General features: G+C 37.7%; 1 protein-coding gene across 7 annotated transcripts; it reads left to right on the forward strand.

The window, feature by feature from the left end:
• The first annotated feature begins 23,547 nt into the window (after nt 1-23,547).
• Nucleotides 23,548-159,351, forward strand: LOC101683223 (interleukin 1 receptor accessory protein). Of its 7 annotated transcripts, XR_006609192.1 has the most exons (14): nt 23,549-23,725; nt 72,668-72,732; nt 108,399-108,684; nt 112,369-112,555; nt 124,358-124,523; nt 126,810-126,881; nt 128,940-129,066; nt 131,624-131,772; nt 142,887-143,030; nt 144,373-144,516; nt 153,352-153,930; nt 154,217-154,299; nt 156,712-156,784; nt 158,249-159,349. XR_006609192.1 is itself a non-coding variant. In XM_045088725.1 (12 exons), coding segments are annotated over exons 2-12 (1,920 nt in total). In that variant the 5' UTR covers nt 23,549-23,725; nt 72,668; the 3' UTR covers nt 154,219-154,666. The 7 variants fall into 7 exon arrangements, 4 of the variants coding, with proteins under 4 accessions (XP_004745318.1, XP_044944660.1, XP_004745319.1 ...); XR_198939.3 differs by having other exon boundaries at nt 23,548-23,725; nt 153,352-154,299; nt 158,249-159,351; XM_045088725.1 differs by lacking the exons at nt 156,712-156,784; nt 158,249-159,349 and having other exon boundaries at nt 154,217-154,666.
• The last annotated feature ends 129,007 nt before the right edge of the window (nt 159,352-288,358 follow it).

Consider the following 288,358-nt stretch of genomic DNA (forward strand, 5'->3'; position numbering starts at 1 on the left):
TCAGGACAAACAATAGATAATCCTCTGACTACAGGTGAACTGCAGGAAGTCAGCAGTCTGTGACACATGGGTACCGTGGAAATGCTGGCAGCTCCCCGCACAGAAGGGCTTCAGAGCCAGGCTGGCCATGCTGAGTTGAAGAAGGGCCGGACAGATGAAACCACTGCCGGGTATGTGACCCCCCAGACCATAGGAGCTTAGCACTCACCCAGAATCTGAGCAGGTAGCTGAGAGGTTATCATCAGAGGCTGTAGGATCCTAGAGAGGCTGTCTTCTGAGCTCGTGGCTGAGGGAGGCTCCACCAGATATTTTCACATCTGCTCGCAGACCTCGAGGAGGCAGAGGGAGCCTCTTCCTTCCACAATGTCCCACTGGTGCACTCTACTGAGCAATCTTGGTGCTCTCTTTTAAGGAGAAATTATTATAAACATTCCAGTGTTGAGGCACCCGGGTAGCTCTGTTGGTTAAGCATCTGCCTTTGGCTCACATCATGATCCCAGCTTACTAGGGTAGAGTCCCACATCGAAGTCCCTGCTCAACAGGGAGCCTGCTTCTCCCTCTCCCTCTGCAGCTCCCCCTGCTTGTGCTTTCTCTGTCAAATAAATAAACAAAATCTTAAAAAAAATAAAATTCCAGTGTTGATCAGAGGATGTTTTGAAGGATACATTTGGAGCAGAAAGACAATAAATTGCTAACTTAGTTTTCTAATTTTATTGTAACTTAGCTGTAATATGGGAGAAAGTTCTCTATCCTTAAGAATCAAATAATCAGAATTAAAATACTAGTTCTACTTATAAATGTTAGTTGTGTGTAATTTAAGGTATACATTTTGCTTTCCCAAGTTTTCTTGTCTGTAAACAATGCACACTACCTTCCTCAAAAGATTATTGGAAGGATTAAATGAGATGTATAAATGAGAGCACCTAGTACTGAAAATGTAGATGTATTTTATTTATTTTATGTCTCTTGAAATCATCACATTTTGCTAATGTAATGCTTTTGCTAATCCTTGCTTCAGGAAGCTAGATTGTTGATAAAAAGTAAGATTAATTCCATCACTCACTTTTAGGTGTCGAAGAGGCTGTGGAGGTCACTGAATCACCTCCCTTGACAGTTGAGGAAAATGGATCCTAGAGTCCAAAAGTGACTTAACCTGGTTTATATGGAGATAAAGTGGCAGGAATAAAATTGAGACTTGGATATACCAGCTGGCTGATCAGAATTAATAATGAAACCCAAAGCAAAAACCCCAAATAAGCAAAGTTCAGTTTTTAATTTGGTTTTAACTTATCTCCGTGGTTGGTGGGTGTGTGGTAATAAGAGCAATGAATCAAGTTAGTCAGGAGGGTTAGGGAGGATTTATGTGCTATGGATCTATTTTGGTTTGTGAAGAACCTTTTGTAATCTGACCCGAGTGTACTCTCTAATTTAGATGATGACAAGGTTTACTGTAAAAAGGGGTCTTTTCATCATTAGATGTCAGGTTCATATTTTTTCTGGAGCAATTGTTCGGAACTCTTTCTGAAAAGCACTCTTCCCTAATTGTTTAATATACTTACTAGTTCCTAAATCCCGTCACAGTTTTAGCCCCAGCATTACTCTGCCCTCTTCGAGGAGAGAGCTCAGTACGAAATGCTGGTTGCTAAGCAGTGCCTATTTTTACTCCACTTGAGCAGAACAGAGAGGCCCACTCAATGAGATGTTATCATTGACACTAGCTGCAAAGCGACTTCTGCAGGTGAAGCATTCATGGGTGTTTCTGTATGAACTCTATGGACTCCATAGTGTGTCATCCAGGATGGGGATGTAAAACTGAGGCCAAAAACCTGCCCAAGGAATGTGTTAATAAAATAATAGGAAAACCTCAAAATATATCAACTCATCAAATACTTATTGAGCTCTAAATATGGCTTGGCATTTGGAACAAATTACTGGACTAAATAAATTATTGACCAGATCTCCTGCCCCTGATTATATAGTTTATAGATTATATGGGATAAGAGACAGAAAAACAAAAGCACCAGAATGACAAATTGGGATAAGAAATAAACATGTAGCTTAGACAGAATAACACTGAGAATGGGAGTGTGTGTGTGTGTGTGTGTGTGTGTGTTTTGTTGTGTTTTTTGTTTTGTTTTGTTTTGTTTTTTCAGACCCATTTAATGGTTAAGACAGAGGGCTGCTGACATTGACCTTCCCATACACATCTTTGTTTTGTTGTTGTTGTTGTTGCTTGTTTGTTCATTTTTAATCTTAAAATTATCTATCTATTTATTTATTTTCTTTGTTAGTCACAGTACAGTACATCATTAGTTTTTGATATAGTGTTCCATAATTCATTGTTTGCGTATAACACCTGTGTTTTAAATAAGAACAAGGAAGACAGCTTTCTGAGGCCAAAGTATAAGGACCAAGTAGGTGCCACTCCTGGGATATGTATTCCAGCTCTAGCAGCTCCTTCTGCAGCAAATGCTCTGGGGGATGCAGGGCAGGTGGGAAGCGGAGAACAGGGCCGGAGGGAGGGATGGAAGGAGCTTGCTATGGAGGAACTGAGAAAAGACCAATCTGAACGGCATTTAGTGAGTTAAAGACAGGAGGTTGAAGTTACAGACAGAAATTTGGTTTCAGCTACAGAGAGTGAAAGAAAATCACTTGGACAGCTTAATGCTGTGAGTGATTTGATCCATTTACATTTTTATTTTTTTATTACTTTTAAAAAGATTTATTTATTTATTTATTTATTTATTTGAAAGCGAGTGAGTAGCAGAGGGAAGGAGCAGATGGATAGGGAAAAGAAAATCTCCGGCAGACGCCTCCTGAGCAGGGAAGCCACTCACAAGGGGCTCTATCTCACGACCCGGAGACCATGACCTGAGCTGAAATCAAGAGTCAGAAGCTTAACTGACTGAGCCATGCAGGCGCCCCAATCCATTTACATTTGGAAAAGATCATATTCATTTCCAGGAAGGAAACTGATAGGAAGAGGATAAGAATGAAGCAGAGAGTCCAGTTAGGAGTCCATGGCAAAAGTCCAGGAGAAAGAATGATGGATATTTGATAAGACAGGTGGCAGTGGAGACAGCAGAAAGACAAATTTGAAAGGTATTTCGGAGGTAGAAGAAAAGTAACTTGATGAGGAAGTTTTGGTCTTCCACCACAAACCTGCTCATTTTACAGTCTTCCCCTTTGAGTTTATGGCCATACATCCTTGTTCCACGGAGTCCTTCCCTCAGACCCTTCTTTCCAACAGTTAGCATTCTATTGGCTTTATGTTAAAAATGTATCTAGAATCAACCACCTCTCGCCATCTCTACCTCTACATCCCTAGCTGAAACCGCTATCATTTCTCATCTAGATCATTGCAACAGACTGCCTGCTTCTGAGCAGTCTGTGATCAGGGCAACACTCAGAAATATCCCATCCCTTGAAAAATGGATCAGATCGTGCTGACCCTCTGCTGAGAATGCACCAGCAGCTTCGCATCTCACTCTGAATGAGAGATAAATACCTTACACTGTGGTTACACTACATGGCGTGGCCAACCATCATATGTCTGATTTCCACTGTAGTACGCACACTGGTGTCCTCACTATTCCTCCGACATGAGAAGTTTGCTCCTACCTGAGCCTTTGCCCTTCTATTCCGTCCTCTTGGAATCTCTTTCTCCAGTTTGCTATGCGATCCCTGCCTCACCTTTTAAGTCTGTTCAAATGCTACCTTCTCCAATAGACCTTCTCTGACTGCCCTGGATAAAATTATACTCTTCCCAGCACCCTCTACTCCATTTCTTCCTTATTCTTTTTCACATAATTTTTTTCATCTGACATACTATATATTTTACTTTTCATTTTGCACTAGATGTTAAACTTCATTAACTGGTGAAAATTTTTAAATATACTTTAATTGTTAGAACAACTTTGTATTTTCAAAAAAATTGAGAAGACAGAAGAGAGTACCCATACACCTGGCACCCGGTTTCTCTTATTATTAAAATATCCCTCTACTATGGTGCCTTTGTCACAATTAATGAACCAATACTGAAACATTACTTTTATTGACGAAAGCCTGTAGTTTAGTCAAATTTCCTTAGTTTCTCTGTAATACCCAACAACACTGAGTTGTTTCCATATGTCCTTAGGCTCCCATTGGCTTGGACAGTTTCTCAGACATTCCTTGTTTTTGATGATTTTGAGAGTTTTTTTTTTTAAAGATTTTATTTATTTATTTGACAGAGAGAAATCACAAGTAGACGGAGAGGCAGGCAGAGGGGGGGGGGAGCAGGCTCCCTGCTGAGCAGAGAGCCCGATGCGGGACTCGATCCCAGGACCCTGAGATCATGACCTGAGCCGAAGGCAGCGGCTCAACCTACCAAGCCACCCAGGTGCCCCTGATTTTGAGAGTTTTAAAGCACACTGGTCAGATACATTGTAGGAGAACACAAAATATCCTCTTTGGGGAATTTTCTGATGTTATTCTCATGATTAGACTGATGTTATGAGTTTTGGACAGGAAGGTCACAGAAGTCAAGTGTCATTTTCATTACATATGGAGTGTCCCTGCTATCATTATGATATCATTATGATCACCTGACTGACGTAGGTTTGTCAGGATTTCTCCAGGGTACTGTTATTTGCCTTCTACCCACTCTTTCGTATTGTAATCTTTGGAAGGAAGTCACTACATTCAGTCCATATTTAAGGAAGAGTGATTACACTCCGACTCCTAGGAGACAAAGTGTCTTATAAATTATTTGGGATTCTTCTGCAAGGGAGATTTGTCTCTTCTCACCAATTTAATAAATTACCATTTATTTTTATCAGTATAAACTTGAGGATATTTTATTTTATACTTTAGGTTAGATTCCAATCCTTATTTATTTATTTATTTATTTTCAGGTTGCCCCAGCTCTGACCAGTGGGAACTCTTTCAGTCACTCTTGTGCCCGTCAGATGTATTACCATCAATTTTTTTTTAAAGAACTTTACTACTTTCTGGTATTAAGAGGTGCTCTATGCTCATCTTGAATATTTCCTGCCCCAGTCCTAGAATCAGCCATTCCTCCAAGAAGCAGTGGTGAATCTTTGTCAGTTCAATTATTTCTATATCCCTAAACCCAGTCAGTACCTGGCATAGAGGATTTCCTTCATAATTTTTTTTGAATGAATGAATGAATGAATGAATCAAGGACTGAATTAGAAGCATCACTGATGAATAGAGCTCTTTGGGTCAGAATCCCCTCCGCATATCTGACTGTTTTCTTACCAGGGAAGGTGGGATCTAGCACTTCGGCAGAAAACCTTCCATGAGCAGGACTGACGGCCTAAATTTGCATCATTCTCAAATATTATTATATTTTAAGCAAAAGTCAACTTGAGCAGGGTGTATGGAAATTTGCAATTCATTTATTTTTAATTACTAAGCATTGCTTTCTTTAGTCAGAATTAATCACTCTCCCCTCAAAACTCCCTGCCTCTTCTGCCCTAATTAGAGAATTTATTTATTCTCCCTCACTTGTCTTATCTTCCTTTCTGTCTCTCAGTTGGCAACAGGGACCATGTCTTATTTTGTGCGGGGCCCATAGCACCAGGGCAGCTGACACACAGGGAGCTCTCAGTAAGCCGTCAAAGAGGATGGGTTGCAGAAAGAGAGATTATGAGAAAAAGATGAACTGTCATTGTTTGAAGGAATTGTTCAAATTACAAAGCAAGTATAGTCAAAGATTACATTTTTAGCCATGGAGAGTTGGCTGAAAATGTGAACAATCGTGGGACAGAGGAAATTAAAAGAAAAAAATAAAGGAAGAAGAAGAAGAATCCATTCTCTGAGGAGGTCAAGTAACTCTCCTTTTTTCCCACTTGTATTTTCTGTTGTTTCTTGTGAATTCAAATAAACAAGAGTCTTTTTCTGTATGCATTATCATCAAACTTAGGATGAGCCTGAGATGTGGTGTAACTAACTCATTTAAAGATAGAGGAATTGTGACTCAGAGGATGGAGAAGCGATCTGTCCATGGTCACAGTCCCTGCAGTCTTGCCTTCATTCTCTTAACTGCCATGCTACCTCGTTAGCGCCTAAGCAGGAGGGCTCACTGAGATTAACAAACCTGGGTAAAAGTGGATGGTCACAGTTAGTTACCTTTTCCATTGGAAGATACATGCTGGCTGCATCACACAGTGGAAAGTATAACTGAACTAATTCAAAGGTCTTACATTTTTATGCATTTAACTTTCCTTTAAGTAGGAGAGGGAGTGCATATTTAAATGTCAGGAAAGACAAAGTTCTTACTTCCAAATATTAAACAGCTGAAACTTAGAACAGAAGAGGAGAAAGCGTGCAACAGGTAGCATGTACTGAGCAGGTACAAGTTGCCTGTAGACAGCTTGTTGTTTAGTTTGCTGTCTCATGCTTCAGCAGGCGTATACTATTAGGAGATGTTAAATTGTCCCCGGTCACAGGGCTCTTCAGTGGCAGAGCTGAGACTCACACCCAGATTCTGTGAATTCCGTGTCTGGGCATATATGTCCTCTTTACAGCGCCATAATACTTAATACTTCCACTCCCCAGGACTTGAACTATTCTAATTATAGTTTAAAGCCAAGTCTCACTGCGCCTGTGATACCCATTCTATCGATATTGCATTGATTTAATTCATTAGTTATAGCATTCACCGTTCAATCCAGTTTAGTTCAAACAATATTTACTAACTGCCGACTGTGTTTTGGGGCACAACATACCATGCGTGGGGTCGAAATAGAGATGGATTCACCTGATCTTAAATTGGAAACACATGTGCACATTTAACTCTCTTGAAGGGAATGTATGGAAACTTCTTAAGCAGATGGACAAAGTGTTATATAAAGTATTGTGCATGTGTGTTTGTGTGTACACACACATATATATAGTAAGAGTACTGCCTGGGCTGTGTGGGCTGTGTGCGTAGGCACTGGTATATACATGCATAAGAAAAATCAGCACTATAAATTTATAGTTGCCCTCTATACATATCATATCTATATATATCATACACATATATAAATGCTATTATTTAATTTTTGTATGTTCTGTAACCCTCTCCTCCACCTTGAGGCCTAAAGTTTAAAATGGAACTTAGTGGTTATGTGCTAGCTTGTATACAACTCAGGAAAAAAATGCACACTCACTTTTAATGTATTTTTTCCATGATGATGACAGTGGTGATGATCTGATTATGGCTCAAGATTTTAGAGACAGAGAAAACAAGAATAACAACAAAAAGATGAAAAGAAAAAAATAGAAAAAGGACTGGCTGGAAAAAAACATTTTCTTAAGAAAAGAGACTTCTTCACAAGGACTTGGGATTTTCTCATAAGTTCATTTGTTATTTCAGTCTTGGCACATTGTATAAGCTTGCCTTATTTGTCAAATTCCAAATTTATAACTCTCCCTTCCTATTCTCTAGTTTCAAATTAATTTTCTCTGTCATACCTCAAAGAAATTCAGAAAAAAAAATGCTCTTAGGCTGCTCCATTTGTCCTGACATACATAAATGGTGAGTTTATAATAGTCATTTTATCCAGCTAATCTCTTCAGAACATTTGTTCTTTAGTCACTGTGAAATTCACATATAAGAGCAGGTCACTTGCAGTCTGACCTTTAAAATTTTTCGTAGTAGTATGCATGTCTTGCTGTCATATGTTGTCTCTCCCTCACTGTCCTTTGTAAGAGATGATCCCAAGAAGGAAGGCGTGTGCTTGAGTCCAGACAATTGGATAATCCCTCTTTCCTATCTCCTTTGAAATTTTAGCTATATGGATGCTAATACTTCTATTAGCAGAAAATAAAACATAGTATTTAAAACCACTTAATGAGCAGAACTAATCTACTTCTCATTAAAACCAAGAGTAGGAATAGCAGGGGCAAAAAGAGACCTTAATTTTTTGGATGGAGATTACTCTAGGAAGAACCAACGTAGGATACAAAGTGAGAATGTGTGATCTTAGATTTTAGCAGAATTGTTTAAAACAAAGGAATATACATGGAGGAGACAGTTTGCCAGATAGAGGAAATTAGGGTGATTTCTTTAATTTTTATTTTTTTCTAAATTTTTTTGCACTCTGTAACTGTTTATAGCTCCCATCTTCTTTCTGTGGTATCTGTTTGTCTACTTTTTTTTTTTAAGCTTTTATTTATTTATTTGTCAGAGAGAGAGAGGTTAAAGCAGGGGAAGCAGCAGGCAGAGGGAGAAGCAGGCTCCCTGCTGAGCAAGGAGCCTGATGCAGAACTTGATCCAGAACCCTGAGATCATGACCTGGGCCAAAGGCAGACACTTAACCCACTGAGCCACCCAGGTTTCCCTGTTTGTCTACTCTCACCCCTTCTGAGATTCTAAAAATTTGTTGAGAGCAGAGAATGGGTCAGATTTAGCATATTCTTCCCCATAATCCTTGCACAGTACTTTGTAAGTAGCGGATGTGTGGTAAACAATGATTTATCGGCTGCAGGCCTGAGAAGGGAAGCAAGGCTAATATGAAGGACACGTATATTATAGCATGTGGTTTCTGTATCCTTGAATTGTGCTGTCAATCAGTTGAATTTTTTGTCCCATATCTTAGATTAAGACAGGCCAATGCAGTGGTAAAGGCAGCCACATTATTTAATATTCCCTAATACACCAGAGCTTCTTAAGTGACCAGATACCAGGTTATCATATCAGCAAGACTGGCCTGTGAAGCCACATCACATGGCACTTGGGCTCATGACAGACAGCTGCTGTCAACAATGCCTGGGAAGGATGCTGGCAGTCTCCCTCTCGAGATGCCAATTTTGCCTAATTAGTTTGCAGACTAGACAATTTTACCCACTCCTTTTACACTAAGATGCTTTTCAAAACCTTAGCTCTGAGTGGTGGGTCTTCAAAGGTAAGGTAGAAAATGTCAAAGGTAATGATTATTTAATGAGAACAGAGTATGAAAACCATTGCTGTAGCAGTCCATATGAAATAATAATGACGGTTACAATAATTTTAATAAAAATCATCTATTATGTGTCTTTCTCAAGGGGAAGTCAGCTTATCTCAATAAATCACAATATAGGACTAGGTGTAGATTCAGAATACTGTGAAGCCAGATGATGAAGAAACTGACTACTTCTGTGGGACTTGGAGATAGGCAAATTATAAGGTCAGGTCTGCAAGGCCATATGAGGGCTTGCGTTGGAACACATCTTGTACTGTGTGAACCAAAGCAGTGCTGTAACGAGAACATGGGGTGGCCAATCTGGATCCAGGTCCCTTTGCTGACAATTTTTATATATTTGCAAGTTACATTACCCAATCTGAGCCTCATGCTAAAATGGGAATAATGATTACTGCTTCTTAGGTTTCTTACATATTGTTTTGAGGATCAGGTTATAGAGCTTAATGCCCTATATGGTACACTGAAGTGCATAAAAATAAAAATTGTAATTGTTACAGCAATTCCAGGAAGGCTCTTTCCCACTTTTTAAACAGTAAGGTAGGAGCTGGGTCCCCAATTACTCTTTGTTTGGTACTTTGCACTCCTTATAATAAATCAGGAGAGAATTTTAAAACCATATGTTTCCGGCTGCAATGTTGACCCAGCAAAAAGTGTTTATTGAATGCTTATGTTAATCAATAAATGTATATCAAATACCTATCACATGGGAAGAATTGTGTTGGACTTTGGGGACAATGAGAATTAGTATCAGCTATGGTTCTCTTACAGTACCTGTAGTTCCTTGGGAACAAGAGACAAATTAGAAATTCATTTTAAGTCAAGGAGTGGGGGCGGAAACTCCCATTTTCTGTTCACAAGTAATGTACTAGACACCTGGTAGGCAATTCAAATGCATAAACCCTTTTCATCCACACCAGTAACTTACCTTTCGAGATAAAGGTTTTTTTAATCTACAGGTATAGAGAGTCACATATCATTCAAGAATCCATCATCGGGCACCTGGGTGGCTCAGTGGGTTGAGCCGCTGCCTTTGGCTCAGGTCATGATCTCAGAGTCCGGGGATCGAGTCCCGCATCGGGCTCTCTGCTCAGCAGAGAGCCTGCTTCCCTCTCTCTCTCTCTCTGGCTGCCTCTCTGTCTACTTGTGATTTCTCTCTGTCAAATTAATAAATAAAATCTTTAAAAAAAAAATTAAAAAAAAAAAAAAAGAATCCATCATCAATTAGTCAGAAAGTTGAACAACAGCCCAAGCTGGGTTTTGGGCAAATAGTAGGAAGGGCCAGTCAAGAATGGTGGGGCCTGTTGCGAGTGTCCCTTACTCTATTGTTTTTAATATGCTCCCACTTTCATGTGCTCACAGAGCCACATTTTGGGGACATAGAGTTTGGCACTATCTTTCCTTCTATCTCTTTTTTCCAGGCTTCTGCTTCATAAAGAACTCTTCATTAAATCTTAACTGTTTTATAGATGGTGGTTTCAATGATTTCACTTAGGCTCACAGAATAGTTGACTATCACAAAGGGAATGAAGGCTCTTACCTCATTTTTACAGCTACAAAAAAAATGTGACATGTTAAATAACCTCTAGAAACATCCGACATGTTTGTGAATTTTAAATATGTTATAAATTATTTTGTGAAGAAAAAATGTATATTTATTGAATGAATAAATACTTAAAGCTGACATTTTAAAGTTTCCTTTAAGAAGTACTTATTATAAAGAATATTTACTGAATTATGTTTTTCTGTTGATGCGCATTACAGAATTGGAGATATAGTAAACAATAGCAAATTGTTTTTGCAGCATTAGATATGAACAAAAACAAAGCTTACTAATCTCATAATACCAAACATCTAAAAGGAAAAAAATTCAATAACAATAATAATAATATTAAAAAAGAATCACAAATTAGATCTGCTAAAACATAAACCATTCAATAATACTCTTAGTTTCTTTGTATCCTTGTGATTTTCTGTAGTTCATGGTTCAAATTCCAGTTTATGCACTGCTCTTATCCCAGACTAAATACATCTTCTGATTTCTCTTTCTAAAAAGGCTTCTCTATGTGGAAGTTACTTATGTGTGCACTTTTCCATGGGGAGGAAGAACATTTGTTTCTATAGGTGAAGGGGCTTAAGGGTGCACGTATCATTTCTTCAATAAAGAAAAGTTTATGAACTTGTATACCTCATGTATATTTGGGAGTAACTCCCCAAGATAGCCTGAACCACCAGCTTAAATGCCATGTTTAGCTAAAGACAAAAATAAAGTGGAGGCAGAGAGGCCACTTATGGGGAGGTTACCAGAAAAACTACAATAAGCAAGAGTGAGTTCTGTGATACGGATTTAAATCCATGCCCTTTCCATTGATAACATTCTCTTAAAAGATTTTCTTTATGTATTTGAAAGAGAAAGAGCATGAGAGGGGGACACAGAGGGAGAAAGAGGAAAGGAAGAAGTGGACTCCCTGCTGAGCAGGGATTCCCAATGCTGGGCCCAATCCCAGTACCCCAGGATCACGACCTAAACTGAAGGCAGCCGCTTAACCAACTGAGCCACCCAGGCACCCCAAAAGTACACTTATCATGATAAGCACTGATAAGCACTGTACAGAAGCACTGAATCACTGTATTGTACACCTGTATGCTAACTATACTGCAATTAAAACAAAAAAAGTTAAAAAGAAAAGAACATTTATTTTTGATTCTTTCCCATAAAAGAAATGATATTAAAACTCTGTTTTTGGAGGAGTGGTATCAATTTATTCTTTCACAAATATTATTGTAGAATAGTATAAATAAAATATCACAAAGTTTATACATATACAGTCCTATACATCTTAATGCTTCACTTATTTTCATTTTTATATTTGATTGCATGTCTATAAATATGAGTTTTGAATTGTTTTCAAATTTAAATATCATAAGATTTTTTAGGTTATTTATAATTATAGCATCTAAGGATACTCTATCACATGACCTGTCAATATGGACTATAATTTTCTTACTTCCTAAATATCAGGTTTCCATTATTTTCTTTAAATTTTTGCTGAAATACACGTAGTATTAAATTTACCATCCTAACCACTTTTAAGTGTACAGTTTAGTAGTAAGTACATTCATGATCTTATGTAACCAACATCCAGAAACATTTTCTTTCTTTTTTTTTCTTCAGAAACCTATTCTTTCTATGGAAAGACCAAAAATCTATACTCATTAGACAATAACTCCCCTTCTCCATATTCTTAACCCTCAGTAACCATCATTTTATTGTCTGTCTCTATGACTTTGACTACTCTGGGTGCCTCATGTAAGTGGGAATCATATAGCATTTGTCTTTTGTGATGGCTTACTTCACTTAGCATGATGTCTTCAAGATTCATTCACATTGTGCATGTATCAGGATGTCCTTCTTTTTTCAGTGAATAATATTGGATTGAATGTATATACCACCTTTAGTTTATCCACTTGTCAGTCAATGAACACTTGGGTTGCTTCTACTTTTTGACTATTGCAAATAATGCTGCTATTAAGAAAGGTTTACAAATACCTATCTGAGACCTTGCTTTCAATTTTTTACGCAAAAGTGGAATTTATGGAATCAAATAGTAATTTTATTTTTTAAAAAATTTTGGAGTAATTACACTGTTTTCCATAGAAGCTGAACCATTTTACATTCCACCAAGAGTGTACAAGGATACCAATTTTTCCATATCTTTGCCAACATCTGCTATTTCCTTTTTCTTTTCTGTTTTTGTTTTATTTTGTTTTTCTATGTGATGGTATTTCATTGTGGCTTTCATTTATATTTACTTGCTGATGAGTGATGTTGAACATGTTCTCATGTGATTGCTGGCCACTTGTATAACTTCTTCAAAAAAATGTCTTTACCTATTTTTTAGTTGAGCTATTTTGTTGTTGTTGTTGTTATTGAGTTGTAGAAGTTCTTTATGTATTCTAGGTATCAACCTTAGATTACTATTGCATTTTCTAATCAATATCTATGTGGATACAGATTCCTCTTTGAATTATTTCTTTAGGTAAATTTTTTCTGACTCAAAGAATATAACATTTTCAAGATCTTGATTTTAATTGCCAAATTACTTCTTCAAAGAGTTGTGGTTATTAACTTTAGCATCATGAGAATATAACAGTGTACCAGTAATCCCAAAATTTCATTAGCAAAATTAGTTTTAAGTCTTTTTCAATAACAAGTGTAAAAATGTTCTTTATTGTTTACATTTGCATTCCTTTGATAACTACTGAGGTTCAATACTGTTCCAAATATGTTTGGAACTATGTTTCCTTATTTATTAATAATTCAGTTACTATTTGTCTATTTAACTACTGGGATGTGATGTTTGTCACATGACTTTTCAAATATTCTGCAATATTAACTCTATACATATATCTCAATTTTAGTAATGTTTTAGTTTTCACAACCAAAAGTTGTGTGTGTATGTGCATAATAATTAAAGCCCCTTGACTTTTTTTTTTGGATTATTTATTTATTTATTTGACAGGCAGAGATCACAAGTAGGCAGAGAGGCAGACAGAGAGGGGAGGGGGAAGCAGGGTCCCCGCTGAGCAGAGAGCCCGATGCAGGGCTGGATCCTAGAACCCTGGGATCATGACCCGAGCCAAAGGCAGAGGCCTAACCCACTGAGCCATACAGGTGCCCTAAGCTCCTTGACTTTTAAAATGTGGTACTAGATTTTACCTTCTATTATATTTTCTACAATTGTATATTTTCTATGATTTTTTTTTTAAAGCAAGGTCAACCTGTACAAAAATTTTTCAAGGTACCTCACAATTGACATGTAGAGCTGTGGAATTTATACAATCTGAGTCTCTCCTGAGTGGTGACCAAAATGTCAGCCTATGTTATTACGTAGCCACCTGAACATATTGGTGGAAGGAAATGCATCTTTTAGAAACATAGCACCAATAAATAAAATGGCCTTCAGGGGCAATGAAAGTGTCTTGGTGTCAGCAGGAGCAATCAAAAGCATATTGGAAGCACTGTGGCCAAGAAAAGAAAGTAGGGTCCTGGTTTGGGGGTGGGAGGAAGGCTGAGAAATGCTATCCCATGAATTTTACAGAACAATAAAATTAAGGTCTGACCACAGAGGGTCTTTACAAGGACCCAGGATGAATGGTGATATTAAATCCTGAGACCTTGGCCAAATTCCAACTTGGGTAATTGCATTTGGTCAATTTTAAATTTAATGCAATGCCCTTCTGTGCTTCCTGTTGCTAACTTGCTGCATGCAACTGATCTACGTAGATAAGTAACTGGGGCTCTCTACCCTGGAGAGCCTTGAAGGTACCAGAGGGAAAGTCATTACAAATGTCATTTTTGTCTTTCACTTTCGTGGAACCCACCTCCCAACACTTAGACTGCTACAGAAAAGTCTTCGAGTGTTTAAGTGTGGGGTATTTGGGATGGGTATTCTTCCATGAGTCTACTGACACCTCTCTGGTAGTTGGGGACAGTGAGAATGATCTTCTGACTTCAGCTCAGACAATGTGAGTTAGCTGACCCTTCTAAATCCCATCACCTGTGTGACCTGAAGCAACTCATTCCTTTACTTGTCAACTTTGAAGGGCTTCCCAAGGTTTCCAAAGACAATGCTTTAATATAGCTAAGCCTGCCATGACCAGATTCCAACTAGCCTTGCTTTACTTATTTTTACCTACTCCCAGCGATAGAGACTAACGTCAAGAAACAAGCGCCATTTCTTTCTTTTCTCCTTGTTGCGAACATTCACACCACCCTGCCTCTGTCCCTGCTGTGTTTATCGCCTAAGTTCCTTCCACCTCCCTCCTTTCTTGACAAATCCAGTCCATCTTTTAAGATGGATCTCAAATACCTTCTCCATGAATCTTCCCTGGAAGTCATCTTGTATTCCATAGTGTGAGTGTGAATGTGTATGGTTGCTCAGTTTTCATAGGCAAAATCTTTTTAAGTTTATTGTGCATTTTCTGTGGGGTACAATACAGGGTTTTACGTGCTCTAGTTGTTTCAATCTCTGAATTGTTTTCATCCTCGTTTTCACATGATAACCTTTCTAAATATCAAAACAGATCTTACATAAGTAAACAATATGATAGTTCATTTGAGATTAATAAGCATATGCAAAAACAATCAAATAATCTCTTAATTGGTCTTCCTTCCTGTGGACTTTATGTGATACCCAACCATGAGAAATGTGCAAATTTTATTAAATGTATTTTGCACTTAATTATCTTAATTACCCTTAATTATCTATTGTGATAAAAACCCTGGGGTCATTCTCTCAGATAAATACATTTTAAATATACAGCTTTGGAGTTAGATTAAATGACTATTTGTGAACTTTTCTAAATTTATGTTTGAACTAAAACATGATCTAATATATGCACTAATATATGACCAGCAAATCCAGTCATTCTCTAATCAGATTTCAATTATTAGAATCACTCTGGAGTGATTAATTTCACTCTATGCCCACAACCCGCAGGCCAGCCTAAGGACTGGGCATCTCTAATTATTAAAGACAAAAGAGCCGTACCAAAAAACCCACTAAAACAAAATTAAAAAGCAAGTTCATGACCATTTTAAAGGTAAAGAATCAGAAGCTCGGCGAGTAGACATGACTGTGTCCAGTGGCACAGAGAATGAACAGTCACACCCAGATGGCAACCCAGGTCATCTTGCCCCAGTTAAGTGTACCATTATGCCTCTTTCCTCTCTGAAGCATCCACTTGTCCTTCTATCTTGCAGGATTTCTCCATATCTTGGCTAACTCTCTGACAACTATGACTTTCACAGGTTATAATTGTAGGAATACGACAAGCCAGTATGCTAATTATGAATAAATTTCCAAATTAGAGAAGTCTCATTGTTGCTTTTCTTTTTCCTGGTTGGTATTTAGACAGAGCCATATTTGCCCCAGGCCCAGCGATCCCAAGGTATGCCTCTGATGCTGTGCTTAATAAAGACAACCTCTGACTTTAGGGAATGTACATGCTCCCTCAAGAGGTGCCCCTGTTGACTGACTCACTCGTTTTCCAGGGAGGTTATCGCTCAATAATTCATGATTTCCCATGAATCGTATGTGCATGAATAAAGACTTTCCGGGGGAGTACTTTACTGCAATGGAAATGAAGATATTGGCTATCATAGAAAGTCAAAGTCTGTCACCTGTGGTAATGGGATTTTCTTGATCTGAGTACTAGTTATATGGCTGTGTTTACTTTGTGAAATTCATTATGCTCTACACATGTGATGAGTGCAAATTTACATATTCATGTTACACTTCCGTAAAGTATTTATCTACAATAATAACAAAAATGCTAACAAGACAGCACTGCCTTAGCCTGGCTTTTAGAGCAGGGCAGAGAGCAAGGGAAAAAATGCCAAGTTGTAGAGTCAAAGCTTAAATCCCGGCATTCTATCTTCTTAGCTCTGTGATATTGTGCAAGCCATATTACTTCACTGGGCCTCACAGATTTCTTCATATTTCTCGAATAGGATTAAAATAATTACCTATGTCCTGGAGATGTCCTATGTCCTGGAGATGACATGATGCTTGTAAAAAAAGCGCCAGGAGTAGAGAGCACCTGGCCCTCGGTAGGCATTAGTAATGCGCGCATTTGTTCAAACACTTTTTATGTCAAGCACCATTCTGGGATGTAAAGCCCAGCAAGTTAGAGTTCTTGCTCTCTAATGGTTCATTTCAAGAGGACTTCCCCCCTTTCTTTCAATATCTAATTAAAATACAGTTTTCCAGCCCTTTCTCCCACTACTTCCCACATGTTCTACAGACAGTAAGAGGATTCACCCCACTCTCCTTTCCCACCTCTCAGGGCCATGTGCAAGCCTCTCCCTCTGGGCTTCCATGAACATTGTGCTGTGCTGTCTCTTTCCAGAAGCACTTACCACCTCATGTTGCAGTTCTTCTATTTATATATGGCATAGAAGGTGGATGGATGAATAAATGAATGTTCCTTGTCCCATATAGTTGCTTACCCCTTCCCTTCTTGTCATCATGAATCTCAGTTCCACCTGTCTTTCCAGTCCCTCCTACTGGCTCCTTCTCCAGTTTCCTTCCTTGATCCCCTCCAAACAGAAGCAACTTTCCTTCCTGCATACTCCAAAAGTATTTTGACCTTTCTCATGGACCTTAGTGTAGCATGGAGAAGTCTGGCCTTCAGAAGGTGTTAAATCTGAGGCTTGCCACTGGATTCAACTCCAACCAGCTATGTGGCCTTAGGCAAGCAAGCTTCTCTGACTTTATTTTCTCCAGACGGAAAGTAAGGAAAACTAGGTCTATCTTTCAAAACCATTGTAAAGTTTAGAAATAATGCATGTCGGAAGGCTATGCCATGTAAGAGTTGTTCGTTGAAGAAGAGATACTATTCCGACCCTGCTCTGCAGAATCTAAGTAGACATTGTGTCTTCTTCTATAATGAAAGATCCATGCCTACCCTACCACAGCATCCCCCACAGGGCCTGCATAGAGCAACTGTTGAACCCATGTTTGAATAAACAAATGAATAGAAGATAAAACAAATTTATTAATGCTGGTGGCAGAGAAAAAATCCCATACAAAGTCTCTGAATCCCAGAGGACTATTTGAAAACTCTTCTCTGGCGATGAATAATATAAGTGCCTGCCTTCTAAGAGATCATTCAGTTTTCCTGCTGCAGCACAGTGGGGGGAAAAAAAGAAGCAGGAGAGGAAGGCTGAATGACATAGTCCTCTTATAGTGTTGTAGGAACAAGCAAATATTAGTATGACTTTACCTGGCACTGATTAGTTGTTACTCACCAGATGGTGAACCACAAAGATTAAGTCTGCTCTAAAGAATATTGCGGTGGTTTGGCTTATGGGATAATATAGGTGATGATATTTCTATAAAGAGAATCCCTTCAATTTGGATTAGATTTTGGAGGCTGGAAGCTGGTAAATGTGTTGTTAACTACATACAAGGCCAAGTGAGCACCATAAAGGTAAGTTTCTCCTTTCTGCATGCAAAGTTCTTGTCTTTACATTTCCTGCTGTAGTGAAGTGTCAACATTGCATAATAACCATCCTCCAAGACTTTATTAAAATCCTGACCTTTACTTCAAAGCTTCTGTTTGGAAGGAGAAAAGCAGGGAGAGAAAATTAGTTCTTTTCTAACAGTCTCCAGGAGCTTTAGGCCATAGGCCAAGAAGACTCAGGCTGTCTTTTGGAAAATATGTCTTTGCCCGTCACCCTGTCACTCATCTAGATATGCTCCTGTGATGGATGGTGCAGGAGGAGCCTGACTATGAACACAAGCATTCCAAGGGAGGTGAAGCTAGCTTTAAAGGAGAAGCAACGGGAAGAATGGGGTTTCTGGTTCTGCGACGATGGGTATCTAGTGGAAGAATCTAGCGGCCTCTGAGCAGGACAGAATTCTTAGCACATAACAACTCCATCCAAATCCCTGTGTTAAGTAAGAGACTGGACCAAACTCTAGCGTGACTTTTAGCAGCATAAGGCTGTGCCCCTGTGATGACCCAGCCTCCCACTAAAATGCCCGTCTGAGAAAGCTCAAGGCTGCCAGGAAAATTTCCTGTCTGTTCTAGTCAACATCTGATGATAGGCTTCTGACCTCCTTTTCTTAGAGCATTTACTAAAAAGGGCTCATGATTGTGAATATGTATCTCAACACTGAAGGAGCTTTCTCAAGGACCTGAGAGCCACTGCTCTGAAATGTCATCATCAGGAAGGCCAGTCTCTGTGGAGGACAAGAGCTTAACTTCAATAACTGCCGACCAGCAGATACAGCTGGCCTAATCGTATTTACATTGGCCAATCTCCTGTAATTTTTTTTTTCTGACTGTCCTGAGCCCTTCTCTTCCTTACTCCCTCATTCTCTTGAAACACTCGAATTTCCTCTGCACAAATCAGAATGAAGCTTAGTTGTTGTTTTTTTCTTTTAATTTACATTTGAAGCATTTCTAGATTTCAAGCTGTCAGTAGTCACAGAAAAATCCATCTTCTTTGGATTTAACTAATGTCCAGCTGTGTTGAACTTTGACACCTCCATACGGAGTCACCTAATCCCGGGGCTCACCTCTACCCCTAGGCTAAGAGAGTTCTGGAAGGGATCCAGGAAATCCCCCCTTCACCTCTCTTCTTCCAGGGCTTCACGTCACATAGCCTGCTAGGTTGAGGGGTAGGAAGGAGGAAAGTCTCCCTCTGCACAGCCAAATTTTCTCTTCCAAACCACTTGACTTTCAATAATATTTGGGCAACCTGAGCACATACCACTGGTGAGATAAGGCTGAGCTCTTAGTAGTCTCAGCTTAACAAAACTATGTTCAACCTGCTTGTCTACCTACACCTAGATGAACCAAACCAAGGGGAGAGGGACTTTCATTAGGGGCAGAGACTCTAAGGAGCAAGAAGGAGCACTGACTTGGAAAACAGGGCACTGCAGAGGCAATGGGAAATGGCATGGTTGAGCCTTGCAAGGGCACAGCCAGAGAGCAGCTATTGGGCTTGGATGGAGACTGAAGGGAAAAGGGCTAAGGAATCTAAAAAGGGGGAACATAAAAGGATAGAGAAGGTGACATCATTAATTGTTTCATTGTTCACATTTTTCCTTTTGGCTCAGTCCTGCTCTTCACCTTCCATCCAAAAACTTAAAGTAGAATGTCTCTGCTCTGTACTTTCTTTCCTCTGCACCCAGCCAAGAAAAGCTATTTATCGTTTTATTTCTTCTCTTCCAATTATTCTGGCAAAAAGATGTAAATCAAAGGAAGGGGCAAGGAACTGGTCACTTAATATCTTTGGGTCTCAGTTGAATCATGAGAGTTTTGGACTGGATTCATAGTTTAGCAAATGTTTAATAAATGAGTAGTATGTCCAGACTACTGTCTATACGCTAGGGAAATATCATATCTCCCTCCTGGAACTTACATAGCAGTGAAGGCAACATCCTAAAGACAATTAAAAAAAACAAAAAACAAAAAACAAAATTCAGATAGGGAAAGAAAGTAGTATTTGATATGGTTGTCAGGAAAGAGTTCCATGAGAAGGTGACACCTGAGCAGGGATGTGAATGAAGTAAGGGAGCAGGCCAGGGGGAAGAGGATTCCAGACAGAGGGAACCGGAAGAGCAAAGGGCCCAGCATGAGAACATGTTAACATGGGCAGGCAGCAGAGAGGAGCACACAGTAAGAGACCTGGAAAAGTAATTCAGTGCCAAATCATGAAGGGTCTTGTGGCTACTGTAAGCACTCTGGAAATTTCTCTAATCATGATGAGAATTCATTGAATATTTGAGAGCAGAAGATGACATTTTATTACTAGTAAAAATAACAATTAATATTATATAGTACTTCATGTGTGCCAGTCTCTTTTCCAATGAATTCATTTAATTTTACAACTCTCTGATGTAGACATTATTAGTTAATTTTACAGATGATAAAACTGAGGCACAAAGAAGTTAGGTAAATTGATCAGTTATATTAATACGTTACAGATTTTGACCTTGAACCCAGGTGGTCTGCCTCCAAGGTCCTTGCCCTCAATGCCTAGTCTGTATTTATTCTGATTTCTATTGCTAAGACCCTCAGAAGTGTGAAAAAAGACCTTGGAGGCAAGAGTTTAAGCAGAGGGCCAATGAAGGGAGAGAAGAAGTGAGATGTGGGGTGTGGTGGTTGTGGTGAAGAGAAGTAGTGGTGAGATTTGAGCTATATTTTGAATGTAGAGGAAACAATATTTGCTGCTGGATTGCAGCAGATGAGCTCTGAGAAAAAGCCAGGGATCCATGGCGAATCCAACTTTCTGGCCTGAGCAACTGAGTAGAAGATGGTGTTGCTTACAAAACTGGGGAAACTGGGAGAAGGGGTGGTTTGGTGAGAGGTGGAAATAGTTTTTTTTTTCCCTAATATGTAAGGTTTGAAATATATATATATATGAAACACCCAAGAAGATATATAAGGAAGCAACAGGGTAAATACGGTCTGGGTTTCAGACTGTAGATATAAATTCGTGGGACATTGTCACACCAATGTTTGAGAATGCCACGTGTCTGGATGTGATCTCCCACGGAGGGAACATAAGCACATCAAGGATAGGCTCTAGGCCATTCTAACCTTCAGAGATGATGAAGAGGTGAAGGATCCAAGAAAAGAGTCTGGAAAGGAGCAGCAGATGAATCAATGGAAAACAAGAAGTCAGGTAAGAAGGAGTTCGAAGGAGAAACTGATAAACTGTGGGAAATGCTGCTGATGGGTCAAGTAAGATGAAGACTGAGAATTAGCTACTGAATTTGGCTAGGAGGAGGTCATTTGGTACCTTGACTCTAAAGTGTTAGAGCCAAGACTGAGCATCAAGCATCTTCTACACACCCAACACTGTTAGGTGCTGACACCAGTGAGATCGTAGTCTCAGCCATTCATTTATTTAGGGGACAATTGTTCACTGAATGCCTAGTATGTGAGTTTGAAGACATTTTTTCTTAATTGTTATAATAACATTTTGACATTAAAGCAAATTTTAAAATTATGCCTATACTCTCATAATCCCAACACATTAACACTTTTCCACATTTCTTTCAATTACTGGACATACATTTCCATAATTATTACACAAAGTTATTAGTTATTTCATAAGCCTTTTTTGTTTGTAGACATATTTTCATAATACCTTAATTTGACAGCAGATATTTTATTGTATGAATATACACCATTAGTTATTTCCTCATTTTCCATTCCCAACCATTTATGTTATCTTCAGACTACAAGAGATATTACAATGATTGTTTTTCTGTATGTCTGTCATCCTCATTAAGCTATGAGCATTCCTTCCAAGTCCAGGATTATATGTGGTTCAGTTTTGAACCACCAACATGTCCCAGGCACTCAGTCTTGACTTCTAGGAGGTATAGTGGAGCCCCTAATAAGAAGAAGACTTACTGCCTTGGTTCTTATCTTGTGTTCTCCACTTGTAGGTTTGTAGCCATGGGCAAGATACAACTTCTCTATAGCTCATTGATAAATTACACATCATAATAGTACACTTGAATGAGCTGATATATGCAATGTGCCTAGTACAATGTAAGCACCTATATAAGTGTTTGATAAGTGTATTATATAAGAACAAGCATCCATGCCCTGAATATGTTCAACAAATGAATAATAAACCAAGGAACAATTTTATTTGTGCTTTGCACAGGTAATTTTAAAATAATCTTTTGGATTATTTGCTTTTGGGCTCAGTAACCATATTGTGAGCATGTACTACGTGTCAGGTATCCAGAGACAAATAATCATTTCTTCGGATTAATTTCCCTAAGTGATATCAGTAAATGCAGGAACAGGAACATTTCCACAGCTTTGTTTATCCTATTATTTTGCCTTGGGGATTTAAGCTCCTTGAAGGCAGGGGCACTGTCTGAATTTCACACTGCTGGCCATTGTTATAGAGACTGCCACCTGCTAGTTCCGACTGCTAGTTCGTTCAGCCCCCTTTCTTTTTTCATATCCTTTTTTTCCCTTTGCTTAATTGCTTTCTCTGGATCTCGATTTCTTGGATAATTTAATAATATTCAATTAGGTAACTCTGAAGGTGGAAGGAAAAAATCGAGGAGGTGGTGGTGGGCAAGGCATGTGTGAAGAGACAAGTCTATGTGGTAGACAGCCTTTGTGAGGAGGGGTCAAAAATGGGGACAGGTGACGACAGGGCACTGCCAGTCAGGAACAAATCACGAGGGACTACCAACAGAAGATTCTTGAACAAAGAACAATGAAGGTCATTATAAACCCTGTTAGGATGATTATGCAGACTGCCATCTAGAATAGGAGAGAGCACTTGAGGTCTCTGGCAGAAATCTGGAGAAACGGGAATGAATGAAAGGAAAGGAACATTTTTTGAGATTAGTTCCTTCTATAACGATTCATTCATTCATTCATTCATTCAATACGCATGTACTGGGGGCCTATTTTGTGCCAGGCACTGTGCTAGGCACTGGGTATCCGCCCGTGGAAAATATAGATTCAGTCCTGCTGTCATGACCATTTGTTTGTCCCACGACTGTCACTTGTGGCGAAGCAAGAGCTCCGGAACACCAAAATTGAGTCTGTTTCTTCCTGTCGCACTCTGTGCTTGGCACATGGTGGGCGCGCTCACATCCTGTAGTCTGAACTGATTCATGGCTTTGGTGCAGCAGGACAGCTAAGTACACAGAGCCGGGGAGAAAAGGCAGGGTGGCATCGATCTCGCCTGGAAGACCAGGACCCTGCAATGAACGCATGTGTGCAAATCTGTGTATAGTGGGGGCGTATCTTCCCAGTGCGCCTGGCAGCGGGCCAATCACCGGGACCCACCCTCTCCTCTGCGGGCGCGCTCAAGCCAGCCCCGGCGGCGGCGGGGCGCAGACGGGGGCAGGCGCAGCCTCGCGTCGGTTCGCAGGCAGGCCCAGCGCGGCTCCTCCTCGCCGCGGGCGGGGCTGCCCTCGGTGCCGCCCCGCGGCCGGGGCTCCGCGAAGCTCGGAGTGCCGGGGGCTGGCGAGCCGGGGCGGCGGGTGGAGCCCGGCAGCGCGGCGGCGACCAATCGCGCCGCGCAGGGGGAGGAGCCCCAAAGGGGGAAAAAGAAAGTGCGGCGGAAAGTAAGAGGCTCATTGGGGGAAGACTAGCCGGATCAGGGTCCCCGGGCTCCGCTTTGGCCAGACTCACCGAAAGAAGCAGTGTCGGGCGACCCTGCCACTCATCCCACTGGTTCTCTGCGCCCGCTCTGCTTCCCGAGAAAGGTGAGTCTCTCGCTGTCGTGAGGGCTCGGAGGAATCACCTACCCACAGAATCTCAGGGTGGAAGGACTCCTGAAAATCGTCTCGTTCAACCCTCCTATTTTCCAGAAGGGCAAACTGAGGCACAGAGCGAGGCAGCAGCTGGGATAGATCACACAGCTAGTTAGTGCTGTGGTCGGGACTCGAACCCAACTGTCCAGAACCCCATCTTTGCTTTGTGCAGATTGAGGTACCGCAGTTTGGGGACGGCTGCGCGTTGCTGCACCCCAGTTCCAGCCCTCTGAGGGATCTACCCTGGCGTACCCCCGCCTGGGTATCGCTAGAGCGTTGCTGCGAGCGGTGAGGATAGAAGAGGGCAGTGTGTCCCAGCGTGTCTCGTGCCAGGAGCTGTGACAGCCCGGGGAAAGGCTGTTTGCAGCCTCGCTCCGTCCTCCCCTGACCTGCTTTCTCAGAAAGATACCCCTGCCGAGGGTGTCTGGCTGGCTCCTGGGGGAGGCGGTGGCGAGGGGAGGGACGTCGGGGCGCGGATGACTGGGGCTGGTACTCACAGCTGTCTCCCAGCGCGGGGAGGAAGCTGGTGGTCCCGTAGGGGATAGGATGCCCCTCGGTTAGGAATGGCTAGCTTCATGGAGCCATGGCCCCCGTCACTTCTGAGTGCCGGGAGGCAACAAGGAAGCTGAGTTGAAGGGAAAAATCACAAGCAGAAAAGCAAACTTCTGCCGTTTTCTTTAAGAACCAGTACCCAGTCAGTCTTCCCTCCACCTCCGGCCGTGAAATTGAGATGCACCGCCGCTGGGAGGGCTTCTGCTGCTCCTTTCCACAGATCTTGGGTTAGCTGCCAGCTGAGGAGGAGTATTTAGACCTGGTTTTGATTCCAGCTCTGCCAACTATTAAGCTGTGTGAACTTGGTGGGGCAAGTTATCTAATCTTCTCGGTACTCAGTTTTTGCCCCTGGCCGCCACTGGGAGATGATAAAGATCACAATGAGCCCTGAGGGTAGTTGGAAGGATGAAATGGGATAATTCAAATGGTGTGTCTAGCGCAGTGCCTGACTTGACATCTGGTTAATTTGAGATTGGTGGACACTATTGTAAATATTGTTACACACTAACCCTGGAGACAGTGGATTTTCAGAACAGTGATTTCATACTACCTTAAAGTGACTTTTTTTTTTTTTTTTTTTAATCTGGAATGCTGTAGCATTTTCTTAATTGGAGTTTGAACAGCTTTTATAGAAAGTGTTTTCTGAGTGCTGTCTCCATGTGACTTTGATCGTGGATGCTTGAGCTGGAAATATCAAATTAATGTTTCTCAGTGATGCCGAGCCCCTCGTTTTTAGGCCAAGCCTCTGTCTGTGAAGCCCTGGTCTGAGGCACCCTTTATTTGCAAAGACGGTCTTGAATTTGATGAGAAGTAGGAAGACAAGAGAAGTTGGAAGTTCCTTTTATGTTACAGACTGTGCTAATCCTTGTTTTCCTGCTGTCTTAGGTCAGACAAGCAACTTTATGTTTTCTTTAATAGAGGAAAACAGCAACACAATTCTCACGTATTTCTTTGGGATTATGCCATGATGTTGCTAAATTCAGTCCCTCTGGACACAGACATACCTTATTTAAACATAAATACTACACATACTTACTCTAGTCATCCTTAATTATTGTTATTTTAAAATGAATAAGTCCCCTCACATATCCCCACGAGGCTCATGAAAATGGATTTTATTCTGATTGACTTTATACAGTTATTTACTAGTGTCTCCTGGCTATGCCGTTAAGTCCCCGAATTGAGTGTTCAGCATTTATAGTTGGCTGCCTGCTTCCCAGTTCCTTCCATTTGCGTGGGGTATTGATGAGTGCATAGGAGGGGGTGTGATACATCTTGAGGGAAGAGAAGAACTTGGCCGTGCCCCTGTAGGTACCTCCTGCACCAAGCGTTTGCAGGGGATGGGATCTCTTGCTTCCATCAGCCTGTTCTGTGTGCATGCATTGTGTGTGATCAGCGGGCCAGGATACGTCTGACCCTGTGCCTGAGAACTAGGGGGCTTGTGGGCAAAAGGAAAATGTTAAAAAATAAGGTCAGAACAAGGGGATGGAAGGGAGATGGGAAGGTAATTTTTTTGGTTCTGGCTCTTTAAAGAAAGGATACCCAGTTATACCTTTCCTCCTTATCCGGATTATTTGTTACAAAATTCATACATATAGATAGATAGAACTTTAAAATTTCCAAAACATATCCCATATATATCTCTTTCTTGCTACTTGCAATAGCCCTGAGGGAAGGACACGGGGGGCATATTAATGGTGGAAGGAGCTTAGGTTTTGTGGTCAAATTCAAATTTCAGCCCTAATTCCTCTGCAGCTAAGTCATACTGAGCAGTTTTTTTCACCATTTAGGGCTTTTGTTTTACTCAGTCCTAAAATGGAAAGGAAAATGCTTACCCTGAGAATTCGTGTGAGGATAAAATTAAGTGGAATAATGTAAAATCTGTGTAGTGAGTAGTTGCTCATTAAGCGGTATCTCTTCTTAGCTGGTCTCAAAAGAGTGAGACTCAGAGAAAGGAGAGGTTGCTAAGAGTCACATGGTTATTATGTTTCGGCCTGGGAGTAGAGCTTACACCTTGTAATTTCCAGTTAAGGGTTTTTCCCTGTCACACCCTACCCCGTCACTGCTCCAATGAGTTCTTTAACAATTTACTCAGTTAAGGTGACCTTATTGGGCTGGTGTAGGGGATCCTTTCTGTCCCAAAGAGGAAATTTCCTTGCCGAAGGAACAGCCCATAAGCATGCTCTGTAGAGGTTGGGCGGGGGGGGTGGGGTGGGTGGGGGTCAGCTCCTAGGAGAGCAAGTTCAAAAGCCCTGGATCTCTAAGGCAACATTCCGACTCTCCTGCCTTTAAATAATGCACCTTCCATTCCTAAGAGGAAGGGGACTGTGAAGACATGAAGTTCAGAATTATATTACGTATTTCTTCCTGTTCTGAGTGTTTTCTTCTATCTGTCATCCTTGTGCTAATTCATAGGGCAGTAAGAAGGCTGTGCAACAAATGTCATGAGTGACCACTGTGTTCTTCACTTCTCTCACTAATGCTGGGGCTACAGGATGGAATGGAGAGCAGTAGGCAGAGGCAGCATTTGCAAAAAAGACCACTCGCTGCTTGTTGACAGTGCTGATCACTGGTCTGGAGCCTCAGTCCTCCCTGTGGAAACTGATGGCTGCAGGCTTATGTAGGAAAATGAACAGATCTGTTTCTGGCCCAGGCAATGGGGCCATTTATCCGCTGAGACTCCCCATAGGCCATCAGGTTTCTCTGCTTTGCAGCAAGCAGACAAGCTTGCAAATGCAGTTCTGGGAGAAACGTTTTTGCTCCTTGCTTTTGGCATTTGGAAGCATATGTTTGCCAAAAGGTGTCCAGTTAGCGTCATCTTACCTGGCACTGTTAGAAAAGCAGAATGTGGCTGGACGAAATCGGACGAGGAGGCAGAAGAGAAAAAAATAATAATAAAAAAAAATAAAGGTTATCTCCAGCATACACATAGTTTCATTTGTTGCTCAACTTTGTCAGGGCTTCTGCTGGTGACACAGATGTAGGATCTGGTGAGTCACTGTTGCTGTGCCCGTGAAATATTAAAGAGAGCCACCTACTGTGCTCTTTGCAAATTTTGGAAATCGCTCTGTGGGTGAAATAAAAACCCCAAAGAATGGAAAAGTTACAGAACATTTGGCATCCGATCTTTTGTGGGATTAATTCGGTTTAGCTACTCATTGGCTCAGGTTTGTTTGTTTGCTTGTTTTCTCTTTTAGAAATTGAGAATGTACCAAGGGGATTGTGGCACTGATGGGGAGACCTCCTGGTAGCCTGACTTGATTCTGCCCAGCTCTGGCACCTGGGGCAGTGTCAGAGTTGTAGAATCTGACAGGGACCTGAGGCAAGTTAGGGTACTGTGGTGAGCCTCTGTCTCCTCAGCCAGGAAACAAGAACACTGATGCCTGCCCAGAAGCTGGAGTCCCTATCCCAGCACCTTATTCACGGGAGGCATTTAATAAATGTGAATTCTGACATTAGTTCTTTCAATTTATTAGTCTGTTAAATTGTGAAAATCAAAACGTAATAGTTATTTGCTACTGAACTCCATTGTGGATTGTACTGTTTTATAAGTATCACCTCATTTAATCCTTGCAGTGACCCTGTGTATTTTTGGAGGCAACTGAGGCTCAGAGATGTTTAGTAGGTTGAAAGGTCTGAGACTGTGTGGCCTCTGGACTAGAAATGAGAGCCTGGACAGGGACCGATGACCCATCCATCCCCATCCTGCCATTCTGAGTCTGGGATTACCTTGCCTGGAACTGAGAAGTCTCTAGCTCTGGGCTTCAAATGGGAGGTTCTTCTGCCCCAATACATTGTTATTTTTCCTTTAAGATTCCCTTCCACTCCAAAATTCTGTCTCCATATCTCATTGTAAAAGTCGAAGCTAGAAGGGGAAAGGGGAATAAAGAGAAAATACCCTTGTGTTTTATGCCAAGAGATCTATTTTCCGGTCAAACAGAGGAGGGCAAAGGAAATCAGCATTCATTGGTGCGTGCACTTCTGTCATTTCACGTAAGCATAAAAATAACTCTCAGATATATATTATTATCTGCCTTTTACCGATGAAAGAACGAAGGCTCAGGGAGACTTACGGACTTGCTCAAGGTTAGTCAATTAGTAAGAACTAGAACTGGTGTGTTTCAGAGCGCAAAGGCATCCGGGCTACCTTACGGTGTTTGCTAGACACCACACCATCAAATCGGAGGACTTGGAGAGTTAGATTCAGGAGTGCCGGCTCCCTGTGTCCACATACCTTCCCATCGCAGTAGGCGTGTCCTTTCCTCCTCTACCTTCTCCTGCTGCTAGAATCCTTGCCTCATTCTTCCCAGTCTGTGGGACCACATGGAATGCTCCTACCGTCTTCTTTCTATCTCTACTGTGAATTTCAAACCTTATTTGTTTGTTTTTACTCTGGGCCAGGAATTTGTCCCCATTGTTTCTTGTCCAAGTCCCTGATTAGTGCCTAAGCAGCGGAAGAACATAGCACAGTGCCTTGTATGTAAAAAGTAGAGTGAAGGGAATGATGGCTTCATACTGTGTCGGGTGGGTCCAGGGTTGACATTCTCGTTTTCTTACACTTCACTCTATTACTAATTATCTCAAAGGCTGTCTATATAAACTTGGAAGGTAGCTTTCATTTCCTTTAATGTTATGGTTACAAAACCAGAAAAAACGCTAAGGAGTCACAGTCTCTAAGAAGGTTGGACATCCCTAGCTCAATGATGGACAAAAAGACATTTTTATCCTAAGAAAAAAGGGCATTTTGCAGCAAACGTAGGGAAGGAAGAGCTTGCTTGCATGTATTGACAGCAAGGCCAGTGTCAAGTGTCATAAATTAATTACCTGAAAGAAAGTAGGAAGTTTCCAGGGAGGTGGGCAGCTGCAATGAACTTCGATCTTAAGATTTCTAAAAACAGTGAAGAATGAGCATCCATCTGGCTATTATTTGATATAATTGGAATAAAGACAGGTGACCTTTTATATCTAGCTTCCATCCAGGAGAAGGCTGTGGTTTCTACCTGTCTGGCACATAAGTCCTTATGATTACACTGGCTTCCTTGTTTCCCAATCAATGCTAAAGGCAACAGAAAAGAGAAATAGTCATTTTATAAACTCTAATATCTGAAAGTGTTCTTTTCATAGGTAACACAGTTCCTTAAGCCAGTTATGGTTAGATGCTATGGTAACTTTGCTCAAGTTATCTGGTCTGTCTTTGCTTTCTTATCTCTTCTTTTCTTTTTTTAAAGAATTTATTTATTTGAGAGAGAAAGAGAGAGGGCGAGAGAGAGAGAGAGCGTCATAGTGGGGAGAGGGAGAAGCAGGCTCCCTGCTGAGCAGGGAGTCAGACACATGGGCATTGATCCCAGGACCCTGGGATCATGAGCTCAGCCGAACGCAGGTGCTTAACAGACTGAGCCACCCAGGTGCCCTCTGTTTTACTTTCATCATCTATAAAACGGGATAATGAAACCCATTTCATCAGGCTTTGATAGGTGCCAATCATATGCCATAACATTTGTTAAGGGCCTGATGCATTGGAATTTTAACCTTTATTATGATTAACAGCTGCCGTGATACTCAGTTGCATGGCCAGATTGATATGGGAACAGAAAGTGTAAGACTTAGGTTCAAATAATAACAGTTTTAGTTATGTAGAACATTAACCACCCAAAATGACTTTTATTACATACACAGGCACATACATTTTTTTTTTTTTTACAATAATCTGAGGTAATTAAGGCATGCGTTGCCAACAACATGTATATCCTGAGTCTGAGAGGTTAAATATTGCTAAGGCCACACAGTTAGCACGTAGTGGATCTGGGGCTTGGACCCCAGCTGTCTAACTCCAAGTTATGTTTTTTCCCCCCCACTTAATGATTCAGTCCAACAGCCCCACTGCTGGTTAATTGCTTTTCCTTCTCAGAGTCCTTTTTCTCACTTCTAAAATGAGAAATTTAGACAAGGTGCCTTCTAAGTATGATATTCTATGAATCTGTGTCTGTGGAATGATGACTTGGGAGATACCATGAAAAGCTAAGAGAAGAACCGCCGTGTTCTTTCCACAGAGGAATCCACACACCATGATGTGGTGGGGGTCCCGAGTCCCAGATACCCAGCAGCCTAATTGTCCTCAGTGAGACCCACAACTTAGCGCCACATTGGGAGTTAGATGCATAAAGACACCTTCCGTGTCCTTCAGGATGTGATTCTACCACATTCCTATGACCTGTTAACTATTTTCCTCCTCAGGATCCAGGTTGGGGGCTGGGAAGAGAGAATAGCTGGCTGGTTTACGCACACTGACATTTATTGTATGGGAAATGAAAAAAGAGAGGCTTTTCATATAAAGCAAGCTCTGTATCACCATTAATCACCATAATCTTCCACAAAGAAGTAAAGAGATAAAATATTTGGCTTTCATTTGAATTTTAGCATTATGAGTGCATATTTTCTGCTTTCTTCTTTTGAGCTAATTTAGTGCCCATGGAAGAAGCTTGGCTCTCATTGAATAAATATAGGAGTTCTTTCAGCTTACAGAAATGATGGATGCTGGAGACTGGAAATACACACTAAATAGCACTTTTCTGGAAGATTAGACTTCGGTTTCCAATTAAAGAATGAAACAATGGCAGGGGTTGGAGACTGAATGGTTAGAGTTGGTGGTGGAAAGTTGGCTGGTTTAGAGTCATTGAATCCTAGATATTGCTTGCTTAGCTTGTGCATACTTAGTTTCCTCATCTGAGAAATGACAATTAGCATACTCTAGCTCTCTCCTAGATATATATTACCAAGGTTAAAATCAGATGAAATGTTTAAAATCCCTAGAACTTAATACCAGGCACCCAAAGCGCCCTCCATAAACATCCATTCCTCTCCTCACTCAGCACTGTTATATACCCCAAAGCCTCAGCCCTATGACACAGATAGATGAAGAGGGGGTGTGTATTGAGTAGATGTTTCCACTGGTCTAAGGAAAATTTCCCCAATTTGATGAACAATGGGGATGGTAAGGATAGGAAGTGAGAGTGATGTTTACCTTAAAATATCTGCAAAATTTTCATGTGGAGGAGGAATTAGACTGGTGAGAAATTGTGGTGCATGGACCATCTCCATCTGAATCATCTGGACAACTCATTAAGGAGTAGGGCCACTGCACTGAAGTCTCAGTATCACTAGATCAGAATTTTCTACATCAAGAGGGAGCATATTGTAGGAGTCTGGAGTCTTGCTACATAGCTTCATATTCTGGCTCCATTTGTATAATTCTGGACAAGTGACTTAATTTCTTTGTGTGAGATGAGATAAACACAATATGTAACTCTTTGGATTGTTAGTGATGACTAAGTTAATACAAATGAAGTTCTCAGAATGGTGACTGGCACAAGAAACCACACATTATCTCGTTCAGTGTGTAAGATGGTCTTTAAAATACCTCGTAAGGCCATGTATGATTTACATTGTTTCCTGTCTACCCCACTCTCTCAGATAACCACGAAGCTAACTCCTTCATCTCCTGAAACTTTTGCTGCAATGTCTTCTCAGCAAAGCCTATTTGGTTGCTTTGAATAAACTTACCTCCTTCCTGCTTCCCATCTCCACCCATGCCAGTGTTCATCTCACTGACCCACTCTGCTTTTCCGTTTTCCATAGCGGTTGTCACCTTTACCAGCTTCCACATATTTAGTCTGTCCATTGTTTATTGTCTAATTCACCCCCTACTAGACCGTAACACCCACAAGGCCAGAGACCCCACTCCTTGCTCTATCCCATGAATAGGGCCTCACGCATAGCAGCTGCTTAGTCATGAGGAAATGATGAGTAAATACATGCATAGACAGGGATATATATATATATATATATATATATATATATATATATATAATTATTTGTCCTCAAGGGGTAGAAAGAAAGAGTTGGAACTGGACAAGAAAATAAATTACATATGTAATACTGAAATTAAAAAAAAAAACAACTTGTTTCATACACATACATATACACACGTGTATACACTAATACACATATGTATGCATATTGCCTTGAGAAAGTGGCATTTAAATTAAGGGAAAAGCCTGTGAAGGAGCCAAGTGGGTCTGAGATCGTGGTTGAGGTGGCAGGGGCCGGGTGAACGGGGGAGAAGGACTGGGAATAAAGTCCCAAGATAAGCTGGGAGGTCACCAAAAGGATTGAAGGAGGGTGGTGACCAGGTGTGCTGTATTTGGAGCCAGAGAGTGAAGGAAAATGGAAGAATTTATGTATAAGATGAGTTAAACTGCTTTGATCTCATATAAGGTCCTATGAACAGAGGAGAAAGAAAGTTGAGTCATTTATAGACTTCCCCATTAGAATGTCTCAAAACAAACACACACACACACAAATAGGTATAAGAGGCAAAACCAGATTCCTTTGCTTTTTCTCAAATGATATCATTCTTATTTCCACATGTACCAAATAATGGGTGAAAATGTATGCACTGTTGCTCAATTCAATTCAGCTGGAAATTTTACAGTTCTTGTGTAGGTGTTTTATGTAATCAGACCCCCCAAAACACTGGACCCAGAGCTATTTCCTTATAAGAGCTATTTCCTTATCTTTTCCTTATAAGATTCTTAGTAGCAGTTTCTGAAATCCAATGTATCAGGGAGTAAGCATATGAAAGGCAAATTTAATTCCACGTAAGATCAATTTCTTCTCTCTGGCTCTCCAAATGTAAATGGTGCCTAACTCTTCAAGAAGTGGAACTCCTCTGTGAAGTCTTTACTGATATGGGTCTGTAGTCTCACATATGCCAGGCATCTTTCAAGTGCTTTACAAATATTAGCTTGTCGAAACCAAAGAATAACAGTCCTCTATTATTTCTCTTTCTAGAACGGAAAACGGAGGCTCGAAGTCACGGAGATTAGTTAGCGGTAGAGCCAGTATTTGAACTCGGGGCAAGTGTAACCATTTGGTTACACAAATGTAACCATTCTGCCCTCTGATTGTAAGTGACCCTGAATATTTTTTTTCGTCTTTATTTGTCCCACTTCATGGTGATTCATTTGAAGGAGTAGTTCAATAAATGTTTTGAATCAGTGAATGCATACGTGACCTATTCTTTCACGTTATATTATTTCATTAGCATATAGTGATAAAACATGGCTTTTAGACTGAGACGGTCAGTATAGGGTCATGCTACTCACTGTCTCTGGGATATGGCAAATTTACTTAACATCTTTAAACTTGTGTCCTCATCTGCATTTTTGGCACAAGAATAAAAGTGTCGTTAGGATTAAGTATGTGCATGAAGTGCTTAGCACAGTGCCTGGAACATAATTAGTGCTCAGTCCATTTGAGCTATTTTTATTATTTTTTGAACTAAAGTAACCTCCCCAAACATGCATACACTTACATACTCAGGCAGTTTTTCAGTTGTGCTTATTTTATTAACTTTCTTTAAAAAGTCAGAGCCAAAGACCCAATCATATAATCAGTGAAACTAATTTTGTTCCAGGAAATTACAGTCCCTTAACCTCAGCAGAAAACTCCTGCAGGTAGAAGGACCAGTCCTAGGGAATGATGTGGGAGCAACAATGCTGCAGGACTGTCCTGTCCATCTCTGACATCTGACATACCTGCAGACAAGTATTTCTCACCCTGCCCACCCTCCTCCTCAGGCTGACCTGGCTTGTGGGAAAGTTATTTTGTACTCCAGTGATGGTTTGAGAACATTCTGGGTGACAAAAAAGGAAACAGAAGAAGACTCATATTTTACCCTAGTTAACACTTAATGAGACTCATTTATAGAATGTACTGGAAGTTTCGGACCTTTTGCTAATTCGTAGTCACTCACATTGAGCCTGTGCTTCTTGTGTGCCAAGAGCTGTGCTGAATGCTTTGTTTTTATTGTCTCACTCAATCCTGTTACAATCTTATTTAAAGTTTAAATTTTAATTTTAAACTGGGGGGGGGAAATGAGAGTGTTAAGAGTTGCCTCCATAGGTGTATCGGGGAGGCTGTGATGATAAAATCGAGTATTTCTTGCCGGTGTTTTGCCACAGCTTTGCTCCAAAACAGACTGTGCAGGGTTGCAGCACCGTCGGACTCTCTGGGGACCTTCCCTGCAGTGAAGAGATGTTTGGCAGAGAAATGAGGCAAAAGTTGTATGGGGAAGGCAAAAAGCTTCATTCTAGTTGACAGTTTATTTTGCCCTGGAAGAAACTACTAACAATGAACTCAGTCCTCTTTTGCTGATTGCATTTGCTTGCTTCTTTGTAAGAAGCCAAAATGGTGCTGACATACAATGACCTTCTTTGTTTTTTTGTTGTGACATACTGAAAAGGTGTAACTTTTATTGTCCCACCTCTCCCAAGTTTGATGATTTCCTTGGAGGAACTGTCCACACACACAACAACGCACGTGCACATGCTCACAAACATGAGGACAGTGCCCCAGTCATAGCTGACACTCTCTATATATTTGCTTAATGAAAGCATGAGAAAAACAAAACAAAACAAAACAAAATCACACACACACACACACTCCCCCGCCCCCAGAATGGTAGGGACTATGGATTTTTTATTTTTTTTTAAATGGTAAGATTCGGTATAACTTTTTCCAAAATTTTTGTTTTAAAAATAATTTCAGAAGAAGATTATTCTAAGATATGTGGTGTTACTTCATCTTGGTGATTCAGGACAGCTTATTGGAGTGGACTGTAATTCCTTTAAAATTTATCGAGATGAGATCATTTACCCATGTACTAAATGGCCCTAGACTGGTATACTTTTAAATTTGTGTAATCTGATTTTCATAAATTTTCTGACCTCTCTCTGTTTCATTGTCTGCTATTTTTTTTCTTGCTTTCAGCATGTCTTGCTGTACAGCTTTCTTTCCATTCCCCATATAATTAGCTCTTTCTGCTTTACTCTAGATTAGGGAGTGGGCTCATGAGTTTTGTTAGAACTGTGTGTACGATAAAAATAAACAGGATTGGATTTGGCTCTTAGGCTCTTCTCTAAGGGAAGGGGGTGGGAAGTGGCTACCAAAGAGTCTCCACACGAGAGAGGCTATGCCATATATAGGAACTCCAGGTTTTAGTTACCTGTGGTATTAAAAAGGGACTGATAGGGGCGCCTGGGTAGCTCAGTGGGTTAAGCCACTGCCTTCGGCTCAGGTCATGATCTCAGAGTCCTGGGATCGAGCCCTGCATCGGGCTCCTCCTCTCTGCCTGCCTCTCTGCCTACTTGTGATCTCTGTCTGTCAAATAAATAAATAAAATCTTTTTTTTTTTTTTAAAAAGGGACTGATAGCATTGATCATTCATTTACTTGTTTGGGCCATAAGCATTTGCTGAAAACCTTTTGTAGGCAAGACACAGGTGGATACAGAGATTAAAATATAGTCACACAAACACAACCCCTGAAGAATAAGAATTTATAGATTATTTTGAAAGATGAGATATTCACAGACAATCAACTTGTATAATATTTAGAAGAGGGTAGGAGTAGATAACATAACTTTAATAGATTATGGAAAAACATGTTTAGTTTTTTTTTTTAATTTTTTATTTTTTATAAACATATATTTTTATCCCCAGGGGTACAGGTCTGTGAATCACCAGGTTTACACACTTCACAGCACTCACCAAAGCACATACCCTCCCCAATGTCCATAATCCCACCCCCTTCCCCCAAACCCCCCCCCCCCCAGCAACCCTCAGTTTGTTTTGTGAGATTAAGAGTCACTTATGGTTTGTCTCCCTCCCAATCCCATCTTGTTTCATTTATTCTTCTCCTACCCACTTAAGCCCCCATGTTGCATCACCACTTCCTCAATATCAGGGAGATCATATGATAGTTGTCTTTCTCTGCTTGACTTATTTCACTAAGCATGATACGCTCTAGTTCCATCCATGTTGTCGCACATGGCAAGATTTCATTTCTTTTGATGGCTGCATAGTATTCCATTGTGTATATATACCACATCTTCTTGATCCATTCATCTGTTGATGGACATCTAGGTTCTTTCCATAGTTTGGCTATTGTGGACATTGCTGCTATAAACATTCGGGTGCATGTGCCCCTTTGGATCACTACGTTTGTATCTTTAGGGTAAATACCCAATAGTGCAATAAAAGCCCTTTCTGGAGAAAACATGTTTAGTTTTAAAGAGACAGCTGTGCCATTCAGGAAGGGGTTTCGAGGACCTGGTGTCTGAAGAGAGTCTTGAATCGATGGGCAGGTTTTGGACCTAGACTAGAGGGGAAGAGCAGTGTACAAGTTAGGGTCCAACGAAGGGAGCATGAATGAAATGGATGGGTGATATGGAATATGGGATTTGTCGTAGGGATTAGACCTACAACTGCGGAAGAAGCTGAAACATTTAAGTCCAAAAGAGGACAATGGGAAATGAGAAAAAGTCACTCACTCAGGACCCTAAGGAGAAGGTGGCCAAGAAGTCTGTGGAAGACCACTTCCACCTCTGGTAGGCAGGCCGTTGGGAAGAAAAAAAGCTGGATGTGAAGGTGAAGAGAAAACCTGGAACCATGAGGACAAGCTGCAACCCTTAACTGTCTCTCACTGTACCTAACCTAGATGATGTGGGTGGCTCGCAGAAGGAGCTTGTGGGCTTAGCCACAGAGCTCTGCACCTGCTGGCCTTGGACTTGGAGAGGTTGGAGGGAGAGATTTGTCAGGAGCTGAAGGCATGGTGGGTGTGGCTGCTGCCCCCTCTTAGGAGGTCAGCCACTAGATCAACAATGATGTATGTAAGAGGCAGTTAGTAGTACCCAGGGGCCTACAAAGGCTCTTGCAAAACAATGGGTACTGCTGCACTTTTCCCATCCAGATCTCATGTACAGTTCCCTGTGGCTATCCCTAAGAATCATACAGAGAATGGGATTCTGGAAAACACAATTCCAATAAAACTAAAGTGACACAGTTTAGTTTGGAAAGGAGTTTAGGAAAGGAATGGGGGGACAACTGAACATTCTATTATCATAACCCAGGCAAGGAAACTTGCTTTCTTCTATTTTCACTTGGGAAAGTGACTCGGAATCATAAGTGATTGTTCAGAACAATACTAAAAATATTAGTGTACAATTGCAAGCCAAGGTGATTTGATGTATGGCTAGTATGTTGACTCTAATATCTTTATGGCAAACCTTGATAATGACTCTTTAAAATTCCCGGATGATTCTGCCTCCAGTATGTGAAAGGCTAGAAAAAGTGTACATGTAGCTGGAACATTGACCAACATGAAACTGGCTTACGCAGCCATGTCAATTCCATTCTGAGAGAAAGATCCTATAAAAATAAATATCACTTACTTAATTGAGTAAATAATGCTTTTTGGCTTTACTGAGTAAAGAGTAAGAGTATTCCTTCTGTTTGTCCAAGTGCTTAACAGTTTGCAATGACTTACATGTCCCTTATCTTATTTGATTTGACAAGGACTCTGTGAGGTCGGTTCAGTCTGAATTCGCCTAAGTGGCAAAACTGAAGCTCAGAGGCTGTGGTAACCATCAAGAGCCCACTTATCCCTTGATTCAAGAGCACTCACTGTACTTGCGTAGATTTAGTGGACACCTTGCTGTGGCTCATCCCTCTATTTCGCACTAGGCACCTCTGCCTGATAATCTTGGGGCACATTCCTGGTTCTTCCATGTTCCTGTTCTAAATCTGCCCATAGTTTTGGGACTTCATTACCTCTAAGGTCTTTTAACACCGTGCAGGCCCTTTGTAACCTTTCTGTGACAGTTCCACCTGTCTCATCCCTGACCCCCTTGTAGGTTTTTTGCTTCTTCACACTAAAGCACAGGACACCAAATGCAGGGTAAAGAAGAACTGCTTTACCAAAGCATACCTGAACAGGTATCTTAACACCCCCAGGAGATCCACACATCTTTGAATTAGGTCATTCTCTAAGTCTTTCCTATCAGCGTTTCCAAGCACATACTCCCATATGTTTATAAAACCTATCTCCTGGCTTCCTACCTGTTGAAACACAGCAGAACTTAACTCATTTGTCTTGACTTATTTAAAACACACACACCTACTGCTCTATCTGCTGAGATGGCAACGGCCAACAGCGAGGGAATACAAAACCTAAAACCTCTATTCAGTGCACCCTGAAGAGTTTCGGCCTCTTAGAGGGGTCCTTAAGGCATACCAAATTGGGGAGACCACCTCAGGTTCTGTGCTTTGGGGTGTGTAGGATTTTTGCAGTTACATCCAGAAATCAAGCCTTATTATCTGTCTTTACACAGACTACTCTTTTTTTTTTTTTTTTTTAAGATTTTAAATATTTATTTGACACAGAAAGAGAGATCATAAGTAGGCAGAGAGGCAGGCAGAGAGAGAGGGAGAAACAGGCTCCCTGCTGAGCAGAGAGCCCGATACAGGACTTGATCCCAGGACCCTGAGATCATGACCTGAGCTGAAGGCAGAGGCTTAACCCTCTGAGCCACCCAGGTGCCCCTATCCAGACTACTCTTAATGGTCCTCCAAGAATGCTACAAAGTTAGGGTCAAAGGCTAAGCTCCTGGTTCTGCCAGTACAACAGAGAGGGATGTGTCTTATTTAGAGTTAGCCGAAACTCTGTAATTCATCTTCTAAGTTCTGGTACAGTGTACTTTCCACTGTAATGTGCTGCTTCTCTTGCTTTCATTCTCCCACGTGAGAACTGACCTCATTTCACCCTACCAGAAATATGGGTTTTCTGCTTCCTGCATTGCTATGCTATGTAAGAAAAAGTTCCGGAGAATTGAAGGCTAGACTTCTGGTGATAATAATAAGAAATGATAGCTGTGAAATCAGAGTGTTTACTATGTGCCAGGTGCTTTATAATATGATCTCACGTAATCGTTATACTTGATTCCATGAGATGCTTGACCCGACCCAATAAGGCAACGGAGAGTCTGTGTGGTTAAGAAGCTTACATAGCTCCAGAGGATTTGAGTTCAGTGTATGTGAGTCTGAAGCCCATGCTGAAACTTTATGCTTTCCTTCACGGTGCTGAGGAATGCCTTCTGTCCTGTGGCCCCATCCAGTTTGCCTACGGGTTCGTGGGCATCTGTGACATATGTTCGGTTACTTGTACACAGATCAGTCTGACAATTCCCTAGAAATCCTGCTTGAGCTAACCCACTGATCATTTTGCTTCCTCAGCTCCTTTTTCAATTTCCTTTTAAGCCTAAATAGCATAGGAAGTGCCTTAATCACTTGACACCAGCTCTTCCTAGTTTAATGATCTTTTCATTTTGTCAGTATCCTTTTCTAACAATTGAGGTTTAGAGCAAGGAAGGGAATAAGTGCTTTGCAAAAGCCTTAGTCGCCCATTTTGGAAAGTGAGGTCAATGGAGATATGACAATGCTGCTTTGAAATGCCAGAACCCCTGGGTTAAATGCCCCCCCCCCCCCCCCCCCCCCCGCCAGTGTCTGTGGAAGAGAGAAGACCTCTGATATGGCACCAGAGACTTCAACCAGGACAAGTAGGTACAAATTCCAGAGGATCTGAGTCCAGCTTAACCTAAGGAGACACTTATTACAGTACAGGCCATATGAAAACTAACTCGGTAATGAGTACATCCTCATTAGAGATATTTAAAGAGGGACTACACATCCACTTGGCAAGGATGTTAGAGAGATATTTGAATTTTGGAAAATGTTTGAATCAAAATGATATTTGAGGGCCTTTCCGGCCTTGGGCTTCTGTGTTGAATTCACTTAGAAACTTCATATTGGGAATAAAGCTTTCCCCTTGTTATAATTAACACCAACTAGTGATGTCGCCTCCTCCCTCCCCCCATGCTTTCCCCTTCGAACAACTGCTCGATTTAAGAAGGGGCCCTAGGATGAGGAAGGATGTGGTTCTTTCCCGCTTGGCAGCACTCCGTGTCAGAATGGAGGACTTGTGTCTGGGCCTGGCACCGATCCGTCGGGGCCTCTCACCAGCCCAGTGGTGTCTGTGACCGGAGCACGTGGGAGGTGCACATCCGTGGAGGAAAACCTCCCACTGGCTGCCGGCTCGGGATTTTAAAATTTTTTTACATCACTAATGAATACAGTCTTGCCCAGGGCAGGCCTCTTGGAGGAATGGAGACACACCCTGAAACAAGCCCTAGTCAGCCCAGACAAGCATCCCCTGAGAAAGAGCCACTCTGAAGCTGGCAGCATATGAGAAAGTGTCTTTGAGAGCAGTTTCTTCTTGCCGTTTCAAAGGAGAGCCGCTTGCAGGCCAGGATATCAGGAGGGCAAAGCTCCTTTTCCCCCCGATTTTCTTTCTTATTTCTTTTTTATTTATTTTTTTTTTTATTTATTTTTTTTTTTAAAGATTTTATTTATTAATTTGACAGAGAGAAATCACAAGTAGACAGAGAGGCAGCCAGAGAGAGAGAGAGAGGGAAGCAGGCTCTCTGCCGAGCAGAGAGCCCGATGCGGGACTCGATCCCAGGACTCTGAGATCATGACCTGAGCCGAAGGCAGCGGCTTAACCCACTGAGCCACCCAGGCGCCCCTCTTATTTCTTTTTTAATTGGCTTACCACTAATCTGAAAGCTGCGCCGTTCGGAAATGATAATCCTTTGATTGAACATCAGAATTGAGACACGGCCTCGGTTCTCGAAGGAAGGAGTGGTACAATGAGAGAAAGTGTCCAAAAGTTGATTAACAGCTTTAAATTAAAAGAAGAAAACGAGGCAAAACTTAACAGCAGGTCATACCGACCAGTGCCATGTGTAAGAATAGACGGTGCTTTCCCATCAAATCCAGTGATCTTTCCCCACAGGATTTACAAAGACCTTACCAATCTCCAACGAGGTCAACTTTTTTTTTTTTTTTTTTCTCAAGGGAAATGTTATAACTAAGTATGTTTTGCACAAATCTTTCATGTGTGGATATCTCAAAGTATGAAGTGCTATTATAGGGAAGCTTCAGGAGCTCACAGCTGTCTTGTCCCCAGCAGATAAACATGTGAAAAACTTCATAGCTGCGAGGACTCCTTTAGGGATCTGGTCCAATACTGCCTGGAGGTAGTTTGGCCAAGATCCCCCATGTACACCATAAATCTTCACAGAGTCGTGGGAAGAGAACAGCGGCTTTTGCTTTGCCGGCAGCTGACTCGCTGTTCCTGCGCTGTCTTCCTTTGACACAGGACCATTGCCTGTTTAGATGTGACTCTTCCTTGGGATATAAATGGGGTGTTATTTTTAGGGGACCTTATATTTCCTAGTAGTTTTTCAAAGTTGGGAGGCAGTGTGGCTTTATCAGAGGAATGTATGAACTGGGAATCAGAAGCAATCCCACATTTTCACGAGCAGGCTCTGGACCTCCTGTGAAAGTCTTGTATCCTTCCTGGGCTCCTATTTCCTAAATAGTGCCCAAATAAATAACACTATTTGACCTCCAAGGCCCTTTCTCGTTTTCTAGAGGTGATCTTCATAAGAAGACAGAAAAACAGGGAGAGAATTAAAAAAACAACACAACAACCAAGTGGAGTATAAGGCTTAGGAAAAGAAGTCCCCCCCTTTTAAACAGAGCTCAGAATGTCTTTGTTGCAATAAGCCTTTGTAGCAAATATGTGAAACTTTGTCTCTATTGCATACTGCGTGGTACTTGGATTTCCCCTATTTGTCTCATTTCTATTTGCTAAAACCTGATTAGAAACATGAATCATAGCCCCGAGGAAACTTTGAGATCTTCAGATTCAGTTCACTCACTTTACCGGTAACAACCCCAAGGCCCCTGCCCAGAGTTACACAGAGCCTCCAATGGATTTCTCCTGCCTCCAAACGCAATTTTCTTTCAAATACACGGCCTACTCAGTTTATTTAGCAATGATGAGTATTCAGAGAAAGAGTCAGGCTAGATTCTCAAAGTCGAATGATCCTCAATAAGACTTTACAGGCTAGTGAGGAGATACACACACACACACACACACACACGACTTGTTTTTTCCCATGCTAAATGTGTTGGATATAGTTCCCTTTTGTGCAGCCTTCTTCCTTGCCAATAAACACTGCCTTGCATTCTCCTGGGCTTAGAACATTTACTTTTCCAAGGAAAACCGTGCCTTACCACTCACTCTCTGTTCTCCAGCGGGACCACTCACTTTCACATTTCTGATCACAGGATTGCTTGAAGGTAGAACCTCAGCTCTCTGAAAAGACTCCAGGATAACTACTTTCTGGGTTGTAGAGCATTATGAAGAGCTAAGGCTGTAGTTCCTCATTGACAATTTTGTAATTGTGTGGAAGCCACAAATACAGTTGCAGAAGATTCAGCTCTCCTGGATCATAGCTCTGATTATTTTGAACAACCAGCCGACCTTGGATCAATCGTGTTATCTTTGTGTTTTTGTTTTTCTGTCTGTCAAGTGAAAAAGTTGACTCAAGGCTTTCCCCAAGTCTTCTATGATCAAGGCTCTTGTTGTAACTGTTTTAACAGCATGTCTTTCTAAAGTGTATTCCATACCACACAGCTGTCTAACAGCGAGTATCCTGAGAAATTATACCTTTAATTAATAATTCAGGGCCATGATTTTGAACATCAGTTATTTTATACTGTGCATAATGATGTCCTCGGGGCCTGTTGAAATATGTAAGACTCTATCACTAAATGGCCCCAGACTGCATATCACTGTTTATTATTATTTTGCTTGTTTTTTTTAGTTTTCTTGAAATAGCTCAACTTTTTCACTGCCATCAACATGCCTGCTTATAAAAGCCTTTTGCCTTCCATCCAAATTTGCTTTTCTTCTGCACTTTGGGATAAGGACTCAGATAAGCAAGTTACTTGAATGAAGATCTGAGAGTACTAGAAGTGAAGTTGTTTTGTTTTGTTTTGTTTTTTTAAGTTGGTACAGAACTCATTCTGGTGAATATTTAGAGCACTGGTTTGCCTAGTTGTTAGCTACTGGGTATTTGCTTGATAATTGACACTGGCTACTAACTGAGTTAACCATTGCTGAGTTATAAACATATGCCTTTGATTCTGTGTATTTTGTTTTTGTCCCTTTTTAGTTGTTATGCTTCTTAGCCACTGGAAGCACTTTGGATTTTTACTGTGTAAATGCTAAGGACTTATGGATTTTTTTTTCTATTTATAAAAATAACCATAAGCCTAAATGTGGTATGAAGAGAGCAAATTTCTGAAAATAGTCAAAATGCCATCAATAGGGAAATGGTTAAATACATGATGGGATAGCTGAATAATGGAACTGTATTTAGCCATTAAGAGGAGTGAAATATAATTGTATGAGCTGGTCTGGATACATGTGAATGAGATATTGTTAAAGAAAGAAGCAACTTGGGGCACCTGGGTGGCTCAGTGGGTTAGCCTCTGCCTTCGGCTCAGGTCATGATCTCAGGGTCCTGGGATGGAGCCCTGCATCGGACTCTCTGCTCAGCAGGGAGCCTGCTTCCTCCTCTCTCTCTCTGCCTGTCTCTCTGCCTGCTTGTGATCTCTCTCTGTCAAATAAATAAATAAAAATCTTTAAAAAAAAAAAAAAAAGAAGCAACTTTTGGATCCATACTTGATTTAATTTTTGTACAAAGAAAAATAAGGAAAAATTATATGCAAAATATGTAAAAATCTAAAACTAGCAGTTATGTTTGATTATATTGGAAGTGGGATTAAGAAATGCTGATAAGAGGGGCACCTGGGTGGCTCAGTGGCATAAGCCTCTGCCTTCAGCTCTGGTCATAATCTCAGGGTCCTGGGATCGAGCCCCATGTCTGGCTCTCTGCTTAGCGGGGAGCCTACTCCCCCCCCCCCCGTTTGCCTCTCTGCCTACTTGTGATCTCTCTCTCTCTCTCTGTCAAATAAGTAAATAAAATCTAAAAAAAAAAAAAAAAGAAAGAAAGAAATGCTGACAAGAGCGGAGAGGGAGATGTAATGTTTTGACTTTCTACCTACTATAATTTTTTTTTTTAAAGATTTTATTTATTTATTTGACAGAGAGAGATCACAGTAGACGAAGAGGCAGGCAGAGAGAGAGAGAGAGAGAAGCAGGCTCCCCGCTGAGCAGAGAGCCGGATACGGGACTCGATCCCAGGACCCTGAGATCATGACCTGAGCCGAAGGCAGCGGCTTAACCCACTGAGCCACCCAGGCGCCCTCTACCTACTATAATTTTTAGAAGGGGGATAATAGGATTGATAATAGGATTATTGGTCATTTTCCTCTAATAATTTAATTATGTACATTTAAAAGCATGCAGCAGAGTTGAAAATCGGTTACAGTGAGCACCCATATAACCCTACCTTGATTCTACTATTTTTTTTTTAAGATTTTATTTATTTGACAGACAGAGATCACAAGTAGGCAGAGAGGCAGGCAGAGAGAGAGGAGGAAGCAGGCTCCCCGCTGAGCAGAGAGCCCGATGTGGGGCTCGATCCCAGGACCCTGGGATCATGACCTGAGCTGAAGGCAGAGGCTTTAACCCGCTGAGCCACCCAGGCGCCCCATACTATTAATGTTATTTAACACCTGCTTTATCACATCCTCATTCATTTATGTATCTTTGGGTGATTCTTAATGTTTTTATGTTTTTGACTACTTCCAGACTTATTTAAGGAGTCCACATGGAGTCTCTTGCTAAGTGAGACTTACATCCTGCCCCAAAGAGCCATAATGACTTTTATGGATTCTACTGATTTGGACAGACACAGAAACAAATACTGATAGAGGATTTATTAGACACCTTTACCTTAGTACCTTAGATGCCTTTTTTTTTTTTTCTTATTATTATTAATGTTGGTAGAGGAGGCAATGAACTTGTCATCTAGGGGTTTGGCAGTTTACTTGAACTTCCCAGGCATCCTCTGAGCTCCTCTGTCCTGTGCCACCATGTGTTGACTGTGCTGTGCCTTTCCATGTTGGCTGCTGTGTAAACCCTATATACTCCTTTAAAAAAAAAATTCAGTTAATTAGCATATAGTGTATTATTAGTTTCAGAGATAGAGTTCAGTGATTTATCAGTCTTTTATAATACCCAGTATAAGCCTCATTTAGCTTCCTTTTCTAGGATAATACATTATGAAATGTTTTGGATATTATCAGATCTTGATGATATGAGATCTTGATTTATGAGAATAAATACAAATGCTTGATGATTCCACTGAGCCACTGTTTGAGTATAGGGTTGCCCATGGCAGCCAGTATAAAAGCTTGGGACTGACCGTATTTGGTTTCAGTCCTGCATGGTCTTGTTTGAAGATAGGTTATTTGGCTGTGGATGGGCTCTGTTTGGGTGAAAGGCAATTATAGTGAAGAACAATAATGACTTTGGGTACTTAGGTAAAATGTCCAAATGTAGACTATGAATCAGTTTAGACCAGACCTGCATCCTAGGATGTTTTATTCTGCTTCATTTATTTTAACAGGAGGACTTTGCTTCCCTCGTTGGAGATGATTTTGAAACTTAGAATGATGAGAAAGTTCTGGAGATGGATGGTCCCATCCTCTCCCCCCAAAAGCGTCAAATCCATATGATCCCCATCATTTCTTCCTTGCTGATCATTCCAGACCTATTTCCTATAAGTTCTCATCACCCCCTTTGCAGATTACACTCTAGTCGCACCAGATATCTTGCTTTACTCTAAATATCTTATGCATTCCTCTGCTTTCAGAACTTTGCTCAACATACTTGCTCTTTTTTCAATTCTTTCTCCTCTTTCCTTGCCTCCTCTCCTCTACCCTCCCCGCTCTCCTCTGTGTGGTCCTTCTGCTCCGCACCTACTTGCACAGACACACACATCTATAACATCTGGAGTTCTGCCTGCTCACAGGCAGAATCTTCTCTGTGGAACCTATCTGAACCTATCACCTGGAAAGAATCACTTCTAACTTAGCATTTCCATAGCCCTTGGCTTGCATCTTATTACTTAGACTGTGGCTTCTCAGTCTGTGGTTTGTGGCATAGCTACAACAGCTTTGTGGGTGACTAGAAATGCAAAATCTTGAATCTTGTCTTGAGTCTAGGGAATCAGAATCTCCCATTTTACCAAGTTCTGCAGATCATCCTTATGCACATTACTATTCAAGAAGCTCCATCTTAGAATGGATATCTAACTTTGCCTTTCACTTGACTGCCTTTGTGTCAGTGGATTCTGATAGACTGTGTCTTGTGATCAGAGCCTGTGTCTTCCTCACCTTTCATCTGCAGGGCAGGGTGGATGGCTTAGCGCATAGTAGAAGCCCTTCAGTGTGTGTTGTTGAATGAAAGCCTCTGCTTTCAATGAGCTTGGATATGTGAGAGAAATCTATGAATAAAAGGCATTTTCATGATTCTTGTCAGCAAGATATCTTTCAGATGGTCTCAGTCGTGCCATTTCTGTGGTCAGGTTTTATAGACCCTGGCACAAAAAGGCTTCCCCCATATCAAATCTGTTTTCTCCTTTCACTTCTTTGAAAAGTACTTCGATGATATGGACTATTTGAGCTTTCAGAAGCTCGTGGGAATTCACTGTCCAAAGGATTGTATTAAAGCACAGAAAAAACATTTTGTACTGATATTTTATTAATAGGATTATAAAAATCTGTACAAATGGCATAGTTGTGTATTTGTTTTAAGAATTGGAAGCCTGATCACAGGGTCAGAGTAATGTCCAGAGTCAGATTTTGGTGCATCTGATCTCAGGAAAATAACATTGTTTTAGTTGATTGTATTTGCTTTTTGAAAACTTGGAAAGGGAGAAGCTTCATAATTTCAAAAGGATTTCTTTGATCTCCTCTTAGACATTCCCTTCAGATTCTTTCCGCCAGCATCTCCGTCTTGCCTACTGTCCCTGGCATTATGTTTTCCTAATTGTCTGGCACTTCTGTCTTCTAGTTTCTACATCTTTGTTTTATAGTTTTCTTATTCATTCCACTCATTTTTCCCATAACCAAACTTCTGGTGATGTTCCTCACCATTCCCCAAACTGCTGAGTTTAATTACTATAATTACCATAAATATAAATAAAAGTAAATACAGTAAATGGATATAGAAGATAAAAAAGATAATTAAACAAAATAAAATTAAAAATAAAAATATCAGCAAATGTGATGATAAATCAAGTAAAATAAATATAATCATATAAATAATATAATTATAAGTAAAATAAAAATAGAGTAAATAAATAAGCAAACAGGTGATTATTTGACCTATATAAGAACAAGGCCAGTGAACACCTGCTATTTTTTCCTGTTATTAAAAACAAATCTTGAATATGTAATGCCCGTTTCATCCATTTTGAAGGGATTATTAAGATTATGAAAATTGTTTGAATACTTCTTTCTAGTTATATTCATTAATTTACTTAGAAGATGTTTTCTAGTCCTGTGCTCTCCATGTGACATTGTCATAGATGTAAAGGAGAATTACAGAAAAAACACAATGTGTTTTGCCTTCCAGCCTTTAAGGTGCTCACAATGAAATAGAAGAGATTGAGACATCTATAGGAATAGCTATAGAACAAGGTAGAAAGGGATAAATACTCACAGCCACGTAACAAAGTTGCACAGAGTTTTTGTTTCCAGAAATCCAGGATGTGCAGACATGGAAGGAAGTTCATCAGAAACTGAAGGACGGAGTTTCTGTGAACTCTGATTACTGTATTCATACCCATATTTTTTCTCTTACTCTCTCCCTCTGTTCCTCCCTCCTTCTCAAGTTCTCTTTGCCTTTCTTCCCTTTTGCCATTCCATTTTTTGTCTTTGCTGAAGGCTTAGAATTCTCCTTTTGGAAGTAATTTCACAAAATTTTTTCATGAGCCTGTCTGTAGGGGAATTTCTTCCTTTCCTGCGTGTATCACTCACTGGCTTTCATAACGATCAGTACTCATTATTTTATTTTATTATTATTTTTTTAAAGATTTTATTTATTTATTTGACAGAGAGAGAAATCACAAGTAGATGGAGAGGCAGGCAGAGAGAGAGAGAGAGGGAAGCAGGCTCCCCGCTGAGCAGAGAGCCCGATGCGGGACTCGATCCCAGGACCCTGAGATCATGACCTGAGCAGAAGGCAGCAGCTTAACCCACTGAGCCACCCAGGCGCCCCAATACTCATTATTTTAAAATTTATTATTCCTTTTCTTCCTCAAGCTCATTGGCCTCTTTCTTTTGGTTTTTCTGCCAGTTTGTAATAACGAGAGTTAGGCTTTTCTTTCATGTGTGTCTGTGTTTTAGTTTTTTTTTTCCCCACTAAAATTGATTTTAGTGAAAATTACAGATTTTATAGAAGAGGTGTTGTAGTTTTATATATAGCTGGGGAAATATAATTAAGAATGAAATTTCTCAGCCCAGAAATCCTTTCCACAAATGTAAGAGAAAATGAAAACACTCTTATGACTAAGTAAGCATTAAACCAGAATATGAAGCATATCACCGGCAACCCCTAAGAGATGGCAAACTCAGAAAGAAATCTTGGCCTTTCCTATGGCCACGCAGCTCTTGGCATACACATTTTCAAGATAAACCACAACTTGTATTCAGCAAATGGCATCCTTTACTTGGGAATTGTTAGTTAATTGGCTTTATCCAAATGAAAAACTTCTCATGTCTTTAATTTTTTAAAATCTTATTTTGTTGTGGTAAGAATACTTAAGATCTGCACTCTTAACCAGTTTGTGTTGTGTACAACACATTATTGTTGACTATACGTACAATGTTGTCCAGCAGATCTCTAGAATTCATCTTTCTTGGCAGTACCAGGGTGGCTCAGTTGTTAAGCCTCTGCTTTTGGCTGGGGGCGTGATCCCAGTGTCCTGGGATCAAGCCCTGCATCAGGCTCCCTGCTCGCAGGATGCCTGCTTCTCCCTCTCCCACTCCCCCTGCTTGTGCTCCCTCTCTCGCTGTCTCTCTGTCCAATAAATAAATAAAATCTTAAAAAAAATAAAATAAACAAAGAGTTGGATGCTCTAGCATTCTTATTTCTTAGCTGAAACCTTATGCCTGTTCATTAGTAGCTCACACTTACCTCTCCCTGCAGCCCCTGGCAACCACCATTCCACTCTGATTCTACGAAGTTGAATATTCTTCTTATACATAGAATCAGGTAGCATTTGTCTTCCCGTCATTGGTTATTTCAGTTAGCGTGATGTCCTCAAAGCTCATCCATCTTTTCCCTTATTTCCTTCTTTTCTGTGACCCTAGAATTTCCTCCTTTTTAAGGCTGAGTGGTGGGTATTATTTTGTATTTATATATCACATTTTCTTTATCCATTCATTTGTGGTTGGGCATTTAGGTTTTCTCCATGTCTTGACTGTTGTGAATAGTGCTGCAATGAGTATGTGAGTGAAGATGCCTCTTTGAGATCCTTATTTCAGTTGCTTTTGGATAAATACCCAGGAGTGAGATTGCTGGATCTGAGGGGAAGTAGTTTTGAAATTTAGAGCAAGGCGCCCCACCAAAGTTAAGTATCTGTTCTCCAACAGAAACTAGAGGCATCCCTTCTATCTTAGATGTTTACCTTTCCAAGAGATGGCCCCTAGGTCTTTGAGAAAGACATTTTTGTGTCACAAAAGTGACAAGAGACCTGCCTAGTCTTCAAAAGGATTTATGTACATAAAGGGAGGGGAAAGTACCTAATAATTGCTAGTTTTCTAAAGTAAATGCTCTGACAAAAAGCGGGGGTGGGTGTGGGTGGGTGTGGGAATCTCTTCCCTTATTTTCAAGGAGAATTAAGCTTTTTAAAAAAATTTGCATTTGTTTTTGCAGACAAAAATTGTATTTGTTTTTATATCTTAATATGTTTAACTAATGCAGTTCAGAATTAAAGTCATTTTTTTCCTGAGTTTTTGATCAACCAGAGATTCAACTGAAGTTTGCGTTTGGCTTTGTATAACAAATTCTATACCTTCATGATGAATCTGATTTGAAAACTCTTGAACTTTTTTTTTGATTTTTATTTTTTGTGGTCAAGTATATGTACAATTTACCATTTTAACCATTTTTAAGTGCACATTTCTGTGGTGGTAAGTATATTCACTGTTACCACCATCCATCTCCAGAACTTTCTCATCATTCCAAGTTTCAACAGAAACAGTACCCATTTAAGCACTAACTTCTTATACACTCCACCTCCAGCCCCTGGCAACCACCATCATTAGCATTTTAACTTACCTATTAAAAACTGTCTGTGAAATTTCAATATCCTGCTTATTGGGGTAAGTAAAGTTCTGTTTGCCCAGGATTTGAAACACAAAGGTGTCTTCTTGGGAAACTGACTGGGAAAAAGGATTCTAAAACCTTTGAATGTGGTACCCCCATTTACACAATTGATGTTGCACTAATTACAAATAATCGAAGTCTGTGCAGTTCCCAGAGATACTTCATTTGTGCCACTCCATTACTTGCAAAGTAATAAAAAATGCTTTTCGAGTGAAATATTTTTTGCTTCTAATTCAGGGATTTTACCAACGTCGCCTGGCATTTTCCATGACCTTTGCTCTGGGGAATCTTTATTGTTTTTAATTGATCTTTTGGGTTGTTCTGTGAAACCCAGCAAGCTACACATTGAACGCTTCCTTCATATACGGAGCTTAGGCTGCCATGGGTGTTGGAGAGAATGATGTAGGAGAATCGGTCAGCAATCTGCGGCAATCAGAGCCTTATTTAAAACCAACTCTGCTATTTGATTGCCGTGATAGCTTGAGTAGGACACTTCACCTTTTTGCACCTAATCTCTTCATCTGTAAAACAGGAAAATTATAATTCTCTCTGAATAAGCGCCATGAATATCAAATAAAATAAGACCTGAAAAGTAGTGCCATGCATGCGGTGAAACCATGACTTACTCCAGTTGAGGTATAAAGGAGGGGTTTGCAAAATAGCGGTTGAATGAACAGATAATTGTTCTCAGAGTTAAGTTGCCTAGGGGTCTCTCCTCTCTCCATATCTTCCTGGCTTGGCTTATTACCTCTCCACTCTCTGTTTCCCTCTGGTTCCTGCTCACACCCTTCTCCCCTGACCCAAATCATGCTTCAGGTAAAAACTCCAGTGTTTGGGGTTTGGGGAGTGATAGGAAGGGGCCAAAAGAATGTCTGTCATTCCTCCCATTCATTGGTCTTCCTGGAATCCAGATGCTTCCTCAGCGGTTCTGAGGAGGTAGAAATGGCAGTTAGAAATACGGTCATCCCCAGGAGCAGGGACAGTTAGGAAGAAGGGAATTTATTTTTGCCTAGCAGCAACAGGCTCAGGGGATTTCACCCTGGCCAAAAAAAGTAATGAGCTGCAATAATGTTGAATCAAATATTGCGAATCCAAATGACGTAATATTTTGGGGCTAGTTTCCTGTGTGGACATTTGGGTGGGAGCTCGCGGGTGTGTCAGTTGTTCAGTGTCTCCCTGCATAGGATAAATGCAAATGTTTGTAGTGGAAGGCATAACCAAGTCCTCCACAGGCAAAGCAGATGGCAGTCCTGATGAAGTCCCAGAACCTAAGTCAGGTTCGGTGGGGTGAGGTTCGGAGCTGATGACTAAAGAAAGAATTCTTAAGACATCTTTGGTGCAAAATGGTGGTTTATTAAAGCACGGGGACAGGACCCGTGGGCAGGAAGAGCTGCTGCTGCCCCGGGTTGTGAGGAGTGGTTGGTTATATACACAGGAGTTGGGTAGGTGAGGACAAAGGGGTGTTCAGAAGGGCTATTGGGGCAAAGAATACTATCAGGATATTGAAGGCTTAGTTGCTATCAAGTAAAGACAATTGAGAGTCTCCTGGTGGAATGTTACATTCCTGCTATCAAGCATCCTTGTTAATGAGATTTAAGTTTAGAAGAAATTTAACTTTATTTACTTTTCCTTCTACCTCCACCTCCTTCGGTTTTTATGGTTTTTAGGCTTGAGGAACTGAGTTCTGTGTCTTTGGAAATTGGGCTATTGATAAGGTTACTTCTTTGTTGTAATCTCAAGGACATTTGTAAACCAAGGGAGACTCCTGTCTTGCAGGATTGTGATCTCAGCAAGTTAACTATTTATCATTTTATGGCAGTCAGGGGTGCCTGAGGAATGCTACACCTATGGAGGGGAGCGGATGAAGGGGGGGGTGCAAGGCGCCAGCTCTTGCTTTGTCCTCAGCCAGCCTCCTACTCCCTCATCAGTCCCAGGCCATTCTTGTAAATTGTCTGACAGATTTTAGTGAGAAAACACCTCCCTAAAGATGATCTGGAGAAAGAAATCAGTGTTGAGAGACCAGAGGTGTAGAAAACAAGTGAGAGAGGAACGATATTTTCCTAGACTGAGAAACAGCCTGTAGAATCACGGTATTCTGAAGACCATAGTCATTCAGACCCAAGGCATGGAGCACATTCTGTATGCCCTGACTTCATGCTAGGCCCTGGGAGACAAGCAGTGTTCAGAGGTAGACCTCTGTCTCCCTCAAGATCTGGTAGATCTTGAGATCGCAAGGATCTCAAGAGGGAAAACACACAGGCTTAATGGTCCTACAAAGTAGAAAATTACATTACTGGAACCATGAGGCAAAGTTGTAGGGAGAAAGGATAAATTAAATCAGGCTAAAAGAGGCAGGGACATTTCATGAAGGAAATGCTTTTGCAAATAGGTCGCAAAGGATGGGTAGGGTTTGTGCATGTGAAGAGGGGAATGCAGGTCACTCTGGACAGAAGGGATGATTGAAAAGTGTGGGAGGCACGACGGTGATTTGTAGCACCATCCGTATGAGCCTGTGGTCTGAGTCTGGGTTCTGTGAGGAGAGTTTTGAAAGAGGGCTGGGTGAGAAGTTGTGGAACCAGATCCTAGAGGATCCACAATATCCTCTGAAGGACATTAGGGAAATAGAATTTAGCTGTGCTGTGTGGGAAAATTGATTTAGTTCTTGTCATCAGTCGCCGGTAGCAGTATCCTCATGGCACTCAAAACTCACCCAAGGCTTCTACCGCCTTCTTCTCTGTGATGTGGTGGTAAGCATGGCTTCTTTTGGCTTTGGAGAACAAGATTTTGATCTGATTTTCAAGTATCAGTGGACAGAAAGAAGTATTTACCTGCAAAAAACAACAACAAAAAATAAAAACAAACAAAAAAACCTACCAGTTTTTAGGTCAGCCTAATGAACATACATATTTTTCTCATCTTTCTCTTTTTCAGTGAAAGGCAGACCAATTAAAAATAATAACACTTTTAATTCTTCTATCATGTATGAAGGTTACAGAGGTGAAAGGGTTATTTGCCAGGTCTCTTTATGTGTTTACTCCTTTTCTAATTGGCGAAACAAGAGCTCTGCTCTGTTTTCTGACTCTTTATCCGTGGTGTCTTATGTTCTGATTTGACAACGGTCTTTAAGCACCCAGAATGCTAGAAGAAGTGAAATCATAATCAACTCCAATTAGCTATACTGGCCGAGCATAGCATTGGCATGCTTACATTCACCAGCATGCCTTATGTCTCATTTTAGCTAGTCATTATGCTATTGCTTCTCCATCAAATTGCCATGGGGATGTCTTAGTAAATTAGAAAATTGATTTGAATTTCCCACTTTTTTCCCCAATTAAGAATTCATGACCCATGCCTCATGAGGAGTTTTTAATAATATGTCCTATGAGAGAATTTATGGGAAATTCTCAAAGCTTGGTCTATTGCTGGGTGCCTTATACAGATGACCCCCCCCCTTTTTTTTTTTTGAAGGAACTTCAGTCTGCATTTCTAAACTGTGCCAAGAATCCTATCCTAGTATTGGAGGTATTTAAAACAAACAAACAAAAAATTTAAAGATCTTATTTATTTATTTGATACAGAGAGAGAGAGAGAGAGAGTGAGCCCAAGCAGGGGGAGCTGCAGTCAGGCAGAGAGGGAGAAGCAGGCTCCCCACTGAATGCGGATCCTGATGTGGGGCTTGATCCTAGGAGCCTCAGAGATCATGACCTGAGCTAAAGGCGGATGCTTAACTGATTGAGCCACCCAGATGCTCCTTAAACAAAAATTTTTAAAAAGTCTCTTAAGTTAGAAGAGCATGGTAAATGATTCCTAAGTAATTCAGTTCAGTGTGCTTTGAGGCTCTGAGAAGGCCTGTTAAAAAAAAAAAAAAAAAAAAGATAACTTTGTAACCTAATTTTTCATCTAATATTAATCACCTAGTATTTTTCTAAAATGAGGACACAGTACCAAAATGTGATTTATTGAAATCATTCTCTAGAAGCCCTAGCTGGACACTATGGATCAATATGTAGCCTTTGGAGGGTTTTGGTGGATCCTAGAATAAAACAAAAATATCAAGAGCCTTGGATTTGGTAGGTGTATTAGAACTATGTATTGAATTCATTCCCTACCTACTAGGATTTAAGTGAGGATTTTTTTGTAACTTGTCTGTGTCAACAGAGCTTCTACATCTGATACTATTTTCCTGAATCTGAAGAAACACCGAAGGGGACTGAAATAATAGGGCATTAATTTCTGCTGCAGAATGCCAATCTTGCTGACCCTGCGGGGTTATTGCAGAGTGAGATTAATTATGCAGATGTAACCCCCTAGGCTTTGGAGTTGAAGTACCCTGTTGTAATTCACTGCAGGATCATTCATGTAGCCCGCATATTGATATGATTATTATTCCACCAAGGTTTTATCCGCCCCTAGACAATTACAGAACCATTTACCAGCATCTCTCATTGACTTCTTATTTAAAATTCCCAGGGCCACAGCAGGCATTCAGGTCCTTTTGTTGGAGACAGCTACAGATCAATAGCAAGAAGCAACATGGGATTTCCTTTAGGACATGACAAATGCTGAGATTGTTTGCTAAGCAGAAGATAGACATTGAGACCCCAGTAGAAATAGTATTTCTGGCCCCATGTCTCTGACACAAACATTTAAAATAATGGCAGCAAGAGAGGGAGCGTATAGTAGAAAGATCACGAGATTTGGGGTCAAGGTATCTGAGTTTGAACATTGGTGTCACCATTTATTATCTGTGGACCTCTAGGGAAAACACTACTTTTTCTGTAAAATGGGCTTTATATTAATTATCAAACTCCTGGCAGTCTTCAGAGGTTTAAGTGAATCTCTCTATATATATATCAATATGTAAGCTTTATGGATGGCAAAGCTTTTTCTGTAAAATGGGGTTTATGTTAATTATCAAACTCCTGGCAGTCTTCAGAGGTTTAAGCGAATCTCTCTCTCTCTGTATATATAAATATGTAAGCTTTGTGGATGGCAAAGTGTTTTAACAATATTTATGTGTGCATGTGTGCTAATGAGAACACCTTCCATTGTTGAACTGGCAGTGTTGGCATAATTGAACAAGAGTTTATGGCTCCATTGCTTGGGTAATGTCCTAGTAACTCTTGTAATCACCCGTACTGCTACCTAGGGTAGAATGTGCTAACCATGCATTGGTATGATTAGCAGCTCCAAGGAGTGTAAGCCCTTGAAATGATGTGCAGAATAAAGTTTGTATTTCTTAAATTTTTTAAAAAAGATTTTATTTATTTATTAACAGAGAGAGATACAGCGAGAATAGGAACAAGAGCAGGGGTAGTGGGAGAGGGAAAGCAGGCTTCCTGCCAAGCAGGGAGCCCGATGCAGGGCTCTATCCCAGGACCCTGGGAGATGCTTAATGACTGAGCCACCCAGGTACCCCAAAGTTTCTATTTCTAATAGTTGTTCTTAGTCTATGGTTTTAGGGACTTCATAATATTTATTTAATTAGAATTTTTCAACAAGTTTTCCTTCATGTTCTCTGCTCAGTGGCAAAAAGTGAGACTCATTTTATTTTGATTTTGCCCTAAATGCCTTTCTTCCTATGCATGGCTACATTTCAGAGTGTTATCTGTCTGTAGAGTCCAGCTATAATGCAGTGTTATTCAGTGTTATTCAAGGAATCTCTCACCATGCCCAATCCCATTTGCCGCCCCTCCCCCCAAAATTAAAATGCAGGAAATTCCATCTTCAGAGCATGTTGGTTGGATTGATTTGTATACTTAATAATAGCATGAGCAAACACAGCTAAACTGCTTTGTACCAGTTAAGGAGATAATAATAGCAAATATTCTTTTGGGCATTTTGTATATGTTAACTCATCTAATTCTGTCATAAAACACATGAAGTATATACTGTTATTCTCCCCCATTTTACAGTTAAAGAAACTAAGGCACAGATGGATTAAGTGGCCTACCAATATTCTACCAGTACTAAGAGTCAGAACCAGGGATTGGAACATTTAACTAAAAAAACAGACTTACCTACAGTTTTGTAATTAGCACCATTCATGTGAGAGATCCCTATTTGGTTGTGAATTTCTGGATGTTCAAATCTGTTTCATACTTTAGCATTTAGTGTAGCCTAGTAGGTGCTCAGTTATCATTTATTAGTTTTGCATTGGAAAAACTAATGGTGCAGCCACAAAATCCCCATTTGTATTCCATATATATATGTGTGTGTGTATATATATATATATATATATATATATATATATATATATAGTGTGTGTGTGTGTGTGTGTGTGTGTGTATGTTCTGATCTCCTATTCAATTTTCTTGTCAAAGCATTTTAAAACCTCATATTAAGCCCTGCTTGAGCGCCTCTCTGTGAGGACACTGTTTTTTTTTTTCTAAGTAGCATATCTGTTGAAAATAGGGTTACTTGAGTTTTTAGTGGTTTATGGATCGGTAGGTAATAGCACTATAAAATTCCAGCTCATTTTCATTCTGATGAAAGGCGAATTGCACAGTCCTACTTTCTTTGCAATAAAGTCACCAAATGTCAAATGCATATGGTAAGAACTGTGGCCTGAGCCCCCCACCCCTTCCCTCCATCCAGAGTGATCTGGTGGACTGAGGTCACATCCCAGACTATGGGACTTGTGGGTGCACATTGCCATCTGTTAGGATGATCCTGGTGTCCAAAAATCCGTGAAAGAAGCCATAGAATTTTCTCAACAGGGACACAGACTCACACAGACTCACACAGTGTTAGTTCATGAGGGGATTTTCTTTAACACTTTAGATCCAGAGAGATGATATTTTCTTTAAGACTCTAATTTTGGCTTATGTGGGTTTCCAGAAAGACTTGGAATATTATCCCTGCATTTCAGCATCCAGACTAGGGGTAGGGATGGAGAGGATGCCTAAGGGCCTGTGTTCTCCAGTAGACAGAATGGCTGAAAGCAGAGGCTGTCTTGAAGGCCCCATGCTTTCTCACAATTAGCAGTATCAGCCTGGTACACGGTAAGTCTTCTGTGAAAGCTCTAAATTAACTTATGGTTTTAACTCTTCTTAGTTAAACTAATTGTGGAAGCTGAGTTACCTGGAGAATAAAGTTCAGTGGCAAAGTCACAAAGCTCATTAATGCAAAAGTCAAGACTAGGACCCACCCCTCTTATTTCTCTGCGTAATTGACAATGAGGAGTCCCTAGGTGCTACAGGGTCTGTTTGAGTTGCTGAAGATACTGAAGCTTCCAGTTTCCTGAACATCAGAGCAGACAAAGCTCTGGTTTGATTGATGATGGCCAGCCAGTCATTTTTTTTTTCTGACAGAAGCAGAGATGACACGGAGATGTCCTCTTGTGAAAGGACAGCTAACTGTGTTTTTAAGACCAAGGGTGGTTGAGACCCATTCAAGTCTAATTTCTGAAGGCACGTTTCACTTTTTAGGCAATGGGTCTTGAGGAGAGCCGCAGGACTCACAGTGACATCTGTCTAGACCCACTCTTGGAGGAGAACACTTCCTCTGGGTAGCCTTGAGCCTCCCTGAAGAATCGAGTTTGCATGTGAATACGGTGTAAAATAAAAGCATCAGCATCTCCTATTTGCATCACATGTCCCTCTTATAAAGCTTTTCCATAAATAGTATCTAGTTTGATCCTTACAGCAGCCTATAAAGTAAATATTTATAATCCTATCTTATCGATAAGAATACCAGAGTCCAGGGGCGCCTGGGTGGCTCAGGGGTTAAAGCCTCTGCCTTCGGCTCAGGTCATGATCTCAGGGTCCTGGGATCGAGGCCCGCATCGGGCTTTCTGCTCAGCAGGGAGCCTGCTTCCTCCTCTCTCTCTGCCTGCCTCTCTGCCTACTCGTGATCTGTCTCTGTCAAATAAATAAATAAAATCTTAAAAAAAAAAAAAAAAGAATACCAGAGTCCACAGTAAATTATCCAAGGGGCACACAGTTAAAGAGTGACCAACAGCAAACTTGAACAGAGGTTGCTTGTGTCCTAGGGGGATGTTCTTTCTGCTTCCCAGAAGTTGCCCTATGCATATATACATGTCTATTTTGTAACAGCATTGGACTGTGAACATAGACTTGGAGTCCTGGTCCAAATGAGAGATGAAAAGAAAAACCTAAATAAAACAGATTGGGATAGAAATTTCTCAGGGCTCTACAGTACAGATACCTGTTTAGAGTTTTTAGAAAGGTGTAGTTTACTTTTAGCCAGCGACATGATGAGAGATTACCAGGAAAGTCTGTAGAGTGAAGAAGCAGCTGTGGGAAAGTTTGGATTCCCTTCCTTTCCCTTGTGGCCAATTTAGTCCCAAATAGGGCAACTTTAAGAAGCATCTGGATCTGATGGATTGAGGATTGATCTGGGAATTAGGGTTTGGGCTCTCCCTTACCTGATTAGATGTTTTTACTATCTATAGAGGTATTTCCAATGGAACCCTAAGAGATGTAACACATAAAAAAGGGGTTCATGGTTAAATAACTTTGGTTAATGCTGCATTGAAACAAGTAAACCAAAATATTTATTTGACAGATGATCAGAGCCTTTAAAATGCTAATATATATGTGAATCTCTAAGAAAGAGCTTTGTGACATGTCACTTTTCAAAATCATTTGGCCCCATGGTCCTTTGGAAGAAGGCTCACTATGGGATGTGATAGTTTGGTAGTTTTTCTCATGTACTTTGGTGTGATTGTGTTACACATGACCATATACCTGTTCTTGTCTCTATTTTTCTCTTTTTATTTAGTGCTTATAAATCTGGACTTTGCTCCCAAACTGAGATCCATGAGTATAAGAACTGTATGTTTGTTTCTCTATGCCACACAGTTTCTATTAAAGTCTATGAAATAGGAGCTCAGTAAATCTTTATCTGAACAAAATTTGATTCTGTAGATGCAGAAGCTAGAGCGTATAGTCTTTATGGAGAAATCAATGGAAACTTGGCCACAGTTTTGTTACCTGTGGCTTCTCTAACAGTGTGTAGATGTTGTCTTTCTCTCTTTCTGTCTTTCGCTCAGGCAGCATCCTGATCTCCAGACCATCCCTTTAAATTACAGGTTATTGGTGGTAGTGTTCTTATATAAAATTAAGGGTTGAAAACCTGAGATGGCAAAGAAGCTGTTCTGTGCTGGGAAAGGTGATGAATTCCCTCACCTGGAGGTTACTGGATCTGAGCCTATAAGGTGATATGACTGTTTTGTGTCTGTGATGCTTGTGATTTCACCTAATTCCCTACTTAAAGTTCAGATGGCATCATATTTCCCCAGGAGATGGTCCCTCCTTCTCATCTGCTGTGAAATGTCTCTGGTATAGCACTGTCCTCTAGGTTCTGGGTGTTTCAGTGTTTCAGGACTGTAAGCTCCAGGAGAACAGGGGCGTTTTCCTTCCCTCATCTGACTTTGGACTGTGTCCAGAGCTTGATAAATATTTGTTGGGTGAATTGGAAGAATCTTAAGTATATTCCTCATAAATATTCCTGCCCTCCAACCTTAAAACACCCTGAAATGATTCTCCATCATATTCTGTGTTGGATTTTAATCTACTTTCTTGATTTAAAAGTTTATAGTGCCACTCTGTACTTTTCTCTAAACTCTCCCTGTTTTATTTATTTATTTTTTTTATTAAAGATTTATTTATTTATTTGAAAGAGAGAGCGGGGTTGGGGGCAGAGAGAATCTTGAGACTATGAGCAGACTCTGAGCTGAGCACAGAGCCCACCGTGAGGCTCGATCTCACAAACGTAAGATCACAACCCTGTGCTGACCTTACATCATAACTTGAGATCATTACATGAGCTGAAACCAAGAGTCAGATGCTTAACCAAGAGTCAGATGCTTAGCCGACTCTGCCACCCAGCTGCCCCTTTCTCCCTGTTATTAAACCACACTTTAACTTCAGTCAAGCAAAATTTTTCTATAATATTTTAAAGAAGCATTACATATTAACAGTAAAATACATAAATAAATACTAAGTGTACAGATTGGTGAATTGTTACAAACTCATCATCATGTAGCCATTACCTAACTACAAAATAGGATATTATCAGATCTTGGAAGACTTATTCTCGCCCCTCTCTGTCAGTATGCCCAAGGCAATCGAGGTTCTGATTTGAATTAAATAATAATTAATAGCTGCAATTTCATAACAAAAACCAACATATAGCACATTATACGAGTATAACCCCATCTAATTATAAAACCTCTGTCTATGTGTTGCATCATTTGTCCTCTGCGACCACCTCATGTGATAGTCATGGCAGAGGCTTTTACTTCCATTGAAAAAAAAAAATGGGATATTATAAGACTAGAGAAGGAAAACCTCCTGGACCATAATTTCTCAACTTCAAATTTAATTGTAGAGGGTATCATAATAATCTTGGCTTTTCCTTAAGTTACAGAGGCTGGATTTAAAACTGCTTTCAGTCAGAAGTTTATCTTCTCTGAAATATCTAGAGAATAGGGCACTAAATTTGGACCTGGTACATGCAAAGGTAGGACATGGCAAATTTTGCCCAGTGGTCAATGGTCAACTTGAACCAAATAAGTTGGGCTCTTCTTTGTAAATAATATTAATGGTAGTTCACATTGGCCTATTGGTCTACAGCTTCTCAAGTTTTTCACATTTGTAATCTGATTTAATAAGAGCTAGTAATATTTAATAAGGGCATTTGCTAAGAGCTTTCTTATATGCCCGGATGGTGCTAATTACCAAGTTTATTCCTCCCAACAAACTAATAAGGTGGGTATTAGTTTCTGTCACTCCCACTATACAAAATTCATACCTCAGTCTCTCTAAGTACAGAATACTTAAGCATCAAATTGTCCACCCTCTAGGAAAAGGGTACAATGGAATACTTTCCTTGTCCCAATTAAGAAGTATCCATGAACAGCTAGCATGTCAGTCTTAAATTAGTCATCAAGGCAGTAACCAGTTGAACATCTAGCATGTCATCAAGGCAGTAACCAGTTTATAACTCTTAAGGGGTGGTTGTGAATCTTTCCCTCCTCTCTCAGGCTGTTCAAGATCAAACGGGCAAACATGAACTCCAAGTGTAATGCTCTTCTTAAGATTTCTTTCACCTTCATCTCACTGAAAACCTAGTTCTAGTTCTCTCTTCTGAAGGATGAAACTTGATCCTATTTCTTCCCTCACCCCACAGAACATGTTGCTATTCAAAATATTTAAGAACAAAAGGAAATCAATCTGTTCCCAATCTATTCCAAGCTTCTAAAGATGGCAGGTGGTATATTATATATGTGCTCTCAGAGTTCCAAACACTTTGAAGCTATTTAGTAACAAAGGGAAAGGCCGTATCTAAGATGAGCGTGCTAATGTTTTCTGGAGCGAACTTTGACTTTGCTGTTGTATCAAGGTTAGCAACACTGGCTTCATATGCTGAAAGTTGGGACATTTCATTGATCTTTCTGTGTGCCTCTACTCCTGGACTTTTCTGGAACATTCAGTACTTAACAACAGGACAGTGTTATTTTCAAAGTAAATGTTGAAAATAGAAACCATATTTAGGTTAAAACAGCTTTCATTTATTTAAACTGTCTGAAAGGGTTCACAAATCATTTGTGGAGCTTTTAAAAAGGAAGACTCATGCCACTTAAAATTTTTTTTAATTAACATACAATAAAATTGACTTTTTTTTTTTTTAAAGCACAGCTCTATGAATAATAACTCATGTATAGACTCATTTAATCACTGACCCAATCAGGGTATGGAACTCTACTATCCCCCAAAGGATGCTTTTGTGCTATGACTTCAGAGTTAACATCTGCCCACTCACTACCTCTAACCCCTGATCTGTTCTCTCTCATTCTAGTTTTGTCTTTTTGGGAATGTCTTTTATTTTATTTTAATTTTTTAATATTTTTTTGAAGATTTTATTTATTTATTCGACAGAGTTCGTGAGTAGGCAGAGAGGCGAGCAGAGAGAGAGGGGGAGTCAGGCTCCTTGCTGAGAAGAGAGCCCCACATGGGACTTGATCCCAAGACCCTAGGATCACTACCTGAGCCAAAGGCAGAGGCTCAACCCACTGAGCCACCCAGGCACCCCACGAATGTCTTTTAAATGGAATTAGACTGTTGGTAATCCATTGAGACTGGCGTTTTTTCCCTTAACATAATGCCTTTGAGATTCTTCCAAGTTGTTGTTATGGACAGCTTATTGTTTTGTTTGACTGAAAAGTAGTCTGTTTTTCAGATGTTTAAGAGTTTATCCATTCGCCTGGTGAAGGACATTGGCTTTGTTTCTAGTTTTTGACAATTAATAACAGAGTTGCAGTAAACATTCATGTACAGGTTTTTGTGTGAACGTAAGTTTCCAGTTCTCCTGGGTGAATACCCAGGAGTGGGATCCTATGGCAAGTGTATGTTTAACTTTATAAGAAGCTGCCAGGTTGTTTTCCAGAGGCTATGCCATTTTATAGTCCCAGCAGGATGGTTTCAGCAGCTCTGTATTATCTTCAGCATTCAGCATTGCTGGTATTTCTTACTTTAGTGATTCTGAAAAGTGTGTAGTGATATCTAATTTTGTTTTTAGATTTTCATTTCCCCTATGGCTAATGATGTTAAACATCCTTTCCTGTGTTAATTTACCTTCTAAATATCCTTTTCCGTAAAATGTCTCTTTAAGACTTTTGACATTTTAGGGGTGCCTGGGTGGCCCAGTCAGTTAGGGATCTGACTTCATCTCAGGTCATGGTCCCAGAGTCCTGGGGTCTAGCCCCATGTCAGGCTCTTTGCTCAGCAGGGAGCCTGCTTCTCTTTCTCCCCCTCTGCCTGCCACTTCCCCTCCTGTGCTCTCTCTCTGCGTCAAATAAATAAATAAAAAATCTTGAAAAAAAAAGACTTTTGACATTTTAAAATTGGGTTCTTTAGATAGGTAAAGAAGAGGTGGAGTTTGTATGCACACCCATAGACAGAATGAAATTTTACCATTCATGACAACATGGATGGATGGAAGAGATATTATGCTAAGTGATGTAAGTCAGACAAAAAAAGGCGGGTACCATCCGAGTTCACTTATATTTGGAATCTAAAATACAAACAAAAAACAGAAATAGATTTATAAATACAGAGAACAAACTAGCGGTTACAAGAGGGAATGGGGGAGTGAGTGAAATAGATGAAGGTGATTAAGAGGCACAAACTTCCAGTTATAAAGTAAATAAGTCACAGGGCTGAAAAGTACAGTATAAGGAATATAGTCAGTATTTTAGTAACTTTGTATGGTGACAGATGGTAACGACACTTAGCATGGCAAACAACTGGTAATATATATAATTGTCACATCATCACGTTGTATACCTGAAACTAATATAATATTCTGTCAACTATAATTCAATTAAAAAAAAAGTTGGGTTGTTTATAGTACAATTCCTACAGTTTTATTATTCCTTTTCAAAATGTTCTTCAATATTGAAGGTGTTTCTCTTTCCATATAAGTTTTAAAATCAGCTCGTCTATATCAATAAATAAATCTTGCTAAGATTTTTTCTTGGAATTTTACTAAGTCTGTCAATAATTTGGGGAGAGAATTGACATCTTTTCTATGTGGAGTCTTTCAGTCTATGAATATGGTATGCCTTCTGCATTATTTTCAGTTACCACTCTAATAAATAGCCAAAAACTTAGTGACTTAAAACAACATTCATTTATTATATCACAGTTTCTGTGAGGCAGAAGTTCAGATAAAATGTTCTCTGCCTGAGTCTTACAAAGTTAAAATTAAAGTGTCTGCAAGGCCGTGTTCCTTTCTGGAGGCTCTGGGGAAGAATACAGTTCCAAAGTTGGGCAGAAGTTTTTTTTTTTTTTTTTTGAAGTTTTTATTTAAATTCCAGTTAGTTAACATACAGTGTAATATTAGTTGCAGGTGTACAATCTAGTGATTCAACAATTCCATACAACACCCAGTGCTCATGGCAAGTGTGCGCCTTAATCCCCATAACCTACTTAACCCATTTCTCTATCTATCTCCCTTTTGGTAACCACCAGTTTGTTCTCTATAGTTGAGTCCATTTCTTAGTTTTTCTCTCTCTTTTTCTTCCCTTTGCCTATTTACTTTGTTTCTTAAACTCCACATATTAGTGAAATCATATAGTATATTTGCCTTTCTCTGACTGAATTATTTCACTCAACGTAATACTATCTAGCTCCATCCATGTCATTGCAAATGGCCAGATTTCATTCTTTTTATGGCTAAATTATATATATATATATATATACATATATATATATATATATACACACACACACACACACACACACATACATACACACACATATGTAATATCCCACATCTTCTTTATCCATCCATCTCCTTCATCAATCTATGGACACTTGTGCTATTTCCATAATTTAGCTATTGTAAATAATGCTGCTGGAAACATTGGGGTGCATATAGCCCTTTGAATAGCATTTTTTTAATAGTATTTTTATATTTTTTGGTAAATACCTTGTAGTGAGACTGCAGGACAGTAAGATAGTTCAATTTTTAACTTCTTGAGGAACCTCAATACTATTTTTTGCAGTGGCTGCACCAGTTTGTATTCCCGTTGACAGTGTAAATGTAAGAGGTTTCCTCTTTCACCACATCCTCAGGTTACTGGGAGCATTTTATTCCCTATGTTGTAGGCAATAGGTACCTTTTGTCTTACTGGCTATCAGGCTGTCAGCTGAAGGTATCTTTCAGCTCTGGAATATCACAGGCATTCCTTGACAGGTTGCTACATTTATCTTTAACATCAAAAGACTTTGGGGTTCTTTTCTTGCTTCACATTTCTTTATCTATCCGTTGTATCTCTCTCACTCTAACCAGAGAAACTTCTTTGCTTCTTAGGGTTGATGTGATCAGATTGGGCCCATGTGGATAATCCAGTATAATTTTCATATTTTGAGGTCCATACCCTTAATTATATTTGCATAGTTCTCTAGCTAAGTAGGTAACAAAACAGGTTGCAGGAATTTAGGGCATGGGGCCATTTTGCCAACCACATATTTCTATTTATTTAGGTTATTTTTAATTTATTTTACCAACATTTTATATATTTCAGCATACAGACCTTCCTCATGTTGGTTAGACTCTTACCCAGCATTTCTTTTTTACTTACTGTGATGAGTATTTTAAAAAGTTTTTCCATTGTTATTGCTAGTATATAGTAATATATTTAATTTTTCTGTGTTGACTATGTACTCTGTGACTTGACTTATTTAGTTCTTTTTTTGTGATAGATTCTTGGGGATTTTCTATGTTGGAAATTGCATCATCTGTGAATAGCCTTATTGTATTAGTTTAGACTTCCAGTATGATGTTGAATAATAATATAAATGAATGTCCTTGCTTTGCTCCGAAGCTGAGTGGAAAAGTATTCAGTTTTCAACATTAGATGTGATATTAGATGTAGGTTTTTTGAAGATACTCTTTATTGCCTTGAGGAGGTTCCCTTCTACTCTTAGTTTGCTAAGGCTTATATCATGAATGGATACTGAATTTTGTCAAATGTTCTTGGATCAATTGACATAATCATGTGGTTTTGGTTTCTTTAGATATTTCAAACACTGAATCCAGACTTGCATATCAGGGATAAACTCTATTTGATTTTGGGATATCTATACAGTTATTTTCTTATGCTATCTATGGCAGAGTTTAGAATCAAAGTGATATTGTGTATCATAGAATGAATTGGTAGCTGTTTAGTCTTTAATTTTATGAAAGAGATTATATAGAATTGATGTTATTTATTTTTTAAATGTTTGATAGAATTCACCAGTGAGATCATCTGGAGCTTGGGAATTTCTTTTTTGTAAGGTTTCTAGCTTCAAATTTAATCTTTGAAAATAATTATAGGCCAATAAGATTGTTCTTTTCATTTTGGATGAGCTTTGATAGCTTGTGGGTTTTGAGATATTGGTACATTTCATTTAAATTGTGTAGTTTATGTGCCCAGATAATTTAGTATTCTCTACTAAATTTAGTATTCTAAATTTAGTATTCTAGTATTCTAAATTTAGTTTATGTGCCCAGATAATTTAGTATTCTCTACTAAATTTAGTATTCTAAATTTAGTATTCTCTACTTGCCCATACAATCAGTAGTGATGTACCCTCTTTCATTTCTGATATTAGTGATATGTATCTTTTTTCCCCTTCTTGGTTCACCTGGCTAGAGTTTTAACAATTTTTGTTGTTGTTGTTTTCAAAGAACTAACTTTTAACTTCTTTGTTTTTTCTCTTTTAAAATTTTTGATCTCTATTCTTTTCTTTTTGCTTGCTTGTTTTATTCTTTTCTTATTTTAGGTTCTTAAGGTAGAAGATTAGATTATTGACTTGAAATTTTTCTTTTCTAATATAAACCTTCTAATACTACAAATTATCCTCTAAGCACTATTTTAACTGCATCCCACACATTTTGGTATGTTGTATTTTCATTTTTGTTCAGTTTAAAATATTTTCTAATAGTTGTCTGTTTTAACCCATCACTTATTTAGACACACAATTGGTCTTTGAACAGCCTAGGTTTGAATTGTGCAGATACACTTAAACACAAATTTTTTTTCAATAAATGTTCTACAGTAATGTAAATGTATTTTCTCTTCTTTATGACTTTCTCAATAAAATTTCTTTTCCTTTTTTTTTTTTAAGATTTTTTATTTATTTATTTGACAGACAGAGATCACAAGTAGGCAGAGGCAGGCAGAGAGGAGGAAGCAGGCTCCTGCTGAGCAGAGAGCCCGATGTGGGACTCGATCCCAGGACCCTGAGATCATGACCTGAGCCGAAGGCAGCGGCTTAACCCACTGAGCCACCCAGGCGCCCCTCAATAACATTTTCTTTTCTCTAGCTTACTTTATTGTAAGAATATACTATATAATACATATACAAAATATACATTAATTGACTTTTTATGTTATTGGTAAGGCTTCCAGTTAAACGTAAGCTCTTAGTAGTTAAGTTTTGGGGAAACTAAAAGTTATGCATGGATTTTTAACTGTGTGAATGGTTGACACCCCTAATCCTGTCTTGTTCAAGGGTCAGCTGTAAATTCCTTAATTTCTAGGTGTTTGAATATTATCCTGCTATTCTTCTTTTATTTATTTCTAGTTTAATTCTATGGTTAGAGAATATATGTTCAATTATTTTAAACTTGTTTAAGGTTTGATTTACGGTACATGACATAGCTGATCTTGCTGAATGTCCTATATATACTTGAAAATAATATTCTATTATTTAATTTTGGAGTCCTCATATAATTGTTTTATCCATTCTACCCAGGTTTATTGCTGCATTCATTGAGAGAAAAAGAGTGGATTATGCTTATGATTATTATTTTAATCAGAATTAGAGTCTTCCATGTCACTTTGCTGACACTATTGATTACTGATAAATATTCTTTTCTGAAGTATTCTTCACAAGGGTCAATTTATGGTTCAAACACTGGATAAAAGATTGATGGTGAAAATAACTTTGATTTCTTAATAAATGCCATCTCTCCTTTTCTGTAAAATAAGATGATTAATAACTTATCCTATGCCCTTTAGAAGCTTGTTTGTCATCTTAGGTGAGCATACATACAAGATCTGCTCAAACTTTATTAATAAGTTAGAGAAGTAAGTTAGATACAGTTACTGACTTTATCAGTTAAGTTAGGACCTGTATGAGTCAGGGCTCAAGAAGGGAATTTGGCTTCAGGGCATGGAGATGACCATCTAGGGTGTGTGGTTTGGTGTTAATGACCAGGTTTTCAGTGGACAGATCAGAGCAAAGGACATCTGTCCACCAGGAATGAAGCAGGTGATAAGAGCATTGTGGTAATAGGAGGCTTATCCAGCTTGGGAAAAACTTACAAATTTCAGGGGACAAATTCAGGCTTTTGTAAGAGTGCTGAAAAGCACCAGGTTAAAGTTCAAAGCCTCAGCTAGGTTGGTGGGCTTCAGAGAGTGACTGGGATCGGGGTATGGGCTATGTGTGGAATCAGGAAACAGGGAGAGATCCAGCCCTGTGGCCTGGAGAAATGTGCAGAAGGAAGGCAAATGTGATTCATAGGTAATTCCAGCCTTGGGGCAGCAGACCTAGTTTCAGCCTGTCACCTGTGGACTGGGTGAGAGAACCACTGGTCAGAGCTGATGCAGAGGTAAGGAGATCCTGAAGCTTATTAAACCTAGAGAATGCAGGCAACGGAATTATTCATAACCAGGAGTTACTGTTAAAGTGGTGACCACACATTAATAGTCATCATTAATATTATTGTGGATTTCATAGAAATGAGTGTATATTTGAAACTCTTTGCCAGGTAGTATAGACATCTGAGTTGATATATCAGGAAACAATGAAACTAAATATGAGAGAAGTACTCAGATCTAAGAGCGGACTATGAAAATGATTATATAGTAGGTATAATGGGTAGCGTGGAAAAGGCCGACTGGGAATTTATTTTTGTAAGTTGCAATCATCTGAAGCAAGGGCAGAATCTTTTAAACACCATGGCAATAATCCAAAGCTAGGTTGTAATTCAGACCATGAGAAACCGTGTGTTATTAGCAGGTTCCTTTGCTTTCTGACAGCTTCTCCATCTCTGAAAATATCCAGCACTCTCTCTCCCCAAGAAACAAGAACGAAAAATGTATGACTAGTCACAATAATAAAATTCTGAGGGAGAATTCAAGACGATGTTAAATGAACCAGCCAACCTCCTCCCACTAACCTTGGTACCTTTAGTCTGTCAAAACCAGCCTGAACAATCACATTTCCTTCTCAGTCTCCTTCATTCTAATTCATCACAGGACAGGACTGACCCTGGATTTGTGTTTGCACACAGGTTATCTTTAGATTGGCTTTACCTTGATGACCTGACTTCTTGCTGCCTCTGACATAATCCAGTTACTCAGGGGAATATCAATTAAGGCCCTCAATCACACTAATTAGAATGTCTTCTAAGTGTTGCCCTAGGAATTCAACAGCTTATAAATAGGCAAATTGGGAAAATCTAGAGGTGTGAGTTTTGTTTTGTTTTGTTTTTATAGCCGAAAGCAATTTAGGAGGTAGAGTGCTTTAGCATAGCTGAGTATTGGAGCTGAAGTTACTGTGCCCTGAATCTGCAATGAAATATCCAGTTGTTTTCCACTGACAATGGATTAATGCGGAATTATTAATTACTTTTATTAATGAGTTGGATGAGGACATAGGTGGCATGCTGATCAAGATTATAAATGACACAAAGCTAGGAATTAAACAATTATTTTGATGACAAGTTCAGGAGACAAAATGATTTTAAGACAGAATATAGTCACAATCCATCCAACACATGCCCAGAAGAAATGATCTCCAGCAGGCACAATTCGATGCTCACATCAGTCTTCTAATCAGAAGCCTTCAGTGGTTCCCTATTTTCTGTTTAAATTAAATTCCAAGTCCTTTGCTATTCAGGGCCTTGCCATATTCTGATCCTAATACTCCCTGCCTTTTTACAATTTATTTTATTTTATTTTTAATTTATTTTTTTTCAATTTATTTATTTTCAGAAAAAAAAATATTCATTATTTTTTCACCACACCCAGTGCTCCATGCTATCCATGCCCTCTATAATACCCACCACCTGGTACCCCAACCTCCCACCCCCCCGCCACTTCAAACCTCTCAGATTGCTTTTCAGAGTCCATAGTCTCTCATGATTCACCTCCCCTTCCAATTTATCCCAACTCCCTTCTCCTCTCTAACACCACTTGTCCTCCATGATATTTGTTATGCTCCACAAATAAGTGAAACCATATGATAATTGACTCTCTCTGCTTGACTTATTTCACTCAGCATAATCTCTTCCAGTCCCGTCCATGTTGCTACAAAAGTTGGGTATTCATCCTTTCTGATGGAGGCATAATACTCCATAGTGTATATGGACCACATTTTCCTTATCCATTCGTCTGTTGAAGGGCATCTTGGTTCTTTCCGTAGTTTGGCAACCATGTCCATTGCTGCTATAAACATTGGGGTACAGATGGCCCTTCTTTTCACGACATCTGTATCTTTGGGGTAAATACCCAGGAGTGCAATTGCAGGGTCATAGGGAAGCTCTATTTTTAATTTCTTGAGGAATCTCCACACTCTTCTCCAAAGAGGCTACAGCAACTTGCATTCCCACCAACAGTGTAAGAGGGTTCCTCTTTCTCCACATCCTCTCCAACACATGTTGTTTCCTGTTTTGTTAATTTTGGCCATTCTAACTGGTGTAAGGTGATATCTCAATGTGGTTTTAATTTGAATCTCCCTGATGGCTAGTGATGATGAACATTTTTTCATGTGTCTGATAGCCATTTGTATGTCTTGATTGTAGTTCTTTTACTAATACCTTGTGCTTGAGCCAAACCGAATTATCTACGGATTATTTCCCTTTTATGTTCCATGCTTTGCCTATCTCTGAACATTATTCCCCCCGGAGTTTCTTTTCCCCACTTTCCTTCTGTTTCAATTCAGTTCTTGCTCAGTCAAAAGCTACTTCTTGTCCTTAGTCTTCTTTCATTGCTTTGGATGGAATAATCTCTTTCTCTTGCTGATCTTCAGTGATACTTATCTGTTCCTCTCTGTGTTTATCACTGTTTAGTTTGTATCGTCATTATTTTGGTACCCATTTTAAGTCTCTTCTAGTGCTTAGTGTTCTACCTTCTGTCTGAGAAATCTTTGCATGTCTTGTAGTGGCCCTGCATGTGTCTTTTTCATAGTTGACGATGATGAAATAGTTTATCTCCTCTCCTGGGGAGAATTGCCTTTAGAGGAGACTTTACATCTTGCTCACCAGAGGCCCCTCCAACTGTATCAAGGAGACATGTAAACAGAAAGTGCCTCACACATATTTAATTGAACAAATGAATGACTGACGAAAGAGTTCCTTAAGTTAACAGTGTAAGAATTGGAAGAAAAGGGTGGTGGTAAGAAAGAAACCTTTAATCTCTTGGATTAAAAATGGCTGTTTAGGATATAATAAATTCACTTGTCACTTTTGAACAGTCATGCTAAAGAAGGAAGTACAATATGAACTACAGATTTGTGGTGATGTGTGGCCAAGAGAGGTGACCGCTTTTGGAAATGTGCATTGTCCTTTAAAGTGATCATACACTCTGGATTGCTTAGGCTGTACCAGTTTATACCTTTTGTTTCAGTGGCACCCTCTTACAGCTGTCTCCTTTTAAGTGCTATTATCTGGCTACCCTATTTATCAAATACCTCTTTGACCTTTTCAGGATGGTGGGTCCCTTTGGTAGTGAAACTTGTGCCATTGCGTTATGTTGGCCGGGGGGTATCAGTCTCATCTCTGGCACTTACTAGAGATGTGATCAGGACAATGACCAAGACGTCTGTAAGCACTCTTATGTGGCTGCTCTGTTCAAAATAGCAACAGTCTTGAATATGGAATTTTTCAGTAATATCCAGGTTTCAGCATTTATAACCCTATCAAGATTCTATCACGGGGAAGATATGTCTAGGGCAGTAGGGAAATAAATATCTCACAGAGTTGTTAAATCTCTAGGTCTTCTGTATTAGAGATCACACAACCAAATGTAAGGGCAGAGTTCTTGCTACTTGGCTGTTCTAGCTGGCTATCAGTAGAAAGGCTGAAGGTCACAAAAACTGGACTCCAGCTTTATCATTTGTCTCTTCCAGGGAGAAGAGGGGAGCGGGCACAGCAGAGAGTGAGGTTTAGATCTTCCCCTTTACTCCAAATTCCAAGTGTGGTGGACTGTAGACCAAGTCTGCATCCAGGGTTTCTAGACCTTCTAGTCATCACTATGAAGGATAAGTGTCTGGATCATAAAATATTAACAGTTGGGAACAGACCACATGAATGCCAAGGAGGGAAAGAAGATCAAATTTATCTGCCAGAAATGTGACTCCTGGTGAAAAAAGTCAAGAGGAATATTTTCCTTAAGTAGGCAGTTGTAGTTGAATGATTAAGAGATAGTTCTGCAGCCAGAGTGCTGAAACTTAATCATTATTCTCCTACTTTCTAGGCAAAAGATGTTGGTTATCTTATTTAAACTTGTCTCAGTTTCCTTATCTGTACTATGGGTGTTAAAAAAAATCTTATTGGTTAGTTCCTGCAATTAAATTAGTTAATATGGTAGACATGCTAGAACAGTTCCTCATCCATCCTTAGCTTGTGTATGTGGTAATTATTACTTAAGCTCTAAAGAGTGGTAAAGTACTCTCCCTTAACTTTGTATTTATGTTGACAGGATGGGACTCCTGTGGTGTGTGATGAGTCTCTACTTCTATGGGATCCTGCAAAGTGATGCCTCAGGTAAACGAATAACTTTTGACAATCTATTAAAATATGAATTATCTATAGGATAATGTGTCAAATTTTTCTGAAAAATGTGTTAAGACTACATAAGATTTATATCCGTTGTCTTCTATGGTACCACAGAATCATAGATGTGACACAATCATCAATTTTGGTGATGATACCTCTAGTCTTCAGGGGACAAAATGTACTTAGGGCAGTGGTCTGGTTTGTATAATATAGGAATTTTCCATCACCTTCACATCCAAACGAACTAGAATCCTGCTTCTCTCCCTTTACCTCAGGTCCAATGGGAAAAGAAATGACAGTGATGGTAGCATGACTCTGTTTTCCAAACTTCAGCCAGTGGTAGAAGAGGCATTGAGGCTAATAGTCTATTAAGACCTTTTAAGAGCAAATGAATAACAATGATTTCTTGTCATACTGCTACAATCTAGGAGAAAAAGGACCTACAGTTACGTTCATCCCCCCACCCCCACCCTTTGGGTGTTGCCCCTTAAGAGAAATCAACCAAACCTTGAGTTTGAATTACCAAGCTCAGTCATCGGGTCTGGATCATATGAAATCAGAGCCAGAAGGGATTTGAAAATTCATCTTTCCAGTACTCCTCTCATCTCCAGAATTACTGCTCAGGACCACTCTGGTAACTCTAACTAGTGATCATCTCATCGCAGTCCATATGTCTTTGGACTGACCAAGTTCTTAGAAAGTTTTTAGTATATATAATTGAAATCTATTTCTGTCATTTCCACATTTTTCTGGTTCAACTCCTTGAATTTCATAGAGGATACTCAGTCCAGTGGTTCTTTAATTTTAATTCAGGGAACCTAGATATCTTCATTTGAAAAGGCTCCTCATGTATAATTCCCCTGAAGACCACAGACAATACTTTAAATATTATAGCTTTAATTTCTCTTCTGCGTGAGAGGTCTTCAGAAATGTTAAAATAATGATTGCATAGCCATGACATTGTTTTCCAATATATTTCTTCAATCTTTCTTCACATGGTATGGATTGGAGCCCTTCTTATTCTGATTATCTTTTCTGGGTATGTGTTTTGATTTCTATACCACTTAAAGAATGTAATAGAAACCAAAAATAAGACTAAAAGGCATATAACTAGGACAGAATGCAGCTCAAAGCCGAGAGAAGTGGAGATAACTTCCAACCTGGTTGACCCTTTTCTCATGGAAAGCATATTTCCTAATCTGGCTGATATTCAGCGGGGGTACGCTAGTACTAGTACACATACAAGAGCTCCTGGCTATTTAAACCAGTGTCTGGCCTGCTTGATTGAGTATCCCATTTGACTGGTCAGTGGTGGTGATGTCCTGATTTTTAAATATGTTAAATAAGACCCCTGATTAGTATTAGTTCTTATTTGATTCGGTTCAGTGCTTGAATATTATCTGCTTACAGAGGCCTTACTTAACTTAACCACTTGAACGAAAATAGCCCTCCCTATCACACCTCTCTGTATCTACCTATAGTTTCCTTCCTGACTCATCTCATCATTTCTCGACACCATGTTAACTTTCTCTTGTCTCCTCCTCCTCTGCTTTTGCTTCTCTCTGTTCTTTTCCTTCCCATCCTCCTCCTTTCCCTTCTTTTTCTCTCTTTCCCTCCTTCCCTTTCTCCTTTCATCCCTATTTCACTACTTGTAAATGGTCCAAGGTCAGGAACGTAGCCTCTTTGTTTTTTACCCAAATACTTGGAATAATGATTGGCACATAGACACATAGTAGGTATGCACTCTCTCTTTCTATCTATACATTATAAATAGATGGATATATATATATATATATATCCATATATATGTGTATATTTATGTGTATGTAAATATATGTATATATGCATACACACACACGCACACACACACACACACACATATTATAAATGGATGGAAAAAAAGTCTTTTCACTTCCCCTTTGCCAAAATTGGCCAATTTTATAATGGGACTTGTTTGGATTAATGCCAGTAATTCATCAATGTAGTTTTATGTCCTGCCTTACCTAGAAGGAGAAGGGAGAGGTGATCATGTTATTCTTGTTGAGATATGAGTGACATCCCAGAAGTTTCTGGGCTCTGGTGTCTCTCCAGCAGTCTTGGCAATATTGCCTTTCTGAATGACCTTTACTGTAATCCATCTAAGGAGGTTTCCTACCCCCACCCCAAATGCTATTGGAAAGTGAGCTTTCTACCCAGGAACTGTGACTCATAATTCTGCCAGGGAAACTGACTTCTTGAATAAGATAAGTTCTCATACCAGTCCCATTGAGTCACCATGGGAGCAGGAAACATGTTGTAATCCCCTCAGCCCATCTGGCACATACTCATTTGCCTTCCTTATGAAAAGGTATATTGTGTCTGTGTCAGTGATGCACTTCCTAGTTGGAGGAAGAGGAACAAAAAGGAAGTGTTGTTGACAAAAATAAAAAGGACGACTAACTCTGGGCTACTAGGGGACAGAAGGGACCGCTGCGTATTCTGAAGGAATCAATGAACCTCTCGCGCATCAAGGTATTACTTCTTACAATGATGTAGATGTTGGCAGACTTGTTGGCCTTTCATGAGGTTCTTCCTGGGCTTCAGGTACCCATATTAATGGAATCACAGATTGATGTGTAGAACAAAGAAGAAATAACCAGAAAACTCTAAAACAATGTACATGCATATGATATTAGTAGGAGTTTTGTCTGGTTGTTCTGGGCCTTTTTACATGGACCCTTTTCTTAAGGGAATGCTCACATTTAAGAAAGAGGCCATATGAACAAAAGAGCTTTAGTTTCATGCAGTTTTTTTTTAATTTATTTTTAAAAATTTTATATATATACATACATATGTATATATATATATGTGTGTGTGTATATATATATATATAATTTTTTTGAGAGAGAAATAGCATGGGCATGAGTAGAGGTGGGGTGGGGGACAAAAAGAGGGAGAGGGAGAGAGAGAATCAAGCAGACTCCCCCATGGAATGCAGAGCCCAATGTAGGGCTTGATCTCGTGACCCTAAGATTATGACCTGAGCCCAAATCAAGAGTTAGCTACTCAAACAACTGAGCTGCCCAGGCACCCCCATGCAGTGTGTTTTAAGTGCAGTGAACTTCACTTTAAGGCCCAGAATTCTGACTCTAGAACACAGTCTTTCTTGTAGCAGTACTGTGATTTCATTATTCATTCAGGAAAGTGGGAGCAACATTTCCATCTCAGGTGTCCATATACGCAAATACTTAAAAACAAGCATTTACTTTTAAGGAATTAAAGCTTGGATAATTATAAAGGAATTAAAGCTTGGATAATTATCACTATAATGTGATAGTTATGTGGTAATAATAAAACTTCCTTTGCTGAGAAAGCACTTTGCATTTTGCTTTTTCAATGTCATTTGACTCTCACACCCAAACTATAGTGTAGTCAGGCTGTTGTAACCCAATTTGGGGGAAAAGAAACTTAGAATCAGAGTAGTTAAGTGAATTACCCAAAGTCACACAGCTAATAAGTAATATAACTGTGAGTTCAACTAGTTCCTCCATTCTCAATATGCATGCTATTTTAGCTAAATATACTCCTCTTGGACTGCACTAGGATATATACCTTTTTTTTTTTTTAAAGATTAAGATCCAAGAGGTCACAGGTTCTGCTAACTGTTAAGGAACCTTTCAGTAATAGATTTCTGTGCTTTTTAGATAAGAAGTATCTTCCCTCCCAACTCCCCTCCTTAGGTGGTTTCTTCAGGAGGAAAATCACTATAATGTAAGCTCAAAATTCAATATTCCCATTTTTGCTTGTTATGGTATTGAATATTTCCAATACTAAACTCAAAGTTCTGTTTTGAAAGAATTATGAAAGCAAACTTGTCACACATTTCTCTTCTGGTGTGTTCCATTGCCAGCATGTTAGAAAGTTGAACTGTTAAAACTGCCTTTACCGTAGAAAGAAATATTTGCAACTTGTGATGCCAAGTCAGGGAGAGGGTGAGAATGATACAACATATAATATGGTGAATTAAAAAAAAATTACCACATCAAAATTATTTGTTACAGATACCACATTAAAAAGAGCAATGCATTTTCTTTCCCAAGTGCACACACACACACACACACACACAGACCTTTGAATATAGCTTTTTATTTCAAAGTCAACAAACAGTTGATAGTGTGCCAGGTGCGGGGCTAAGTTTTACACACATTATCATTAATGTCACAGAAGATGCTGGGGGCTGGGGCTGGGGTGATGAGTAGAGAGTCTTAAACACATTTTATAGTTCAGGAAAAGAAGAACCAGGGAGGTGACCCAAGATAACAGTGCTCATGGTGGCATGTCTGATAGAGCTAGGTTTTGAAGGCTACTTCAACTCCAAAAGAGAGCCCTTTTCTTTAAATGGTATTGCCTTCTTTTAGGACTTTGTTCTGCTAATAGCTGTTAGATCGCATGATTTCATTTCCATTAATTTTGAGGAATTTGCAGTGTAGAAATACTCTTGGCTTATTGAGAGTGAATAACACTATGTAAAACAAACAAATAAGTAAGTAAAAACACTGGTTTACCAAGAATCAAGAGTCGTTGCTTGACATTATGAGTGTTTGACTTTATAGGTATTTAATACATTCAAGAAGTCATTTAATCACCCATCAGTCACTATGACCTTACCTATAAACCCAACCAACCAATCAACAATAGCAAAGCTCTGGCCAATTTTGCTTTCTTGCTTTTTTATTAAAGAACATTCTGGTCATTATTATATATCGTGGACATATACTCTTCCTGTTATTTAATTAAGTGATTTCTAATGGCAAGTGTTTGTCTTACAATGATTTTACTTTAATCTAAAGATCGTGTGTTTGACAGTTTTATATTACAGAATCCAGGGCAAATAAGGGAAGGCTTTTTGGAAACATCTTCCAGTCAAGTCTGACAGAAAGAAGAGAAAATGAATATCAAGCAAAATGCCATGACAGAGCAGAGAATGTTATTGGCCTTGTAGGGAGGTACTGGAGAACACATCTCAGTCCAGGAACAATTGCTCTTTTCCAGGAGAAAATGCCTCTTATTTGGGAATGGAACAGAGCAGTGAGACTAAGGGATAGCGTGAGGGTATTTAGAAGCCAAGCTGGGAGGGCAGGGTGGGGACAGTTTGTGGACGACAGGAATCCCTCCAGGTAAAGAGGACATTTGTGTTGAATATATTTCAGATATAGTTGGCTGGCTCTTTTCCCTTGTTTTATTTTGTCTTAACTTTCATAAGGGTTTATAATATTTCTGATGCTCTGTTTTGGTTCTTTGGTTAGGACTCAATTTGTTGCCAGCCCTGGTGGCCTCATATTTGTTGAATATGCTTTTTGAAAAACTCCATTCTTGGATGTACTTGTGACATTCAGTCCTGTCTCTGTTGCCCATGGCTGGTCATCCTGAACACACTTCGCTTCTATGCAATTTAGTCCAAACATTTTGAGAATGTCTGACGAATACAGTTTCATTTTATTCTTAGACCTAAAGGTCATTGGAATTATAACATTTCACCCTACTGTCCTTTAAATGCTGCCTCTTAGGAGCAGATATCTTCACTCTTTTTATTTTTCTTTTCTTTTCCTTTCTGTTCCCCTTCCTTCCTTCCTTCTTTCCTTCCTTTTTCTCTCTCTTTCTTTCTTTCTTGAAACACACTGGTGCTTATTTTTTAAGTTAACTTATGCTTCCCAAGAGTGAATATTCTGTAACCTGATTGAAAAGAGGTTTGAGTAGCATGATTTATGGGTCTGATGCTGACTTTGCAAATACAAACTCTCCTGAATAGCTTCTTGTATCATAGTGATAATTCTATGTTTAGAAAAATGACCTGATTCTCCCTTCACACGGCTGCGTTAGTTAAGAGAAACCAGGATTTTTGAATGGAATGTATTTTGTGTATAGGGTTACTGGTGACGGTGTCTGGTCTGGTTTTTGAGAATCTGTTCAGGATTAAATCACCTTCATTTCCACGTTCCCGCCTCCCCCACCCCTACCCCCACCCCAGAACATTTTTTTCTGCCTTATTGAGATGAGCTTTATAAAACCAGACCACGGTCTTGATGACCAGTGACTTAGTCTTGGGCCAGTTCTCATTTTTATTCCACTGTTTTAAAAATGTCTTTTCTCCTTAGCTGAGTAACTTTAGGGAGGGGGGAAAAATATATATATATATATATCTTCCCTTTCAAGGTAAAAACACAATGATTGTCTCATTTTTAAATCCACTAAGGGCTAGTGTCTCTCATTATTTATTTTTGAGGGACAAAGAGAAAATGGATCCATTTTACAAATAATCTGAGAACCTCAGTCAATAACCTCAAGTACCTGTTATTGAAATCTATAAAAGCTGATATAGAGAATTGCCTTCTTTTGTCTTGCTCTCTTTTAGAGGCAATAGGAAGATGATAATACAAGATGGCTGAGAAGATGAGAGAAAACAGATCAAATAGTCACACCCTCAATAATCTAGACTTGGCTGAGCTGTGTTTTCATGAATTTTATTTCTCTTTCTGCTATCAGAATCAAAACTCTTGTTATAGCTATACATTAGTGAGAAAGAAATACCACTTTCCTACAGTGTTTGTAGAGTCTGGACTAATGATAATTTAAGTCTCTTTGTTCAGCAGCCCATTGTTTTGTTTTGTTTTGTTTCCTTTTGAGATACTCTTATATTTTTTTGAACTGCTCCTTGAAGTAGGCAGGAGTACGCACTTTGATATGTACATCAAGGAACTGATGTTTGCATTTTTCCCGTAACTTATGTAACAGAATGTTGTGGTCCCTTTAAAGTTTGGACTTGCTGTGTCAGCAAGAGGGAACAAGTGAAAAGTATTTGCCAACTGTGCTTCCGTGGAACTTGTGGGTCCTGCACCATAAATGTAGATACTCAAAAGGAAAAGAAGAGAGAGTGAATCCTTCAGTCCCTAATGGCTTTTCTATGTAAATATAATTCTTTCTTAATATTTTATTGTGAGTTTTGATATTCTAATTACTTAAACTTGCATACAAGTGCAACCATAGCTGGAATATAGGACTGCATTATTGTTAAAGCAAACACAGATATACAAATTATTGTTCCTAAGTGGATCTCAACCATTATTAACCATTATTTATGATAGCTTTGTTTGTCCTTTTTTACTTTGGGGAGAAACCCTTAATCATTTGCTGTGGACTTGTTTGCTGTTTAAACACATTATTCCTAATAGTTTAAATTGATGTGGCTGTGTTAACTTTGTTCTCTAGATCCTTTAGGAGTTCAGACTGCCCCCAAAAGTTGCTTGATGAACTAATTTTTGCTTTTCAGAGAGAAAGCATTAATTTTATCCTCATATTTTTTAATTTGCTTTGAACTTTTTGATCTGTCTGGTCCCCTGGAGAAAACTGAATTTCTCTTATGCAAGACTTTTGACATCTATGCCTTTTCATCCCTTTGACTGTCTACGCAAGGTAAAGGATGATGAAGAGAAGGAGCAGGGATGGGGAGAGAAAAGGAAGGGAAAGGAGGGAGAGAATAGATACAGACAGACATATAGATAGAGACAGAAAGACCGAGAGAAAGGAGAGAGAGGGAGAAAGGGAGAGGAGGAGGAGAAACAGGAAGAGGAGAAAGAGTTAGAGATGCAAAGAGAGAGAGATACAGATTTAGGCTTCCCACAGAGGGCCTCGCTGGATTTGATACAATCTAGGTATATACTTTCTTTCAGATTATTAAAAAAGCCCATTTTTTAGTACCACTCTTAAGTACTCTCCCTTCCCCCCTGAACTTTATATTAGATAGTATTCTTTTTGAATGTTTCATTTTTTCCCTAGGTTTTTAAAATTGTTTTCACATTTTTACTCTTTCTCGTTCTTCCTAATGTGTTAAATGATGAGAGCAAATAGAAGCCTTAAATATGATAGAGATGTCCTTAAATCTAGTCCCCTCCAGGCACAAGAGCCATCAACATATCCAGGGATAATGTTTTGTCAACCACATATTTTGCACAATACTTTTATTCTGACGGAAGTGTATAGCAGACACGGTGAGAGCAAAGAGCTGTACGTAGCCTTCACGATAATGAAGAGGAGACAGCAGTCAGGAATGAATGACTCTGTATCCCCCTTTGCACTCTGCATTCATAAAGTCTAAGGCAGAAACAATCTGCTGTTGTTTGCACTTGACACTGAGCCGTAACACGTCTTTTCTCGTAGCAGTATATTGCTTGAGGCTCAGTAGCATCCCAGCTTGTATTCAGGTTTCAGGAGGAAGGTGTGGCTTGGGAGAATAATGAAATCATGGAGATTATGACTAGAAGAGTTAGTAAGTGAAAGTGTTGGAGGAGTCACTCCCACTGCATGCAGTTTTCTTAGTGAGATATGTAGTGAGGGGCTATCGGGAAGAACTTGAAGCAGGGTCTGTGTTCCTGTTTGCTTTATTAGAGCAAACTCTTAGATATCTCACCTTTATTACTCCAGATATCCTGTTATTAAAAGGGTTGTTTCTATCATCTACAATGCAGTGATAATTGATGACAATAATAATAGTCATGAAGCATTACACACTGTTGAATTTTTTTAATCGCTAAAGGAAGATCATGTTAAGCTAAGCATGGCTTTAAATCTCTTTTATTCTAATTCCCTGTAAATTGGTAATAACTATATAGTGGAGTGTGTGTGTGTAATAGAAGAGGAGGAAGGTGAGGGAAAGAACATTAATTGAACCAGGGAATGATGCAGATATATAATATTACATGCATTTTTATGAACAGCCCCATTAGATAGAGATAGGAATTGTCTTTTCTTTACCAGTAAGGAACTCCAGATTCAGAAAAGTGAATTTAAAAAGTTAACTTAATAACTTACTATAGCTATTAGGTGGGACAGCTTGTATATCTTTTTTTTTTTTAAGATTTTATTTATTTATTTGACAGACAAAGATCACAAGTAGGCAGAGAGGCAGGCAGAGAGAGAGGGGAAGCAGGCTCCCCGCTGAGCAGAGAGCCAGATGAGGGGCTTGATCCCAGGACCCTGAGATCATGACCTGAGCCAAAGGCAGAGGCTTTAACCCACTGAGCCACCCAGGCGCCCCCAACTTGTATACCTGTTTGACTTTAAAACGCACGCACACTCTTTGTGTTATAACATGTTGCCACTGAATTCTTTACAATTAAAACTCTTGGCTTTCAAAATATGCCAACTACAGCTGTCTTTCATTAGTTGATGATATGGAACACACACATTTGAAAAGAAACATTCAACCAATTAAAAAAAAAAAAACATAGGATGTGATTTTTCATGTTGCAGATACTATTTTAAATTGATTTGATCCAAGGTTCCTGAAACATACACAGTGTCCTTCCATTGCGTATGTTCAGATTATACACATGTTCCCAAGGTTATAAAAATGTTTCTAAAGGAAAGAGAGCAGTTCTAAATAAGACTGCAGATGGACAAAGGAATGGTGGTTCAGTGCAGATGCAGTGGATTGAGTGGAGCGGGAGGCCATTACTTTTAATACGCTGCAAGATTGCTTTGGCTCTATTTGACTTCCCATGTGGCTAACTCAGAGAGACTAACTGTAGCTCCCTATCTTTTCCTTCTTACCCAACTACAGCAGCTCTGTCCTTCCTCCTAGGTGTTGAGAGACTTAGTAAATGATGTTTGCATGTGGCTCCAAGAGTTTTTTGGTACCCAGCTGTATAAAGCTCTAGAAAATTCTTCTCAGTCTAAAAATAACAAATTTTTTCTTTTTCTGCTAGGTTTTGGCAGTGATTGGGTGTGAATTTTGAAATTTGTTGATGGTTTCACTCCAAGTTCCATTTTATTCCTGATGGAGCTGGAATGTTTTACCTTTTTCAGAAACTGTCATGTGTGTGTGTGTGTGTGTGTGTGTGTGCAAAACAGCCAGAATAATTGCCACCTAGATTCAACAAATGCGCAGAAGATTGGGCTGGGGGCATTATCACCAATCCATACATAGATATGTTATTTCACTCACTGTAAACTCTCCAGAATTGAATGCCTGATTTTTTTTTTCCAGGTTTAATGCACAAATCCTCTTCAGTCTCAGGGAAATCAATATTTTCCATATGTTAGTTATCTATGTTGAAACATGCAATACTTTAATCATAGGAGGATGGTAAGCACTCCCCTCTTCATTTGAGAATGCACCTTTGTGATTTAAAAGGAACAAATCATAGCTCTATATAACCTTCCCACTTAGCAAAGCTGGTTTTTTATGATTAGATGTGAAACCTAGCACAGTAGATGTTTCCTGCGCGCCTGTTATGGGCAAAATTTTGCAGCACAGGGAATGTAAATGTGAGTAAGACACTTGGCATTCATTCATTCATAGTGTATGGATATGTGCTAGATGCTGTGCTTGCCTATACTTATTTGTAAAGAAGACAGAAATAATCTCTGCTTTCATGGAGCTTACAGTCTTGGCAAGAGTGTGGGAGAAAAAAAAATAAATAAATAAACACAATAAAAAAAAAAAAAACCCTCTTCTTTGAAGATTATCTATAGGGCATTCCTTTGATGGAAAGTAAGAGGATGGGACTCCCTTTGTTGGGTGATGAGGGAATATCCATTTGAGTGGATGATGTTCTCTTGGAAGATGAGAAAGAACCACTATGCAAAGCAAAGAGAAGGCAGTGTGGTGGTGCCTGTGAAGACCCTAAGCTCTGAGGATCCTGATGCCAGTTGTTGCTGCAGTGGCAAGAACTCAGGAGAAAGGGACATGAGCTGTGGGGGAAAGCAGAGGCAAGATCCAGTGTATATTAAGGATGCCATTACATTTTCCTTGGCTGCAACAAAGTCATTGAAAGGATTTGAGCTGGTCCCTGACATCATCTAGTTTTCACATGTTCATGCTAGCTGTTTGTGGGAAATAGATTGGAGGTTTCAGTGTCTCTCAGTATGGTGGACAAGGTTTCCTAAACAAGGCTTCTGCTGTAAAGCAACTAGAAATACTGCATTTAAAAATAAATGTCTTTTAAATTGAATTGCTGAGTTAGTAAGAAATCCTCAGAGGACAAAATTGAAGTGAAACCGGGAATCCAGAAAAGAAAGGAAGCCAGCTCTGCAGCTGGCAGCTGCCCAAGGTAGCATCCAGAATTAGGGGGAAAAGATATATTTAAATGCTAGAACATTTGGATAATTTATTTAAAGATAAAGTTACATTCTTACCTTTTGCCTAACCCCAAAGAAATCTCAGTTGAATGAAATATTTAAATGTGAAAAATGAATTAAATCCTAAAAGTACTAGAAGAAAACGTATGCAAACTTTTTCATAATGCTGAAGTAGAGAATGACTTTCCAGGTTTATCATTAAAGGTAGGGGCCATTAAAGAATTGATATATTTGACTACATAAAGATTGACACAGTTAGTATAGCATTAAAATATTTTAAGTTAAAGGACAAATGAAAAATTGGAAAATATGGGATGTGGCAAAGTTAAGGTGTGTGTTTTGCACACACACCAAAAAAAATCCTTCTGATGTAAAGGAGACTCTATGAAAATTGAGCAAAGATTTTTAACTTGCAGTTCAGGCAATTCAAAAAAAGGTAAAAGCAAATTTATCATAGTAAAAAGCTCAAGATCATGAGTAAGAAGATAGGTGCAAATTAAATCAATAGTTAGGTATCATCTTTCACCCATTACCTTGGCAATGACTGAAGAGAACAAATCCTACATAGCACTGGTCAGGACATGGTGATCTAATGACCAAATGTAGTGTTTGTATACCCTGTGGGTGAGAGTGTAGTTGGAACAGGCATTGTAGAGGGCACTGTGGCTATTTGTTCCAAAGACACCAGAGTGCCTCCCGTTAGTCTTGTAATGAGCTGTCCACACATACATGCTAAGGAAATAATCAGAGAAGTCCATCAAGATGTATTCGCAAGTTCATTTTTCATGAGTTGTTAAAGTGGGTAATATTGTAAACACTGTCAGAATATCCATTGGTAGAGGAAGCTTAAATGATTTGTTCTATCAGTAAAGCAGGAAAACCATTGAGACATTAAAAGTATACTTTTGTATTTATTAATATGGAAGTTGGTTTATAATAGACATTTTCTGTTTAAAAACCGGTATCATACAGCAGGACTCGTCTGCAAACTTTAAAAACAGTGGCAGCAGGATCACACCAGCCTCTCATGAGAGGCTGTTCAGTGTTCAGGAATTGTGTGATCCTGTTGGTAAATTGTGGGTAGTTTGAAATTGAACATAGTGAGAGTATTTGCCCCATGGAAGTTGATAAACAAACTGTACAAAGCAGGTTCCTTCCACCCTGCAGCTGGTTTACTGCACAACACCATGGGCATGTGTGTATGTAGTGTGTGCATATGTGTATAAAGCCTCCAGTAGAATATACCCAAATCTTATTAGTGATTATTTTTAAAAAGTGGAATTAAGTTTGAATTTATTTCCACCCTTTTAAAATAATTTTATGTATATCTGAATATATTACAATCGATTATATTTATAATTACAAATAAAGGATAACTTAATTTTTGGAAGAAAGAATGAAGACCTAAACCATTGGCATTCTTGGGATGGTAAACAAGGAACAATTGCAAGGTACTGTTGGTTAATAAGCTCTTTGTTTCTATTTGTAAATAACATTGTTAATAACTTTACTAGCGCAGTAGTGATTTCAATATTCATGAAATGACCTTGGTAGACTACTAAATTTGGAGACTGGTAAGGGAGAAGAGATACTACTTTTGAATTTCTGCATTATAACTATGGCTGATATTTGTGTTATGTAATTTCAAGAAAGTAAACATTTAGCCACCCAAATTGTTGGAAGTTGAAATCAATTGAGTCCCCATGTCTCTGCTTCAAAGTTTGCTTATGCTCAATACCCAGCGCCCCAAAATACTTATGAATAATAATTTTTGCCAAGTTTGTCAGCTCATTTAAACATTTCTGTTGATTACAGGCAGTTTTCTGTTTTTGTTTTGATTCTGGTTTTTTTTTTTTTAAGTTATCAGTGCTACAGAATGTACTCAGCCAGGTGTCAATATTTCAACATCTGTGGACATGATTACAAATGTGTTAAACAAATGAATGTGTCTTCTTTCACCGGTCAGCTGTCCTTCATTTCTCCATCAGTAAACCTATGTAGTTTTAGGCTTACAATATGTGCCAGGTGCAGTTCACATTGTATCAACTAAACATGATAGTGGTGAATGCATTTACATAGTATTTTAGAGTTTTAAAAAATGCTTACATTATTGGTAATCAGAATAGCAATAAAAAGGGTATCATATTTCTGTTTCACAGATAAGGAAGCAGAGACTTGGAGAAGTTAGAAGACTTAGCCATAGCCACTAAAGACAGTAGACAGAAGAATCAGGACTCCAGCCCTTGTCAGTCCCAAATCCATTATTCTTTTCCCTGGCAGACATAGAGGTTCTCAACCCTTTCACTGCTAAGGATGTGATTTATTTCAAATTTTTTCTAGACTTCATGTTTGAAAGCAATAGAAACCATTCTTGTTACCCTTGCTATCACTGTATCTTAAACCTAAATTAAGAACATACTCATGGGGCGCCTGGGTGGCTCAGTGGGTTGGGCTGCTGCCTTTGGCTGGGGTCATGATCTCAGGGTCCTGGGATTGAGCCCCGCATCGGGCTCTCTGCTCTGCAGGGAGCCTGCTTCTCTCTCTCTCTCTCTAAAAAAAAAAAAAAAGAACATATTCATCATCCAAGAAAGAAACTCTATCCATTGGTTGCCAATCTCCATCTCTTCTCCCGGTTTCCCTCAGCCTCAGGCAACGACTAGTCTCCTTTCTGTCTCTATAGATCTGCCTACTCTGGCCATTTCATAGAAATGGAATTATATGTGGATTTTTGTAACTGTCTTAGCATAATGTCTTCACTTAAGTTTTTAAAATACACCCATGCTGTAGCATGTATCAGTACTTCCTTACTTTTCATTGATGAGTAATATTCCATCATTTATCCACTCATCATTGATGGACATTTGGGTGATTTTCATGTTTTGTCTATTATAAATAGACAAATGCTGTGAACATTTGTCTATAAGTTTTTGTTTGGGTATGTATTTCATTTCTCTTGAGTATATACCTAGAAGGGGAATTGCTGAGTCATAGGGTAATTCTGTTTAACATTTTGAAATACTGCCAAAATATCTTCCATTGTAAAAGCCATTTTAAAGTTTTGAATAGCAGATGAGTTTCAGGTTGGGTGCAATACTTCAGCCACTTTTAGGAATGGCTTCTTAAGATAAAACACATTACATCAAAAAAGATCATGGTCAATTCCCAAGACTTAGGCCATTACTTAGCCCATTACTCTCTGATCCAGGAGAGGAATATCTGAGTATTTTCTTTTTTGTCAGTGTAATGAATTTAAATCTCATTGCTATGGGAGTTCAGAAAATGTCCTGGGTCAGAAATGCCCTGAATAATTCACAATATATGATGCAGAGGGAAAAAAAAAAAAAAGGACTCCTGTCAGATCTTGGCTTCATGTGATTCTTTGTCCTTATCTATAAAATGAAAATGATAATATCACAAAGCTATTGTGGAGATACAATGAGATAACATATTTCAAAGGTTTTTTTGTTTTTGTTTTCTTTTTGTAATTAGCAAAGCAAGTAAGTAAGCAGAAACTCAGTTGATGAACTTTAAATCTGACAACACTTGGCCTATGGGGAAGCACCAATATTTTCTCTGTATTGAGAGATTAGGATTGAGACTTTTACATTCGAAGGTAGGTGTTTACCCCCAAGAATACAACTTCCAAAGCAATTAAACCCTTGCCCAGAAGGGCTTTAATTTTCTCCATATGTTTCTTTACTTATCAATCTTTTAAGAATGCAAAGGCAAATAGTAACATATTCTTCAAAACCAATTGCTTGAAAATTACGCTATGGTACCATGATTCTCTACCACTTATTTTGGCCTTGATGACTCTAAATCAGCTGAGATTTGTATTGTTTTTAATTTATATTTTTCAATATAATTGCAAAAGAAAATGCATTCACTTATTGAGCAGGGATTTATTGAGATACTTTGATGAGCCAGGCGTTTGCTAAGCATTACGATAAAATGGTGAACAAATAGGTCCTGTTCCTATCTTTATGTGATTTACAATCTCCTGTATCTTAGTCTAAATGTCTTAGGGTTGGGGGCCTGGGTGGCTCAGTAGGTTAAAGCCTCTGCCTTTGGATCAGGTCATGATCCCAGAGACATGGGATCGAGCCCCACATCGGGCTCTCTGCTCCACGGGGAGCCTGCTTCTTCCTCTCTCTCTCTCTGCCTGCCTCTCTGCCTACTTGTGATCTCTGTCAAATAAATAAATAAAATCTTTTAAAAAAATTAAAAAAAATAAATGTCTTAGGGTCTCTGTTTTTGACCATGACCCATGGATGGCACCATCTCTGTTCTTGCTTTAAAGGTGAAAAATAATATACTCTGGTTTCTCTTCAGAATAGAGCAGAGGTTGAATTTGGACTTTAAAAAGTATAAATAAGAAATAACACAAAGGACATTAAATGGCTTGATATTGTGGTTTAGCTGTGTTGCTACTTTGTTGGGTAACCTTGGATAAGTTAACCTTTCTGAATCTGTGTTTCCTCATCTGTAAAATTGTCTAGCTCCTTCTGAGTCTAACCTTCCAGGATTCCATAATTGCTATTGTAAATCTGAGGTTCAAGAGCTTCTGAATCAAGTTGACTTTTTTTTTTTTTTGCACTTTTCATCACTCCATCTTAGATCTTTCCTGTGGCTTTGTCCACTTCTAACTACCATCCTTGTCTAAGCCTTGACTTTTCTGTAATAGCTTCATAACTGGCTATTCCTCCTCTACTCTTGTTCCCTATAACTCTTTCTTCCCATGGCAACCAATTTATAATGTTAAATTAAATAACCTATCTCCTCTGATGGAAATTGTGGAAGTGTTTCCCATTATTCTGAGAATAAAATTTCAATTCCTTACAGTGGCCTATATGGCTCCATATGTTTGGGTCCGTACCTACTGATTCAACCTCTTTGTGTTTCGTTTTCTTGATCTTGGCAATGAAGTTTTCTGAGATACTTTCAGACATTCACATAGAGCGTTCCCCTTCTACTCTAAGGCTATCACACTCTCCCCTCAACTTTGTCCCTCACATCCTACAGCACTCTGTATGAAAGTTGTTTCTTCAGAGAGATACAGAACTCCCTGTTATATATTCTTTCATGTTACCCTGCACTTCTTTTTCATTGACCCTGTTATAATAGCATCTAACTTATTAACTGTGTAATTATTTACTTATGTACTTACTTACTTAGTTAATTTGTTATTTAATTTCTGTCTTCTTCCCTGGAGTGAAAGCTCTGTATCTTTAGTGCCTGGTAGAATACTTTACACTTACCAAGTGCTCAGTAAATGCTCAGTGAATGAATGATTTGATGTAGTAATTGGCTAAAATTCTAGTCTTTACATCAGCTATGAGGTCATTTGCATGGGAGACCATAATGCGTAGATCAGGAAGTTGGAGGAAGCATTGACTTTTATTTCTCTGCAGTTATTGGTCTCTGATTTTATTACAGTGGCCTTCCTCATTGCACCTGATTTGAAACAAATATCCACCAAACCATGTGAGCCAGACACCGTGTTGTGTCCTCAGGATGCTAACCTTTGAGTTCACAGTCTAGCAGGAGATCAGCCATAACTCCAGATAACAATTCTGCAAGGTGGGAAGTAGTTTTACAAGAGATAGCCAGCCATATCTAGAGAGGTAGAGACCAAATGGGCCCGGGGGGATCTGTGTGATTGAACTTCTTGGAAAGGGTTGGGAAAAGGCACTGGAATGGGTCCATAAGCGAATTCTTGCCTCCCACTAGTCCTTGCAAATAAAGCAAAATCTCTGATCAAGCAGCTGGAATTATTTAGATCCATTTTTATTCTACACTACTCTGGACCTTTTAGAATTTTTTTTTAAATTTTCTCTTTTATTTACATACAGTATAATTCAGTTTTTAGTGTGAAGAGTCTCTGAATTGGGGCAAATGCATACAGCGGCATAAAAGCTGCTATACTTAAGATACAAAAAAACTCCATTGTGCCCCCAAATTTATCTCATGCTTCTGCTGTACAGTCAACCTTCCCTGACCTCAAGCCCCTAGCAGTCACTGATCTGTTTTATGTTCCTATAATCATGCTTTATCTGGAATGTCATTTATTGTGTTTTTAAAAGATTTTATTTATCTATTTGAGAGAGAGACACAAAGCAAGAGAGAGAGAGAGCACACACAAGTGAGGGGGTGTGGGAAGGACAAGGGAGGGGTAAGGAAGAAGGAGACTCCCCTCCAAGCAGGGAGCTTGGTGTCGGGCCCAGTCTCAGGCCCTGAGATCATGACCTGATCCGAAGGTAGACACTTAACTGACTGAGCCACCGAGGCACCCCCAGAATGTCATTTATTTATTTTTATTATGTTCAATTAGCCAATAAATAACACATCATTTGTTTTTGATGTAGTAATCAACGATTCATTAGTTGTGTCTAACACCCAGCGCTCATTGCCACACGTGCCCTCCTAAATACCCATCAGAATGTCATGTAGGTGGAATCATACGGTACTAGATGTTTTTCGCTTAGCATAATGTATTTGAGATGGGTTCATATTATTGAGTATATCAGAAGTTCATTTCTTGGTTGTTGAGTCGTATTTCATTGAATAGCTGTACCACAGTTTGTTTATGCATTCACTAGCTAAAGTTCATTTGGCTGCCTCAAGGTTTTGACAATTATGATTACGTCTACTATAAACATCTGTGCATAGGCTTTTGTCTGGACATAGGTTTTCATTTCTCTTGGGTAAATATCTAGAGCTAATATTAGTAGGTCGTACTGTAAGTGTATGTTTAACTTAATATGAAAATGTCAAGCTGTTTTCCAAAGTGATTGTACTTCACTGTGCCTTCCCGTCAGCAAAGAGTGGTAAGAGTTTCATCTTCTGCGTATCCTCCCCAAAACTTGGTATTTTCCATTTTTAAAATATTAGCCTTTCTAGTAAGTATGGAGTAGTATCGTGTTTGATTTTTAATTTACAACTAATGACCAATGATTTGGGGTGTGTTTTCATGGGTGCACTTGCTGTCTGTATATCTTCTTTAGTAAACTACTGAAATCTTTTGTCCCTTTTTAAATTTTCTTATTGAATTTTGAGAGCTTCTTATCTAACCTAGATATAAGTTCTTTATCAGATGTGTAATTATAAAATACTTTCTTCTTGTCTGTGGCTTATCTTTGCTGACCTTTAATTTTTCAAGTAATTTTAAAATCCTGTTCCCAGTCCCATCATCAGATCTACTACTCTTCTCTGCTTAGAATATCTACAGACCTTTTTGGCTTTTTTAGGCACAGTGGGGCTGTGGTGATGGAAAGGAGAACTGTCCTGTTAGCAAGGAGCCCTTAGGTAGCTGGAAGGAGAATCTCGGCATTGAAACATCCATAACCATGGAATAGTGTTCTATGTGCCGTAAGGGATGTATAGATCATCTGCTCCATTACAGAACACTGTCATTCATTCATTCATTCATTCATTCATTTCTGGTTATTAAAATACTTTGAGGACAGGCTCAAGAGAGAAACAGTAAAGGTTCTGGATAATTAAATTTAGGAACTCGAATAAAGTAGCCGCCCCTCTATAGCCCCGTGGATCATCAGTGGTGATGATGGGGGTGGGGAGATGGAGAGATGGAGAGAGAACAGCAGTGCCTTTCTCACCTTGAAAAATCTCTGTCCTCCACTCCAGCAACTGCAGAGCAAAAGGACCACCTTAGAAGCGACGAGCTTCGCTGCCTCCCCACTCCCGCCTGCCCAGGTTTCTGTAATGGTCTCTTTTGTCTTCATCTGTGGTTTGTACAAGGAAAGGCAGAGATAACAAGTTGATAGAGACATTCCATACTTGACTCACGTGGAGTTGCACACATGTATGACCTCTCAGACAGCCTCAGGGCACAAATATATTTCCCCATGGAAACATCTCTGCCATGCTTGTAATGAATATGTGTCATTTCATTCTTCCAGAACCACCGGTGACTGCCAGTTGCTACCGAGATAAAGTAGGAACCCCTTCCCCCCTGTATACCCCTAGTGTCCCTCTCTCAGGCTCTGCTCCAACGTCAGTCATCCCGGAGTCCAGCCCCGGCTGACTGACAGGTTCCTCACAGCTCCCGTGCCCTCTAAGCCTTTTCTTATGATGTCCCGTCAGCCCGGATTCCTCCCCTTGTGTCTGTCAGCACACATTCTAGTCATTTTCCAGGCTTAATTCCAATGTCACCTCTTCTGCGAAGGTTTCATTGAACTTCTCACCCCTCACAGTCAGAAATAAGAACGACTTCTGCCTTCTTATGATGTGCCACATCGTTTTCTTTATAGCATTTCCTTCATGTTGTTGACATTATGATTTTCTGCACAGTCTCTCCAGAGAGTGAGATCTTAGAGAGGAGAGACTGTGTCTTCCTTGTGTCTTTATCTCCCCAGTGGAAACGGCACCGTATAAACTTTTGCATGTGGTAGGTTCTCACTGAGGGTTTATTGAATGAAGGACATGCCATAACCCACAGTTCACCTTTCTCTGTGACCCAGACGGAAGAGGTGTCTGAGTGGCTGGTAGCTGTAACTGGAGGTGACAGTGTGATCTTATGTGCTCTAAGCAAAGGCAGTTTGGTTTCCCCATTGGCTGTGATTATGCTCTCCTGTCTAGGATAAGAAAAGCATGATTTGATTTTGAGTAATAAGCAGTGCAGCTCTAATTGTGTACCTTAAATGCCTTCCATATTTCTGCTTAAGGTGATTTTCTACCAGCGTGAAATGTTCTCCTTCGCAGACAGTTGATGGAGGAGCTGAGTCATGCCTGACTATACTTAATAAGACCGAGGCAGCCAATGCCCGAGGGAGCTGCCTTCGAGGACAAGCTGACATTTCTGACTTCCCTGCTTTTTTAAAAAAGTGGGTGGTGTTGTAAGGGAAAGTTGAGCATTGAAGATAGCTTCAGAGTCCCCACTGGAAACATAACTAGATAATGACACTCTAATTCAGACAGATGTGATCTGCCCCATTGCCTCTTGGCTGTGACGTGTGCCTTCTGATGCTGGGAGCAGCTAATCAAGGATTTGATGCTTCTCATTAAAGAGACCCGGTTTGTTCCACTTTATATTAACTAGTGCTGCCCACCCGCCGCAGCTCCACTCTTTTCCCTGAAAAAACTGCCTTGATTTTACAATTTTAAGATTCAGTCTAGAAAACACTCTTGACGTTCACATTTATTCTAAACCCATCATACTGGGGAGGTCGAAGGGGCTAGAAATCATCTGGTTTTACCTCCTTACATATTATACGTGAAAAAGCCGAATGCAAGAAGAAAAGAAATTACTTGGCCACAGTCAGGGTTCAATTTTAGACTCTGGAATGAGGCAGATCTGTGTTAGAATCCTCTCTCACATACTTCCTATGGCTAAAAGATATACGGAGAGGTATGAAACATTTTAAGAGTTTATTTGAGTAAATATCATTTGAAGCAGGCAGCACCAAATTGGAAGTCGTTGGGAGCACTCCACCAACACGAACTGGGGGCAAGACTTTTTTTTTTAAGATTTTATTTATTTATAAAAGATTTTTATTTATTTATTTGACAGACAGAGATCACAACTAGGCAGAGGCAGGCAGAGAGAGAGGAAAGGAAACAGGCTCAGCGGGGAGCCTGTTTCCTTTCCTCTAGCAGAGATGCAGGGCTTGATCCCAGGACCCCAGGATCATGACCTGAGCAGAAGGCGAGGAAACCCACTGAGCCACCCAGGCGCACCAGATTTTATTTATTTATCTGAGAGAGAGAGAGAGAGAGAGAGAGAAAGAAAGGGAGCATGAGTGAGAGCGAGCACAAGTGAGGGGCAGAAGTTGAGGGAGAGGCAAGCTCTCCGCTGAGCAGGGAACCCGATGTGGGGCTCCATCCCAGGACCCTGGGATCTAGACCTGACCCAAAGGGAGACACTTAACTGACTGAGCCGCCCAGGTGCCCCTGGAGCCAAGAGTTTTATAGAGAAGAGGCAGAAGCAAAGCAATAAAATTGTTTAACTACAGCTTAGGCAATTTGCATTAGCTAATAAGGTCTAGTTGGCTGTTTGTGATCAGTTTCCCTGCGTTTTGATTTGCAGACCTTGAGGCATTGCAGCCTTAGGCTTTGGTTTGCTTAGGTAGGCTGCTAAGGCATTAAAATCACCTCAGTCTAATGGCCTTCTTGTTTAATTAATTTAACTCTGTGCAATTGTGTGGATATTCTTTCCCTTACCTAAGACTCACACTCCTCATTTATTATATGGGGGCAATAATAAAACTATCTGAGAGAGTGGTTTTGGGAATTGAAAGAGGTCATAAAATTACATCACTTGATACCTGACATATGGGAAGCATTCACTATTAGGTGGTGGTGGTGGTACTTATAATAATAATAATGGCGGTCACACTGACGGGGTTAGGGCGAGAAATAAGGTCTCCCGATCCCATGGTGTTATTCTCTATGGAGAATACTGCAATTTATACCTCAGGAACTATTTTTAATGTCAAGGAAGTTTAAAAATATCTGTCTGAAATTGCATTCCTTTATTCAAAGAAAGACACATCTGGGTGGCTCAGTTGATTAAGCGACTGCCTTCGGCTCAGGTCATAATCCCGGAGTCCTGGGATTGAGTCCCACATTGGGCTCTCTGCTTGCCAAGGAGTGTTTCTCCCACTGACCTCTCTCCTCTCGTACTCTCTTTCTCTCATTCTGTCTCTCTCTCTCAAATAAATTATTCAAAGAGAGGCTGAGTAACTAGTTTGGTATAAGACAAAAGGAAAGAACATGGTTTGAGATGCCGGTTGACATAAAGAATCAAAGTGAGTGGGAAGAACAGAGGGAAGAGATTACACACAAAGTCTCTAAACTGGAAACCAAAGGACTAAGCATGATACCAGAGAGCCTGAGAGGATTAATGGAGAAAGAACTGGCTCTGGGAGGGTTACTGGTTCTGGATTCAGAAAGCTCCCCTGCCTGCTAGCACTGTGACTTTCCCAAATCATTCCAGAGCCTCTCTTTTCAAACTTCAAAATGGGGCAACAATGCCTCCTTCTGTAACCAATGTGTCTAAAACTGCCAGGTAAAATATAAACTATTATGCATCCAGTTACAGATTTGTAATCTTGGATGTATGGTAGGGAGAACAAGGCAATGATTCTTAACTGATGAGTGTGGAACATATTCCTGCCTCTAAGTGTATGGAAACAGCAAACAGTATTTCTAATCAATGACTTTCTTTATTAGTATCTCCACGAGGCAGGGAACCCTTAGCACTGGGAGGCTGAAAATGCCCAGAGATGAGCATTCTGAGCTGGACAGTTTTGCCTGGGGATTTATACCTGGATAAACACACCCCCAGAGATATATAGACCTGGACCGCTTCACTTGTACCATGAAGCTCCTTGTTCTCGTGACAAGGACAGCACACCCTTTTCCTGATCTTGCACCAATTTCTCATTGTCATTTCATTTTTCTACTTTACAGTAATTATTTTGCTTTTTTTCCTATGGTAGACCATCAGTGTATGGACCATGGTGAATGTGTATAGAGAGGGAACTAGTGTGCCATGAAAAAAAGGGCTCACAATTGGAAGGATAGTATAGAAGACACTCTACACTTTTATATCCTTCGAGTTAAACTGGTTTTACTTCATATATGAGAAGTTCCTCCTCCTGTTTTGCTTCCTAAGTTGTTAAGAGCTCTGGAGTTTAGAAAAGTTGATGTGTCGTTTCCCCTTTCTCTTCAGTACTATGTATAGAAGAGGCAAATGTCCTCCACGTTCAGACTAGAGTGAGTCAAGAAGCTGACTGTATTGTCATAGCGTTGTATGGGGGACAGATGGTGGCGACCCTCGTGGTGAGCAGGGCCTAATGTGCAGAGTGGCTGAATCACTGGTGTACACCTGAAACTAATGTAACCTTGTGGGTCAACTGTACTTAAAAGCACACAAACAAACAGACTGTAAATATACATATAAAAATTCAACCTCTGACACTGGGGAAAAAGAAAAGGAAAGACTGATTGATGTCAGTGTAGTGAAACTCACATAGTTGGTTTCATAGGCGAAAGTTAATGTGATAGGGGGCAAATAACTAGGACTCTGGAAGGTTTCATCCTGCCTCTGCTACTAACCAGTCTTTCCCTCAGGCACTCCTTCATCCCCCTGGGCTCAAAGCCTAATCTGTATAATGTGTCATGTTGCTGGCTGATTCAGAAGGCCTCCTTCCAGTTCCAACATGCAGAGTTTCTAAGGTGCAAAGGGGATTATAGGTGACTTAAATATTTAGAAATGTGGACCATGATTATATCTTGAGATTTGTCTTCCCAAGATCTGTTTCCTCTCCTGAGGAGCCGACACGTCTCTAGCTGAGGGACCACTGAAAACCCAGCCACTAGGAACTCCTCCCTTGTGAATTCTTCCGACCACCCCCTCATCATTCACAGCCAGACATGTCCCCAAACTCCATTGCTTATGCTCTCAGCTTCTAATGTTTCCTTCCCCTGGTTTTCTCTCGAATCTTTTGTCTTCTGCTTGTCACTACCAGCCTCAAGAAAAATCTACATGCTTGACAGATTATTAAAATTGAATGAGACTGCACTGGCATTTCACAGGTGATGCCTCTCTTAAATGCAGTGGCAAGATTGTAGCCTGTGTCTCTTCCTGGCAGGTGATGAAGATCTCAAACGCCCTTTCACTCCAGGCAATTTCCTGAGGATTGCTGGGGAGGTTGCTGCCAAGGCTCACAAGATGCTCTTTCCTTTGGCTTTGTAGTTGTGTGTAGAATATGGTTGCGCATCTTGAGGTGGAGGAACGTATAGCTCCTAATTGAGTACATCCCTTGGGGTGCTTTCACTGAACAAGTCTCCCTGAACCTCCAGTTGAGAAGTCAGATGTGGGGAGGGAGGGCACAAAGACCCATTGGGTAGGTACCCATTGGGTAGGGCTTTACACTTGCATCACACCGTTGAGTGGAAAAGTGATTGTTCAAGCCATCTTTGCTAATTAAGAAGTCAGTCCATGCTTTGCCTGCCTCCCACATTTTAGGACTCAAATCTCAATTTTGTGTTTTCTGTCCCTGGCTCTGGTAAAATGTAATAAAAACTCATGAACAAAGACACACAATAATTCCTTTCCCCTGTCCTCTGCTGTCTTTCTAGTTCTTAATTCCCTCATCAGTAAAAATCAACATAATAGTGGTAGCTAAAATGTATTAAGTTCATACAGGTGCACCCAGGAATGTGGGGGATTTTTTGGTGTATGATCTTTTTTACCCCTGTCAACACTCCTATGTGGTAGGTACTTTCATTCACTTTGTGTTTTGCTTCCTGCACTATTACATATGAGGAAATAGGATCCTTCTTTCCAGGTGCCACATTACGGTCCACATTACCACCTACTTTACTTTCAGCAGCAAAGACAAGATCTGCATATTAGCAGCTACCTGTAGAATGAGAGGGAGGAAAAGAATAAAAGTGTAGCAGAATGCACACAAAGTTAACTCCTACGGCCCACCATTAATGTTATTTGTTCCAATATTCTGAGGGGTTTTGTTTTATTTTGTTTTGTATTTTTGTTTTTTGCCTATTTCATCCTCTGTTTTGAAGCAGAATATAATATTGTACTATTTACATTCCCAATACCAACTGAGATAATTTCTGCAGATACGTATTTGAAATATCTATTTTGCCCAGATGATATAATAGAAAGGACATGACATTTGGGTTGAAAAGAAGTGATTCTGTGCTTGCCACTCACGAGCTCAACATCATTTATTAAGTTAGCTCTCTGGGCTCAGTTGCCCCATTCATAAAATGAAAGAGTTGTTTTGGGGTTCCTGGGTGGCTCAGTGGGTTAAAGCCTCCACCTCCGGCTCAGGTCATGATCTCAGGGTCCTGGGATCAAGCACCGCATCGGGCTCTCTGCTCAGCAGGAAGCCTGCTCTCTCTCTACCTGCTTCTCTGCCTACTTGTGATCTCTGTCTGTCAAATAAATAAAATCTTTAAAAAAAAAAAAGGTTGTTTTAAATGTTTTTTAAATTGCCTTGTGGTCTAATGCCCTCAAACACTTTGTCAGAGGTAAGCCCCCGTAGGCTAAATGTTAACATTTACTGGGTCACTTTCAGTTTGAAATTGGATACACTCAGTTTAGAATTAAGAGAGGAATGTAATATTAATAATAATGAGGACCACTGAACAGTTCTTGCTAAATACTTTAAAAGCACTGTCTCATTTAATCTTCAGATCTGCCTTCTTTGACCGTGGGAATATTTAATTTACTTGCATGTACTCACATGGGAAGCAAGTGACAGGACAAGGGTTTGAACTGGGATTGTCAGACTCCAGAGACCAGCTACTGTGTATGCCACCGGGAAAGTCATTTCAGGATATAAGAGACTTGGTTTGGTCCCTCCCCATCTCTATCCTAGATTGTTGGCCCCATCTCAGACCTGTTTTTATTTTCTCTTAGCTTCCTTCACTCTGCTGTGGGATGGGATATTACCAGCTATTCTTCTGGCCCTGGGAGCTACGACTAGTTCTAAGACCCATATGATTCTATGATAAAGGGTGAAGTAACTTTACCTCCAATGCTGACAATCTGATTCTTGAATGGAAATCTGAAAGCAAGAGACCATGTTTTTTCTTACATTTTGTTGTTTATGGCTGCTGACATTCATAGGACCCTGAATAAATATTATGTAATAATTAAAATAGCGAGTGAAAGGCTGCTTGATTATTATATGAGAATAGTAATTGGATCTTTACATCTTAATCATGGATTAGAAAAAATTGCTTGGGGGGGGCATAAAAACCAGCTAATGACTGCTTAGACTTTCCCCAGTGTACTGTGCCACACTTGACATAAGCCAGTTTATTTATTGTCACAACAGCCCTGCAAAGAAAATCATTCCCTTCAGCCACATGAGGATGCTCATTACAGTGATTTTTTTTTTTTAAAGAAAATAATGGCACCATGATACAGAGGCAGCACACCCGGAATCCATTCTTTAGCCTGCTAACCCCTGCTGCAAGTTTGATGAGAGAAACAGAGATGTTTGTAGGTAGCTATTAGATGATGCTATGCCATGTTCTTCCTCATTGTGTGCAGCAGCAGGAGGGGGGCTGCTGGACCTTCCTTGGACATTAACACATGATGATTAAGGGTGCTTTTGTTGGAGCTCTGAAAACCGGTTGTGGACTGACTTCATGGAGACAAGGAAGAGCCTGCTGACCTTCCGCAGCTCCTCTAGACCCAGGGACTGGAAACCTCTCTGGAGACCCCAGGGTATTTTCCTCAGGTCCTTAGACATGAGGGCAACTTTGTGAAGCATGGCATTCACATTCACAAACTCAGAGAAAAGAACCTCTACATGACAGATTGTGTGAACACCAAACTGTTCAGAGCTCTGGGTGTACTGGTCCTGCAATGATAATTGGGTTCTGAACTACCCCAACTCTCAGATATGCTTTAGATAATTTGATTTTGTACCTTTAAGTAGCACCTACAGTGGTATATATTCTGAATTTAAACTTCATAGATTGTTTTTGTCTATGAAGGTTCATTTTCCTTTTTTTTTTTTAACCTCTTCCTTTTCACTATTTTCTTTGTTTTCATGTTTGCCTGGTAATTATTTTCTCCTCATTTGTTTTTAAACTGGCCAGACTCACCCCATCTTTTTTCTAGAGATTTTATTTATGTATTGGGGTGAGAGCATGCATGTGCAGGGGGGAGGGGCAAAGGGAGAAGGAGAGGGAGAAGCAGACCCCCTTGGTGAGCAGAGAGCCTGATGCTGGACTCAGTCCCAGGACCTTGGGATCATGACCCGAGCCAAAGGCAGACACTTAACTGACTGAGCCACCCAGATGCCCCCAGACTCACCCCTTTCAATTGATATAAAATAGCAGTCTTCAGGTCAGCATCAAGATGAATGTCCTGTGCCGCAGGGAGGAGTGTCACACAGTCGGGAACAAACTCTGATGACACCTGCAAAATTAAGGCTTGTGGATCCCCTACCCCCTGCCCCTGTCAACCAGCTTTCTGAATTTGGCATTCTTTCCTTATCTGGCGAATCTTATCATCTGCTCAGGGCTATTTCTCATTTTCTTCAAATTACTCAATCAAGAAAACTCCCTTTTTTGGTGGGAGTAAGGTATGTCTAATTATCTGGTCCAGGAAAACCATCTGCCGAGTTATTAGCGCAGTGTTGTTGAACAGCACAAGCGACATGAGGATGTCTGATGGATGTTCAGAGCCACTCGGTTTCTTCCTCCCCCACCCCAACTCCTCTCTCTTCTTTTGATAGTTTAGTTGATAACCACAGAACTTCAGAAACACTTTCTAGACCTTTGCTTGAGTAGCTCTCCCTGAATTTAAAAAAAAAAAAAAAAGAAAAGAAAAGGAAAGAAATCTGTTTTAATGGTATTTTTTCTACTTACATCCTACTCTAGGAAATTTTTTTTTAACTGGTTTTTCACTACATAACATTGCTGGAAAATTATCCTGGTATTTTAAAATATTTTTTCCATGGAGAGACAAAAAGCAAATATATGTTTTTACATGTAGTCCATCAAAGAGGTAGACTTACCAGGTGGTCAACAACTTGCTGACTTGAACAGATGAAATAAGATTGTTATCCTTTAGTATGATGACTAGCTGTGAAGAAGGAGACAGAAAATAACAGTGGTTTAAACTAATAAGTAGCTAATGCTAATGGGCTTAGGAATCATCTGAGGATCTTATTCAACTGCAGATTCTGATTCTGTTAGTCTGGGCAGGGCAGAAGATCTGCAGTTCTGACAAGCTCACAAGCTGCTGGTGACACTGGTAGGTTATGGGCATGCTCGAAGGAGCAAGGATATGCAGAAGTTTATTTCTCATGTAAAGTCTAGAGCTAGAAAGCTCAGGGTTGGTGAGGCAGCACCTTATGTAACTCCCTTCACTTTCCCATTCCACCATTTTCCAAGTGTGGCCTTCTTTCTCCTGGTCCATGACGTAACATCCATATTCCAAGCATCAGGATGGGAGAAATGGGATGGGAACAGGAGCATCGGAAACATAGTAAGACATGAGCACCTCTCAAGAAGGGGTTTTAGGATCATGAAATTTCAAACGTATCCCATTAGTCAGAACTATGTCACCTGAACACTTCCAAGTGAGAGGAAAGCTTGGGAAATGTAGCCTTTATCCTGAATGGCTCTGTGCCGAGATAAAAATTCCCATACTTTTGAAAAAGGGTGTGTGTGTGCACATGGTAAATGGGCATGTCTAGCAGTCTCTTCAGTAGACCCGAGTGAGGAAAGTGTTTTCCGTAGAAAATGGCAATCCACAGGTTAATCTTAGGTAATATGTGCATAGACTTTGCAGTTGCTAGGTATAGTACTTTATGTCTTGGACTCATTCAGTTTTCATAACTACTCTACAGAGTAGAGTACATTCAAATAAATTCAAGTATGAACTTGAATTTCTGGTTTGGGAAGTGGAGGTTCATAATGGCTGAGGGACTTACCCTGACTACCCTCTTTAAAACTGCATGCTCCTCCTTCTTTCTTCTTCCCCTTCCGTCATGCCTGATCTGTCTTATCAGGTTTTATGTGTTTCTTTGTTCCATTGACTTACTTCCTGGATACGCTGTGTATTTCTTACTCAGTGTGTCAACTGTTTATCGTCAGTCTCCCTGTGTTATGTGAGCTCCATGCGACCTTGTTTTGTTCCCCAGTGTATTCTGAGCCTCGACTTTAGCATTTGCCGCAGGACAGGATGCTCAGTATGTAGTTTTTAAATGAATTAATAAAGCCAGAAGGTGTCAAAGCCTGCCTCTGAATCCTGTCTGTTATCCTCCATTGTGCTGCTCTCTGGGCTCTGTGCCACACGCCTCTTCTGTCAGGGCTCCTGCTAGTGTTTCTGTGTCTGGCACCCTGTATCTCGCCTCAGAAACTCACCAACTCTTAACCTGTTGCCTTACTCTTTGTCATCCTGCCACTCATGCAACATTGCTTACACCTTGGATTCTCCCTGGATCACAGTCCCAGGCTCAATTTTCCCGAGAAGCCACGCACACCTTTAGAAAAACACAATTAAGCAAAACTGTAAGAATATATTATAAAACCAGCCTTTCCAGGATTCTTAGTCTCTGCCCTCAGGCCTACGTAAGATTCCTAGAATGTACCGACGGGACAGTTTTTAAAGCACACAGAGTTCCGGTTGAGCATGTCAAAAAAGGGACTGTTTCTGATCACAATGCAATCTCAGGACTACCCTTCCCATCCCCCACCCAACAGAATAGAATAGAATCATATAATAGCTGTTGCTCTGCCTAGAAGTCTGTTATAATAGTTGGTTCATTCCACCAGGTATTCGTCTTTCTTTTTTCCCAGGTTGTCAGCTTCCTGACAGGTAGGGACCTACTCAGATTTATTAGGCGAACTTAGCCTAATAGGTACTAAGCTCCTTTCATTCTACTGCGCCCTTTAATCCCCATTCAGCACTATGAGACACATGCAGAAACTGAGTCTGAGAGGGGACAAAATGCTTCCGTCCAAGGTGATATGTCAAATACGGGGCCCATGGCAAATAATTCCTCGTGGAATGTAATTCTACCTCAGGTCTTTCAATATTTAAATCTTTTCCTCTTTCTTTTCTATACCTGAGCTCCCTGAATTTTTAAGTCTACATGTCTCTCTACCCCAGCACCCAGCACAGTTCCTTGCTCACAGCAGGTTCTGAATGAATATTTAATAAATACAAATATATGAATAGCTTTCCTGTGGGAAATATCTTGCTTTGAATGTGTGAGCACAGATTTGGGACAAGCATCCGAGATCTATGTTCAGGCAGCTTTTATTTGTGCTACCACTCAGGCAAAAGTAAGTCAATTAATCTCTCTGTCTCCGTTTCCTGGCATGTAATGTGGGAATGGGCATGAAAGCCCAAGAGGGTGTTGTGAGATTAATTAGTTAAAATGTATACCCTGCTATATAAATGCTAATTGCTGTCAGGAGCGTGGGTTGGATTTTCCAGTGACTTGGCTTTGGGAGGCTTGCACATTCCATTAGTCCTCTGTGCCACCAAGCCTCAGCCTTAAGAAATCCTCTGGCCGAGGGAAACGATGACTTTGTGGCTCCCCATGTTGAAGGCCAATTTAGAGAGGACTTCTACTGTGGAGTCAATGGGGTAAGAAAGGACATTCTAAACAAAAAGGTAATTCTCTCTGCCAATAACTTGCTAAATTCCCTTCGCTGTTATTAGAGACAAATCTATTTGCATCACAGCCTTTTTCCCCAGTCTTTTCTTCGGCTGGTGCCTGCAGTGAATCATATAATTAATTTGGTATTACATGACACTGCAGCCTGTTGCCATAGATTTTATTTTTATTTTGTCATTGAATAATTTGAAATGCTTTGAAAAATACCCTCAGGTGGCCGGTGAGGGAAACTTAAAAACTCACACAACAAATTCCAAATGGGCAAATACCCTATAGGAAAAGCTCAATACCTTTTTTGGCTAATGTTTAGGAATACCGGTATGTGTGTTTTCAGTCCCTAATGGAATGGAGGCTGATTCACTTTATAGATATGTTCATTTGGCCCATGGAACATTCTGTAAAGGAGATACCTACCAGGTGTAATGATCTCTTTTCCACTTTCAGATGAATCACATTTAAATTGATTGAAAAGATATTAAGTCTCAGGAATCAGCCCCAAATCTTGGTGATTGATCTATATTTGAATTTTAGTATGTAAGGTCCTATAACAAACACTGTTTTAAAATGTGTCTGTGCTTGCCTTACTGAATTATGTTATAGAAGGAAAATTCTGCCATCTTTTAATAGTCAAGATAAGAAAAGCTAGTCACTGTAACAACATGCCCCCCCAAGTCTCAGTAATTTACTTATTTATTTTTAAAAAGATTTTATTTATTTCTTTGACAGAAAGAGAGATCACAAGGAGGCAGAGAGGCAGGCAGAGAGAGGAGGGGAAGCAGGCTCCCTGCTAAGCAGAGAGCCTGATGTGGGGCTCAATCCCAGGACCCTGAGATCATGTCCTAAGCTGAAGGCAGAGGCCCAACCGATAGAGCCAACCAGGCGCCCCAGTCTAAGTGATTTAAATCAATACCACAGAAGTTGATTTTTTTGTTCAACTACAGCCCCTTGAGAGAGCAATGGCATCTCTGTGGAGCTCTGCTCTAAGCAGTGGCAGAGATCTAGTCTCCTTCATCCTGTGAGGCTACCATATTCAAACTTTTCTGGCCCTTGGGGTCTCCATGTGAGGGCAGGCGAAAGCGTCAGGGATTATGCTGGGAGTTTGAAGTTAAACCATTTCTGGCCTCATTCATTGGCCAGAACCAAAACAAATGGCCCCAGTTCAGCTGCTGAGGATATCCATGTAGAATCCATACGGATTCTATTCTCCTATCTCTATTCAGATCGCCCCTACTTGGACCAGTAGACAGCAGTCTCGGGCCATGACTCTCTTAACAGGAACACTGGTAAACTGGAGGGAAGAGAAAGCCCTTCTGAGGGTTAATGGTGCTTTGATTAAAGGAGACTTCCTGACACCAATATTACAAATTGTCACTTTGTTTGGTCCCTGGAGGTCTTTACCATCCTGGGAATGATTAATAGTAAGATAGATGATAAGTGACAGGTCAATTTTTCTTCTGTAAAAGTAGGAGAATGCACACTGCGGAAAGGGAGATGAACAGAGAGCTGGTGTGACATCTCAACCACAAGTTAGTGTGACACCTCACCAACTTAGGAAGTATGAAATGGAACTCTGGTGACCACAAGGGCAGAAGTGGCAGAGACTGTCTAAGTATTCATGAGCCCTGGTTTTCCTTGGCCCGTATGGATTCTACATGGATATCCTCAGCAGCTGAACTGGGGCCATTTGTTTTGGTTCTGGCCAATGAATGAGGCCAGAAATGGTTTAACTTCAAACTCCCAGCATAATCCCTGACGCTTTCGCCTGCCCTCACATGGAGACCCCAAGGGCCAGAAAAGTTTGAATACGGTAGCCTCACAGGATGAAGGAGACTAGATCTCTGCCACTGCTTAGGGCAGAGCTCCACAGAGATGCCATTGCTCTCTCAAGGGGCTGTAGTTGAACAAAAATATCAACTTCTGTGGTGTTGATTTAAATCACTTAGCCTGGTTGGCTCTATGGGTTGGGCCTCTGCCTTCAGCTTAGAGAGTAGGATAGCAGGAAAGAGGATAATTTTTCATTTAATCGCCTTGCCTCTACCATCATCCAGATTTGGAAAATTGTGCAGAGCTCTTGAGAGAGGTGCCTTTAGGAACAGTGTAAAGAATGTTTTTATGCAATGCAGAGGGAGATAGCATCTTTGTTATTCAGATAACAAATAATATGGTGAAGTTCCAGACACCATCAGCTGCCCAGCTGCCTATGCTTCTCTTTATTTTTTAAACTATCATCTTATAATTTAAAAATGAAATGACTGTCGTGCCAAAACATACTGATACAAATTTTGGAATTAAAAAATGAAATCAAGGGTTTTTTTCCTAATAGAGAAGAAATACATTAGGATGGTTAAACACTGAGAATGGCTTTGCCAATTTTGTTGCATGATGGATATGCCCTCGTACCTTCCTTTTTTCTTTTCCTAATTATTATTTTAATGATGTTCAAAGGAAATCATTCATGGAGATTTTGTTTTTGAAGACCAGTATATTAAAAGGCTTATAAAAAATACTTTCTGCCTCAACTTTCCTCACATCTGTTAGCTCTCTTCTTCAGAAGCTACCACTTTTAAGTATTTTATTTATTTCTTCTAGCATTTCCTATCTGTATTTTCTTAATCAACTTGTGTATATTACTATTTTTCATTTAGTCAACCCTGGACACTATTTTGTTCACTTTTTAATTATAGTCCATAGTTAATAAACATCTCATTGATGTTTTTCTCTCTTAAATGGCCATCCCCTCTCCCTTCCTTACCCATTCCTCTCCAGCTAATAATACTACAATATTTGGTTAGATCAATAATCATTTAATGAGTATGCCTTCACATATTAATGAACTATGATTATGTTTACTTCCTTATTTTTGGAAGTTATTAAGTGCCTTGACTTCATAAGCTTACTTTAATTTGGACCTTTGGGGTAACTGTTTTCATACTTTATAATTGCCTTTTAGCATAATTTTCCACAGTGCTAATTTCATCAGATAATTTATTAGTCACAATTATTCTTTTTTGAATTGGACATTTCTATTACCTTTTACTTACACTGGTTCACCTCAAACCCTGCTGCATAGCTGTTAGCCTGGGATCTCCTTCATTGTTATTCTGGGGAATTCCTTCCCCTCTCTCTTGAATTGGATCCCCTCTTCCTCAATCCCATAATTTTCTCTCTTCTTCCCCCCCCCCCCCCCATTTTGGGAACATGTCCCTGGGAAGCCTCCTGATAAAGAGCTTATGGGAAGGAAAATTACTGAGTCTTGATGTGTCTGAAAGCATCACCTTCACAGCTGATTGTTTCCTTGGATTTAGATTCATGTTTGGATATAATTTCCCTTCACCTATATTGCTTCATTATCTTCTAGCTTCTAGTCTTGTTTTTTCGAAATTCCCATAGCCATTCTGATTCCTGTCTTTTCTTTTCTTTTTTTTTTTTTTTTAAAGTTTCCAGTCTGGAAACCTTGTGGTAGCCAAGTATTTTTTTTTTTAATTTTATTTATTTATTTGACAGAGATCTCAAGCAGGCAGAGAGGCAGACAGAGAGAGAGAGGAGGAAGCAGGCTCCCTGCTGAGCAGAGAGCCAGATTCGGAGCTCAATCCCAGGACCCTGGGATCATGACCTGAGCCCAAGGCAGAGGCTTTAACCCACTGAGCCACCCAGGCGCCCCATGATTCCTGTCTTTTCTATGTAATCATTTTTTGGTCTCTTTTCTTACTCTTTAACAGTTTTTAGAATCTTCTCTTTTTCCATAATTTTAGAAAATATTTTTGTGGGTTGTCTATTTTCGTCAACTTATTTAATTGACAGATCTCTTCTGTTTTTTTTTTCTTTTTTTTTTCCTTCTTTTGCTGTATGTTATTTACATCAAGGGACCCAAACTAAAGTCTCTGCACTTTTATATTTGTCAGAGCAGAAGAAAAGGGAGCACGGTAAAATATGCTCGAGCCCTTAAGATAGCAACACAAGTGACACTACATCCTATTGGCCAAACTCAGTCACATGGGCTCTCCTCCAAAAGAGCAGGAAAGTAGATTCTTACAATATGCTTAGAAGGAGAACCCAGAGATAATGGGCAAATGGCAATAGTGATTCCTTATTGTGAGGCTGGCAGTTCCTTCTGGGTGTTCCCCATATTCTGAATTGCTCTTTGGTGTGCTCCCCAATTTTCCCCTACAGGTTGAGGATTTATCCATTAATTTTAATTTTTTAAAACAGTTGAGCATTTCTTTTATTTGATAAAAATATATCATTTCTCAGCTCTAGGAGACAGGATGAAAGCCATGGTGTATAAATAGATGAAAAACAAAACAAAGCAAAGTATTTAAATGGGCCGAACTGGTTACAGTTTGTCAATTTTGATGTTGTTACTAGCTTTTCTCCTGCTCTTGCTCTTTCTTGGGGTTAAGTCTTGAAAACATTATTTTGGTTTTCAGAAAGGAGTTTCAGAAAGGAGTGAAAGTGGTTGTATATATTCCATCTAACGTTATGTATCTGAAAAACTGTGGTTGTAATATCCTATAAACCGAATGAACTGATTCTGCAACTTCATATCTTTAATGAAAATGTATTTGAAGAATCTGGTAAGATAGATGTTTTATTTAAAAAATTACTATCACGTTTGTATTGGTGTGAACAACATTTTGATCTTTCCAATTCTTTCTTTGTATATTGGATTGTAAAAGGTGTTTCTTGTTAAAGGCATAGGAATTATAAATAATAGTAATTTGTTGAGTCTCAGAAAAGCCAGTTTGTTAAATTTCTCAGAGATCTATTACTTACGTAGGGATTTATTGCTTGCAAATCCTTCTGCAAGTCATAAAGCTTCCAGTTCTTTGCTTTTATCAAAATTAAATTTCCAAAAATTTAATTGTTCTCTCCATTATCTGCTGCCACAAAAATGTTGTCTTAATATGCAACCATAAACTTTAGTGACAAACTTCATTTTATTTATTACATATATAGTTTTGCTCCTGAGACTATGATGTAGATAGATATCTTTGTCTGGGCAGATCTAGCCCCCAAATCAGGAGACCTGGGAAGAACCGAGAGTCTTGGAGGGTTATCTTTTCAGTTACAATTTTCTCCTCAGAACCTCCTCTGTCTCCAGAGGGCGAAAGAGCACATGATTTCTTTTTCAGGTGAGATTCTCCCCCATACCTTATGGGGCACGACAAGCTCAAGTTATCAGATCAAGTCATTATCTAAGAGGTAATGAAAAGATGCTAAAGGAAGATACAGAAATCATTTCTTCATACCACAGTGCCCGTTCCACGCAATTATTACAGAGAGGTTACTGAACATCACCAGACAGGGGGGTTCCTGGAAAAGATTGGGTGTCCTGAGAAGGCCTTTAACATGAGGTGACTCATTAGCCCTTTCTTTCCTTTTTGATCGTTCCAGAACGCTGTGATGACTGGGGACTAGATACCATGAGGCAGATCCAAGTGTTTGAAGATGAGCCAGCTCGCCTCAAGTGCCCACTCTTTGAACACTTCTTGAAATACAACTACAGCACAGCCCACTCAGCTGGCCTGACTCTGATCTGGTATTGGACGAGGCAGGACCGGGACCTGGAGGAGCCAATTAACTTCCGTCTCCCTGACAACCGCATTAGTAAGGAGAAAGATGTGCTCTGGTTCCGACCCACCCTCCTCAACGACACCGGCAACTACACCTGCATGCTAAGGTAGCCTGATTCTTGGTGGGGACTTTCTCTTTTCCCTTTCGTTCTTGGGCTTTTCTCTGGAGGATGCATCTGCTATGAAGCTATGGCAGGGAAGGAAACATCTAGAAAGAGTTACACCTCACCTCAGTGGATTAGCAGATGTTGCCCAAGAGGTGTGCAGAGAAAACGGTTGCACTCTTGAGCTCTTTCTCCATAACTAGTTCCTTTTCAAACCCTGACATATATCAGGATTATCTAATGATGGAGCCTTGTTTATTTTTTTCCTTTTCCCTGATATTAGAACCTGCCTGCATTTCTGCCTCACCGGAAAGTATCTATTTCCCTACACAATGAGCACAGTAGAGAGCAGAACCCATTCATTTCTGTTGTTCATGGCATCTTCCGATGTCCCTGATACAGAAGAAAGCCTTAGGATGCCTTATGGAAGAAGAATATTTGGGAGATACCAAATGTATTTAGAATAATACCTTTCAAACTTTTTCACCAAAATTGCCTTTCAAAGCAAATAAACACCATATCACTGGGAATCTAAGAATATAATCCAAAGAACCCCACAAATACTGCAAAATTTCTTTCAAATCCACTTTGTTGAATCTTGAAAATTCATATAGATTTTGCATTTTAAACCATAATATACCTATTCTTCTATTACCACAGATTAATACTGTTTTTGTTCTGAAAATAAATGAATAAATAAATAAATAAGCTTTTAAAAACTGAGCCCTGGGGCCCCTGACTGGCTTAGTGGGTTAGCCCTCTGCCTTCAGCTCGGGTCATGATCTCAGAGCCCTGGGTTCAAGCCCCACATCGGGCTCTCTGCTTAGCAGAGAGCCTGCTTCCCCCAACCTCTGCCTGCCTCTCTGTCTACTTGTGCTCTCTCTTTCTCTCTGTCAAATAAATAAATAAAATCTTTAGAAGGAAAAACAACAACAACAACAACTGAGGCCCCTCTAAAGAATAGTCATTTTTAAGGCTTGGATCTTTGGCTACTCTTTTCCCAAGGTCCCCTTTTAGCTTCCAAGACTTACTTTGTCTTTTAAATTCCCATCTGGTTTGTGGATTATGGTTTGTTTTTGTTTTTGTTTTGTTTTTATACAGTTTCTACTGTTTAATAGGTGCAGTATGCACCTATTAGTTTGCTAGGGCTACTAAAACAAAATACCACAGAAAAGTGGCTTAAATACCAGAAATTTGTGTTCTTGCAGTCCTGGAGGCTAGAATTCCAAGATCAAGGTGTTGGCAGGGTTGGTCTCATTTCTCTCTTTGGTTTGTGGACCGCCATCTTCTTTCCGTCTCTTCACATGATTGACCCCCTGCATCATCTCTGTCCTATTCTCCTCTTCTTATAAGCATATCAATCATATTGGATTAGGGCCCACCATACTCATTTTACCTTAATCACCTCTTTCAAGACTTGTCTCCAAATATGGTCACATTCTGAATTACTGGAGGTTAAGGATTCAACATATGAATTTGGGGAACACAATTCGGCCCATAACAATAGGGCTGAATGATGAAACGATACAACAGCATAGAATAACACAAGAATAGATAGTCCCACACGGTCTTCTGAATGTCCTTTGTCTCTCATGGATATTGACCATTTTCTGATAGAGAAATGTGACTACATTTTGATGTATTTAAGCCAAGCTGTGTTACGATTAAGTGAAAAAGGACTTCTCTGTCACAGAATGCATTTTCATTATTGTGGCCTTGGGAGTCCCTTGGAACCTCTGAAGGCCCTTTTGAGGATCTCACCTGATTCTTTAGTTTTATTGGAATGAACTCTAGACTAGTTTGTAGGCTTCCAAAGAGCACTGTCCACTCTTTATGCCCAAGACAGCTTTGTAGGAGAAGTTAAGACAGATTATAGTGGAAAGAGCATGGGAGGAAAGACACAGAAACCAGGCTGGCATCCCAGCCCTTATGCTACTCAGCTGGTGACCTGAGGCACGTCACTCTGTGTCTGAGAGCTTTGGCATCTGTATCCACCCAATGAGAAAAGCAGCCTAAAATCTCCTTTCCATCTTTGGAAATTGTTAATCTGTTACAGGTGGACATCAGAAATAGCTGGGAAAGCGTCATCAGTAGCTTTCTGGATGACCTTGTTCTCTTCTCTGCATTTTAGTGTTTCATTAACTCTATTTCTGTTTCCTACTTATCTAGAGCTCTTCCTCAAACTTTTCTAACCTTTACATTATGGGAGCAGCATGGCTGTTAAAGCCTGAGTATTCCTTTAGTGTGATTTATCAATTTCCAGATGGCCATCTCTTCAGTTTACCTGTCTGCTTATCTTCTCTGTCCCTAAAGAAAATCTAGAAGTGAGCTTGTCTTGTGGAGATACCAGAAGCTTCCCACAGTCCTGAGGCGATTCCTAAGTGGAGAATGTCCTTGAACTGACCCGTGTAAAATCAAAGGCCTGATGTCTTAGGGCCATAATTTAAGATTCATCCTCCAGGATTGTACCACTTATATTCTTGTTTCAATATTCCTCTGAGGATAACATCCAGATTTTACTTTAGAAACCAGAAAAATCAGTCCTACCACTGTTCATTATTTTTTGTAAGTCAGAGAATATATCTTATGAAGCTGAAAATTACCCCCTGTATAATGTCCACCTATAGAATACTTCTTCCACCTGGTCGACCTTTTGCTATTTTTAGGTGGTGATTATAGCTGCCACTGTCCCTTCTCACCTTATTATCATTGTCCTAAGTCATCTTTAAACATCTCTTCTTCCCATCCTGCGAGGGAAATGCATCCCCCATTTCACTGTAGTTAGCCTCAATTAATTACTTAATGAATATCTATATGTATTTGGCACTTTGAATTGAAATCACAAAAAAGGGTAGGCAGTGAACGACCCATTTACCCATAACCCTAAGAAATCAGTTATTTTTATTATCTGTGTTCTCTTTATTGTTTTCCTGTGCACGGACGCATGTTTTACATCCATTCCATTTATTTTTGAAACATTTAGTTAGTGCCTACTGAAAGTTTAGACACTGTACTACATGCAAAGAACAAAAGAAGTTACATGTGACCATGCCCTTGTTTGGACTATGATAAAGTCAATCAAGGAAATGTCTGAGGTACTCAGAGAATGAGAACCCTAATTTAGAAATGGGGTGCATGGAGGATGGCATGGAAAGCCTCCATATGTAAGGTGGACTGATTGATGTCTTAGGGCTATAAATTAAGATTCATCCTCCAGGATTGTACCACTTGTATTCTTGTTTCAATATTCCTCTGAGGATAACATCTAGATTTTACTTTGGAAACCAGAAAAATCAATCCTACCACTGTCCATTATTTTTTTTTTTTTTTAAGTCAGAGAATATATCTTATGAGGCTGAAAATTATCCCCTGTATAAGGGAGGAGAAGAGCCCCCTAGGCAGACTAAATGACCTGTGTGGACATTCAAATGTAAATGCAATTGCCCAGTCATCCTAAAATGTAAATATTTTAATATATCAACAGTAGCTAATTGTGTCTGTTTTTTATTTTGTGACCTCAAATTGGTAGAGGAAATACCTCCATAATGCACTTAATTTCTATGTGAACTCACATAGAAATGAAATCTCAATGTGCAGCATTATTTCACTTAGCTCATTTTCATGTGATTGCTGCATCAAATCCAATGCAAAGGCAATTGCCCATTTATTGGCTATTTCTCTTTTCAGGAACACCACATACTGCAGCAAAGTTGCATTTCCTCTGGAAGTGGTTCAGAAAGACAGCTGCTTCAATTCCTCCATGAAACTCCCACTGCATAAGCTGTATATAGAGTATGGTGTTCAGAAGATCACATGTCCAAATGTAGATGGGTTCTTTCCTTCCACTGTCAAACCAACCATCACTTGGTACATGGTAAGCAAACTCAGGAGCATCTTATGCTCTCTAAAATGGCAATGTCTGTCCTTGACTCTTCAGTTAATGTTGAAACTGAGATTTCTCTCGTCAGATTTTTTATTTCTTCCTTAATAATTTTATGCAAATCTTTTACCACGTCTTTACTTTGTGCCATTTTTATTTATCTGTGCTCCATTTTGAAGAAGTGGTGAAGAATGCTTTGTCTCAACTCACCATTTCCTAAATTACATTCACTGGACAACTAGAACTACCATATTTCTATTAACTCCCTGTGAGATACCATTTGAGAAATGCCTGCTTGCTCTTTTCACTGCTAAGTGAGGTCAGAAGCTGCTCGCTCATCTGGTGAATGTCAGCTCCTTGATTAGTCAGCACTGTATTCTACTATCTGTGTGTGTTCTCATGTTTATCCTCATTTGTGGGCACAGCCCATCTGTGGTCTCTTCCACATCTGAGAGACTTGGCAAGTATTTAGTCAAAAACGAAGATGTTGGAAGATGGCACCTGTGGGAGCAGCCTTATTATTATTTTTTTTAATCTCCTCACATACCCACATATGCCAAAGCTAAAAACTACTGGACAACATTTAGAACAAACTCAGGGATGAGTTAGCCACAAGAATCACTTTCGATGACATAAGTGAAACAAACCACATATAGAATCAGTGTCTAGGGAAGAGGGGCAGATGGAAATCATGTGGTCCCTGCTAGACTGGAGAACAAGGAACCAGCGATCCTTACTGTAAAGTATGGTGGGCCAGTTTGAGAACAAGAGTTGAAGTTAGGAAGAGTTTTACTCTCTAACAGAGAATGAGTCCAAGAGGCCCATAGTAAGAAGTTCTGAAGCAGCAGACTCAACAAATCTCAAGATCGTAGTTTGGAAGAGGGAGCTCTGTGAAGTTAGAAAATCCTGCCAAATTCAAAAGCCCAGAAAAAAAACACATTTAACATAAAAATTAATAACAAAAAGAGCCAGGATACGGGTGTCTGGGGGGCTCAGGTCTTGATCTTGGGGTTCTGAGATCGAGCCCCATGTCGGGCTCCACGCTCAGTATAGAGTCTGCTTTGGATTCTCTTTCTCCCTCTTCTCCTCTCCCTGCTCACATGTGCTCTCTTTCTCTAAACAGATAAAAATAAAACTTTAAAATAAAAGAACCAAGGTAAAATCCCGTTCAAACTTGAGAAGAAAAAGGAGAATATGAAGCAGAATAACATTTCTACCAAAAAAAAAGAAGCATGCCAGAGGAATATAATGTGACTTACTAGTTAAAAAATGAGCTAAAAGATATTAAGAAATGAGATGTGAAATAATAACATAGATCAATAAGAATTAGAAACATCCAAAATTAGAAAGTTAGGAAGATGGAAATAAGTCATTCAGAAAGGAAGCTAAAACTAAGAGGGACATAGCAGCAAATGAACATGATAGATAATGCCTTGAGATGAACAGAAAGTAGAAAGGAGAAGGAATTTAAAATTAAAGATAAATGATGAATAAAAATAGGAAGGTTAGAATGGATATACCAGTAACACATAAAGTAGACTGTAGACAATGAGTATTGCCAGAGATAAAGAGGACTTTTCAGAATAATAAAAGGGTCAATTCATCAGAAAGTCATAAAAATAGTACAAGTATATGTGCCTCGCAGCAGTGTGTCTGACTGCATGAAGCAAAAGTTGACAGATTTAAAAGAAGAAATAGGCAATTCATAATCATAGTTTAAAATGTTAGCATCTAATGGTTTAAGTCATTAATGAAATGACTTAGGAGCCAACTTTAAGAGTTTTCCATTGGCCAATAATGGAACAATTTGAGCTTCAGTAAAGTTATTAATCACAATGGGTTGAATCTTATGAATTAAATTTAAATCCCTAAGTTCATAATGATATTTTTAAATAATTGGTCACATTTAGTGGATGATAGGAAATCAATTTGTTATCTTGAAAATGAGTAAAGGGAAAAAATCAGCTATTTATTCTTCTTTTACTGTAAGAAATGTGCACTGAGTAATGAAATAGTGCAGAGAAATGTGTTTTTATAAAAGTATATAATCATTTGCAGCCCCTAATGAACTAATAAATCTGAGCATGAAGCATCAGTGACTGATACCATCATAAGAAAGGGAATAGCTAGACATACTCCTTCTTATGAAAGAATAAAATATCACTTTTATAATTGTGCCAAATGGATTAAACCTGAGTCTGAAAAACAAAACAAAACAAAACAAAAACAAAACCCAAAACACCCTTTAGATCCTATTGCCATTTTGCAGGATATAGAGAGAACAGAGGAATGTATTGATCTATACCATGAGTTTGCAGTTAGCAAAATCCAGACTGGAAAATTCTATAGGCCAAATGTCCTAGATTATTCAACCAATAAATTACAAGGAAAAGAAAGGCATGATGTGGGAATGTGTAGGTTTTGAGACACGTAAGACACATTTAACATTGGATGAAACTATAGTGTCTAAGGATGGGCATGTAGGTGATAAAATTATAAATGAAAAATAAGAAATTGATTTTACCATGAAAGTGTAAATAGTGGCTACTTTGACGGGGGAGGAAAAGAGCTGTGATTGACATGGGGCATGTGGAAGGCCTTCAGGGGTGACCAATAACAATCTATTCTGGACCCGCGTGGTGCTTACAAAGTATTTGCTTTATAATAATACATGAACTTGTGCATACATTTGAGTGATTTTTGTATATATTTTATGCTAAAGTAAAATGATTAAGAGACAGGGAGGGAAGGAAGAAGAAAGAAAATGAAAGAGAGATAGAAAGACTGACTTAAGATACATAACAGCTAGTTGCAATGTATGGACCTTAATTAGATTGTGTTTTCTTCACACAAGCTATAGAGCAAGTTATGAGAAAACCAGGGAACTCTGAAAACAGAATATTGATAATACAATGAGTTGTCACTTTTTAAATAATAATACTATAGTTATGCTTGCCGAAGACAAGGTCTTGTCATTTGGAGAAATACATAAAAATCTTTACAAGTGAAATTATATAATGTCTGTGATTTGCTTCACAATAATTTTGGGTGGGTGCAGTGAGTGGGTGTAGATGAAATAAGACATAGGTTGAATTTATACTTTTGAGGCTAGGTACAGGTACAGTTGATCATTGTATATTCTATGATCATAATGTTCCATAGCAGACAGCATAAAAAATGATTAAAAGAATAATATTAACAATTTTACATTAATAAGTATAATGCATTTTCCAATTTAAAAAAAATATTCTTCTCTTTACCTGCAATTGAGTTCTCTCATCTCTAACCCTGTTCACTTTTCCTATACTTTGAATACTCAATGGTCTGAAAAAAATTAATTTTATTTCCTTATATATTCTATTTTTTTCCCTTTTTCTTGATGCATACCTAACTGGAAGGCCCCCTCTTCTTTCTTTAGAACAGTTCAAATTCTACCACCTTTATGGAATGTTCTCTCTTCTTTCCAGCTAGAAATATTTTTTTCCCTAATATAATTCCAAAGCAACTTATTTATGCCTATCTCCATGTCACTTTTCACTTTCTTTATTGTTTCACTGTCATCCATGTATACATTCAACAGCTGTTAAAGATCAATTGTATTCGGTGCAATATGTCAGGGGTTTGGGGGAACACAGTGATGAATAAGATATATGTCCTACCCTGCATAGTTCCAAAAAGATCCTACACTTTAATTCAGACAAGTTTATAAATAAGAATTTTTACTCTTATTAAAAAGTGGAATTCTAATTTCCGTATGAGTACCAAAGAGAATTAATTGTTGGTTCTAAGAAGAGGGAGAAATGTACATGTATGTATCCTGTGAGATTGACTATTTCTTGAGGTTGAAGTTATGACTTTCCCATCTCTATGTCCTCAAAGATTTCTAGATTTTTTTTTTTGTTTTTCTGGTTGGATGAATGTTGGTGCTATTAACCAAGGTATGGACAGCAGAGGAGGAGTGGTTTAGGGGCAATGAGATATCTGTGAGATCTCTAGGGAGCAGCAACCTATAGGTCGTGGTTACATGTATATGGGTCTGGAGAGTAGAAGAAAAATCAAAACTGGAGATAAAGAATTGGATGCATCTCTGTGATAGTTGAATCCTTTAAGAAAAAGACAAAATGCAAAATAAAATCATAAAGGATAAGGGCTAAAGTCAAAATCTGGAGAGAATGTTCATAGGGTGAATGAAGACAAGAAACATAGAAAAATCAAGAAAAAAAGTCATAGCAGTGAAAATGCAATGGCACATCCCCAACAATGTTCAGGTGACTAAGAGGACAACCAGTAACAAGACATCCTTCCTATTCTCTGATTCTGGAAAGGTTGTTATTGATGTGCTGCTTTTTATTTCTCCATCCTGGAGTAATCAACTGATACCTTTAATCCTGAGAGTTCTGCAGTCTTGGGAACAAAATCAGGGTTCTTGGCAGGGGGATTCTCCCATCCCTGTATAGCAGGGATGACATTGCTTTCTATTTCCTACCCTCTACAGTCACCTCCTGCATCTGCATGGATATCCTGGCTCTCCTACAGTAGTTCTCTTTCCATTGTTATCAGCTGAATTCCCTACCTTGACATTGGAGAAATAGTTTCTTTTAGTAATAACTGCGAGAGTTAAGACACATTAATCAGTTCCGGCAAATTTGTTTTTCTGTTGGCAGAGGGTGAAAACTGATGAATTGAGAAAAGGGAAAGGAAACTAACATTTCTTGCATTTTCCTAGTAAAATACCTTGTACTGGGTACTTTATATGTTATATGTAATACTCACCACATCCTTCAGAGTCGATATCATTAGGAACCAGAGGCTCAGAGAGGTAAACCGTAATAGCTAACTTTTACTGAGCACAGGAATTCTTCCAAATATTTTGATTATTTTAATTCTCTCAACATTGAGTAGGGTCTGTCATTTTCTCCATTTTATCATTAAGAAGACTCAAGTACAGAGTGGTTGAGAGATTTTTCCTGGTCCCATAGCTTTAAATTATTTTATATAATTTACTGGAAACAGTCCAGCCAGTAATGGGGGAATCTGGGAACACACTTTTGTCGGGTTCCAAAGCTAATACTCTTCAGAAATGACACAGGGAGGGTGCTTCAATCTTTATTTCTGGAGTGTGAGGCGCTTTGAAGGACAGAGCCAGCTTTGCACACAGGCTAGGTCACAAGGGAGACTGGGGGCCATAAGAGAACCAGTGGCTCGATCACTCAGGGAAGTCAGAAGGGGCTCAGAAAACTGGGATTGGTGGGAACAGAAAATCAGAAGTTTCTCTTTAAGAATTGCAGGAGAAATGGGATGGGCTTGAATTTTTCTTCTTTGCATGTCTTCTGTCCTGCTGTTTTCTACATGGCCAAGAGTTCTTCAGTCTGGGCCAGAATTCATAGTCCCTAGTTCGACAATCCTCTGAGTTAAATTGATGTTCTGTAAATGTTTGTCAAATGAGCCAGGTTTTGTTACTAGCCTGGAAACCAAACCATGGTTTGGAAGTGATTTACTGAATTTCAAATAGCCAGCTTATAAAAGAACTTTTGAAACACAACACATGTATAAATTGGAGGCTGCATGTTTATTCACATAGGGTCTTCTGAATGCATAGACATAAAGACACAGGTAAGTGTGATGCCGTTGTTGTTGTTACAATTATTATTGGATTTGCTCAGAGGCAAAAGCTTTAGAATATGGTGAGCCATCCTGACTTTCATACTACTGGATCATTTCTTGTTCTCATTTTTATAACTAGATATTTCAATAGTTTTCTCCAGAGGCACTTGTAAAAACAAAGGCAATTTTCCCCTTCTTACTGAGGATCAGAGGAACCACTTTAGAGGATGTGTTGGATATTACCTTGATAGCAGCTGCTGAAAAGCTCTCAGCTGCCATTTAGCAGGATAGATATCATTCCAGATCTCAATTTGCAAAAAGCTGGTTTTCCTTTTACTCAGTGTGATCATTAAAATTAGAATAATGCCTCCACCTCTAACTTTCAGTGACATGAATCGGAATTGGCCAGATATTGTTTATAAATCTCTCAGAAGGGGGCGCCTGGGTGACTCAGTGAGTTGGGCCTCTGCCTTCGGCTCCAGTCGTGGTCTCAGGGTCCTGGGATCGGGCCACACGTTGAGCTCTCTACTCAGCGGAGAGCCTGCTTCCCCGCCCCCGCCACCTCTCTGTCTGCCTCTCTGCCTACTTGTGATCTCTCTCTGTCAAATAAATAAATGGAATCTTAAAAAAAAACAAAACAAAAAAAAAAAAAAAAAAACCTCTCAGAAAATTGAAAACCTTTGCTTTTTCGGAGATAGTACCATCTCAAACATGTCTGAAACAATGCCAAACTTGGCCTTCTTGTTGGCATGGCATGTATTTTTAGGTTAGTCCAAGGTCTATGTAATCGACTTTATTTTAAGGTGCTTGTTTCAATCTGATCGACATCTTAGTTTGGTTATCTCTTTCCTTTCTCTGTAGTCCCAATGTAGTGATTTTTAACCTTTGGTATAAAGGAAGTATGTATCATATTTTCTTTCCAAGCCATACACGTTGAATTATTTGTATGCATATGTACACATAGCATTTTATGTATAGTCTCTGGACTTCTGAGGATTAAGGTCCATCCTTTAAACTTGAACCCCATTCAAGCATCTGAGAAATCTTGTAGCTGACTTAGGCTGAATGAATCACCCACTCTGTATTGTCAAAGCACTCAAGGTATACCTCATCTTTGTTACTGTAATGATTGCATTTCTCTCTTCTGTACTGGGTAGTGACCTCTTTCTATCCCTTGAATAACAAGCACACAACCCAAAACAAGGCCAATATACTTTGTATTTAAGAACTGATTCAATAATTGAATGAATTGGACTGGATTGGAAAATTACATGAGAATAAGGTTCATTTCTGTTTTTACTGTCTGCAGTATGCCCAGCTCCTAACACAGTACCTGTCACACAGGAGGGATTTTATTAAGTGTTTGTTGTGTAAACACTGGATGATGGATGATGTAATTCTGAAGTTCATTGGAAGTGACTGGTGGATAGAACTCTGAGAAGACTTTGTGAACAAATAAGATGCTTTTCATAGCAACTTAATCTTGGGTGCAAAAATGTCGATAGATATTCGTAACTATTCTAATGTTATATCTCAAACTCATTTTGTATCCTCACCCGGTTTCCCTGTCCATCCTACAACTGCCTCATCCCATGTATTACAATCCTTGTATTCATCTTCTTGTTATCATGTGCATACCTCTTGAACTTCCAACACCATGTCTTGTGTCTTTCCTTCTCTCATATTTCTAACCTACCACACAAATGTACTGAGCATTTCCCATGTGCTAATTATTGGGCAAGTTGCTGCCCATGCAGGTAACAGTACTCATCCACCTCCCACATACCCCTGGGAGTTAGTTTTCTAGAGGAAGAAATAAGCATGGAAAGAGATCATAAAGTTGGTTAAGGCCTAACACAGAGGGTAAAATGCTGTAAAAGTACAGGAGATTTTTAAAAATTTATTTATTTATTTGTCAGGGAGTGAGATAGAGAGAGAGAGCATAAGCCCGGGGAACTGTAGGCAGGGGGAGAAAGAGCTCTCCATTGAACAAGGATCCTGATGCAAGATTGGATCCCAAGACCCTGGGTTCAAGAGCTGGAGGCAGACTCTTCAGCAGCCGAGCCAGGCAGACATCCCATGCAGGGGATTTTTTTCACATTTTCCCCATGTCTAGGGTATCACTTCCCCAAGTCTCCCCTCCTCCCACATAGCTGGTGATATTCTACTTGCCATTTAACAATCAGACCCACATCTTCCTCCTCCAGGAAGTTTTTCTAAATGTTTTGTGTTTAATCTTTTCCCTCACTTCCCCACCCCAATATGCTTCTGATCGTATTTGTAGCAATTCTGCACTAGACCGCATGCCTCTATGTCAGGAACCATACCTTTTCCATTCTTGTGCCCTCCTACAATTCTTTAAAAGTTGTAGGTTTATTGAATGGAAATATCTGTCCTTTTTTAGTCACAACGTCCCCCCACTCACCCCCCCATGCTTCAGCACGCGGTTTATTTCCTCTCAAAGATCTCAGAGTCATTTCTCGTGCTGTTCTTTACCTATATATTGCGGTAGGTTGCTATGGTTACCACTACGTATTAGAAACGTTTATCTCCTGTCGAACTTCTCTCTTTTGAATTCAAAATGAGGAACTGATTGGTCAACTAAGTGGATGACTTATTTTCTACTCAGACGAGTGTTTGCTTCACAGTAGAAATCAACTTACCAGTAATCATTTATTGTATTTGGAAACTTTTTCTTTTTTAATTCTTTGGATATCTAGATTTTTGTTCAAATCTTTTTTTCCCCCTTGATTCCAAAGAAATGATTTTGAAATCTGCAGTATTTATTTTTAGGAATACTTTATTGTGGTTAAAAACATACTGTGTGTCTCAGGTACGTGTGCCGAAGGGTCTAGAGATGCAACTGCTTGTAAGAATTAGAGTTCATCACATGTGATAGGCTAAAGTTAATGGTTATTTATAGTTCACCAATGTCCAGATCTACCCCTGCCATGCACGTGCATGCTTAGAATGTAAAATATTTATTTTATATCCTTTTCCAACATGCTATAGCTCTAATAACTTTGAAGTGGCTTTTTTGTATTTCTTTTCTTTATACTTCTTTTGGTTAAAACTAGTTAATTTACATTTTTTGAGTGGCCAGCTTTTTCTGAATAGTAGATCAGACCTGAAACTTTTCCATTAATTTTTTTGGGAATATTCCTTAATTTGAAAATTTTTTTTTTCTAGACAAAGCAGCTCTTTTTTCCTTTTTGGAAAAAAGAGAAAATCTCACAAGAAAGCATACTTACACCATCGACTCACGGGCCCATTGAATACCCTTAAGCATATCCAGCCCGAATTTCAAGTTCATGCTCATGGGTTTAGTTAAGAGAAAGAAAAAAAAAGAGAGCTAGCAAGAGATCAACACACAGCTATTTTGTACCATTTTCCTTGCTTGCTCTGTTTCTCTGTTCATGATAAGTCCATAAGAGTTGACCCTTTGTTTTACTCAATCCTATATTCTTAGAACCTCAAACAGTGGCCTGGTACATGGCTTATGATTCATAATCAAGGATGAATGAACTAATGAGTGAATGAATGAAAAGGCTTTGAGTTAGGGGTGTTTCTTCATATTTGTAGCACATACTATAAATCTTAAATCAAATGTGTTTAAATAGTTTTCACATAAGTGATACTTGATAAGTCAAAGAAATAAGTTTCTTTTAGTACATTCTTAAGAAGTGCTGTTGACAAGGGCAGTAGTAATTTTTAACTTCTTATCCGGAGCAGTATGTTTTCCAGTTTATCATGAATTGTGGGAATCCACCTCGTCTAAGTGATAGAGACATAGCACACTATTAACACTGGGGCTGGCCTGGGTGTGGGATATGTGCAGGGCCACAGGATAGGGTAGGGAGACAGTGTCAGGTGGACTTAAAACAAGGGCCTCAAAACAGGTAGATCCAGATGTAAATTTTAGCTCTGACACTACCTAGCTCTATGACAGTGGCAATCCCTTAACCTTTCTAGGCCTTGATACCCTCATCTATAAAATGAACATAAAAGCATTCCAGACTTGCTAAGTTTGGAATAAAGGTCAGATGGGATAATGGAGTGCATGTAAATACATGTGCCCATGCAATTTTTCCAGCCCAAGGAGAGGTGTTCATTCTTAGTTAAGAAGCTAGTGTAAAACTTTTGTTCATCTGTCTGGAAAACTGAGCTTTAGCTTTGCTCTGTGTTATCTAGAATATCTCTTTATCTGTCTGTCTCATTATTTTTTTTCACCTGCAAAACTAGAGCATATTTAGTCTGATCTGTCTACTTCATGGGGATTTAAGAACAGCTAAGCTAACAAATGAGAGAAGAAAATAGCTTTGAACTGTTTAAATGAAAGGTGCCACAAAAATCAGATAGAGTTCTATAGATAGTCTAAACTCAATTTAAACCAAATCTGACATAAATTCATTAGAAGAGTACAGGTCTCTGTGGCCTTATACTTTGTGATAACCTACGAGGATTGAAATATTTTGCTGATGTGACAAGTGTCTAGAAACACTGCTTATCAAAACAAGATAAATTGCATTCAGAAAATAACTGAGCATATAACAGCTTCCTCTTGATGATCATCTCCATGAGTCAAAAGTGTAGCGATATTCTTAAAAGACATAGTTCCTATGACAAAGGATTGCAAAATATGCCACTCAGTGTAACTGTCATATTTCAAAACACATGCTACAGGAATTGAAGTAAAAAAACCTTACATATTCAAGAATCAGAGTTACATATGTAGATACAGTAAATCTAAAGTACAAGTCAATAATAACCTTCCTGAATTTTCGAGATCTAAAGGACCTTGGGCATAACCCAGTTCATTTTTGTCATAGATTAATTAATGATTTTAAAAAAAAAGTTTTTCTAAAAGCGAATGTTCCACATGTAATTTTTGGACAGTTGATGTATTTTTTTCTTTGAGAGGAAAAACAACAACAACAAATAAAACAATATAAGCCAATTAGTGAGGCTCAGAGAGCCAGAACAGGATCCCAGTTTTGTTTTGTTTTTTTTAAATTTCTTTTTAAGATTTTATTTATTTATTTGACAGGCAGAGATCACAAGTAGGCAGAGAGGCAGGCAGAGAGAGAGAAAGGGAAGCAGGCTCCCTGCTGAGCAGAGAGCCCGATGCAGGGCTCTATCCCAGGACCCTGAGACCATGACCTAAGCCAAAGGCAGAGGCTTAACCCACTGAGCCACCCAAGTGCCCCGGATCCCAGTTATGATGAGTGAGGTATTTCAATCTCCAAATTTTACAAATCAGTAGAAGTATATAAAAGCATAACTTGGAGTAGAAATAAATAACTGTTGATAAGACTTATAAAATATCTTTTCATTTTAGATTCTGAAGTCTGTAATATTGAATTGTAAAAAGAAAATGAGATAAGTAGAAGGAAATGCCAAAAATGTTTGTCAGTGACCAATAGAGAGATTCAACAGAGCCATCAAGGATGCTGAAACCAGGGGCACCTGGGTGGCTCAGTAGGTTAAGTGGCTGCCTTTGGCTTAGGTCAGGATCCCAGGGTCCTGGAATTGAGCCCTTTGTCTGGATGGCTTCCTGTTCAGCAGGGAGTCTGCTTCTCCCTTTGTCCCTCCCCCTGTTTGTACTCTCTTTCTCTCTCTTTCAAATAAATAAATAAAACCTTAAAAAAAAGAGAGAGAAAAAACAAAATAAAACAAAACAAAACAACAACAACAAACACTGAAACCAGGCACCTAACATGAGACCTCAATTATCAGAGTGGCTGGCTTCCCAAATTAATATAATCACTAAACAAATGTGGAAAAATGAAAAATAAGCATTTCTTAAATAGCAGCACATGAACTTCCTTAAGATGCCTAAGTTGTTTTCCAAAACTTTAACCTTGTTTAACAATTTTTTTTGGTAACCTTGTTTAACTATTAACATGGATTTCCAAAATTCAAATATAGGATCCTGAGACAGGAAGCTTGTACTTTAGAATCCATATTTCAGTTAGAAGTCCTATTTTCCTTTTGTAGAAAGTATAATGAAACTTCACATTTATTCTTCGCAGAAACATCATCAAAAACTCAACCAAAATAGTTTGTAAAAGATACAGCTGGCATAGATATTTGTATGTTCTGTGCAAAATTAGTTGTGTGTGTGTATATGCATTTGTATGTTTTCTGTGCATGTATTTAAATGCTGAACATCTTTTCTTTTACTTCTTCTAGGGCTGTCAGAAAATACAGAACTTTAATAATGTGGTAGCTGAAGGCCTGAACTTGAGTTTTCTCATCGCCTTGGTTTCGAACAATGGAGATTACACATGTGTTGTTACATACCCAGAAAATGGGCGTACCTTCCATCTCACTAGGACTCTGACTGTAAAGGTGGTAGGTAAGCATGATTTTTAAGTGCACACAACAAAAATGCAATAACTCTGTTTTGGCTCTTGATAGTTTATTACAAACAAGTGTGTCCATTCTATGAGGGAAGAGGTTTATCTCTTTTTGTTCCCCGCACTATCCCTAGAGCCACAGTAATTCTGCATACAGAGTAGGGATTCGATAACTGTTGGTCTACTGAATGAAAGAGGATGTGAATGAATGAAGGCAGTTTGGGGAATGAAAAGAGTGCCAGAGGTATCTGTATTCAGCTTGTACTCTTGCCATTTATTTTATTTTATTTTATTTTATAAGATTTTATTTATTTATTTGATAGAGAGAGAGATCATAAGTAGGCAGAGCAGCAGGCAGAGAGAGGGGGAGAAGCAGGCTCCCTGCTGAGCAGAGAATCCGATGGGGCCTTGATCCCAGGACCCTGGGATCATGACCTGAGCCGAAGGCAGGGACTTAACACACTAAGCCACCCAGGTGCCCCTACCCTTGCTATTTATTAGCAATATGACTTTGATCAGGGTCTGAGTCTCCTTATTTGTACTCTGGGACTAGGAGTACTTAACAATCAGTATAGCTGAGAATATTAGAAATAATATACATATTATGTGAGTCCAGTTCCAGGCAAACAGCAGAGACTCAATGAATTAAGTAGTTAAAATTAATGTAAAAAAAAAAAAAGTGTTGTATTTGAATTCAATCAACTCTTCCTGTGGACTGGAATTGGGGTAGCCAAAACTGTTTGCTGGTGGTATTTAATCATTGCTTTGCACTGGTTGAGAGAACAGGGGACGAGAAATTCAGAAAGTAGAAAGACAATGTCCAGACAGAGTCAAAAGACTCCCATCAAACCCAGAAATCGAGAGAACCAGTGTCAGCATTTAGGGGAGAGCCCTAAATACCATTGTACCCATGATACTAAAAATGAGAGCGTATCAGAGTGAGAATTTTTCACACCCCATCTTTTCATAGATGGAAGCGTCAAGACCCAATAACACAAAGTAATCTGTTTAGAGATGCTCTGTGAGTTAGCGTAAGAAGTGATTTCCAGATCTCAAGTTTCTGATTCTGGTGCAGTGCTTTCTCTATTACCCTGATACCAGGTTCGGCATAATTTTTAAGGGCTCTAACATAATAGGGCAAATAAAATTCAAATTGAAAAATTTTGTAATCACCTCTCCTCTTCCTTTGCCTACTTTTAGAATAATGCTGAGCTGGGAATTAATTCAGAAGAAAAACCAGACTAAGTTTAGAACTTAACACAAATGGGCTTTGTAAGCCAAATGAATAATCTAACCTTAAATCTGTCTTGGCAATTGTTTCTGATACAGATACTTAAACACATTTGTTTTGGGGAAGTTGAGAACAGGCATGCTTGCTCACCTTGATTTATAGATAGAGAAGTTGATAGACACTGATGTGTGGTAGGGTTCTAATCCAACTTTCAAGCAACACAAGTTTGTTTTTAAAGCTGTGAAGTACTGAGTACTTACTATATACCAGTAGGATGCTTTAACATGCATTACTTAATTTAATATGCATGACTTAATTTAATTTTTCTAATGAACCTGTGCAGTGAGTTTAATTATCCTCATTTAAGAGGTGAGGAAAATTAGCTTCTCAAAGATTAAGCAAAAAACCAGAGTTGTATGGCTAGTATATGGCCAAGTAAGGATAAGAGCCCTGTTAAATATTTGAAGCTTGTTCTTAAACACTACACTATAAAACCCCTTCAGGGTATTTTTCTTTCAATTTAGAAATACAGAATGTTATAAAGAGCAGCAGTCCTATGAACAAGCAGTCAACTGCCAGAGGCATTGGATAGACTGATGGGCTGGCCTCACAATTGTGGTTTTGAATTTTCCATTTACTTATTCATTCATTTAATATTTACTTCTTTAACCAGGTCCTATACTAGATACCTGGGGCATGTTCTGGAGAAATATTTAGAAAAGAAGCAATTGAGGAAGACGTGAAAAAAATTTATTTTAAAATCCGAGAAGGGGATTTCATGTACTCTTTGGGAAGCAAAAACACTGGTTGAATCTCCATCCAAAAACATGGAGGCTACTTTTCATGTTCTGTTTGTCTCTTTGCTTGTCTGAAATGAATGAAGTGTTGTAAATGACTCTCCATTGAGCTGTGGGCTTTTGCAAGAAGAATTGACAAACTGTGCCAGGAAGTTGGGCAAACTTTACAAAAGAACTGCTCTTGGAAATGGGTTATGAGAGATGAGGGCTACATGATTTAACATCATCTCTCTTTTGTTTCTTCCTCTCTAAAACAGGCTCTCCAAAAGATGCATTGCCTCCTCAGATCTATTCACCCAATGATCTTGTGGTCTATGAGAAAGAACCGGGTAATTATAGCTGTGCCTCTTAATTTCAGTTAGATTCTCTTAATGACAAGGAAGAAAATGTCATTTAAGTTAATGCATGCAAATAGAGGGCTTTGTAAGGAAACACATGAATTGAAACTGAAATGTTGTCAGAAACCAAGGCAGCTCTGGAGATTAGCTCCTCCGTCAGAGATCTCTCAGGCATCTTTAGGACTCTCGGCTTCTCTCTCCATAGCTACTCCCTTCTTCCCCTGGCTCCTCTCTCCTGATTAGTGATTTCTGTCTGATGTACATGTTAGCTCGCACACAGCTTGGTTTTCCAAGGCTGAGATGTGAGCACAAGATATCCTTTAAGCTTCTGCTTCACTGCAGAGAGGCAAGAGTTGGAGCTTGGAGGCGAGACTGTGAGTTTAACAGGTTAACAGCTGGTAGAACTAGTATGCCCTGATTAGAATGCTATGGGGTGTTCCCTATGGCTATCTGGGTCTCCTTTAAAAAAAGGAGGTTTTTTTAGTTTTCATAATTTTCCATTCTGGACAAAAATTATTTGCAACTGACCGAATAAGCCATCGTGTGTTATTCTTCTGGCTTAAAACCTCCCACGGTTAAACTGAAAACCATAGAAAATTTTAAAATTTTCCATATTGTATCCTTTACAATAAACTCTCTCCAAACCCAATGAAAGGTATAAAAGAACATATTTTTTAAATTGTACTAAAGATAACAGAGGTTGTGATCAAATGCAGGTAGAGCACAATGATGCCCTCCTAAAACTAAGATAAGGTTTCAAATAGCAAGCTGCCTGTTAAAAAAAAAAAAAAAAAAAAAAAAAAACCCAAAGGGGTCTGCCAACTCCAAATGGACCAAATTTCCTAGAATTCATTTGTACAGTTTTGTACAGTAAAGTGAACATTCTTCCTGCTATCTGTGTAAACCCTTACTAATGATCTAGTCTACCTGTCATATGGTTACAGACTCTATGTTCATGTTATCTTCTTGCATATTAACATAGAAACCAAAAGGGAAAACATAAGAATCATGCATTAGAAGAGGGGGTGGGGTAGGACCATTCATTGAGACAAACTTGCTTTCAAATTTGGATGACAATATAATTTGTCATCTCAACCTGCACACTTTTTGAGAGTGAAAGCAGTTGATATCAAGAACTAACTAAGAAAGCAAGCATAGAACAGAGCTGTCCTGGGTAACCTGGAATGGAAGTCAGTCTCGGTCGAACTCTGCTCTGCCTCTTAACAGTTTCATCTAGGGAGAGCAGCTAACATCTTGAAGCATCAGTTTTCACATCTATAAAACATGAATTAAAAAAATACCCCATAATATTTTGTTAAAATTGTATAAGGCCGCTAGTAAGTATAAACACTTAGCACCATGAGTATGTGAAGTTCTTACTGAGGGTGCTGCTGCTCTTCTTATTATTATCATTTTCTGCCTGGAGAGCCTCCAGATGGAACCTCATGTTCCATCTCAGGAAGAGAAGATAGATTTGTTATTTATAAATGCTAGTATTTATAAAGATGTAAATTTTTGTTATATATGTATACACATACACACACACACACACACACACACATACACACATTTATATGTAAATTGTCTTTAAACTTATTGACCACATCCTGACAACCTGAGCATTTCAAGATGTGGCCTGCTCCTAAGTGCTGGCACTGCCCCATATTTTCTGGGCTAAGCACCAAAGGTCTGGAGAATCTCTCCTTAGTCACTGTTCGTGAGGGAAATAACAAAGGTTAGGGGTAGTCCATGGAAGTTTCAGGCTAAAAAGGATGTTGTCAGAGCCTCTTTGAACAAATACTGTGGTACAGCATATATGGATTGTATAAAAAAGATGGCCATTCTGGAAAGTTTGCATAAAACTGCTGTATTTCTTTTCTTGGTTTGTTTATTTTGCAATGAGGTATGGTACGGTACTATGGTAGGCCACTTGAAACTTACTCAGAAGTAGAGTTTTAAGTACACTTTTATAGCTTCTGATTAGTCACAGAGTGAAACCAGTATAGCCTTGTGAAGGTTACACACTGATGGGTTAACTTGTTTTTTTAGGAGAGGAGCTGCTCATCCCCTGTACAGTCTATTTTACTTTCCTGAAGGATGCTCGCAATGAGGTTTGGTGGACCATTGACGGAAAAAAGCCAGACGACACCAATATTGATGTAACTGTTAATGAAAGGTACCATTGGCTCAGACAAGGGGTGATCAATGCTTATCCCTCAGTTGAATGCCTTCTGGTGTATACTGATCATTGAAAGTAAAAACTCTGACTTTGGTGCATCATTACCCAAAATCTGCAAGATTCTCATGTCTTTAGTGGCCACATCCCAAAGTAGGATCCCTGGACTTGCAATTCAAGACCCAGATATCTTCTGATGGTCACACATTCATGATTCCCACTTGAAAGTAGATGGGATGCGGGATGCCTGGGCGGCTCAGTCGTTAAGTGTTTGCCTTGGGCTCAGGTCATGATCCCAGGGTCCTGGGATTGAGCCCCGCATTGCGCTCCCTGCTCAGTGGGGAGTCTGCTTCTCCCTCTCACACTCCCCCTGCTTGCATTGACTCTCTCATTCCCTCTCTCACTGTATCTCTCTCTATCAAATAAATAAATAAAATCTTAAAAAAAAAAAGTAGATGGGATGCATAGCGCATATGGATGAGAGGCCACAATACAAGGCTCTGATTACATGAAAGCTCTTGGCGTGGCCCTGTTCTTTTCTTTCTCCAGTCTGGAATCCAGACCTCTGTATTTATGCCTCAGATAAACTGTGTTATTTATCTTGTCTTGCTATCTTCCTCCTCGTTCTTAACTCACATAACAATGTCACGTTTATATATTGACTAAATACATTCACGTTCTTTAAATTTTATTTTTTTTTAAGTGGATGAGGTGGTAATATAGCCCACTCTTAAAATAACAAGCTGGGTCATTTTATTTCTAAATAAATGTAACTTTTTTTAAAGGGTGTTAGGTCGACAAGGAGGAAAATATGGGTCTTTGAAGATAAAAGATCCTTTTGTAAGTGAAGTACACAACTGCAAGACAATTGGTTCACGGCGATAGTAAATAAAAAGCAGCAGCCGACCAACTACTTGACAAAGTGGTTCTAAGACGGGAGCCTTAACATGATATACAAATGGATCTTTAGCTACTTGAACTTGTGGGATTCAAAAGCTAGGTCATTCCTGGTAGTAAACTCAGACTTTGTGCAGAGGTTATAAGATGTCTGCTTTACACTAAGTGCTATGCAAGATACTTCGTCCCTAACGGAGTCGATTTTATCAGAATAAGAGTGATAGAGCAGAAATTTCAATATTTCGTGATAAATGTAGTGCCTGGAGAATATTGGATGTTATCGGAAGCTTGAGTTGAAGATTCCTGTCAGTGTTAGGGGATTAGGCAGTGCTTCTCAGATGGTACAGTACCTAAATAAAGATTTGAAGGATGAATAGAAATAAACTAGGTAAAGAAATAGAAAGAATGTTCCTGGTAAAAGGAACCTCCTGTGTGATGGCTGGAGTTTAGAGAAGCAGCACATATTCAAAGGCACAGAAGGAGCCTCCTGAAACTGGAGCAGTTTTTGCAGAAGGAATAGATTAAAGATGTGGCTGGAGGCACAAAGGGAGAGTTATTGATCCCTTCAGGATTTCTGAATATTTTGGTTCCTATCCTCATAATAATACCGAATGAATGATAATGAAAGTCATGCTGTCCGTCCTCACTGCTGCTGCAACACAGCTCAGTGCCTGGAGTGGAACGGTGCAGTTCAGTTAAGGCTAAACCCATCACAACCCTTGACCAAGTTCTCATGACCGACGGTCTGCCTCACTGGAAGGAGGACCTGGATGTCAGCTATAGGAGATTTTGTTTTCTCTTTGGAACAAGTAGTTCCAAGGGATTTTAAATCTTGGTCTTGGACCCAAAGCACTTGATCTCTGACATGCTGAGATTTGGATGTATTTTCATAAAGCATGCTTGCTTCAAGAAGTCTCTTCTTTTTATATGTTAAGATTTAACCCATGGAGTTTCATCCTTTTTATTATCTACTCTCTTTTCTCTTTTCTATTATTTATTTGTATTCTATGTTCAAAACCCAAGCTTTGGGAATCCCTGAAATGAATGAACTATTGCTGAGGATGGTAGTAATAGCCTATTGAATATGTATTAAGCATTGTTCTAATACTTACACGTTGATGTACTCAGTCGTCAGAGTGCTTGAGTGAGTCAATACATGTGACGTACTGCGTAGGCATTGCTACTTACCTGTATTTCAAAGGAGGAACTCAAGACTTGAAAAGATTAGTTACTGTACCCAAAATATATAGGTAAATGAAATATATAGGTAAATGAAAATATATAGCCAGTAAGTGGCAAAGCTTGGATGAAAACCCAGATGGAAATGGCCTCAGAAGCATCTCTCTACACTGATACAGAATACTGTCTCAGAAGTTTGAGGGAAGGAGACATTTTACTCTGAAGAGAGATCTGCTGTATGTTGCCAGCACTGGGATTTGATCTAGATGCTGGGATTGTGTGTGCTATAGAAGGTAAAGAATGGCACTGGAATCTAGAAGCTATCCTCCCTTTGTAACCATTGGCTCTCAGGCAACACAGCTCATGGATGTTCTGGCTGCCCTCACTTGGGGGCCCTGTGGTTGTCTCCTTATCTGATTCATTCCCAGAACATGGCCCTGTGGTATCACTCATGCTTTGATTTTCTTTCCCCTATTTCTAGTATAAGTTTGACCCAAACCGAAGATGAAACAAGGACTCAGATTTTGAACATCAAAAAAGTTACTGCTGAGGATCTCAAGCGCAACTATGTCTGTCATGCTAGAAATGCCAAAGGGGAGGTTGACAAAGCAGCCAAGGTGAAACAGAAAGGTAATGGATGCCCTCAGCAGATGAATCTGTGAACTCCAAGTGTAACAGTGTGGTGATAAGGAAAATCAGAAGACAGTGCTCCAGCAGCTAGCACATCTGGCACATAGTAATGAATCAAAGGTGAATTGAAAAAATCTTGAGGGATCGTTTCCATCTATGTGAAGACACTCAAAATATTGTTTCTTATACTTTTAGTAACTTAGTTCACAAATGTGGCCCCCCAAAGCCATACGATTATGAAAATAAGGCACAATTTTATATCAGTACAGTCATGAAAAATGAAAAATAAAGAAAATATTTAAAGCTACCAAAGATATAATAAAGCTGGTAGAATCCCATATAATTGGTAGATTGTAAAGACCCTTTTAGAAATCATTGATGGCAGAGTTCAAGGGTCATAAAAATGACCATACTATATGACTTAATACTTTTGGAATTCTTCCTGAACAAATAACAGAAAGAGAATTATGTACCCATTGCTATTCTTAGAAGCATTATCTATAATAATGAAACTTTATAAATAGCAACCATCTAATTATTTTCAAGTAGTTAAGGAAAATATGAAATATTTCTTCTCGAAAATATAATTTTCAAATGATCATTTTAAATACTATGTATCAGTATTCAAACAGATTTATAACATACCACTAGCCACAATTGCTAATATGAAAATTATTTAAACTATGACTTAATGTAAAAGGATTTCTATGTTGATATTACTAAATTTTTTATGAAATAAAAAGTGATAAAGCTCTCTTGTGTGAGCTGTTGCTACTAAAACAGACTGTGTCTAAAATTATCTTTGGGTCTCTCACCTAACACAGAACCCCAGACAATCACTCCCTTCAAGAATGTGTTTCAATGACCTAGAGAAAGATAATGATGATTTATCACACATGTAGTCATGTCATTCAGAATCATTTTGGATCCTTGTGTCAGAGAGAGCCTGTAATATTCATAGCAAAAAAAAAAAAAGCAAAAACAAAAGAAAAAAAAAACTCATAGGTATTACATTTTGCAGTGGAATTTAACCCCACCCCCCCTTTTTTTTAAAGCTGATGCAAAAACAGGCTTCACTTTAACATTTCATTACAATTTAGAAAGTAAAAAGCAAAGTACTGAAGTCTATATGCCACTTAAGAAGTCTTATTGGATTGGTTCTGAAGTGTTCATCACTTCTGCCCCTCAGAAGCCAGTGTCAAGCAGTGAGACTCAACTGAATAATATAAGGAAGTTTCCCAAATTAGTTCGTAAGAACACTACTAGGACTCTTTATAGTACTGTAGTTCATTATTTGTACTCTAGACTCAGATGGCCTGTGCTGGAATCCTGGTTTCGGTACATCCTAGCTCTGTGATCTTGAAAAAAAAAACACTTAACCTCTCTGAGCTTCAAGTTCTTTTTTTTTTTTTTTTTTTTAATTTTTTATTTTTATAAACATATATTTTTATCCCCAGGGGTACAGGTCTGTGAATCACCAGGTTTACACACTTCACAGCACTCACCAAATCACATACCCTCCCCAATGTCCATAATCCCACCCCCTTCTCCCAAACCCCCTCCCCCCAGCAACCCTCAGTTTGTTTTGTGAGATTAAGAGTCACTTATGGTTTGTCTCCCTCCCAATCCCATCTTGTTTCATTTATTCTTCTTCTACCCACTTAAGCCTCCATGTTGCATCACCACTTCCTCATATCAGGGAGATCATATGATAGTTGTCTTTCTCTGCTTGACTTATTTCGCTAAGCATGATACGCTCTAGTTCCATCCATGTTGTTGCAAATGGCAAGATTTCATTTCTTTTGATGGCTGCATAGTATTCCATTGTGTATATATACCACATCTTCTTGATCCATTCATCTGTTGATGGACATCTAGGTTCTTTCCATAGTTTGGCTATTGTGGACATTGCTGCTATAAACATTCGGGTGCATGTGTCCCTTTGGATCACTACATTTGTATCTTTAGGGTAAATACCCAATAGTGCAATTGCTGGGTCATAGGGCAGTTCTATTTTCAACATTTTGAGGAACCTCCATGCTGTTTTCCAGAGTGGCTGCACCAGCTTGCATTCCCACCAACAGTGTAGGAGGGTTCCCCTTTCTCCGCATCCTCGCCAGCATCTGTCATTTCCTGACTTGTTGATTTTAGCCATTCTGACTGGTGTGAGGTGATATCTCATTGTGGTTTTGATTTGTATTTCCCTGATGCCAAGTGATATGGAGCACTTTTTCATGTGTCTGTTCGCCATCTGGATGTCTTCTTTGCAGAAATGTCTGTTCATGTCTTCTGCCCATTTCTTGATTGGATTATTTGTTCTTTGGGTGTTAAGTTTGCTAAGTTCTTTATAGATTCTGGACACTAGTCCTTTATCTGATATGTCGTTTGCAAATATCTTCTCCCATTCTGTCAGTTGTCTTTTGATTTTATTTACTGTTTCCTTTGCTATGCAAAAGCTTTTGATCTTGATGAAATCCCAGTAGTTCATTTTTTCCCTTGCTTCCCTTGCCTTTTGCGTTGTTCCTAGGAAGATGTTGCTGCGGCAGAGGTCGAAGAGGTTGCTGCCCGTGTTCTCCTCAAGGATTTTGATGGATTCCTTTCGCACATTGAGGTCCTTCATCCATTTTGAGTCTATTTTTGTGTGTGGTGTAAGGAAGTGGTCCAATTTCATTTTTCTGCATGTGGCTGTCCAATTTTCCCAGCACCATTTATTGAAAAGGCTGTCTTTTTTCCATTGGACATTCTATCCTGCTTTGTCGAAGATTAGTTGACCATAGATTTGAGGGTCTATTTCTGGGCTCTCTATTCTGTTCCATTGATCTATGTGTCTGTTTTTGTGCCAGTACCATGCTGTCTTGATGATGACAGCTTTGTAATAGAGCTTGAAGTCCGGAATTGTGATGCCACCAACGTTGGCTTTCTTTTTCAATATCCCTTTGACTATTCAAGGTCTTTTCTGGTTCCATATAAATTTTAGAATTATTTGTTCCATTTCTTTGAAAAAGATGGATGGTACTTTGATAGGAATTGCATTAAATGTGTAGATTGCTTTAGGTAGCATAGACATTTTCACAATATTTATTCTTCCAATCCAGGAGCATGGAACATTTTTCCATTTCTTTGTGTCTTCCTCAATTTCTTTCATGAGTACTTTATAGTTTTCTGAGTATAGATTCTGTGTCTCTTTGGTTAGGTTTATTCCTAGGTATCTTATGGTTTTGGATGCATTTGTAAATGGGATTGACTCCTTAATATCTCTTTCTTCTGTCTTGCTGTTGGTGTAGAGAAATGCAACTGATTTCTGTGCATTGATTTTATATCCTGACACTTTACTGAATTCCTGTATAAGTTCTAGCAGTTTTGGAGTGGAGTCTTTTGGGTTTTCCACATATAGTATCATATCATCTGCGAAGAGTGATAATTTGACTTCTTCTTTGCCGATTTGGATGCCTTTAATTTCCTTTTGTTGTCTGATTGCTGAGGCTAGGACCTCTAGTACGATGTTGAATAGCAGTGGTGATAATGGACATCCCTGCCGTGTTCCTGACCTTAGCGGAAAAGCTTTCAGTTTTTCTCCATTGAGAATGATATTTGCGGTGGGTTTTTCATAGATGGCTTTGATGATATTGAGGTATGTGCCCTCTATCCCTACACTTTGAAGAGTTTTGATCAGGAAGGGATGTTGTACTTTGTCAAATGCTTTTTCAGCATCTATTGAGAGTATCATATGGTTCTTGTTCTTTCTTTTATTGATGTGTTGTATCACATTGATTGATTTGCGGATGTTGAACCAACCTTGCAGCCCTGGAATAAATCCCACTTGGTCGTGGTGAATAATCTTTTTAATGTACTGTTGAATCCTATTGGCTAGTATTTTGTTGAGTATTTTCGCATCTGTGTTCATCAAGGATATCGGTCTATAGCTCTCTCTTTTTTGGTGGGATCCTTGTCTGGTTTTGGGATCAAGGTGATGCTGGCCTCATAAAATGAGTTTGGAAGTTTTCCTTCCATTTCTATTTTTTGGAACAGTTTCAGGAGAATAGGAATTAGTTCTTCTTTAAATGTTTGGTAGAATTCCCCCGGGAAGCCGTCTGGCCCTGGGCTTTTGTTTGTTTGGAGATTTTTAATGACTGTTTCAATCTCCTTACTGGTTATGGGTCTGTTCAGGCTTTCTATTTCTTCCTGGTTCAGTTGTGGTAGTTTATATGTTTCTAGGAATGCATCCATTTCTTCCAGATTGTCAAATTTATTGCCGTAGAGTTGCTCATAGTATGTTCTTATAATAGTTTGTATTTCTTTGGTGTTAGTTGTGATCTCTCCTCTTTCATTCATGATTTTATTTATTTGGGTCCTTTCTCTTTTCTTTTTGATAAGTCGGGCCAGGGGTTTATCAATTTTATTAATTCTTTCAAAGAACCAGCTCCTACTTTCGTTGATTTGTTCTATTGTTTTTTTTGGTTTCTATTTCATTGATTTCTGCTCTGATCTTTATGATTTCTCTTCTCCTGCTGGGCTTAGGGTTTCTTTCTTGTTCTTTCTCCAGCTCCTTTAGGTGTAGGGTTAGGTTGTGTACCTGAGACCTTTCTTGTTTCTTGAGAAAGGCTTGTACCGCTATATATTTTCCTCTCAGGACTGCCTTTGTTGTGTCCCACAGATTTTGAACCGTTGTATTTTCATTATCATTTGTTTCCATGATTTTTTTTCAATTCTTCTTTAATTTCCCGGTTTGACCCATTCATTCTTTAGAAGGATACTGTTTAGTCTCCATGTATTTGGGTTCTTTCCAAACTTCCTTTTGTGGTTGAGTTCTAGCTTTAGAGCATTGTGGTCTGAAAATATGCAGGGAATGATCCCAATCTTTTGATACCGGTTGAGTCCTGATTTAGGACCGAGGATGTGATCTATTCTGGAGAATGTTCCATGTGCACTAGAGAAGAATGTGTATTCTGTTGCTTTGGGATGAAATATTCTGAATATATCTGTGATGTCCATCTGGTCCAGTGTGTCATTTAAGGTCTTTATTTCCTTGCTGATCTTTTGCTTGGATGACCTGTCCATTTCCGTGAGGGGAGTGTTAAAGTCCCCTACTATTATTGTATTATTGTTGATGTGTTTCTTTGATTTTGTTATTAATTGGATTATATAGTTGGCTGCTCCCACATTGGGGGCATAGATATTTAAAATTGTTAAATCTTCTTGTTGGACAGACCCTTTGAGTATTATATAGTGTCCTTCCTCATCTCTTATTATAGTCTTTGGCTTAAAATCTAATTGATCTGATATAAGGATTGCCACTCCTGCTTTCTTCTGATGTCCATTAGCATGGTAAATTTACTGTTTAAATAAGGTTTTTGCTTGTTTTGTTAGGTTCCTTAGCATTTTCTATACACTTGATTGTGTCACCATATATAAGCATACTTTTCCTCCTTCCTTTTCAAATGTTATGCCTTTGATTTCTTTTTTCTGCCTCTTTTACTCTCTTGGACCTCCCAGTTCCATGATCAGTAGAAATCAGAGCAGCTTCACTTGCATTGTTCCCTATCTTAAAAGATATGCGTTCAGTTTTTATATATTAAATATGATGTTAATTATAGGTTTTTCGAAGCTGACTTTTATCTATATGAGAGATTAATCTATTTTTGGTTTGTGTAGAGAATTATTTATAATTCTCGTGTGTGTGTGTGTATGAGTATCTGTTGAAATTTCTCAAAGTTTTGGCATAGTTTCATTTGACTATATCTTACTTAGGTTTCTTTAAACTTCTTGTTTCGATGGGTTTATTATATTTTTCATTTAGTTTGAAAAAAACTTCAGCAGTTACTTCTTCAGATATGTTTTTCTCATTCATTCATTCATTAATTCTTTCCTTTTCTTCTAGTAATCCCATTAAATTTAGTATCAATCACTAAAGGATGTTCTACAGGCCACTGAGGTGCTCATTTTCATTTCATTCTTTCTTTGTTCCTGTGTTTCAGTTTAGGTAGTTTCTAGCTTTCCACTAATAATTTCTTTTTTGATGTTTAGTCTGCAGCAATTTTCATTTCAGAATTGTATTTTTCAGTTTTTGGATTTCCATTTCTCCATAAAAACATCCTTATTGATATTTCCTATTTGCTCTTAATGATGTCCATCATCTTCTTTTTTAATTCAACAGGAATATTTATAATACTCATTTTAAAGCGCTTATCTACTAGTTCCATCATCTTTGTCAATTTAGATTTTTTTTTAAGATTGATTTATTTATTTGAGAGAGAGAGCATGCAAGCAGGGTGGGGAGGGGCAGAAGAGAGAGAGAATCTTAGGCAGACTCACTACTGAGAGCAGAACCCAAGGTGGGGCTCCATCTTAGGACCCTGAGATCATGATCTTAGTCAAAGCCAAGAGTGAGACACTTAGCTGATAGAGCTGTCCAGGTGCCCCTCTGATTCATTTTTGTTGGCTGATTTTTCTTCTCAATTTGGGTGGTTTTTTTGTTTTGTTTTGTTTTGTTTTGCTTTTTCTTGTCTTTTTTTTTTTTTTAACATATGCTGGACATTATGTATGTTGCATTATTGAGTGTCTGATTTTTGAAAGTGAGTATTGTTTTGTCCTCACAGGTAGTTATTTTGCTGGCTTAACAGCTTGCTTTTTTGAAGTGTTCTGCTTCCTATTGCTAGAGGACATCTGAAAAATAGCCTTTTCTCCAAGGCTAGATTGGACATATCTAGACTATCTGGGCTGTCTACTAACACATGGGAGCTACCCAAAGTGTCTTTACTCAGGTCTTAACTTAAGTGTCCCCCAACCCAGCATGTGCACCTTGAGCTGTTCAGCTCCCAGTTTCCTGGCAGCTGTTCCTTCCCTGGTAGTTTTTCTTTGACTGGCACCTGTTCTTTGCTTGATCTTATCAAGTGTCATCCAACCTATGCAGAGCTTTATATTTTTCCAAAGATTTGAGATCACCCTTGGAAATTTATAGAGCACTTTTTCCACACAATGTTTTTCTCTCTTTACCCAGCCCTGTGAACTCAGCCCAACTCCGTAGTTCTGAAGTGTGATTTCTGAGTACTTACCTGACCATGATGACTGTACCTGTGGTTTTCTCTGTTCTCTGCCATAGTCTGAAAGTGACTTTAGACAAAAAACCAGGGTCATGGTGGGGCTCAACTTTTTGGTGTCCTTTCTCACATGGATCACACACAAAACAACTACCAGCGCGGTCCACCTTAGGAAAAGGGCACTGTAAATACTACGGAGAGAAAGCCACTCCCATATCCATTCCTTCTCTAAGGCCAGAAACTGAAGGGTAAAATGCACACATTTTAAAATACTATGATAGTCAAACAAAGCAGGTCTGCTGGTTAATTCAGGGATAGGTTTCTGGTTTACCATCATCTAAATAAAGCATTCTAATTGTTTGTAATTCAGAGAAATGGTCATTACGTGGTTCCCCAGATTAAAAGTCTCAGCAATTTAGTGAAGAATAGACACAGGTTCTGTGGCAGGAGATACTTAAAAGTCCAAGCAGCTGGTGTGAAGCTCAGAGCCTCAGTAGACAGCAAGGTCCCGACTCACGAAGAGAAAGAAAATAAGTTAGGTTCCCAAGGAGAAAGAAGATTGGAGACCGATAACTTGAAACAGGGAAAAAGACTGGAGCTAAGGTCCTGGACTGGTTTAACTCAGAGTGGTTAGCTGGAAACATGGACCTTGGCACCTGTTACTACCGTTGAACTGCAAAAGGAGTGGAGGAAATTCTGATCCAGGGAATAACAGCAGAGCAAGTGGCAAAAATTGGCTCTATCCTAAGTCAATTATATGTGAGTTCAAAGAGCGAAGCAGTTTAGGAGTGCAATTTGGTCAAATTGCATCACCCCTTCCTGATTGGAAACCCTTTGGTTTGGGATTGCATCAGAGTAAAATCTGTATGCCAAAACAACAGAGGTTCTGGCTGGGGCAGACAGAAAATGTGGGCTGAGGGTCATCCTTTCCCTGAAAGCCAGCAAAGCTTGCCATTTGCGACAACATGGATGGAACTAGAGCGTATCATGCTTAGCGAAATAAGTCAAGCAGAGAAAGACAACTATCATATGATCTCCCTGATATGAGGAAGTGGTGATGCAACATGGGGGCTTAAGTGGGTAGGAGAAGAATCAATGAAACAAGATGGGATTGGGAGGGAGACAAACCATAATTGACTCTTAATCTCACAAAACAAACTGAGGGTTGCTGGGGGGAGGGGGTTTGGGAGAAGGGGGTGGGATTATGGACATTGGGGAGGGTATGTGCTTTGGTGAGTGCTGTGAAGTGTGTAAACCTGGTGATTCACAGACCTGTACCCCTGGGGATAAAAATCTATGTTTATAAAAAATAAAAAATCCAAAAAAAAAAAAAAAAAAAGGAAAAAAAAGTACATCTGAGAACACTTACAAAAAAAAAAAAAAAAAGCTTTTTTGAACATTTTCTGCATGTGATTCAAGCCATTTAGAAATTCAGGCTTGGGGATTATTTATCTCAAGAGTTCAATTAGTTAAACAGTCTAGGAACTTCTGGATATCATCAAGATGGCCCCCACAAAATACAATCTGTAAATATGACACATGTCATGAAATGACCCAAAACCAAAGTAAAAATCCACACTAAAAATAAAACAGGCAGGAGTAGAATGAATGTTACAGAGGGAAATTTATGAGAGTAATTGATCTCTTGGTCATTAGGCAAGATATCTATTGACATTTTTTCTTATATCCGTTTCAGGTAAGTGCATCCACCAACCTCTTTTTCCCCCCCTCCCTATTACAAAATGTCCAGCCAGAAGGAGCCAAAATAACTGAGCAAATAATGAAGATGACAGTGGGAATTACCCCAGGGTACTGTTAACATAACATGTGCTCAGAAATACCGAGGACGCAGCAGTTTTCATGCCAGCTACCCAAAATGATCTTACTAAATTCTCAACAATTGCACTGAGATAGCTTTTGACATTCGGTGGTGGAGTTTTCTTATTTTAAACACCATTATTCATGGAATGAGCGTGAGAATACCTGGTAATAATTCCGCATTGCTGAGTTCCAGTCTATCTCTGAGATAGGATTAGCATCGGAGTTGAGGATAATGAACTTGAAACTCTAGGAACTTCAGGCTCAGCTCCAGACTGCTTACCATTTTCCCCTTAGGATACATACCTGTTTTAAAAGGGATTTTTTCCCACTAGTATTTGATCTATAATTAAACTCCATAGCAGAGCTCTGCAAAGATCTCTGGACTTTGGAGTCAGAGAGCAGGGATAACAATCCCAGCTTTGAACTAAATTCCTCTGTGCCTCACCTTGGCAAGCACTTAACACAATGCTCAGGTGATCAAAAAGCCTTTTCTCATTACCTGAACCCATATATCTCTTCTGCCCCAGCCAAGCCTCTCAGTACTCCCCATCACATTACCTTGCTTTATTTCCTTTATAGCATTGATCACTACCTAGAATTCGTTGTCCTATTATTTATTTCCTTGCATTAGAATATTAACCCTAACTGGGCAGAAACCCCTTTGGTCTGATCTACTCTTGTATCCCCAGCAGCTTCTGTGAAATAATAGATGTTAATAAGTAATTGTCAATAAGTAATTGTCAACAACTATTACATAATTTAAACCACTCCTGCTTCAGACCCAAATATTCTCTTCCTTCTTCAAACACTTAGACTTCATTATCACAAGCTAATAAAGCAACCAAATGAAGTTGTTGATACATAGTAGTAAAAGATTTCAATGTTTCTGAAGTAGATGATGTTATATCTGGAAACATTCATTGAGATCCTATGTATTCTAGTGGTAGGATAGATGAAGGAGACATAGGCTTCCCCAGAAGACTATAAATTACAGTTTAGTGAGGAGTGAGAGAGTGAGAGAGAATGGAGCAGCAGGCTTGTAGACAAATTACAATATAAAACAAATACTGTATAATAGAATTATAGACAATGAGAAGAGTAGGGATTTCTGTCAGGCAGATGTCAGGTTGCAAAAGTAATTTTATTCTAGGAAAGCTTACACAAAATAATGACGTATGAGCATGGACTTGAAAACTAAAGAAAGAGAAAGAACTATTTTCCCCAGAATTCACAGCATGAACAAAGATACGAAGCAAAATCTTCCTCACGTTTTTGAGGGAAAGGTACTGATAAATGAGACAGTAGGGTGGTTGGTGGTTTGGTCATGACAGACCTTGTTTACAGGACTGAGTTAAAACTTTTCTAGTTTTTGGAAGTCAGGAATTACCTCATTCTATTTATGATAGTTCCAAAGAAATTTCTAAAATATCTGTCATATAAAAGTAAGCAGATAACATGGGAATCTGTCCATACCTGGATATTGCAAGTTAATTTTCAGGAAGTGTGTCCTAGAAGTGTAAGCCTGAGAGATACTTTCAGACCTAAGCATACTCAGCATTTGGTGGATACCCTCTGTTTCTATCCAATGAAAATAAGATTTTTGAGGCTTTTTTCCAAATTTATAAGAAAGGTAATTAATTTTTTTTTCCATATGGCACTGACGAGAGGATGGAATTAAGACTAATGGAAGTACATTAAGATTTTCACTCAATCCAAAGGCTCTAAGAATTAAATTTCCATCGGAATCATGGTCTGGTCTGAGTAGTAGTAGTAAGGATTCCATCCCAAAAGATGGACACATGGGAGATGAAATAACACTTTTCAAAAATAATTTATGGAAATTCGTGTGTCAGATTATGAGTTGAATGAGATGACCTTCTAAATTCTTTCCAATGCTGGTATTGGAAAATACCATTAATATAATATATATATATATATATATATATATATATATATATATACCATTTATAATACCATTTATATACCATTAATATGTATTTATATAACATTAAAGTCTATTCAAGTCATCAAGTAGTTTAAAACACCAATATCAGGTGCTGAAAACGAAAAGATAAATATGACACAGTCTGGCATTAAAACATAATGCTTAAAGCCTATCATGTTAATCTCTGCTTTTCACACATATAAGTCAGGTTCATGGCTCAGCTGCCTGGCTTACCCGGCTATTTGCGGGATGATAGATCACTGTGATCACCACGTAGAAATCAATTGTTTTTTTGTTTGCTCCATTGATAGCTCCAAGATACACAGTGGAATTAGCATGTGGTTTTGGAGCCACAGTCCTGCTGGTAGTGATTCTCATTGTTGTTTACCACGTTTACTGGCTGGAAATGGTCTTATTTTACCGGGCTCATTTTGGAACAGATGAAACCATTTTAGGTGAGTAACAAAAGCTTGATCTAAATACCTTCTTCTACGGTCATTTTCAGAAAACATGTTGCCTCGATAAAAGCTAGAATAACTGGGAGATTTAATCAAACTATCTTTGGTTTCAACCCTTACTATTAAAAATTCTTCTAATATATATTATTTTGCTTTCTTGGTTCAATATTTGTTTAGTCTAGATTAGCCTATCCAAATAGCAATATAATTTAAATTTTATTTTTATAAAATTTATATATACTTATATAATTTAAAAATTTCTAGTGGTCATAGTAAGAAAAGTGAAAACAAAGTGAAATTTACTTTAATCATATATCTTATTTAACCAATGTATTTGACATCTTAGCATATCATGCATATTTAAAAGCTAATGGCGATATTTTAGTCTTATTTTTTTGGTACTCAAAATCTCACAATTTAGCCTGTGTTGTATTTTAAACTGAAAGCTCATCTCCATTCAGACCAGCTGCATTGCAAGCGTCCGAGCGCTACGTGTAGCTGTGTTTGCTGTAACTGGACAGTGCAGGTCCACACTCTTTGTACTTAAAGAGTAGTCCAGGCACCAGCAACGTCGGCATCACATGGGAGCTTGTTAAAAGGAGACTCTTAAGCCTAATGCCTGTGTTCTGAGTCAGGAATCTACATTTTGACATGATTCCCAAGTGATTAAAGGGCACATTGAAGTTTTGGAAGCACGGTACGAGTGTAAATTTGCCTGGTGACAAGGAAGGAACAATTAAACATACTGATTCTTAGACTCCTCCCATAAAGATTTCCAGCCCGTCAGTTTGTGGAAGAGACAAAGAACCTATATTTTTACCGAGAGTGATGTTTATAATTAGGCACCTTTGGGAAAGATGGGTTTATGGAATCTGAGTCTATTTTTAATTGCAGTTATTTTCAGGTATAAATAATTTAGAGCCTTTCTAAAAGTTTTTCTCCATTTATAATTCTAATGTATTAGTAGTGACAAACTAGGGTGGGAACCATAAATTCTCTGTATGGTATTAATTGCCAACATCTATGATTGACTATTTGTGTCCTGATTATGTTAATTCATAGTTGAATGAGCCAAACCTCATTAATTCTCCACTATAAAAACAAAACTTAGTGATGTGAGAGTAGAAGACATATCAGATAAAATTTGCAATTACACCTTAAAATAGTCATTTTGCCTGGAGACCTGTCACAAGTGGGAAATCACACTGGAATCTGTCAGATAATTCATACATGTAAGAAAGTTGAAAATGTCTAATATGCACAAGTTCAATTCAAGAAAAAATGCAGTACAATTAGGAAATTTTTCTAATATATATTGGATCTCTCTTCCTTTTGCTAGATGGGAAGGAATATGATATTTATGTATCTTATGCAAGAAATGCTGAGGAAGAGGAGTTTGTGTTACTGACCCTCCGTGGTGTCTTGGAGAATGAATTTGGATACAAGCTGTGCATCTTTGACCGTGACAGTCTACCTGGAGGAAGTAGGTATTTCTCATGAGTACAGGTGATGCCACCCTTCATGCAAAGGGAATCCTTAGTTTGGGGTCATGTGTGAGAGTCATGGTCGGGTTCTGTGTTGGCATCATTGGATACTGAATGTTCAGGTGTTTGATGTAATGGAGACTTCTTTAGGAATGAAATTAACTTGTGAGTTATAGATGATTGAAGTGCCATTTATGGTACTAGAATAGTTCCCCTTGTAAGCTTTAAGAACTCCAAGACAGAAAAGTGTAGGTGCACGGTGGATTAGGACTCTATAAAATGCCTCAGTTTTAAATGTTCTGCTTAGGGACGCCTGGGTGGCTCAGCTGGTTGAGCAGCTGCCTTCGGCTCAGGTCATGATCCCAGCGTCCTGGGATCGAGTCCCACATCGGGCTCCTTGCTCGGTGGGGAGCCTGCTTCTCCCTCTGCCTCTGCCTGCCATTCTGTCTGCCTGTGCTCACTCTCTCTCCCTCTCTCTCTCTGACAAATAAATTAGATCTTTAAAAAAAATTAAAAAAAAAATAAGTGTTCTGCTTACACACATTGATTTTTAGAAAGTTTAAGCTAACCTGCATTAATTTCCCTTGTGGTTTTTTTTGGGAGGGGGGCGCAAACATTGAGTTTCAACAACACTTAATACAAAGACTGAGGTTTACTTGCTTTTACTAAGAATGAGTTTGTGAAGAGAATGCATGGCATCTTTCTTGATAGTACTCACTGATAATAATTAGATTATTTCCCTGTGACATTTGCTAATTTCCTTTTCCTCACTTTTATTTTCTAGCAAGCCAATGCTATTTAAATCCCCCCTTTTCTTGGGTCTGTTTCCTTTCTACCAGCTCATGCATTTGAGATGTAGTTTAAAATTTTAAAAAAGCCAGTATATTCTAGAAACTTGAGTCGCTGAATGTTTTCAGCAATAAAAGTGCATCTCAAATTTTTAAGTCCACCCGGTAATATACAAAGTGATGTTCCATTTCACTCTGTTTTAATAAATACATCATAGCATTCCTATACTCACTGTTAAACTTTGTGCTGTTGAAATGCATGTAATGTGTTTAATCCTCAGCAAAACAAACTAATTTTCCTCCCCTCCAATCCTTTTTGTGTTCATCATTTCAGATGCTCTAAAAATGTTATATGGATAATGGAGATATAAAATAGACTTAAACGTTTATTCTCATTCTGGATTAGCCGGACCACATATTTTATCTCCTCAGCCATTACCTAGAAGTCCATCATGTTAGTGTTCTACAGTGGCTGTCTCTCACAGTATTATTTTGCCCGGAAATGGTGACATGATTATACAAGTTAAGGGACAAATTCCATTCACTTTAAGACTTAAAATCCTAAGTCACTTATTCATCCATTTACTCGTTCATTCTGCCACTCGACAAATACTTAGTACAGTGTGAAGTTTATAGAAAGACAAACAGTATAACAACAATGACCCTCCAAAAGGGGTTGATAATGCTTTGAAGAATTCAAGTTCTATGTAATCACTCTTGCATCTTGCTTCTGATGGTAGATCCTGGTGATCCGCCTTCTCCCTGCTGCTCTTCGTCCCTCTTTGCCTCTGGGCCTCTGTCCATGCTCACACGTGGTTGGCCTCCAGCAGTACCGCATGGAGCAGGTGGTTACTGATTGCTGGATTCTCCTCCAGGCTGCACATGGAATTTTAATTGCAAGTCTTTCCCCTTTGCCTTTGTACCTGTGAAGAGGGAGGAGCAGAACGACTGCTTTGAGGAGTACTGTAAGCCATGAAATAGCTTTCCACAGCACTAGTGCATTCCCTGGAATTGGCTTCTATTGGAATCCCAGGTAAAAGATTATACCGTCCTGGATAAGCAGCCTTGAGGAGATGGATTATTTCCAAGAATTTGGTGATGGGAACTAACCAGAGCCCATGACAACAGAATAAAATTACACTGAATTTCCATTTTCTCTGTTTCTTCTTCTTCTTTTCTGACCTGAGGAAAGCATTTGCCTGTTAGTGAAGGCAGACATATCAGCTAGCAGCCTACTGAAACACGTGTCTTCATAGTAATGAGAGGAGTTTAAGGAGAAAGATGTAGGAAATAATTTAGGCTCTAGAACAGAGAGCAGAATAGAAAGCTGAGCTGAGAATGTGATGCCAGCCAAAATGCCATTCAGTTGGCTAGATTTTTTTTTTTTTTAAGTTCCTATTCTAAGGACATAGTGATACCAGTCTGAGTCAGGTAGGAGTCCGGCAGCAGAGAGGGACTTTCAGAAAATGAATGTTCCTACTCTTGCTTTCCTCTGTTAGTGAGAAATGAATTTCCATGATTTTGCCTCTATAATGATTATCTTCTTGAATAGTCACTGGCATGAGAGAGTAAATACATGGGTATTTTGGGGGAGAAGGGGCTTAAGAGCTGATTTGGCTGGGTTGCAGCATGCCACGTGGTTTGAGGAAATTGATAGCTGTTCAACCCATCTATTTCTCATAATGATTTTGAGGACCAGGGTTATAGAAGTATACTTGGCTTCATGCCTGTTTGGAATTTTTTGGGGGGGTTAAATATGTGCATACAGTTTTCAGTATCTTGGAGGAGTGTGGCATTTATTTGACAGAGTAAGTGGGTCCAAGGATTACGTCGTTGCAAATGTTCTTGGTAAAAGTTTCATCCCTATTCCCAGGCTGTTACCCTAAGTTTCCTACACTTCCCTACACTACACTCAAGCCCCAGGCTTTTGGGGAGTTCTTGGCCAACACTAATCCCCACGGTGTTTTCTTTCTCAGTTGTCACAGATGAGACCTTGAGCTTCATTCAGAAAAGCAGACGCCTCCTGGTTGTCCTAAGCCCCAACTACGTGCTCCAGGGAACCCAAGCTCTTCTGGAGCTCAAGGCTGGCCTAGAAAACATGGCCTCTCGGGGCAACATCAACGTCATTTTAGTACAGTACAAGGCGGTGAAGGAGACGAAAGTGAAAGAACTGAAGAGGGCTAAGACGGTGCTCACGGTCATTAAATGGAAAGGGGAGAAATCCAAGTACCCACAGGGCAGGTTCTGGAAGCAGCTGCAGGTGGCCATGCCAGTGAAGAAAAGTTCCAGGTGGTCTAGGAGTGGCGAGCAGGGTCTCTCCTATTCATCCTTGAAAAATGTATGAAAGGGACAATGAAATGGGTAAAAAGAACCAAGGGCACTCCGGGAAGGAAGAGTACCCTTTCTTTACTCCCAACTTGATGTTTCACAGACAGAACAGAATTCTGTCAAAGCCTCCCCATAGGGACACATTCAGGGTGACTGTATGACTGGTCGTTCTGCTTCCTCAGGCAATACTATGGTTTAGAATGGCTGCGCCACCAGTCCGTCACCAGGGAATGACATCACTATGTTCTTCGCAGGCAAAGACTTGGTTGATGTGAATTTCCTCTTTCTGCATCCTCTGCCCCTGTTCCCGCATCTCTGTCCCCTCTTTCTCTCTCATTGTTTATAATCTTAACATTGTGGAGCAGTCTTTTGCTGTGGATTTCAAGACCCCTTAAAGATAACTTACCTTTTGACAAGGTCATTATAGGTTTCCGAGTCATTAAAAAGATGATCGGTGCCCAAATTCATTTGAGCTGATGACAATGAGCCCTTCTGCTCATTCTGCTGGGCACTGCCCAGTTGCAGCCAGACTGACACCCACATAGGACGGTACGAAGCAGTGTAACTGAAAGTGTTCCTTATGACGGTTTGAAAGGGGTTACCTGCATTTTCTCCTACCAAATCCCTTATGCCCTCCATCTCGGTCATCCATGTCACATTTGTCAACTTGAAATACATACCGTATTTTTCTTTATTTCAGTAAACTCCTGGATATCTGTAGGTCGACCCGTACTTGTCACTTCATCTTCCCTATCTACTGTACCTCGTATCAACCACTTAGAGTTTGCAGATGGCTCTACACTTGGTTCAGTCTGACAGGAAGCTTCTAATGGTGCTAAGAGAGAGTGAAATAACAGCAAAATGCTTTTAGGGCATTTTCTAGCTTGTGAGAAAAGCACAGAACAGGGCGTTCAGCAATTTGTCTTTTCATCTCAGCCTTGCTAATGTGAATATTAGAAAAGTGATTTCTCCTCACGTGTTCTGTCTCTCCACTGTAAAATGTGGAAGTTAGACTCAGTGACCTTGCAAGTTGCTTTTGGCATTAATACTCTAAGAGAATTAACTGGACCACCCAGTATTTTCCATATTTTATTCACTGGTATAGTTAATACACTCAGTCCAAACATGTCAGTCTGGAAAGTCTCTTCCATGAAACTTGTTTTACTTTAAGTAAAATCTTAAGACTTGGAAAAGTGAAAACTAAGTCCAGAGTTTACAGAGTGCTGAATACCTGCGGTGTACACACACACACACACACACACACACACACACACATATGTGTATGTACATACCAACGAATCTTGTATGTATAAATCTACATTGTATGTAGATCTATACACATGTTGATTGTATATGTTTGTACATATGTATGTATGCATTTGTGTGTGCATATATATATGTGACTTTAAATAGCTATTGGCACAATATCACAAACCACTGGGACTCTCATCCAGTTTTTAAGTTACGTTTTTACTGTAATTCTTTTGTGTTTCCTGTACATTATTTGTAAAATCACAGCTCACAGAGTAGTCGTTGTTAGTTCTCACCTTCCCTAAATTAGTAGGAATAACTTACTGCTGCTACATTTGGTCTGGGTGCCGTGGAATCTGTTGGACACAGAGCTTCTGTGGTCACTGCTGAGCAGTACCAGTCCCCTGGCATTAATTGATCACTACTATGTTGCAAGCATACACTCTTAGAAACTAAACTATGGTAATCTCAGTGTTCAACTACTAGGGAGATAAATCTCTCTTTGGACTGTTAAGTAGTAGAGAAAAGGAAAATAAAATACTTATAAATAAAGCTGAGCATCCTGTGAAACACCATAATTCATAATTTAAGGGAACCCTTATCCCAGCATTATGAATGTTGATAACCAATTCTAAACTATCTCCTTCATTTAAGTGTCCTTCATCAGTGTTAAAGCCTATAATAAATCATTTCTCTATAGTGAAAATATCATTTTAAATTGAAGAAAAGAAAAACTTCATGAATTCCTGACTATAAAACTATGGTATGGAGTCATTCTTGGATTTTTTTTTTTTTTTTGTCTTTGTAATGCTTCTCTTTGCTACAAACCACAATTACTCCTCCTGTTAACTCTTCATCCTCAAGACCAGAGGAGGGCTGACTCCAGATAAGCTTTGAATATCAATTGCATGAGCTTTAGGTAATGCGGAACTGTCCCATCACAAGGCGGACATTCTCTTGCCATTGCTGCATTCTTTTGCACTTTTGGATTCGATATTTATCCCAAATGCTTTTGGGTACCCCTAGAAACTTCTTGATATTCCTTTTCCTATTTATCTATTGATCTTTGATATTGAACTTTTCCAAATGCTAAAATCTAAACATCTCACATCTAAATGATACATTTTGTCTCATTCTTAGAGAATTTTGTTTCAAGGTTTTTTTATTTGTTCTCATTCTTAAGAAAATTTTGTTTCAAGGTATTTTTGTTTGTTTTAAGTCCCAGAAGATACCTGTTACAAAATTTTTGAGGGAGATGAAGAAATATAATTTTGAGAGCAAGGAAAAATTGCTCCATAATATTAAAAAAACTATCTCTAATGCTTAAAAAAAACCTTATTGGTTCCAGGTATATGATATAAAGATCTTCTGCACCCAAGTTAACAAAGAACCATGACATATAAAGTGTCTAATTATACAATCGTATAAAATTTATTTGATTATCTTTTATGTTGTAACGTAGGTGATTCCCTAGGATTCTAATAAACGAGCATTCCATTGTATTGGGAAACAAAAGCATCACTCCACTTGCTAATTATCCATTTATTTCTATAGGTTTTAATATTTTAAGATTATCTTATTATCTTTTTTATTTTATTCATAAACTTTTGTATTTTCCATTTTCCATTTGATTTGTAAATTTGTTTATTTTAAAAATAAACCATTTATTTTCAGATTTGAATTTTATTTTGTGCATGTGTTTTATGTCTTTATTTTCATGTTTGGGCATAAGAAATGAGAGTAAGAAGAATTAATGATACACATAAAAAGAAATGTTAGAAGCTACATTAATTAAATTTCTCTTTCTGACAGAAATCTGAGAAAAAATGGGAATTTTATATCAGAACTTTTTTACATGTGAATAAAAGTTATTTAAATAAAATTAATTTTTCTAGTTTGCCAGATGTGTGTGTGTGCATGTGTGCCTGTGTATGTATGTGTATGTGTGTGTTTGTATGTGTATGGAGACAGGACAAATAACAGAGCAGCTAAAAGAGAGCAATGGGCTAGGAGATTAAATGTTGCAGTAGTATTTTTTATTCACATGTATTTTAAAGTAAACAGACAGAATTTTTAAAATTTATTATTCACTTATAAATCCACTTGTAAATCCATATTAAGGTGATTCTTTAAAGTTACCATGAAGAATCGATTCAAATTCAATTAACATCAGCCCTACATTAGTTTAATATTGTGTTCACTAGATTTAACCAAAGTGATTAATTCAAATGTCTACAATCTGTAGACATTTACATATTGATATTTTTAATTTTTAACCATCCTGTAAGTTTACTCTTATTGTATGCATTTTATGGATGTATGATTTGCTGCCCTTGCATACATCAATAACCTACCAGAGAACAAAACTACAGTTCTAGTTTTCCTCTAGGCAAACTCCAGGAAGATTATGACTTAAAGGCAGGAGTATTCTAGAGCATTGATGAATTCTAGATCAGAAAACATGACTTCAAAATTAATTTAGTGTCACACAAGACATCTGGTCTCATCAGTCTATAGCCACACCTTCCTTTTTTGAACCCAACAGAATAAATGACCCAGTTTATGTCTCCCTCTCTGAATAATCTTCAGTATTGAAACATAACAACTCACATTCTCAACTGCAGTTTTACAATATGAAAAGTATTAAAATAGGCCATAAAGGAGGCAGCTTCCTTCAAAATAATGTGTGAAGATCCCTAGGTATAGCCCATTCCCCCAAATGATAAGCATCTTCTCCATCACATTCCTCAATGTTATTGAATTCCACTACTCATATCTGTTTCTTTAGCATTGCCCTATTTCAAATGAAAATTTTACATTTTCAGGATGGGGTGCCAATAATTAGAAAAACACACACAGAGTCTTTCTTTAGAAGATCTAGGACAGCATTTTATTTTCAACAGTGATATCCCCATTGGACAGAATATACATTGTCTTAATGTGACTATTTTGAAGTAAAATGCACAATACACACAATGAACACACATACAATTTGAGTGCACAAAGTTCCTTTTGGTGAAATCCATCCATGCTGCCTTAAGGTTATATTGTATTTCGCATGAGACAGGAGGAGCAGTAGATATTTTACTTGTACGTTCTCTGGTTTATGAAAGGCCAGTACAAAAGTTCTCAGTAGGATTGGGACAAAGAAGTGTCCAACACACACACACGCACACACACGTGCACACACACACACACACAGGCTTTGAAGATAAATAAAACTTTAGATTTATCTTTTAAGATCAAAGTAAAAATTCTCTAAAACTACTTCACACTTTTGACAAAACTAGTTAAAGGATCCTCAAAATTGAGCACATGTCTCTTCCAATTACCCTTCAAATTCATGTTAAATTTACTAATTGGAAAGAACTAATCTGGCAAGGAGCACAGCTCTTTTACTCTCTCAAATTCATAACGATCCACATTCACTGCAAACTTTCAGCTTGTTTTCACAGACTAGAAGGTCTCTCCATCACTGTTTCATCACTGGCCCCAAAGGAGTAGGTACTCAACCTCCTGGTCTGTCTGCACCTGTTTTCAGCATTGTCAATGGCTGATTTACACATTTGGAAATCCTTTCCTTCAGAAAATCACATTGTTTAATTCCTTAAATCTCGTGATGAGCTAAGAATTACATTTATCTCTGGGACTTTCCATAGTAATCTGACCAAATCCCCCTCCGTACCTATTAAAAGTTAGTGCTTTGTCAGAAGTCTTGTCTTAACTAATTGATACCTGCCCATTGTCTGTTGTTACCCCTTTAATTGATTTTTAATCCAATTTTTTACACTTATACATGAAAAAAAGGAGAGAGATTTTAGTTGATAACAAAATCAGTACTATGAACTGTCTGATGTTGTGTCCAAAATTTTAAGAATCAAAAGATATAACTGTGGTTTTTAGGAGATGGTAATTCCCTATTGCTCTTTGCTGATCAGACTATGTCTGGAGCATTGTGTTGAGGCCAGTTCAAGGTATTACTCTCAGGAAATACTATATAAATTGAATGTTATTCAGAGGAAAATGATAAAAGTGGAGGAAGAGACTTGATACCATGTCTTATGGGAATAAGATAAAAATTCTAAAGTTGATCCTAATCTAAAAATGAGAAGAAAATACAGTGAGGTAAAAATAGTTGTGAAATATTTTAAACATGTGAAAATATCAGATCTAAGACCACCAGGTAAAATTGACAGGGGAGAATATTTCAAAAAATTAATTTACAAACAGGTGAAATTAACTGATTTTAGAGATGGTATATTCCTTATCTATGAAGGTAGCAGAGACTTGGCAATCATTGATAAGAGTGGTGTTTAAGTGAGATTCATTAACTGGGTAGATTACTTAACACTGAGATCCTCTATTCTTAAGTGTTTACTTACTGCTTCTTTGTAGGATGGACAATGATGAACTACAGCTTATGTAAAGTTTCACTAGGCATTGTCCTATCTTTCCATTTTCCTGTAGATACAGTGGAAGCAGTCTTTGACTTCATTCAGAGAAGCCGAAGGATGATTGTTGTCCTGAGCCCAGACTATGTGACAGAAAAAAGCATCAGCATGCTGGAGTTTAAACTGGGTGTCATGTGCCAGAACTCTATTTCCACCAAGCTTATTGTGGTTGAGTACCGTCCCCTTGAGCACCCACACCCAAGCATCCTGCAGCTGAAGGAATCTGTGTCTTTTGTGAGCTGGAAGGGAGAAAAGTCCAAACATTCTGGCTCTAAATTCTGGAAGGCCTTGCGGTTGGCACTTCCCCTGAGAAGTCTGAGTGCCAGCTCTGGCTGGAATGAAAGCTGTTCTTCCCAGTCTGACATCAGTCTGGACCATGTTCAAAGGAGGAGAAGTCGTTTGAAAGAGCCCCCAGAACTCCAGGGCTCAGGGAGAGCATCAGGCACCTCTCCAGCCCCAGACATGATGTCCAAGCACAGAGGGAAGTCCTCTGCAGCCTGTCGCTGCTGTGTCACCTACTGTGAAGGAGAGAGTCACCTTAGGAGCAAGAGCCGGGCAGAGATACATACCCAGCCCCAGTGGGAGACACACCTCTGTAAGCCTGTTCCCCAAGAATCAGAAACTCAATGGATACAAAATGGCACCAGATTGGAGCCCCCTGCTTCCCAGATCTCAGCCCTTGCTCTTCACCATTTTACGGATTTATCCAATAACAATGACTTCTATATCTTATAATTACCGTGTGGTGGGTGGTGGCTGCTCTCTATCTATACCAGCCCTCTTTGTGTTATGAACCTATGGGAGTAATTGACATTTTTATCATCTAATGGACTACCAGACTGTGTCCCCTTTATTGATTTTTAAAAACTATTTATTTCTAGGAGACAAAAGACGTGAGGACCCGAATCCAGAATTATTGCTTCTAATGGCCTCAGAAGAGCACACTCTTCTTGGGCCCTAGAAGGTCAGTATGTGAAAGTTGCCTAAAGTCTGATCCTCTATCTTGCCCAATGGTTTCAAACTGAGCAAAGAATTTAAATATGTTTCCTTTGAGTTTGTTGATCAATGTCATATTATGAGTCAGTCAGGTGTACTTGGGCTATGACACTTACAGGGTATGTGTATCCCAAGAGAGCATTGTGGAAATGAGTTGATTGTGGTGGAAGCTGTAGGAATAAGCTCTACTAAAAACCTACAGCACATTTTTCTTGGAAGAACCAAACGCGCACACACACACACACACAGATACATGGTGTTCTGTCTCACTGTAAACTAGTGTTCTATAAACTGCCTAAAGTTGTTAGCATCAATAAAGTTATATTTTTATGTGATTTTATTTGTACTAACAAATGTTTACCTCTCTCTCCCCTCTTCTTTTTATGGCTCTTGAATTCATATCAGAAGAGTATTCCACTTCAGGAAATCAAGACTTGGTTTAGGTACTAGGAAAGTTCAAGGTGTCTCTTTAGTTTCTTTCTAATGTGTGTGGAGGGGAGATTGGGGAAAGGGCAGAAAGAGAAAGAAAATATTTCAAATGAAATGGAAGTTTACACAAAAATATCTCCTATTTTTAGAACTGAGAGCTGAAAAATTCAGTATTATTAGGGATTCAGTGTAGCATTTGGTGTATGTAACCCTTTTTCACATTCAAGGTTCTAAGAAGGGATAGTCAGTCCAAGTGCCTACAAGAATCAGAAAGTAAGAAAAAAGAGAAAAGGAGGCTAGAAATAAGCATAATACACATGCTGTCCATCTAAGACCCATATGTATAGAGATAGGTATAGGTACATATTTCTTTACTTGAAACATCTTAACACAGTCATAAAAGGCACATGGCATTTGATCTGCCAGTGAGGGAGATAATAGAGATGATTGGACCTGTGGGTAATTGAAGAATATTCCTTAAAAAGGAAGCAACCTCTACCCAGTTCCATCATGATAGCTTTCACTCAGTCCCATTGTTGGCAGATTGTCCAGTTTTTCAGAAGAATCTAAAAAATAAGGTTTGTATATGGGATGTCTTAATCTTAAAACAAAAGAAAAAAAATCACATGAACATGTAGTCAGCCTGAGGGCCACCAGTTTGTAATTTCAGAACTGAAGTATTTACCCAAAGAGTATATATCTGAGTGGGAATTCAAGCATCCTTGGCAATACTGAGACTGGAGAACACAGACAGGACCTAAGGACATAATGGGAGACTTCTATTCCCTTCCCAAATCAAAAACATCTGAATTGTCAAAAATAAGACTGATCTGACCTACCACTTCACCAGAGGAGAAAAAGTTCTGGAAAATAGTGTGCCCTCCATCTTCTCTGATGGAAGAGTGCAGGTCCCCTGAGTGGTGAGGTTGCTATAAGAAAATTAGAAGCACAATCTGCTTCCCCTGGATAAGAGCAGGATGAAAAGAGCAAAGTACCATACCAGACATGAGCAGTCACCTTTAATACGTTAGTGCTGGCTGCTAGTAAGCTGTGGCCCAATGAATGTCAAGATTTTTCAGCCACTAATAGTGAAGGATGGGTGGAGAAAGAAGCCAGACATTCTGTTCCACTACTCCACTTGGAAAGAAAAGCAGAAAATCCCTTCTCTGTTGAAACAAACTATTATACCCCTTTCCTCTTGAAAGAAAAAGAGGTGGGAATAAGGACACCCCAGAGTAAATGTGACTCATCATGGAACTTGTAATTAGAAAATGATAGGACACCTTACCTGAATATCTTGTAGGAAACAATTGAGCACAATAGATATTCTATATTGCATTTCTTTATGAAGAGATTAATCCATCCTTGATGTGTGTTCAAGGATCTTCACTCGGAAGAGAGATAGCAGTTAGTTTCCCAATCTATTTAAATGGAGTAATGTATGTTGCTCCAAATCCTAAAAAGGGAGAGAATTTTTTTACCCATAATCAGTCTTATTCTGTATGAGCTCAGTGTCCCAACTACAAAATATCTTTGGAAAAATTGAGAATTACTTGTGTCATTTATGAATTATTTTTTTGTGTGTGTAAAAAATAAAGGATAAGTGACAACAGCATGGAAATTAAACATGGGTTCTTATGAATGAGTAGCTAGATAACCGTGTTCTCAAAAACTAAGTTAGTTTTGGTCAGTATCAATTTCCATTAACAATATATGGCCAATATAAGCAGTGTAAAGTCATAGCTTTTGGCATTAGCTACCCAGGGGTCAGAAAGATAATGGACCATACTTCTACTGTATGAAGAAAGGCTAGGAGGTTATGTTATTAGTCTCTGACCCAACATTCCATACTTGAGTGTAATATTCATTGCCATATATTTCAATGAGGCAAATGATAAAAAAATTTCCTCAGGGGTCATGCATATTCATAACTAATATGATATGATTGCAGGTTAAATGGATATCATTTACATAGGAATATTGCCTATTTAGGAGCAGGAGTTTTAAGTCAAGTAGAGATGAATGTGAGTATTGCTTCTCTCCTAATTATCTGTTTGACCATGGGCTCTCTGGGCCTCAATCTCCTACAAGTTAAATGGAGTTAATATTATTAACCTCACTGGGTTTTGTGGGCAATAAACAATATAATGCATGTAAGTGCATAGCACAGTGCCTGGAATATTATAAGTGCTTTTGTAAGTGTTGGTCAGTACTATTCCCATAGTGATATCATGCTCATGGTTGCATAAACTTACATTTGTATCATGATTTATGACTCACAAATTGATCTCACATGTATCACTTTTCTTTCCTTATCTTTCTTTTTTTTTTTAACTCTCACAAAATGCACAAAAGCAGTACATAGTAGGAACGTATTATCCAGATTAAGTGACTTTCCTAATGACATTCAGCCAGTTAGCAATATGGTTGGGCCTCTGATCTAGGCTTCTGACACCTGATCCAGTACCAATGCTGGAACTATTCCTATAAAATTAATGTGGAAGTATTTCTAATTGTAACTATTTAATTTGGACCATTATACATTCAAATCAACAAGTCAATTAATGTAAACCTACAAGCAGCTAATTAAATGTCATATCAAGTGTCTGATGTGTCATCTGGCCTTCTCATATTATGATTTTATATAATTAATTTTTAATATTATAACATTTATTTAAGAATTTTAAAAGTAGAACCATTTTTTTGTGTCTTCCAGACTTTATAATCAGGTTATATTTTTTTCCTCTCAAAATAAATTATTTGTATTTGTCTTAATGGAAAATAAAAATGTACCCACAATTTACCTTGAAAAACAAATTTAATCTTTCAGAAGTGATGATATGCACTGTGAGTTCTAGTCACCATCTCTTATAACCAGTAAAACCTTGAATAATGTGTTCACTTCCACTTTGAAAAGTTGAAATGGTCGGTAAAACTAATAAGTGTGAAACTGCCATCATAACAAATTGGCCTAGTTATAAAGATATAAGAACACAGAAGGACAATCAATGGTTTAAAAATTTTGGTGTCTAAAAATTTGGGGGGCATCTTACAGCAGAGATCCTGGGACAAGTTCCTCCCCCAGGGGAGCTGGTTTATTGGGTGCTGAACATTGTCTAGGAATCTGCTTTTTGATATTGTGCCCTTGATAATTCAGATAAGGTATTCCATGGGTCAACTACTACTTACAAGAATTCTTTTAAAGCCTTCCCATATTTTTTATATTATTATTCAGGTTTAAGAGGAGAAAAAGTTTTATTAGAGTCTGGGCCAGGGCTTCTCAAAATGTGTTCTTTGATGCATCCATATTGGAACCACTTTGAGTTCATGTTAAAATGCATATTTCTTGACCCATCCAAGAATAAATAAAATACCTCTAGAGTGGGGCAGATTTGCACTTGGAACAAACTTTCTGGGTGATTCTGATGCACAAAAAGTTTAAGAACCATTAATTTTATTTCTCTTTAACTCCTCTTTTACCCTTGTAGGCTCTGATTTTCTCCAGCCAAGAAGGACTACAAATCATCCTTTTAACAAGGTGTTTGCAGGCAATAGATGAAAATACTAAGGCACGCTTAGCCCTTGAGTTGCCTTGGCACAGTAGACAATTAAGTAGAGGAGTGGTTGATACAGTGTATTTCTAATATATGAAGCATCAAACACTGACATTTGAAATCTAGTATAATTGCTGTAGTCATCACATGTATTAATCAGACTCAGATAAGCTATACTAAGTAACCCCAACACTTTAGTAGGTTTACATAACAAGACCTATTTCTTGTTTATGCTGTATGTCCAGAAGGAGGCTTACATTTTTGTAGTTTTGCCATCTGAAATGTGTAGTAGCTCCCTGCTATTCTACTTCAGCCTAAATATGAGACCACTCTCACTTACAATCCATTGGTCAAAACTAGCTGTGGCACAGATCTAGTCATAGGGAAGGCTGGAAAATCCATTTTTCCTGTGTTCCTGGGAAGAGAAAAATGAAATGGAACTTGGTGAACACATAGCATTGTCTTTGCCTAAGAATGAGATACTGAGATTGCCTGAAGAGGCAAGAGAACTACAACTGGAGTTATGTTACATACTTTGATAATGAAGAAACGGAATGATTCCTGCCAACACCCCACCACCACTTGCCAAGGTGTCAAGTCAGGTACTTATTTTAAAACTGTACAAAAAGGAACAAGGCTTGTCACTAATTTTCATAAAGGAAAATTGTTGAAGTCATACATACATACAGCTCTTGGCTAAAGAAAATGTTTTTAAAAATTGGTAAGTTTCTGTATTTGGTTAATTTCCATTCAGTGGCTTTAGGTAGTTCTCTAAGAATGTGGTGCTCAAACCATCTGTCAATGAGCCATTTCATTTTTGAATATCCAGGGAACCTCAGAAGGATTGAAGACATTTAGAACACAGCAGAGCATGTAACACAGTTATTAGAAAGCCTCCCTTGATATATTTATCTGAAGAGCTAAATGGGGAATTTGAACTGAACATGCTAGAGCCTAGATGAAGGAAGAGACAAATGCTGCTGTGGGTATTATGAAGTCGGCTGCTATCTATGCATCTGCTCTCTCTACGATTTGGATTCTCTCTATTAAAGATTTGCATTTTTATGACTTGTCTAATGTTGTGCAGTATCATTTGGTCATGACGAAATCTCTCTTTGGTTTGGTGAAGATCAGGGCTGAGGGTGCCTTGTTCCATACTAACAAGTTATGATGCTGAACAAAGAAAAAGTTGGATTGCTTAGTTTGGTGAGGAGATTGTTGACAATCAAAATTCTCTAGAGAGTAATTTATGAAGTTTTTCTCTTGGATAATACAAAACACTAATAAATATTTACATGGGGAAAAAATGGTGCTTTGAAATGGGTTCATAGAAAGAAAGCAGAAAGATTCCAAATCTGAACTCAGATCATGAACTATTTTTATCCTACTTTAGGTGATGGTAATTTTAATACTCTATTGCTTTAGTGGAAAAAAAAAGATCAAAGCTATAATGTGTTTATTTTTCATTTAAGACACAAAGCCATACATAATAATTTATTACTTTTCTATTGCCAGAAACTATGCTACATGCTTGCAGTGAGCTTGTAATTCAATACCATGCTTCAAAATACAGGAGGCAAGTGGATCTTTAAAAAAAAAAAAATTGCATGTATTAGAGGCCTTCTTCAGACCACTAAACTCCCCAAATTATTTAGATGTACACTCTTGTAAAGAATATCTAACTTAAGTACCTTTATAATATTTGTAAATAATCCCCTGAAAAATCAGTGATGACATATTATACATTTGGAGAAAAAAGAGTTAAAAGCAAATCCTGATCTTTTAGACAATATTTTGTTTTTCTTAAAGAGGAAACCTTAAAACTTACTGCCAAATTCTGGAATTTGAGTCCTTTATTTTCATATCTTGCCTTGAAAGTGCATAAAGTAGGAGAAAAACAAAATGCAGAAAACAAAATTATAATCAATGTAGTTAATCAACCGAAGAGCCAAAGAAAGCTAGAATGCTAGTATTTATTATATCTATGTCATTGGTCATCTACAACAGACAAAATATTCAAAGCATAACAACTTGGCTATTAGAAAAGACCATTAAATGACTTCTTAGAAGAACCCAAAGAAAAAAAGTGTGAATAAGTGAACCCACTCACTCCTTTACAAACCTTAGTACTATAACATAAAAGAGACACCCAGAACAATTCCCAGAGCTAAAATGTGGAGTAAGTGCCAGGGTTTGGGGAATAAAACTTAAATGGTCACTTCTATAAATAAGGGCTTTTGATATAATGGGATCAGGAAACCTGAACTGGAGTGTCAGTTCTCTTTACTGTGTGACTTTCAGATACTTTTGCTCTCAAATTTTTAATTTCCCCACATATTATATGGGTATAACGTAATATGTACCTCATTAGACTGTTGTAAGGGTAAAATAATAAAAGTGAACCTCTAACATCTGTAAATTATATGCTTGGTAGTGATATTATTATTATTATGACATTATAAATGAAACCTGTGGAAAAGAAAGAGGTTCAAGAGAAAGTTCCTAAACCTGCTGAATATTAGGGAATGGTCCAGAGCACAAAGTCTAACTGTAATCCTGCATCACATAAAAATTAAAGAATAAACACTACAATTTCATATGACTCTAAATGTTGAAGACTATTAAAAAAATCACAGACTCTGAAAAAGTAATTTTTTAAAAAATGCATTTGTTTTGTACTATCATATAATTAGTGTATATATATACACACTAACATATACATATATAACTTCTTAATACCAACTTAAAATAACACATATTGATTATCTCACATTTTCTATGGGTCTGGGTCAGGAATTTGGGAGAGGCTTAACTGGGCGTTTCTCACTCAGAGTTTCTTACTCACTTACTCGTGAGGTTGCTGTCAAACTGTTAACTAGTGCAACGTCCCTCTGAACACCACCGGAACTGGGAGATCCACGTCCAAATGCAGGCACATACGTTTTGGTCAGAAGCCTAAAGTGCCTAAGCACTTCTATAGGCAGGTTGAGCATCCTAGTGGCACATAGCTGGCTCATCCCAGAGCAAGAGATTCCAAATAGAGAGAGCAAGTAGGAAACCACAGTGCCTTCAAGACCCAGTCTCCAAAGTGACATATTATCACTTCTGCAATATTCTGTTGACTAGAAATGATTCCCTAAGTCCCTTCCAAATTCAGGAGGAAGGGAATTCAGCTCTAGCTTTTGAAAAAGTATCAAAAAATTGGGGGACACCTTTTAGAGCCAGAACTGTAACATAGACAACCATTTGTTTTTCAACTGAATAAATTCAAATCCAGAAAAGGAAAATGACTGGTCCTCAGGCTTCCTAACTTTGTCCCTACGATAGTAAGCTAACTAGCTGTAGAGGTGCCACAACTCAAATGAGAACTGTCTTGTTCTAGCTAGTACATTTATTTTTCCTGGTGGAAGATGAAGAATGGGAGGAATTCAGTCATCTGTAGTCCTGGTTACCTCTGTCTGTCTGCTGCACTTTACCCTTTTCTTTCTCCCTTCATTGTCTCTGTCTCTCTCTCTCTCTCAAACTCCTCCTCCCATCCACCCTCCCTCCCTTCTCCCCTTTCCCTCATTTGGGGTTCTAGTCCACGGACTCTGAGAGTTGCCGGAGTATGAGATGAACAAAGTTGGTTAGTCATGTTCTTTCCCTGGGATTTGAGTATTGAAACAAATTTTGGACACCTGGGTGGTTCAGTGGGTTAAGTCTCTGCCTTCGGCTCTGGTCATGATCTCAGGGTGCTAGGATAGAGCACCACATTGGGGGGCTCTCTGCTCAGCAGGGAGCCTGCACCATCCCCCCACTCTCTGCCTGCCTCTCTGCCTACTTGTGATTTCTCTCTCTGTAAAATAAATAAAATCTTAAAAAAAAAAACAACTTTTATTTTAACCTCTAAAAAGATTGAAAGTGACTGTTTATCCCAAAAAGCAGCCACTGAGAGAGGAAAAATGAGGAGGTAATTGCTTTCTCTGAAATAACTCAGTTTCTCATCTTAACTCTGAACAGAAATGGTTATATATATATATATATATATATATATACATATATATATATGTGTGTGTGTGTGTATGTATATATATATATGTAATAAAAGCATTTCTCTTCTGTATCTCACACTTCTGAGACCCCAAAATGGGTGGAATTAGACTAGCAAGTCTGTAGGATCTTATCATTCTATCCTTCTTTGATTCACTGAGTAATGTTTAGATAACACCCTCTCCTCCTCCCGTATCACACACATACATATCAACATTCAAGGTCTTGTGAGATTTGAAAGAATATTTAAAAGGTGCAAGTGCTCTTCTCAAAGAGTCATAAAGAATGCGTCTATTTGTTTAGACCTAGTTTCTGTAATGCCTTTCTCCCTTGTAAAGCTAAACAGCTAACTTCTCTTCTCCTCCCTTACCTACTATCCATCACTGTCTGGGGCTCATGGCTATGAGAAGATAGATCAAGTTTACCAGGAGCCTACTGATAGTTCAACTCTGGTGCCTCCAATTTCTCTAAACCAATTTTAATCATAAGTCTCAAGGTCACTACTTTGTAAATGAGACTGAAGAAATACTACCTTTTGTCTTCTTAACAGCTTTATGCCCTTATTTTTTTACCCAAGCAAGCTTCAAGCAAACTTCTTTTGTGATAAATATCCATATATTTCATGATGCCAAAAAACATAAAGGGACCTAATTTTGAAATCACACAGTGTAGAAACAGCATCAGGAATGAGATCTGAGTTCTAATCCAAATTATATTTATTCTCCCCTCCCCTCCTCCTCCTCCTCCTCCTCCTCTTCCTCCTCCTCCTCCTTCTCCTACCCTACCTCCTCTTCCTCCTTCACTTTTTTTCTTATTCTTCTTATTCTTCTTCTTGCTTTTGTTAAGAGACATTGAGAAAAGCACTAAACTGTGCAGTGTTCCCCCCATCAATACAGTTCAAGGATCACTATGTGTCTTTCCATCTCTGATATTCTATGAATTAGTGTAATAGTAACAATGAGGTACTTTCCTGTGTGTTTGAGGGTATAACCAGGGTTCTTTTCAAGTAATCTGAAGTCAGATATCTAAGAAATTCCATTCTCTGCAAGCGCATAAAATGCTAGGTAAGTTGCACAAAGTGAAACCAAGTCTCAGAGATCTCTTCTCTCCACTCATCCTGAGTCAATTGCTTGCCAAACTGATTCTACTTCCAAAAAGCTTTTCAAAATTCTTCTCTCTTCTTCTCCCCAAGAATTCTATGAATTTAAACTACATGTACTCCAAAGACTGTTTCCTGAATATGCTCTGTACTTTTATGCTCCATGTGCCTCTGCTAATATTTCTTCTGCATGGAATGCTCACTCTTCTCCCCTGCCCTGTAAGTGCTTTTTCAAACCAATGAAACTGTCCCAGGCAGCGTTGAATGTTCCTTCCTTTATACTTGTGCTGCTCATAACACTTCTGTTTTTGAATTATGAATTTCTCTATCTCTCTCACCTGCTGTACTGTAAGCTCCCATGGGCTAATGCTATAGATTGAGTCTCTAATTTGACCACTTAGCGTTGATGACAAGCTCGTAACAGTTTTTCCTTTCATGTTTCCTTAAACAAATTAAGTATCATTGACCACTATCACTGGAAACAAAATAATAGAGTTCTCCTCTTCCTTTCTTCTATTTCCTCTCCATTATAGCTGCAGTGTTATATACAAGGCCCCATTTTAGGCTTTTGTTCATCACTCTGTAAAATGAATTCCAATATTGGAATCCTGGGGCTCCCAACACCACATCCAGTATCACTAAATCTGGCCCTTGGCATTGCTTGAGGGCAGATGATCCATGAATTAGTAGGGGTGGAAAGAGCCCCAGCTGTGCCATGCCTGGTCAGGGTGCCCCCCTCACATTAAGGACGCCCAGCCCTGCCACAGTCTATCTGCAGTAACAGCTGAGGCTGGACTCAGTACCATGTTCATCAGCAGATGTTCCGTTTGTGATATTGCTATTAAATAGACTCAGAATGACAGAACACTGAGCTGTGATAAACATGCTCTACCTATAGTGTACCACAGAGTATTTCTGGCTAAGGAATTCAAGCAGAAAAACATTAAACATCTTTATTGTTTTAAAATCTACATGATAGAACAATGAAATAAAGTGCTGTGTTGATTCAGGGTCAGTTGATAATTATGGCATCCGTTCTTCCAAGCGCCCTGCATAATACATTCTTTTTCTTTGTGGGTCAATGTACTCTCCACAATGTATGTGACAGTCCTCCCCTCCTCACCACTTCCGTGGTTTAAGACTCATTACCTCTCCTAGTGGCTTTTTAATTTATTTGAATGTCCTCAGTCTTCCCTCTCCAAACGTGGATACACTATCACCAAATCAATCTTTCTAGCATACAACTCTGACTGTGATATTTCAAATCTCAAAGAGTATAATTTGGCATCTAATTTCCTACAAGATAAAATTTGTTTTGGTTTGTTTGACTCTGCATTGGAGGCACTCTGTTCTCTGGCCTCAGCCTATCTTCAGCAACTTACTTTTTCTGATTCCCTAGTCACTCAACACACAACCCAACTAAAAGAATTACTGTTTCTTGAATACTTTTTCCATCAATGTGACCTTGTTCAGGAGCTTTACTGTCTGGGGAATCTCTTCTTTTCATCTCACATGTCACTCTCAAGGTGCAATCCAAATTCCATTTTTCTGATACCACCAGCAGACAATATTTTCTTTCTTATTATATGTCCCATAACATTTCTTTTGGGTTTTTTGTTTGTTTACTCACTTACACAACAATAATAATTAAGTGTGTAGTCTGTGCCCAAAGCCACTGTAAAACTCAAAACATATCAATGAATAAAACAGACCAAATTGCTTCCTCTTCTCAAGCTTACATTCTAGTGGCAAGAGACAGAAAATAAATAAGTAAAATTCAGAGCATGTTAAATGATAATAAATTTCAGCAGATTCAGATTCAGCAGAGAGGTGGGATAGAAAGTGTTAAGAGGGGATTTTCAATTTTGAATAGTGTTCATAGAAAGCCCCAAGGAGAAGATGGTTTTTGAGTGAAGGTCTAAGCACTGTGAAGGAGTGAATGAACTTAATAGCAAGTGTAAAAGGCATAAGATGTTTAAAAAAAAAAAAAAGGAAAGAAAAGAGGAGTCCTGTGGTTGGAATATAAGAAGTATGTGAGAGAATAGAAAATGAAATCACTATAGTGAAGTGATAATAATGTATATGCTTATAGACCATTTTAAGGACTTTTCGGTTTACTCTGAATATAATGGCAAATGTATCATCCATAGTTCCAGCAGGAACAGATGGCATACATAAACTAGGAAATTTAATGGTAGTTTAATAAACTCTACTTACAAATGTGTGAATAAGATTTAAGAAATCTAATATGGACTCTTAGAGTACCCAGTACTAGTAGCAGTGGGCAGGCAGCATAATTACCATTGTCCTAAAGTAGCAAGGGGAGGGGAAATGAGGAATCAAGGGTGTCTGTATGGAGTGAGCTACCAGGCAGCCCCTGGGGCTTTTAATAGAGGGAAATATTACACACTTGTTGGCCATTTAGAATTGGAGGAAAACCTACACCTCACACTCCTCCTGCCCACCAATCTCTGTCCAGTGACTTTCATTGCTCAATTCAACCATAGTCTAAATATCAAGGAATATTGTACACATATTCTAAAAGATTCTGTCTCTTTAGCCATAAAACAAGGTAAGGAAAGACTGAAAGGATCTAGGGATCCCAGAAGATATTCAGATCTGGGATCTCTTGGAGGGTTCTGAGCAGAGGGGAACATGATATAACTTTAGCTTATTAAGATAATTGATTCTTTTGAAGAATAATTCTTCTTTTGAAGAATAAACTCTAGGGGAACATGATCACAGATGAGAGGCTACTACAGTAAACAAAATGAGACATTATGGAGATTTGTATTAGCATGACCCAAGGGAGTGGTGAGAAATGGTTGTAAACTATGCTTTTTAAAGAAGTTAAGCTTATAGGGTCGCCTGTGTAGCTCAGTTGGTTGAGCCTCTAACTCTTTATTTTGGCTCAGGTCATGGGTCAGGAGATGGAGCCTAGAGTTGGGATATGCACTCGCAGGAGTCTACTTGAGATTCTCTTTCTCTGCCCCTACTCCAACTTGGACACATGCACTCTTTGTCTCTAAAATTAATAAATAAATATTTTTTTAGAAAGTTAAGCATATAGGAACTTCTGGCATATTAGATAAAATATTTGAAAGTATGAAGTATAAAGTGTAAGCATAAAGTGTAAAGATAAAGATAAAGATAAATTCATTGTTTGGATCTAAGCCACTGTAAAGGAGGAATAACAGTGTTGACCAAGAGGGTATATTAGAGATTCTTTTTTTTTTTTTTTAAGTTCAATAATTTCTAGACTTCAAAGTGATCATGTTTAGGAGACATCCTAGTGCTAGGAAGCCATCATTCAAGAGGAAGGACTGGTAAGGATGCATTCCTTTTGAAATCATCAGAAGCCATTAGGAAAAAAGTGGATGTCTTGAGGAAAAAAAACCTCCAAGTAGTATCCTTGAGGCATCTCATTAATGGAAGGTCAAATGCGGAGTCCAAAAAAAAAAAAAAAGAGCCAGGAAGAATGTAGAACTGTATACATAGTGTACAGTGTACTACAGTGTACATAGTGTACAGTGAGGTAGGTGGAAGACAGGACAACTGGAGAAGAGAACCTCAAAAAATTGAGAGGCTAAGGGGTGCCTGGGTGGCTCAGTGGGTTTAAACTTCTGCCTTCTGCTCATGTCATGATCCCAGGGTCCTGGGATCGAGCCCTGCATTGGGCTCTCTGCTCGTGGGGAGCCTGTCTCCCTCTCTCTCTCCCTCTCTCTCTCTCTGCCTACTTGTGATCTTTGTCTGTCAAATAAATAAATAAAATATTTAAAAAAAGAATTGAGAGGCTAAAATAGTGGGACTAGAATTTATGGGAATATTTTATATCAATAATTAAGACAGTACTATTTAGAGAGTGACAGTGTCACAAAGGGAGGGATCACAATTTGATACATGACTACATTAAAGAGAAAATGTGGGTGGTATACTGGAATTTAAAGCTGGAGAATTTTATAAAGGAGAGAGAGAAAAGGATCTAGAAGCAAAACAAAGGGAAAGGAGAACACTTATTTCATGGCCAGACTGGTTGTATAAGAGGTGTGGGAAGACCACAACCACTACTTGAGCAGGTTAAAGAACAAACAGTATTCTCAAGGTAAACCAGCTTCTACTAGAATAAGAAGAATGGGTAATTTAGAGAGAAGAAACAGAAGATATCAGATATTCTGCTGATGATTGACCATGACTTCCAGGTAGCTTGGTGAAAGTGGTATAGTGCTTGAAGAGGGGAAGGGGAAATGGTCAGAAATGGGGAAAAACAGAAACACATGTGAATTATAATGTAGATCTTTGGACCTTGGGGTTCATAGGTCATCTACGATACAAGTAATCAGATGGATCCAAGCAGACAGATAGATGGGAGATTAGACCAAGTTGGGGGGTAGGGGTCACAAAGAGATCTATGAGGAAGAGAATTTAAATGTTTAGAGATGACGAGAGCATCTTAAGTGTATTATGGTCATAGTTGATGCAAACTTGGACAAAGCATGATAGGATTGATTCCAATATTCTCTAGGGAGAAAAAGTCATGAGGCTGGAGTGCTGGACTTAGAGAGATTCACTGGTTTTTCCAGGAGCACAGACAGTTGTGGTGCTCTCTTTTAACCCAAATTAATGGCAGTGTGAAGGATTTAAAAATTTTGCTCTCCTATATATAGCGATTTGTTTATATATTTTATAGCACCCAATTACAGTTCCTTGAAAGCATGATTATTGCTGTTTCCTTAGTGTTTCTATACTCTTTCCAAGATCTTACACTTGGAAGCTGCTTTAGAAGCCATTTTGAAGTAATAATCTAGCCACCCTCAGTTCCTACTGATCATTCACTTTTCCATTCTACCCCAAATTTTCTCAGTATAACTTTTTAGTGCTTGTCCTTGGAATGTCTAGTGTTTCAAGTGTCCTTCCCCAACAGGATGTGATACTGTATGGATGTGATTGCTATGACATTTAACCACAACAACAACTTAATCCCATTTCTCTAAACTATCACCCTCTTGAACCATCCCTATGTATTTGCTATCCTCTTTGACCCAAATACCCACTACTCTATCTTCCACAACTTACTCACTTTATGAAATTTTATATGTTATTTGAGACACAACACAAATATTACTAACAAACACATGACTAAGACTTTTTTTTTTCCTTTGCAATCCAGTATCCATATTCCATTTTTGGAATAATAACATTCTGATTTTTTTTAGAGTATTCAGCCCTTCTTTCTCTCAATTCTTAATTTCTGGTTGAGATTATATCTGGAAGAAGGCATATAACTTAAACCTACCCAATCAGGAGTATTTTCTCCCAACTCCTATAACTAATTGATAAAAGACATGTGGTCCAAATCAATTCAAAGAAATTGAACTGGGACTACTACCGGAACTTTCAAAAAGGAAAATGATCTTTTGATGAGGTTACTGGGAGAAGAGAAGCTGCTAAGCTGTCATCTGCTGGATAACACCAACAGAGGGAAAAAGAAGAGCCGACAATGAAGAGATAATAACTTCCTGAAGACTATTTTGAGTTCCTGGATCCAGCAATATCTACAACACTTTCTCTCTAAACTTAACAGCCATATGATGCAATATTGTTTTTCTCTTTAAAACAGTTGGATTTCATTTATAAATAAAAGAACCATGACTAATGCAATAATTTAATATGATGGAGCATCAGAAGTCCTGTGTCCATTAATCAAAACCCAAGCTCCTGAGAATTACTGGGCTTTCAGGGACCCCTAACATGACAATGTCTTTGACGTGGAGAGAAAAGCCCTTGTCTAGGACTCTCCCTTCAGCTTTAATTCTCTATTTATACTTCAAGTATGATGAATAACAGCAGTTGGGCCATTAATGCAGAGATAATTAGCCAAAGATAATTAAGAGGAAATTCTTCTTCCTTTTGAAAGCCACCCAAAGTCTACAATTAAAGGTTCACTCAATTATGACTGTGCCTATATTCAACACAAGTCACATACTCTGAAGATAAAACCTGCCCTTGAAAGAAACAAAGAAAAGTTTAAAATCAAACTATCTCAAAGGAAGTCTGCTTCCTATTACATTTTATTGAACTGCTTACCCTTAGGAAGAATTTCAATATATTTTATTCGTGAATTTCAAATTTTTATTCAGAGCTATAAATCAATTAATTAATCAGTTATTGTTAATTCAGCAATCCAGAACAGAACAGAGAAAGGTTACACACCAAAAAGGCAGAGAGAACTTTTCCAAACAGACTGCATAATTACTTGCCAATTTTGAAAAGTAGATCAAAGACATACCATGTTAGTTATTCATGTGAAACACATTATCTTTTGAAAAATTATAAGGGAAAACATAAAATACTCCTCTGGAGTATAACAGAATTACAGTCACAACCTTAATACACTACATTGTTTTGTTACATACACTTTCATCTGAAAAGTCCTAGCCAAATATCTGCATTGAAAACTATTCAAGGAATTACATTAATTGTATAAAACAGGCCATAATTATTGGCCATTAAGTTCAATTAACCGTAGACAGTGACTGTCTCCTGAAGCATATTTCTGATGGCTTACATTGATTAAACTGTATGAAAAAAAAAGGCCAGAGCTTCATACTTTATCAATAGCTGCATTTATAGAGAGTGTTTTCCTTAAAAAAACTAAAATATTTCTTCCAACCATATAGGCCTTTTCTATTTTGCTGACCCTGAAATTTGCTATAAAAGATTGTGTTGGAAGGCAGCAGGGGACTGACTGGAAAGAGACGGAGATGAAGGATTTACCTTCCTTCACTCACATCCTGACATTCAATCATTCTAAGAACAACAAGGAACTGGTATAATTATTCCCATTTCAAAAATCAGATAGGCAAGATTCAGAAAAATTAATTTACTCAGGATCAAGCAGCAATGAAATAGCAGAATGAATATTTGGAAACCAGATATACCTGACTCCAAAGACTAAGCTTTGTCAACAAATCAGGCTGCTTCATAACATTTCAAAGCAACATGATTCTTAAATGATTGTTTAAAAATGTTGGCATATTATTGGCATATTATATAATTGACATAGTATAATAATAAAATACGAAATATGACCAAGAATGGCTTGATGATTAATAAGCTTTATTATTTTGTCATTACAGATCACGGAAAATAATAGAACTACATACATGGTCTTGTGAATCAAAATTTAACTTTCTATTATAATGATAGCAATAACAACAAGTCATAGTTCTATAATGTTTTAGTTTAAAAATATTTGCACATACACTACTTCTTTCTGATTCCAATCTTATAACAACCTGTAAGTAGGCAGAGCCAATTTTATCCTCACTATTTTAAAGTAGCAGAAATTGAGAGACAGAGAAGTGTTTGCTCAGGTCAAATGGATGCAAAACTTAAATGAAAACACAGGCCATTCATCCATTCATTGATGGATTCACTCTTTTAACAAATAATTTTGCATATCTGTTATGTAATACTCTTATTTCTTAAGTAATATCCAGTCTATAATTCATTTCACAACCCTGCACCTTACATTACAGAGTATATGAAATATGTTAATAACAGTGCTTACCAAAGACTAAGTAACATCTTTTCAAGTCCCAACCTAAAATCCCTACTAAAAGAAGTTGACTTAGGTTGTTCTTGGAGTGAGCACATTTAGATTGGCTCAAGAGCAGCAAATCCACACACTGGCTGCTAACATATGGTCTAGCATAAAATATCTGCTCACAGAGACCATGTCTACCGAATAGGAAGACACTCAAAAAGAGACAACCAAGGGAGTAGAAGAGCCAGACTTCGAGTTATAGGGTGAGCTAAATAGGGCATGAGCTCTTGATCTTACTCTGAAAACATAGTAATGTGAGCTAATATATTTTAGATAAATTAAAAACAATTAGACAGGCTATAAAGAAAAAAATGGAAATATCTAGATGTCATAAATGAAAAATAATCCCAGACCCATAGCAATAATCAAGAACTGAAGCCATGTTGTTTCTGGGAAAGTAAGAATATATGTAGTGACTTGAATATTTAATACTGCATGCAAAAATTAATCAATAGAGTCAGAAATGTAGATGGGCTCTTAGTCTAAGCCAGAAGCCAAATACGTGCTACTCTGTGTATGCATAGAGTTCTGAAAATCTCTGAAATCTCTGCTCATTAAGCAATGGCTTCTGAAGCCATAGGCATGAATGGAATCACCAGCAAGAGTTTGAGATCTTAGCCCCATACTCCTATGCAGCCCAAATTAATACTACCTGAAATATTTGGAAGAACCTCAACTGAAAAAAAAAAAAAACACATAAAAATTGGAACCAGACTATCCAGAAGACCTAGGCCAAGGCAATGATAAAATTGCTCCATAGAGAAACTTCCAGCACTACAAACTTGTCTAAGACTCCCTAGGAAGGTGACCATTGAAGATGTTCTTACTTATAGATATGAAAAGTAGAAAGGCAGACCACAGACTTACATAATGTGTATGTATAGGATCACAGGAAAAATTAAATATAAGGAGTATACTTTAAAATTAGTGTGGGGGCACCTGGATGGCTCAGTTGGTTAGGTGTCTGCTTTTGGCTCAGGTCAGGAGCCCAGGGTCCTGGGATCAAGCCCCATATTGGGCTCCCTACTCAGCAAGGAGATGATTCTCCCTCTCCCTCTGCCTGCCACTCTGCCTACTTGTGTTCTCTACCTCTCAGTCAAATAAATAACATCTTAAAAATAAAATAAAATAAAATAAAATAAAATAAAATTAGTGTATTTATTTGTTGACAGTGCTCAAAGTGATTTTAAAAAACCTGATTAAAAAAAAGGACAGAAAATTATGATATAAAAATAAATAGTTTTGACCACCAGTGAACTTCTTATCAGCAAAAATTGAGGCTAGCTGACTTTTGAAATAAGATTATCAAAACTTTGAGGAAAAATAAAGCTTTCACCCTAAAATTATATACCAGCTAAACTATAATTCAAATCTGTGGATGAAATAAACACATTTTCAAAAAGAAATAAATTCCAAGTAAAAGTACTCCCCATGGAATTTATAAGTAGAAAATATGCTCAAGCAAGAAAGAAAGTAAATCCAGAGGAAATGTCATGTAGGGTTGCCTGGGTGGCTCAGGTGGGTAAGCATCTGACTTCAGCTCAGGTCATGATCTCCAGGTCCTGGGATCAAGCCCTCCATCAGGCTCCCAGCTCAGTGGGAAGTCTGCTTCTCCCTTTCCCTCTGCCTTTCCCCCTCGCTTGTGTGTGTGTCTCTCTCTCAAACAAATGAATAAAATCTTAAAAAAAAAAAAAAAAACAACAAAGTACCATGCAAGAAGCAAATAAGAGCAAAGAATTAAATAAATATACTAGTAAATAAACAAAAATATTAAATAGTATTTTTAAATGAAAATCTTTTTGCATATATTAAAAAAAGAAGGTGGAATTAAAATGCTAAACAACATGGGAGAGTGGAAAGGAGTAATTAAGATACTTCCTAAGATAGATATATCTTTTTCTTGTTTAGGAGAAATAAGTGTTAAGTTTAATGTTTTAGAAACACTAAAAAATATTTTGGTCTTATTATAATATAATAGAAGCCATTAAAATAGTATAAATTATAATTTTAAAAGTGGTAGATTGATGAGGCACCTGGGTGGCTCTGTGGGTTAAGGCCTCTGCCTTCGGCTCAGGTCATGATCTCAGGATTCTGGGATCGAGCCTTGCATCGGGCTCTCTGCTCAGGGGGGAACCTGCTTCCTCCTCTCTCTCTGCCTGCCTCTCTGCCTGCCTCTCTGCCTACTTGTGATCTCTGTCTGTCAAGTGAATAAATAAAACCTTTAAAAAAAATGCATGGCAAAGAGATCACACAAATTAAGACGGTAAAAGTAAGTTAAATATACTAGTAATTGATAAAGCTATAATCTCTTCAAAAAACTTCACACCAAAGGAAATACTAAAGGAAATATGAAGGAGTATACTTATCTATATTAGAAGATTGTGCACTCTAAAGTCACATTAACAGATACTTCTATAGAGTAGGGAGAGAAATGTAAATGAGATTTGTTGGAAAGGGGTTCAATTTACCTGTAGCTTTTTGCTTCTTTTAGAAATAGACTTGAAGCAAATATTGTAATGTTATCAATCGTTAAGTCTGAGTTGTGAATATGTGGGTATTTTTAAATACCATGTCAGTGCTTTAATTTTTTAAAATGTCTCCATTTTTCATCAGAAGTCATAAATCATATTAATAGATCACTGAAGTGAAGGTCACAAACTCTGCTTTTGTTGGATGTCAATAGATAATTCCATACCTGGGATTTCTAAGAAAGAGCAACAAATATTCAAGGTCCCTTTGAGCACTTTCATCATTTACTGACACATTGAAATAAACTCACTTTACTTAAAGTAGCTCAGGAGAGTCTTTATTGCTTTTAATTTAAATCTTTTGCCTGGAGCTAAGATGGTAGCTTAGTAGGAGGGCCCTAGGCCTCTCACATCTCTTCAACACAGCTAGATAACCATCAAATCATTCTGAATATCAAGGAAATCCACCTGAGGACTGACAGAACAAACTGCACAACTAGAGGGAGAGAAGAGGCCAGCCGCATCGAGGAAGGGAAGAAGTGTGGAGACATGGTTTGGGGTAAGAACAGATTGTGGCTTCTGTGGAAGGGAGCCCTGGTCATGGACAGTGAAGAGACAGAGCAGAGCACACAGGGGAATACACAAGGAGGACACATCCTCAAAATCATTGACTGGGAAAATGAGAGGTTGATTTCCCTAAGTTTTTGCAGTTGGTGGGGCTTGAAGTCTGGAGTTTTAAAGGCTGGCAGGCCTGGCTGAGATAGAGCCCTCAGGGCACTGTCCTGCTCCTGGAGAGAAGGCGGACAAACAACCCGGGGGCAGATGGCATAGAGGCAGAGATCTGAAGAACGCCAGGGGCACACAGCAGGAAGAGTGTGGGCTCTTCTTGGAGTGGGATATGAGAAAAGACATCCAATAGAGATGTCTCTCTGGGGAAAAAGGAGATGGTGAGTGCCATTTCCCTCCGTAACCCCTCAGGATAGGCTTAGAGACAAATGCTGAGGGCGGCCCCCTGGACACTGGCTACATAGTCTATTTGCTGCAGGTCCCAAGCCCCTATACTCTGGTATGACTGCCCTTCTCAGTCAAAACTGTATTTGTCCCAGTGCACCAAGACCTTCCAGCCCCTGCCAGCACAGACCTCTGCCAACACCACATCCCTAAAGCTTAGAGTTTTAAAAGTTAACAGGCTTGGCTGAAATAGAGCCCAGAGGGCACAACACTGGTCCTGGAGAGAAGGTGGCAGGCAACCCTGAGTCAGAGAGATTGAAAGCAGCAGACTGAAAAATGTCTGGGATGCACAGAGGGAGGTTGTTGGCTCTTCTCAGAGTGATTCCCTAGAAGCAGCAAGCACAGAGAACCCTCTGTGGGGACAAAAGAGCTGGCTGGTGCCATTTGACTTCCTGCCTTTCAGCAAAACCACAGAGCTACCTACATGCCATAAGCAGCACAGCACTGATGCAGGCGGCCTAATGTGTAAAGGGTCCCACACCCGCTGTGTTCTGCCAGTATTACCCTTCTAGGGTACATTTGCCTCAGTCCCAGCATGGTGGGCTCATTCCCCAGAAGACCAGCAAAAGTGACAGCTCACACCACATCTCCCAACCAGAGAGCCCAGCAAGACTTCAGCTGAAGTATTATCAGGTCTCATGTAACAAGCAGACGAAAACACGCCTGGTTAAAACTTGTCACACCCTGGCCTAGGTCGCAATACTCCTCACTGCAGGCAAGGAGAGCCTCTGAAGACAACTGGCTTAAAGCATAGAGCAGCCAAAACACAGCATCAGAGTGCTCTCAGCACACACCAGACACACTCCCTGAAGCACCAGTCACTGGACACTATATGACCGCTTCTTCATAAGGGTATTGCTCTCATGAGAAGGAAACATAATAAGCTTTTCTAATATAGAGAATACAGAGACTTCTTAGACAAAATGCCAAGATGGGGGAATTCATCCTCAGTGAAACAACAAGATAAGGTCATGGCTAGAGATTGAATCAAAACATATAGAAGTAATATGCCTGGCAGAGAATTTAAAGGAACAACCACAAGGATACTTGCTATGCTTGAGGAAAGACTTCAGGGAGGCCCTTACCACACAAATTAAAGTTAAAAAAAAAAGTCAGAGATGAAAAATATGGTAAGTGAGATTTGAAACAATATGGATGCAATGAACCCAAATGGAAGAATCAGAGGAATGAGTAAGTGACACAGAGCATAAATGATGTGAAATAATGAAGCTGAACAAAAGAGAGAAAGAAGAATTATGGAACATGAGAATAGACTTGGGGAATTCACTGGCTACATCAGACATAACAACATTTTTATTATAGGAGTTCCAGAAGAAAAGAGGGAAAGGTGTAGAAAAATTATTTGAGGAAATTCTTAATGTGGGTAAGGAAACAGATGTCCAGATCCAGGAGACACAAAATTCCAGTAAAATCAACCAATGCAGACCAACACCAGGACATATTGCAATCAAATTGGCAAAATATAGTGATAAAGAAAAAATCCTAAAAACAAAAAGATAAAATAAGTCCCTAACTTACCAGGGAAGACCCATAAGTCTAGCTACAGATCTTTCAACAAAAATTTGTCAAGCCAGCAAAATTAACAAGACAAGAAACAACATGTGTTGGAGAGGATGTGGAGAAAGGAGAACCCTCCTACACTGTTGGTGGGAATGCAAGTTGGTGCAGCCACATTGGAAAACAGTGTGGAGGTTTCTCAAGAAATTAAAAATAGAGCTTACCTATGACCCTGCAATTGCACTACTGGGTATTTACCCCAAAGATACAGATGTAGTGAAAAGAAGGGCCATATATACCCCAATGTTTATAGCAACAATGGCCACGGTCACCAAACTGTGGAAAGAACCAAGATGCCCTTCAATGGACAAATGGATAAAGAAGATGTGGTCCCTATACACTATGGAGTATTATGCCTCCATCAGAAAGGATGAATATCCAACTTTTGTAGCAACATGGGCGGGATTGGAAGAGATTATGCTGAGTGAAATAGGTAAAGCAGAGAGAGTCAATTATCATATGGTTTCACTTATTTGTGGAGCATAACAAATAACATGGAGGACAAGGGGAGATGGAGAGGAGAAGGGAGTTGAGGGAAATTGGAAGGGGAGGTGAATCATGAGAGACTATGGACTCTGAAAAATAATCTGAGGGTTTTGAAGGGGCGGGGGGTAGGAGGTTGCGGGAACCAGGTGGTGGGTATTAGAGAGGGCATGGATTGCATGGAGCACTGGGTGTGGTGCAAAAACAATAAATACTGTTACTCTGAAAAACATAAATAAATTAAAAAAAAAACTAATGATGAACTGTACAGTGACTAACATAATAAAAAAAATTTTTTTTTGTCAAGCCAGAAGGGAGTAGCATGATATATTCAATATGCTGAATTGGAAAAATCTACAACCAAGAATACTCTATTCAACAAAGCTGTCATTCAGAAAAAAAGAACAGATAAAGAGCTTCCCAGACAAACAAAAACTTAAGGAGTTCATGACCACTACACCAGCCTTGCAAGAAATGTTAAAAGGGACTCTTTGAGCAGAAAGGAAATACCAAAAGTGACAGACAAGAAAGGAAGAGAGAAAATCTCCAGAAACAATGAAACAAGTAATAAAATTGCACTAAATACATATCTATCAGTAACTACTTTTTGAATGTAAATGGACTAAATGCTCCGATCAAAAGACATGGGGTGGCAGCACCTGGTTGGCTCAGTCAGTGAAACATCTTCCTTTCACTCAGGTCATGATCCCCGGGTCCTGAGATCAAGGCCCACATCAGGTTCCCTGCTCAATGGAAACGCTGCTTCTCCTTCTCTCTCTGCTGCTCCCCCTGCTTCTGCTTACTCTCCCTTGCTCTCTCTCTCTGTCAAACGAATAAATAAAATCTTAAAAAAAAAAAGACATACAGTGTCAGAATGGATTAAAAAAAAAAGACCCATCTATAAAAGACTTATTTTATTTATTTGTTTATTTATTTATATTTAGAGAGAAAGCAGAGGAGATGGGTATAGGGAGAGGGAGATATTTTTTTTTTTTTTTTTTTTTTACTATTTATTTATTTACTTGAAGATAGAAAGAGAGTCAGGTTGGGGAGCAGAAAGAGAAGGAGAGAGAAATCAAAGCAGTCTCCATGCTGAGCATGGAGCCTGATGCAGAGCTTGATCTCACAAACCATCGTATCACAACCTGTTCTGAAACCAAGAGTCAGAGACCTAACCAACTGTGCCACCCAGGTGCTCTGAGAAAGAATCTTAAGGAAGTTCCATAGCTGGTGCACAGCCTGAAGCAGAGTTCCATTTCATGACCCTGAGATCATGACTTGAGCTGAAATCAAGTCAGATGCCTAACCAACTGAGCCACACAGGTGCCTCAAAGACTCATTTTAGACCCAAGTTACCTGCAGATTGAAAGTGAGGGGACAGAGAAATATTTATCATACAAATGACATCAAAACAAAGATGGAGTAGCAGTATTTACATCAAACAAGCTAGATTTTAAACCAGACTATAACAAGAGATGAAGAAAGGCACTATATCATAATAAAGTGGCCTATCCAACAAGAAGATCTAGCAATTATAAATATTTATACCCCTAACATGGGAGCACTCAAATTTCAATGAAACCAGGAGCTGTTAAAAATAATAATAATAATAATAATAATAACAAACATAAAGAACTAATTGGTAATAATAAAATAATAGTATGAGAATTTAACACCCCATTTACAACAATGGAGAGATCATCTAAGCAGAAAATCTTCAAGGAAACAATGGCTTTGAGTGACACACTAGACTAAATGGACTTAACAAATATTTTCAGGACATTTCATCCCAAAGCAGCAGAACACATTTTTTTTCAAGCACAAAAAAGGGTACATGCTCAAGAATAGATCACATACTGAGTCCAAAATCAGGCCTCAATAAATGTGAAAATATTGAGATCATACCACACATATTTTCTTGCCACAATCTTGTGAAAGTTGAAGTTGACCACAGGGAAGAATCTGGAAAGATGACAAATACATGTAGGTTAAAAAACATGCTACTAAATAATGAATGGGTCAACAAGGAAATCAAAGAATAAATAAAAAATACATGGAAACAAATGAAAATGAAAACATGACAGTCCAAAACCTTTGCGATGTTACAAAAACAGTCCTAAGAGGCAGATATAGAGCAATACAGGCCTACCTCAAGAAGCAAGAAAAATCTCAAATGAACAATCTAACCTTACACCAAAAGGAGCTAGAAAAAGAACAAAAAGCTAATCCTAAAACCAGCAGAAGAAGGGAAATAATAAAGATGAGAGCCAAAATATGTGATACAGACACTACAATAAATTTTTAAAAAATATTAATAAAATAAACATATCAATGAAACCAGGAGCTTTTTGTGTTTTTATGAAAAAAAAATCAATGAAATTAATTTACCTCTAGCTAGACTAATCAAGAAAAGGAGAAATGATTCAAATAATTAAATCACAAATGAGAGAGGAGAAATAATTAACAGAACAGAAATACAATCATAAAATAATATTATGAAAAACAATATACCAACAAATTAAATATAGAAGAAATAGATAAATTCCTAAAAACATATAAACTACCAAAATTAAAAGAGGAGGAAATAGAAAATTTGAACAGACCAATAACCAGCAAAGAATTAAATCAGTTAAAAAATAAAAACAAAACTCCTAATAAGCAAAAGTCCAGGATAAGATGTCTTCAAAGGCAAATTCTACCAAGCATTTAAAGAAGAGTTAATACCTATTCTTCTCAAATTTTTCAAAAAATAAAAATCTAAAAAAAAAAAAAAACAAAAACAAAAAACCAAAAACCAAAAACAAAAAAAACTAAAAGGAAACCTATGGAATGGAATGGGAGAAGATATTTGCAAATGACATATCTGTTAAGGGATTAATACCAAATTATATAAAGATTTTACCAAATTCAACATACAGAAAAATTAATAATCCACTTAAAAAATGGGCAGAAGACATGAATAGACTTTTTTTTTTCCCAAAAGAAGGCATATAGATGGCTAACAGACATATGAAAAGATGCACAGCATCACTCATCATTAGGGAAATACAAATTAAAACAACAATGAGATATCACCTCACAGGAAATGAAAGGTATTGACAAGACTGCAGAGAAAGGGGAATCCTCCTGCACTGTTGGTGGGAATGCAATTGTTTTCCAAAATGGCTGCACCATTTTGGAAAACAGGATGAGTTTCCACCAAAATCTAAAAGTGGAACTATTCTACAACCCAGTAATTTTTCTGGAAGATATATACCCAAAGAATACAAAAATACTAATTTGAAGGGATACATGTACCCTGATGTTCATTAGCAGCATTATTAACAATAGCTAAATTATGGAAAGAGCCCAAAAGTCCATTGAAGAAGATGAATGGATAAAGAAAAGCAGTCACACACACACACACTGAAATATTACTCAGCCATAAGACAAAGTAAAATCTTGTCATTTGCAACCATGTGGTTGGAGCTAGAGAGTATAATGCTAAGTGAAATAAGTCAGGCAAAGAGAGATGAATACCAGATTATTTCACTTATATGTGGAATTTTAAAAACAAAACAAACAAACATTGGGAGTGGGGGAGAAGGGAAAACAAAGAAACTTTTTAAAATTATTTTTATTTATTTATTTATTTATTTTTAAGTTATTTATTTTAATTTTTAAAATATTTTTATTAACATATAATGTATTATTTGCCCCAGGGGTACAGGTTTGTGAATCATCAGACTTACACATTTCACAACATTCACCATAACCCATACCCTTCTCAATTTGAATAACCCAAATACCCTATCCCTACACCCTCACCCCCCAGCAATCCTCAGTTTATTTTGTGAGATTAAGAGTCTCTTACAGTTTGTCCTCCCAATCTCATCTTGCTTCATTTTTCCTTCCTTACACCCCAAAACGCACTGCCCTGCCTCTCAAATTCCTGATCAGTGAGATCACAAAATAACTGTCTTTCTCTAATTGACTTACTTCACTCACTTCATGGAACCTCTAGTTCCATCCACATTGTTGCAAATGGAAAGATTTCATTTCTTTTGATGCCTGCATAGTATTCCATTGTGTGTGTGTGCGTGTGTGTGTGTGTGTGTGTGTGTGTGTGTGTGTATCACCTCTTCTTTATCCATTCATCTATTGATGGACATCTAGGTTCTTTCCATAGTTTGGCTATTGTGGACATTGCTGCTATAAACATTTGGGTATATGTGCCCCTTTGAATCACTACATTTGTATCTTTAGGATAAATACCTAGTAGTGCAATTGCTGGGTCCTAGGATAACTCTATTTTCAACTTTTTGAGGAGCCTCCATGCTGTTTTCCAGAGTGGCTGCACCAGTTTGCATTCCAGCAAAGAGTGTAGGAGTATTCCCCTTTCTCTGCATCCTCACCAACATCTGTCCTTTGCTGACTTGTTAATTTTAGCCATTCTGACTGGTGTGAAGTAGTATCTCACGGTGGTTTTGATTTTATTTCCCTGATGCTGAATGATGTTGAGCACTTTTTCATGTGTCTGTTGGCCATTTGGATTTCTTATTTGCAGAAATGTTTCTTCATGTCTTCTGCCCATTTCTTTTTCTTTTTTTTTTTTTTAAGATATTATTTATTTATTTGATAGAGATCACAAGTAGGCGAGGGGTGGAAAGCAGGCTCCCCACTGAACAGAGAGCCCAATGCAGGGCTCAATCCCAGGACTCTGGGATCATGATCTAAGCTGAGGACAGAGGCTTTAACCCACTGAGCCACCCAGGTGCCCAAGCCCATTTCTTAATTGGATTATTTGTTCTTTGGGTATTGAGTTTGACAAGTTCTTCATAGATTTCAGATGCTAGCCCCTTATTTGATATGTCATTTGTGAATATCTTCTCCCATTCTGTCAGTTGTCTTTTGGTTTTGTTGACTGTTTCCGTTGCTATGCAAAAGCTTTTGATCTTGCTGAAGTCCCAGTAGTTCATTTTTTCCCTTGCTTTCCTTGACTTTGGCTATCTTTCTAGGAAGAAGTTGTAGTAGCTGAGGTCGAAGAGGTTGCTGCCTGTGTTCACCTCAAGGATTTTGATGGATTCCTGTCTCACATTGGGGTCTTTCATCCATTTTGAGTCTATTTTTGTATGTGGTATAAGGAAGTGGTCCAATTTCATTTTTCTGCATGTGGCTGTCCAATCTTCCCAACCCCATTTGTTGAAGACAAACCTCATGTCTTTTTTCCACTGGACATTGTTTACTGCTTTGTTGAAGATTAGTTGGCCATAGAGTTGAGAGTCTATTTCTGGTCTCTCTATTCTGTTCCATTGATCTATGTGTCTGTTTTTGTGCCAGTACCATACTATTTTGATGACTGTAGCTTTGTAATAGAGCTTGAAGTCTGGAATTGTGATGCCTCCAACTTTGGCTTTCTTTTTCAACATTCCTCTGGCTATTTAGGTCTTTTCTGGTTCCATATAAATGTCAGGATTATTTGCTCCATTTATTTGAAAAAAAAAAAGGTGGTATTTTGATAGCGATTGCATTAAATGTGTAGATTGCTTTAGGTAGCATAGACTTTTCGCAGTATTTGTTCTTCCAATCCATAAACATGGAATATTTTTCCATTTCTTTGTATCTTCCTCAATTTCTTTCATGAATACTTTATAGTTTTCTGAGTGCAGGTTCTTTACCTCTTTGGTTAGGTTTGTTCCTAGGTATCTTATGGTTTTGGGTGCAATTGTAAATTGATCAACTCCTTAATTTCTCTTTCTTCTGTCTTGCTGTTGATATATAGAAATGCAACTTATTTCTGAGCATTAATTTTATATCCTGACACTTTACTGAATTCCTGTGTGAGTTCTAATAGCTTTGGAGTGGAGGCTTTTGGGTTTTCTACATAAAGTATCGTATCATCTGCAAAGAGTGAGAGTTTGACTTCTTCTTTACTGATTTGGATCCCTTTTATTTCTTTTTGTTGTCTGATTGCTGAGGCTAGGAATTCTAGTACTATGTTGAATAGCAGTGGTGATAGTGGACATCCCTGCCATCTTCCTGAACATAGGGGAAAAGCTCTCAGTTTTCCCCATTGAGAATGATACTCACTGTGGGTTTTTCATGGATGGCTTTGATGGTATTGAGGTATGTACCCTCTATCCCTATACTTTTAAGAGTTTTGATCAAGAAAGGATGTTGTACTTTGGCAGATGCTTTTTCAGCATCTATTGAGAATATCATATGATTCTTATTTTTTCCTTTATTAATGTATTGCTTCACATTGATTGACTTGCAGATGTTGAGCCATCCTTGCAGCCCAGGAATAAATCCCACCTGATTGTTCTGAATAATCCTTTTAATGTACTGTTGGATCGTACTGGCTAGTATATTGGTGAGAATTTTTGCATCTGTGCCCTTCAAGGATATTGGTCTGTAATTCTCCTTTTTGATGGTGTCTTTGGTTTTAGGACCAAGTTAATGCTGGCCTCATAAAATGAGTTTGGAAGTTTCCCTTCCGTTTCTATTTTTTGGAACAGTTTCAGGAGAATAGGTATTAATTCTTCTTTAAATGTTTTGTAGAATTCCCCTGGGAAGCCGTTGGCCCTGGGCTCTTGTTTGCTAGGAGATTTTTGATGACTGCTTCAATCTCCTTACTGGTTATGGGTCTGTTAAGGTTTTCTATTTCTTCCTGGTTCAGTTTTGGTAATTTATATGTCTCTAGCGATGCATCCATTTCTTCCAGATTGTCAAATTTGCGTGTAGTTGCTCATAATATGTTCTCCAAGAAACAGACTCTTAACTACAGAGAACAAACTATTGGTTACCAGAGGGGAGGTGGGTGAAGAAATGGGTTAAATAGGTGATGGGGATTAAGGAGGGCATTTGTGATGAGCACCAGGTGTTGTATGTAAATGTTGAATCACTAAATTGTAACTCTGAAACTAATATTGTATTGTATGCTAACTGGAATTTAAATAAAACTTGAAAAAAAAATAAAAATTTTGTTTTTTACACCAGACACCAGCTTTCTTTTGTTTACTCTTGCATGATGTATTTTTTTAACCTATTATTTTCAGTCAGCCTGTGCTCTGTGTTTAAAATATATTTCTTATAAATAGCATGCGGTCATTGTTGGGCTTCTTTGTTTTTTGTTTTTGTTTTTTTAAATTATTTTTTTAAATTAAGTTTGCCAATCTTTGCCTTTTAATTGAAGAGTTTAGCTCATTTTTATTTAATATAATTATTGATATGATTTAAATTTCCACTTACTCTATTTACTTTTTTGTTTTTGTTTTTGTTTTTGTTTGGAAGGGGAGAGTAAATCATTGTCTTAGTATTCCTTTTTGCCCTCTGAACTGGCTTTTTAATTAAACTAGCTTACACTGTTTTTTTTAATAGTTGGTCTAGAGATTATAATAAACATCTTTAAATATTCACAGTTTACCTTCAAATAATATTATAGAGTTTTACTTCATGTGATCTGAAAGAGTATGATGTCATTTTCAGCCCTTCTCATCTGTTATGTTCTAGTTGTTTCATATTTGACTTCTACATATTATACACATCATAATATATTATTATTTTATTCTACATAGTTAACAGTATTTCACATTTAAAACCACATGTCAAAATAAGAAACTTTTCTAAAAACTATTTTTATATTTGCCCAGATATTTATCTTTTCTCATGTTCTTCATTTCCTCCTGCTGATAGAGAGTTCCATCTGGTATTTAATTTTTTTTAGCCTGAATAATTTCAGTTAGCATTTGAAAAGTTTTTATAGTGCAGGTCAGCTGGAAACAAATTCTATCCAATTTTGTCTGTCTGAAAATGTTTTTATTTTGAAAGATATTTTTGCTGACTATAGAACCCAATGTAAATATTTATGTTTTGTTCAAGTGTGACACTTTAAAGATTTCTAGTGAGAAGTCAGAAGCCATTTATACTTCTGCTATTCTCTATGCAATATGTCTTTCTCCTTGTATGTATTAAAACTAAGTTAATTTTGATACAATTTACATAAATTAATAAAATTCACATGTTATGGGAATACATTGATGACATATGTAAATATGTACACATACATGTATATTTTTAAAATATGTATATTTATTTATTTGAGAGAGAAAGCACAAGTGAGGGGAAGAAGAGAATGGGAAGGAGAGGGACAAGTAACCTCTGCACCCAGTACAAAGCTAGTACAAAGCTTGACATGGGTCTCAATCCCAGGACCAAAGATCATGACCTGAGACAAAACCAAGAGTCTGATCCCTAACAGACTGAGTCACACAGGTGTCCCATATATTTGTATAAGTGTATAATCACCCTCATTATCATGATAAAGAATGTCTCCATCACTCCAGAAAGTTTTCTCTTCCAAATTCCTATGTTTTTGCTAAGTAGTCTGCTATATTTGTTTTGTTTTGCTGTATGCAATGAGTTGCTTTTCTTTGTTTACATTCAAAGTTTCCCCTTTATCTCTGATTTATACTAGTTTGAATACAAGATTACTACGTGTGCTTTCCTTGTTTCTACTATCATCGAGGTTTGCTAACTTCTTTTGAGTTGATTGGATGATTTATCTTGGACTTATAAGTTATATTTTTCAGCAAACAGGAAATTTTGGCCATCATTATTTCAAAATATTTTCTATTCAATTCTCCTTTATTTCATTTTATGAGATTCCAATTACTCATATGGTACACTATTTGTTATGGTCTTATGGGTAACTGAAATTCTGTTCCTTTTGTTTTCTATTATTTTTTTTCCTTTGTTCTTTGACTAGGAATTTTCTATTGACTTATCATCAAGTTTACTTACACAGTATTTTGCCACCTCCAATCTGCTCTTAAGTTCAAGAATTCAAGAGTGAAAATTTCACTTCAGATACTGTAAATTTTAGGTCTAGAATTTCCATTTAGTTTTTCTTTTAAGGTTCCATTTCTCTGCCAATATTCCCCATTTGTTCATTCATTACAGCTGTATTTTCCTTTAAATACTTGAACATATTTATAATATAGTATCTGTTTGAAAGTTCTTGTCTGTTAATTCTAACATTGGATCATCTTGTAGTCTGTATTGTTTTTTCTAAACAATTGATCACATTTTTATTTCTTCATGTCTCATTATTTTTTATATTGTACTGGACAGTTTCTTAATATGTTGTGGAGACACTGAATGCTCTCATCTTCCAATGAAACATAATGATTTTTTTCCCTAGCAGTTGAAAGTAAAATTCTTGTGTCAAAATTCAAACTCCTTTTTCCTGTCTTTGGCAATAGGTGAAATCTCTGCTTAGTTCTTTCATCCTACTGGTTTTTGCCTTCCTTTTGGTTGTCTGGATTCCATCCTGCATTTATGTAGTTCAGGGGTCAGTCAAGGATTTGGGTGGAGTAATATGTAGGTTTTGTAGTTCTCCCTCTCTGGATCCTTCTTTCACAGAATTTCCCTATTCCTTTTACAGGCAGGGCAGTAGCATTCAAACTCCTAACCCTTTCTCTCCAAATAGTGGCTCTATGCCCAAATTCCAGCTGCAGTATGGTGTGCAAACTGGAAAATTTCTTCAGACAAAAAAGGGACATTAATGCAAACTTCATCCTCTTTTAAGGATAGACTCCCCTCCAGTTTGTCTATTTTTTGTCATTCCTCAGTACGTTCTACTGTTTTTTTCTTATTGTGTTCCATGTTTATAATTGTAACCTGTTAGAGGTCCAGATTGATAAAATCTATTCCATCATTACTGGAAGCAGATTTCCCTTCATTCTTATTTTGATTTGTTATGACATAATATGATTATAATTGCTTCAAGTACTTCATAAGAGAAAATGCATATTTTTATGAAATCAAATATTACTAGTGTAGGGACTCAGAGACCACTTTATTAACCTTGCAGCAATTAACTTCAGTTATCAATTGCAATGAGTTAATTTGTAGAAGAGGGGTGGGAATGGAGTTGACCTGCCTTCCCAACAGGAGGAACAGCACATGCCAAAGCTTTGGTGAGAAGAACTCTTGTGTTCTCAGGATTCATGTGAAAATGTCAGTGTGGCAAGAGCAAAAAAAGTGAGGAAAAACTTTGACTGTAGGAATTAGCAGTGGCCAGATCATGTAGAGCCTTATAAACTATGGTAAGTATTTTGATTTTCAGCTTGAGAAAAATGGAGAACTATAAAAGGATTTTTTAACAAAGAAAAGAGATGATAGTACTATTTTGTGAAGACTATCTCCTTCTATAAGAGGAAGAGTGTTTATAGAAAGGGATAAAAATAAAGGAAGGAGACCAGTCATGGGTTATTCTAGTAATGGTACAAATGAGAATTGATAGTAGCTTAGACTACTAAGTACTTATATTGAAAAACAGAGGACAGATTTAAGGAATGATTAGGTGATAAAGGTAGAACTGGATAGAAATGGGTGTAGAAAGGAGAAAAGTGTTTCCCTTCACGTGGAGAGGAATCTGTGTCCGTTTTATTTAATGAAATAATTCTAAACATATAAAACTATGTCTGGCACACAAGAAGTCAAATTAATTGACTTCTTTATTTATTCTGTATAACTGAATGAGTGACATCACTTTTCTTCAAGATAAGGAACACTGTTAAACACTGATAAAACAGGGCTTGGGATTTTGGGGTTTCTTTGTTTGCTTTAAGTTATTGTGGTTTTGTTTTAACCTGGTTGGAAAAAACATTAGCTCAATGTTAGGGATGATGATCTTGGAATAACTTTGATATACCCAAGTAGAAATATCAAGTCGGCAGCTAGATTAAGATTCTAGAGTACAGAAGAAAGCTCTGGGTTAATGTACTATGAATCATCTTATTCAGTGGTAACTGAATCCATGGGTAAAAATTAGATTACTTAAATTGCAAGTTTGGAGTTGGGAAAAAAAAAAAGACTACTTCATGTTAAGTCATATTTTAATTCAAAATTTACATATTGTAAAGAAGAAAGAACCAAGAAGAATAAGAATAAAGGATCATAGAGGTAGGAAAAACAAAGAAACTACAACAACAAAAACAAAAAAACAAACAAAAAACCCAAGAGAATATGGTATTCCAAAGGCCAAAGAACAATGTTTCTACCAGAATGGTTGCTCCTTAGAAGCAAATAAATTAAAGACTGCAAAATATTTATTAGGTTTGGTTATATGGAAGTTGTTGTCAGTAAAAGTCACACCTTTGTGCCCCTATTTCTTCAATTTTTCTCATAGCAGTTTATTTTCCAAGAAGGAACCATGGGTACAGATAAAATAAACACATAGGATACATTTTTTTTAAGACTCTATCTTTGAGGGTAGTTTTATGTTTATTTATTGGTACAGCCTCCTGCTCAGAGATTCTTTTTTGGTATGCCTTGCAACTTTTCTTTATATACCGACATGATGTACCAAGTAAAAGGAATTGCTGTAAATAAGTCTTTAGTAAACTGGTGGTGAGTTGTGGGAGGAGGGGAAGTGTTCTACAGTCTTATGATGAGGTATCATTCTTTTAGCTACCTGGTTATAAGTGTTACTCTACAAGTGTTTCTCAGTGTTTTCCTTTGCCTGAAGTAGATTAGAGTAGGCTTGAGTTAGTTGTTTTCATCCCCAGGTCAGTAGATTCTGATAATGCCCCAGTAGGTTAGGCTCTGGTTTACTAATTCCCCACTGAAGGCAGGCCTTGTTAAGAAGGACAGAGTGCTCTGGCATATTGCAAAATGGCTCCTTTCCTCTTCCCCCTGAGAGAAGCCCCAAGGAATGTTTTTCCTATTTTATTATAAGAACCAGATCAAACTTCTGGAGGTAAATCTCACAACATTGTGTTGACTCACCTAACTGTGCCCCACCCCCTGGAGTTTTTAACTCAAGAATTGTCTGCGCGGAGACAACTCAGGGCTGTCAGAGCCTTCAACAACTCATCAGTCACAGTTCAGGTCTCCCACACTGGCACTGGTTCTGTGAACAGTCTGCATTTATGAGCCTCTGCTCTGGTGAGCTGCAACTCCCCGTTTACACCTGTCAATCTCTCCAATCTTTGGGGCTGTAGGTTTCCCTGAGTCCTTGCCTGTTTTATGGATCTAAGAAGAGTTGTTGATTTTTCAATCTGTTCGTCTTTTTACTTGTTTTGGGGGTAGAGGGGTGACTTCTAAGCTAACCTTAAAGCCATTTAGATGATAAGATTTAAGGCAAGATATTCAAATATACTCCAGTCCTTGATGTAACAGTGAGGCTATAATTGATATTTATCATCATTTTCCTTCTCTCCAACTATTCATTCTAGGGTTTCATTTTCCTTGGTTAGCATGTTGGCTAGTCTGAGTTGCTTTCCTGGTCTACACCTTTATTTGCCTTCTTCAGCTGTGTTTACTGCTGTCATCCAGTAATTATTACTGGTTATAGAAACAACATGGCAGTTCCAAATATACACCTCCTTGCTTGTGTTAGGTGACAGGAAACATCAACTTCTGATAATCTTGGATTATTACATTCTTTTTTATCAATTTCTTACTTTACCTTTTGAACCAATGATGAAAGGAGCCAAATGAAAGCAGTAGATGCAATTTGAAGTTCATGAGAAATCTTACTGTGGCCCTGGTAAAAGTGTTTACTCCTCTAGGAACCGTGGAGTCTAATTTGGCAATGCCGAAGAGTGCAGTGATGAGCAGGATCAATTATGCAATTGAGGTCAGGGAGAAAAGGAGAGAATGGTGGATCTTGTTTTCCCCAATATATGTCTTAAGTCCCAGATAGAGCACTATGCATCAAGTTTTCCTCTTGAAGAAAGAAAGAAAGAAAGAAAGAAAGAAAGAAAGAAAGAAAGAGTACACTATTTTAACTTCCAATTGCATGTACTTTTGTGGCTTCTTTCCTTTTCTTTAGGATTGGAAATCCGAATGAATCTAGTATATATTTTTTCCACCCAAGAAAAGGGCAGGGAACAATATAATATAGGGTGTGTGTGTGTGTGTGTGTGTGTGTGTATCCATCTGTCTAAAAGTTAAGTCATGGGAAGTATCATATTCTCTAAATATTGTGTATCTAGTTATTTCTACCATATTTCAACTTAAAATGTCCTGCAATTCTGTTTTAATCTTCTTTCCCTCTCCACACCCCCATAGCACATATTTGAGATACCATAGTCTAAACTTGCAACCCACCCTTACTATTTAAGGAATCCCCCCCAACACATCTGTGCATTTAGCTTAAGACTAGCTGAAGGGTTTTTTGTTGGTGTGTGCTGTGTGGGTTTCCCAACTGGAGTCCTAATTTGCAACACCTACAGCTTGCTCAGCTCATTCTGATGCTAGGGTGGTTTCCTTCTGTGAATAAATGTCAGTGAGGTGCTCTAGGCAAAGCTATTACCCTCACAGAGCCTATGAATTTAGTTTGTTCCAGGAATAGACTCCCTATTCCAATATGCAAGTGAACATTTAGAGTAGGTATATTAGCTAAGCCAGCTTTAGGAGATTAAAAGGAATGACTCTTGCTGCTGAAGGCTAAAGGACATGCTTTGCTGTACATCATAATGCTTCATCCAAACCAATTATACGCAAACATTTTTTGAGTGCCTACTATAGGCCAAGCACATTTCATATTCTACAAATGCTCATGAGGTCTACTGTGAGCAAGTAAGTCTGCTAGGAATAAGCATAAGGATGTAAAAACTAGTAAGAGTAATAGGACAAGCTTAATAATTTCAAAAAATAAGACAGAGGAAAATAAGATTGTGCTGATGACAGCAAAATGTTGGAGCATGTAATACCAGCCTTCGTCTCCCCACACCAAAAGGAAAAAAAAAAAAAATGGACACCTACTTACAAGTGCAGATAGCCTTGGGAGGGCCAATTAAAAACCGGCAGAACGTACTGAGCAACCAAAACAAAACAAGAAATAGAGAATAACCGCAAAGAAAGGATTGCTGTGGAGATCAGCATAGCTAAGACACCTATACCTGGCTAGGAACAAAGAAGGCAGCAGATGGTACCATGACCCTTAGTGGTCTCCTCTGTGGGGACCACAGCTGTCTTTGCCATCAGATACCTCAACAGCCCCTGTAACAGCCATGGAATCCTTGCAGCTTTCATAATGGAGAGTCCAGTACTGTTCATCAGCACGGAACCTAGTGACCTGCTCAACAGGGGACATCAGCAGATTTTGTCCCCAAGGTAAGCAACAGCCATCTATACCTGAGACCCCCTACTCTCACTGCAAGAAGGTGATGATTTTGTGGCCCCAAGAAGAAGCCACTGTTGCCTACCATGGGACTGGGATCCCATTGACACCAACCCCAATACTTCCTGGACTCGAGAGCTATGACCACTCCATTCAAACCTGTATTCCAGATCCTGGCTCTAGAATTACACTTTCTCTGCACATACACTACTCCAGATGCTGGCTTCACAGTTATACCATGAGTGCCCACACCTGGGACATCACTAGAGCAGTAGTGTAGTAGTTATAGAACACCATCAAGAAGATGAAACACACACCAGAGGAATACCAGAAGGAGGAAATAAAAAAAGAGAGAGAAGAAAACTTCTTTAAGAAATGATGTGGCTAAAAGCTTCCCAAACTGGAGAGAGATATAGATATCCAGGTATAAGGAGCCCAAAGGTCTCCAAACAGGTTCAACCCAAAGAAAATGTCACCAAGTTACATTATAATCAAGCTATCAAAAATCAAAGACAAAGGGAGAATTTTGAAAGGAGCAAGAGAAAAAACAATCAACACATACAAGGGAACCTCCATAAGACTATCAGCAAATTTATCAGCAGAAACCATATGTGCCAAAAGAGAATGAATGATATATTCAAAGTGTTAAAAACAACAACAAAGCTGACCCTCAAGATTTATATACCCAACAAAGCTGTCTTTTAGTGAAGGAGAAATAAAGGCATTCCAGGACAAGCAAATCCAAAAGAGTTCATCACCACTAGACCTGCCTTATAAAAAATGCTAAAGGAAGCTCTTCAAGTTGAAACAAAAAGAAACTAATTAATAAATGAAAGTATAAAAGTAAAAAACTCACTGATAAAAGTTAGTATATAGTCAAATTCAGAATACTCTCTCTAATACTCTAATTGTGGAGTGTCAGTCATTGAACTCTGGTATGAAGAATAGTAATAATATATTAACAACTATAGGTATGATAATTTGTTAATGGGTACATAATATAAAAACAGGTAAATTATGACATCAAAATCAAAATGGTAGAGAAAAGGGATACATTTTTGTATGCAATTAAAATTAAGTCGTTATCAGCTTAAAATAGACAGTTATATCTTATTTATACCTCATGGTAACTACAAAGTAAAAAGTTATAATTACACAGAAGATAAAGAGAAAACAACCAAAAAATACCACTGAAGACATAATCAAACTAAATAAGATAGCAAGAGATGAAGGAAACAAAAGAATCACAACCAGAATCATAAAATACTAATATTAGTATCACAAAATACTAATAGTAAGTACTTACCTACCAATAATCTTTCTTTTTTAAAGATCTTATTTATTCATTCATTCAAGAGAGAGAGCACAGACCAGAGTGAGGGGCAGAAGGAGAAGAAGATGGAGACTCTCATGGAGCAGGGAGCCTGATGTGAGGCTTGATCACTGGACCCTGGGATCATGACCTGAGCCTAAAGGAGATGCTTAATTGACTGAGCCACCCAGGCGCCCCTAAAATGTAAGTGGATTAATATCTCTAATAAAAAGACAGAAGGTGTTTAAATGGATACCACAACAAGATCCAATAATATACTGCCTACAGGAAACTCACTCCAACTTTAAGGGCACACATAGGGATAGAAAAAAAAGGATGTTATTACAGAAGAATGAAACTGGACCATTTTCTTACACCACACACAAAAATAGACTCAAAATGGATGAAAAACCTCAATGTGAGACAGGAATCCATCAAAAGCCTTGAGGTGAACACTGGCAGCAATGGAAACAGCCAACAAAACCAAAAGACAACCAACAGAATGGGAGAAGATAGTCACATATGACATATCAGATAAAGGGCTACTATCCAAAGTCTATGAAGAACTTGTCAAACTCAACACCCGAAGCACAAAAAATCCAATTAAGAAATGAGCAGAAGACATAAAGAGACATTTCTGCAAAGAGGACATCCAAATGGCCAACAGACACATGAAAAAGTGCTCAACATCATTCAGCATCAGGGAAATACAAATCAAAACCACCGTGAGATACTACTTCACACCAGTCAGAATGGCTAAAATTAACAAGTCAGCAAAGGACAGATATTGGTGAGGATGCAGAGAATGGGGGAATACTCTTACGCTCTTGGCTGGAATGCAAACTGGTGCAGCCACTCTGGAAAACAGCATGGAGGCTCCTCAAAAAGTTGAAAATAGAGTTATCCTAGGACCCAGCAATTGCACTGCTAAATCCTTATCCTAAAGATACAAACGTAGTGATCCAAAGGGGCACATACACCCAAATGTTTATAGCAGCAATGTCCACAATAGCCAAACTATGGAAAGAACCTAGATGTCCATCAATAGATGAATGGATAAAGAAGAGGTGATACACACACACACACACACACACACACACACACAATGGAATACTATGCAGCCATTAAAAAAAACCCCAAATCATGCCATTTGCAATGACGTGGATGGAACTAGAGGGTATCATGCTAAGTGAAATCAGTTGATCAGAGAAAGACAATTATCATATGATCTCTCTCACATGATGAATTTGAAAGGCATGGCAGGGGGTCATGGGGGCTGGGGGGGAAATGAAATGAAACATGATGGGATTGGCAGGGAGAAAAACCATAAGAGACCTTTAATCTCAGGAAACAAACTGAGGGTTGCTGGGGGTTGGAGGGTAGGGAGGGCGGCTGTGTTATGGACACTGGGGAGGGTAAGTGCTATGAAATGTGTAATACTGATGATTACAGGATTACACAGGATTACAGGATTATACAGGATTCACAGATCTGTACCCCTGAGGCAAATAATACATTATATGTTAATAAAAAAAAAGAAAGAAAGAAAGAAAGAGAAAGAAAGCAAGCAAGCAAGCAAGCAAAAAGATGTTTCAGGCAAATCCTAACCAAAAGAGACCAGGAATGGATATAACTATCCCAGACAAGACTTGTTTCAAAAATTGTAATGAGGGACAAAGAAGATAATATGAAGAAGGTAATTATGTAATTATAAAGAGATCAATTCATTAAAAGAATATAACAATTATATATGCACTGAACATCAGAGCACCTAAATATATAAATCAAATATTAATAGAACTGAAGAGAGAAATAGATAGCAGTACAATAATAGTAGGGGAGTTCAATACCAAAATTTCAACAATAGATTTATCATCCATATAGAAAATGAATAAGGAAATACTAGATTTGACATTTTAGACTTGCACTCTAGACCAAATGGACCTAAGCAACATATACAGGACATTCCATCCAACAGCAGCAGACTATATGTTCTTCTCAAGTGTACTCAGAACATTCTCCAGGATTGATCATGTTAGGCCACAAAACAAGTTTGGATATATTAAAGAAGATTGAAGTCATATAAGCATCTTTTCTGATCACAGTGTTAGGAATCTAGAAATCAACAATGGAAAGAAAACTGAAAATTGAACAAATATGTGGAAATTACCACACAACTCCTGAACAACCAAGAAGTCAAAGAAGAAATCAAATAAGAGAAATCAAAAGCTTGAAACAAATGAAAGTGGAAACACAACATACCAAAACTATGACATTCAGTAATAGCAGTGCTAAGAGGGAACTTTATAGCAATAAACTCCTATATTGGGACACCTCGGTGGCTCAGGCGGTTGGGCGGCTGCCTTTGACTCAGGTCATGATCCCAGGGTTCTGGGATCGAGCCCGGCATTGGGGTCCCTGCTCAGCAGAGAGCCTGCTTATCTCTCTCCCTCTGCCTGCTGCTCTGCTTACTTGTACTTTCTATGTCTGTGTCAAATAAATAAAAAAAGCCTTAAAAAAATAAACTCCTACTTTAAGAAAAAGAAAAATCTCAAACAAACAATCTAAACTCCATGTAATAGAAGTAGAGAAGGAGGAACAAGCCAAGCCTAAAATTAGTAGCAGAAAACAGTAACACAGACCAGATTCAAAATAAATGAAATAAAGACGGAATAACGAGAAAAGATTGAGGAAACTTGAATCGGTTTCTTGAAAAGATAAACAAAGGAGATAAACCTTTCACTAAACTAACCAAGAAAAAAATGAGACAAGAATCAAATAAACAAGAGGCACTGTAGCTGATATTACGGAAATACAAAGAATCATAAGAGACTACTGTAAATAATTCTAATCAACAAATTGGTGACTTAGAAGAAATAAGAAAAATTCCTAGAAACATACAACCTACCAGGACTGAGTCATGAAAAAATATAAAATCTGAACAGACCGATAATGAGTAATGGGGGTTAATCAGTAAATGTGACACACATGTATTAAAAAGGAAGTTTAAAAGTCCTATGATCATTTCAACAGGAACATTGGAAGTAAATTCAATATGCTTTTATAGGAAACACTCCCAACAAATTAGGTATAGAAGAGATGTATTCAAACATAATAAAGGCTATCCATAACAAGCCCAAAGCTAACAATATATTCATTTGTGAAAAGCTAAAATATTTTTCTTTAAGGTCAAAAAGAAGACAAAAGTTATCCACTCTGATCACTTCTATGCAACATGGTACTGGAAGTCCTAACCAGAGCAATGAGCCAAGAAAAGAAAATAAAAGGCTGCCAAAACAGAAAGATGTGCAATTGCTTCTGTTTGTCAATGACATGATCTTGTATATAGAAAACCCTAAAGAATCTATCAATAAACTGCTGATATTAATAAATAAATTCATAAAAATTGCAGGATATAAAATCAACATGCAAAAACCAGATGCTTTTCTATACACTAACAATAAACTATCTAAAAAAATTTAAATAAAATAATCCTATTTACAATAGCATCAAAAAGAGTAAAATACTCAGGAATACATTTAACCATGTAGGTGAAAGATCTGTACACTAAACCTATGACACACTGATGGAAAAAAATGGAAGATAACACAAATAAATGGAAAAAAAAATCCTGGAGCATAGTCTGGAAGAGTTAATATTGTGAAAATGTCTGTACAACCCAAAGCACTTTACAGATTTTATGCAATCGCTATCAAAATTCCAATGCCAGTTTTCACAGAAACAAATTTTAAAAAATCCTGAAAATCATATGGGACCACCAAGATTTCTAACAGAAAAGTCAGTCTTGAGCAGGAAGAGTAAAACTAACAGACATCAAACTTCCTGATTTCAAGTTACGTAGTTATATTGATCAAAACTGTATGATACTGGTGTAAAAGAACAGACCTGTAGACCAATGGTATATAATAACCTACAAATAAATCCATGCATACATAATCAACTAATATTTGACAAGGGAGCCAAGAATATGCAATGAGGGAAAGTTAGTCTCTTCAATAAATGGTTTGGTGAAAAATCCAAATGCTGGACCCTTATTTTACATCACACATAAAATTGATTCTAAATGGATTAAAGACTTAAGAGTAAGACCCGAAATCATAAAACTCCTGGGAAAATTGTCCTTGATATTGGTCTTAGCAATACTTTTTTTTGTTTCTGATACCAAAAGCACATGCAACAAAAGGATAAACAAGTGAACCTATATCAAACTAAAAAGTTTCTGCACAGCAAAAGAAACAGTCACGGAGTGAAAAGATAAGCTATGGAATAAAAATATTTCCAAACTGTAATCTGAAAGGGGGCAAATATCCAAATTATGTAAAGAACTCAGACAATTCAGTAACAAAAAATAAAAAATAAACAAACAAAAAAACCCCCAATAACCCAATTAAAAAATGAGCAAATAATCCAAATACAGATTTTTCCAAAGAATATATGCAAATGGCCAACAGACACATAAAAAAAAATTCATATGAAATGTTGTACGAGGTACCTGTGTGGCTCAATGTGTTAAGCGTCTGCTTTTGGCTCAGCTCGTGGTCTCAGGGTCCTGGGATCAAGCTCCACACTGGGCTCTCTGAGCGTCAGGGTGCCTGCTTCCCTGTCTCTCTCTGCCTGCTGTTCTGCCTACTTGTGATCTCTCTCCCTCTGTCAAATAAATTTAAAAAAAATCTTAAAAAAAAATGTTGGTCAAAGGTACAAATGTTTGGTTATAAAATAAATAAAGTATGGAGGTCTGATATATAGTATGATGATTATAATTAATAACAGTGTACCTTACACTTGAAATTTGTCAAAAGAGTAAAAAATCCCAAGTGTTTTCACAACACACACATGCAAAGAGTAACTATGTGAGGTGACAGATACATTCATTGGTCTGATTATGGTGATCATTTCACATTATACACACATATCAAAACATAATGTACATCTTTAGTATGTATAATTGGTATTTGCCAGTCATACGTCTAAAAAACTTGAAAAAAGGAGATAAATTAGGATGCATTCCAACAAAGAGTTATGGGTTTTAAATACGATGTAAATGTGAAATCTTTTTCAAACTCTCAAGTACTGGGACACCTGGGTGGCTCAGTCTGTTAAGCGTCTGCCTTCTGCTTAGGTCGTGATTCCAGGGTCCTGAGATCTAGCCCTGAGAAGGCGGGGAATCTGCTTCTCCCTCTTTCCCGACCCGCATTTGCACACGTGTGCACTCTCTCTCTCAAATAAATAAATAAGATATTTTTAAAAATCTCTACAGTATTGTAAAATATATATATATATATATATTTATATTTATATATATAATGCTTTTCCCCCAAAGAGATATCTTTAATGGAAACATACTAAATTAAAAAAATAAAATCGCCTTAGATTGAGCTGGACAAAGTGCCAGAGCCCCAGTCACTCAATCCTCTCTCCACTACCTTTACCTCTTTAGCAAACTCTGTGAGGTTATTATCTCATAACCTATTGTGAAAGCACTGCATTACCAGATTTCTAAGATCACTTACATTTTTGGTATTCATGGGTGTGAGACTAATGTCTACCTGGCCCTATATTTTTTTAGCTAATCAGGCTTATAGTCTGTGGGTTAAGTAACCTAGTGGCAAATTTTCTGATCTTCCAGGTTCCTCTTCATACAGTGTCCTATCTATTCCACTTACCCTCCAGCATCTGCTACTTAAGCCTGCATATGACTTACTTCAGCTTTCTTACATCGAAATTATATGAGGCATTATGAACTTTATATCCCAGAATTCTCCCAGAACTTGGAGTTAGACTTCCCCTTTGTTTCTTCTGGTTCTGGACACCAGCATGGACTAGAAAACCATGCTAGCTTTTTCCCACTCAAAACCACAAATTTGCATGGGTAGTTAATGGACTGGGCTGGCCTTAGTTTCCAGTGGAGAAAATTTAGGCTAAAATCTTGGACAAAGTAGTTATCAGTCCTTGAGTGTTTGTTTTTTTGTCTGTTTGTTTTAACACAACAGGGAAGAAAGCCTTCGTTTGAATTTCTGACATACACAGTTTCAAATTTTAACATTCCAGAGTTGTAGGAGGACTTGGGGAAAACCGAGAAAATTGAATAAATCCCCCAAATATGGCAGGTTACCACCTTTACTGAGATGAATCTACTGGAATTACCAAGAAACAGCCAAAGTAAAGGATTCAAAACAGAAAAATCACTTAATATTTCTCATGCAGGTTTTGAGTGGGGAAAAGAGGAAAAAAGTTTTGTCTAGCTCCCCCTGGTGGTGGATTTCTGAAATGTCAGACTACCTAATAGTTCAGCAACTTTTTTTTCACAATCCTGTGGACCTACTAGGCCCCTCTAAATAAAAATTAACTCAGAAATTGAATTTCAATTCTTTGCAACTTCATACCCCTAGAAAAATACACTGGTGCTTGGTGTTACAGCAAAATACAGTATAGGGAAAAAAAAGAAAAAAACAGTTTCAAAAATTAATTGTAATGATCCCCTGCCTTAAAATCCTAAGAATTATGGATGCCTGAGGAGCAGAAATAATTTGAAACAATAAATGTTATTAATTAATTAATATTTATTTATTCCTGAGGCAAATTGTGAAATGCTTTATATAGCTCTTTTTTCAGTAAGCATAGACGATCTAAGACAAATTTTGAAATGAAATGATGATACTTGTTTCTAATTGATAAATCTGGTGGCAGTATGGGAAATGAGGGGGAGGGGAGAACAGGGAGGATTAAGGGATTGGATGACAAAGGGACTCTGTGACCAAAGACTTGTAGGTGAAAGATGATAAGAAAAGAACTTCAACTAGGGCAGTAGCAGTAAATGTGGAAAGAGCTCAGATCCTGGTGACATTTCTGGAATATAGTTCACAGGGTTTGGTCATTGAGTCAATGAAACTGGCAGAGTGGGAGGAATGGAGGATGGAAACTTCCTGTCCGTGGGCCCATGGAATTTTCCACTGAACTTCAGATCACGTCACTACCTTCCTGCCATTGTACTTACCCATATCTTCCTTCCTTGACGCCATAGTGAAATCCTTATCGAATCTGGATCAGAGTGAGAGAGGGCGAGATGTATGGATGAGTCTGCCTAATCATTTAACCTGAGAACCAGATCATGTAGATTGACTTAAACTGTTGTTTGAGGACAGGCTATAAAACCAAATCTGTTACCTGGTATAAAATTAGGGAAGATAAAAAAGGTGATGAAGGTGCAGGAAATTAGCCATGTCAGTTCTACTTTGCTTATATAATATAGCATCTTTGTTTATTTATAACTTTATTGTTCATATTATAACATCTTCTGTACCAGGCATTTTGTTAGGCACTTAGGATTTAAATGAAAAGCAAAGGAAATCCTAGCTGTCAGTAATTTTTCCACCTGGTGGTTGAAATAGGTAAGCAAGCAGGCAATTCTAACAGTGATATATATATATATATATATGTATATATATATATATATATACATACACACACACATATATACTCACACACACACATATACAATGTATAATATAACACATATACATTATCTAATGTATAATATATACATATTTTTTAATAAAATTAAAGATTATTCAAGGAGGCAGGAGAGGACAAAGGAGGCAAAGCCCAGATTTGGAAAATTCAGGAAGCCTCCCTAAAAATGATAATATCTAAAGTAAAACTTAGAGAATGAGTAAGCAATCCTGAGGGAAGGAGGAAATGACAATCCTTCTAGGTAGAAGAGGAGCCAGTGAAAAGTTCTAGAGAATTAGGAGTATATCAATATGCCTGAAACATTAAAAAAGAGAGAAGGGAAAAAAAATAAGAAGGTTGGGAGAAATGGGCATAGTGAGAGATGAATTTTCAAAAATAACCAGGGACTAGATCATGCACAGTATGCATCTCTTCAGAGTTTGTACAGGGTATTCTTCTGCTTCTAATCCCTACCTTATTATTAGGAAGTTCGCTATGGGTCTTAGCATTTAAATAATGTCCTTTTTGGTTGGCATATGTGGGTCAATTTTTACCTTTTGGGGATTCTCCAAACCAAAAGCCTCAATCTCAGAAATTTTCTCCTGCTAGAAGAAAATCTTTTTGTAACAACATGACTGTGCTGTGCTTCAGCCATAAATAATGCCCCCCGCAAGCAATTTTATAGGAGGCATTGCTGGTCTAGTGTCTAAATGGGAAAGAGAATCAGAGGCTGGTATGTTGCGTTTGAGAAGTGACTCATCTACTACCTTCTCAATTCCAACCAATACTTTTTTTCTATAAATTAATTTTAAATATTTTTCCAAACCACTCAAAATGTAATACCCCCCTCTACCCTCCACAGTATAAGCTTACCTGAAAAGATTCTGCAAAAACTTCCCTCAGACCTAAAAGAAGAAATGAATTGTAAAGTGATCTTTGGGCTGGTATAAAAAGCAACAGAGAAATTGTAGAATAGGTTCTTACCATCATAAGAAATAATGATACTCTACAAAGGGATTGAGATACTGAGGTTATTTATATCACTTCAAGATAAGCTAATGTAGGGAAATAATATACTTGTGTTCTCTATCACTGTTGGCTTTCTTCGACGGATGAGAAGCTTGAAAAGGATTACAGAGATCCACTTCCTAGGCCAAGAACAGGTTTGTCCAACATGATTAACACTCAGGGGCGATAGTGTGAAATGGAGTGAGTATGTAGGTATGTCTGTGGGGAGTAGGCACTTGAAACACATCTTGTGGCTCTTGTTAAGAAGTCCAAAATATGCTAACAAGTTCAGACTTTATATTCAGATGCTACTGAAAAAACACCACAGTGTTTTAAGCAAGACTAATTGTGTAAATATTAGTCAAGCTGTCACACGTGGACTGAGCTGGAGGAAAGCACAGTGAAGGAAGGGATGCCTGTTGGAAATGGACGCCACAGTCTGGGCTAGAAATGGTGGTTGATCTACTGTGGTAGGAGTGTGGAGGTGAAGACATGGGAAGATTTAAGAGATTTTCAGTACGTAAAGCAACAAGACTTGGAAATAAATTGGACATATCAGTTGGTGATGAACAATAGTTTAGAGAAGTTTTTGCCTCAGATTTACTGTGAATACATGCTACTACTGCTTATATGTGGGTTTTTGTTTGTTTTGTTTTGTTTTGTTTTCTTGACTGTGGGAGCATACTGGACCTACACTCAGGGGAGAGTGGAAAGGCCATAGTTATTGTTCCAGAAACAGACCTCAACCAATGACATATGGGCACTTGACATAATCCTCAGCTCCCTTTCTCTCTGAGACATACCCATGAGCTCCTTCTACTAGAGTTCTCTATTTCCTTGGCATGTTCCCTCCAAGCGCCAGTGGTAACTGGCTTTCCCATGTGCCTTTAGTTGACATTCATTCAATTCCTCCTTTACTTCCACACATCTCTCTGTTTCCTGGGATCACTTGAATATTATGTTCAGTGTCTGTTGGGGAGAAACATGAAGGGCAGCTTTCCCTGGAAAGTGATTTATGATGAGATGAAAATGAAGAGTTAAAATTTGGGGAAAGTAAATCTAAAATACTCTACTCAGATTAAGTTTTAGATTAATTTAGTTTCTTAGGGCCTTCTTAGGGGTTATTCCACAAGCCTGCTTCTAGAAGCCCAGTTTTTAAAGATTTGATCTAAGGCCTGGTCCTCTTTTCTTGGCTGATTACTCTTTTTAGAAATTAATCTGCTCTCCCATTGAATGCTGGACTTTTATCCCCATTTATTCTGGATTATGTCACTTATGCTGAATAAAATTTAAATATATTGTCCAAATTGCATTAAACCATATTTTCTCTAATGAGTGGATGTTAACTAAACGTATTGTGATGATCATTTTGCAATAGTTGTTGAATTTTGTTGTATATCTGACACAAATATAATACTATATGCTCAATTATATCTCAATTTTTAAAAAGCACACTGGAATATACATAGGATTATATTTGCCACTGTTTTATACAAAAATATGACTGTCTTATTGGTACATCTCTTCTTCTTGTTTGTTTAACTTTAACCCTTCACATCAACTAGCTCAAATTCATCCTTTTTAAATGGCTATATAATATTCCACAGCATGGACGTACCACATTTGTTCATTCTTTTTTTTTTTAAACTTTTTTTTTTTAAAGATTTTATTTATTTGTCAGAGAGAGAGAGAGAGAGAGCGCAAGCACAGGCAGAGAGAGTGGCAGGCAGAGTCAGAGGGAGAAGCAGGCTCCCTGCAGAGCAAGGAGCCCGATGTGGGACTCGATCCCAGGACGCTGGGATCATGACCTGAGCCGAAGGCAGCTGCTTAACCAACTGAGCCACCCAAGCGTCCCACATTTGTTCATTCATTGCACTGTTAAGGAGCATTCTCTTTGTTTTTCAGTTTTGATTTATTTTATTTTACCACTATGACTAATGCTGCAATAAACATTCTTCCGCATATCCCCCCAAAAGAATAATTTTGATATCTTTTTAAACTTTTTATCTCATTTAGATAGGATAAAATATGGTATTAAGAGCTGAATTGTGTCTCCCAAAGTTTATGTATTGAAGGTTTAATCCCCAATGCGATTGTACTCAGTGATGGAGTCTTTCGGAGGTCATTAAGACTAAATGAGGTCATAAAGTGGGACCCTAATCCAAGAGAGCTGGTGTTCTTGTATGAAGAGGAAGAAATACTATTTTCTCCTGCCCACCGTTTCTCCCTCCCCTCCCCTTTCTCTTTCTCTCTTTCTACATGCTCACAGAAGAAACGCCATGTGGGTACACAGCATGAAAGTGGCAGTCGATAAACCAACAAGAGAGCTCTCACCAGAAATGGAATCAGCCAGCACCTGATTTGGGACTGCCAACCTCCAGAACTGAAAATGTGAATTTCTGTTGATTAAACCACCTGGTTTGTGGTATAATGTTATGGCAGCCTGAGCTGGTTAATATATATGGGTACACTGATTTTTTTAAAAATGTCATCATTATTTCCAAATGTCTATATTGTCTTTCTTTCTTTATTTTATTTTCTTATTTTTTATAATCCTTTTTTGTAAGACAATGGATTTTGAACCTGGATTTTCCTTTACTTTGGTCAAATTCCTTAACTTTCTTTGATTTAATTTTTTTTTTCAAATGTAAAAGGGGAAAAATATTAATACTTGTTTCCTCAGAGGATTTGTTGTGAAGATTAACACATTATTACATAGAAAGTCTTTTAATCATACATGCATTTTTTATTCCGGTTATAAAGTTTCTATCTTATTCCTTTATTTTAAATGAAATAATCATCATTTTCAACAAATTAAATCAAACCTTTCTATTGCTCTCATACTCTCTCTAACATAGCTCTTTCCTGTCCTTGGAAAGACACTCCCCCTCTCAATTTCTTCTTGCCGCAGACTCCTTGCCCCTGGTAGTTAGAGCTTCACAAACTCATCGTTATTCTTCCTCATAAAGGATAGTCAAACAGACCATCTATTGAGTTTCCCACCAGATCAATTGACAATTGATTCCGTTTGGTCACTAGGCAACATATTTTAGGAAAAGAATGTTGTGAATACTGTTTTTGCTTTAATTCTCCAGGAATAAAAAATTCTTCAAATAATCCTCTGCTTTGATCTAGGATCTCTGTGAGCTTAAAAAGCATTCACGCTGTCTGCTGTTACTTGCCTGTTACTCCATAAATTCTTCCAAGGGATATAATCTATATCAAGACATATGGATAGAAGATACATATTTATATGCTCGAAAATAATACCAAGAAAGATAGAGTGTTTGGAAAGAGTATACAGGAAGATAGACTGCCAAAATAAACAAATAAAAAAAAAAAGAAAGGAAAGAAAACTGGTTCGAGCTGAAACACGCTGGCACCAGTGCCTCAGTACCAAATTTCCTTTCGAATTCTCACCATCCTTTGTAGAACTGGGGCATTCTTTTCAGTCTCTTTTTCACAGTGGCCACTGGAGGGCATTGCCCGTCAGCCTTGAGGGAGGTGAGCAGCATGTCTGTAACCCGGGGAAAGGACAAGGTGAGACTTGTCGGTAGGGTCAGAGAGCTAAGCTATAACTGACTATCTCAAGGCAAGATTTTGCGTACCAAGAATGAAGTTTAGAAAAAGAGGTCTTAAAATGTGGTGGGTGTTCGCCCTAGATTTTACTCTCCTCCCACTCACTCTTAACAAAGATGTTGTAATTCACTTGCAGCTTCATGGCTGCATTGCCTTAAATTATATCATCGGTGTGTGACCCAACACTTTGGTATGAATTGAGTTTCTGAAATTCTATTTTAATGATGATGGGTGGTTTCACTATTAAAAGATGGCAGAAGCTGTTTTTTTTCAAATGGAAAGAGGTCCTTTAGGAAAGCAAAATATTACTTTGTAACATTTGAACACACCTGCAAAGTCCTTATTAAGTTGATTTAAAGTGTGACACATTGCTAAGCTACTTGAGGCTTGATTCATTCGACCTACATACTATCTAATTAGACCGCTGGCAAAGCATGACTTTAATTTCCGAATCCCTAAAGCAGTCATTTAGCATGTCCACTGATTCTGCTCGTGGGGTACTGATGCTTCTTCCATGTGCCTTGAAGCTGGATCTTCGCCTGCACCTTGTTAAATTTAAGATCTACCCTCTCATTACCCATGTTGGAATGGTCTGAGTTCAAGACTGCAGGGGGCATGTTTTGAATGCATGTTAATGTGTATATGCGTGGATTGTCTATGTAAACAGCTTTACAATTTAAGGTCTATTCCTGGCCACTCAGTGGCAAGAACTGGTTTTACATTTGGTTTGTCTGAATGAATATTGAGTTCATTTGCCTGAATTACAAAGCACATGAAGCAGGTGTTCTAACCTAATGTATCTACAGAACTTTTCAGTTGACCCTCAGTCCTATGCTCTCCTGCATTGTCTCTCACATCAAAAACTGTTCCTCCTCAATGTCTTTTCTTTTCTTTTTCTCCCTGATGTCAGAACTCTAGCATGCCCAGGGGATAGACATGAAACCTATTTCCTGTGTCTGCTTCATTTCCTTAGTGGTCTCCCCCAGCTTCATGACTTTTAAAACCACCTATAGCCTAGCAATGGATAAATTTGTATCTCCAGGCTATTCCTCTCCCATACACTCCAAATTCTTATATCCAAATGCCTATTTGACATGTCACTTGAGTGGCTAATAAGTACCTCGAACTTATGTCTGATACTGAACTGCTGATATTTCATCCAAATCTTCATTTCTCTCTAAGTTTAAAGCAACTTCTGGCTCCCCAGGTGAAAAAGTCTGGAGTCCCTATGACCCTCTATCTCTCTCCTTAAACCAAATCCATAAGTTATATTTATAAAGACATTTATAGCTTACAAAACATTTTAAAGATAATTGTTTCGTTTGGGCCCCAAACTTCTCCATCTACACAAATAGAAAAAGATAAAGAAATCGGGTCTCTAGTTGGTTAAGAAATTTATTCATAGTCACACAGTTTGGAGTTGAACCTTAAGTTCACATCTTCAGATTAAGTCTTGCTAGTCTTGGAAGTAGTGCTGAACACTAAATTCTCCACTGGTCCATTGAAAAATGAGAATAATAAGAACATTGAAGTACTTTGTCACAAAGCTTAAAGCATTTCACTTAAAGCAGTGTCCTTTCTTCTTAGATATATCCTTTGTGATATCTAATGTCATAATGTCCTCTATTTTATAATAATAGTGATAATATTCATACATGCCTTAATGAATAAAAATAAAAAAATAATTTCTATTTGAAAAATATTATGCTCTGTAATATACAGAGTCTGGAAATCACTGAATATACTCTCATGTCTCAGGTCACAAGATGTGGGGAGCAGGTTACATTCTTAGTAACATATTTTTCTTCTAGTCTATACTTGGGTTTTAGAGTCTGCTTATTTTTATATTCCCTTAATGCAAATTAATCATTCTAAAACAGGAAAGACTAAACAGACATGTTCTATAGGTATGCCTCATGTATGAAGCTCCTTTCTGGTCCTCTGCTTCTATTCAGGAATTGAGATTATAATAATTTGGGAAGTGTACAAAAGTCAAATTACTTTAAGGTGAAAAGTGACATTCATATCACTAAAAAGTTCAAAGACAATGATGATTACATTTAGGGAAATTGTCTCTGAATTCTATAAAATGCTGCTGAATATTTGTGTTTATCTACTTCTTTCTCCCAAACCCTACTGAAATAATGTAACAGATATAAAAATACATGCACAGCATTCTGCATAACTGGAGAAAAGTACCAGCAGTGATCAGAGCAGTGAAGAGTTTCTGGAAGAGTAGATGCATTCAGTTATTCAACAACTAATTATTGAGGGTGTATTGAATGTCAGGCACTCTCCTAGGTATTGGAAATCCTGAAGTGAACATGATATTAAATGTTCTTGTTCTCATAAAGTTTACACTATTGAAAGGTAGATCAGGCAGTTGTTTTTTTTTTTTTTTTTAAGGAATTTATCAGATTGCGATAAGTGCAATGCAAATAATTAAGTTAGTGTGATAGAAAAATTACTGAGTGGTTGATCTCATTTGGATAATTATGAAAGCACTTTTCGAAAAGCTGACATTTTAGTTGAGAGATGAACAAGAAGGAGCCAGCTGTTTAAAGACCAAGGGAAAAACACTCCTGGGAGAGAGGAGAGCTTATGCAAGGGCCCCAAGACAGGAGTAATCCTACCATGTTTGAGGTTCCAAAGGAAGGCAAGAGGATTGAAGGTAAAAAAGTAGGCTATAGAGGGAAGCAGAGGTCAGATCATGTAAGGTTTTGTAGGCAGGTCTCATTCGAAAAAGGATGAGAAGCCGTTGGAGACACATAGTCAGCAAGTAGCATGATGTGATATGGGATTTTGAAAGACTGGTCTGATTAATTTTTGGGAAATGAATTGGAGGAGGTGGTATATGGATTTGGATAATGTTGGCTGTAATTGCTCATAGTGAAAGTGGATATAAAAGTTAAAAAATATACTAACTGATAACATAAGGATTTCATAGATAGGACATCTTCAGCCTTGTTTACTCATTGCCTCAGCAGTGACATCAAAGACTAGAACGCCCTTTCATCTCTTCATTTTGACATCATTGATGTGTTGGCTTTATCTCCTCGGCTTCTCCCCCAGCTGGTTGCTGGCTAGCGGCAGTGGCTCCAGATTGCAAGTGCCAACAAGGCAATGGAAGGAGCAAATGCCTCCCCATAGACCTTCTCTCAGATCTGCCTTTACATTCATGGTAATGAAGATTTCCAGTGGAGTGGGAAAAACCTTCATCTGCTCCCCAAATTTGTCAATCAGACTTCCCAACATGCACATCAAAACATCAGCTAACAAAACTCCAAGTTCTCAATTTATGAACCAGACGAGGGTAAGTTAATTAATGCCTTTAGACAAATTTTTGAGGATACTAAATTCAGAGAAATAAGCAGGTTTTTTTCAAAAAGAACAATTTGACCTCAAAAATAAAAGCCCGATTGCAGAAGCAAGAAACAGATGGCTTAAAATCAGAGTCAACACAACTGACGACAGAACTTCTAAGCTAGAGGACAAAGTCAACAATAAGAGTGCATAGATTTTGTGACCCTCTAAAAGTATTTATAAAATTTCAGTGAATTAAAAAAAGTGAAAAACAAAGTTGACCATAATGTGATAGTAGTAAACATTAGCAGCAAAAGAACAACAAAAGGCCATCTACATGGAAAGTATTTTTTAAAAAAGGCTACTTTAAAAGTATTTTTTTAAAGAAGACAACTAAAAAACAAAAGTACTTTTCTTTTCTTAAAGATTTTATTTAGTTATCTGAGAGAGAGATCACAAGTAGGCAGAGAGGCAGACAGAGTTGGGGAAGCAGTCTCCCCACTGAGAAGAAAGCCTGATGTGGGGCTCAATTTCAGGAGCCTGAGACCATGATCTGAGCCAAAAACAGAGGCTTAACCTACTGAGCCACCCATGTGCCCCACAAAGGTACTTTTAAAGAAAAATTACGAACTAATTACAGCTAATTATATTGCACAACAGCCGCGCTGGTCATCTCACTGAGAGCTGCTACTGATTTACTGAACATTTTATAGCACAATATATGGAAATAAGAAGGAAGAGGTTCAAACAGTATTTAGAGGATAAATATTTTACCATAAATACATGAATTAGAAACTCATTCATGAGTCATTTGAGATGAATCAACTATGCTTTCAACTTTATAAGGAGAAGAACAAATCACACCTAAAAACAAAGATATTTCATTTAGAATTTGATTTTTAGGGAATTTGTCAAAAAAATTGGCCAAATAGAATCACAGGTCTTTATGAAATAACACCTAATTCTCTGTAACTAAAATAACAATAAAAGATTTTCAAGGGAAATACAAATCACTTCATAGTTGTGAATAAAAGAGCTTTTTTAATATTGAGAAGATTCAGGTTTCTAGAATAATCAAAGACCTGGTAAAAACAGCACGAGACATGATAAAACACAATCTTTGTTTTCCAGGCAGATTACTTAAAAATCAAACAAACAGACAAACAAACAAACAAACAAAAAACTTTTCTTAATCTTTTAGCAGTAGTGATGAATAGTCTAAGAAAATTTATAGCTAGCAGTTGAAGGAAAATTAAGTTTCAGTTTTACACAAGTACACAATTGATATTGAAGATTATTTTTTAAAAAGCCCTATCACAAATCCATCCACTTTTAGCCAGCTTCATTATGCAAGGCAAGAATTCTCTTTTCCTCCAAATTTCTGCACCTATTTACATCTATTCAATTCACTTGTTCTTAACAATTATGTTTAGATTATCTCATGAAATTTTCATGAGATATTAAAAAGGTAGCCATCTGCTTAAATTATTTTTCTTGCTGACAAATTTTGTAACAGAGATAATATGAATTTATTTGATAAGTAAGCCCACGTAGAATAAAAGTTTATGCCTGCATTAATTCTAATGTTGATAATTTGAAGACATAACTATTTTAATGAAGCAGACAAACTACTTGAACTTGAAAAGCATTTGTGTTACTTTCTATATTTCTGAGAGTTTTAGGAATACTTAACTTATATATGAGCTTATTTTAAGCTACTTAAGTAGACCTCTTTTACAAATTTTGGCAATACCGTGTGGAGATAGAATTACATGCATAACATACATCTATAGACCCACATAAACACACAAACAGACACAGAGACCTTATAGCTTCCATTCCAAAATTTTATTCATGAATCACATACAGCAATACAAAACTCATTAGTTCATAAATAATTGTTGAATCCAAATTATGTCAAGTTAAGATTACCTGCTCCCATGGCTAAAGTTTTTATGAATTTTTGTTTGCCCTTGACAAGTAGTTTGTGGAGACTATGGACTATATTTTGGGCAAGGGAGCTTCTAAATCCTCTGTATTCTAAAAGCATCTTTCCCCCTATTATTTTTCTTGGTCTCCGTGGGTAGTGTTTTAGTTATCTCCAGGGGTATTTACATTTCAAAGATATGCTAAAATTTACATTTTGAAGGGACAGAGAAAGAATACAAGATTTTTACCTACGAATTTTGAGGTATATTTCCCTATTATCAGAAGTTTTGGGTAATTATTATTTAAAAATTTCCTTTGTATTATAGGTCAGAGGGCATGGGAAGCTTTGTCTGTTTCACTGACAATCATCACAACACACTTCTCTTGGTTCTCCTCACTTTCCCAGAGATTTCACCGTTTTTTGTTCCAATCAGGCTTTGTTACAAACCCCTGGATCTTAATCCAAGGCAGTTCATGCACTCCTAACTTGCAAATTGGCATACTAAAGCCTTCAACATATTATTTTTCTCTTCTGCCACCTTGTCTGACAGCCTGGAAGTTGGTAGAATGGTAGACACTTCCTTTCTAACCTCAGCTCATCTACTAACTTTTTAACTCGAGCTTCTGCCTCTAATTAGACAGTGGTAGCCAGCCAAGCTGTTACATTAAAGGCCATCCCACTGGGGCAGACACGCATTTCCCTTCTTTGCTATGGGTGGTATGCTATGAACAATTCCTCAAACAAATGCATTAGACCAGCCAGCATTTGGGCGGTGTCCCATACTCATACAGTAGTCTACAAGCAACTGCCATTCAGGCCACCCTTTCCCACGTAGATGTTAGTGTCCAACCTGGAGTTTCTCGTAGAGATGCCTCTTTCCCAAGACCTCTTTCTAACATCTCCTGGTGGGTTCACCAATTATTGGCTTGCAACTTTTGAAGTTCCCTGGATGAAATCTGAAGCTGACCCCCATCCACAGAGGGCAAGCAGAGACCAAAGGAAAAGGAAGACCACTATAGACTGGTAGGTGGCAGTATTAATAAACAAGGGAACTTGGGTGGTCATAAGTCAAATAATTCTTGACACCAACCTGCCAGAATCTTAACAGTTTATAGGGAGGGCTTAACAGGGTTCAGTCACATATACAGTCCAGACAGTCTCTACCACATGTTGCTCCTTTGAGGTTGCATCCTTGAAATGGCTCTAGTTATGGGAACAATGGGCAGGGTGTACATTCCAAGGACAGGGGAGGAGTAAGGAGGCTTTGATTGCCCAGCTTCTGCTCATAGGTCAACCAGTGGTCATGTCCTCTTGATGACCTCCTCCAAAAATGATGGAAATGTACATCAAAATGGGGTAAAATAGAAGCAAATATGTCATCAACAAATGAATTTGATCAGGAGGAAATGTCTATGCAAACTACATTGTGTGTTCGCTTATGAAAGCTGTAGATTGGACGTGTGTATCTGACCAAAAGTGAGAACAAATATAGGTCATATTTACTGTGAAAAATCATAAGATGATGATAAGAAGCTTCATTTGACTGTATTCAGGGCCATGATAGTCAGGACCATATCATGGTACCCAACATAGCTTATTTTATCATGATTACTAATAACAACTTAAGTTTTGTAGTACTTCTTCACAGTCCTTTTAGTTTATGAAATATAATTTATACTCTTTGGACCAGGAATGTGTTCCTGTTGATAAAATTACTGTGAAACAAAACTATGTTCAAAATAAAGAGAAACTTTCTAAAAATCTATTACTATTAGGTGGTGAAGCAATTTCCTTGGAAGGTGAGAATTTTCCTATCCTTTGAAATGTTACATAATGGCTGGAAGGTTACTAATAGGTGATACTGGAAAAGAAAGGTATTTGTTGTATCAGATGAGGGTTGGTTTGATCAGGTAGGCCCTAAATTCTCTTCCTGTAGTAATATTCTAGGATTTGTGCTTCTGGTATAGAGCTTTTACTAGGATATATTGTATCAATGGACTCCTATTTGAACTGGTAAATAACTCTTTATCTTTGTATTTTCTAGTCATTGTTAACCCTTTCATGAATCCTATAGTTTTACTGAAAAAGGAGAAAATAAGTAATAAATGCCTTTATTCAGATATGATTGTTCCATAAATTCTGGATTTTCTAGCAATGAATGGTGTTGCTCATTTTGAAGCTGGAACTTCTTAGAGATTCTGTTTGGGCTCTGGTAATGAAGTCAGCGTCACCCTGCACATGTATTCCTCATCTCATCTCCAGTGCTCTTTAAGGATGCCAAGATACTAGTCATGTTGCTATGACTACTGATGGCCAGTCTGATATTATAGTTTGCATCAACATAATGCTTCTTCAGGACTATTTACATAAAAATTGCTAAAATTTACTGAATGCTTCTTATGTATTAGGCATTATTCTCAGGGCTTTACCATATAATCTTCAAAACAGCCCTATGATATTGAAGCTAATTTTATCCTGTTTTTAAGGATGATGAAATTGAGGCACAGAAGAAGTTAATTAATGCATTCAGTATCAACATGAGAGACAGAGAGAGCTCAGATTTAAACTCAGAAAATTTGGATTGCAATCTCCTGAATCTTTAAAATATCTTGCTTTTTATTAAATTTCTACATAAAATAATGTAGTCTATTCTAAAAAAAAAAAGTTTTTGTTTTTAGACAAAACTAATGAATGAGACGCGGTTGAGATTGAATGGGAAGAATATTACAACTAGAAGTGTAGACTTCAGATTTCTGGTCCCGATACACCCCTATTTAATTCTGGGAAAATCAGTTAGTGGCTGTTCCTCATCTGTGTAGTGCAAATTGATTTCATGTTCTTTATTTGTTTCATTCCAGTCCTTTCACAAATAACCTTTACATCCATGAACTCATCTAAGCTTTACAGAATAGTGGTGATCACCCACTTCCATCCCATACACTCTGTGCACAGATAGTAAGGATCACTGGACTCCAAAGCCAATGTCTTTTCCTATTACATCTTGACGGTCTGTTTTATGTACACAAAATCATTTTCTAAAACTGCAATATAATATGCCAATATAAACTTTTATAATTAATGATGCAAACAAAGATTAATTGGTAATGCTTTCAGTGGAAGGATGTAGCAAAGAAAGGATAATTTTGGAAGTGCTTTTAAGACACCAAACTAGTTTGCATGAAAGCCATGTGCATTCTTTTTTTTTAAAAAAACACTTATAACTTTTAATTTGTGATAAATGAACAAGCCATTTAAACAGATTAACATTATACATGAAGCATGATGCATGGTTTTTTTTTTTTTTTGATTTTGCTTAAATCCCAAGACAAATACTAAACTGATGGAAAACTATGTTGTTTCTTTGTGCTTCAGTAAATTCCTTATTTTGTAACATGAAATGAAAAATGTTTGAACAGCTGCAATTATGAAGTTAAGGAACCAGACAACACACACACACACACACACACACACACGTTTTTTATTTTTTTCCTTCAGGGCTATTGATTGGATTTGTGCCACAAAAAAGTAATCCATGAGTGACATAAATATATTTTCATTCATTTTGCTGAATCCCTTGCTTGGTGTAACTTTCTCTGTGGGAGGTTAACCTCAAGAATGAAAAGAAAAGAAAAAAATGTGAACAAACCAGCTCTCATGATTTATTGTCTTAGAATCGTTTCTGAGATATTGTTCTCCTTTACGTACAAGTGAAATACTTTTGCAACAATTGAGGACTAATGGGAAGGAGCTGGGGGTGAGATTCAGCTGTGGCCTTGGCCACTGAACTAATCTTTAGTCTCTATTTTATCTTTGTATACTTAAGAAGTATGAATAGGATTGTTTGTTATTTCTTATTTAATTTCTTTTTTAAGCACTTACGCTCTAAATATATACTATTATGTAGAGGCGAGCCTGTGTGTCTACTTAATCCATATGCAGTCACTGTAAATCCTTTTATTGGTTATACATTTGAAATCTGAGAACTCAATACTCTGCCGGTGTTCTGGGAAGTTATATGCAAGCAGCTTACGATATGCCTTAACTCGCCTGTTGTCTGCTACAAATAGATGAAGAGACTTGAATCTGCCCCAACTGTTTACTGAAATACACGTAGATCATATAATATCATACTGAGAATCCTAGAAAATCATATTTGGAAGGGGCCATAGAACTCATTATCACGTTTCTCAGGGAAACAGAGCCACTTTAAGTATCATTTGAAAGAGGAATTGATAGTAGGAATTAGACCTTACCCAAATGTGGGATGTAGGGAAGAAGTGACAATGTTGGAGGGGAGTTGGAAAATCCATGAAAAGTTCACCAACAGGTCCGTGTTAAGCACTGATGTGAGCAGACAAACAGATGGGACATATGAGTGGACATTCAGGACATCAAACACATTTAGTCTGAATTAAGACCGCAAGGGGGGAAGCTGCTGAGGGGTTGAATGGAAATCTCCCCCTGTCAGGAAATTTGGCCTCCGTAAGACTGCAGCCAAATCTTTACTAGTGGGCCTGGGCTGACAGTGGAGAAGGTGAGCTGTAAGCAGAGTGGAAAGAGATACAACTACAAGCAGAGTGTAAGCTGAGGTCTACTGGATACTTCTGCCTCTGCTCAGCACCATGCAGAACCAGAGATCTGCGGCCCTGGGGAAAGTGACCCTACTAGGTGTAATGACTTAGGAAGTGACACATTCAGAACAAGATTCAAGGTCTCTTGATTGCTTGGGTGGGTTTTTCACTACATCTTTTGTCCATTTTTTAAAAAGATTTTATTTATTTATTCTGAAAGAGAAAGAACATGAGCAGAGGCAGAGGGAGAGAATCTCAAGCAGACTCCACACTGAGCATGGAGCCTGATGTGGGGCTTGATCTCACCACCCTGAGATCATGACCCAAGGCAAACCAAGAGTTGAGTGCTTAACCAATGGAGCCACCCAGGCACCCCCATCTTTTGTCTAGTTAATATCTATGTATATTCTACGTGAACCCAATTATTTGAGTTGGACTAAAATCTTTATATAGGTCATTCATCTAATATTTTTATTAGAATTAACATAAAACTTATTATGAACATTAATATGATTGATATTTTGGGGGGTCATTGTTAACATTTCAAGGAAGTTTGCTTCATTTTCCTTAGTAGTAGGAAAAGGACCTTTTCTATACAAATGTTAGACAATGAAGTCATTATACGACTATTTGAAAGATTTTACACCCAAATGGCATTTCAGAAAAATAACTGATACCAGGGAGTGGACTACATATGGCATTTCAGAAAAATAATTGATACCAGGGAAGGACTACATAAAGTTATAACAATTGTACTTGTGATTTATTAAGAGCTTATTATATATCAGTCACTATGTTAAGCACTTCATCTATCACCACCTTTTCTCAGTGCTTCTTCTTTGTTTTTAAATGATTTTCATATAAATGTGAAAGCATACACATATACAAATTGATTAGGAAGCACAAACAATGCTATAAAAAGAGCCACATCCTCCTAAGAACAATAATCCTAGCAGAAAATAAATAAAGGGGAGTCTGGATCATGGTTTGGTTTTCAGTTTTCTTTTGATGTCAAAGAGTTTCTTTTGGGAAATTCTTTGGAAAAGGCAATTAATGAACCTTGGGAAATAGAGAAAGTTCCATAGTCTGGCATCTGGCAGATCTGTAAAATAAGCTGGATACTGGATATGGGTGGGGAGTGAGATGTTTGATCTTTTCTTCTAGGCTCACAGTGGTCAACTTCCTGTTCTGAGGAAGTGGTGGGGTGAATGTCCTCAGTTGCCACAGTGACTGGAAGTGAGAGTAGGGACTTCATCAACACATGGTCCATGTTGATAAGAATCTGATAGAGGTTCAGCAGAGCAGAAGGCATCTTGCAATGACAGCCATTGATGTGTCTGCTCCTTGGGCCATGTTGCTTGAATCTGGGCTGCTTGTTCTTTATGTCTCTCATGCAGTTGTCTTCCTGGGATTGTTTCTATCTGCCTCCTGAGTTGGATCATCTGAGTCCTATATCCAAGTGGAAGACAATGTCAGAAGATTTCCGAGAATGGTTCATCTGATGTGTGTGTGTGTGTGTATGTGTGTGTGTGTAAAATAAAATGTTTCTATCTTATCTTTAGATTTAATTTTTTATTAGGTTGGATTAAAAATTTAGATTTTTCATTACTAAGAATGTAAAGGCATTGTCCAGTTTTCATCTTGCTGCTTGTGTTGTTTGTTGAGAAAGCCCAAGCCATTCTGAATTCCAGTCTTATGCATAATATATAACTTCATTTTTCTCCTCTCTGAAAGCTTGTAAAATTTTATTCTTTTTGTACCCTGGATTTATTTTCTTCCATTTTATATCAATTCATAGTTCTTATTTCTGGACAAATTTCCCAAATTTCTGTACAATTTTTAAAAACACTACCATCTCCTTGCTCTTTCCTCTTCCCTCTCTCTGGAACTCCTCTCATTTTTATGTTGAACATCCTAAAATCATTGTCTACCTTTTAAAATTGTTTTTTTTTTCTCCATTTTCCTAAGTCTGTTTAACTTTTCTTTTGAGCTCCTCACTTCTGCTATTTCATCTTTTTAATTTCTGATAGTTTTTTTTTTTATGGTTCTGAACATGAAAATTTAAGTTTTTCCTAAATTTATTTCCCTTCACAAGGCTCTATTCCTTTCAAGTTTCTCTTTTCTGTTTATTCTTGTTTCTTTTTCTTTTTTGTTTGAGATTTCCCTCATCCTTCGTGGTTGTGTGTTCATGTTTAAGAAGGGGAACCCTAAAGTGGTTTGGATGGGCCTTATTACATGCAAGGTGATTTACCTGGACCCTTGGCGTGATGTTAGTCATACTCTTTAGGCTGGTCGGTTTGGAAGAAAAGACTCCTTCAATATTGTCATTGTGTGTTTAATGCCTTAAAACATCTTTCTTGTGTATTTTTCATTTTTTTGGAGGTGAGGAGGTATGATTAAAATGCTTTTAAACTAGTATGTTTCATCATCTTATTAAGCCTCAAGCAAACTAAGATGGGGTGGGTAAATGGAAAGTGTTAATCTTACCCCTTGGAAGTGAAGTTACATGGGTTTTGTGAGTTGTCTATATTCTCATAACTTGAATGATTAAGTCAGGATTTGAACACAAGAGAGGCTGATTTCATAGACACTATACTAAAGATGTGTGGACCAGAGCAGTTGCAAGCCTAGAAAACAGCTTCTCTGTCAGTTTATGAGGATCTGGAAGTCATATATATGTATATGGATTATCCATATGTATATCTATATCCATATCCATATATGTACATACATATATATATGGACGAATGGACGAAGAAGGAATCAGTACAAAATGCACTTTGAAATGAGAAACAATATTACTTGATTACATAACTTGGGGCATTTTTAATCCTTTTAAACAGACATGTGCATTCTAAATCTGTTGTTCTACATTCAAACTAAAGTCCAAGTGTGTGCATTTCTCTCCAACTCCATTGCCATCTTTTTGTCACTAATCACTCATGTTTTCCTGGATTACCATGGTAGCTTTCTACCTGATCACCTCACATGTATTCATGTCCACTTTTTACATATAACATATATTGAACCTAGAAAAGATATTTTCTAAAATTTGCATCATGGTCTTTTCTGCTTAACATGTTTTAAATTTTTTCCATAATGACAAAAAAGCAAGATTGAATCCTTAATGTGGTCTACAAGGCCTGCATAGGCTGATCTCTATTCATTTCTCCAACCTTTGCTTTTACTTCACTCATCATGCTCTGTTATGCTTTCATTTCAAATCCTTGAATGTACCTAGAGGTTTCCTGTCTTAAGGATTTTGCTTATGCTGTTCTGTGTTCTAAATGCTCTTCCTATTGCTGCCAACCTGCAGCTACCATATGATCCTCACTCAGCACTCATCTTAAATCAGGTCCTCAAGAGGTGTGGTATACACCCCATGTTAGTTAGGGCCTTTATGCTTCTTAAAATGGTTCAGGCTTTCTACATGTAATATCTAGGCAATCAGGAAAAGGATCTAGAGAATCTGAACAGCCACATCTTTCATTGTGTGTATTTGCTTCTTATACCAACTACAAATGTCAGAAGCATATTTTCAGATAAAAGGGTGCACTTACAAATTTACAGAGTGAGATTTAAACAATCCAGTTGATGTGAGACAGTGAAATGAATTGGGACAGTGAATATCAGGAAACTTGGGGTTTGCTACCAAGTTGATTAGTCACCTCATTCAAGTCAGATTTTCTCTGTGGGGTTCCTCTATTTTTGAGATGAAGGGTTTGAACTGGAACAATTCCTGTAGAACCCTCTGGCTCAACATTCTATGCCCCTCTGTTCTAGTACTTGGGTGTCAAATGATTTTCAAATACTGCCAAGAGCTCTATAAAATTTTTCAAAAATTTAAAATAAATCTTAAAACATGTAATTTTTAAGTTTTACTTTTAACAAGATTATGTCCTTGAGTAGGCTTGGATTTGCTTTCATAAGTTCTGTTGTTTTGTTTTATATATATATATGGGCAATGGAGTGGCTTAGGTGTTTAAGCATCAGACTCATTTTATTTATTTATTTATTTATAGAAGTTTTTATTTTATTTTATTTATTTGAGAGAGAGACTGAGAGACAGCATGAGAGGGGAAAAGGTCAGAGGGAGAAGCAGACTCCCCATGGACCTGGGTTCCCAATGCAGGACTCAATCCTGGGACTGCAGGATCATGACCTGAAGCAAAGGCAGTCACTTAACCAACTGAGTCACCCAGGTACCCTAAGCATCTGACTCTTGATTTCAACTCAGGTCATGATCTCAGGGTTGTGGGGTAGAGCCCTGCTTTGGCTTCTGTAGTCTGTTGTCCCTCTCCCTCTGCTACTCCCCCAGCTCACTCACTCACTCTTTCTCAAATAAATAAATAAATTCTTTAAAAAACATTTTTGTATTAATTTTAATTTTACATTAAAATTAAATCATGTTTCCCGAATGTGTACCAGTTGCTATGAGAGAAGTGATGTGTTAAAATTACCACAGAAAACAAAAATACAAAAAATGGAAACATAGTAATTAAATGTCTGAGGATGAGCCTTACAATGGTTACTGTGAGAAGACCTAAAACTGAAGCATCCTCAAAACTGTGAAAAGAAAAAAGGTGTTTTCTAAATATGCAACTGCCTGAAAATGTTCATGGGGTGGACTCCTGGATGGCCACAAACCAATATTGAAGTAATGACTAGAAGGAGACACTATTGATTAGCCTGTTGCCTCAGCTGTGGTGCTAACACTGAAATCTGAATAAGGACACTAATGAGGAATGTTCAAGTTTTAATTTATAGTGACTGACAGGTTTTTTTTAGTTTTTATTTTTTTTTAAATTTCTTTTCAGTGTTCCAGAATTCATTGTTTATGCACCACACCCAGTTCTCCATGCAATATTTGCCCTCCATAATACCCACCACCAGGCTCACCCAACTACCCAATCCCAGCCCTCCAAAACCTCAGATTGTTTTTCTGAGTCCATAGTCTCTCATGGTTCATCTCCCCCTCCAATTTCTCCCAACTCCCTTCTCCTCTCCAACTCCCCATGTCCTCCATGTTATTTCTTATGCTCCACAAATAAGTGAAACCATATGATAATTGACTGTCTCTGCTTGACTTATTTCACTCAGCATAATCTCCTCCAGTCCTGTCCATGTTGATACAAAAGTTGGGTATTCATCATTTCTGATGGAGACATGATACTCCATAGTATATTATGGACCACATCTTCCTTATGGATTTGCCCACTGAAAGTCATCTTGGTTCTTTCCACTATTTGGCAACTGTGGCCATTGCTGCTATGAACATTGGGATACAGATGGCCCTTCTTTTCACTACATCTGTGTCTTTGGGGTAAATACCCAGTAGTGCAATTGCAGGGTCATAGGGAAGCTCTATTTTTAATTTCTTAAGGGATCTCCACACTGTTTTCCAAAGTGGCTGCACCAACTTGCATTCCCACCAAAAGTGTAAGAGGGTTCCCCTTTCTCCACATCCTCTCCAACATACATTGTTTACTATCTTGTTAATTTTGGCCATTCTAACTGATATAAGGTGGTATCTCAATGTGGTTTTGATTTGAATCTCCCTGATGGCTAGTGATGATGAACATTTTTTCATGTGTCTGTTAGCCATTTGCATGTCTTCATTGGAGAATGTCTGTTCATATCGTCTGCCCATTTTTTGACATGATTATCTGTTTTGTGTGTGTTGAGTTTGAGGAGTTCTTTATAGATCCTGGATATCAGTCCTTTGTCTATATTGTCATTTGCAAATATCTTCTCCCATCCCGTGGGTTGCCTCTTTGTTTTGTTGACTGTTTCCTTTGCTGTGCAAAAGCTTTTGATCTTGACTGACAGTTTTATGGACAGTCAGAGGGCAATGTTTGCTCATTCTAGTCTGCTAAAGACATCTGTCTTCTCCCAGTAACTCACGATGGGATGTTATCCTCAAGGAGAATCCTGGGTGGATCCAGATTCATCACATTTTAACTATGACTGCAGAGAGCTCTTAGGGAAACTCTATAAAACAATGATATTGATTTTAATATTTTACAAAACTAAAAGAGCTTGATCTTCACTACTAGTAATATGTTACTGATTATACCTTTTGGAGAAATTACAACTGAAACTAGAACTAAGCAAAATTATAAGAACTTAAGAAAGCCATGACAAAGGAGACCAATGAGCAATGAATGGGTCTTGTTCGGCAGACTCTTTCAGCAGCAACTCTAAAAGGCAAGTTTTTGACAAACATATGGAAGTTGTTATTACATTAATCTCAAAGGTTAATTAAAGTACTATATGTATTTTATACACTTACAGTGTTGATAATTCCTTATACATGTGAAGCATTTTAGAATTTTCCAAAAGTCTTTCTTATCTACTTTTATCTGCATTATGAGAGCTTAAATAATGCACAACATATCTCAATCATATTTTTTTCTTCTAAGCACAATGCTTGGCATATATAACTATGCTGTAAATGCATGTTGAATAAATTAAAAAATTTGATTCATACAAAAATCTATGTAAGGCATATAAACACAAGTATTATTACACAATTTTACCAATCTTTTTATTTTTTTTAAGATTTCATTTTATTTATTTACTTGATGGAGAGAGAGGAATAGCAAGAGAGAGAATACAAGCAGAGGGAGTGGGAGAAGGAGAAGCAGCAGGCTTTCCGCTGAGCAGGGAGCCCGATGTGGGACTCTATGCCAGGACTCTGGGATCATGACTTGAGGTGAAGGCAGATGCTTAATGACAGAGCTACGCAGGCACCCTGATTTCACTTATTTCACTTAGAAAGAGTTTTAGTGTGTTGTCAGTGTGTCTTATCTAGTTGATGCAAGAAAAAAAAATGAGTTCTAAATACTCTGCTCTTTCAGCCTTAGAAAAACTTTAGATTAACTCTTGAGGAGGAAAAAGGAAGAAAAATAACCAATAAAAAATCTACAGTGATGGAGCTTTTAAAAGAATGCATACTTTGTTTGACTACTATTATGATGTGTGTGTGTGTGTGTGTGTGTGTGTGTGTATGTGTATTATATATGACTAGGTAGGCAACATATATTTCTTACATGTATAGAAAACACCTCAAATCAGAATTTATTTTAATTTATTTGTTCATTTCTCTTACTTTCTGTGCACAGATATATCTTAGTGGTTTTTTGTTTGTTTGTTTTGTCTATAGTGACATCACTACTAAATTTTACCTCACAATTTTTATCTTTGTCATTTAGCAGATAAGGAAGGTATTTGAATCTTTCCTCAGTCCTCTGATGTCTTAAAATAAGGGCAATTTGAATTGAGTCTTAAAAGATCAATGAGTCTGTAGACCAGTTGTAGAGTTCGGTGAAAAGTATACTTAAAATTGAGAAAACCATGTGATGAAATTCCTGAGGTGAGAAACAATTGAAGATACTTGGGAAGATGGGTTTGGCTGAGGCATAAAATACATGAAAAGTAGAGGTTTGGGGTCAGAGTTAGATTATGAAACACCTTAACAGTTAAACAGAGCACTTTGGTCATGAGCAGGAGGAAGCCTTGATAGTTACTTAGCAGAAGATTGGCAGTGTGGGTCACTAAATGTGTTTTGTTTTTGTTTTTAACAGTAATGAAGGCATAGCCCACATCTGTGCTTTAGTATGATCATTTTGGTAGTAACAAAAGAAGAGCTGCATGCGTGTGTGTGTGTGTGTGTGTGTGTGTGTTAGGAGGAAGTACTGGAGCAAGAAGGGGCCAGGGTCAACATCTAAGAAAGACTACTTTAGTAGTCATTTTAAATGGAAAGCATATCTACTTTACTAGATATCTAACACAGAACAAGTTATTTCTTCTCTCCAAGCCTCGCTTTTTTCATCCTGTATCCTATAGGATTGTTGTTAAGACTGAGATTGTATACAATTAAAAACATCATGCCATGTGTATAATAGATACTTAATATGGGTTGATTGCATATTAGGCCTATGAAAATACATTATTTTCATGAATATGTTTCAGTGAAGTATTTTGATCTTTTCTCAGTGAAACATTTCAAAGCTGATACATCCTATTGGACAAAGGCAAAAATGCATAACAACATCTTTCCCAAGGTTGTCCTCTTGACCTCCCTCAGTGAAGAGGGCTTTGCTGAAGGGGCCTATAGGAAGGAGGTCTTGTCACCTGAAGCTTCTGCTCTTTTACACTATACAACAGGAAAGTCAACAAATCCATGAAAGAACATTCTGTCATGCCTGAGAAGCCAAGCATGAGCTCTGGTGTTTGCTATCCTCCCAGAGTAAGTCAAGCATGATGTTTCACTTATCTCAGAGTGATTGTAGACACTTGGTCCTTGTATATGGTTTTGCTTTTCTTCAACCCAACCTTCCTATAAGAGAGAATGGTAGAACTACTTACTCTTCAGTATTTACTGCATTTCTCCTTCCCAATCTTAAATGGCTCAAGCCCTCTTACGATGAATGCCAAGCAGGAGTTCTGTCATATTTCAATGACTGTAAAGGGTTAACCTGCAACAGATGTCTTAAAATAAGGGAAATTTGAATTGAGTCTTAAAAGATCAATGGGTCTGTAGACCAGTTGTAGAGTCTCTTACAATGTTATGGGAATTCAACATGACTATGTAATAGTTTCTTCCCTCAAAATGTTTTTTTAAAGGGATGCCCTATAAGAAATGGGCTGGCTCTATAGCAAAAACTAAGTAATCTTTTTGATCTCTAACTTACCATGTTTAATACTTAAAACAGTCTTCAAGTCTAATTCATCCCATTTTATCTAAGAAGGGTCAGTCATCTGAAATATGCATTTCCATGTTTTGGTTCTTTTTTGGGACACTCATCTCTTACACTGCTGGAAAGATAGAACATCAGTATTTTCCTATCTAAAGACATTCAAACAGTGGTTTCTCCTCATTTCTATATTGATAAATACTGCCTGACACTCAGCTGGATGGCTTTCCTCCTACTATCATGGTTGATCCCTGAGATTTTTAAATGGAGCAAATAAGAAGTGAACATTTACACTAAAGGATCTTAGCAGACTGTAGATTTATGACTTTTTGCCTGAATACTTAGAGAATTATATAAATAATTCCTTTGAACTCAAGTGGTTTTTTTTTTTTTTTTTTTTTTTTTTTTTTTTTTTTTTTCTGTCATGAGATACAACTCCATGTATGTATACATCTTTGTGGTTGGAAGAACATTGTTTGGGAGAGCTAAGGCATTCCTTTCAATGTTTGGCCATTTGAGTCCTTTTGCTGTGAAATATGGTAAACATTCCTCTGTTATTTATGCCAAGTTTTCATCAGTGACATTAAAAGTTATAGATTAGGAAGTAGGGAGAAAGGACTGAGATCTCTATAGTCAATGTGCCGTATTATGTTGGAATAATCATTTGAACATTTCATATTAGCTAAATACTAAGAGAAGCAAAAAAAAAAAAACAAGTAAGTAATTAATCTTTTAAAGTGTCTTCTTGGAACACACAGGGAACTTCTGTGTTTGAGGTTGGTGGTAGCAGTTTAAGATTAGTATTTGTGGGCCTTAATTTCCCAGAGCTGTCTCAAGAAAAGAAAAAGGTAAATTTTCATTTTTGCTTATGATGTGTATTAAAATTCTAGGGTTGAATCTACTTAATTCCTCTACTGAGGGTTTGATGTTGGAATATGTTCTACTTCCTAAGAAAAATCTTCTAAAAATTGTTGCCAAGGTATTATAATTTGACTCCATCATTTAAAAAGCTGGTCTCAAAATAAATAAATAAATTGATTAATTAGTTAATAATAAAAAAATAAAAAGCTGGTCTCCTGATTTCTACCATGAAGTGGAAGGAAAATTGGATCTAAAATTGGATGCTTTAGTAACTACTGAATTTATAGTCCCAGTTAATTTAATCTAAAAGATTGGTATTTTTTTTTGTTCAATCCAACAGAGTATGTTAAGTGCAGCTCAACATTTTGGGCAATCTAAATCTGTTATTAACTCTATGCAGACAAATTTTCCTTCTGTTAAACCACTACTAGTTACTGGTATGAATTTATCACCTGGAAAAGCCAAGTTGATATTTGCACACATACAGACCTCTAATTAACTTAGGTCCAAACTATTCACTGAGAACATCAGCACATTTCTCTTAAGTTGGAGAAAATGGCTGATTTTAGTTCAAAATTCTGTTAGTTGTCAATGGAAAAGAGTCAAACCCGAATCTATATTCCTAATAGAATGCCTTACTAACTTTTTCAGTCAGTAAATACTATTAGAACAATTAATACACTTACATAGACTTGAAAAGTAGAGGATCTCTGATTGTTTATTACTGTTTTAAGAATCTCTGAATGAATTACATATATTTAATCATATATGAAGGACATCCATTAGAACATCTTAAACCCACTGCTTTTGTTTCTTTGACCTCATCTGTCAGAAAACTCCGATAGCTATCTGGTTTCAAGTGTATCTGCCCCAGTGAAGTGGCAAAAATCCTTTCAGAACAAATACATTGCTTCCTTTTCCAAGTTCTGCTACTTGTATGTGCAAGAGTCATCCCTTTAGACAAGACAGACAGATTTGTATTCTCTGGTTCTTTCTGTTAAGGTGAATTTGAGTATTTTCTAAGGCAAGATACGATCTTACCAGTACTAAGAGTGGCCTTTGGCTTTGACATCAGAAAACAGCCCCTAAGACTGTATTTTGTCTTTGCTTCCTGTCCCATCTTGTGTCTGTACAGACGAAGTCTGCTGCTAAAAGCTGATGTCTGAGACTATAGCCGTCATCAAAAGACTACTCTTTGAGATCTCTTTTACCAGGGCCAAAAAACTATTCAAAGGCAAAATAGAGTTTTCCCTGTGCATTTATCCAAACAGCATTTCCTATGAACCAAGTTGTTACATTTTTCTTCCTACTGGATTATTTCTTTACCTATTTCCCCTACAAAATAATGGTTTTATTAAACTGTTCTAAGTGAATTTTTCACCCAAGGGAGTCATTCCTTCAAAAGGAGAGGTGGTGTGTGAGGACAATCTTGTAAGACTAATGTAAACTTTTTTTTTTCCCCTGTGCAGTTATACTATTAAAGAACACTTAATCCCCTGAAAGACACCTAAGATTACTTTGGTACTCAGAAGAGAAAATCACCAGAAGGAGCTCTGATGACCACAACCCAGATTTAGTTACAGAAAGAGGCTGATGACATTTAGAGAACCACAAGCTGATTGGTAGGCATATTCTTTAACAGGATACTCACATATATAAGGCAATCAGTCATATTGTAAAATATCATATTTTAATAGTCAGTGCTTTGTATAATAACAATAATACGACTCATAGATAAAAATACATGGGTATACTATATGTTGGCACTACATTAAATTTTCTACCTACAAAATTTTCTTTAATTATAATATGAGTCTTACGAGGTAGGTGTATTATCTATCTTTCCATTTTATAAATGAGGAAAGTGGGAGGGGGTGTTAAACAAATAATAATAATAATCATAATCATAACAAACTCTTACCCAGTATTTATTATTTATTAGGCCTCAGTTTTAAGAGTTCAATTGTACTAAATTGTTTAACCCACCATAAAACCCACTGAGTAGATATTATAATTAGTCCCAATTTTTAGATATTTTAATTAGTCCCAAATAGAAGCATGGAGAGGTTAAGTAATTGCTCAAAATCTCAGCTAGTAAGAGGTGGAGCTGAGACTGCACTGCTGGTTTCTGGTTCCCAAGCCATCCTCCTACTGCGGTATTGAATACCTCTGCCTCTCAGAGAGTTGATTCCCGGTGATTAATGACTGCTTTGTGTCAGTGATGGGCCTTGATTTCAAAGTCTATGCTCTTAATTGCAGTATTTTGTTCTATTATCTCTCATTTACTAAGCACACAGTCACTGTGGTTAGTGCCATGCCCTCGTGCTTTCGTTGCATATGCGTATAAGAGTGAGTGTACAGAGATCATCTTTGCCCTTAAAATTTTTACTTTTGGGGAGTGAAACAGTTTACCTTTTAGTTAAGGGACCTACTAACCCAACTAAATACCAGAATAATTTCTCCCAGGATCTTTCTGGAGTCATTAGGGATCTCTCCTAATGGCTTCTGTAACTTTGACTACGGAATGAGCCAAGAGTCTCTCAGTCAATACAGTCCTTGAGTTTCTTAAAGGACTTAATAATCAGTAAGAGATAAGCTACTGCTGAAAGTTCTCCCCACTCACTAAGACACAAATGGCTGAACTGACAGCTGGACGGCGAAGAGAGCAAACCACTCTGTGGAAGTATGCCAGCTTCAAAGGGCTTAGCTCCTTGCTTTCTTAGGTGAGAAAGTTATGGTGTGACATGAAGGAATGAATGCTAATGAGTCCAACCTGCAATTCAATTATTTTCTGATCTTCAAATAGTCTCTATAAACCAGATGTAGTGTAGGGAAGAAGATATTATTCTGTTCTGGAGACACAAAATAAAATTGAAAGGAAAGTAGATTTTTTAAGAAAACATGATCCTAAAAGTTTTGCTAAATTTATGACTTTTAAGACCTTAAGTGTTACATGAAATGAGGCTAAACTAGGAGTCTGCTGCCCAAGTTTAAGCCCTCACTTAATCTTAGATTCGGTCTTACAGATAAAATGTTGCTCTATGTAGTAGACTTGGCTTTTATTAAAGGAAGTGGCATATTCTCACAGTCTCTCTCTGGTTAACAGCAACCTCTTCCTTTTCTGAGCTCTTACAGTTGATACAGCTCATCTGGACTGCCATATGTTGTGATGTCATGGATTACCATTTATTATTATAAATGGGCCTCTATATTATATTATTATGTCACATTATTTAGCACCATTGTAAGCTCTTTAAGGGTGAGGTCTATGAATTCCAACCCTTCACAGTCCCTGTTCCAACTTTTCACAGTGCCTATTCCTTGCCAAATGTGGGAGTTTTGTAATTGTTAACGGATTGAGATTAGGTTGCCAGTAGAAAGCTATTCTTTTCAAATTAATGCTTACCAAACATATCAGTGGAATTCAAGCTTAATATTTACTGATTGATAATAATGACTGCATTAAACTAGACATAACTTCATGCAAATAGCTGCAACTAATTATAGCATGTAAATATGATGATGGATACAATGACTAAAACGATTGTCAGCTAATACAAGCTTATCATTTGCAAGTTCATATGTAGTCCTTTCGCTTAAAGATGGCTTTTGAGCATTGACATATCCAACAAATGATGTATTTGCGCTAGTAATCATGTGAGGAAGAACTAGTATTTTTTGGATGACTTCTCATAAAAATAGAGAGTATAAATTCACCCTTCTAGACTCAAATGACCAAAAAGAATAGTAATTTCACTACTGTTTTTCCTGGGAGGTTTTGTTTCTCATCTTAGTTTGAACTGGGCAAGGACATTTTAAATCTAGCCATAGGAGGCTATGGATCAGTGTAATATGAAGATTGCAGTTATATACTAGGCCCGCAGAAAGAGCACTATTCACAGTCTGGATTATCTGATTAGAAGTCCCGGCAGCTTTCTGTGTGACCTTGAGTAAGTAATGTCTGTATTACAGTCCCCTAACAATAGCATACTCTGATTCCCGAAAACAAAAGTTTTAGATTCTTACTCCCACCTTTGGTCCCAAGTCTGCTATTCTTCTTTCATTCTAGGACTTTATCTTGCTATCTAAGAGTTCCTCTCTTTGGAATGAAAACTTCAAGTTCATAAAGAAAACAATCTAAAGGTTGAAATAGGCTTTTGTGTTGTAAAGAGCTCTATAGTCTCAAGAGATATCTAGTTGACTGTGTAATAAATGGTCTTGTCAGTTTGGATGTCAGACAGTTAACTAGGTCAAAGTGGGTGATTTGGATTGATGCTATTTACCTGTTTTCCTATTGTACAACTTTATTTGCTTTGGATAAATTATTCTTAATAAATAAACTCAAGTCAGAAATTGGGTGCCTTTCTCTCACCTCTACTGCTTAACACTGTGTTATAATGGGCAAGGGATGTGTTAGCCTTGAACTGTAGTTCTCTGCATGTAAAGTAAGGATCATAATACCCATCTAACAGAATCTTCATAAATGTTAAATGAGCATTATCTAAAATATTTATACCTTACCAAATATTTTCAAATTCAAGAGATGATAATAATGACACTTTCAGAGAATGAATGAAAGATTTGAGGGAGATGCAGTTATTCCTTTAGATGTTAAATAAATGTACAGTATTCTAAGTAAAATACCAACAGTTTTGAAGTTAAGGTAGCTTTAAAACTGTGTGGGCTTACTCTTAAACTTGAACCTTCGACCAAGATTTGCCTTAACAAAAAGGAATCATTCACCTGAATACAGACTATTTACTTTGTAAAAATAAATAATAATAATATACTATTATAACTGTTATCACTATCATGATAATGATAATAGTAATTTTGATAATGTTGATATCATATTTCCAGAATGATCTACCTCCAATTTCTTTTAAACTGATGAAATATTTTTTTTTCTATGAGTGCAGCTTACTACACATGAGGAATATTTTTTATCTATATCTTTTCTTGGAGATGTTGTGGAGTGGGGTGGAGCAGTTCCTTTTTCCACACAAAGGACATTAAGAGTAACTTAGGACAAATACATACTTACTGGAATGAAAGAAGAAATACAGGTTTTTATGGGAAGAGAGTTCCCTTTTTTGTTTGAACTGAAACTGTTTTCCCTTCAAAAGGAGAATCTAGCCCATGGCCTTGAACAGGAGCTTAGCTCAGAATCTGAAGTGTTGTACTAGATGTTTCAACACCTGCTCAGAAATCCCATTATTTCAAGAATTAAAGTTGAGCCACAGAAGTCCAGGACTGGTAATTTCTTAGCCAGCTTGTGAAAATCCCAATGCTTCTGAACTATGTACAGCCAGAGAGCATGAGTGCATTGCTTGCCTGGAAACGTTAGCAATCACATCATCATAATATAGGGATTTGGCAGCCTGTCTTCATAAGTCACCTTCACAGCTGAAATGCGTGAGTTCATTTTCAAGTCCTTTGAGAAGTAAAGCATTCAAAAATAACTAAGGATATTGAAGGCATTCATTAAGGAACTAATTCTTCCCAACTTTGTTTTGGAGATTAGCTTGGAATGCAGTGGCTACTCTGGGGTTTGTGGTTATGAAGATGAAAATTACCCAGAGCAGGCCCCTGCCAAGAGGTCCCAGAAAATGGAAAGTTACTAACAGTAAGCTAGAGATGACTGGAAGCCCTACTGGGAGCAAGAGATAGCCAGCCATTTCTGCTTCTGTAAACAGGCTTCTGGCCACAGGCTCTCTGCACTACTGTTCTCACCTAAAGCAGTCCCCAGCCCCCAGTTTAAACTCACCCACCAGGAGTCAGCATAGCCCTTGGAACCTATAAAAGCCCTATAACCCCATTGCCTGGGGTCCAGAGCTTCGAGCATGAGCTCATTTGTGTCCATCAGCATAAAATAAATCAGAGTTTTCCTACTTCTCCCAGTGTCCCTTGGTCTCTCATTGGTGTGATTATTTTCTGCAACATTTTGAAGCAGTAGATATACATTAACAGGAGTAAGCAACGTTGAGAGGTACACACTGGGGTCTGTGGTGTGTGTTTATGAGCTATTCAGCTCAAAAAAAAGGGGGACAGAGAAAAACTTACAAGCAGCTTAAAGATATTAAAGAAAAAAATCCAGCTACTTACTGGTAAACAAAATTATCTCATTTTACTGAGGGTATCTCATTTTAAAAAATAGAATGTCCTAATCTCATCAAGTTCTTTGGAGTATTTTTCATATGAGCTAATTAAATGTTATACAAATTATAGATGGCATGAGGGAATTTGCCTTTATATGAAAACTCTAAGTGTGTGATTGATTATCTAGAGTGAGCAAGGGGCAGAATAGTCAGAATTTAAGGAGACACATCCTAGATAATAACTGGCCAGGTAGGTAGACGGCGAATCTTATCTTTGAATTTTGTTTGTTTTAATGGGAAAATGATTCTGTCTCACCTAGGAACTTACTACACTGAATTCTAGTTTTCAGGTAGGTAACATATATCAGGACCATCTATGAAACAAAAATAAATGGAAGAGGAGTTTCTGTCCCCCAAAACTCTGACTTAAACATTCGAGAAGGCCCTAGAGTTGTGCCCATTTAAACCAACTCATTTCACAGACGTACCCATGCAAACATACATTTCTTCTGAATTAATCTTGCCCAGACATTAACTTTTGCTATCTATATTCTTTCAAAATAACCAGTTTTCCCTCCCCTAGTTTCTCTATTAGACAATAAGAAAATTAACTGAGATTAACACCTGAAGTTCTATGTACAACAAGCTTCTCTGTTAATCTATTTGCAAATCATTCCAATTAATAAATATTGTCTGAATGTCAGCTAGGGGCCAGACATTGGGCTAGGTTCAAGAATCTGAAGATGAGTAACACCCAGTTCCTGACCTCAAGCTGCTCACAGTTTAACTACAGAGACAGAGATCCAGTGTATAAGCTGTGAGAATCAACGCCTTTCTCCTTGGGCTACGTCATACTTTATACTGATCCTATTATCTCACTGCATTTTTCCTGTGTCTCTGTGTGCACATACATCATTCCAAGTGGGTTAAAAGTCTGCTGAGGGTAAAGAAATACCTATAGCCCTATAGGTCTGTTCATATCTAGCATATAACAGGAATAAATAAATAAAAATTGATTAAGGGTAAGGAGTGGGTGGTTGGGTTATGGACATTGGAGAGGGTATATGTTATGGTGAGTGCTGTGAAATGTGTAAGCCTGAAGATTTACAGACCTGTACCCCTGGGGCAGTTAATACATTATATGTTCATAAAAATAATTAATTAAAAAAAAACAGAAAATGGAGTAGTGCAGATTTGCTTGTTGACAATCGTTAGTCAAGTTGTCTTAATCTTGAATAATAATGGTGCAGAATCTACCTGTTTCCAAAGTAGAAAATTCAAGGTCATTTGCTTGTTCTTCACAGTCTTTACATCCTTATCCAAAAAGATTTGTACCAAAGAGCACAGAATCCGAGTGATTATATTATATTTTTATTTTCATCGATTTGCTTGGAAAAAAGTGATCATTCTAGGACTTCTGAAAAGGACATGGCATTGAATTTCAGACACTTTTCCCCCACTCTGTCTTCTGCTCTTTCACCAAAGCTATCTTCCTAGAGAGCAGGTTTGATCTCTTTTTTTTTTTTTTAAGATTTTATTTATTTATTTGACAGACAGAGATCACAAGTAGGCAGAGAGGCAGGCAGAGAGAGAGGAGGAAGCAGGCTCCCCACTGAGCAGAGAGCCCGATGTGGGGCTCGATCCCAGGACCCTGAGATCATGACCTGAGCTGAAGGCAGTGGCTTAACCCACTGAGCCACCCAGGCGCCCCATCTTTTTCCTGCCTTTAAAAACCTCTTTTGACACCCCAATGCTTACAAAAGAAAATTCAAACACATCAGCGGATGAACCTCTTCCTTCTTTTTGTCTCAACTTCCGTCTTCAGGCCCATCTGCAAACACTCCCCACTGTACCTCAAATAAATCAGCCACCTCTTCAGACTGCCTCTTGCCACATGCAATAATTTCTCCTGAGGGGGTCTTTCCTCCTTGATATGCCAGATAAAATCCCAGTCAGGTTATAATTCAATCCTCAGTACCATGTTCATGAAGCTTCCCTGAATGATCCTTCTAAAGGTAGTATTTTTCTGCTTTATATAGTGAAGTTCAATTTTCAAGCTTCTACTCAGAGTCCAATTCTAAAAATTTTGCTACTCCAGTCTTGCCCCCAAGTGTAACATTTGTGAATCTGTCAGTCCTTTGAAGTAAGGTCATTACAACTACAGGAATTCTTTCTAAAACACAGATAGCTTCAGAAGAGCTAACACACTAACAATCCCTGGAATTTACCTAACACTTCACAGTTTACAACAAATTTACATATTCAATTTCAGACCAGGAAGACAAATATTTCTACTCAATAATATTCAAACCAGAGAGCTAGCCTTATTTTTTTGTGCAGCTAAATGTTTTGAGAGACCTTTTGAATTTGTCAGGTCTACATATTTCTGGTCAAGGTTTCTCCTGATAATTTCTGCTTTTTTTTTTTAATTTAATTTTATTTTAATATATATTTTTTCAGTTTCAAAACTCATTGTGAAAGACCCGCGGATCCCCTTACCCAAGAATCCAACACTGCCACTGGATGCAATCAGCAAGAGGTTCTTTATTGTTACGCAGGCACCTGCGGGTGGTCAGCAGCTCCTGCTAGCTGAGCACACCCGGCTGTGGTGGCGCCGGGTTTTTATAGACAAGTACAAACAAGTTTTGGGTGGGGCGCAACTGATTGGTTGACAGTTAGAACTTTTGAAAAAGGCATACGTGGAGTTTGCTGATTGGCTCTAAGGACGGGAAGAGAGAGGCGGGAAGGGGGAACAAGCTGATTGGTTCTGAGGGCCCGCGGGAGGAGAGAGGCAGGGAGGGGGAACAAGAAGGGGGAAGGTAGGAGTGCCATCATGGCGTCTTCTATTATTTCTATAAGCCAAGCAGTTACAGAAGGGCAAAAGAGCAATTAATAAGCAATTAATAACCTAATTTACGCCTAAAAGCCAGCGGTTCACAGAAAAGCAAACAAGCGGTTAGTTATCCTATCTTCTAGGGGAGGGGTCTTTCAATTGTTTATGCACCACACCCAGTGTTCCATGCAATACCTGCCCTTCATAATACCCACCAGCAGGCTCACCCCCTACCTCCAAAACCCTCAGTTTGTTTCTCAGGGTTCACAGTTTCTTATGGTTTCTGTTCTTCTGGCTAGTGAATAGACAGTCTTCCCAGAAGAGGCTCAGCTGAAGGTAGCAGAGGACCACATGGAAACTGATGCTGAGAACAGTAGCTTTTCTCAAAAACACTTTGAACCCTCTATTTTTTTCAAAGCATGTACCCCTATGCGCGTGCACACGCGCACACACACACACACATATACATTTTCAAAACACTATACTTTCAAAATAAATTTATGATATGCAGTTAGTTTTTAAAGGAAGAAGTAGATATGACAAAATTTCTATTATCTAAGGCTAAACACTATTCTGATTGTGGTCTTTACTTTTACTGCCTTTTTTATTATTATACAGACATGTGCAGATGACACTTGAAAGTTGTGTTAGTCACTAATAGTGTAATTTGCATATTTTCCTATCTTTGATACTCCTTTGAAGCCAAAATTTATAAAATGTTCATTGCAGTTTGATTGAAAACTCAGAGATTTACACAGAGCTAAGTCCAATCAAAGTTCAGCTGTTTAACCTATTAGAAGAAAAAGTGGAGGATGATACCTACCCAAGGAAGTTTTGGGGAAGACACCATGTCCTAGACATCTCTCTTATAATTCCTTGTGACAGCTATGCTACATGGTATGATTAAGCCTTATTTTCCTATAAAAGATGATGATTTACTCTTAATTCTCTGTGATATATTTCAAAAATGAGAACTTTCCTCTATATACATATATCCTTACACAAAATTCTGTTGGGCCTCAGTTTCTCCCATGTATAAAACAAATGTGTCAGTCAGATAGTTTTTTTTTTTTTTAATAAACATATAATGTATTATTAGCCCCAGAGGTACAGGTCTGTGAATCGCCAGGTTTATACACTTCATAGCACTCACCATGTCACACACCCTCCCCAATGTCCATAATCCCACCACCCTTTCCCTACTCCCACCACCCTGCCCGGCCAGCCTCAGATTGTTTTGTGACATTAAGAGTATCTTATGCTTTGTCTCCCTCCTGATCCCATCTTGTTTCATTTATTCCTTTCCTACCCCCCAAACACCCCACGTTGCCTCTCAAGTTCCTCGTATCAGGGAGATCATATGATAATTGTCTTTCTCTGATTGACTTATTTCCGCTAAGCATAATACCCTCTAGTTCATTCCATCCATGTCCTCACAAATCAGCCAGATAGTTTTAAAAGCTTTATCCCACACTAATATTTCCAGTTTCTGAATCAATTTTCTAGGCTTCCATTTTAAATATAATCAACCTATTATCATTAGAATCAAAACAGTCACTCTATCTTTTTAAAAACTTTATAGTTTCATTCAGTTAAATTCCCAACAGTTTGCTAGGCCTATGATTTTGCAAGCATAGTGGCTAATTTCATGACTTTTAAACAGAGCTTTAAACTCAAAGCAAAGCCTCAAACTATGTGACTTATTAATACACTGTTTCTTTCAACACTAAATTCTTAGACACTGGTTTGTGGCCAAGTGATCTATTCTGATTTTCTCAGCTTCATTGTTAATTCAATTCAAATTGTCATCTGGCTTTGTCCACTTCATTACTATAAAGTAGCTTCTAAACTTTTCAAGCCTATAAACTCAAACCAGGCCTGCATCTCAATTCTCACTTTTGACTGTATGAAAGGATGGAATGCACGATAAGGTAGCTCTCTCGGGGCTTCCAGTTCCCACCTCAGTCCCCTTCCAACAGTATCATGCTGCCTTTGTGAAAGTGTCTCTTTTGATACATACTCAAAAATGTTCCTTTATTTAACACTAAAGGAAATGGTGGTAGGTAATCACGTTGCTACCTTCCATCCTCCTGACCTTTAGATTTTATGCTAAGTGATTTCCTGGAAGTGAATCCTACCACATCAAATGCATTTTTTTTTTCTTCCAAAAGTCATTAACTTGCTCTACCTTCTGAATTCATCATGACTCACAGGTGTAACGGTCCCTTGAGGAATTGCTAAATGTCTCAGACATTTCAGAGATGTTCTGGGTCAAATTACCATTTAGAAAGAGGACACTTAAATTAGAGGTGAATAAAATAGTTGAAAATCAACCGATTTACTCCCTGAAGGAAGCAGGAATGTCTCAATTATATGCAGTATCAGGTCAGGCCTCCCTGGAGATTTTACAGTGATATATGCTTCCAGTGTCCCTGAAAAATCAAGTCTTTATGGATGACCTAATTTAGTTATAAAAATAATTGCCGTAAAGGGTAATATTCACCTTACAGTAGACTAAAACATATGCCTTTTAAAATTCATTAGTGCATTTGATTCACTTAGAAATATTACTTATCTATTATCAGATCTCAATTTCTCTTCCTCATTTGTTTTTCTTCATTCAAACCTGTTCAAATGAGCTTGCAAAATCTTCCTTAGTAAAAGCTGCTCATTCTCATGCAGGAAACTTTATGCCAAGTCCTCTTTTCCTTGTGCCGCCTAGCTTTTGTTTTGAGTGATAATAAATTATGCTTCTTTCTTTTCTCCATTAGTTTGTAAGCAACCTTATGTAAGAAACTAGGCTTATTCTCTTTCCCTAGATAAAGAGGTTTATCCCTCTTTCCCAGCATAGGCCCTGGAGTCTAGTAGGAATTCAACAGATGGATGAATTTTTGCTGAACAAAGCTGGTACGTGTTTTGTTTTACTCACTGTGCCACCCACCGAAATGCCTGGAAATGTACGGGTTAATGATAATTACAAAAATAAGTGTTTTCCTTAAATCTGTGGTAAGAGACTCAGAATTGTTCCATTTGTGTTCAAAAGAATAGTTTTTAGTTTTGAGTTGGAAGCCAAGAGAATAAGCTGATTTTGTATGTGAAGAAAACAAAATTCATAAGCCATTTAAGCCACCCGACCGAAACACAAACAGGAGTGGGTTGTTAGGTGTTTACATTAGATTTAACTTCCATTTTTTTAAATGAGGAACTAGCGTTAACTCCGTTTCCAAAAAGTGATAATTTGCCAGCAAACGATCAGGTTTGTCTGCATGGCAACAGGATTGGCAGCACTCAGAAAAGGGATCCAACAAAGAGAAATGAACAAATTACCCAAAGTGTCAACCCCAACCTATTTATTTGATTTAATCAATCTCACAGCACTTTAGACTTCCTCAACAAATAAAGGCACAAAAGCAGAGTTAGGTCAGTCATCCTTCTTGGGGAATTTATCCTGCTCACAAGCAAAAGAATGTAAAGTTGATATTTCCAACATCTATTACAGCATTTAACAATATGAAGCAAATCCAAAACATCAGCTGGAACTATTAGCTTTAAAAGAAACTCTTTGTTCAAATAAAGGCTGCATTCTCAAAGGATATTCTACATTATAGTTGCAATTTTACATCTGCCAAAAAAAAATCTAGGAAATTAAGAACTGAAGCAATGCAGTCATAGGAATGATTATTTACCATATTTTTTGAAGAGCCCAATAGTATTTATTCCACAGTCAAGATAATCAATATGAAGATTTTGTCTACTTCTAAATGTATTCATCTCACTTATGCACTAAGATTAAGGAAATGACTAGAGTATGTGTCTGAAGACCTATTGCACACATGGTGAGATGTTTCTAGAACATAATTCTGTCTGTCACCTGGCTTCCATAAGTCCTGATCTTAACGAGAAGTGTGTGTATGGGGGGATTGGGCACAATTCATTTCAGAACCTCTGCTTTAGATCAGCTAGGCTTCCTTAAATGCTCTAGAAAGAGCTGAGTATTTCCTTTTCTCCAATGAATTGTTTTATTTTTATTAATGGCGGTTGGTTTCTTTGGAGAAGAATGAAGAAGGTATTTATTTTACATATATGGGGCAGGATTGCAAGGCTTTTTTCTCCACAGGACTCTGCCTCTTTTTCAAAGGATAGATTCTGGATCTAAGAATTTTCTCATATAAGGAAATTGGATAAGGGATCACTATTTTTCTTTGCAGCTGGTACATAAGATTTCTGCACACCTTTTAACTTTTTCTGGTTATACAGTTATAGCCCTACCTCATTCTTGCAATCACTATTGTCAGCTAGTTATCTTCTCAGATTCCTAATGTTCTAGACCCCCTGGTTATCACCCCAACCTTACAGGTATTCCTAGGTCACCTGTGATGATTAAATGCCAACATCTGGCCTTTCCTATTTTCCCCACACCCAATTACCCTTATTGAAACTGAAGACCCTGGCTCCATCATCATCTCCAATAATCAACTCTGGCTTAAAGAGAACAGTCAGCACTAACATTCTCAGTAAGGCAGTGGTCCCCACTCATACTCTCTCTTTGTGAAGAGAGTTTCATCTTGGCCTTCTCACGTAACATGGGGAAGTGACGGGTTCTCTAGTCTCACAAATTATATCCATTCTAACTTGCCCATGTCCTTATGCCTTCTGATTCCTTTTACAACATTCTGACAAAACAGTTCTTGTTCATGTACTATTTGCCATATTTATTGTGTCCAAGATCTAAAGAACCATTCCAGCAATGTTTCAGGACCAACTCTAAATGTCCGTGCTGTAAGGTTAAATCTTGAGTCACAAAAAGTTCTTCTATATCAATAAATATTCTGTTATGCTGCCTTATACTCAACACTTCCACCCTGACCCAGAGCTCTAAGGAGTCCCATACATTCTCTTGGTTTCCTCTTATACACATTTGCTAAAATGTGAAACAACTTTACAATAAAGCTATCTATTATCTGAGCAGAGAGTATATTTCCTGCTCAGCCTATGCTGAAATTTGACTCTAGTTATTAGTCTACAGGCAATCGGGAGAGACTGGGACAGATTTTAAGAAGGAAAAGCATCAGGGCGCCTGGGTGACTGGGTGTGTTAAAGCCTCTGCCTTCGGCTCAGGTCATGGTCCCAAGGTCCTGGCATCCAGCAAAGCCCTGTGTAGGGCTCTGTGCTCAGCAGGGAGCCTGCTTCCCTTCCTCTTTCTCTCTGCCTGCCTCTCTGCCTACTTGTGATCTCTGTTTGTCAAATAAATAAATAAAATCTTAAAAGAAGAAGAAAAAGAAGAAGGAGGAGGAGGAGGAGGAGGAAAAGCATCATTTTGCAAGATCTCCACCTCAGATAAATTGTCATATAGCCTCCAGGCAAACCTCAAGGCCAGTGTCTGTAATCCCAGAAATCTGAAGTGAGGGCCTGGGAAAAGTGAGACAAAGAAGAGGGAAAAGTCAGTTATCATTATGGGGAATTAGGGCTTAATTCTGCTGGGCCCAAATAAGAAGCTATGCTGAACATCGTTCAGAATTGTCCTTAGAATGGGTAAAAATCCTGGGGGCATTGATTTATCCATTCCTATGCTCTGTGTGTTGAGGGTTTCCTCCAGCAGTATTAATTCCTTTATACTTAGAGGTAGTGTCTGAACATGGCAGAGCAGCTTTCAAGGAAAGCCAGGCAGGGAGTCTTTGAGGCATATTCTTGATGGGGAGCATAAGAAGTAAATAGAATATTCCATCAGTCATACTGAAATCAAATGAGCAGAGGGAGGGTATCTTGGCACATCACATGCATTCAGTTAAAAAAGGATGATTATCATGTCAATCCCACTTTGTAAGATCGTTCTTGACTCACAATTTCTGCAGGACAATTTCCATGCTCTTAGCAAGTCATACAATACCCTCTTTAAATTGACTTGTACTTATTCTTCAGGACTCACATACATAGAAATCTACTCTCTAATTACTTCACTATCTATTCATGTAGATCTTGGTGTCTGCAAGCTTCTAAACATTTATAACTTCCTGACTTTGCATCTATTCTGCCTGACATATCATTAAATCTCATCACCCTTTCTATACAGAATAAACTTAAAAGTCCTTAGTGTGACATTCAAAGCTCTACAATGATTGTCTCTACTGCTTTGTAATTGTGATGTCGTTTTCCAAATGCCTTAGAAAATCTTTATTACTTGTTTTTTTAAAGTCTCAATGCAATGGTCACATGCATTGTGAAGCATTGTGAGACTTAACCACACCACCCACCACTCAGGGTGTGGACCTCATCCTCACTTGTTGACTTGATATGCTTAGCATTTTACATCATGATTATTGGTCACCTGCATTAGCATGTAAGCTGCTGGAAATAAGATACATTGTCTCATTTGGATATTTATATCTCCAATACTAGTTGTCCAGTTATTAAGTATTGAATCAATAAAGCAACTGAAGATGCGATTTTTATATCTTTTAAATTTTATATAAAAAGTAAAATCAGCTCTTTGATGGCTACTCTGCTGACTCAACCTTACTTAAAACTAAATAAATACAGATTTTAAATACAATATTTTATTTCCATTTAAACCTTAAGTTAGAGTTAACAAATGTGATTGAGTTACACTTGTATAAAATATCTTAGTGAAAATAGAGATAAAGTCAAATAGACACTTGGAGAATAATATATATAACTGTATTATAATGTTTTAAAGAAGAAAGGAATTAATTTAGGTATTTGAATAAGGAAGCAGTAGACAGAAAGTTAAAATATCTTTAAAAAGTGAAATGCATCCCATCAAAACTCATGTAGAAAATGTTATGAATAATTTAAGCATTTGATCAATAAGGGCTGTTGATATTTTCATAATATCCAAAAGACTCAGTCTCTGTCAAGTGCTAATGTATTGTAGAAACATAAGATTCAGCTGGTGGAGGAATGAAAGCCTTTATTTCCTGAAAGTTAACAACCATTGTTGGCAGCTGAATTACAAAATTATAATAAATCATGTCAACTGTTTAGTCTTTTTTCACATTTGTAAAATAGGGAGATAGAATTTCATAAGCTAAATTTATCATTCTGGCAAATAAAAGTTATCATAATTTTTCTTCCTGCCACTAACCTCAACTCATCTTTTAATTTTTTTTTTCTTTTTAAAGAAAGCTATCAGACTAAGCTCCCTCACCATTTTACTGTCCCTCCTTTTCCCATCAGGGTCTATAAAAAGTTTGAGATAGACTAAGATCAAGGTATAAATGATCTAGAAAGAGAAACCCCCACACCTACTTATATATTTATTTACTTATGATCTATTTCTCCTCCATTAGTCTTTAGGAATCATGAAGTTTGGTACTTGTTTGTATTCACTTCTGAGTTCCTGTTACCTTGAATGTGGTAGGGTGTAAAAATTCAATAAATCCTTGTTGAATCAATGCATAGTTTAACTTTCAGTTTTATCTGGGGTTAGAACGTTTTGTTCTGTTACTTAGGAGTTAATAGATATACACTTAATGATTATCCCAATAAAATAAAACAAAAATGGTTTTTAAAATGCAAATTTTAGGTAGACTTACAATAAAGTAAAACATTATCAAAGGCCCAAACCAAAGTCAAGGCAGGAATCAAAAGATAGGAAAGCTTGGGAGGCAGTTTTCATCCAAAAATCTTTCATCTGCCATTTTAAGGATTGCATACAGTGATGGAGACATAATGTGAATTCTAAGGCCAGCTGAGGTGAATGCCAACTAGAGAACACCAATATAAGGTTAGGATTACAAATGATCATAGCTTTAAAGAAAGAGCAGGTGAGGAAAAAAGGTCGATGTTCAGAAAGTGATAGGCAAAAAGTTTGCTTTTTTATATCTTGGGTTTTGAGAAAGGGGAAAAAAAATCTGGAAAATTGCACAAACATAAATTGACTCTCATATGGTTTTGTAACTCAGAGTTATACACTTATATGAGCCAACAAAACTTAGGTTTTTTTTTGTTTTTTGGTTTTTTTTTTTTTTAGTCTTTATTTTGTTTCTCTTCTCATTTTTATTAGTTCCTTCTTTCTGCTAACTTTGCTAACTTTGTTCAAGTATTGTTTTTCTGATTTTGTTGTGTTGTTTATCTGTGTTCTTTGCAGCTTGGGGAGCTAACCTTAAACTATTATTTTGGTTCTTTTATCAGGCAATTCATAGATCTCCAGTTCTTTGGTGTTGGTTACTGGTCACTTTTTGTGTTCTTTTGATGGTGTCATCCTTCCCTGTCTTCTTGGTTTTTTTGTTTGTTTGTTTGTTTGTTTTCAAATTCCTAATCATTGTTGACTTTGAAATACTATTGTCTTTGAAGAAGTAGCCACCTTCACAGTCTTATATTGACTGCCTTCAGGAGGGAAAAATCTTCACCAGCCAACCCAGCTAGGGATTCTGTGGATCTCAGATCTTTTCTATGACTGTACCTACTCCACTCCCATTCCATTTGGAAAGGAAGTGTTTTCTCAATCCTACCAAGCTAGACTGGTTCTGACATCCCATTTGTTTTCTCTAGGGCAGTGCCCTGAAATATTCATAGCAATACACCTTCTCCCAATTGAGTAAAGTTGAGCCCAATGTTCGTGCTCATATATAATCTGCAGAGGCTTCCATGTGCCATCTACAGGTGGCGTGCAACAGCAGAAGGAGTGCTCAGGTTACTGGGGTGGTATGTGGACTAGTTTGGGGGTCCTCAGGTAATACATACTATGAGGTTCGTCACAGTATCTTGGTGGAGACTGCTAGGCAGTTAGGAGAAACCATATGCCTTTTTTAGTTTACCCTGGCTACTGTGAGACTTTGCCCCCTTTCTCTGTTCCTAACAACCCTCAGACTCTTTAGCTATCCTGATCCCCTAAGTGTTCTATGTGAAGCAAGAAAGGAGTGGGTCTTTTGAGCAGTGTCCCACATAGCTGGGGAAGCCAGGTACGTACTATGTTCTCTACTTTTCCCCATGAGAGAAATCATAGGCCAAAAAGTCTTTCTTGGTACTGAGCTACTTTGGGGGAAGAACGACACAGGTAAAGTAAAACTTCTCTTATTCTCTTCAGTGCATCTATTTTTGGATATTATTGGCTTTAGTAGAGTTCTGGGACCTCTCCACTGTACTTCCAGGCTTCCACTAATTTACTCTTTTGGTGGTTGTCCAAATAAGTGTTTCTGTGTTAAGAATAAGTGCTGAAAACTTTTTCTACAATTTGCTCTACATTCATTCTCTGATGTCATTTTCTGTGCTGGGTTCAGCCCATTGCAGGGATCTATGGAAATGGGAGTATTCAAGTCTCAGCTACCAAGTAAAATTGATAATAGCAATAATGTAGAAAATGGTTGATTTCATTCTTGAAATACCAAAAAAATCTATTTTTAATAGTGAAAACAATATATGTTAAGGATTGAACTTGGGTCAAGCATCAACCACCAAAGTCACAACCAATTTGAACTCTGCAAAGCCGGTTAGATTTCACATGGGAACAATTCTGCCTCTCATTAAAACCAACACATTGACAATTACCCAAGTATTGGCTCGGGAAATCAATGATCCTAGCTTTCAGGCTGAAGTCATGAGAAGAATAAATTCAGAATAAACAAAAAACAGTTTTCTAGGTGTGATGTGTATAATGTTAGACCAAGACAGATGCCTGGATACTAATTCCAACTCTGCTTTGGACAAGTTTCTTCCCCTGCATTGGCCACAATTTATTTCTATGTAAAGTTATTAGGTTAAAATAAAGCTTAGGAATTGAAAATATGACCTAAAGGAAAAATGTAATTTGCTTATCTCGGGGTAGGGAATCATCTGATATTTTTAGCACAACTTAGAAGTCTTAATTTGCTGGTATAGCTCACCTAATATGGGCCTGAATTGATTAGGCACTTAAGTTTTAAATTGCTGCCTCTGGGAAGGGAGAGAAGAAAGAACTGTTGAGTGTTTCCATAGGAATTATCATCTCTGCAATAGGAGATATGTTTTCATCTCTACATGCCATGCCTAATGAGATTTCTCCCATGAAAAGAGGTTTAAAACACCTTTTTCTTTCACAGTGGAAGTAGAACGCTGATTTTGCAGTGAAGAGGCAGACAAGCAGTGGTCAGATGAGAGAACCAAAGAACCACACATCTGAAGTGGTTCTACTAAGGTGACATTATATACTAGTTGAAGTATTTTACCATTTGTAACTTGGACATGAAATTATAAAAGTGAGTGAAAATATTTTATTCATTAAAACAATCAGATTTTTAAAAATCATTTTCCTTGTCATATAGAATAAACCAAAAAAAAAAAAAAAGACACATTCCTAATAATTTTTACTTAAAGTTAAGAAGGTGATTCATTTTGGACACTTGCAAAGCATCTTACATTTTAGTTTTAGAAAGTTAAACTTCTGGATACACTTGTGTCCCCATAAAACTCAGTTGACATCAAAGAAGTCAAAGACTTAAGGGACAACTCGCTCCTTGGGTTTACTTTTTCCTGTTTCTTGTTTGGAACGCAAGCAAGGGCTGGGATTACTTTTGAACCAGCTCATACCAATTTCACAATCTCCTGCTCTGGCGTGTTTAACGCAAATGGTTTTGTTAGATATAAAAAGCTACTCATCTGGGGCGCCTGGGTGGCTCAGTGGGTTAGGCCGCTGCCTTCGGCTCAGGTCATGATCTCAGGGTCCTGGGATCGAGTCCCGCATCGGGCTCTCTGCTGAGCGGGGAGCCTGCTTCCCTCTCTCTCTCTCTGCCTGCCTCTCCATCTACTTGTGATTTCTCTCTGTCAAATAAATAAATAAAATCTTAAAAAAAAAAAAAAAAAAGCTACTCATCCAACGAATCATCTAAGACTTGTTCCTGAAGGGTGTTGGGGGGTGTTGAGTGTGAACTTAAAAAAGATTTTAAACTCCCATAACATTTTAAAATCAGAGAATATTGGTTGAAATGTTGCTGTCCTTAGAGATGCAGCATTGGCGGGGGGGGGGGGGGTCTCGAGGAAAAGCCTTATTTTCCCTCATTTCTTTTGAGTGCCGTTTGGAAAATATTGTACTTTAAAAAAATTTTTTTGGAAAATATTTCAAACTTAAAATTGTTTCAGAAATTAAAACAATACAAAGGACATCTGTATAAATTTTACCCGGACTCATTAGCATTTTGTCTTATTTGCTTGATAATTCTCTCTGTGTATCTGTATCTCGCTCTGTATCTCTTTCTTTCTCTCTCTTGTCTTTTTCCTCATGAAATGGGAACTTTATTCTCTTGCTCAGGTCGACTTATTATGGAGGCATGAAAATGAGACATGGACATTATTGGTTTAAAAAAACAAAAAAACAAAACCCATAATCTGCTAAAGCAACTGCCCCTGGGGTCTTTGCAAAAACTCGAAGGGATAAGACATCTGATGCAAAGGAAAGGAAATGTTTCTGCTGGGCCTGAGGACTCAGAAGAATCTGGAGGTTCAAGGTCCTCAGCTCATTCAATCAAATGTCCCCACTGCAGACCTCAGATTTCATTCATTTCCTATTAGCATTCTGTCTTTGGCATAAAAGACCTATCAAATTTATGCAGTAAGTTGTAACTGGCTACCTTTATAATTAAATCTTGGGCCTCTGCCTTGAAGCTGTAGGAGAGGAGGGTCTTTTTAAATGTTGTCATGGAGGTTTCTTATTTTCAAAGTGTAATTACCTGAGTCTATCACTTTATGTTTTTAAGCTTTTGAAGCTATAAATAAAAGCCAGCAAAATCGCCATCTTTAGAATTACTTTAGCCCTATGTAATTTATTTTCTTCTATTTATTTATTTGCAAGAGAGAGAGTAGGGGTGGGAGACAGAAGGAGAGGGAGAAGCACTCTCTCTGCAGAGCAGGAAACCCAATGGGTTGAGGGCAGACAAGCTATCACAAGACCCTGAGATCATGACCAGAGCTGAAGACAGAAGCTTAACCAACTTGAGACACCAGGTGCCCCTGCCCTATATAATTTAAATGTCAACTCTTAAAACTACCTCAGAAGTTAAATCTTCACCTTCTATATGCCCCCATGCCCATCTAGTGTTGATGAAATCCCTAGTGACTGTAAGCAAGGGTTATTATCACTGGATCACTTACTACCAGCAATGAAGTCTTTACAGCTTTCTGACTGTTGAGAGTTCTAGCTTTACAAAACCTGTTCTGAAGGTGTGATTTACAGGGTCTTTTCTGTTACCAATCAATTTAAGCCAGTTTGCCCAAGAAGCACATGTGAATTCTAAGTCTCCCTGCAGATAATTTAATTTTGAAAGTGATCCTATGAGATAGGAAGGGGAGTGGGTAGAGTATAAAAGGGAATAAAGAAGGCCAGACTAAGAGAAAATTATCATACTGATCACCACAGAGGGAAACTAGAGACCTGTCTTGCTAGATAACTTGGAGGAACCATGTAGAAAGTGTTTATGTACTACTCCTGAATTTCAGAAAAAGGAAGTATTCATTGGCTCCCAATCCTCATTGATTAAAAGTAGCAGGATAGGGTTTAATTCCTTCAAGATTTGAGATTTTCTCTGTGTCAGAATGGCTCACAGTTTTCTGGCCATTGTCCCACAGTACTGTGATAGAGAAGCTCAGGGGAAAAGTTACCTTATTCCACAGAACTGATGTGGGGAATTGGGGATAACACTTGCACACAGTAACTTGGCACTGTAAAAATGAGCAAAAAGGAGGGCTGAAATAATGTGAAGTGAGACACAGGGTAAGTCAGTTACATTTGTCATTTAAACAAGGGGGAAGGTATTATCTAAAAGAACATATGTTAGAACAGGAATATTTTACTTTGGAGGTAAAGTTCTGTATTAGTTTCCTTTGTCTGCTGTAACAAATTTTCACAAGGTTGGTGACTTAAAGTAACATAAATGTATTCTCTTACAGTTCTGGTCACCAGAAATCCAAAATTAGATTCAATGCACTAAATTCAATGTGTCAACACAGCCAACTCCAGTTCCTTCCAGAAGTTGTAGAGAAGAATATATTTCTCTGTTTTTTTCCTGCTTCTAGAGGACCTTTATTTTCTGCAGAAAAACTGATTCAGTGTTAATGTTTGTATCATATATGTATATTATTGTTCCCCAAATAATGATGGTTGACTTAGGATTTTTCAGCTTTACAATGGTGTGTGATATGCATTCTGTAGAAACCATATTTCAAATTTTGAATTTTAATCTTTTCCTGGGCTAGTATATGAAGTACAACATTCTCTTGTGTTGCTGGGCTATACCATTGAGCTACAGTTTCCATTCAGCCATTTGATCATAAACAACTGATACACTTATAACCATTTTGTACTTCACTTTCAATACAGTATTCAATGGATTACATGAGATACTCAACATCTTATTATTAAGTAAGCTTTGTGTTAGATGATTTTGCCCAACTGTAGGCTCATGTAAGTGTTCTGAGCATATTTAAGGTAGACTAGGCTAAGCTATGTTATTCAGTAAGCTGGATGTATTAAATGTATTTTCAACTTACAATATTTTCAACTAATGATGGGATTAGTTTATTGGGATATAACCTTTTCATAAGTCAAGGAAGATCTGGAGATCTATGTATCTATATCTGTCTATCTTATCTATATCTATCTATATCTGGTGGGGGAGAAGATTCATTTTAAAAAATTGGGTGTTGGAATTCTGGAGGCTGGCGAGTTTGAAATTTTCAGAGCAGGCTGGAACGCTAAAACCCCAGCATAATGTTGATGTTATGTTATGTTTGAAGGCAGTCTAAGGGCAGAATTCCTTCTCCTTTTCATATCTCTCAGTCTTTTTTCTTAGATCTTCAACAGATGGGATGAGGCCTACCTCTATTATGGAAGGTGATCTGCTTTACTCAAAGTCTAACTGATTTAAATCTTACTAACAAGTACCTGCCTAGCAATATATGGGCCAGTCTTTGACCCCTCTTCTGGGCACAGTAGCCTAGCCAAGCTGACATATAAAATTTGCCATCAGAGTTCCCTTCCCCATCTTTAAAATGCATTACTCCAATCTCTATTTTCATTATCATATGATTTCCTCTGTTGTTTTGATTCTTCTGGCCCTTTTCTCATAAGGACCCTTTTTATTATATCAGGCCCATAGAGATATTCCAGGATATTTTCTTTATCTCAAGATCATTAATTAGATTATATCTGGAAATTCTCTTTTCCCATATAAAATAATATTTATGGGCTCTGGTGATTAGGGTGTGAATTTAGTGGGATGTTTTTCAGTCTTCCCTGCGGCCCCTGAAGATTTGTGTACATTCCACACACAAAAGATATTCTAAGTCAGGTATAGGTGAGACACTAGGCATGATTTATTTATCCTGTCAAAATTCTACTCCATTTGTGGATGTGTGAAACTAGAAAAGAAGTTATCCGCTCTCAAAATATATTAGTGGGACAGGCATAGGACAACAAGTCACAGATTTTCCCATTATAAAAGGAAGAACATGAAAGGAAGAAAGGTCTTAAGAAATTTTGAAAGCCAGTTGGATCAGCTCCATGAGGTTTCAAGTCCTGCAAATAATCTGTGGCTCCTGGCTTCACTTTTGGAATCATCCTCTTTCTTTTTTAAAAGTAGACTTTTAAAAAAGAACAGTTTTAGTTTCACAGCAAAATTCAATAAAAGCACTGAGAATGCCTATATATTTACTCCCCACAACACATGCATAGCCAGACTTCTCTTACTGGAGTGGTTCCATTAATTAAAATCAATTCACCTACACTGACAATTATTATCACTGAGAATCCATATTTTACAGTAGAGTTTACTGTCGGTAATGTGCATTCTATGGGTTCTGACAAGTATACAATGACATGTATTCATCATTATAGCATTATACAGAGTATTTCCACTAAAGATCTTTCCCTAAAGATCTTTCATCTTCCACCTGTTCATTTCTCCTTTCCTCCTAAGTTTTGACAACTGCAGGTCTTTCTGTTCTTTCCATAGTTTTGCCTTTTCCAGAACATCTTATAGTTGAAATCCACACTAGGTTGCCTTTTTAGATTGGTTTCTTTTGACTTAGCAATATGCATTTAAACTTTCTCTGTGTCTTTTCATGGCTTGCTAGAGCTCTCTTTTTAAAATACTGAATAACATTCCATTGTCTGGATGTGCCACAGTTTATCCATTCACTTACTGAAGGACATCTTCGTTGCTTGCAAGTTTTGGCAATTATGAATAAAACTGCTATAAACATCTGTGTGTAGTTTTTGTGTGTGTGTGTGGACATATATCTTTAGCCAGTTTTAGTAAATACCAAGGAGCCCAACTGCTGGATTGTATGGTAAGGTTATGTTTAGTTTTGTAAGAAATTGCAAAGCTAGACTTCTGGTTTCTGTTCTGCACATGAAGACCTCGGAAATTACCCCTCCATTACAGCAAATAAAAAGCTAAGAGACTTAAAAATCAGTGACCCTTCTTGAAACTGTAAGAGAGTGGAGGACACAGAGCATACTGCTGCTGCCAGAATTGGAGATACCCACAGGAGAATATAGGGGAACATGGCTTCCTAGAGCAGACTTTCAAGAGGAAAGCACTAGGGAAACCAGTGTCAGGGTAGGGAACCTGAACTGTAATTGCCAAATTGCTAGAGGCTCTGTAGAGACAACTCTGAAAGTTAAAAACTACAGGGGGAGATGTCACAGGGGAGTTCCCAAAATATTGTGAGACTTATCTCCAGGAGCTTGATCGGGTTTCCACAGTAAGTATGGGAGGAAAAATCTCTTTGGATTTCCAGCAGTGGAGGGGAAAGGGACCATTTTGAAATACATCAGAACTCTCCTTTCTACTTAACAAGGCCTGCCTGTGGAGGAAACTGGTTAACCAGAGACTACTTAAAATGGTTAATTGGAGTGTTATCAGAACCTGACTGCCTGGTCAGTCCACTCTAACCCACTCTATCTATTATGGCCGCCTAAAGGAGGAGGAAAAAAGGGAGAAACATTTGTGAAATTCATGCTCCCAAGGCACAAGCTCATTATAAGACTGAGACTTAATAATAAGAAAATAAAACTTTTCCCCTAACATACCTCACCACCATATTGCTAAAGGCCTATTTACAGCAGTTCCTTTTCTCAAGTACCTTATACCTGGACATCAAGAAAAAATTACAAGACATACCAAAAGCAAAACAACATAATTTGAAGAGACAAAGCAAGCTTCAGAACTGAAAATGATAGGAATGTTGAAATTATCGGACCAGGAATTTAAAACAACAATGATAAATGTGTTGAGGACTCTAACGGATACAGAAGATAGCATGCAACAGCAGATGGGAAATGTAAGATGAGAGAACTCCTAAGGAAACATCAAAAAGAAATGCCAGAGATTAAAAACATACTGTAATAGAAATGAAGAATGTCTTTAGCTAATTCGTGGACTGGACCCAAGTAAAGAAGGAATCTCTGAGTTAGAAAATATATCAATAGAATCCTCAAAAACCAAAAAATAAGAGAACAGACTTGGAATATACCAGAAGGAAAAGAGAGGAAAAATAGAAGAAATAGCTGAAATAATAATGAGCGAGAATTTGCTTCAGATTAATGTCAGACCACAAGCTACAGATCCAGATAACTCAGAGAACACCAAGCTGCTCCAAACAACAGTAACAATAAAACCCTACACTTCAGCATATCATTTAAATTACAAATACAAATGACACCATGCAGTATTTGTCTTTCTCTGTCTGGCTTATTCCACTTGGTGTAATATCTTTGAGTTTCATCCATGTTGTTTTAAATGGCCAAATTTCCTTCTTTCTCATGGCTGAGTAACAATCTAATACACATACATACATTATGTTTATGCTTTTATATCTATATATACCCCATTATGTGTGTGTATATCCATACTATATCTTCTTTATCCATTCATCTGTTGATAAATAATTAGTTTCCATATCTTGGCTACTGTGAATAATGCTGCAATGATTATGGGAGTGCAGATAATATCTCTTTGACATCCTATTTTCATTTCCTATGGATATAGACTTAGAAGTGGAATTGAGGGATCATATGGTTGTTTTGGTTTTAATTTTTCAGCAAGCTCCATATTGTTTTTCACAGTGGCTGCACCAATTTACACTCTTACTAACACCACATGAAATTTCTCTTTTCTCCACTTCCCTGCCAGCACTTGTTATTTCTTGTCTTTTTAGACAAGAATAGCCATTCTATTGGTTTGTAACAAGCTGTTTTTCTTTTGATTTTAAGATTCTTTCTTTGCCTTTAACTTTGGACAATTTAATTATAATGTGCCATGGTGTGGGTTTCTTTAGATTCACTTTATTTGGAACTCTCTGGGCTTCCCTGGTTGTGGATGTCTGTTTCTTTCCCTAGGGTAAGGAAATTTTCAGCCATTACTTCTTTGAATAATCTTTCTGCCCCTTACTGTTTCTCTTTTCCTTCTGGGACCCCTATAATGCAAATATTTTTCTACTTGATAGTGTTCCATAAGTCTCTTAAGATATTTTTATTCTTTTTCCCTTTTTTTTTCTTGATCCTCTGATTGGATGAATTTCACTGCCCTGCTTCTTGGTTTACTTCGGCTTTAGGGGACCCATGAACCCAATTCTACTGGCCACCAGGGCCAGATAATCAACATATGTATGCTCAGGGTAGCAAACACATAAACCAGAGTGATAGCCATGTATACAAACTCCTTCCTGGGTGATACCAGTGACCAGGAGCAAGCTAAAGGGATAACATGAAGATGGTGCCTGCTGTTTTTCCTGGTTCCCAGGTGGGAATCCAAGGTATCCGCTAGGGGTATGCTGAATTAGAAGCCTACTCTCTGGCAGCAGCTTTTAAAGTATGCAAGTGAGACCTCTTTCAGGAAAAGAGTTGGAGTTAGAGTTTTTGTCTGTAGCCTCTGCACTGAGCTTTGGGTGATAGCCATAGTGGGTCCTCATGAGCCTAAGAACTCTTTATTCCTTTGGTATGGTTTTCTGGGTTAAAGCCCCCATTGATTTTCAAAGCTAGTGTTTTGGGGGTCCAACTCCCAGATGGAAGTCTTAAAATTTGGGATACTTGCTGTTGCCTCCAAACCTTTTGCCATTGGACAGAAGCTGGGAATTATGGATTCTCTCTTGTTTATATATTGCTATGGTGTGGGTGGGGTTTATAGACAATGTGTCAGCCTTTCCTGCACATTTTGAGTAGTTTCTTATTTGTTGGAGGAGTAGTAGTCACTTAGCTAGATTCTGGATTCTTTTTAAAGGAATTGTTCCATATATGACTATATATTTTGTGTGTCCAGAAGAGGAGGTGACTTCAGGAGCCTCCTTTGTAACCATTTTGGACTGGGACTCCTCAAAACACCTAGTACAAGTAATTACCTGTCTACTTATTTTCCATTCTGTAATGTTTTATCTTGTCTTGCTACTTTATTTTTTTACACTAAATGCTTTTGTAAAAAATATGCACTTTTTAAAAACACGCCATAGTTTTATATGAATAAATTGACAATAAAAAGTGATGATGCATTTCTTCTGTAATTACAATTTATCATTTACTTTACAAAGGAAAGTGACTATACAACATTTTTTTAAAAATTAAGGATAGGTTGAAAATACATTTTACATTTTAATAATATATAAAAATTGAATAATGAATTGACAGAGAAATATATAGAGTCTTGTTTCTGGGTTCCACAGAAAGCAGAGCCTGAACTAAAGTGTTTATCTGAGACTGTGTTACAGGGAAGTACAATACCAGAGAGCAGGTGTGAGGGGAAAGGTGAATGAAGCAAAGAAAAGGAAAAGCCAGTTACCAGGACATGTTATTGATTTGGATGCTGCAAAATGCAATTGATTGGTGATATCCTAGCCACCTATTGCTGATATCCTAGCTGCATAAACCTCATCCCTCAACAGCTTATTTTAGGGATGGTGGGGGAGGAGAATTACTCAATAACTGCTGTTTCCCATTCATCAATGTTTCACCCAAGAATGGGTAATTTTCAACTGCATTTCATGGATGTTTGGTTGGGTGTCATTGCTTCCCAAGCCTTTCAGTCAACAGAAAAATCATGGGAGAGGAAACAAGAGATGCATGGCACAGTGAGATGGAATGGTGCTATCATAGTTCATGCAAAGCTGGTATCCATAGCAGACAACACAAACAAAAGACAAATGAGGCCAAGAAACTTCGAAGCAGTACGTGAAGAGTTATCGTTTACAAGTCTCAAAAGCACAAATATTTGTTGTGTAATTTGTTTCTAATTATACAATAAAATATATAAATAATGTTTAGGTGAATATTTCACACGTAGCACACTCAAAATGTGTTTACTTAAATATTTACATCTCCTCACTATTGCCAAAAATCTGGAGACATTTGGTTTGTCCCAAAATTGATCATTAATCTTTTTACTACCAGTTTTCCTCCTGAAGAAAGATAATTAATATTTATGATAAATTATACAAAAGTACTAAGTGAAAGATTTTGGAATTCATCTTTTCCATTTAGATGTCTAGCACCAGACTGTCTTGACATCTGCATAAAGATTAGAAGAAAAGTGGTCTTAGAATTTGTTTAACTAGAAGTGGGCTGAGATTTAATCCCCATAGTGGATGCGTGGGCAAATACTTTGCCATGCAGCAAAGATTATCAATACACCCACCTGAAAAAGCAGTTGATATTTACATTAATGTCCGTACCCTCCTCATTTTTTTCCCCACATCACATACTTTTTGCTGAATATTCAAACAGAAAATACTTCATCTCTGAAAACAAGATTTCAGTTTAACGCTTTTACTTCGTAAATCTTTCAAAGCAGCTTGTTTTCAAAAGTATTTAAACAGATTTGCAGATGGTAGAGATTTAACATTTTGGTAGATGACATATGTAGCTTTTTCAGTAGGAAAATCTTATGACGATATAATTCATTTTACATGTAGCATGTATGAATGTATTCTATAAAACTTGTGTGTGAGAAGCACTACATTTGCATTTTTTTCTCCTAGATTAACTTAAATCTAGCATGAGATCCTATCTCCCAATCTGGGAGAATATCCAATATTACTCATTATGGTGTCTCCCAAGCTTACTTGATGTCAAGATAATGGGAAACTATTTAGTACTTTGCTATTGCCATCACCATGATGTGCTTCTTATCCTATAAAATGCTACTGTGGAGGCTAATCCTTTGCTTGTGTGTGTGTGTGTGTGTGTGTGTGTTCTCTGAAGCTAAGCCCAGAGGCACAATTACTGGTACTCTAAAGGAGTGGTACTGAAAAGCCATCCTGCATGTGTATTGGCCTGGCCTTCCCCCAGTTATCCAGACAGTTCTCTTTGTGGGAGTAGAGGCTAAGATCCTGACACCCATGAGTGCTCTGGTGCTTCCATAACTCTACAGATGGAGTACCCAACTCTCCCTCCAGGTCTGGCTGTCTCTCTCTCTCTTACTTCCCCAATTCTTGTCTCTTTCCTCCCTACCCCTTTAGAGAAAGTAGCTGAATTTCGTCCTCACAGAGCCGGATCAGGTTTTTCTTCCACAATTAAAATCCAGAGAAAGTTATTAATTTTCCCAAAGCAATAAGAAAGAGTCAGACATTATCATTTCAATGGAAATCTTGACACAAATGTAATTCTATGTCTTCCCCATAAAAATGTTTGTGAGCTAAATTTAATGCTTAATTTTAGTGATTGTTAATTTTTTTTCAATAGCTGTATTCTTTCCTTAGACTGAGTTCCTTCCCCCAAATTATTTCAATATTTAACTTCACTGTGTCGTGTGTCCTTTATTATAAGATGCTTCTAACCTCTTCTGTAACAATACTGGGTACAGGGGAGGAAGGAATACTTTAAAATATTTTACAAACAATAGAACATGTTTTACATACATTAAGAAATTTCTCTTCAAGGTAACCTGCCTTGCATGAATGCTCTTGAAGTATGAGTGATAACCTCTTCCGTTATCTACTCAGTAGTTTTTGGCTTCCATTCTCAGTGTGTGTGCACTCACACATGGTCTGTAACACGTACACGAAATGATTGCATGGAACTGCACTAAGATGAGTGGGGCATCCTGCATTTTGGGTAGAGCCTCATGGGGTGAAGAGGAGATCCTTAATTTCAACTTATAGTACATATTTAAGTTTCTGTTTAAGAGTTGTTCCTTTTTCTTTTGATAAAATGTAAAATCCAAGTGAGACTTCTTTGAAGCAAAGAAGGATCATTCACAAAAGGATATAGACCACAGGCACAGACACAGAAAGCTCACGGTAGTAAAATAAAGACGTTCACATCATCTTCAGAGACACAGCACATCACTTAGACACAGCCATTAATGTCAGGGCTTATAGAAGAAAAATAAAGCCTCCCATAGAAATAACATTTCTCCCACAGAATAAAATCTGAGATATTGGTGTTTAGGAGACAATTAATTTATAAACTGACCTTTAACCACTGAACTATCTTTACCTTTAGTACCCTTACTCACTGACAATAAAAGAGAGATTATAGAAATTGTCCAAAGTTACACAGCTAGATGACTGATGGAATAATGATTTAACTTAGAATATTTCTACTCTAAAAAGTATGTCTTTTCCATTTGCAGAACACAGGGCATTTACTTAGTGCTGATATTAATACTGCATCCTTGGGAATATTACAGTTTGGACAGCAGGACAGGATGAGAGTGAACCTAACATCTACAGCTAAGGTTCAGTTATAAATAGAAAATCTTATTTCTGTTGACATTTCGGTTTATTCCATTATTAAGAGAGAAGAAACCTTTGCTTTCTTATTAAATGTTGAGTGTCTTGTGTATAAAATATGGTTAGGTGGGAAAGGAATAAAAAAAATCAGGGAAACACAGAGACCAAAGAGAAAACCCTTAAAAATGGCTTTTCAAAGGGGTAAAATGTATTGCAAAAACATATTCATTTTCCTGCTATGATTTAGAGGGCTACATATTATAATTAAGAGACAATTTACACAAAAATTCTAATCAATTATCTATTCACTGATTTTAACTATAAAAAAACAATTTAATTTAAAATTGCAGAACTTGACTCAATTCTGCCTATTTGAGCTGTTTAGTTTAGTTTTGTTCACTTGTCATTTCCATCTGGGATTGAAATATATGCTGCCAAAGTAGGCCTAGGAAGGAGGCTTGTATGGATTTCCCATCTGGGATCTCTGATATGGGGCCAGAAATCTCCTGGGAGACTTTGCATTGGGTCACAGCCAGATTTAGGGGTTGTTATTTTGGTATTTAATGTTAGCATGGAACCAACAGGATATTAAGTGAGGTGTAGAACATCCAGAGGGAAGGCAGGGCCTTCAGCAGGTAAGCAATAGTGATTAAGAGCAGAGCTTTTAGAGTCAGGCATTTGATGCTGGATTTAGACAGTTATTGCATATTTGATCTTAGGCAAATGACATAATTCCTCTAAATCTCAAGTTTATCATATGCAGTTATTGGAAGGATTATAAGAAGTGTTCGTAAAGCATTTACCATGATACCTGTTACATAAAAGAGCTCAAAAAAACCTAATGCAAATGGTTTGAGTAATCATTAGTCATCATTTATTATTGTTTTTAAGATTTTATTTATTTATTTATTTGAGAGAGAGAGAGATGGAGATAGCGAGAGAGAGGAGAGAGTGTAGGAGTTGGGAGGAGAGAGAGAAGCGGGGTCCCCGCTGAGCAAGGAACTGGAGGCAGGACTTAATCCCAGGACCCTGGGATCATGACCTGAGCCGAAAGCAGACACTTAACCAACTGAGCCACCTAGGTGCCCCAGTCATCATTTATTTTTTTCTAAATGTATTGCCTAAACAATATTGTAGAACTAACACAAATAAAAAGTGAGAAAAAAACAAACAAACGAACACCCAAAATTCTGTTCACTACCTTAAGTGTCAGGCACTAGGTCTTTTTTCCCTTTTTTAAATTATTATCATATACACTAACAATATTTGCATGGTAAAATCACACTATAGATACAGTTTCGTAAGCCAATAAAATTTCAGCTCCCTAAGGACAAGGATAGTACCTGTCTTTTTCACTACTATAGGTCCACAATGTAATACAGATTTATAGAGTTGAATTGAATATGAATTTTAAATGTAGTCTTCATCACTATTATTTCTAATAAGTAGACTATAACTTACCTAAATAAATTAATTGTTGCTGTAACCATGGTTTCTAGTTTTCTAGGGATAGTCCTAATATATAACTGTTACAGATCAATAAGTACTTATTTGTTTTTAGTGCCATCTTTCTCTCTAAATCATGTCCTGATTTGAATGTATTACCTAATTTTGGTTACCAACTTTTTGACTTTATAAATAATGCTGTGATAGGCATCTTTAATATATAGCTTTATACTTCTGTGATGTTATTCCTGTAGGAGGAATTAACAAGATTAGGATTTAGTCAAGTACAGATATTTTAACATAATTGTAAATCCTTCCATTTTTTGTGTGATTGACTCTTCTAAGAAAGATAATTAACATTTTTATGATTTCTTATTATATAAAATTATTTGACTTCATCAAAGTTTTGATGGATTTAACCATATTGTCATTATTACTTCTCTACCAATAGATTTCAGGATTAATAAAAAAACGTAACTCAAAAAACCCTCAAATAAGACAAAAATGTTACCTGTTCTCTATAGAATTTTAAGTATTTTGTACATGATTTCCAAACTGTGGTTTGATTAATTAATTCACTCATTATCTCCAATAGGTATTAAACGTTCTACAGCATTTCCTTATTTTCCTAAATCAAATGATAATTTCCTATATACTCCCAACTTGTTAAGATTGGCAATAACTTGATTATCAATTTTTAATAGAATCTTTACCCCTTTGGAAATTACATGGTCCTTACAAGTGTGTTTATGTGGAGAAGTCTTAAGAGTCTGGTTATTTTGATCAGTATTGTTTTCCTTATGCTTGAGACATCTTTATAGAATACCAAGGTTCTCAACCTTCCTCAGTGCTGAAGTCCTTTGAGCATAGCCTTTGAAGGAACGCACATGGCTATTTTCCATCCATTCCCAAGGAGAATATACCTGGCCGGATTCTAAGGTTACCATGTTTTTTAGTCAACTCCAACTGCTATAACAGATCACCATGGACTGTAACTTGAACAATAAACATTTATTTCTCACAGTTCTGGAAGCTGGGAAATACAAGATCAAAGTGCTGTCAGATCCAGCGAAGGGTGAGGGCATGCTTCCTGGTTTGCAGATGGCCGTCTCCTCATTTGGTGCAGAGCAGAGAGGGAATGAACTCTCCTGTCTCTTCTTATAAAAGCAATAATCACATTCATGAGGTCTCTGCTTTCATGACCAAATTACCTCTCAAAGGCTCCACCTCCTAATACCATCACAATGGGGTTTAGGACTTTAGTGTATAAATTTTGGAGGGTTGAACACAAACATTCAATTCATGACATTCTTCCTTTGTGCATTCTAGGGTTTCCTGTTGGATAACTTGATCTAATTCCCTCAAAGGCCTAAGTCTTCAAAAAACACTGGTTATAAAAATTAATGAGGCAGGAAAGAACAAATGTTGGAAAGGTTGTGGAGAAAGGGGAACTCTCTTACACTGCTTGTGGGAATGCAAGTTGGTGCAGCCACTTTGGAAAACAGTGTGGAGATTCTTTAAGAAACTAAAAATAGAGCTACCCTATGACCCTGCAATTGCACTACTGAGTTTTTACCCCAAAGATACAGATGTAGTGAAAAGAAGGGCTGTATGCACCCCAATGTTCATAGCAGCAATGTCCGCAGTCACCAAACTGAGGAAAGAACCAAGATGCTCTTCAATAGAAGAATGGATGAAGAAGATGTGGTCCATACATACAATGGAATATTACTCAGCCATCAGAAAGGATGAATACCTAACTTTTACATCAACATGAATGGGGCTGGAGGAGATTGCACTGAGTAAAATAAGTCAAGCAGAGAAGATCAATTATCATATCATTTCACTTACTTGTGAAACATAAGAAATAGCATGGAGGACCTTAGGAGAAGGAAAGGAAAAGTGAATTAGGGGAAATCAGAGGGGTAGAATAACCATGAGAGACTGTTAACTCTGAGAAACAAACTAAGGATTTCAGAGGGGAAGGGGGTGGGGTGGGGTGAACCTCGTAGTGGGTATTAAGGAGAGCACATATTGCTTGGAGCTTTGGGTATTATACATAAACAATGAATCTTGGAACACCGTATCAAAAACTAATGATGTGTTTTTTGGTGAATAACATAACACAATTTAAAAAACAACCACAACAAAAAACACTGCTTATGTATATTGAAAATATCTTCAGATCTTCAGAACTACACCTCAAGTTTGAGGGCATGAAACCCAAAATAGTTATTAATTACCTCTTGACAGAAAATAACTTAGAACTAAGAACTCCAAGACCTATTTGGTCTCCATTCCTGGAGGAGAAAGGATAGAAGACATGACGGATGTTTTCATTTTTCTTTGTTGAGGTAATATTAGTTGAACACAGTAGTCCCTCCTTACCCACAGTTTTGCTTTCCATGGTGTTAGTTATCCACAGTCAACTGCAATCTGAAAGTATCATCAAAAGGTCAATAGTAGCCCAATGCTACATCACAGTGCCCATGTCACTTACCTCACTTCATGTCATTACGTATGCACGATATCATCTCACATTATCATAAGGAGAAGGAAGGGTAGGTATAAGATCTTTTGAGAGATAGTGACCACGTTCACATAACTTTTATTCTCTCTCTCTATGTATATGTGTATATATATATATATATATATATATATATATTTGTTGTTATAATTGTTCTACCTTGTCATTAGTTATTGTTAATTTCTTATTGTGCCTAACTTATAAATTACACTTTATCATAGTATCTATTAAGGAAAAAATAAGAGCATAGTATATATTCATTTTCATAGTATATTTTGAGTTTGTACTATCTATAGTTTCAAGGCATCCATTGGGAAGGTCTTAGAACTTCCCCTCCATGAATAAGGGGGGACTATAATAAAAAAAATATATAATAATAATACTATCTTCAAATGATACCAGTTGAAACTTTTTTCTTTTTTCTTTTCCAGAGCTTAACTTATTTACTACCTATATGAAGCTCTGTTAAGTGCTTTGAGGAGTTAGATGTTTATGTGAAGTGGATAAGGATCAAGGTAGAAATTGCTGAACCGATGATAAGGTCATCACCACTCTCAAGTAACTCAGAATCTAGTAGCAAGACAGGTAGCTCACCACTTGTCCAGTGGTTGGGAGCAGGTTCAAATCCCAGATATATGTCATTAGCCCTGGTCAAATCCTTGTTTTCTCTATACCTTAGTTCTTTCATGTCTAGAATGGCTAATAATAATCCTCTTGGGTTGTTGTGAAGATTATATGAGTTAATATATAATATTATAATAATATTAATGTAATAGCAAAAGCAACTTAGAAGAATGCTTGATGCTTCATATTTAACAAATTTTAGCAATAATCATTAAGGTAATTTTGCCTATAATATGGTGTGAAAGAAGCAAATAATGTGTTAAGAAGGAAATGAAAAAAAAATTAGATTCTTCTGGGAAGATCAGTGATGCCCTTACAGAGGAAAAGACTTTAAATTGAGCTTTGAAGAACGAGTAGGAATCCAACAGGCAGAGAGATAAGGAGAAGATAATTTCATGATGAGGAAAGAGTGTGATACTTACAAATGGATGGGATATTATATTTTGGAAATGCCAATTAGGCTCTTGTGTTGCATGCAGGATGCAGGAGGTTTTCAAGTGAGGCAGCTTGTCACTACATTGGAAATATGAGTGAGGCAATACATTAAGATGTCTTAGATACAAGCTAAAATATTAATGTTTTCTTCTCTTAGTAAATGAATTATTATTTTATTATTATTATTATAACAAATAATAATTAATATAATACAATTAATTATATTACAATATAATTAATATAATAATAATCATATAATATAAATATATCAATATAATGAATTGTTAATTATTATTAATAATAAATAATTATTATTTAATAATATTATTTTAATAATTAATAATATAAGTAGACTTTATGTTTCTTAATGTAAACAATTTACAGTAAAGTTAGGTTTGTGTTAGAAGAGACAGAGACTGGAGACCGGTACATTTCTGAAAGGGTTCTTTAGTGATGATGGAGAGGGTAGAGTTAAAGATTATAGTGTTTTTTTCCTGAGTGAGAGACTATTTATGCCATTAACTGAGCTAAGAAAAATGCTGTACATGTTGGGAATAATCAGTAAAGGAAGTCTGGCCTTTAGGGCTGTCAATCCTGGATGTTTCTACCACTCTAAATTTGGCATGCAGATGGTACCCGTTATTATTGTTGTTGTTTAACATTTACTGAGTATCGACAGTGAGCTAAGCCTGGAGTGGAACATTGGCAAGGCATGCACACCTCCACGTTCCCACTCCCACCTCCGTCTGGTCCCTTACTTTGTTATTATCATATTTTCTGGATACTTGTAAATTGGTCACTGGTTATTGACTGAAGAATTATCAATTACATGATAATAGTGAAAAGATCAAAAAGTTTTGGAAGTCCATTCATTTATCAAACAATACCTCATGGGAAATGGGTACATGATCTTGCCTAAAACTTTGTTTAAATAAGGGCTGTATGTCTTATTGTTTAGTGCTTTGCAATTTTATGACAATTTTGCATTTACTGGCTTATTTTGATCCTAAAACATAGAAAGTTCCTGTTTTACTTCAAAATATTTAAAATCACAGAAAATGCTTAGAATGATATAAATATCAGTGTTTCATGCATACACAAACACATACACATATTTTTAATTAAAGAAAGATATTACTATAGATAAATTCAAAATATCTTTTGTTCTCCAGCCCAGTGTCCTTTATCTCTCTCCCTGTCTCTCCTAGAGTAACCACCATGATAAAATTTGATATATTTGAAATCCTTTCCGACCAATGTTGTTGTACTTTTATTACCTAAATGTGCATTTTTATAGAATACGACATTATAGTTTTATCGGTCACATAAAATTAGCCACACACATTCCCCTTTTCTGCTTCTCTGTAATAGTACAAGAAATATTATACAATTGTATTTTATTAATTTATGCTCTTATTTTTACTGTTTTCTCCTCTATGTACTTTTGGCTTAATGTGTGTGTGTGTGTGTGTGTGTGTGTGTGTGTATGTGTGTGTGTATTTTCCCTAGCATCCTGATTCAAATTTTTAGGCTTCTAAGTTTCCATTTTTATTTTTGATCACTGATCACAGGAGGTGTTTTGTCTGCTATTAAGGGTTTGGAAGTTTTTAAAAGAATTTCTTTGGCCTAGTAAAAATAGAATAATAAATACTCCATGTATGTTTAAATGAATTTATGTTATTCTTGGCATATGTATAATTACTAAGTATAATTATATGAACAGTATAAACTTTGTAAGTATTAAATGAACAAAATAACAAATATTTATGTAATTATATATAATGGTTGTATATATATTTTATATCAACATTATTTATTCTTTTTAATCCGCCACAGTGTGGTATTGTCTTAAAGATACATCTGTTATATAATAATAAAGAGCCCAGGGATAGAATTACACATATATGGTTAACTGAGTTTCACTAGAAACATGAACACAGTTTAATGGGGAAAGAATAGTCATTTAGGCAAATAGCGCTGCAACTCTTGGATATTCTAATGCAAAACTCTTCTCATTTCCACCTTGCACCACAAAAAGATGAATTAACTTGAAATGAGTGATAAAAATAAATATCAGACTTAAACTTATGAACTTTAAAAAATTATGAATATTAAAATATGTGAAACTCTAAAAAAATAGAAACATTGAGAATATCAAATACTGGCAAGAATGTGAAGAAACGAATGTTTAGACATATAATAGTGGAAATGCAAAACAGCACAGATATTTTAGAAATCAGTTTGATAATTTCTTATAAAGTTAAACACCTCTTATTTGATCCAGGAATCCCAACCCTGGATATTTACCCCAAAGAAATGAAGTATATGTTTATAAAACAACAACAACAGCAACAAAAATTTGTGTGGGAAAGTTTATTGCAGTGTTTGTTACTGGTCATTGCCCAAAACTAGAAACAACTCAAATGTCAGTCAACTGTTAAATGGAAAAACTAAATATGAGACACTATAGAATGGAATTTTATTCAGCAGTAAGATGGAAGGGATTATTGATGCATGCAACATCAACGATGAATGCAAATGTATGAAGCTAAGTGGAAGAGACTGATAAAAAAAAATCCACAAATTACATTATCCCATTGATATCATATTCTGGAAAATCCAAAACTATAAAGACATTAAAAACAAACAAAATTTTTGATAGCTATGATAGCCATGGACTAGATGTGGGGAAAGTAAATGGACAATGAAATCATGTAGGAATTTTAGGGGGTGATGCAAATGTTCTCTATCTTGATTTTGTTACTGGTTGCATGACTGCGTAAATTTGTTAAAAATTATAGAGCCATACTCAAAACAAAGGTGCTTTTACTCTATATAAATTAAATTATAATTTGAACTTTTTATATTTCTTTTGCATGGAGGTCTTATACATTTGGAGGGGCAGTATTCTTAAACGCCTTATAATTTTGATACTATTTTAGATGGCATGTACTTCTTAAGTTAAGTTGAACTGTTTGTTAAAGCATAAAATTATGGTTAATATTATTATATTGGTCAAGTTCCAACACGCCTGTTTAAAAGTTTTATTAATTTTATTTTTTAAATGTTTTTGATTTTCTCTAAACAAATATCTCATTAGTGGATTATAAACATTTTGCTTATTCCTTTTAAAATGTTCACAGATCTCTTGTCATTTACTCAAGTCTGCAGGGTTTGAAAGTGGCAGAACCATAGCTCCAACAATGCTCTTCTAAATATAAACTCCACAGCATTCTTTGATTCATTTTGCACCTTTATTATTTAATTGCTTTGATTATTTCATGTAAGGTATTTATGTTGGGTATGTATTGTTTGCAGAGCTGCAATGGATATCATTTATGCCAGCCCAGCATCTATTTCCTATTTTCTAGTAAATGAGTCTCAATTTCCATTAAGAAAAAATAAAATAAAAAAAAATCCAATGCCGCCCACCCCTATAAATTTAGGTGGACATCCCATTGAACACCACACGTCTTTCTTTGGTAAATAGACTATGTGGATCAACAATTGACTCACACCAGGTTTGTCATTCAATCCATGAAATATAACTGGATTTATCGGAGGGAGGGGCCTTCTTCCCGTTAGGCTTGCAATCCTGTAGAATATAAGTGTGAGGCTTCCAGGGTCAGCTCTGTGGTGAGAGCCTTACAGGAGATCAGAATGGAGGGGCAGAATTAGAATTCTGATGGTATTTTTGATTCAATTTTTCTAAGACTAAGTTGGTCCCTGGACTTTTCAGTTAATGTGAAACAATAAATTAACTTTTTTTTTTTCTTCTTGAACTGGTTTGAGTGTGAGAGTATCCTCTGATACTGATGCATAAAATAGAGCATGAGTCTCTGAACAGAGAGGCCTTGCAGGTAAGTCAAGGACCTCAAAGACCTTTAAAGAGGGTAACGGGGGTGTCTGGGTGGCTCAGTCACTTGGGCATTGACTCTTGGTTTCAGCTCAGCTCATGATCTCAGGATCCTGAGATGGAGCCCTACATTGGCTGGTGCTCAGCATGGAGTCAGCCTGTCTCTCTCCCTCTGCTCCTCCCCCCACCCCAAACTGTCTGTGTCTCTTTTTCTCATAAATAAATAAAGACTTTTTTTAAAAAAGAAAGAGGATAAGTAATGCACATAAATTTATGATGATAATAACTTTTCTATGTTGCTTCAATATCTGATTACCTCATTTTGAGACCACTTACAAAAATAAATTGAATTAGATAAATGTGAGCCATTCTTTCATGTAAACCAAGAAACTGATAATAATTTCAATTCCACCAAAAACAGATACAGAGAGAGAAAAAACAAAACAATGAAGTAAATCTTTATTTGAGTAGAAATACATAGTCCTAAGAAAGTCACATTTGGATTTTATTTAATGCAATTGGCTGATTTTTGGACTTCATTTCAGAGATCTAGATTCCTTAGTCACTGTGAATTTTGAAGATCAACAGAGAATGATGTGATTCCAAACATTTAAAAATAAAGGTTTTAACATCCATGGAAAAAAAACACATGAAGATGACCTCAAGATTTAATATCAAAAGCTGGGAATAAAACCAAAGAAGTGCTCAGGGCTCACCATTGTCTCCCAACTTGTTAATTATATTATTGTTAAATAAAAAGCTGAATCTCAGAATCTATGCATTAAAAATATTGTTAAATAACATTTTTTCAAATGTAGTAACTAAATTGGAAATCAGTCAAAATCTACAGTCTTTTTAATCCCGAATGATGTTTCATTAACACTTTCAACCTAGCAAAAAATTAATTAAATAATTTTTAGGATATACTAAGGGGAGTAAATATATTGAGATTAATAGAATTAAATCATGAAAGTTTATGTCTATCAATACATATAAAATGTCAATCTCTGTGTGCAGGTACAGTATATAAAGTACCTAATCATCAAGAATGTCTTCAACACACACACCTATTTTTTTTTATAGGATTGCATTAAACTTGTAAAAAATTTAGAGAGAATTGACATCTTTACAATGGTGAGTGCTGCAATCTATGAATACAAATCGATGAATCATGAATCTGTGAAATTTCCCCTTGATTTCTTTCATCAACATTTTGTAATTTTTAGGATATAGTCCTCTATATGTTTTATCAGATTTATACCTAAGAATTACATTTTCTTTGGATCAATTAAAAATGGTATTGCATTTTAAAGTTTGATTTCCATGTGGGGTTTGTTTTAGTATGTGTATATATTTTTTCAGCCTCTCAGGTTTTCAAAGCATTCATATCATACGCAAATAGGGGTAATTTTATTTCTTCCTTTCCAATTTATTTGCCTTTTATTTCTTTTTCTCACTCTACTGCACTGATTAGAACCTCCAGTTTAGGGGTGCCTGGGTGGCTCAGTGGGTTAAAGCCTCTGCCTTCAGCTCAGGTCATGGTCCTGGGGTCCTGGGATCGAGCCCCGCATCGGGCTTTCCGCTCAGCGGGGAGCTTGCTTTCTCCCCTCTCTCTGCCTGCCTCTCTGCCTACTTGTGATCTCTGTCTGTCAAATAAATAAATAAAATCTTAAAAAAAAAAAGAACTTCCAGTTTAATAAAACTAGTAAAAGTAAGGCATCCCTACCTTATTCCCAATCATTCTTTTATTTGACAGAAAGAAAGAGAATGGTGGAAGGGGCAGAGGGAGAGAATATCCAACCAAACGCCGGCTAAGCTGGTCGCCAGGCTGCATCTCAGGAGATGAGGACTTGAACCAAATCCAAGAGCAGGATGCTTAACCAACTGAGCCACCCAGGCACCCCTTATTTCCAATCTGAAAGGTAAAATATTCAGTCTTTCCTTCTTAGATATGATGATAGCAGACATTTTGATAGATAACTTTTTATCAGATTGAGGCAATTCCACTCTATTATAAACATGCTTATAGTTTTTATTATGAATTAATGTTGAATTTTATAAAATGTTTTTTATATAAATTAATACAGTCACCAGATTTTTCTTTTTCATTTTGTTGATATGGTGTATTAAATTGATTGGTTTTTCAAGTGTTTCAATAGTCTTCCATATCTGAAATAAATTCAAGTTGATAATGATGGATTTTTTTGTATACATTGCCGGATTCAATTTTCTAATATTTTGCTGACAGTTTTATGCCTAAGTTCATTAGAGTTATTGATGTGTACTTTTTTTTCCCTTCTTCTTCTTTTTTTATTCTTTTGTACTATCCTTGCCTGCTTTGGGTGGGTATCTTATTAATACTAGTTTCATACAATGTGTTGAAAAATGTTCTCTCCTTTTTTTATATTTTGAAAGAGAGTGTGTAAAATTTGTCTTCAATTCTTTAAATATTTGGTAGAAATCTTCCGTGAAGCCTTTGGTTCTGTTTTTTGTTTTGTTTTGGTTTGGTTTTGAGTTATTATTATTATTATTTTTTTGGTGTTGTTGTTCTGTTTTGTTTTGTGTTGTTTTTCGGAACATGTTTATTTATTTATTTATTTATTTATTTTTATTATAATTATTATTTTTTTTTTAAATTTTTTATTTTTTATAAACATATATTTTTATCCCCAGGGGTACAGGTCTGTGAATCACCAGGTTTACACACTTCACAGCACTCACCAAAGCACATACCCTCCCCAATGTCCATAATCCCACCCCCTTCTCCCAAACCCCCTCCCCCCGGCAACCCTCAGTTTGTTTTGTGAGATTAAGAGTCACTTATGGTTTGTCTCCCTCCCAATCCCATCTTGTTTCATTTATTCTTCTTCTACCCACTTAAGCCTCCATGTTGCATCACCACTTCCTCATATCAGGGAGATCATATGATAGTTGTCTTTCTCTGCTTGACTTATTTCGCTAAGCATGATACGCTCTAGTTCCATCCATGTTGTTGCAAATGGCAAGATTTCATTTCTTTTGATGGCTGCATAGTATTCCATTGTGTATATATACCACATCTTCTTGATCCATTCATCTGTTGATGGACATCTAGGTTCTTTCCATAGTTTGGCTATTGTGGACATTGCTGCTATAAACATTCGGGTGCATGTGTCCCTTTGGATCACTACATTTGTATCTTTAGGGTAAATACCCAATAGTGCAATTGCTGGGTCATAGGGCAGTTCTCCAGATTTAAAGTGAGGGGGTGGAAAAGAATTTACCATGCTAATGGACATCAGAAGAAAGCAGGAGTGGCAATCCTTATATCAGATCAATTAGATTTTAAGCCAAAGACTATAATAAGAGATGAGGAAGGACACTATATCATACTCAAAGGGTCTGTCCAACAAGAAGATTTAACAATTTTAAATATCTATGCCCCCAATGTGGGAGCAGCCAACTATATAAACCAATTAATAACAAAATCAAAGAAACACATCAACAATAATACAATGATAGTAGGGGACTTTAACACTCCCCTCACTGAAATGGACAGGTCATCCAAGCAAAAGATCAACAAGGAAATAAAGGCCTTAAATGACACACTGGACCAGATGGACATCACAGATATATTCAGAATATTTCATCCCAAAGCAACAGAATACACATTCTTCTCTAGTGCACATGGAACATTCTCCAGAATGGATCACATCCTCGGTCCTAAATAAGGACTCAACCGGTATCAAAAGATTGGGATCATTCCCTGCATATTTTCAGACCACAATGCTCTAAAGCTAGAACTCAACCACAAAAGGAAGTTTGGAAAGAACCCAAATACATGGAGACTAAACAGTATCCTTCTAAAGAATGAATGGGTCAACCGGGAAATTAAAGAAGAATTGAAAAAAATCATGGAAACAAATGATAATGAAAATACAACGGTTCAAAATCTGTGGGACACAACAAAGGCAGTCCTGAGAGGAAAATATATAGCGGTACAAGCCTTTCTCAAGAAACAAGAAAGGTCTCAGGTACACAACCTAACCCTACACCTAAAGGAGCTGGAGAAAGAACAAGAAAGAAACCCTAAGCCCAGCAGGAGAAGAGAAATCATAAAGATCAGAGCAGAAATCAATGAAATAGAAACCAAAAAAACAATAGAACAAATCAACGAAACTAGGAGCTGGTTCTTTGAAAGAATTAATAAAATTGATAAACCCCTGGCCCGACTTATCAAAAAGAAAAGAGAAAGGACCCAAATAAATAAAATCATGAATGAAAGAGGAGAGATCACAACTAACACCAAAGAAATACAAACTATTATAAGAACATACTATGAGCAACTCTACGGCAATAAATTTGACAATCTGGAAGAAATGGATGCATTCCTAGAAACATATAAACTACCGCAACTGAACCAGGAGAAGAAATAGAAAGCCTGAACAGACCCATAACCAGTAAGGAGATAGAAACAGTCATTAAAAATCTCCAAACAAACAAAAGCCCAGGGCCAGACGGCTTCCCGGGGGAATTCTACCAAACATTTAAAGAAGAACTAATTCCTATTCTCCTGAAACTGTTCCAAAAAATAGAAATGGAAGGAAAACTTCCAAACTCATTTTATGAGGCCAGCATCACCTTGATCCCAAAACCAGACAAGGATCCCACCAAAAAAGAGAGCTATAGACCGATATCCTTGATGAACACAGATGCGAAAATACTCAACAAAATACTAGCCAATAGGATTCAACAGTACATTAAAAAGATTATTCACCACGACCAAGTGGGATTTATTCCAGGGCTGCAAGGTTGGTTCAACATCCGCAAATCAGTCAATGTGATACAACACATCAATAAAAGAAAGAACAAGAACCATATGATACTCTAAATAGATGCTGAAAAAGCATTTGACAAAGTACAACATCCCTTCCTGATCAAAACTCTTCAAAGTATAGGGATAGAGGGCACATACCTCAATATCATCAAAGCCATCTATGAAAAACCCACCGCAAATATCATTCTCAATGGAGAAAAACTGAAAGCTTTTCCGCTAAGGTCAGGAACACGGCAGGGATGTCCATTATCACCACTGCTATTCAACATAGTACTAGAGGTCCTAGCCTCAGCAATCAGACAACAAAAGGAAATTAAAGGCATCCAAATCGGCAAAGAAGAAGTCAAATTATCACTCTTCGCAGATGATATGATACTATATGTGGAAAACCCAAAAGACTCCACTCCAAAACTGCTAGAACTTATACAGGAATTCAGTAAAGTGTCAGGATATAAAATCAATGCACAGAAATCAGTTGCATTTCTCTACACCAACATCAAGACAGAAGAAAGAGATATTAAGGAGTCAATCCCATTTACAATTGCATCCAAAACCATAAGATACCTAGGAATAAACCTAACCAAAGAGACACAGAATCTATACTCAGAAAACTATAAAGTACTCATGAAAGATATTGAGGAAGACACAAAGAAATGGAAAAATGTTCCATGCTCCTGGATTGGAAGAATAAATATTGTGAAAATGTCTATGCTACCTAAAGCAATCTACACATTTAATGCAATACCTATCAAAGTACCATCCATCTTTTTCAAAGAAATGGAACAAATAATTCTAAAATTTATATGGAACCAGAAAAGACCTCGAATAGCCAAAGGGATATTGAAAAAGAAAGCCAACGTTGGTGGCATCACAATTCCGGACTTCAAGCTCTATTACAAAGCTGTCATCATCAAGACAGCATGGTACTGGCACAAAAACAGACCCATAGATCAATGGAACAGAATAGAGAGCCCAGAAATAGACCCTCAAATCTATGGTCAACTAATCTTCGACAAAGCAGGAAAGAATGTCCAATGGAAAAAAGACAGCCTTTTCAATAAATGGTGCTGGGAAAATTGGACAGCCACATGCAGAAAAATGAAATTGGACCATTTCCTTACACCACACACAAAAATAGACTCAAAATGGATGAAGGACCTCAATGTACGAAAGGAATCCATCAAAATCCTTGAGGAGAACACGGGCAGCAACCTCTTCGACCTCTGCCGCAGCAACATCTTCCTAGGAACAACTCAAAAGGCAAGGGAAGCAAGGGAAAAAATGAACTACTGGGATTTCATCAAGATCAAAAGCTTTTGCACAGCAAAGGAAACAGTTAACAAAATCAAAAGACAACTGACAGAATGGGAGAAGATATTTGCAAACAACATATCAGATAAAGGACTAGTGTCCAGAATCTATAAAGAACTTAGCAAACTCAACACCCAGAGAACAAATAATCCAATCAAGAAATAGGCAGAAGACATGAACAGACATTTCTGCAAAGAAGACATCCAGATGGCCAACAGACACATGAAAAAGTGCTCCATATCACTCGGCATCAGGGAAATACAAATCAAAACCACAATGAGATATCACCTCACACCAGTCAGAATGGCTAAAATCAACAAGTCAGGAAATGACAGATGCTGGCGAGGATGCGGAGAAAGGGGAACCCTCCTACACTGTTGGTGGGAATGCAAGCTGGTGCAGCCACTCTGGAAAACAGCATGGAGGTTCCTCAAAATGTTGAAAATATTTATTTTTTTTTAAGATTTTATTTATTTATTTGACAGAGAGAGATCACAAGTAGGCAGAGAGGCAGACAGAGAGAGAGAGAAGGAAGCAGGCTCCCTGCTGAGCAGAGAGCCCGACGCGGGACTCGATCCCAGGACCCTGAGATCATGACCTGAGCCGAAGGCAGCGGCTTAACCCACTGAGCCACCCAGGCGCCCCAGAACATGTTTAAATTGCATGTTCAACTTTGCTAAAGGTAATGGGAATTTTTAAGTTGACCATTTCATCTTTATTGAGAATTAGTCATTCTTAGGTTTTTGATACTCGTTTATTTCTTTTAAATTGAATTTATGAATGCAAAACTGTAGTATTTTCTTATTATCTTTTTAATGCTATAAGATCTTTAGTGATGTCTCTTGCCTCATTCTTTTTTAGTTGCAATTTTTTATTTTGTTTTTGTTTTTGTCTTATTCTTGATAATGGTAATTTATGTCTTTGCTAGTTTTTTTTTCTTTCCAGTCTAAGTATAGCTTTATCAATTTTATTGTATTCTCCCTCATCTCTCCAAGGAACAAGCATCTTGTTTATTTATTTTTCTCTATTGATTTTCTGTTTTCAATTGTATTGATTTCTGTTTCCCTCTTTATTGTTGTCTTCCTTTTTCTTGCTTTAGGTTTTTCTTTTCTTTCTTCTTCTTTTTTTTTTTTTAAGGTAGAAACAGATCATTGATTTGAGGTTTTAGTTGCATTTCACATACTTTCTTTGTTGTATTTTCATTTTCATTCCTTTCTCTATATTTTTTATTTCTCCTGACACTTCTTCCTTGACCCATGGATTATTAGGCATTTCTCAGTGAAAAGATTTTCCAGTTGTCTTTCTGTTACTGATTTCTAGTGTCATTCCATTATGTTCAGAGAACATACTCTAAAACTTCCCAGTATCTGAAATATGTTGAAGTTTATTTTATGGCTTAGAATATGGTCTCTCTTGGTGAATTTTCCATGGAACTTGAAAATTCTGCTACTGTTGAGTCAATGCACGTTTTTGAGTAACTACTGAGTCTAAAAGATATGACATAAATGTATGCATAGAACTTAGTCTCTATTCTCAAGTGTCTAATAAATTTGTCAAAGAAAATCAGTGTACAAGAATAATTATCAAATGGTGATAATCATATTTCTGATTGAGTTGAGAATTTTTCTAATAGGTAGAGTGTCTTTGTCAGACATTAAAAGATGAGTAAAATTCCAATATATAAGATTTGAAGGACAGATATCTTGACTTTGTTTATATAGTGCATGGAAGCTGAGAGAGGGAAGAAGGGAAGAAATTAGTTTGACTACTACATATTTAAGATCCTCTCAATAGATGCAGATAAAGTTTTTGACAAAATACAACATCCTTTCTTGATAATAGGGATAGAAGGGACATACCTCAATATCATAAAAGTCATATATGAAAAGCCCACTGCAAATATGTTCTTTTTTTTTTGAGATTTTATCTATTAATTTGACAGAGAAAGAGAGAGAGGGAGATAACAAGAGAATATAAGTCGGGGGAGCTGCACAGGGACAGAGAGAAGCAGACTCCCCACCGAGCAGGGAGCCTGATGCAGGGCTTGATCCCAGGACTCTGAGATCATCATCTGAGCTGAAGGCAGATGCTTAACTGACTAAGCAGCCCAGGCACCCTGTGAATATCATTTTCAATGGATAAAAACTAAGAGGTCAGGAACATGGCAGGTATGTCCACTCTCACTATGGTTGCCTCAACACTGTTGTTGAACATATGTTGTTCAACAAAGCCTCAGTAATCAGACAACAGAAAAAAATAAAAGGCATATGAATAAGCAAAGAAGTCAAACTCTCACTCTTTGCAGATGACATGATACACATATGGAAAAAGACTCTACTCCAAAATTGCTAGAACTCATACAGAAATTCAGCAAAATGACAGGGTATGAAATCAATGCACTGAAATTAGTTGTGTTTCTGTACACTAACAATGAAACACAAGGTACAGATATTAAGGAGTCAATTCCACTTATAAGTGCATGCAAACCATGAGATACCTAGGAACAAACCTGACCAAAGATATAAAGAATATGTACTCAGAAAACTATAGAAAACTCATTAAATAAATTGAGGAAGACATAAAGAAATGGAAGACCATCCCATCCTCATGGATTGGAAGAAGAAATATTGTTAAAATGTCTATGCTACCTAGAGCAATCTATACATTCAATGCAATCCCTATCAAAATTCCATCAACCTTTATCATAGAGCTGGAACAAATAATCCTGAAATTTGTATGGAATAGAAAAGATCCTGAATAGTCAAAAGAATGTTTAAAAAGAAAACTAAAGCTGATGGCAACACAATTCTGGATTTCAAGCTATACTACAAAGCTGTAATCAGCCAGACAGTATGGTACTGGCACAAAAACAGACACATAAATCAATGGAACAGAATATACCCTCAACTCTATGGTCAACTAATCTTTGACAAAGCAGGAAAAAATAACCACTGGAAAAATGAGAGTCTTTTCTACAAATGGTGTTGGGAAAATTGGACACAGCCACATGCAGAAGATGAAACTGGATCATTTCCTTATACCATACACAAAAATAGACTCAAAATGGTTGAAAGACCTCAATGTTAGATATGAATCCATCAAAATCCTATAGGAAAACTTAGGTATCAACCTCTTTGACCTCAGTCACAACAGCTTCTTGCTAGACTCATTTCTAAAGGCAAGGGAAACAAAAGCAAAAATGAACTATTAGGAATTTGTCAAGATAAAAAGCTTTTGCCCAGCAAAGAAAACAGTTGACAAAATAAAAAGACAACTGACAGAATGGGAGAAGATATTTACAAATGTCTTATCAGATAAAGAGCTAGTATACAAAAACTATAAAGAACATATCAAACTCAGCACCTAAAGAACAAATAACCTAATCAAGAAATGGGCAGAAGATGCAAACAGACACTTCTGAAAAGAAGACATCCAAATGGCCAACAGACACATGAAAAAATACTCAATATCACTCAACATCAGGGAGATACAAATCAAAACCATAATGAAATATCACCTCACACCAGTCAGAATGGATAAAATTAACTAGTCAGGAAACAACTCTGTACTCTGTTTCCATGTCTCTCCCTCACTCCATCTCATGGGAATGAATAAACTTTTTACTTTTCCAGAGTATCATCCCTATGTGACCTTCCATATTGACTTCTTCCATTTAGCAATATGCATTATGGATCTTCTATGTCTTTTCATGGCTTAATAAATATTTCTTTTATAATGCTAAAAAATATTCCAGTGTCTGGATGTGCTATAGTTTATTCATCCATTCACCTACTGAAGGACATCTTGGTTGCTTTCAGTTTGGGCAATTATGTATGAAGCTGCAATAAATATCCATATTTAAGGTTTTTTATGGACATAAGTTTTTTACGCTTTTAGGGAGATACAAAGAGTGCAATTGATGGATTTTAGAGTAAGAGAATGTTTAGTTTTGCAAGAAACTGCTAACCTGTCTTCCAAAGTGGCTGTGCTATTTTTCATTCCCACCACCAATCAATGATAGTTCCCAGTGCTGCATATTCTCACCAGCATTTTGTGTTGTCAGTATTCTGGATCTGGCCATTCTAATAGGTATGTAGAAATAGCTCATTTGTTTTAATTTACATTTCCCTAATAGTATTTGATATGGAGCATATTTTCATATGCTTATTTGTCTTCTGTTTATCTTCTTTGGTGAGGTGTCTGTTAAGGTCTATGGCTCATTTTTTTTTTCATTCAGGTTTTTTTCTTACTGTTGAGTTTTAAAAGTTCTTTGTATGTTTTGGACAATGGTACTCTATCAGATATGTTTTTTGCAGATTTTTTCTCCTAGTCCATATCTTTTCTTTTCATTCTTCTTGTTGTCTTCAACAGTGCGGAAAATTTTCATTTTAATGAAATCAGGCTTATCAATTCTTCTTTCGTGGATTGTGCCTTTGGCATTGTATCTTAAAAGGTATTTCCAAAGCCAAAGTCTGTGGCTATTTTATCTTCTGAGAGTTTATAGTTTTGTCTTATGTTAACTTTTAAATTGCTGGACTCTGAATAAAGCAGATTGCTTTCTATAATGTGGATGACCCTTATCTAATCAACTGAGGATTTGATTAAAGAAAAGACTGGTCCTCCTCATCAAGAAGGAATTATCAGCCTGAGGACTTGAAGTGCAACATTGGCTCTGTTTGGCCCTATTCTGGGCCTCAAATCCTGCTTACACTCTGCAGATTTTGGGCTTGCCAACCTCCCTAATGCATAAGTCAATTCTTTAAAATAAATCTCTTTTTGTATATCTATCTATCTATCTATCTGTCTGTCTATCATCTAGCCACATGCTATTGGTTCTGTTTCTCCCAAAAATTCTAATACACTCTCCCTACTCTATGATCTGGAAGTTTATAAGACAGAGTGCTTGCTATTATTTCTTTTCTTTCTCTCAAAGACCACAATTCTGTGCTGTCTGTTGTCTAATGTTTAAAAACTGTATTTTATATATTTTACCCAGTTCTCTATATTTTTTTACAGTGTGAAATTTAAATCTAGACCCTGGCACTTTATTATGGCCAGAACATGAATCCTAGTATCAGTTTCCATGATCCTTTTAATCTCTTATTTCTCTGTTCTCTAAATGTCTATTAGTCCTTTCTTAATTTGTCTATTAATAAAAACATGACCAACTTTTTAAAGAGATTTATTTATTTATTTCAATGGGTGGGAGGTAGAGGGAGAGGGGGAGAGAGAATCTCAAGCACAATCCCCACTGAGCAAGGAGTCTAATATGGGTCTCCATCTCACAATCCCAAGATCAGGATCTGAGCCAAAATCAAGAGTCAGATGTTTAACCAACTGAGCCACCCAGGCACCCAAAAACATGACTGATTTTTATTTAACTTGAGCAAAGATAGGAATATTGGTTTCGAGTCAAATAAATGTGAGTTCAAATGATGGTTCCACCACTCAGCAAGTGCCATGAGTAGTTTCTGTCCTTTCCCAGAGCTTTTATTTCTTCGCTTGACAATGTGGATAATAACTGGGACATAAAGCACCTGGAATTGTGTGCCCTCAACTAATTGCTAGTATACAGAACACATTTTTTTTTGGACAGTTCCCTATTCTTCTCCATCCAAACAGAGAAAGTGAAGTCATCCTGCATACCATCTTTGCTCTCCAAGTCACATCCTGCTGAGGGGTAGCAACCTGATGTTTGTAAGATTTAAAACTCAGAAATTGTGGCAGTGATCATGTTTCCTATTTTAAATAACAGAGACAAGGAGAAGAGAGAGAAAGAGAAACAGAGAGAGAGAATTCCCAAGGTGCAAAATAAGTCTCATATTCAATTAGTAGGAGTCACCTGTTTCAAAGACCCATAAGCCAGCTGCATTCTATTCCATGAATTCTATGAAACATCTCACTACTTTTACAATAAACTTTTATTTTGGTTTAAGATAGATTAAATTTCGTTTTTGGCCTTTGCTATCCAAAGATTCCTTACTAATAATATGTATCATCTCTTCAACCTTGATTTTCTTTGTTTCCTTGGAAATTTAACTTACAAGTTTTCCTTTTTGTAATGATCTTTACAATGATTCAGCTTCTCACTCTCTAATATTGGGTAAAATATAAAGGAAGATAGAATTTTTACAAAATATGTTGAGTTTTTTAATGGTTTGCAATGTGGAAGTTAGCATAATTATAAAATGATTAGCAAAACTGTTCCTCAGATGAATATATTTTGTCTTTGAATGTCCCCACTTGTACTGTTTCCTGTAATCCTAAATCTTTAATTATAAGTGACTTTAATTATAGCCCAGCTTTTTGCATGAAGAAAGTAATGAAATATAAATCTTTTTTTGGTCAAACTGATATGAATTCAGAACTTAACAGTCAGTATAAAATATGTAAATAGCAAGCAGATTTTCAATGTAACAAAAAATGTAACAATAAATCACAGAAACAGGTGTCCATCTATCATGCCTAAATAAACACTGTAGGAAGTGCTGCTCAACATTTCTTTGTGTCTTGAATATCTTACTCCAATAACAGAAAGTCCCAGGGAACACTTTTGGCATGCCATGAAGTACTGAAGGAAAAACCTATACTGGTTTATACAGACTCAAAAGTTTAGAAGGAATACCTGATCTAGGATCATGCTTTCAAATGTTGTGATTGTCATCAGCCATTATTTTGCGCATGGGCAAATTTGACTTAAAAATATAAGATATTTTGGTCAAGGTCACAGTATTCTTCAAAAATAAAATAATGCCAAGAATCTATTGCTCATCTGTTCATTCATTTATTCATTTTACATAGTGTCATTTACGTAGTCATTTACATAGTGAATAGTTATGTTTGAGTACTTACTGTGTGCTGGTCACTGTGTTAGTTGCTATGTACAAGTCACAAATCTGATAAATTATCAGACCCCATAATTTTTACTAAAAAATTCTACATGTATCATTTTAAAAGAACATTTCTGTTTTCTTATTCATGTATTTGTAATGGATTCTTAGATTCTTATTTTAATCAATAGTTTATAACTCATTATTATTATTATTATTATTCCTTAATTTAATCCTCAAACTTTCACAGATTTGTCCAGTGAAAGCTTGTTAAAACTGGATTTTGTGTTCTCTTGGCTTGTAGTCATGATTATTTAAGAACTCCCTTACCTTCTGGCATAACAAATTGTTCCAGAGTTACTCTGAATATTTCCAGACCCAGCTCTGAAATTAGGCATTTCTCCAAGGACCCATGGTTCATTTTAGTGGAGAATAGTTTTTGTGAACCAAGATCTAGGTGAGAATAGGTGTGCTGATTACTATGTGTCTCCTAATATGATGCACTGAGATATATACAGTATTACATTTGTAGTATTTCTGCCAAAATGCACATAAATCTAATCATGAGTAAATATCAGACAAGCCCAAATGGAAGACACCTTACAAAACAAATGCCCACATTCTTAAAAATATGTTAAGCCAATGAGAGAAAGGAAAAAGTCTGGGGAACTATACCATCTAAGAAAAACTAAAGAAACTTCATAATTAAATATAACATAATTATGAATTGAATCTTACTACAGAAACAAAGTACATAATTATTTAAGTATAATTATGATTAGTGCTAACATGAGATACAACATTCTAGTGATATTAATATGGAAAAGAAAATAAAGGAAATGTAAGTTATTTACTATATGGAATTTCCTGGAAGTTTGGTATAATATACTAAAATAAAGAAATGAACACAAGTTCAATTCATAACTTTACCAATTTGCCGTATCCCAGCCTCCTTATCTTTGAACAACTCACTTAATTACACTGATGTTCACTTATTATAAGATTATTATGTGAAAGATTTTAAAACCTATGAAGCATTTTACAAATAATAATCATTGTTGGGCGCCTGGGTGGCTCAGTGGGTTAAGCCGCTGCCTTCGGCTCAGGTCATGATCTCAGAGTCCTGGGATCGAGTCCCACATCGGGCTCTCTGCTCAGCAGGGTGCCTGCTTCCTCCTCTCTCTCTGCCTGCCTCTCTGCCTACTTGTGATCTCTCTCTGTCAAATAAATAAATAAAATCTTTAAAAAAAAATAATCATTGTTAAACCTAAATTAATTTATACCTTTTTTCTATTTCTTTGACTTAATCCTGGTATACAGAGGCCACAGTCCCAACCCCCACCTCCACACTGCTGCTCCATACTGACTGGCAAGTATCTTCTTCATGATTTTAGAGCTCTACAAATCTTACATTACGGTGCCTGGTGTGGCTCAGTGGGTTGGGGCCTCTGCCTTCGGCTCAGGTCATGGTCCCGGGGTCCTAGTATTGAGCCCTGCATCAGGCTCTCTGCTCAGCAGAAAGCCTGCTTCCTCCTCTCTCTGCCTGCCTCTCTGCCTACTTGTGATCGCTCTCTGTCAAATAAATAAACAAAGTCTTAAAAAAAAAAAAAGCTTACATTATTTTCTGTTGACAGAAAGGAGTCTATCCTCATTATTCTTATCTCTTCCCAGCAAAAGCACAATATCTGGAATAAAGGATGGAATTGGTAATGTTTGCTGAGTGAATCATGGATAGCTAGAAAACTGCAGTGAATTAGGTCTCACTATCTCACTATCTCACTATCCTATCTTGGGAATATCAACATACCACTGGTTTCTGCTTTCTATAAAATCATGACAATAATATGTGCCCTAAGTGGCTTTTTTTTTTAATTTCTTTTCAGCATAACAGTATTCATTGTTTTTGCACCACACCCAGTGCTCCATGCAATCCGTGCCCTCTCCAACACCCACCACCTGGTTCCCCCAACCTCCTACCCCCCACCCCTTCAAAACCCTCAGATTGTTTTTCAGTCCATAGTCTCTCATGGTTCACCTTCCCTTCCAATTTCCCTCAACTCCATTCTCCTCTCTAACTCCCCATGTCCTCCAGGCTATTTGTGATGCTCCACAAATAAGTGAAACCATATGATAATTGACTCTCTCTGCTTGACCTATTTCACTCAGCATAATCTCTTCCAGTCCCGTCCATGTTGCTACAAAAGTTGGATATTCATCCTTTCTGATGGAGACATAATACTCCATAGTGTATATGGACCACATCTTCCTAAGTGGCTTTTTTGAGCCAATGAAAATAATTGTCTTGAAAGAGCTTAGCAAGGCTAACTTGCCTAATGTGTTAGTTTTCTAGGGCTGCTATAACAAATTACCACAAACCTTAAAATAACAGACATTTATTCTTTTATAGTTCTGGAGTTCAGAAGTCAAAATCAAAGTGTTGGCAGGACTGGTTCCTTCTGGAGGCTCTGTGGGAAAGTCTGTTCCATGTCTCTTGCCTAATTTTTTGAAGTTTCTACAATCTTTGGTGTTTCTTGCTTTGTAGATGCATCACTCCAATCTCTATCTTCATCTTCCATGGCTTTCCCTTTGTGTTTCTCTGTGTCTGTTTGTTTGTTCTTTCTTTCTTTCTTTTTCCTTTCTTTTTATTTGATTTAGAGTATTAAAAAAGCAGGTTGTTGGGGAAATTCTCCCATTTCCTGAATATAATGAAAAGTACCTTCTATGCTTTAGTATTATCTGATGATATTGATAGAGATGCTGTAGGCTTCAATGCCTCTGATGGTACATGTGCCATGTTCTATAAATGATAACAGCTGGTACCCAACTCTGTGTGATAGCAAAATATGGTGAAATTGGTGGCAGCTTTTTGGAATTGCAACAACAACAAAAAAAAATTGTCCACCAGAAGTACTTAAAAATAGAACTACCATAAGATCCAGAATCCTACTTCTGGGTATATATTTTAACATAATGAAATCACTATTCAAAGAGATATCTGCACCCTTGTGTTCAAATAATGGAGGAAAGAAAAAAGGCAGGAAAAAAGGGAGGGAGGAAAAATGAAAAAAGGAAAGGAATAGAGGAAGGAAGGAAATGTAAACATGTGTTGTCAACACACTCATATTTTATGCATTAGGTGTTTTTACTCAAATATTGTAAATTGGAAAATAATACCATTTTACTTAACACACAAAAAAAGATACAATGGACTTTAAGTAGTTTTTGTCTGAAATATCTTTATAAAACTAGGCAAGAGTAATATTATTATCTTTCCCTCATCTTTTAGAGGATTCTATCTTCATGGTTGAAAGAAAAATCAGTGCTATTGCTAAAAGAACTTCATGACATTGAAGAATGAGCTTGGAATGAAAAATCATTCATATTCAATTTCTCTTTCAGTATTTGTGTAACTACATTTCTTGAGAGTTGAGTTACTTTTGTTTTTGATTGATTGATCCTCTCAGAATCCTATATATCCAGTCTATTCATATGAGTACTTTTTAAAAGCTCCATTCATTTGACAGCAAGATATTGTATTAGGCTCCCTCTTTCTCTGAACCCAGTAACTTGTTTCAAGGTCTTAGATGGAGGACAAAAATGTTGTCAGTAAGATTTTCCCCAGACTACTTGCATGTTTTGTGTTTTCTGGCCCAAATGCCGAGCTATACTTGCATAGCTAGCTAGCTAGCTATCTATCTATCTATCTATCTACCTATATCTATATCTATATCTATCTATCTATCTATCTATCCATACACACACATATATGTATATGTGTGTGTGCACATATATATATATATGTGTGTGTGTGTGTATATATATATATACATATATATTTGTAAACATACATACATGCATTTTTTAAAAAGTGACAAAGATTAAGCTTCAGTGACTTATTAAAATTAAGAAAAAAGGGGTACCTGGGTGGCTCAGTGGGTTAAAAACCTCTGCTCTCAGCTCGGGTCATGATCCTAGGGTCCTGGGGTCAAGCCCCGCATCAGGCTTTCTGCTCAGCGGGGACCCTGATTCCCCCTCTCTCTGCCTGCCTCTCTGCCTACTTGTGATCTCTCTCTCTGTCAAATAAATAAATAAATAAATCTTTAAAAATATTTTAAAAAATCTTCCATTAGAAAGAAAAATAATGATTCTAACAATAATTGAAGAGAATACAATAATTACTGATTATGTCTTAAGATTTTTTCCATGTAAAGAAAAAAATTATCTACACAAGATTATTAGTGTTTTATAAAGATAAAGACCACATTCAAAATATTATTTTTTTCTTAAAAAAGACTTTGAGCAGAAATATAGTATTTGAATTCTTAAATCTATACTGGCCATATATTAAGTAATATCTTCAACCATGTTTTCATAGAAGTTTTTCTCCAATTCTGGAATGTTGCTTTACTATCATTTCACATCTGACCTCCAAATTACTAGTACCATAAATAAGTTGAAGGCAACAATGAGGAAATAGCTCCCAAGCCTTTCATCAGTGCCTTTACAAAGACAATATATCTGAAAAGAAAGACCTATTACTAAGGAAACCTGAAATCACTAATGTTTCCATTTCCCAGAATGTACTTGCTAGCCACTACCCACCTTTCAGATTTGGTTACAAAGTAAACTATTGACATTTCCTAATGCAGACTTTTCTTTCAGAACTTTAGTTGGGTTGATATTCACTATTTCTTTTTATATTCCATTTTTCAATTTCCCTCAAGAAATAAATAAAAGATATGTGGATAGAATGAATGATGCTTTTTGATCTGTGTATTTGTAAGAATCCAAATACTCCTTCACCAACAGCACTTCCTTCAAGAACACTTGCTATAATAATATTAGTTACCCAGGTTTGCTACACAGTTTACAGTGCTGAATGCCAAATAAAAGTGTGTTTTCAAAAAGCAGGGGGGGAAGTTGCCATTAAACGTACTGGCATTTTCTTTTCTCCCAGAGTTTTTCTCCTGACTTATCATACATAGTTTTTAATGTGATATTTTTTCATTCTAAGTAAAGAGAAATTAAAACTTTATATTTTTCATCTGCATTTTACTGTACATCTTTATTTCACACAATGCCAATTTTAATGCCAATATAAGAGCATTGAAATTGAATGTAGAATTCATTGAAATTCTATAATTTGTAGTTTATAGTTTGTGTATGCATAAATATTTCATTCTTGCTAGGACAATGACATGCTACACAAAACTAACTCAAATGTTTTTATATTACTTCTTGATTCTTCCATATCCTATCAACACACTCTACTTCCAGCTTACTGAGAAATAGAGATGATTGAAACTGGAAAGAACTATGGGTTGCCTATCTTTCCCTTTTCTTTTATGTCATTATTTTTAGGGTGATTGGCTAGTACAAGGCAACAACGTAAGTAAAAATGGATATGGTAGAGTATTTTGGTCATCTATGTGTCTTAAAACACAATTAACTTCTTTCTTCATTCAAATCAAGATTTGGTTTGATTAGAAAGCATGGTTTCTTAGGGTCATTAGTGTCACCCTTAGTTGTAGACATAGTACATTTATCTTGTACATACTTTGAGTCTTGTTACATTCCCATGTCTCTTGGGTCCAGCAGAATTCTGTGCTCATAGGGCATCACCAACACCCCATGTCTCTGGTAGAGAGGGCATATGTTCTATTAGAACATCACTTAAAGACACAAGTTCAAAGTTCATAGATGATTAAGATTTTCAAGATAGTGATAGCAGAGCAATAAACCAAATATTGGACCATTCTGAGCCTGGGACCTATGCGACTGCATAGTTATGATGTCATCCCTGTAATTAACATTTATTGAATGCCTCCATATGCCCAGTGCTTTAAATACATTTTTTCCCCAATCATGATCAGATTATTGTCTTGTAGATAACAAGGATATTCTAGAGGATGAAATTAATATTTAATAGAAACTGATCAACTTTGTCTGTATGTTCCTGGCTTACAAACAATAAATTCATGATTAAGTCAAAGATCAAGCTATAACACTTGGTAATTTTAACTAACCTTTTCACATTATTATAATGTATAATCAGAATTAATGAAATTAATTTTATTGCTTACAGAAATCAGTTTTTTAACTTTATAATCATACTATAGGCAGTCCTTCCTTTGCATGAAACTTGTGAATATTAGTAAAGTGTCATTGTCCTCTATTACCATGGAACAGTGCAAAGCAAGCATTACTTTATATAATTCATTGTATTTGTAGTGATTAACAGTTCATAAGCTTTTCTTTGTTTTTTGTTAGTTTTTGGTTAATTAAGATGTTATTTACTATGCTATAAGAGTCAATTCCAGCAGACCCAGAATTGACTTGAGCTATATTAGTGAAGTACTTGTACTGACTTATGGTCAAAGCATGGAACATATTTATTAATACCATCATTTTGTAACCATGTGCCCAAAAAATTGGAGGATGGTTTTTAACAGTTTATCAGCGTTGTTTAATCAATAACAATAGACTGATAACTTTAACCTGTTCTTGGTGAAACCCTTAGAGTGTCACCACTGGGTCTGGTTACATAACAAGAATATGGTTATGTGGCCAACAGAATATAAGAAACCCCAGTCAAGACTCAGTTTTGAATTCCATGGTTACAAGGTGTGCTGAGTATACATTGGTAGTGTCTGATTCAAGAGAGAAAGCATCCACACAGCCCTTACACACAGTTTAAGCCCTCACGTGGCTTTTCAGGATTTCTCCTGAGCTACCATCAGTAGTCTGTTGCCTTCATTTCATGGTCACGGTATGCTTGCCACACTCCCAGCCTCACATCTCCTATCAAGGAAGGAAAAAATAAAAAAGTTGAGAGGTGAACTGACAAAGGCATCACAAATTTAAAATGTAAAACAAAACCAACCAACCAAACAAAAAATAAACAAACAACAACAACAACAACAAAAAAACCACCTTTCTTAGAAACTAGTCCAGAAACTTTTTGCATCTCATTATCCAAAAGAGGATTGGTTACATGGTCATGCTTAACTTCAGGAGAGCAAAAGAAATGGAACGTCCCTATTTTCTAGACTTTAAAAAAGAGGAAGATAATTGAAAAGAGATTGAAAGGGGGGCTGTGAATGGCTTTTGAGTGCAAATAAGCAGGAAACTTCAAAATCTTAATATCTCAAAATAGTATTCCACCAAAGGCTATAAGAACTTACTTGCTTCTTAATCTGCTATTTGTAAATTAGCTGCTTTAGTGCAGCATAGGAAAAAGCTACAAAATATTATGTTTCTTTTAAGGGGAAGAAAACACCTAGATTCAGAGTTAGCTGAAATAAATCTTCACTTACGTAAAGGCCCTGTGTCCTGTGGTTGTATTTTCTATCTTCATGTAAAATACTGTTGATTTCAGCAAATATTTGTGGTAAAAATAATCTATGAGGGGAGGAGGGTTAATGTTTGGAGCACTTACTAGAACATTATATAAACAATGCCATACTTAATCAGGCAGCCTACCACATCACACCCCTCTATCTTATTGAATAATCAGTTCTCCTAATACAGAAAATATCAATGGAAACTTGTCTTAATGGACAGTTAATCAACAACTGGAATTGGCTGTGCTAGCTTTGAGGTAACTAATAAATTTAGAAACTATTGACAACTGTCAGAATTTTATGGCCAAATTTAATAATTTATAACTAAAATATTATGAACACACCAAATTTCATAAATACACTGGATGTTTACTTCATTCTTTGGACATTAGATGACATCAAGAAGTAAATTCAAGGCAGTGCTTAGATTTTATGTATTAAGCTTGATGCCCAACATTTTATGGGACCTTTATTATTTTGCTGGATAAATATCTTTTTAAAGTATTTGGAATAAATAGTGTTCATGGGACTCATTGTATGCTAGCAGCACATAGCTGAATAGATCATATAAAAGAGAAAGTGGTAAATAGAGAATGTGCCCAACAGTTACTGTCATTTTTAATACATCAATGATTTTTTTAACATTTCTAAGATATTTAATTTCAATATGGAGTTGGAATGAGTTTAGATATTGAAATGTAAGTAATTCCAAAAATCTTCAAGAGATTTTGAAAGTAAACTTAGATTCTAGTGAACTACATAATGATACATGACCCATCTTCGCAGCTCATTTATTATTCATTTATTATAGTGCTACTGACCCGGATACCTGCATGAAGTTTCAATTCATTCTGTGTCCTTGGAATAATTTAAATACAAGCACTGCAATGGAGTAAATTGGGGAGGGAGAGCTCTTAAAGCACCATATAATCCTATTTCCAAACTCAGACATACTTGAAGATTTCAATAGTAAAGAGTTACCGTTGATGCTGAACCCTGAGACTTGGGGTCCTAGGAAGAAAAAATATATACAGAAATGGAAATCTTATGTCAGGAGAAAGACTGACGTGGTCTGCCATTTCTACCCTCATGAGGTATGGAAAAAAAAAAAAAAAGGAAACAGCTAGATAAGGAGGTCAAACACCAGGATCATTACCTCCCCGCAGTACTTCCCTTGTAGCTAGATAGGAAGAATTTAAAAGTATACAGAAAGGTAGCAGAGAAAATAATACCTGTTGGTGCAGAGTTAGAGCAATAATGTGGAGGTATCAGTATTAGTAAGAGGAGGATAAGTAGATGAGCCTGAGGTGGTAACCTTGTGTTTCATGGCGTATTGCTTGCAAAGTCCCTCATGCCCTGGTGAAAGAGTAGAAAGTTACTGAAAGGATCTGTGGACCAGCAGATACCAGGTTGGAGAAAAGGCAAGGGAACGTATCTTTTTGAGGCTGTGTAAGGTTATGAAAATATTAACTTCTACAGCAGCTCCCTCTGCTATAGGAATTTCCTGCGTTGAAAGATGTATCAAACCATTGTAATGCCGGTCCTGATTTTGCCCCACGTGATTACATTAGGAGCTGTAACCTCAAATACTTAGCCAATAAAATGTCATGTCACTGGGTCTCCTGGAGAGCACATGGTCTTTCGTAAAGGGTTAGAATTAGCTCTAAGGAACAGTTGCTACAGAGGATTGCTGGTTAATGTTGCCAAATTTTCTCATTTTTAAAGACAATGTTAAATTTTCATTTTACTGGAATCTTCTATGTTTTTAAATATGATAAAATAATCCAGGTTTTTGTTTTATTTTTAAGGACGGCAAACAAAACATATGACCCATTATCCATCAGCTTGCTGACACTATAGAATATGCTGGGTTGCTCTTACACAAATAAGCCCTTTACCTATGTGAGGGGAAAAAGAAAATGGATCACCAAGATTAGTGTAATGTGGGCTTTTTTCCCAGACAGGTAAAGTTTCTGGGATAACACTTTTCTCATATTTTTGTTTTCATCTCTTTTTTCAACTACTTCAATTTGGGAATTTTGTGTCTACCCAATCTATGATGAAACGATGTGTTTTTCTACATTACTGATGTAATTTAAGTACCCAGACACATAATCCAAGGCTATCACAGTCATACGCAAATAAACTTATTTAGATCTGCTTGAGATAATTACTGAAGAAGAGGAACTTTTGTTTCCTTCTTCCTGGTTTGTCCATAACATTTTTGTGTTTGTATCTCTGGGATTTTCTTAGTGTCTTTGTTATTTTTCTCTTTCAGTTTTGAGCACTTTATAGGGTATCTTTTTCTCCCCTCAAGAAATAAGGATCTAAAGTAATAAGTACTCTTCACTTTTTATTCATTTAGATAGCCAATATCATAAATATTCTTGAAGATTTCCACGCATGCAAGATGACAATGGCCAGTAGAGGGCGGTTTTACATTTATTTCACTACAAAGGTGCGCATAATATGTGTTTTAATTTTTTTCTTATTTTGTGGCTTGAACAAAACAGTAGTTCAAAAGTATTTTACAAACAACTACAAGCAAAAGCAGGAGCCACATGTTAAATATGCTGCTGTGGCTATTACTCTCCTTTTACTCACATTTAGAAAGAAATTCTTGACACTATCTTATATCTTTTTGATACAACCTTGGGCTCAGTAATAAAATATAAAATCTTCAGGGATACTTGGGTGGCTCAGTTGGTTAAGCCACTGTCTTTAGCTCAGGTCATGATCTTGGAGTTTTGGGATCAAGTCCCGCATCAGGGTCCCAGCTCTGTGGGGAGTCTGCTTTTCCCTCTGACCTTCTCCCCTCTCATGCTCTCTCTCTTTCAAATAAATAAATAAAATATTTTAAAAAAATAAATGAAATCTTCAGGATTAAGAATTAGCAACAACAACAACAAAAACCCCTCAAAGTAATTTTGGTAAATATGAACATACATAGTAGTATCCATGAACTGTTCAGATCAAAATACAAGCCCAGGGAATTGGTGCTCAGGTTCTGGTGTCCACAATGGGGACGGGGGAAAATAGGTATGGCATTGGAATTATTCAAGATGACACAACATTTACTGTAAACATGATAGTATTTAGCTTTTTAAAACAGCAAATATGATAGTGACTACCTAAAATAGTAAATGTAATATGTGATTACTTTTAAATAAATTGAAAGTTAAAATGAGGGTATACAATGCAGTAGGGAGAAAGAGAAATAAAGGGCTCTTAAGGTCCTTGTTACAGATGGAAAGAGGTTAAACTTGTCTTTTAATGTTAGACCTGGTTAGGAATGTATCCTGTGAATTGTGTAAGACCAATGAATCACAGATCTGTACCCCTGAAACAAATGATACATTATATGTTAAAAAAAAAAAAAGGTTAGGGAGGAGGAAAATAAAAAAAAGAATGTATGCTGCACTTTCTAGGGAAAAAAAAAAAACTCAAAACAAGAAATGTACAAGATATAACTGAGAATCAAAAAGGGAGGAAAAATATTTTTCAATATTTAATCATTTCAGAGAAGGCAAAACATAGAAGAAATTTGACAAAGTAGGAACTAGTGGAATAGATATGAATAAAAATTAGATATAATCCCATTACATGCAAAAAGGACGATTGCCCCCATTAATACACACACACACACACACATTATTAAGACTGGATAGAAAACTAAGGCTGATTATATGCTGCTTCAAACACAGACTTAGTGACCTGCAACTTAGATGTGGGGAGATGACTCCCTATATGGATGTGAATGAAATAGAAAATATAGAAAACAAATAAAGATCCATGGGTGACAGAATGAAAAAGCACACCTGATGTTTAAGAGGGTCGCTGAGAAGTGAGCACAGAGAGAATTTGGAAAGAATCTTTGAAGAGATAGCAACCGAGAATTTTCAGAATTGAAAAAGTGCCTGAGTCTTTAGGCTGAGATAGGAACCTCCCCCTACAAGACCTAAGAAAGATAAATAAAAATAAATAAGCATTTAGACACATTGTGGTGCAACTGCAGAATATCACAGAAGTAAAGACAAATAGGCAGATCAAATGAGTTGTCCTGCTCGGAGGAGAGGGAAGGATGAAGAGTCCTGCTCACACCAGACTGCGAGCCCCCAGAGAGGAAGGATCAAACCTCGTTTTTCTTTAAACTACTGTCTCACTTTTAAGTATTCTTTGACCTTGTAGCGCTTACAAGGCAGAATGAAACCCATGTTATGATAGGAGTATAAATTAAAGTGATGTGAGAGCAGAGAGGAGGAAGTAATTCCTTCCAAAGAGGATCACGGAATCAGGACAACCAGGGAAATCGCACGCAGCACAAGTGCGGAGGATTGCAACAGCCGCAACAGCGCTCGGGGCATGGCATGCACAAGACGCGAAGCAGATGCTGGGGTTGGTGGACACCGAGGAGCTCTGTTTGGATGGGTTCTAGAGGGAAAGGAGCATGTGGTGAAGGACTTCACGTGTCGGACAATGCGAGCCTGGGTCGGGCCAGACTGAAGAACGGCAGAGTTGAATTGCTCATCAATGGAATCTGGATTTTATAATTTCTTAGTGGCTACAAACAGATACACTGTTGAATGAAAAAAATACAAAATATAATGTGAAGTGTGTTACAAATTATGGAAACAGTGATTCTGTTTCCAAATATGGTGATTATACATACACACACACACACATACATCACACACATTAAAAAAATCAGAATAATATACACTAAAATGATCATCATGGTCAGAGCTGGGTTTTGGGTTATGAAAGCTTCTTAATTTCTCTCTTAGACACTTTAGATTTTCCAAACTATCTACAAAGATAAGCATGACTTTTTCATTTTTAGACATTAATATTTATATAGCTATTTAGAAAAATAAATAACTCAAGATGATATAGAGAATAAGCAGTAGAATCTGTTGATGTTTCCTGATGTAGAAGCAGTTGAGAGAAGGGAGTTCACCCTTACCTAAGTGCAGAATTTTGAGCTGTTCTTTGTCCCACTTTTTTTCCAGGCAAGTTTCACTGCCATTGATTCAAGGACAAGAAGAAGAAGAATGGCCCATTCTCTTAATGATGACAAATAGCAGCTTTGGTCCTTACCTGAGAGGCTGTGGTAACCTGGACCTGTCTTTTGTGTGTGCCCATGGGTGGCAAGCA

This window comes from Mustela putorius, unplaced genomic scaffold (genome assembly GCF_011764305.1).
Source record: "Mustela putorius furo isolate JIRA1106 unplaced genomic scaffold, ASM1176430v1.1 tig00003834_pilon_pilon_pilon, whole genome shotgun sequence".
Taxonomy (NCBI): domain Eukaryota; kingdom Metazoa; phylum Chordata; class Mammalia; order Carnivora; family Mustelidae; genus Mustela; species Mustela putorius.

Bases quoted from the DNA above. Each gene is read 5' to 3' on its own strand.
- LOC101683223 (XM_004745261.3), top strand. From the start codon at position 72,669: ATGGGACTCCTGTGGTGTGTGATGAGTCTCTACTTCTATGGGATCCTG. The intron at 72,733-108,398 runs GTAAACGAATAA...TGATCGTTCCAG, and splicing joins CCTGCAAAGTGATGCCTCAG to AACGCTGTGATGACTGGGGA. The intron at 124,524-126,809 runs GTAAGCATGATT...TCTCTAAAACAG, and splicing joins TCTGACTGTAAAGGTGGTAG to GCTCTCCAAAAGATGCATTG.